General features: G+C 29.0%; 7 protein-coding genes across 9 annotated transcripts; 4 read left to right on the forward strand and 3 right to left on the reverse strand.

Moving 5' to 3' along the window:
* Positions 1 to 6,825: 6,825 nt before the first annotated feature.
* On the reverse strand, positions 6,826 to 133,267 carry olf186-M (Ki-ras-induced actin-interacting protein-IP3R-interacting domain olf186-M). 2 transcript variants are annotated; one of them, XM_067264154.1, is made up of 18 exons: positions 105,853 to 105,932; positions 105,686 to 105,765; positions 89,781 to 89,945; positions 82,374 to 83,579; positions 78,996 to 79,071; positions 76,717 to 76,871; positions 71,561 to 71,603; positions 70,301 to 70,429; positions 69,003 to 69,226; positions 41,576 to 42,306; positions 37,615 to 37,684; positions 32,926 to 33,032; positions 29,475 to 30,107; positions 27,778 to 27,866; positions 23,549 to 23,678; positions 23,238 to 23,358; positions 9,247 to 9,303; positions 6,826 to 7,263 (listed from the first exon to the last, which is right to left on the reverse strand). In XM_067264154.1, the coding sequence occupies exons 3-17, from the start codon at positions 89,854 to 89,856 to the stop codon at positions 9,248 to 9,250; spliced, it is 3,846 nt and encodes a 1,281-aa protein (XP_067120255.1). In that variant the 5' UTR covers positions 89,857 to 89,945; positions 105,686 to 105,765; positions 105,853 to 105,932; the 3' UTR covers positions 6,826 to 7,263; position 9,247. The 2 variants fall into 2 exon arrangements, with proteins under 2 accessions (XP_067120255.1, XP_067120256.1); XM_067264155.1 differs by lacking the exons at positions 105,686 to 105,765; positions 105,853 to 105,932 and adding an exon at positions 133,047 to 133,267.
* A 183-nt stretch (positions 133,268 to 133,450) lies between these two features.
* On the forward strand, positions 133,451 to 145,127 carry SsRbeta (signal sequence receptor beta). Its single transcript, XM_067264156.1, has 6 exons — positions 133,451 to 133,582; positions 138,421 to 138,578; positions 140,031 to 140,129; positions 142,859 to 142,970; positions 144,800 to 144,877; positions 144,951 to 145,127. The coding sequence occupies exons 2-6, from the start codon at positions 138,421 to 138,423 to the stop codon at positions 145,065 to 145,067; spliced, it is 564 nt and encodes a 187-aa protein (XP_067120257.1). The 5' UTR covers positions 133,451 to 133,582; the 3' UTR covers positions 145,068 to 145,127.
* A 5,519-nt stretch (positions 145,128 to 150,646) lies between these two features.
* Positions 150,647 to 160,244, reverse strand: LOC136969878 (spindle and kinetochore-associated protein 1-like). 2 transcript variants are annotated; one of them, XM_067264186.1, is made up of 6 exons: positions 160,138 to 160,244; positions 156,979 to 157,188; positions 156,245 to 156,336; positions 151,662 to 151,799; positions 151,392 to 151,561; positions 150,647 to 150,862 (listed from the first exon to the last, which is right to left on the reverse strand). In XM_067264186.1, exons 1-6 carry the CDS (start codon positions 160,147 to 160,149, stop codon positions 150,714 to 150,716), a joined length of 771 nt encoding a protein of 256 aa, XP_067120287.1. In that variant the 5' UTR covers positions 160,150 to 160,244; the 3' UTR covers positions 150,647 to 150,713. The 2 variants fall into 2 exon arrangements, with proteins under 2 accessions (XP_067120287.1, XP_067120288.1); XM_067264187.1 differs by having other exon boundaries at positions 160,196 to 160,217.
* LOC136969886 (zinc finger BED domain-containing protein 4-like) lies at positions 154,359 to 155,729 on the forward strand. The gene is made up of 3 exons (XM_067264193.1): positions 154,359 to 154,649; positions 154,828 to 155,378; positions 155,442 to 155,729. The coding sequence occupies exons 1-3, from the start codon at positions 154,376 to 154,378 to the stop codon at positions 155,727 to 155,729; spliced, it is 1,113 nt and encodes a 370-aa protein (XP_067120294.1). The 5' UTR covers positions 154,359 to 154,375.
* Positions 160,245 to 163,455: 3,211 nt separating the features above from the next.
* On the forward strand, positions 163,456 to 196,176 carry LOC136969887 (DIS3-like exonuclease 1). The gene is made up of 22 exons (XM_067264195.1): positions 163,456 to 163,462; positions 164,993 to 165,126; positions 175,062 to 175,213; positions 176,259 to 176,340; positions 179,137 to 179,275; positions 182,040 to 182,175; positions 182,244 to 182,374; positions 182,454 to 182,560; positions 186,001 to 186,113; positions 186,217 to 186,370; positions 187,882 to 188,030; positions 188,113 to 188,304; positions 188,378 to 188,480; positions 188,586 to 188,680; positions 191,271 to 191,433; positions 193,522 to 193,617; positions 193,703 to 193,855; positions 193,938 to 194,081; positions 194,180 to 194,281; positions 194,369 to 194,677; positions 194,751 to 194,867; positions 194,944 to 196,176. Exons 1-22 carry the CDS (start codon positions 163,456 to 163,458, stop codon positions 195,064 to 195,066), a joined length of 2,901 nt encoding a protein of 966 aa, XP_067120296.1. The 3' UTR covers positions 195,067 to 196,176.
* A 5,310-nt stretch (positions 196,177 to 201,486) lies between these two features.
* Hr51 (Hormone receptor 51) lies at positions 201,487 to 223,642 on the reverse strand. The gene is made up of 8 exons (XM_067264218.1): positions 223,231 to 223,642; positions 213,523 to 213,880; positions 212,094 to 212,197; positions 205,630 to 205,842; positions 203,750 to 203,970; positions 203,423 to 203,669; positions 203,237 to 203,342; positions 201,487 to 201,994 (listed from the first exon to the last, which is right to left on the reverse strand). Exons 1-8 carry the CDS (start codon positions 223,304 to 223,306, stop codon positions 201,862 to 201,864), a joined length of 1,458 nt encoding a protein of 485 aa, XP_067120319.1. The 5' UTR covers positions 223,307 to 223,642; the 3' UTR covers positions 201,487 to 201,861.
* Positions 223,643 to 248,575: 24,933 nt separating this feature from the next.
* Positions 248,576 to 272,606, forward strand: LOC136969909 (uncharacterized). Its single transcript, XM_067264219.1, has 7 exons — positions 248,576 to 248,856; positions 267,148 to 267,215; positions 268,437 to 268,550; positions 268,798 to 268,932; positions 269,625 to 269,738; positions 270,849 to 270,882; positions 272,298 to 272,606. The coding sequence occupies exons 1-7, from the start codon at positions 248,841 to 248,843 to the stop codon at positions 272,417 to 272,419; spliced, it is 603 nt and encodes a 200-aa protein (XP_067120320.1). The 5' UTR covers positions 248,576 to 248,840; the 3' UTR covers positions 272,420 to 272,606.
* The last annotated feature ends 15,752 nt before the right edge of the window (positions 272,607 to 288,358 follow it).

The following is a 288,358-nucleotide window of genomic DNA, read 5'->3' on the forward strand; positions in this document are numbered from 1 at the left end:
CGAGCACACCGATCGTCTGCAGTTCGAGTTAAGTCCTTTTCGCACATCCTCGCTAGTCGATCTCGGGAGCTACGGCCCCTCAGTCTCGCTATCGCTCGCGGTCGGCTAGTACTACGAGCCGACCGCGCTATCGCGATCCGGAGTCGCGATGCTTGAAGAAAAGGAAAAAAAGGAACTGGCGTTCGAATGTTTGTGCTTCCGACGGACTCCCCCGAGAGGGAGCCGCCGACTGTTTAACGTCACTAGTTATTGATTCACGGTAGTTCTTGAAAAAAAAGGAAGTGGCGTTCGACTGTTCGCGCAATTTCTTGCCTTTCAGCGTGTTTTTTAAAAATTTGTTTGCAGATTTTACCGCGAGATGGCATAACTAGCAACTACGGCGCAGTCTGTATGAAAGCATTAAAAAAGTATAACTTAAAAACGATGATAACTTTCTTATTTTTCGTCTCCGGTCCAAAAGTAGGGTATCGTTGAACTCGTATCGGTCTCCTCAGTTCAGATATATACTCAAAGTCCCGAAATTCCATAGCTAGTAATCTATAGTATCCAAGGGCGTCGCCAGAGGGGGGGCAGAGGGGCAGTTGCCTCTCCCTAGACATGCGAAAAAAATTATTTAAATGCTAAGTCATTTATTGCCCGATTTATAATTCCCGCGCGAAAAACCCAAGAAGATTATGTTTTAATTAAAATAATCTTCTTAAGCTTCTTAAAATTTATGAATAGTTTTTATTTTACCTACATACAATTCATATCCTCTATCAATTTATATCATCTTGCCCCCCTGGCCCATTGGCTGGCGACGCCCTTGATAGTATCCCGGACGAACCACCCCCAAAAAATTTCTGGAAATTTTCGACCCGCCCGGATCTCTCAGAGCGGTAGGCTGCAGCCTTGACCGCTCGGCCATCCGGCCGTCAGTGGGCGACAGAAACTTAAAAATTTTTGCTCGCTTGGCGGTTTTTTAAATTTTTATAAATGTTTTTAAAATAGGTTGTATTGTTTTAACGTGTTAATTTTTGGGGCAGATATCAACTGTCCTTCGGCACTTTTCTATTTATCAATACTTGTAAAAATAAATAATTTATATACGTAACTAGAATATACTAGAATAGTTGTAGCCATGGCACGTTGAAAGAAAATTGAATACGCATCCGCCATTTTCCTTTTAGTCAAGGAGGCGTATTATTTGTGTTGTGTAAAGGCAACGAGCTAGAATATTCTAACTCATTGCGTAAAAGTGTACAAAGGAAAGGAAGAATTTTAACCCTCAACTGAGATGGCGCGAGTCAAAATGACTCTACTTAGTTTTTTTTTTTTAATTTTGAAAGTAAATAACAAGACATTTCTTTCTTTAACCCTATTTTTAAAACGTTTCTAAACAACACAAAATATTTTGTAGCAATAAGTTAAAAGCATTTGTACTTTCCCGGCTGCTATGTATACATAACATGGGAAAGCATTGGAATCGTGTCAAATTTGACCCACAGTTTTTTTTTGTAAATCTCCACATTTTGCGATCTTCTGAACCCAAAAATAGAAAAAAATATTCCGTGTATGTGTATGTTGGTCTATAAGAAACGGAATTTGGCATAATAGCTTGTGTATGAGAAGCAGTAATGATATTAAATTTTGATGGTTAAAGGAGTGGGCCGATAAAGGGGTGTCATGTGTCATATCTCGAGAGTCTGACTTAATGAATCGTTATTAACAGTCAAACCTGTTTTTATGCGGGGGATAGGGACCGCATAAAAGAAAATGCATAAAAAAATCGCGCGAAACTTCACGAGTGGTTATAAAAAATAGTTTTCACAACACAATTATAAAAAAATTTTTTTATGCGGTGAATAGGGACCGCATAAAAAAGTCTCACGTAGAAAATAACTCGAAACCGTACGAAATAACTAGGAATTGCTTTTTTAACTCCTTGGGCCGTTTTTCTGCAACACCTAATGGGGAAAAAATCCTCTAAGAATTTTAATTTTTATATTAATTAATTATTTCCACTTAAATACGAATCTAACATTAAAAAGTTAAAAATAATCGTTAAATAATGATTTTATTTGATAAATATAGCTGCAGGAAGTGTTATTTCATTTAACAAGGCGTGAAATTTCACACCTGCAGTCTAAAGCTGGAGGGGAGCTAACTTGCCGCATCTGTTCAAATATAACATAATATTTATGGTTTTTATGCTATTAAAATAAGAGGGAACCGAAATAAACGTGAGAAAAAAATTTTACTGAATAAAAAATGAAAAAACCTGCTGATGTCATAGAAAACAACCAATAGAGTTTTTAAAAATTTTACAGGAGTCAATTATGTTCCAATTTGATTGAAATGTTCATATACCGCACAAAAAAAATCGCACAGAAAAAGACCGCACAAAAACAGGTTTGACTGTATTTACACTTATTTTTTTTTTTTTTTTTTTTATAAACTCATCACTAACCTCAAAAACTAAGCTTTTTGCCATTCGATAACACTTAGAAATACAAAAAGTTTTAATGTTTATTCTTCCGATAGTGAGACTAATATGTATCACGTCTTTCTTAATTATCTGCAAATAACAGAAACCAAGATTAAAACAGTTCAATTATTTCGCCTATTTAACAATGCATTTCAGATCGGTAGTCTTTCAATCCCTCTTCAGGCTCATGGCTTGTGTCTAAGGTTGATGTTTACCAAGGTTCTAGGACCTTGATGTCTACAACATAACAAACAAAAAGGTTAGTACACAATTTGTACACATCCTATTGATGCAGTTTCTACATATCAGTCTCTTTCACTTACTGGTATGTTTTCTTTGTCTACTTTTAATGGGAAAATGCAACATTTCCCATTAAAAGCAAGCCCACAATTAACTTTTGTCTATTTAGATATACAATAAGGCATGCTATGCATTTCCACTGTTTTTGTATGACAGACATGTACAGCTACTTTATCTCGGTTAACACCTCTTGGACCAGAGCGTTCCCAGGATTTTGTATTAGTGTATACAAAACATATCACTTAGAGCAATTAATTCAATATTACCTGTTTCATAAATAGGTTTGTTTCTTTTTACTAACTTCATGAGAGCAAATACTAAACATTACTGTTTTCATAAGAGTAAACAATACACATGTATTAAAAAAAAAAAAAACAAAATTACAACTCCAGTTGAGTGGAAGAAACTACTGAACACTGAATAGTTCAAGGTTTGCATCTAACCAGAGTTGGATATGTGAAGATTTTTGGGTTTTCCTTGTGCATCTAACACTAAAATAGGGCCATTTTCTGTAGAAAGTCCTTTTTTTTTGGCAGATTACCTGCATTGAGTTGTCTTATCCCATTAATGACTTAGTTTTACTAACTATTTTTGTGAGAGAATTATATATTGTTATTCAAAACTGGCAAAGAATATAGAAAAAATCTCAGAAAGGCAACTCTGTATGAGGTCCTATCTACAGACATCGTTACTCCTTTTTTTTTTCTCTTAATACTCACAAGATAAAAACATTTCCATGCCCATCATAGGTTTGGTTTAATTTGGTTTAGCCTATTTAAAAATGGCAACACAACACATGATGATATGGCAATAGAGGATACCTCATGGGAGGTCTTTTATGGGAAACTGGCCCCTATTTAGGTGTTACTAACATGAAGAAAACCTGGTAAACTTTACATGGCCAGCCTGGTAACAAGGCACAATCAACAACCAATTACTAGTGCTCAGTGATCTTATCCATTTGGCCATTTGTGGGCATTGTGGTTAGTCTTAAGTCCATAACACGAGCAATGCAGTGGTTAAAAAATTCTACATATCTGGACAGATAGTCCAAGAAACATGCCAATGTTCTCCAAAGTCAATTGCGGATCCCGCAGCATGGCAAGCTAATGAGTTAATTGCTTCATCCAATTCAGCTGTTGCCCCTTGGTCCTAGATACAGAGTGAAATTTATTAAATACATTATTAATTAATAGGAATCAGATTTCAAAAGTAACAGAATATAAAATTTTATTGCCATCAATTTTTTCAAGCAAAAAGGTCAATCTAGTTTACATACTGTAAAGTCAGAAATAAAATAACTAGTCAGTCAATAACTCTATTTTTTTAGCACATGAGTATTAGGATAAATTGAACTGGGTGCTAATAAAAATAAACAAATAAATATAAAGATAAGCCACATTCAAATATACCACACATAATATATATATATATATATATATATATATATATACTTGATTATATTTTATTTGTAGAGAAAATACAAAATTTAAATATATCAAAAGTAAATAGTAATAATGGAATTTTTGGACAGAATAGATTCATTAAACTGATACAAAGCAATCCATTGTGAAACAATTTTGTGTCTAGTACAGTACATTAGAATGGAACATATTTCATAAATGGAATGATTTGTCATATTATTTGAAATTCATTTAACATTTTTTAATTTATAAGAATTATTACACAAGTTAGGAATGCATCTTTCTTGTAAATACAGTATATAAAAATATGTGTCATTTGTTTTTTGTTAAGTGAGTAACATTTTACTTTAATTTAGAAAATAGAATACAGACTAGTGATATGATTTTTACACAATTTTATGGCTTTACAAATATTCTTTTATATATTTAATATATAAAGGAAAATACATACACACACACACCACCGTGTGTATTTTTTATTCAATATTTAACATTGATAAATTTATTAAAATCAACAAAACGACAATAATAATAATAATTGTTGCTTTTGAAGGAATAACATTTTTTTCCTTAAGGATTATATTTGATTGTAAAATAATTAAAATATAAAACTGATTGTTCTTTAATTGATAACAGATTTGAAGATAAAATGAGATACATAAAATGAAATTATAACAAATTGTAATAAAATTAAAAAAAATTATATTACTATTAATCATCTTATAACCACTACTCATTCAAGGCAAACAGATATGGATTTGTTTATAGTTTATTTATGTTTAAGTAATATGAAAAACTATAAATAACAATACTTCAATTCAATAAATTTGTTACTTGAAAGTTTTAATATTTTAATATGAGTAATTCCTTAAAGTTTTCCATTCTAAAATTTAATTGATTGAACTGTCAATATTAGGAGGAATAAGCACATTATGGCTCTATTACTAGTCATAATTGATTACGGATTGCCCATCTGGTCAATGGCTGCACCTTCCCTTTTACACAAGATTACTTCTGCTATTAATAAGATAAATGTTACATTTTGTTAAATGTGTAATTTTCCTTTCAGTGTTGACTCTAATATTGCTAGAATTTGCCTGGGCTTCCCATCTTTCTTCAAGAGAATTAAATATTTTAATCAGTTGATATTACAAATATTTTAATGGTCTTATTTATCAAGATTGGCTTTTCCTCCAAATTCCATCAAGAAAACTTTGCTCATTTACTTATGTTTTTACTCCTTTTTATTGTCTAAATTAGCGGTCAGGGAACTGGGGTAAATTACCCCAAATGGGGTAAAAATGAAATTATTGGGGGTAATAAGGAATTTCTCCAAAACCTAAAGAGTAAAAATTTTCAATGAAATGATTGTGTTCCAAAATGATAATTTTATCTGGTTTGTCTATTATTTATTATTTCCATGAAACTTTTTCATTTTCAGTGTAAAATGATTCAATAAATAGTGTTTAATTTAAATTTGTATCAATTTTCTTCTTTTCAAAACGAGGGGGTAATATCGACTTACACAAATATATTTTGGGGTAATGGCTAAAAAAGTTCCCCACCCCCTGGTCTAAATCTATCCAAATGATCTTTCTTCTACCATATATTGCAAAATCTTAATAATTTTGATGTATTTTTACATCTTGATCTCTCTGATTTCAAATTTAAATGTAAAAAAGCACTGTATATCTTTTAAGATTTATTACCTGTTCTTTATTTATTTATTTTGTCTCTCTTTGTTTTAAGGGGTGTTATTTGTTTTTATGATGTGTTGTTGTAGGGGAGCAGAAATCAAATGTCTATCAAAACTTTTCCTCTAAATGTAATGAAATAAATAAATGTTTCATGGTATACTAAGAAGTAAAAAAAAATTGTTATTTTTGAACAAAGAAATTTGAATCATAAAAAAAACAACAAAATAAAATTTGAAAAAATCTTCAAAATTTTAATTCCATTTAGTTCTTATTTTATAGCAGCCCTCTACTTATAATTCAAATTCTAAGGATAGTAAACTTTTACATACATATTTATGGATAATCAATTTCCTATTACTGTATTCAAGAATTTGATATCACATTTAATTAAAAAAAAAAAGTTTCAAAATACTAAGTCTGTAATCAATAATAATTATCTAATTGCAGCATTTGGACAACAAAATATAAAATTGTTCATCCACCAATTACTAATAATTTTGTTGTTGTTAAATACTATAATTCTAAACTAGCTATTAACAAATGGCTCTTTGTTAAGTGTCTAAATATAACTGCTATAAAAAAATATTGTTTCAATAGTTTCAACTTGAATTGGTATATGGATTTTACATTTAGTCAATAGAATTTAAAAAAATTGTTTTTAAAGCCTAATTACATTTCTTTTTAAATCTGAGTAAGTTAAGAAGCACTATTTATTGCTATAATACTGAATTGCCATTCTATATGGATTACTAATTATAAAAATAGATATAAATATTGCTTGCTGATATTATCCATCCATCTGCCTCATCAGAGTAGCATTTTATTAAGATGATTTTAGTTTAGGTACGAATATATATAAATATATTTCATCCTAATTGAATCAAGACATGAATGACTTTCATTGAATCCTTGATTATACATATGAGGATGTTATTTAAATTATTTCATAGTTTGAAACATTAAAAACACTCCTCAAGAATTAACAAATAACCTTTTCTTGAATAACAGTTGAATAGTTAAAAAAAAAATTCAGAATAAAAGTAATATTGCAATTCTATTTACAGTGATTATTAAAATATTCATTCTTAAATCATAACAAAAACAAAGTCATACTTTATGGCTACAAAAAAATATTAAATTACAATTTACAAACTATACATTTTATAATTTATATATATTTTAACAAGTTATTTATATACAATATAAAGAAATTTCATATTTTGAAGAGCCTAGGGAAACAATATTGCACATTAAGAAAAAGCATAAATACATTTTGTAACAGTAATATATTGGCATTTTTCTAATTTCTTTGTTTTTTGTTGTTTTTTTAAATATTTTCTATAAACAACATTGTAAAAATATTATCTTGGCAAATCTGTAAATAGAAATAAATACAAAGTTATTTAATTTTATAAATTAAATATATTTTATAAATTATCTTTTTAAAGAAATTAATATAAAAACATTTATTTTCTTAATTAAATAACATAAAATTGAAAATCAATAAAAATGTTTTTAAGTTCTAATTCTAAAATTAATTTAATTTAATTAATAACTTAAATTTTTAGTTTAAAAAAAAATATTAAAACTTATAAATCACAGCTTCTGATATTAATATTTCTAATTTCAGCCTTAGAAATACTAAAAATTTTTTATCATATATTAATAAATAAAAATCAAGCAGATAATGATGTTTGTGTGTATATATCCAATTCTCTGTTTACACAATTTGTTTTGAACATGTTCCAAAAAATTTGCCTTTTTTAAAAAATCTCCCATTTGATTTTAATTCTATGAGAAAATATTCATATTTCCTTTTCTAGCAAACTGCTATTTTAAAAAAATTTTTAGAATTTACCTTTAAAGCTGATACACAAGTATATTTTAAGATTTGTCACTACAAACACTCAATTACTGTATTCTTAAATAGCTAGTTAATTTTCTTTGTCTTCAATATGGAGACTACAGTATCAGTTTTATTCTCCAATATGCCAAATTTGAACACAGTTATAAAATAAATCTCTGCATAACATTTTCTAAACAGTAAATCAATGAATAAATAATTTCAACATCCTATTGGAATCATAACCATTACAATCCATCAAGTCTTTACCATGTAAGGAAGAAGCACATCTTTTGTTAAATGAGTTGGCTATCAAATGACAAAATGTTCTTATTATATTGATTTTGTTTTATTTATCAAATTAAATTAATAAAATATACAATAACAGATAAAATAAACTTAGAAAAAATTAAACAAAAAATAATTTCAATGTCTTAATTTAAATTAAGTTTGTCCAGAGACTGAATTTCATAGTGGTGGTTCAGCAGTGACATTTTTTTCTGGTAAATTTTTGTTTTGTGCTTACATTTTAAATTCTGAATTTTTTGCTAGTGAAAAATATTCACCAGTAATTAGAAAGACAAATTTTTTTATATTTAACAAGATTTTTTTCTAGTTATATTTTTATAATTATTATAAAAAAAAATTTAAGTCTTCAACAATAAGTAAACTAACAAAGTAAACATACAAAACAATTTGCTGTTATTAGTTACCATCCTCTTTTAATGATCTTCCTTATTGTTTATGCATGACTGACTGCCATTTTGATACTTTTGTGGCTATTAGAAATTAGAACAGCAGTGCAAAGATAAATTTGTTTTTTGTTTTTTTTTTTTGCCTTTTCCTTTCACTTTCATTACCAAATGTCTATGTAAACAAGGCTTTAAAGTTCTGAGGGGACCGTTAAGGGTACCTCTCTATAGTCGAAGTCGGCTAGATCGGTCAATCCGATCGCATCCACGAACAGGGTCGTCGTGACGTTGAGTGGTGTATTCTCGAATCGAAGAAAAAGTCTAAATGCCGTTATTACGTGTTTATTTACAGCTAAGTACAATTATATATACAGAAAGTATAACAATGTCGATCGTGGAGACAATGGTCGGAGCGCACGAGGTGGACGTCCGAACCGAAGCACGTCGAGCCCAAAAGTGGTTAGCCTCGACCCTGACGTCACGCCGGTTGGGGACGGTGGTCAGTCGCAGTGTTGCCGACCGCCGCAGTTCTATACAGCATAACAGTAGAGTAATAAACATATGTACTGTACATGTTGATTACTTTACTGACAACATGTATATATCATTGGATATTAAAAGAAAATAATTATAATTTTGATAAAGTTTTTCCAATTTATTATTATATAAATAAAACATATGATAAAGTTATCCATACAAAATTGTAGTAAAATTTACTACAGTACTTTAGATTTGAGGTTATATTAAACATTCTGTTATTTAATATTTCTACTTGTAAATTACTTTTTATCAAATGTTTTAATTTTCAAAATTAAATAATTACCTTAATTTGGCTGAAACTTTTGATTAACTGTTTGACATCCAGCTTCTTTAAAAACAACTAAAAAAGTTCCAATTAGAATAATAAGTTAGTTTTTTTTTGTAAATTATTTGAAAAAAATATTTTTTGGAACCATAAAAGTAAATAATGATTCGTCTTGCAGTAAACAAAAATACATAATTAAAAATATCTTGTCTTTTAGTTTAATTTATTTTTATACAATATTTTCTTCCGTGAATTACACTTAATTAAAATTTTAAATTTAATTTATGTTTAATTTATATTAAATTTTTAATAACTTCATTGAAATTATTAAAAATTTTATGTAAGATACTATCAAATAAACAGTAAATATCCATTATAGGAGAGTCAGAATAACAACTTTCATCTGACTTTCATATATACCAAAATAGAAACTTTAAGACAAGAACTAAGTTAAATTTATTTATCATGTAATTTTAATTTTATTTGTCAATTTTTTCTTTGAATGATTACAACATATGATCTGAAATGGGTTGAATCTGAACAGAATACAGTAGAACCTCGATTATCCAGATTGTTCCAAAGAAACAAAAATTTTACAAATTTCCTGATTTGCTACACTTTTAACGACATGACGATCGGTTATTATGTACTCATTTTTAAATTACTTTATGCTAAATTGTTAAATATTCTATTACTTTTTAATATAACATATTACATTAAATAGTTTATAGAGAAATAATTAAATTATTTTTAATTGGCATACATTAGTTTAAGCTTTTGTTGCCTTTTGATTCGACATTATTCTCAAAACCGGAAGTTCCGCCATTATTGAAATTTATGACAAATAGAAATTTCTTATAAAAGGTAATTTTTGAAATTTTTAATTACATCGATGTAAACTTAAACATAACAATGTAAATAAAGTTGATTTAAACATGTAGTTTGCATTTTTATACATATGATGATAAATTTATTATGATGATATAGACTTTGCAGATAACGACACTCGGTTATAATGTCAAAAAATTGCCGGTCCCATGAATGACGTTATAAACGAGTTAGACTGTATTTTTCGATTATCCGGATTTTTCCTTATCCGGACTACCTTCATCCCCAATTAGTCCGGATAATCGAAGTTCTATTGTACATCTAAATTGCTATATATGAATTTTTTATTCTCTCTTAAAATATCGGATCAGAATATTAAAATACATTTGTCAATTATTCTAATTTAAGTAAATTTACAGAAATGGAATAATAAATATTTAGTATATTAATATACAGGTCTTTATAATTAAAGTTCCACTTTGAAATGACCATAAAAGGAAAACTACTGGACAAAATGTTATCAAACATGGTAATAGTTTACAGGAAGTCATGGGATTTATTTTCTGCAACAAAAATAAAAAGTTCAAAAACTCACCACCAGCGAGGAATGATGCTGTATGTAATATTGTTAAACGAAATAAAACATAAAGGACAGTATTACATACAGCATCATTCCTCGCTGGTGGTGAGTTTTTGAACTTTTTATTTTTGTTGCAGAAAATAAATCCCATGACTTCCTGTAAACTATTACCATGTTTGATAACATTTTGTCCAGTAGTTTTCCTTTTATGGCCATTTCAAAGTGGAGCTTTAATTATAAAGACCCTGTATTTATCAGTGTATATTTTGGTTAGTCCTAATTGTTAGTTAGATTAGGGACTCTAACTTGGTTTCCAATTAGGATATGATAGGTTAGGTTAAATTAGATTAGGGTTTGTTAGCTTTAATCCTCTAGTTAGGTTTGTCCTAGGTTATGGTAGGATAATTTAATTTAATTAGTGAGTAAGTTAATGTTTAAAAATAAAATAAAATAAATAAATAAATAAAAAAGGGGGTCTTGCCCGTTTGTATTGTGTTCGTTTCCTTTTCACACTGTCTATCTAGCTGTTAAGTAGTATTAAGATTTGCAATCATGTTCAATTTTATTAGTATTAAGTAGATGTAAGTCTTCCTACTAACAGCCACTTGGCACTAACTTCTACACTTAGCTATTTGTGGCAGCACTCAATTATTGGTGTTTGCTACACTCAGGTTTTCTTTTAGACCCTTTGGGAGACTATGACCTTGCAGCATAAAAACTGCATGTCAATATCAAACATAGAGGGTACTGTAGCCATATGTATGCTATTCAGAGGGATTCTATCTTTCTCTACTGTCTATCTCCTCTCCCTCCTTCCCCTTCCCTTATCCTCTTTTCTGCCGGCTAAATACTTCACGTATGGCTGATGACTTTTTTGTATGTATGTATTTATCAGTGGATTTACTAGTATGTATTACCAGTGATTCATACTTGATATTACTTTTTACATTGATTTATTGAAAAGTGTTGATTATATGAACAATCACACATTTTTTTCTAATGATTTAATGGCCAAATAAAATATCCATGTTAGCATCTCTACTTAATTTAAATTTTGTTATCAGGTATCAGCTTATAATGGATTATGTAACAAACTTTAATTTTTCCTATTACAAGATATGAATCAGTTAATGTAAGTTATAGATATTCTGGTTGGTTAATTGGTTTGAGTTTTTTGGCACAAAAGCCATATAGGCTATGCTGCGCCATGACAAATGATGAAATTAAACAAAGCTAAATATATATATATCATAAAATATTAATATAACACGAAAACATAAACAAGTGCAAATAAACAGAACAAAACAAATATAAGTATATAATAAATAAATAAATAAATTAGTTAACTCAAATCTCTTTATTAATATTTATAACTTTCAAAAAGTTCAGTATCTTATCAAGATTTGGCCTCTGGCCCAAAATCTCTCTCAAATTTGCATTTCCGAAATGCTGTCTGCGACTCTGGTCAAAAGCAACACAGTTGCAAAGTATGTGTTTAACACTTAAAGTACAAATGCAATACTGGCATACTGGCTGGTCATCACCCTTCAAAAGGTATTGATGAGTAAGCCGAGTATGTCCAATCCTCAGACGAGTAAGAATGACTTCAGATCTCCTATCATACTGTTTGTTGTGTGTCCAATTTTCTATTATAGGTTTGATCTCATAAAGTTTATTGTGGACTTGTTCGTTCCACACATTTTGCCATCTCTCTGCTAGTCGTTTTTTAACGACCAGCTTCAAGTCACCTCCTTCAATAAACATTGTATGCTGAGAAGGACTTGCTGACTTTGCAGCTGCGTCAGCTTCTTCATTCCCTCTTATACCTACATGGCCTGGGACCCAACAAAATTTTACAAAAATATTACTCGCAATAAGATGGCAAAACAGTTTGCGAATTTTAATCACTATAGAGTGAGAACTAGGTTCATGTGAGATCAAAGCCTGAAGTGCACTAACTGAGTCAGTGTAAATAACACAGCGACGATGACCTTTCCTAATTACATATTTTAAGGCTAGGTAAATAGCCTGCAACTCTGCAGTAAAGATGGAAGAATTCAATGCAATTTGTTCTGCCACGATCTCATCCTGGCAGACAAAGGCTGAGCCAACGTAATCAACCGATTTCGATCCATCAGTATAAATAGGAATTAAATTCCTGTCGTGGTGTTGAATTTCTGCAAAGTGCTGCCTATAGATGTAGTCCGGGGTGGATTCCTTAGGAAACTGCTTTAAGCTAATGTCAACATTTATCACAGGAGTTGACCAAGGTGATATATTATCGACCTCGGCCTGTGAAATGTTGCTTGTGTCCAGGTCAATCGTGCTGCTTACATTCTCCATTCTAATGTCAAATGTAGGGACACAACTTGGGCGAGCTGTAAATAATCTTTTCAGCTGAGTATCTGATACTCTACAATAAACTGAAGGTTTAGCCAGAGATTTCTGTTTAATGTAATAGAACAAAGACAACTGCTCTCTCCTGAGAGATAGTAGAGGCTCATAAGCATCTACGTACAAACTTTGGACGGGAGAAATTTGAAACGCACCAGTGCACAAACGCAATGCTTGATGGTGGATTGGATCCAGCATCCGAAGAGTAGATTCTCGCGCAGAGCCATACACAATACATCCATAATCAAGCTTAGAGCGAACAAGGGCTCTATATATTCTGAGCATTGAACATTTGTCTGCTCCCCAGAATGAGCAGCATAATACCTTTAAAAGGTTCAGAGATTTTAAACATCTACTCTTCAAATTGCGCAAGTGTGGTAAGAACGTCAATTTATGGTCAAACACGACACCCAAAAATTTTGCTTCGTTGACCATTGGGATTTTAACCCCATTTAGGTGAATTTCAGGGTCCAGGTGCAAACCACGCCTTCGGCAAAAGTGGATGCACGAGGTCTTCTCTGCATTAAAAGTAAAACCATTGATCTTGGACCAATTGTCTATCCGATTTAGAGAGGTTTGCAGTTGTCTTTCAATAAAACTCATGTTAGTAGACTGACAGGAGATCTGAAAGTCATCCACATACAAGGAGTGTTTCACACTGGAAGGAAGACACTTAGCTATGCTATTAATTTTGACTAGTAACAGAGTTACACTCAAAATACAACCTTGAGGAACACCTTCTTCTTGTGTGTAAAGCCTAGATAAAGTGTTGCCAATCCTAACTTGAAATCTTCGATTCTGCAAGAAGTTTTTTATAAAGATTGGCAAATTACCCCGCAATCCGAATTTGTGTAGATCACGGAGTATCCCGTATCGCCAGCAGCGATCACAGGCGTTCTCTATATCGAAAAACACAGACACTAAGTGCTGTCGTCTAACAAACGCTTCGCGTATGGATGTTTCAAGGTTTACTAGATTGTCTGTGGTACTTCTGTTCCTACGGTATCCACTCTGATGTGGTGAAAAGTACTTCTTTTCCTCTAGGAGGAACATCAGGCGTCTGTTTATCATTCTCTCGAAAAGTTTGCAGAGACAACTAGTCAGAGAAATTGGTCTATAATTAGAAGGATTCTTGCGGTCTTTACCTTGCTTGGGAATGGGAATTATGATAGATAGCCTCCAAGAGTCGGGAAAAGTATGTTCTGTCCATATTCTGTTAAACAGATTCAGAAGATTACTGAGGGAATTGTCTGACAGATTTTTAATCATGCTGTAGTGGATTTTATCCGGGCCTACAGCAGTATTCCCCGAGCGAGAGATTGCTGTACATAGTTCTATTCTGCTGAATGGCACATTATATTCCTCATTAGATGGAGAGTGGAAGTTTAAATATTGTTTTTCAGTTTGGACTTTATAAGCCTGAAAATTTGTTGTATACATAACATTGCTGGATAAGGATGAAAATGTTTCACCCAACAAATCAGCAATACCTTGTATATAGGGATTGCAATCCAGCAGTGTTTTGAATCCAGCTGGATTTTTGCTGGATTGAAATCATTCCAGCTGGATCCAGCGCGGATCCAGCATGGATGTATTTTTGGTGCAATAAAGTGTTATCTGTCTATCTATCTATCCTGCAATTTATGTTTTTTTTAATGAAATAAAACATTTTTTTAAAATACTTAAAAAGCTTTTATTATTTAGACTGGTCACTATAAATCAGTAAAACTTCTTACACATTTAGGTAGTAAACTTAACTTTGGTTCGGTTTAACATTTGAGATAGAGATAATTAACTTTAAATGTTTAGTTAGATTATAATTATAATGTAATCTTTAAGTTAAATAATAGCAAAGGTAATTCTACTGATTAATTTATATTAATATATTATAATAATGTAAGGACGGATAATCAGTGGCTAAGTGGCTATCAGTCTTACCAGTTTTCATATATAGGCTCTACATATTAGTCTGTAGTTATTTATAGGTATATAAAACTATGTACTGGAAGTAGAATAAGTTAAATAAACTACACCTTTATCAATCCAGCAAAATTTAATAAAATAATAACGTTTTCAATCGTTTTTAACAATCTTCCTCGGTTACAAAAAAAATAGAACATTAAATATAGAACATAAAATGTGTTCGGAATAAATATGAAAATTAACGGAAAACGCCCAAACGGACAAAATATAGATAAATAAACAAAATAAATAGCGGAAAAAATATATACAGGGTGTTTTTTTTAAACTGACGGTACTCAGAAACATCTGTAGAGCAATCTAGCAGCCGGACTGTCGCCAAATTTGGGAGAGTGACTAAGGATGACATGGAAAAGAGATTCCGCGAAGAAAAAAGTAGTACCTAAATTCGCCGGTAGAGGAGGATTTGGCGCTGTTGTAGCGAAAAAGCTACCAGCACTTCACTGAAGAAAGGGTCATCAGTCGCTTTTTTCCACTTGCATGGGCCGCCTCGCTCCCCGGATCTAACCCCATGTTACTTTTTCCTGTGGGGTTACTTAAAGTCCAAGGTCTATCTTGGTAGTGTCCCAAACTTGATGACTTTGAAGGACAACATTTCTCGAACTGTGATGAACATTCCTGCGGACATGTTACGTTCGGCCATAGAGAACACGGTGTTCAGGATGCAATGAGTTGTCCAGCAGGACGGTGATCACATCGAAGAAGGGAGAAGGTTATTTGCTGATTAATTAAACTTTCGTTATTACACTGAAACTTCTGTCTGATTATTCATTCGTGTGTTTGTTAATTGCAGCTGGATTTTATGCAAATTCTTAGCTGTTTTGCTACAACAGCGCCAAATCCACCCCTACCGGAAAATTTGGGTACTACTTTTTTCTTCGCGGAATCTCTTTCCCATGTCGTCCTTAGTCACTCTTCCAAATTTGGCGACAGTCCGGCTGTTAGATTGCTCTACAGATGTCTCTGAGTACCGTCAGTTTAAAAAAAAACACCCTGTATATAAGATCCAATGAAACCAGCATTGTCCGTTAATAACATTAATTAATGTAAAAGGATCTCCACATGGTAGACAATGAGTCCGCATCTCTATGGTTTATACAACCAGTTGTCATGTGCGCCTTGCAGATTTCCAATCTCTCAAGATGTTTGACCGTTTGCCTATTTGTCGTCGTTTTTATAATTGCCGCTTGATCCCATTGAACGTTAACATCCTTCTCTCTTGCGTATAATGGCAGCGCAGTGTTGTCAAGGTTCTTACTGATTGTATATTTGTGCTCTTGAGCCTTTGTTTTAAACTGCGCATCGTTGCACCCACATAAACGAGCTTGGAATTGAAACGTTGGTCGTGTAAAGGCACCGAATATATACCCGTTGTTGAATTCCGATCCTCTTTCTTTTTATCGTTTCTTAAAAGTTTGAAAACAGTGGGATTACGTCGGTATACAATACGAAAATTATTAGACCTGGCAGTACATCTATGTATCTTGTTTAAAAATGGAATGTAATTAAGCACTATTCTTTTTACATTTATTCCAAACACATTTTATGTTCTATAGTTAATGTTGTATTTTTTTGTAACTGAGGAAGATCGTTAAAAGCGATTGAATACGTTATTATTTTATTAAATTTTGTTGAATTGATTAAGGTATAGTTTATTTATAAGTAATTTAATTATTAGTGTTAGTAAAGTAGTGAGTAAGTAATTAGTAGCAGTCTAATAGTTAGCAAAGCGGCAACGCGACGACGTAGACTTTTGCGCAATTATTTAGAAAGTTAATTGAGTATTTGCAGATCCGCAGCGCTGGATCCAGCCCAGTGCTGATCCAGCAGCCGAAGAATGCGCTGGATCCAGCTGGATTGCTGGATGAGGGATCCAGCAATTGCAATCTCTACTTGTATATCACTGATTATTGTGCCATTATTTTCCAACATGGACAGAGAGTGAGAAGCATATTTCCCATTAATTTTATGGATTTTATCCCAGACTGCTTTTGAGCTGGTGGAAGATGTTATGCTGGATAGATACTTCCTCCAAGAATCCCTTTGGCTTTGCCTTCTGATTCTTCTGGCATTTGCCTTTGCTTTTTTAAAAGCAATCAAATTGTTAGCAGTGGGGTATCTTCTGAAAATCGCCCATGCTTTCTTTTGTTTTTTAAATGCTGCCTCGCAATTCTGATCCCACCATGGTTTCGGACATTTTGGATATCTGGTTGACGTTTTCCCTATTGTTTTTTCGGCTGCCTGAATAATACTGGAAGTGACAACTTCGACTGCATCATTGATATCGGCAGTATTGACCATTTCCTCAGTGATGTTAGCCAAAGAGGAAAATGCAGGCCAATCTGCCGTTTCAAGTTTCCAGCGTGGTGGGCGGGCTGTTTCACAGCTTTCTCTGCCTCTATATTTTAAAAATATTGGGAAGTGGTCACTGGAAAGTGGATTAGATCCAACCTCCCATGTAAACGCTGAAAACAGATTAGGGGTTGCTAATGATAGATCAATGGCAGTGAATGTTCTTGTTGGGGCGTGGAAGTATGTCACTTCTCTAGTATTAAATAAATATAGTTGGTGATTACCTATGAATCTTTCAATGGCTCTGCCTCGACGATTGATATCGTGACTGCCCCACATTGGATTGTGGCCATTGAAATCACCCAGTAAAAGGAATGGAGTTGGCAGCTGTTCAACCAAGTCATCCAATTCGTCCTCATTGACTCTGACATCTGGTGGCAAGTATATGGAACAAACTGTGACAGTAACGCCAATTGAAATTCTGACTGCCACAGCTTGCAGCTCTGTTGTTATTTGTACCGGTAAGGACGGGATGCGGTTTGAAACCAGTATAGCCACACCTCCACTGGCGCAGGTGTGGCTATCATCATCCTTACGGTAGAGATCAAATCCTTTTAAAGAAATTTTTTCTCCAGGTTTTAGATGTGTTTCCTGGAGTGCCACGCAGAGAGATGTGGTAGATGGTGTCAAGTGTTTAACGTCAGAAAAGTTGTTACGGAAACCACGACAGTTCCATTGGATTATTTTATAATCCATTATGTGTTTGAGGCAACATTCTTCGCAAAAGTGTCCCTCTTCAATTTCACAGAGGATTTTCCTTTTGGAGGTGAGGATGGTTGTGTCACCTCCATATTATTCTCTTCATCAGAGATATCAGAGAACTCGCTCACAGACTGAGTCTCTGATTTTTTTGATTTAGAGAGAGCTGCTTTCACTCTGTTTGTTTAATGGGTTCTTACTAGCCTTTTTAGAACCCAGGTTTCTCGTTATTACCCCTGTTTTAGGTCGGGGTGTATTTTGTTTTGTATTCTCCTTTTCTGGTGTTTCTTTTGATGGGATCAGTAAACATTTTGCATGGCGAGTGAGAGATTCCTTTGGGGAAACAGAAATGTCTGTCTGAACTCCACATGTCTTTGTGGATTTCAGAGCAGCAGCAAATGTTTTTTGTTTCAGTGGTGCACTTGAAGTGACCATGCAACGTGCCTCTGGGTAGGGTAAGTTGTTTACTGTTTTTACACGCTGTATTTCTTTCTCTCTCTGCCATGCAGGGCATTTCCGGGAGTAAGCAGGATGGGCATCTTTGCAGTTCACACAACATGGGGTACTTTTACATTCGGTACTCTCGTGACCTTCTGTCCCACACTGTGCACATGCACTTTTTCCTTGGCAGGATGTCTGCGAGTGTCCAAACCGCTGGCATTTGAAACAACGCAGCGGGTTTGGGATATATGGACGAACTGAGCAACGTAGGTATCCTGCTGTAATAAAGGATGGCAATGTTGGCTTGTTGAAAGTAAGAATCAGGTGTTTGGTTGGTATCAACTTGCCATCTCGACGAATGGAAATGCGCCGGACAGCAGCGACACCTTGATCTGAAAGACCGATCTGAATGTCTGATTCATCTTCAGACATCAGATCAATTTCAGATATCACACCACGTGATGAGTTTAGGCTTCCATGTGGTGTGACAGTGACTTCTATTTCTCCCAGAGTCTTTGTTTGCAGAAGTTTTGCTGATTGTTGTGGGGAAGATGTTTCCACCAATAAATCACCTGATCTTAATTTCTGAATTTTTTTCAAATCTCCGATAGTCGATTGGAACAATTTTTGAAGAAGAAAAGGAGAAGCTTTAGACAGGGGTTTCTCTCCAGTCGCATGCACTATTAAGTAAGTAGGTTGGCTGGAAGTCTGGTCTTTGGTCGCTTGTTTTGTATTTTTAGGATCCATATTTAAGAATTTATATTCAGCTCCTAGTGACCCCACCCACCATGGGCCCAACAAGGGGATGCCGTCACATGGGAGACTCCCATAGACCGTCACACCAGGGTTTTCCAGGAGCTATACCCTCACAATGCAGTCAAGAAGAGCACATCTTGTCTGACGTGTCCGCCCGGTCTGCATCGATCAGTTGACTCCAGGCCGAGGTCAACAATGACTCAACGACCAGCCGATTGACTCAAACGGAGCCTGATTTGAGCCTCCCGTTTATCCGAAGCAGGGGCCAAAGCAGTGTGTTGGGGACGTTATGTTGCCCCTCAACTACCAGGATCCCCCTTTCCAGCATACGGGACACCACGCACGGCAAACACGTGGGTGGACGTTCAGATCCCAGGGATGGTAAAGAAGGGTTACTAAACCATCTCTGGGAGGTCCCCTCACCACGGACAGGAACTCACATCGAGGGGTATAGATATTCTGACTTGACATCATGAAATGAATTAGAACCTGCATCCCACATGGCAATAAGATGATAACTTATTCTACTATTCTCTAGTAATAATTTTTACATTAATATTGAAATTCTAACTTATTAACTTTTTATTTTCTATTTACAATTACAATATACAGAATTTTTGATCTATTCCAGGGGTTCCCAACTTACTTTTATTAAGGAATCTTTTTCATCTTAGTAAAAAATGTTGGAACTTAGTACAAAAATCACTTTTCTCACCCACTGCTTTAGTTACAGAAAAGGAAAATCTCACCCTTGTAAGCTCCTCTATTCCATAGTTTGGTTTGGTCTCTCTGTGCATCACAAGAAGATTTAGAAAGTTTGGGCTTAAACTTCCAATAAAACCACAAATGAAATTATGTAGATTATGATGCAATGACAGGGATAGCTTTTCCATATTAGAGAAGCCAGGCATTTACCAGATACCGCTGCTACCCCAAAATAGTTATACAAAAACACGCTACATAGAGACCACAACAAGAAAATTGATTAGTTGCATATTGGAACATCAGGGAGACATACGTAACAACGGGTATACCATGGAACTAGCTAAAAATGTAATCAAGCATAATTTTGTACCAACCAGGAATGAGACCACCCTATTAGCACAATGTATGGACTGCAAGATCATTTTTATCTAGGAGGCTTTGATCATTGGGATACAAGGGCTGTGCAATAAACCCACATTGGAGCTCCCAAGGCTATATAAATCCTTAACAAAGTAATATAAAAAGTAAACCATTACTTCTACAATTTAATCTCTTTCATACGGTAAAGTGCTAATCTAGATTCTATGTAGTTGGCTACCTACACGGCATTCAATTCATCATTATATTCAAATTTAAATATTGTAATCGTGTTCCATCTAGAATAAGCCAATGTTAAAAATTTTAAATTTTATAACAACATTCAAATAATGTTCTTTTGCCATTTGCCTGATGAAGACATTTTTGAAAAGGTCAAAAGTACTTGTGAAAAAAATTCCTTTTCATTATTAAACATACTATAACGTTGAAAAGACAGTGTTCTCAGTGTTAATTTATCTCATGAACATTTCAACATGAAAGAAAAAAATTCTTCATTTTAACATCAAATAGAAACACCAAAAACAATTTATTGAAAATGCAAAAAAAAAAAAAAAAAAAACCCAAATTAATAATGCAAAGCAATTATTATTACTTAATTCAAATTGGTTATTATTATGAAGAGTTAAACTTTTTTCTTCCAATATTTTAAACAGTGCTACTGCTGGATTTGTACCTTTGTATTTGCCCTTTCAATATCCTTGTCACTAAACATTTCAAGTACTTGCTACATCTACACTCAAACCTGTTTTTGTGCGGTCTTTTTTGTGTGATTTTTTATACGTGCAATGTGTTTTGTGCAATTATTTTTGTGCAGTATACCAATTTGATTGAAATTCATATACCGCACACAAAAAAAATCACACAAAACAAATCGCCCTTTCAGTATCCTTGTCACTAAACATTTCAAGTACTTGCTACATCTACATTTTACTTCAAAATGCTTCTCTCAGAAGTTAGCCAATGCTCCAGGTTTTTAATTTTAAATGTAAACAATACTAAAAGCACTATAAATTTACATGATTCCCACTATATTTTTGTATGAAAAATATTTACAATATCACAAAACAATTGCAGTGCAAAACTAATAATCTTTGACTGATGTGCCCACTTGTACATTGTACTGTTGCACTAAAATACGTTACAGATGATGAGACATTAATTTACCTCTTGGCAACATGTGGTGTTTGTCTGACATGAGTGTCTCATCACTAGTATCATAGTATGTACAGCACCATTAGACACTGGCCACTCCTATCATTAGATTCACTAGGCTTGCACTTCAAATATTGAAGAATTGAAGCATATTTAACTCCTTGGATCTCGGGCTAATTAAATACTTTTTAATTTTAATGTAGTTAAACATCAAAACGAAAAAAAACGAAAGAAATGTGTTAATTTTGAAGAAAAAGCTTCAAAGTACAATTTCCTTTGTCTCGCCTTACCTCGAAATCTGACACCGATGTGTCATTGTTTACACAGCTGGATGACCTTGAGAACAGCTGGTGTCGTCTTTCGCGGGACATTCTCATGAAACTCTCAGGAGGAGAAGGGTAAAAAGTAGGGTGAATACTAGATGGCGGTATATTTCTAAATATTTTTTTAAAATTACGATTTTAATTGTAATTTCCGACCCCCCCGACTTAATTAAACGTATATATAATAAAATATATTAATTAAAAAAATTAAAAACTATTGGATACTGTTTTTGACATCAGAAAATAGCTTTAAATAACTTTACCGAAGTAAAATCGACGCACTAGAACTTTAGAAGGATGAATAAAGTTTTATAAAAAAAATCCCATAAAAAAACCATTAAGCGTTAATCACGCGTCATTAAAGGTTAATTAAACTCGCAATAAAATTTTTTCGCGCGGGTAAAAATTTTTCAAAAAATTTGGAGACAGAAAACATCCGAAAAATCAAAAAAAAAAAAAATTTTTTTTAGGGGGCCTAAAGGACCCGATTTGTAACGTTATGTAACTTGCCCGAGATAACTCGGGCTAAGGCGTTTTAATGACTGTATTATTATTTGAGCCATTCACAGGCAAAATTGATTAACTCCATTTGTAAATTTTTAATATAATTGTTATTATTTTTACATTTTTTGTGTAACTAATTTTACATATCGGTACATTAAAGCTATGCTTTAATATAACGGTATACAAAAATGCATTCTACAATGTCTATTTAAATTTAAAGTTTAAAAGGAATTTTATAAAATAATTTATATTATCAATTTTTATACTTTTTGTTTTGTAGAGTTAATTGATTTGGCAAGTGAGCAGCTCATTTATATGTTGGATACTTTTTTAAGGTTATTTTTTAATGATTTTCTAGCTTTAGGTTAAGTTTTACTGTTTTTATGGTTTTCATTATCTTGTAAACATTATATTGTAATTTTGGTTTGTTCCATTACTGATAAATTGGTCCCCACTTTTATAAAGCTATAAATAACTCTAGCACATATATATAATGTCATAAGAGGACTTGATCTGAGACTACACAATTATATCTCGCATCCCAAATCTGCATTGGAACATCCATATATCACTAAACTGAACAGATTTTATTGTGAAACCCAAAATTTTATTGGCAGAACCCTAGGGTTTGGCAGAACATGAGTTGAGAACCCTGATCTATTCTCTCTTAAGATTTTTCAATTTATTATGAACTTATCAATTTGAGGAAAAAAATATCTATCTAATAATAATTTAAGTATTTTAAAAATATTTTTTTACAAATGATATAAATGATTTGAATTATATTGTAATAAACTCAAATAAGGAAAAATAAAGATGTTAATTATTAAAATTAAAAATATAGTTCTTATGTACATCAACAATAAGTACCAGTACATCTGTTAGATAATATGAAACATCAATGCAATTAAATTTACCTTCAACATTATCCTCAATACTTTTTGCTTCTGAAGATTGAGATGAACATTTCTCTCTTTCTTGGAATAATTTCTCCAGTTTTTGACAATTTGCATTCTGCTTAAAAAGTAGCTCAATTATCTAGTAAAGATAAAAATAAAACATACTTTTCTTAAAGAACTAAATGAAACAATTATGAACTTACAGTTATTAATCATACCATTAAATTTCTTACTGAACAAATAAAAACACTTTTGTTTAAATTAATTATTAGTATAAAAATGACTAGGCATTCAAGATTATATAATTAAAAAAAATGTCCATTGATTACCTGGTTAATTGTATTTACAGAATGTTCACATACAAAATATTCCTTTAATTCATGCTTTAGCAAATTTTCTATATTATCTATTTGTGTTAAAATAGTTTTCCTCAATTGGAAAAGTAATTTAACATTACTTCTGAAAAGTTAGAAAACAAAATTCGAATATTAAATTAAAAAATTTTAATTTCCAAACTTACATATTAGTGTAAAATCAAAAACACTTAAATAATGTTTAGTATATGATGCACTATATAATTATTTAATAAGTATATGAAGATTAACATTTATAACTGAATATCCTAAAAACTCTTATATGGCTAACAATAAGACCTTATGAGGTGTCTGTCACAGATCCGAATAATAGTGTGTGTGTGGATAATATTTATTAAAAATATTAAAATTTCAGTGAAAACCTTGTTACTATGAGACAGTGCAACATCTCACATTTATAAAATAAGACAAATCATGTGACTATCAAATTTTAAGATAAATGCTCATATAATGGTCTTTCTTCATTAATACAAGTAGTAGTGGTTTGAGTAGCACTGATCACAAAATTAATTTCATGAGACATACTGATCACAAATTTAAATTAATTATTAAATGTTTTTATAAATTTGAATTAAATTAATTTTATTTTGACAATAAGGTAAAGTTTCTGTATTAATTATTAAATGGATAAAAATTTATTGAGTAAGTTAAAATGATTCAATTTTTGCAGGCTGGTAACTAAATTTCTTTTTAAAATATATCAACTAGATATATACTTACAATTCATCGTGTTGAAACTTCTAATGAAAAATTACTTTTTATTTTTACTTAAATTTAAAAATATCGCGGTTGAGAATATTTGCTATACTAATATTTCAGTAAATTTAAAACATGACAATTTGAAATAATATTTTATTATTAGAAAATAAGTTGCACCGGTAATTTTTAAAATAAAAATTTGTCGAGTAAATTAAAACACAACAATTTGAAATAATGTTATAACAAAAAGACAAAGTTTAATATATTCTTTCTAATTATTAATTTGCAATAATAAATTTTACAATTTGTTCTAATATAAAAAGTAAATTAAAACAGAACAACTTGAAATAATAATATAACAGTAAGGCAAAGTTTAATATATTCTTTCTAATTATTAAATTAATTTGCATTAATAATTTTTACAATTTGTTCTAATACGGAAATAGTTCAATATAATAATTATTTAAATTATATTTCTTACTTATTTATTAAATACCTATACAGTGTATTCATTTTGAAAATAGCTATTTTTTGTTTAAGAATTGTTTGTAAGATAGAATATTGCAAAAAGAACATTTCTTTTTAAAATATTTGTGGTAATAACAATTTTTTAAAATATTATCCAATCTTAGACATCCAAAGAAGTTCGATGTCTAAATAATTGTAGTTGCATTAAGAGAATAAAAATTTCTATCTGCCCATTTTTTGCCAATATTTGAGGATTTAGGTACTCCCAACTTTTCAATGTCAAATGATGGAACTTTTTATGTTATATATTGTTTCGGTTAAGTTTAAAAAATTAAATTTGCCCTCTCTTGTATTATATCGTACTTTTTATATGAATTAAATAAAATTTCATATACCTTACTATGAAAATTCCCAACATCCAAAATTATATTTTTTTGTATAATAAATACAGCTCATGAAATTCACAAAATTAATTTTTCGAGTAAGATTACAAATATATTTTTAAAAGAAATGTTCTTTTTGCGATATTCTATTTTATGGACAATTCTTAATTATACAAGTAAGAAATATAATTTAGATAATTATTATATTGAACTATTTCTGTATTTTACTTTGTCTTATTGCTAAATGTTATTTTAAGTTGTCGCGTTATAATTTATTCTTTATATTAGAACAAATTGTAAAAATTATTAATGCAAATTCATTTTATAATAATAAATTTAATAATTAGAAAGAATATATTAAACTTTGCCTAACTGTTATACTGGTACAAGATTTTACATGAAAACTAAAGAAATGAAGTGAAAAGTTTTCTAAATATGAAAACTAAAAAAACAGGTTGAGTAGTTTTTTTGAGAATAGAATTATTTATAATTGTAATTTACCCGAGAAATTTCTGAACTGAAAATAATTTATAACCTGAAAAAAAAATTAAACACCACAAATTATTTGTAATCTTAATTTAATGGACATCTAAAGTTAATTTTGTGATCAAGATTTCTCTTGAAAAATTAATTTACTTAAAATTTAATTGGAATAAAGTTGCCAAATTCCAACCTCTTTCAGATAATTTTATTATCCTCTTCATACATAAGTTAGATATAAAATACAATGGTTTTAAAATACCAAAAATTAAAAACCACAACTTTAAGCAAATTACAAGATTACTTAAACTGGAATTTTGTTTCTGGTTACCAAAAACCTGACCAACAATTTATTGACGAGTTCCAAAATATCAAAAATTAAATCGAGAATTATCATCAGCCGTCGCGAAACTTTATTCCTGCACTTACATGCAGAAATATGTCTTACTTTAGATAAACTGAAGAAAACAGTGGAAACACTTAAATAAACTGTAACCTAAAAACCTTTTCAAAATAATTTCAATGTTATATTATTTTGTGTACCTGAATATCAATCAAGAAAATTAATTTCAGTATTGACAATAAAACTATTACACGACAAATTATTTATATCCTGAAAAATTATTTGTGATCTTGATTTACTCGAAATGTACTTAAATTATAAAAATTTATTAATTAAATTAAATAATAATTTGTAATCTTACTCGAAAAATTAATTTTGTGAATTTCATGAGCTGTATTTATTATACAAAAAAATATAATTTTGGATGTTGGGAATTTTCATAGTAAGGTATATGAAATTTTATTTAATTTATATAAAAAGTACGATATAATACAAGAGAGGGCAAATTTAATTTTTTAAACTTAACCGAAACAATATATAACATAAAAAGTTCCATCATTTGACATTGAAAAGTTGGGAGTACCTAAATCCTCAAATATTGGCAAAAAATGGGCAGATAGAAATTTTTATTCTCTTAATGCAACTACAATTATTTAGACATCGAACTTCTTTCGATGTCTAAGATTGGATAATATTTTAAAAAATTGTTATTACCACAAATATTTTAAAAAGAAATGTTCTTTTTGCAATATTCTATCTTACAAACAATTCTTAAACAAAAAATAGCTATTTTCAAAATGAATACATTGTATAGGTATTTAATAAATAAGTAAGAAATATAATTTAAATAATTATTATATTGAACTATTTCCGTATTAGAACAAATTGTAAAAATTATTAATGCAAATTAATTTAATAATTAGAAAGAATATATTAAACTTTGCCTTACTGTTATATTATTATTTCAAGTTGTTCTGTTTTAATTTACTTTTTATATTAGAACAAATTGTAAAATTTATTATTGCAAATTAATAATTAGAAAGAATATATTAAACTTTGTCTTTTTGTTATAACATTATTTCAAATTGTTGTGTTTTAATTTACTCGACAAATTTTTATTTTAAAAATTACCGGTGCAACTTATTTTCTAATAATAAAATATTATTTCAAATTGTCATGTTTTAAATTTACTGAAATATTAGTATAGCAAATATTCTCAACCGCGATATTTTTAAATTTAAGTAAAAATAAAAAGTAATTTTTCATTAGAAGTTTCAACACGATGAATTGTAAGTATATATCTAGTTGATATATTTTAAAAAGAAATTTAGTTACCAGCCTGCAAAAATTGAATCATTTTAACTTACTCAATAAATTTTTATCCATTTAATAATTAATACAGAAACTTTACCTTATTGTCAAAATAAAATGAATTTAATTCAAATTTGTAATTAGAAAATTAATTTTGTGATCAAATATTGTTAAAATAAAATTAATTTAATTCAAATTTATAAAAACATTTAATAATTAATTTAAATTTGTGATCAGTATGTCTCATGAAATTAATTTTGTGATCAGTGCTACTCAAACCATTACTACTAATACATTTGAATTAACTCTAAATATTATGTGCGCTTGTTACTAAAAATTTATTTTATTAAACAATTATTTTCAAAATTATATTATCATGCATTTAAAATTATTGTTAAGTTATATTTACAAAAAACATGCAATAAACAAAATTTACTTACAAGTCTTAGATGTTAATAAAACAAAAATATATTAATCAATCTAAAATTAAAGTTTGATACCTATTTTTTGTTGTTGTTTCTATTTCACAGTTTTCAATATCATTTTGTAATTCTTCTCTAAGAATCCTTAATTTTGATAATAAAGAATCCTAATTAAAAAATCACAAAAAAATAATTATAAATCTTTAAAGTTGTTTAAACATTTAGAATAATTAAAAATTTTCTGTATTAAAATATTTTGTAATACAGTAAAACCTTTATAAGACAATCACCCCAAAACTAATTATCTTAAAAGGTAGTCTTGTTAAAGGGGATGGCAAAAATAAATTTATAATGGATACAGAGTAGTGAATATAATGCTATGTACAGTAGTACTATATGGTAAAAGCTAGATCTACAAAGTATAATATGGTATTCTAGTGTAACACTATATAGGCTACTGTGTAGGCAATATAGTAAAAGCTGCTTAAAAATGCTATACATTGATCAACACTACACTACATAAACAATTTATTTATTAATACAGTAGAACCTCTATTATCCGGACTAATTGGGGATGAAGGTAGTCCGGATAAGGAAAAATCCGGATAATCAAAAAAATAATAATTGACAGTGCATATAGTATGAATAATTTTTATTTGTCTAGATTTACATATAGCTTCAATATTAAATTATTTTTTATTAAGAAATTCAATTAACGATTTTTGTTTAAAGCTAGCTGTTCTTTTTGAAGCTGCTAAATTGCGAATACTTTTAAGACACATAAGTTTTCTTGAGTTACACTTTTCTTAGCTCTCAAACCACTTCATGGCGACATCTAAGCACTGAAAAGCTTCAGAATGTGTAGGACCAATATCTCTTACTTCGCAAATCTCTTTGTCTTCTCGATCTTGTTCATCTGAGGCAGATATTTTTTTTAATTATTTCCTCATCATTCAAAATTTGGAATCCAGGATTGTTTGCATCGCCATTTAACCTCTCGGTTACATCTTCTTCGTCACATTCACCACATATTGAAATTTGTGCTATGGCTTACGCAATGTCTCCTATACCACTTTCTACTGTTACTGGAATTTACTAGTGGTCTTTTCAAAATTTTGTTCCGTGCATTCCATCACTGTATGTACATAAACAGTGTCGCAATTCGCCAATTGCAAATCAGCAAATTCGTACAATTTTTGTTTATTTTGAACAATCCGGATAATCGAGGTTCTACTGTATATCACACATAATTGGGCTGCAATTTTCAAATTGCAGACCTATAAATTGCTACAAAAACCAAAACTATAACAAGGGAACCAATTGTGAATAAATAAAATTAACAAGTCTCAATCTTTCCTTGAGAAACAAGTAAAAGTAAAAATAATTTAATTATTGTAATTATTAAATTACATTAAATTTGTTTAAGGATATCTGAACATGTTAAATTCTTCACATATATTAATATATTGTTTTTAATTCTGTAAAATTATTGTATCAATGTAAATAATTCAATTTTCTACAAAATGTATTTATATATTTTTTACTAGTGTTACTATTTAACATAATTCTGATATTTCAATATGTATTTTTCTTATAATAATTATTATTGTAAGTTATTGATCTATGCAAAGCTTTGTTGTTTATTACAGCTGTTAGATTAAGCAGAAAAAATAAATTTATTGATAAAAAGGTAATAAATCAATTTAAAGAAAAAAATTAAATTTTCAATGCATTCACAATTTAAATTTGTTTAAATTATTGAGAATTTAACTTACAATTGGAAAGTTTTTAAATTCTTCTTCTATTGTGGATGAGGAAATAAGAGCACTTTCTGATGTTGATGAACAATACTGGAATGCTTTAGCTTTTATATTTTGGGAATCTTCACATGAATATAATTTATCAGTTTTCATATTGTTTTCATTAGAATCTGAGTTTTTATCATCTTTTTTAATATCTGAAATCCAAATACTTTGAGTAGAAATAAACCTTGCTGTAGCAGCTTCTGTCTCTTTGTTTGGACTAGATGCGTCATCACTAACTTTCTCCATACTATGATGACTGGTTAATGTTGCTTCACTTGATGATATGTAAGATAAATCACTTAAATTATTCCACCATAATGGAGGATGCAAATGCCAAAGAGAACTTCTTCTCTGTAGTTGTGAGAAAATTAATTCTCCAGGAACAATAGCTGAATGTCGTCTTTGATCAGATGACGAACTAGAAGAATCGGAGTTTTTCTCTCCTTGTACAAAAGAAAAGGCCCTCTTTAATCTTGATGCTTTTTCTTTATATAAGTCTTTCACATTATCATCATTTTCAAATTGTTCATTAGTATTATTATTTTTCTGTGAATCTATATTATTTTTCCATACATTGTTATTTATTAAATTTTCTTGGGATTCCTTGAAAAAAATAAAATATAGTATATTTACATTTGTTTATTTAATATAATTAAGAATTGGGTTTGAATAAAGAACACACTGCTTATTAGCAGAGAATCCTTTATTCAAAAGAATACAAGATATAATTTTGTGTTACAAAAATTTATCTTATCTTTTAAGCTAATTATTAAATTTAATAGTACTTTATTAGTTTTTGAAAATTTATAAAATTTTATAATTAGATTTAATATAAATTATTCAATTATTTTATCAATAACTATATTAATCAATATTCCATATTTTCAAATTCTTTAGATAATTGTGCATTTCAAAATAGTTTGAAACTGCTAAATTAAAATATATTTCTATGGTTTTAATATGCATTTAATCATATTAGAAATAACATGAAATACAGAAATAAATTAATATATTTCACTTTATAACTTGTTATTGTTATTTTTAACACAAACTGTCCCACAGGAAAATACATAATCTCCAAGAAAAGAATAAACATTATATTTGTTTGAGATTAAATGACAAAATATGTAATGATAAACAATATTCATATTTCTATTACATCTGGTACAGTTTTTTAGTCAATAAATGTTATAGTTAGTTATCAGAACCAAATGTTGGTGGCACAATCCCATGTAAAAAGAAAATAATTTTTAAGTTGTCAAAAGTTTAAAATGAAGAATTTGAATAAAAAATGCACTCAACTATAAAAATTATTTGTTTGGAGAGAAAAAAATTCTAAAAGTAAGTTAGAATGAGACTTTGGAATTAGTTATATGTGGTTAGAAATCTAGATTATCAAGTGAAATATAAAAAGGGTAATCTTTTTTGTTATTAGTGAGACTCATTCTGGAACTCCTCTCTCATAGTTAAGGGAGATATGGTCTAACATGATATCTAGCTAGGATTTGGAGATCTTAACTATAGTAAACAAGTATAAAAGAACAATAAAATTGATCTTGGAAGGCAGCCCAATAAATTATTCTTCTATTGTGTTCTATAAGCTCCTAATACATATCATGGTAAACAGATTTTTATACTTGAAAAAATTTTGAAAAAATCTTAACACACCAGTATTTTGAAATTGTAGCACAATGAAAGAGATTTTGACAAAAATAATAGTTTGTTTTGAATTGTCAGAAAATTATTTATGAACATGATATTTGATGTTTAAGTGTTATTTTTCATTTTTTCATGCTATGATCTAGAACCTGCTTTGTTCCATTAAAAATTTTTCCAAGTGCCACATTTTACACACATGTGAAGGTTGCCAATTCTTGTTCTAGATGATATAAAATATGAAATACATCTAATGGTGCGTAAACTAAAAATCCAGAATATGAAATTTATTCTGGAAATTGTGAAGTTAGAAAATGAACAATGCATGTAAGAGAGATTAAAGAGAACATAAATGAGCAGTCTGTTAGTTTAGCAAAATAAAATTTGACCAATATGCCTTTCAAATTTTTGTTTTTATACATTTCAAAAGATTCTGAAAGTCTTTAGTCATACATTTGTGAAGCTTGTTTTAATTTTTTTTGTGAAATTCTGTGGTGGGATTAGCCACCCATCATCCATCATACATTTTCTGCTTTAATTAATATAAAAACTATTTGATTTGTCACAAATGGACTACATTACACACATTATTTTCATGAAAAATGTGTCTTATCCCATGATGATCAAAAGAAGCAATTGTATCTTGATTCTAATGGGATATTGCCATATCTGGCCAAAACATGCCAACTTCATTCAGATAGTACTTCTTCAAGAATGGAACTAGATAGCCTCTTCAAAAATTACATCTGAGAAATAAAGAAAATTGAAGAGCTCATAATGAAACCTGAAACTGATCTGATGATAGAAGAACGCCAAGAACTGTTGAATGAAGAACACCAAGAAACTTGGAGAGACATGTTTTCCTCTGAAAAAGATGATCAATGCCGATATCTGCTCTTAAACATATTTAAAGAAGTGGGAGGATGTCAGAACAACAGTCTTAGAATGGCATCCAAACAAAGTTCAGGTTAATAGGCTTAGGGATCTCTACAATTACAATGCTATTAATTACTTCTGAAAAATCCTGAAGAAGAGAGAAAAGCAATCGACATTGGACAGATTCTTTAATGCCTCACAAGCAGAAAAAACATGACTGATAAAAATACAAGACTGCATATATATGTATTTTATTATTACATATAAATAAATGTAGTAAGAAAGTACATAATTTCTTATTTTTAGGGATTTCCAGAATGAATTAATCAAAATTCCCATAAGAATAATCATGATAAATTGATAATTGGTTAATGAACAATTCAGATAGCAAACACAATCTTGAAATGGATTATGTTCGTTAACCTATCACTCACTGTATTTGTCTTTTAGATCTCACATTTCTAAAAGTCGAACAGTTTTCAAAAATATTCAGAATTAAATAAATAATTCATGTGTAACAGAAAATCTGTATGTTCAAAATAAAAAGGAAAGAAGTTTTTCCAGATTTTTAGTTTTTAATGTCTATATGGTCTATATAATGATACTGGTCTAAGAATGATGTAACATTTAAAATAAAATAATTAACTTATGCCATTATGCATATTCTAAAACTATGCAGTTATCTCTTACATTATGAAACACAATCAATAACTACAACAACTTTTTATTATACAAGTATAAAATGTTAGGAAAAATGATCCATGATAGAGCAATGTAGTATATTCAAAATAGTGAATATGCAGACAGTATCTTTATACAAAATTCTTCTAATCATTAAATAACTTATCTTGAAAATTGGTAAAATTCAGAAAATTACAATAATACTCACCAAAGTATATAATTCATCAAATTGTTTTTTAGTATGTTCTGCTGCAGATATATTCTCTGATATTGCATCTTCTGCAAATCCACTGCTATCAGAACAATTGCAAGGACCTATAAATTTTTTAATTTATTTAAGTTTTTGGAACAAAAACAAAAATTGCAATTTTTATATCAATAATATGACTTAACATTCAAAATTTATATTTCAAGACATCCTTCAAACATGCATAAATTAGCTATTAACTTTGTTATATATTAATATCTTATTTATAATTATTAATCATAAAATCAAATATTGTATAATCATTTAAATAATTAGTATGTCTTTAAGAATTATTTTAGAAAAACCGCAAGAAACCATTCTTAATCTAGTCCCAAGTATTTTCTTAGGGTAATCATCAGGGACAATAAAAAAAAATTCTACATTCCATCAATTCAGAAAATCATTCTAAAATGTTAAAGGAAACAAATTCTATATGAAACTAAATGCTACATTCTGAGGGAAATTTCCAGATAACACTTTAGAATTTAGGTCAGAAAAAGAAATGCATTTTCTGAACATATGGGTTGATAAAAATGAATATGAAACAAAAATATGTGAGAGAATGCTTTTAGACCAATTTATACTGTTTAATTCACAGGATCTACATTATGTTGACTCACTGGGCCCAGGATTTTAGAACACCAAAGGAAAAGCAGCAGATAAAAAAATAGTATTAAAGAAAAATTTCATGTTTTTTAATAGGCTTAGGAATAAGAAAGTTAGAGAAACACAAATGGCAGAGAATAATATATATGATATCAGAATAGAGAAGTCAGAAAGGAAGAAATTTTATATAGGAACAACAAGGGAGAACCTCAGACATGAGGCTAAGGGAATAATTTAAAGACTGTAACAAGGAACTCTCTAATAGAGACTATGACAGAAGGTTGAAGAAGTTAAATAAGAACATACACTTAGAAAAAATGTAAGAGGAAGAAAATATATACTAACAACTGAAAAATTAAAGAAAAAAACTATATCTTTCAGCACTTTCCAGTACAATTATTCTTTTTGATTAACATTTTTAGCTTCTTTAATAAACCTTCTTCAGGTCTGTTAGGAATTCACCATTTGACTATTCTAATTCAGAATTCCCATGTATTCAGATGATGTATGACAAATATAAAATTAAAATTTAAGTTTTATAATATTCATCATATACAATCACACCTGCAGGCATTCTGAACTATAACAGTTGAATGGTGAATTCCCAGCAGATAAGAAGACCTACTACAGAAACCAAAAACATTAGTCAAAAAGAATAATTATGCTGGAAAAGTACTGAAAGGTATAGTGTTTAATGAACTTTGTTCCAGAAGAGTTACATTTAAGAGGCAAGGATAATTTTTTCAGTGAAAAAGGTTCAATTTTCATACAAGAGTATAGTATTTTTAGATAAAAGAAACAGTGCAGAAGGTGATGGTAGGTTCTAAATCAGAGTTTGTCTACTTTAACATTTTAGAATTTAATAGAATTTAAAATGTTTTTGAACTGACGGAATGTAGAATATGTTTTTGCTGGACTAGATGTAAGTGTGGTTTCTTGATGGTTTTTTTCAATAAAGTAGTTTTTAAAGACAAATTATGGAAAATGACTTGTAAAATCATATTATACTAATTATACTCAAACAATTTTAAAACTTAAATGATTCAAAAAATTGAAATATATATAATAGATAAATCTGACATGACAGCAAAGATACATTTGTAAATCTAAAAACAGAAAAGCTATGTATCATTATTTATTACAAGAATAACAATTATTATGTTATAATTTTGCAACCTAGTACAACCATTTCCATTTTGTGATATAAAGAAAATTAATTATTATTGTTTTCAAATTCATTACTTTAGTCAATTATAAAACTATACAGTAAGAAATTTATATTCTTTTATTATTTGGAATTAATATTTCTTTAATTCTAAACTATTATTATTTGGTATTTTAAAAAAAATATCCCTTAGAAATTTTTAAGTTTTTTCCTCAAATAATAATTCTTTTGATAATTGTGTTAAACATAATAACCAATTGTAACTATTTATATTCTCAATGATGAATACTGATAAATAAATTGTCAAGGATGATGTTACTATAAAAATTATATTGTTATTTCAATGTATAATAAAAATTCTCTTAAAAACCACTCCTAATGAATAATGAATTTCTTTTAAGAATAAATTTTAAATCACAAAATATGGTATTTGTTTTTAAGCTAAATCAATTTGAATAAAAAAAATTTGTCTATTTTGCAGACACTTATTCTCCAATGGTAAAATAGAACTTTAAAAATGACCAATAAAAAGAATTTAGCCAATTGATAATTGAAGCAAATTTCTGAATAATAGGCTGTCCACATTTCAAATGATTGTAGATTCATTTATTATAAGTATGTAATAAATGTAAATACAAATTACATAAAATTTAATATTAAACTAGTATTGATTTCCTGTAAAGCAATATTTTAACTAATTTATATAAATACAAAATATAGTATCATTGAATGTTGTCTCATGTAATGAGTTTTTCAAACAATACAACCAAATTGTTATCAGACTGCAATATCCAACTGTATTATCTAATTATTGACATACATTTCATTTGGTTCTATTGTAATGAATTTTTTCTATTCAAAACTCGGAATAAAATGATAAGTTTCAAACTATTATTAACAATTCTGACCATAACTACAACTAAACAGTAAAAACAAAAAATCTTACAGTACACTTCAGAAATCTTGGCCAGGCTGTTGCAATGCAAGATAACAACAATACATCTATGTTAGTATGTAGAGGGTGTCTATTATATAAAGTTAACAGGATATGAAACACCTCTTATATCAGAGGTGCATATTCTCTTTAAATGCTTCAGAACCCAGGTCAATTCAGTCAATATGCAGCTACCAGCCAAGTTTTGTAAAATGACCTGTATTTTTATTGTTATCTTTTAATTCTAGTGATAAAATGATTTTTTTGGAGTTTAATGGCACTTCAAATTATTCTAAATATAAAAAAAAATAAACCTCAAATCTTCAATAATTCTTCTGAGTATTATATTTCAATTATATTTATGATATGTCTAAATCAGACTAACAAATTTATCCATTGCAGAGATGACATACATAAACTTAATCAAAACTGAACAGAATGGTTAAAAAATACTGGCAAATTATTATATAAACATTCATAATTTTATTTCATATGTAAATTAAATGCAAAATTATATTCTTAATAATACTATAAAATAAGTTATAAAAGCTTTTATAAATCCTACACAGACAAATTTCAAGTTTCAACTAAAAAAAAAAAATTTTCCACATTTTACAAAAATTGGTCTCTAAATTATAATAGGACTGGGGGAAAAATTTTTTAAATGAATCAATATAACAAATAAAAGAATTTTAGATTATATTAATATTACTTCAATAAAATATCTTTTAAATAATTTTATAATTTGTTTAAGCACAAACACAATTCAAATGAATAATTCAATTTTTAATTTATTTAAATGCTTCAAATATTGAGTTTACTTTCATAAAATATTGATCTATATGCATCCATTTTTAATATATTCAAGTAAATTTAAAAGAAAATGTCTAATAAGAGGTGAAGTCACATGATATCAAATTTATAAATAAGATTTCATGTATAATTAAAAAATGAAATACAAACACAGTTTGTTAAAACATTATTTTTAACAAGTGTTACTATTTTACTTAAGTCATTAAATATTAACTAATCTAAAAATTTATTTACTCTTTTAATTGCAGAATTTAGTCATTTTTATGTTTTGTTATTTATTTTGTTTTAAGTCTAGAAAAAGAAAGAAAAATATACAAGGGAGGTTCTTTTTTCAACCTCAGATGGTCCATAAAATAGACAAGTGTAAATAATAAAATGAATTTATTACCAAAAGTTAGATACAAACGTGGTTACTTTTCGACATAATCACCGTGAAGATTGAGGCATTTGTCATATCTGTGGACGAGCTTTTCCATCCCCTTGTCATAGAATGTTGCTGCCAGTGAATTGAGATGGCCTTAACAACATTGTTTTGAAGATCGTCATTAGCCACGTTTTCAATTTAGGAAAGAGGTGGAAGTTTTCACACATTAAAAAGTTCCAACTGGGTAGAAGTCTGAAAGGTGGAAGTCTTTACCACCTTTAAACACCCAGCACATAGCTCTGATTTAGCACAGAGTGACTTCCACCTCTTTCCTGAACAGAAAAAGTGGCTAGTAAGGCAGAGGTTCGAAACTAATGATAATCTTTAAAACAATGTTGTTAAGGCCATCTCAATTCACTGGCAGCAACATTCTATGACAAGGGGATGGAAAAGCTCGTCCACAGATATGACAAATGCTTCAATCTTCACAGTGATTATGTTGAAAAGTAACCATGTTTGTACCTAACTTTTGGTAATAAATTCATTTTGTTATTTACACATGTCTTTTTTTTTTATGGACCATCAGAGCTTGAAAAAAAAAAAAAAAAAAAAAAAAAAACAGCCTATGTATTTCTTTTTGTTATGATTTTGTAATGTGAATAAAAAGTGATTGAATGATAAAAATAAATATATATATATATAAATTTCCTCAATATATATATTGAGGAAATTAATGTACTATATTTATTTTTAAGCTTCCTTATTTACCTTCAAATTCTGCAGATAATTCATTTTCTTGATTAGGCACTTCAATATCAATACCTTCTGCAGGTGAAAGCTGAAACATTTAATTTCTTTAAAATCAAAATAATAATTTTTAAAAATTAAAATTATATAACAATTATAAATTACACACTAAAAATTTTTTAAATTTAATTCAGAAATTAAATATTGAAAAGTACATTAAAGAAAGAAAAGAAAAAAAAGTAATTAAAATTTTTTATTTGAGATTTATTAAACTTAAAACTTCAATTTTTTAAAAATATTAGTTTTAGGTAGTTCAATGATATCTTGATTTATTATTATTAGACAAAAGCAAGTTAATAAAACAGACAAAAATAATTAATAGTAATTATTAATTATTTTTATAATAGTAAAAGTAAATAGTAATTATCTTAATTGAGTATAAAGAAAACAGACTTAGTCTACTTTCAATCAAGATATATTCTTTTATTTACACATATAAGTTTTATAATATACATTCTAAACATTTCAATTCTGAATTATACAGGACTCAAGGAGATTCCTTGGGTCCTCTATAATTCCAGAGAGGACTCAAGGAATCTCTTTGAGTCTTCTCTGGTTCTGCTTAGCCCTGAACCTATTATCCAACATGTTAAACAACACACAATATGTTACAATATCAGACATAAAAAAACAACACAGTTTACAATGTCACATCTCATGTACATAGACAACATAAAACTTTATGCATCCATGCAAAAACAGCTTCATCAACTTCTACAAATCACACATTCATACACCAAGGACATACAAATGGAGTTTGGCCTAGACAAATGCAAAACATTTCACAGAAAAAGGAGTCCTGAAGAAAGAAAATTTTGCACTTGGAAATGGAGATGTTATTGAATCCATGGAAGAGAGCGAGTTCTACAAGTATTTAGGATTCCAACAGGCCAAACTAACAGAACATGCACAAATAAAACAAAGATTAATTAAAGAATACCAAAGTAGGTTATTCTCAGAACACAGTTAAATGTGAAACACAAAGCAATAAACAGATATGTTGTTCCAGTACTCATTTATTCTTTTGAAGTTATACATTGGACTCACACAGATCTTGAGCAACTCCAAACGAAAACAAGAACAACACTTACTAAGCATAAACATCATCATCCTAAATCTGCCATAGAAAGATTAACCCTTCCATGTAAAGATGGCGGACGTGGCCTGATTGACATAGTTAACATTCACTGTGAGAGTTTTTCTACAAAAAACAAGAAACATCACAGTTACATAAAGCAGTAACTGTAGCAAACTCAAATAACAAACCATTAATTATTTACATTTACAACATATGGACACAACACAACATAAATAGCACAGACACCATTAAGCAATCGTGGGTTCAAAAGGCACTCCATGGCAGGCATCCTTATGACCTGGCCCAGGATTTTGTTGACAAAACTGCGTCAAATAGCCAGTTAGCTTGGGAATGCCTCTTTGGGGAGACGGAAGGATTCATGATTGCCATACAGAATCAGGTCATAAATACTAAAAACTACAGAAAACACATACTCAGAGATGCAACACTCACAAATGACACATGCAGAAAATGTCACATCATGCCAGAAACTATACAACATATCACTTCTGGTTGCAAGCTCTTGGCACAGACAGATTATTTACACAGACATAATCAAGTAGCAAATATAATACACCAAGATCTTGCAAAGAAACACAAATTAGTAGACATCCATGAACCATACTACAAATACATTACACAGACAGTATTGGAAAACAACACGCACAAAATGTACTATGATAGAGCCATAATCACAGATAAAACAATTTACTGTGGCTGTACGCCATATATTTTGTATATATGTATTACAGGTTTAATTAGTTTTAATAATTTTCTCTCTTTCTTAACCCTTCTTTCTAACTTCCTTTGTTCATTGTTCTGGCTTCTGGGAACAGGGGCTTCCCACTCCCCACCCACCAGGGGGCCGTGTGGGACAAAGACTTCGAGTTGAGGACGAGTCAAATCTGGGTCACGAAGGGTCACTTTTTCTCTGGCCGGACACGAAGAAGCACGGACGAAAACAGCGAGCTCGTGAGACGGAATTCCACGAGGGCCGAATGGAGAGCCGTGAGGTGAGGATCCGGACCGTAGAATCAGAGACACCGAAAAGAAATTATAGTAGAAGATATTTAAAACATTGACGAACCCAGAGACATGCAGAATAAAGCACCAGCCGGCATCGGAGTTCAGCGAGAACAAGGGTACCCCACTATCCTATCAATTCTTCTCATTTCCCTATCTCTATACTTTCTATCCTTAGGTTTAAGTTAGTTAAGGATCGCGTGGGTTTCATTAGTATTGTCGGGCAAGTAGTTGCCAAGAAGGTAAGCTACTTGGGTTATTGTTACTATCGGACAGTAAGAGAAATTGGACCGAGGGAATCCAAAAGAACTCATCTGTATATATTGTTTATCGCGAAATTAAATTTGTTTTAATTGAATTCACGTGTCCATGTATTCCTATCGCGCTTCACACTTCACATTACCACAACAGACCAGACATCACACTCATTGACAAACACAATAAAATCACATACATTATAGACATATCCATTCTAAACACTCACAATATACAGAACACATGCACCGAAAAAGTCAGCAAGTACACAGAACTTGCCCAGGAAATAAGGCATCTGTGGAGGATGGATAGGGTGCTTATTGTACCTGTTGTTCTCTCCTCTACAGGTGTGATACCACACACACTACACAAAAGCCTCTGGGAACATTACAATTGAATAGAAATACATACTTCACACTACAGAAGGCCACTATATTGAATACATGCCACATTGTTAGGAAATTCTTGAATACAGACACTGACACACTCTTTTAGTTTTATTTTGGTTGCTATGCCTTGACTCTGGTCCGGCACAGTACACAACCACCGGTGTCAACCGAGTATAACCCACTAAACCCAACATAATAATAATAATAAACACAGTTTACATGTAAATAAAGCCATATTGTTCAAGAATCAACTGCACTTATTTATTAAACTATTTAATTAATGCCTTGACCTTCTAGAAATGATATGTTGAACATTAGAATTATTTTAAATAGCAAGAGTTAATAATGCAGATTTTATTTTAATACTAATATTTGTATTCTTGAAGTAAATTTTTATCCAGATGTAAGCAGGCACAAATAATCTGCACATCAATAATTGACTGTATGTTCAAATATGCAAATTAACATTGTACAAAAGATCATCATCAAAATGGCACAGAAAGCTAATTTCAATTCTGCTGGTCAGTGTGTAGTGGAATTGTAAGCTATGATAACTGTAAGGGATTGATTGATTGGGCTGCAATTTGAAAAAGTTGTAAACCTATAAATTCCCACTGTCATTCTTCTGTCTTTCCTTAATCTCGAGAATGGAGTTAGATAGATGAAATCAGAGATCAGATATGAAAACCTTAGGGGCAAGAAACCTGATTAACTATATATGAACATCTGATGCAAACTGAAAGTTACATTATTTCAATTCAAAACTTTTCCCTAGAAAGCAGTTAATAGATGACTGGCATGACTATTGTTAAAGGAAAAGTATGATGTACTGTACAGGTGCATGCCACTAATAATAATTTAAGGTGGAGAACATATATTTTAAATTAAATGAAAATTAAAAATTGCAGCCCAGCATTGTGATGATGTCACAATAAGTAATTGCTCATTGATTGATTAATCTGATGCTGATTAAGAGTTTCTCTGTTAAACTCTTTTCCCTAATCAGATTAATTGTTTGAGTAATTGTAAATTGTATTAGTAATCAATTTCATTGTTGTAAATATTGAATTTGATATTTGTAATATTTAAAAAAATTTATTATGAAATTATCATATAATAATAAAATTCACCAATTTAATGAAAAAATAAAGTTAATAAAATAATTTAAAAGACTAACCTCATCTAGTTCAAATGAATCCTTATACTGGTTATCTTTTTTCTTCTTACTTCCTTTAATTGCTTCAATATTTGATTTTAATGTAATTTTTTTATGTACAGTTCCAGAAAAGCATGGCACATTTTTGCTCTTTGAATTTTCCTCAGGATTTTTGTCAAAAGTATCATCATCATCTATTCTAGACTGCCTACATATAAGCGGCCTTCTTTTTGAGGATTCAGACTGTAAAGATTTATGTTTTGTCACTGATTTGTCATCTTTATCATCACGATTTTGATTTTGACCTTTTAGAGTTTCTTCATCAAGTTCTTCAACACATGTTTTGTCATCTTCTAATTTTTGATACATCATTTTCCATTTTGAAGTCTTAGGACGTAGCAATGAACCCGAATCATCACTTGGAGTAATTTCTGATGATTGTATCAGACCTCCTTCCTGGTCAAAACTATATGTATGCCTTCCAATTATTAATCTCTTAGGCTTTTCTAAAGGATCTTCTTTCCCCTGCTTTTCCAAAAACTCCCGATTAGCAGGGTCCAAAATGCTATCAGAACTATGTCTCATTTTACCACTACGGAAGGCAGATGCTGCCTTCATTACAGAAATAATATCTTGAAGAGAAGTGGAACTTCCTGCAGATGATTTTCTCTGTTTTTTATCATTACTACCTAACCTATCTAAAATTCTGCTTGCTATTGCAGAAGAAGGTTGACCCTCTAAATGTGGAGAAGCTATAAAAAATAAACAGAATGAACAAAACAAAATAAAAAAAAAACAAACAAAATCATACAAAATTAAACTAAAAAAAACAAAACATTTAATAAGGATAGTTCTTGATAATAAGTCTATCTAGATAAAATTTAAAATGTTTGATTATAATTTATTCATTTTCAAAATTAAAACTCAATTTCTTTTGTAGAATCTTTATGATATTGGTGTAGTTATTTATTAATATTCAAATTATTGTGTATAATAATTAAATAATCCATAAAAAAATTCATATGATATTCAGCAGTAGTTATTCATAAGCAAAATATTAATAATTATTTTGCCTGTGAATAACTTCTGCTTAATATCACATGATTTTATAAGGATTTTAATATTAAGAATTTTTGGAAGCCTTAATATCAGTAGAAATTTACCTAAATGCCTATTAAATAGTATGAATTATAAAATGATATTTGCTTATATTTTATTAATTAGCAATTAAAATAAAAAGTAAAAAGCCATTTTTGATTAAAACATTAAATTTTACAAAAATTTAATTAATGTATGCAAGAACAAACAAATCATTTATAAATAAATCTCAAAATTAATGAAATTTTATGGTTAGTATCAATTAAACAAAATGAATTAACAAAATCATATTGGTGAAAATTGCACAAAATTTTTGAATACAATGTACAGAGTTGTTAAAATTAAAGTATCTCTACTGAGAGGACTGTGAAACAAGTTCTATGGCTCATAATAAAGAGAAATTTGGACAATAGGTATTTCAGAGGATGCAGTTGCCATTTGTTGAAAAAAGTATAAAGATTGTCATTAGATGATGCTGTGTCAATACAAATCACTTAACATAATTGTCCTCTGTGTGTTCATTGTAATCAACAGCAGCTACATTCAAAGAACAGCATTTTTTTTTACAACAGACCATAACATGTCAACTAAATAATAGCACAAGCACAAGAAGACTAATGCTGTCCTTTAGATCAGAGACCTTTAGATCCTTTTAATGTCTTTCCCAATATACCTGGGTTCTTCAAGAAACTCTACAACTAGAAGTTGCCTGGGGTAAGGTATAGTGATCAGAGTAACCAAGATGCCCCATTTGTCTGAAAAGGGTTATCTTTAGTAATCTTTGGATAAAGATTACTAAGATGTGAATGCACTGCTCCCACATCACCTGTTATCCAACAAATAATGTGGGACAGTGCACTATTTTGCCTAAATGCACTCAAATTGCTGTAGCTATGGGATTGCAAAATTTGCCATCATATCATAATACTGTTGTCCAGTGATGAAACAACTCAATAACATCTCTCCAAAAAATATTGTCCAATGATAAAAGTGTCCATAAATCCATACCATGCTGTCATTTTTGGATAATGCAATGGGATCTCTTGGATAACTCAGATGTTTTCTGCTGCCCAAATGCAACAGTTATTTGTATTCATTTACTCATTTAAGCAGAAGTGAGCATCACCCCAAAGGATGTTCTTTGGCCAAATGATATTCACTAACATTCATCTAGGAATTGAAATTGCAAATGTTCTATGAATATCAGCATCAACATGCTATAGCATGTGCATCTTATAAGGATAGGACTAGAACACATGACATATCACCAGTCCTATAGTAAGGCATGTCCACTTCAGACAATAGCTGGAACACTTTTCATCATCATAAGGAGAGACTGACTTGATACACCCAACACTGCTGTAACTACATCTTCCACACAAGAAGAGTCTACTCAATTTTTAACTTCTATCAAGAATTGCTTTAAATTTCACAAACATTTTGAAGACAGAATAGACAAACATAAACCCATGCCTTAGGTGCTTCTGACACAAATTCTTTGATAGTCACAGCTACAGTATGTTGTTACTATTCTGATAATATACCTTCATTGGTAGTGCCTTTTCCTGCAAAGTTGGTGGCAATGCTGCTATAATGCAGGAAAATGTTTATAATTTTGAAGAGACTGTTTTGCTTTTATACAATTTAGTAGTAAACATTATGAAAAAAACATAAGTTATTGCCAAGTTATTGTAGTGACAATTTAATTTTTGCACTTTTTTTAAATAAATAGCAAGCACATCCTCCAAAGTACCTAATTTCTCTACATTATGAGCCATAGAACTTGCTTCATAACTTTCTCAGTAGATATCTTAATTTTAATAACCTGTATAATACTCAATATCAGTGATTCCCAATGGATTGATATAAACTCCCCGCAATCAATGAAATTTTGAAAGGGGTTTATAAAACTAAAAGGGTTAATGGAAAAAAAAAAAAAAAAAAAAAATCACACTTATCTTTTATTTTTAGTTTTGAGAATTTCAGATAATTTAAAAATAATCATGTGGAAAATTCTTTAAATGATTTAATAATTTCTTTAATATATTATGCAAAATCTTGGAAAATAAAGATTTTAAGGGAGTCAATTGAAAAGAATATTTTATATCTAGGGTGAATGAAAGAAAAAAGTTGGAAACCCTTGCTCAATATAATCCACTAGGATAATTAATTTGTTGAAGAGAAATGTTCCTTGATCTTTGTAAATACATATCTTTATATTAAATATAACATTCTTTGTTATCAAACTATTATATATTGTAGTATGAAGAAGACATGACAAATGCATAGATATCAAAGATAAAAATAAAATTATTCCTTGATTAAATAACAGATTATGATTATATTAATATTTAGGATATAGTGATATTTTTTTAATGTATTGAACAATTTAGATTTGTTAAAAATAAAGAATACAAATAAGATAAAAAAGTGGTCATAACATTTTATAAAAAATACAAAGAAAGAAAGAATATTGCATGCATTACAAGAATTTAATTTATGTACATAAAAAACAATCTTCTATAAATAGATTAAACTATAAAATAATTAAAAAAACAATAAGAAGTTTAACATTAAAAACATAATTTAAATAATTAAATTATGTAAATTAAAATATGATTTTAATTTACTTAAAGTAAATTATTTTCAAGTTAAATATTTGCAAAAATTAAAATTTATTCCAAAAGTAATAATGAAACTTCTTTTTTCTAATAACTTTAATTATAAAAAATTAAATAAAATGTAAACACTTCTTAAACTGATTTTTCCTCCAGATACAATATACATTATAAATTTATCTTAAATAGTTTGATTACTTGATTAAAATTTTATTTAATAAATGAAACATAATTTAGGTTTGCCTTCAAATATAATTTTTTATTCTTACATTTTTCTCATTTTCAGCACCTTTAAGTCTTATCAATGCTCACTATTGATTCTAACATTTAGTTTTTAATTTAAAGAATAAAACTGAATATTTGTGGAAATTAAAATAGATTTGAAAAAACCAATTAATTTTCCCTCAAAAATGTATCTTACTAAAATTTTAAAAAAATTAATTTTAAATTTAATGATTAAAATTATAATTATTAATATTGCAATAATGAGAGAATTATTAAATAGTCAGATAAAAATAACAGTAATTCAATGTAAACTAATTCTGAAAATCTAATGTATTGGTACAATTGTGAAAATTAAACACAATTTTCACAGTGCAAAATAGCAGATTACTGAGTTCCCAATGAAATGATTTGAGTTCTATTATTTGAATCTTTAAATGTATCTTTCAGACATTTACTAATCATTTTAGCTAGAACATCTAAACACTAAAAATCACAAGTTATAACTTTTATAACATTTGTATGGTTTTTAGTGCTGAGATATCCTAGTAATCGATTAATAAGTTTTGTAATTGATAGGATAATAGATTATTTTAAGTATAAAAAAATTTTTCCACTCTTTTCATTATTGAGAAAATTATAAGGTAATCTTTTGTAAATTAAAGAGCTTTACAAGTATTAGAAATTAAACGCCATTAGTCAAAACACTAATAAAAAATTTCACATATTCAAATATATCAAATATTCCTAAAATAAGAATAAAGAGGAACTCAGTATTAAATTACTTGGATTTTGTAATATATGTACACACATTTTTTTCCTTACTCTTCCCAAAAGCAAAATACAAAAACCTGGATAATAAACTTTTTTGCATATATTTACATTGATACAAATAAAGTTAACAATTTCAAGAAAATATAAATTAAAATTATCATAAAAAATATCTAAATATAAAAAAATTAGGTTTTTAATTATGTCTAAATAAGCAAAAACAGATTAACACAAAAAAAAAATTAAAGGTTAATGCTAATTTATAATTTCAACTTATTTTTTATTATAATAAAAACTATGTATATATAATATAAATGCAAGAAATACAATAAAATTAATGACAAAACTTTATTTATAACTTTTTAACAATAGCTTTTTGAATTATACAACTTGTATTACAGAAGCATATATTTCACATCCATTCTTTTAAAAAACATTGTTTAATTAAACAAACTAGAACAAATAAAATCAATTTGATTTTATACATTAATTATTGTTACATTTTTTTATTTGTTATTAAAATTGTTACAAAACTAAATTTTGAAGTATTTTTGAATAAATTTAAATAAAACACTAATTTATCTAATTAATTAATTATTACTTAAAATTAAACATTTGTTAATCGACACTTGTTTTTTTGCTAAAAGTTGTATACTTTTAACAAAATTTGACAGATATTGTACATGTATACATATATAGTCTCCTTATTCTGTATATTTATATATTAATAATTTGTTTACATAGATCCCTATATATATATTATTAGATATTAAATTGTATATAATTATTGATAAATAAAAAAGTTAATAAAATATTATTATTGATTTGAAATAATATATTTATAAAATATGAATATTTTCAATTTACTGAATCTATCTAAATTATTAATGAATTCAGAAAAACTATGCAATGTAGGAGAACATGTAGAATATCCAATTTAATTTTAAAATAATACTGAACATTTGTGTAATTTTGAAGTATTTTGAACATAATCTGACAAATATACCACAATAAAATTGCTGTAATGTAATAAATTTTAATTTTTTATCACAGCATTTACATTGTAAATCTAGTATCATTTCATATTTTAACATGTAATACTTTATTTTAATGCAAAATCTGTAAATCCATCCAAAAGCCTTTAAGGCACAAACACCACTTTCTAAAATACAATAAATGAATTTAATACTTAAAAATTTGCAAATTCTTTTTCTTGATATGATGATTACAGTGAAAGATTTCCAGGTGTTAGCTTTTGTTTATAAATTAGTTAATATTTAGTCAAATTTACATTTTATACGTAATAAATTTTAAAGATGCTATTAATAGATTAAAATTTAACATTTTTATTTTTGGAAAGTACAAGATGATCAAAAAGTCATACAAAAGAAGAAATAACTTTTTTTTTTTTTTAAATTCAAAATACTTCAACAAACCAATTAAAACTAGAAAACAAATTATCCTGCTTTATTGGAGTATTTCTTATACACAAAACAATATTCTATTACTGTTACTATATGTTCCATTATTTTGTTGTTTAAAAAATTCATACCCCTGAGTAATGCTCTAAAATGCTAGGGTTAGTGTGTTTGTGAACAAGAAATACTTCAATAAAGCAGAATAGTTTGTCATCTGTTTTATTGTATGGATTCAGTGTAATTGAAATTATATTATTATTATTATAAATGTTAGAGATGAGTTGTTTTCATTTCTATGTAGTTTTGAATTCTTTTGTTGAAAAGATATTATTTAATAATTCGTAATGTTAATTTATAACTAATACAGACTTTTTAATCATCCTGTTTTTTTTAAACATTACTTTCAAACATGTTTACAACTATACAATTAGAAAATCCCATATCTGAAAACCATTAATTTCAAAAATTTCATCAAAATGTAAAATAATATTTAATTCTTTCTTAATTAATAAAAGTCATTTATAATAATCTTTTATCATTTAATTTTGAGCAATTTAAAATGTAATTATTCATCATATAAAAAAAAAATTCAAACCTTTTGTAGACAATCACTTAAAAAAATCAATTCATACTAGCAAAACTGTTAAAATACTTTCTAGATATTCTAAAATGACTGCATTAAAAACCTTTAAAACAAACTTGGAATTCCTATACTTTGTTTTTTAATATACCATATTTTATAAATTATTCATTGGATACAACTAATGATAGTGAAGCACTATTGTTATTATATGAGATATTAAAAGCTAATTTCAAAATATGCTGTTTCCCTCTTTTAAAAACTTACATTTATTAAATAAAAACAGTTGTATTACACTGTAATACTAAGTTTATAATTATTTACTTATCAAGCAAAGATAATTAAATCAGATCAATTTAATAACTTACTGTTTTTAAAATGTGTGTAATTAAGTATAAGAATATTTTATATATGTGTTACATATCTCTTAAATAATGTACTGAAAAATGATTTGTTGAAGATTTTATAATTTTCTTCTAAATGAAATGTTAAGTTAACTGTAGTTTTATGTACTGTACATTCAAAGAATTTTAATAACTATTTTCTGTATGCTAGAAAAAAAAATCATTTACATATTAGAATAATTTTTGCAACTGCAAATTATTTTATACAATTTAACATTTTCCACTTATCAGTGATATTTAAAAATTTATATATTCATAGTTTTAATTAGAGATGATACAATACTGAATTCTGATACTGATAATTTTCCAACTAATCTGATCAAATTGTTGCTTCTAGCCATAGTCTACAAGTATTAGTAATAAACAAATAACCCGAAAGCCCATGGTTTAAAGAATAATCACTTTGTTCACTATTCATTTAAATTCAAATATAAACAAATAAAACTTTGCAAGTTGATTTAAAGGTTCCTTACAATTGCCTAGGACATGGATCTGAAACATCTAGTTTGTCTACGCCTGACTGTAGCCCCCATTTTTAGGAAAAAGTTTGAATGCACCTTGAATAAATTTATAATAGTGCAAAAAAAATTGTTGCCAAATTGTCAAATGGCTTAAAATATTGCCAAATCTAGAGATGAATTGCCTGATCTGAGCTGTGTTCAATAACTTGGCCAGGTGAAAGTTTCTCTTAGTAGCTGATACTATTAAATTTGGAAATACATTTCTGACTGAAGGCTAACTTTTCCCATCTTTCAGCAGATAACAGAATTACTCATATTTTACTTGTCTGACTTACAGCTGGTAACCACTGTTTTGTAGTTCAGACAACATTAGAAATGTGTTCTATATTTCTTAGCCAGCTATCTAACTCCACCTAATATACAATGTCATAGGTCTGTTCAGCTGTCTTAGTTACTGAACATGGCTCTGGAAACATCACTCTCACATTGCTAGTGCTTCTGCAGTGCTCCTACCAAGTTGGCACCCTTCAAAAGCAATGTCAATCTGGTGTCATGTGGCTATTGGTGATGAATCAGGTGGAGATGATGCTCTACCATGGGTGTCAGTTTTATTGCATGTTATGTCCATTACCATGTATGAATGCCTACTGTGGCAAAATGATGTGAAGAATGTGTATTGAAAAAAAAATTAATTAGCATTTCAGTTTGTAAAATAAACAGTTTTATCAAGAACATTCTAATATGCTGATTGAGCAGTATCAGTAATGGTTATTTCTAGAATTGTATTATTTAAGATACAATTTTCTGAAGAGTGTCTCATAAAAGCTCAGAATGTACTATTATTGAATTGTATTGATAAAATGGAAATCCTATAGAGTTGATCACTTCTACACATGGTCCTAACTTTGTCCATTATGAATATTCTTGACCTGCATATTATAATTAACTTTTAAGTTACTTTATTTGTCAGCATATAAGATGCACTTTCATGAAAAATACTGTCTGAAACTGGTATGCATCTTATACACTGGCATATATGGTATATACACAATAACAATTTAAAAACAGATAAAAGTGGGAAACAGCAATTTTCAAAAACAAAAAATTAAAAATTTCTTATAAAAACAGTACTATATTTGCTTGAAATATAAAGAGTATCATTATTAATAAGGATACAATATAGTTATATGTTTCATTAAACAAAGTTATTTGGTCCCATTATAGGATTTCTATATGGCCATAAAAAGCACTTTATAAAGGGATAGAAATGATAAAATTATCCAAATCTCTATGCTTGATCTAAATATAAATATTAATAGATAAACACAGATAATATTATATATAAATGAAATTTGGAAAATGGAACTTTCTGGTATGGAATAGAGAACAGATATTTTCTATTATAGAATAAGCACCTTTGAAGCAATATCCTAACAATTAATAATCAAATTCTACTTAAATAAAATTCATGACTTCTGTTAAATTCTATTAAAACAGAACTTGGTTTTTTCTAGAATTCTACTGTTTCTTCAAATGTTTTCAGAGATAACCCAAACTTCTATTTACAGAATATTGCCAAAAACAGAACATATATAGAAATAACATAACTATAACATAGAAAAATAGTGTTAAAAATCTAAATGTCAATGCAAATTAAAGTCAACAAGTTGCAAAAAAACAGTTCTAAACTTAAATGGCATTTAATTGTGCAACTTGGCAATTTTATGTTTATATAGCATTGATACATTTGTATTTTCACATTAAGAATTTTGGCATCATTTTGAAAATAAAAGATAAAATTAAATTTTTAACTGAATAATTAGTAGGCTCCTAAGAAAGCTGAATCATGTTTAAATTAGCAGATTTTTCTCTTCTGTTTGGTGAAAGAATTTAAATATTTTTCAATCATATCTATATTAATAGTATTTTATCTATAATATGTATATATTTTAGTCAACTTTGGTATATGCATTTTCTTACTTGGTATGCATTTACTTATTTGGTATATGCTTATTTTCTTACTATTGTAATTTAATAATTTAATTGTATGCAAATATAATTCAATATTCAGAAGAACAAAAAATCATCCTTCTAAATATTTTAAAATCAAATTTTAAATGTACTGATATTAAGCTAGATTTCAAATAGTAAAATAAAAACTTGGAAGAAATAAAATTATTTATATTATGTAGCAATTCTATATGTTCTTGATAAATTTAAACAAATAATAAAAATGTATATTCTGATCCAGGAAATTTAAAACAAAATAGAACAAAATTGTAACATCTCAAAAGATTAAGAAGAATTGCAAAATTCAGACAAACTAATATTAAATATCATTTTTCAAGCTTTGTCTATGTTCTGAAGAGAAGATTCATGTTTTTTCAGTAACATTGCTTATACATAATCATAGCTTAAAAGTACATGATTAACTTTGCATTGATTCATATTTAAAATTTTAGGATTATTTAACCAAAAGCTGAAAAAAGTTGTCATATCTTGCATTAAGAGAGAAACAAATCCAAACTGGAAAAGTGTAGATATAAATCACCTCATTAACCTTAGTTTTATTTCCAGTAATAAATTGGAACAACATAGTAATACATCCATTTTTTGGATATTAAAATCGAATTTAAAGAAGGAGGTATATGTACTAATGTATATTATAAACCAGAATACATTACTTTATTCATTCCAGCTCGCTCAAATGATCCATTTAGATATAAAGTAGCTGCCTTTAGATCGATAGTTAGGAGGGCGATTTACCCATTGCACCAGTATGAAGGATACGATTATAGAACTTAAGCAGATAAAGAGAATAGCAATAGCACATGGGTACTTGATAAAATTTGTAGAATGATTAGCACAAAATTATATATATGACAAGATATCACCCCAAGACAGAAAACATACCCCAGCTGAGTCTAAAAACATAGTGGTGGAATATGACAAGCTGAAACCAATATACAAAGAAATTATATGCAATGGAGAAAGGGAGCTGGCATACAAAAGAGGCAGTACTATATATCAGGGGTGGCCAACTTTTGTGCACATAAGATCTACTTTTTATCGGAAAAATGTGTCACGATCGACTTCTTGTCATAGGCATAGTCTAAGTGGGGAGGGGGAAGTGTGAAATACATACTATGTTTATACACTGTTTCAGTACGAAGTGCACTCACTGCTTATGAGTCGAGTCATAACTGCATGCATACAGTTGTGTTCGGTTACAAATATAATACATTAAGTCAAGACATCGCTAGCGATCGACCAAAATTGGCTTGGCGATCGACCGGTGCGATCGCGATTGACTTGTTGGCCACCCCTGCTATATATCAAATGCAGCAAAATGATAAGGATATCATAGACAGCAGCAGAATTTATAGCATACCAGTAAATGATGAAAGATTTGATGATAATTTAATTTACATTGAAGCTACAAATAGATCTCTTAGAAACAGGATTAAAAAACACAAATATGATATTGAAAATGAAAAACAAAACAGTACTATCCATATATGCCTTGGAACCAGGAACTAAAGCTAAATTGGAGCAAGCAACACTGATTAAAAAAGTGTTTTATTAGAAAAGAAACTAAATTTTTAGAATGTTAGAAATATATAAGACAGCCTTGAAGAGAGAGTGCATTAACATATGAGATGCAGATTTGTTATCATATGCTTGGAAAGCTTTTTACAATAATCCCAACAAAAGATTATTATAACAACTTCAATTAACCTATAGAATGTTAATATAAAAATTAAATAGAATATATTAGTTGTAAAATTTAATTAGGTAAATTTAAATTTGTAAATTGCAAAATTATTTGAAGTTTGAATTCAAATAGAATGAAGAATGCAATAGAATAAACATTCTAAATGGAACACATACAACTGACCTGAAGCAGGACAACAGTCAAGCTGTTCAAAAATGCTTGACTTTTTAAGATATTACTGGAAATAAAACTAAGACTAATGAGGTAACTTATATCTTGCACTATACAAAATTACAGATTATAAATAATTTTAAATAATATATATATATATATATATATATATGTATATATATATTATTTAAAACCAAACTAATATGAATTAAAAATACATTAAATAATTTCATAAAGATCTATAAATAAATTAAAAAGTTGCCAATTTTGTATTATCTAACATCTGCTTTTCTTTATGATTTATTTAACAAATATTTGATCAAATTTTAGTTAAATAAATATTATATAAATAATCATAAATAAATCATAACTTAAATTAAAAATATTTTCTTAAAAGCTCTATTTTATCAAAAATATTTAATTTTATTTAGATTTTAAAACTAGCATAAAATTCAAGCATTATATAAAATAAATTCTTCAAATATAAAAATTAAATCCACTTCTATGATCCAGGGCTGTCAAGTAGTGATGACAAAGAGGACACTGGTCAAAGACCTCATACATTACAGATGATCATAGAATCCGGCTAACAGGAGAAAAATATTCAAAAACAGAAAAAAAAAACACATTGCAGTTTAAAAATATTGACAAGCAGAAGTTGAGGTGATAAAGGCACGAGTCTGTACTTTGAGGGACCTGGATTCAAGGCCAGGTATGTCCCATATATATCAGACCCATCCTTTACCACAGTCACCTCTGTTGCAAGCCTATACAGGCCTTCATAATGAATCCAGAAAAAAGATCGTATTAATTAATATCTATGAAGTGAAGTTTTTTTTTGAAAAAAGTATCAAAATATAACACATTGAAAAATTAATTAAATATATAAGAATATTAAAAATTATAATATTAATTCCAAAATGTTTTAATAGTTATAATATGTACTAAAATATTTTGTGCCAGTCTTTTATACTATAGCACAGTCAATTTAAGTTTTTTCCTTTTGTACAAAGTGTAAATTTTAACTATTTTTTTTTGCTTTTTCAGGCTTAATTTCTTTATTTATTTTTTTGTTATAAATTATGAATTAACAATATATATAAAGATAAAATATTAGTACATTATTTATCATTATCCTAATTTATAAATTCTGAAATTTAATTTCAGTTAGATTCAATTGCACATGCATAAGCTTGACATGAGCAAAACAGAGTCAGTGTACATCAAAAACAGTTTAGTTTTATAAATGAAAAATAATAATTTTTATTTAGTATCTTATATAAAATTCATGAAATGTTTTTTAATCACCAGAAACTTTTGATTTAAACTTTTTAAAATCAACATGGGAATGGAAAAACTTTCCGACTGGACTATTTTAAAACTAAGTGCATCTTCTAAATTTCTTAAATATTGAAATGACAATACAATATTTATAATAGATAATGATAACAATAGCATTATGTAGGTATGAAGGGAACCTGGACTATTAATCAGTACTGGATCCAAATATTTTTCTTTGTGGACCCGCTGCATGACCTATGGATTGATAGCAACTATTCTGCTTGATAGTTATTTAGAAGTACTGGTATTAAGATTTAAATTTAATTGTATCAAATAATTTAAATTTACCTGAATTAACAAGAATTATAATTATATATTTGCATAATTTTATTTTCTATTTTATTTGACGATTCAAAAAAATACTGACTTTTGAAATTGATTAAAAAATATTTTTATACAAAAGTATATACAGCGAACAATATTAAAATTTGCTGCAATAATTCAAGTGTGGGCTGAATATTTGCTAATCATATTTGATTCATTCAATATGTTAATCAGACCTATAGAAACTTGCCATTTTTCTAACTAAAGGAATTTTAAATAAAGTATTTTTACACTATTAATTCATATAAACAAGGAACAGACTAAAAATTACAACAAACAAAATATTCAACATTCTATTGATGAACAGTGAAATATAAAACAAGGAAAATATCAAAACCTATTTTAATCATTGTTACTCAATCACGCAGAACCTTGAAGAGAAGCAAAAAGGTTTATTCAGTTTGAAAAACTATTTTCAGTTATTTTTAATTAACTTCATCAGGTTTATGTTTTTACATAAACTTGATACTTTTTTCAAGTTGAATAAGCCTTTTTGCTCTTGTTATAAAGATTGTGATTGAGTATATACTATAGCTGTTACATTTTTTGAATAAAATGAATAAAAATTAAGGTAATTTTCATTTTTAAACATTTGAATTATTGTCCAGTTCATAAATATACTAAAATTAACTAATTCAGATTTTTTTCACTACATTTTTATTAAAATAGCTTATAGCATTTCATAGAAATATGACATTGATTAATTTCCTCTTCCAGTTTCCAATGGAAAATTGTAAAAGGAATCTTTTTATGAAATTAAAAGACATGAAAAACAAAATAACCAAAAGTACTTTTGAATATCAGAAAAAACTATAATCAGAAAAAAAATAAAAATAATATAAAAGACATTAAATTTAAACTATTTTTATATTTTATTTTAACATGAAAAATATACCATATTTATTCTAATAAACAGCATGTTGTTTATAATTTTTTTGGCTTTATTAGTACACTTACTATTAGAAAGTAACTAATCTTTAGGAATTAGGTAAGACTATTATGCAAGAACTATTATTAGTGGAATAAATTTGGTAACTTTCTCATTATTGTTATTTGAATGACAACAAAACACTCAACACACACACACACTATTTCAACACAAAGAGTAACAATGCTGAATAGATTGCAACTTTTCATTTAAAATAAGCCTTATTTTCATTCAATAGACAGCATACTTACTATTAAAGAACACTGTTTATATCTTGCAGCTGTACTATTTATTAGAATAAATATGATATTTTCTTATAAAGAAATAAGTTTTAGCTCTGTTTAAAAGTTATTCACATATGCAATTTGCATAAAAATTCAACAATAATAATAATTTTCAAATCTAACAAAACTTCAAACACTCTTGGCTAAATATTTTCATTTCAGTTTATTATAAAATATTGTAGTAGCTTAAAATTAAACTGAAAAAATTTAAATTAAAATTTAAAAACATTCAGTGATAGTTAAATTTGTACTTTCAATTATATATAAATATTTTATTAAATGTTTAAAATGTTATGAATGATATATATAAATTTAATGTATTCTAAATTTAATAAAAGTAATTTCACAATACACTTTATCAATGCATTTAAAATATTACAATATGCTTCATAAATCTTCTAAAATTTATATAATTTATAATTGTAGCCATTTAAAATAATCTATATGAGTATACATGAACAGCCTGGAGCATAGACTTAAAATCTGAGTTAGTAAACATTGAAAAAAGTTGTGCTTCTGTATCACTCTCTTTCTCTCATGATTAAATAATATAGATGTTATATGACTGATTCAAAATTTCATTAAATATCAATACCAAACAAGTATTTATTTTTAAAGAAAATTCATAACTGAATGACAAATTAAATATTCTTAAAATTGAACTATTTGAATATAGAAAAAAAGAGTAAGTTATAAAAATGAAAATTTTTACATAGATGTTTTTAGATGCCTGTTTAAAAATGTCAGACTAAAAAGACAAAATCTTTGGAAAGCTCAGAACTGGTTGTTGCATCATGACAATGCCCCTGCTCACACAGCTATCTCTATTCAACAGTCTTTCTCCCAGAATAAAATTATTTTGAAAGTGACAATTCTTAATAAATTAACATTTATGTTAGACTTTTTTATTGGACCAGTCCCTGAACTTTCTGATTGCACCTTGTATATAAATAAAATAAGTTTGTTAATATTCAAAGTACAGATCTTATTAAAATTTTTAATATTTTCAATATACATGAGCTTTTCCTCCTTTTAGGTTTAAGTTAATTATTCCCCTATAACATTGGGATTCAACTGTGGCATAATCAAGAACCTGCTTATATATGTAAGTGAGTATTCTCTTGAGTAAGCTTGCAGAGAACATACTTACAGCTTAAAGATAAAAGATTTTTATTTATGTTACATTGTAAAGCACAAGTCATTGAGTAATAAAAATCTATAATTACAGCAGTGTGACTGACAAAAACATAACGCTAAGGAAAATAAAACTAAAGAAAACTAACTTGAAAGTATACCTCAAATGTCAGAAACTTCTCAAAAATCAATGACAAAAAACTTATTTGGATTATCCGTAACAGAATTTTGATAACAGTTAAAATCTTCCTTTATAAACTTTCTATAAGTTATAATTTATGTCTTAATTTTGTCAAGTTTTAGGTTTCAAATCAGCTCACTCACTGCCTTAGCAAATAGTCCACATTTCTGCAAGTCTATTAAAGAATCACGGTGCAACTCATTTCAAGTTAATTTGTGCATAAATTCAATTTGTGATAAAACAATGTTTCTAAACTTTGTCAAAGATTTCATATCCCCAAACTCTGATCTTTACTTCTGGGATTTTTTTCTAGAATTATATATAGAAACAATGGATACATATAGGAATATGAATAGTAATAAGAATATATAGGAACAAATTGACAATGTTCAGTGTATTAATGAGAGTATTTGAAATGCAGTGAATGAAGTGTTAGGAAGTCTGAAGTAAATCTGTGAAGTATTTTATTTCAAATATGACAGTGTTCATGATATTTTTAATAGATGAGTGTCCATGAATCATCAAGTTAAATAACTAGTTTATATTCTATTTAATATATACTAATGTTTTAAAAAATATTTGAAATAAAAAATTCAATAGTGAATAAATATTAAAATGTCAAAATTATCTGCAAAACTAGAAAAATTCAAATGCACATTTGTTAATCAAGTAAAAATTACATTAAAAAAAAAAATTATACTAACTCTGAAAAAAATCAACCCAAAATTATCAATGAATTAATCCAATCTGGCAATTTCCATGATTTTGGTAATTTCTAAATGTTGCAACATTAAATTAACTTAAAAACCAAACAATTCCAGCAAACATATATTTCAAATGTTTTCGACCATACTTGAAAGTGTTTCTCAGGATCACATAAATTAGAACTATTAAAAGAACACAGGAAAAAACATAATTCAAAATTTAAATAAAATTCTAGAATACTTACTAAATTTTATGATTTAATTTAATGTTAAATGAGAACTTTCTATGATTATAACAAAACAGACAATAAACTAAGAAAAACAGTGTTGTACTCCACAACATTGTTCCTGTGTGTCAATAGATCTCATAGAAAGATCTTTATATATTGGAAAAGCTATCTGCATCTTTAGCATTGATACATTTAGAACGTTTGGTTGATTTACTTCTTTTGTTTGAAGAAAAAGCAAGAAAATAGTCAACTCTTTATAAAATAATGAAAGGAAACGCCTTTGCAAAGAGTATGAATCAAAAAAAGACCTTCCTCATCTGGAAGAGGTAAATTCATTTGTTTATGAATGGGTTAGTAGTACAGAAGTTGAAAAACTATTCTCAAAAAAATGGAATGCTCAAGAACTGGAATATGTAGAAAGCCAAAAACTAGGATAATATCAAAGAAAACAAAGGAGCAAGAGAGGAGGAGGAAGTGATCCAGAATGAGAAAGAACAAAACTATGAGATGGAGAAGATCAAAGTTCAGAAAGGCTAAGAGGAGATCTTATACGACAATCAAAGTAAAAAGACAGAACAGTATTGATAGCATAGTCTATACCTTTAAATTTAAAACTATCCAAATACTGACAGAGATACTGCTAGATTCTCAAAATTTAGAAAAAATAAAAAAGGATATCCATATACCATTCCCCTTTTTTCTTAGTTTATTATTTATATTTTGTTGTATTTTTATAATTATAGAAAAGTTCATTTAACATTTTGAATATTCTAAATATATATTGTAGATTTTCAAATTGTTCAATTTGATTGTTGATAAAATTGTTCAATTGGTTAGTTCAATCGATAAAGCTTTAGGCAGACTTTTCAAAAACAGTTTTATATCCAAATATCAGCACTTGAATCTTCAGTAATACTATTATTAATAGTATTAATTTAGTAAAATACTATTATCTAACTAATTAGACTTTTTCTATGCTTAAATGCTTAATCAAATTAGCTCAGCTAAGAAGGTTTTATAATTGTTTCCAAAAGCAGATGTATAAAAATTGCCATTTAGCATATACACTTCAACATGGAATCAATCAACTTCTCTACAATAAACTTATTTTCAGTACTGCTTAGCAGAGTTAAACTTTTTAAATTACTTTTTAACTAAGCACTTTTGAACCTTTATTCATCCATCTTCTGTTAAAAAGCACTTAGTTAAAATTAATTTAACTAAATATAAAATTAAATATTTTTGTAAAGAGTCTTAACTTCTAATTTGAAGAATTCTATTTTGAAGAAAATATCCTGAGTTTATCCTGAAAATTGTAACTATTTGCAAATGAAAAGATAACTCGTATCTACCACCAGAGGGCTGGAACCTGATACAAATTGGATAAAAACGTGATAGTAGGGTGAGAAGATTTACTTGTTGTCTTTTAACGTTAAAGCATCAAATCCTCAAAAAAAAGGCTGACATTTGATTATTTTTAATAGTGTGAATTTTTTACCTATTGTTATTTGTTTTTAATGAAGTGTTTTTCTTCAAACCAATGTAACAGATATTTCTGTGGTTGTGTTAAAAGGATTAATGGATAGATTCAAAAATTAAATATTTTTGTAAATAGTCTTAACTTCTAATTTGAAGAATTTTAATTTTTTTAATTTAAGAAGTTTAATTTCATTAAGCAGTAATTTGGAGTATAAAAATTCTCTACAATAACCTTAATATCCACACTTCTTTACTTTCTTGAAACACAAAGAGCAGGAAAGTTTAGATATTAAGATCATTGTACAGAAGTTGATTGACACTATTTAGCAGGCAACTCTTTCATTTTTAACATTTGATGTTATAATTTAAAAAATAGAAATTAGAAGACTACTTCCTATATAAAAATGTCTTCTCATAAATCTTCTAAGCAATAATGAAAATGTTTTATGTTAATTTAAAATCAATATAAATTCAATTCATTCTAAGTATCTGATTTTCCACTATTCAGCAATAAGACAGAAAAATATCAAATTTTCGTTATAATAGAAAAGACTAATTTAACTCCTACTATTATAAAGTCAAATATGCTCTAAATTCATCAAATATAATATTCTAAATTAATAAATTTAAATAAAATGTGATAATGTAAAGAATCACAAATTATATCTGCATAGGACAATGAAAAGTGGCATAATTAATTTCTATTATCTTTACTTGCAATAATAATTTTTAAGATTAATTCTACACAGATTTCAAATTACAAAAAAATAAAATTAGAATAAACTCCACAAAAATTAATATCTTATCAAATAAATCTCAAATTTTACAAAATACAATACTAAGTTTTTACAATAATTTTTGAAGGTTCAAATGATTTTTGTTCAATGCAACTAACAGTAATGAAATGAATGTTCTTATTAAATTAATTCAATTTCTATTTTTCATCTATTTAATAATCTATAGGTGTCAGTTAACTGCATAAAAATTATTATTATTATTATTATTATTATTTGTAAAATTAATATAGACTATATCAACAACCACATAAGTAGTGAAGAATGATGTTTAAAACATTTAGATTATGGTAAAATTCATTTTGTACATGATTATTTATTTCTAAATACAATATTTTCTATTTTTCTTTTCATATTAAAAACAAATTAAACTTTACACATAACTCAATATTAAGTTACTTTAATATGATTATATATAAATTTCATGCAAAAAATTCTATGCTACAACTTAAAAACTCTTTAAACTTTCAACAGAAATTATATTATTATTTTATAACCTTAAATAAGAAAAAAAAATTAAAATAGCAGTCACAGTAAATTACTAAAATGTATGTATATAAAAAATCAATATGAATCTTTATAAGAAAATTATTAATTTAAAAAGCCCAATACTTTTCCATTTGCATTATATATATATATATATATATATATTATATAAATTTTAGTATTATGTTATATTTATTATTATTAATCTAATTATTAGCTCTGATTTTCAAATAAGCATGTGATCTTAAATTCATAAATTTATAAAATCACCAAATTTAATAAATATTAACTACTACATTTTAATACATATTTAAATAATACAGTAGAAACCCTTTTATTCAATTTATTAAAATCATTTTATTTTAATATTTGCTAATTATAAAACTTATAAAAAGTCATTAATATTAATTTAACAATATTTACAAATTATAACTGCAAATAAATTGATATTTTTAGGAAAATTTAAAAATTTGACCATTACCTAATCAATGCTTAATGAATTGCTTAACTTAAGTTTAAATACTGTCTAAATATTTTTGAATTTTCATCCACCTTCAAGATTCTTGATTTTTAAAAAAATATTATCTACATTCTATTGCTCTAAATAAACTTTATTAAAAATACTTGCAGACAACAATCCAAATTTGTTGGTAGACAATCTGTAATAATTGTGCTTTCTAGTTATATTGATTACACTTGGAGCAAATTCATTATAGTTTTATGAAAAATATTACTTTTGTATAACTTAACTGTGGTTTTTATTTTGTTTAGGTATTTGTATTATTATTATTTACTTTTAATCATCATAAAAATGGTTGACAAGAATCTAGGCTGTATTAATTATAACCTCATAATCTGAATTAAAGTAATAGTTTGTATTAATATGATAGTAAAAATTTATTTTTACATATTCAAAAATTCATATAACAACTTGAAGATATTTATAAAATTAAATTTATTTTAATATTTAGATAAATAAAAATAAATAAATAATGACTAACCCGTTACAAAGCTATACACAAAAGCCGAATTATTACAATTAATTATTTAATTTAATTTTAATTATTAAGTTTAGTAAGAGATGGCACCTAACGCCAAGCTCTAATGCCAAATTGTCATATTAATTATTTATTTATTATAGCCGACTCTAGCCCGATAATTCGGCTTTTGTGGATGTTTAGATAAACTTCTTCAATAGCTTTAATTTATTTAATTCAAAATGATGATATTAATTCAATACATAAACAAATTAAAAATTACTACAGTGAAGCGTCAAAAATTCAGATTCACCTGTCAAAAAATGTATATTAACCCCTTCAATAATAATTTCATAATGTTTTTATAGTCTTGTATTAATTTTCTAATTTTCATTCAGAACTGATAATTTTAAAATTATGATTAATGTATTTTTTGTTTAAATATAGTGACTCTGTAACTTACATTTTGAATCTTTGTAAATACCCATACACTCCTTGTAAAATACTGAGTTGAAATTAGAACATCTAGACTTAAATTATAGTGTATTTGGAGTTTACAGTACTGAAAATATTGATTTACACATATATTTAAAATCTGTACAGGGTCCAGTCACAATTAGTCCAAATTTTCGACACATCACTGTATATCAAAGTAGATTTTTCTTTTCTATACAATTAAAAATTATTTTTTGGAAAAATTCATTATAATCACTAGCTAACAGGAAATTATTAAAATAAATTATGTACAACTAATTACAGAAGACTAAAACTGAATGACTAGAATAGAATAAACAATGTTTAATCCAGAAATTAATTAGAAGTAAATAAATATTTTTGGTTGCATGTATTGTCCACCTTCAAGTTTAATATATAGAACATAAAACAAAATGAGCATTCATTCATTTTTCTCTTTTATTCTAGTTACACTTTAAACAAAGAAAAATGTGCTAGGAAGAGTCTTAATTTAACATTTTCTCTGTGTTTGCAATCTATTATGATAGTGTAAGTTCTTTGGAATGAGGGATGAATCAAACATGATAATTCAGAAACACAGAAATAATGGAAATATATAAACACATTATTATACAGTTATAGCATAGATAATTGTAACTGTGGCTTGCACATGCAGACAACAGAATCTACACAAATGATATTTTACTTCGTTACTGCTCATATTGTTTTTTGTTCTATATTTTCAAGACAACAAATAAATGAAATTAAAAGTAATTTATTTATAATTAATTGTTGGATTAAAAGTAGTTGTTTATTACATACAACTAATTGTTTTAGGAATAATAGATACAAAATAAAATTACAAGATAAGCAAATTCATGTACTGTATGTATGTGTTTACAAGATATACATGTAATATTTCTGCAAGTTAAAACAATTTATTATTAATTACTGATAAATAATTTTCCAGGTATGCTTAAAATATAGATAGCAAGGTACTTGAATTTTTCAATACTTAGTTAATATTTAAGAATAATTTTTATAATAACAACAGCTTATTTTTATTTTAAATTAAAATAAAGCTAATTCCAGCAAATATTAATATATAATTTACTTAAAAAGTTTATGAAAGAACAAATATAATACATATGAATGGAAGAACGATTATCGAGTGTTTATTTTGGCACAAAGTAGAAGTAATTTGAATATATAATTATCTTTAATGGCACATTTTTAAAAATTTGAAACTTGAGTGTCTTATTGTTGAATATTTTCTTTACGATTTTCTCATTTGCTTTAACTTGATTAATTTTTCAATAATAGGTAGGTTACATACAACAAGATATCAACAATTGTAAATTTGTTAATTAATAAGATAAATTTCATTTATTTGTGTTAATATTAATACTATTTATAGTTAAAAATAAACTGTATTTAACCATTGCATATATGTGATAAAATATAAGTAGGAAAGAATTTTTTGCATCTCTCTACATCATGGTTAAAAGGATCAATTTGATATGATGAGAGTATCACATATATCATTTAAAAGATTAAATTTGCTAAAATTTTCATAAATATTTTTTATAAAATTTTCTTGATTAAAAATTTACTATATATTCTGATAATTATTATTAATAAATAAAAAATATTAAAAAATTTCATGTAAGAATCTTGATTATAAGCCAAGTAACTGTGATTATGAATCTGGTTATCATTAATATCTGTAATATTAAACATTTAAAATTAAAAGTATTGATTTATTAAATCATTAGCTATTGTGAATTGAAATGTTAAGGAATATGTATATCTTCTAATGCATATTTCTAACTTAATTTCATATTATTATTTAAAATTATCATCTTATAATTACTAATTATTATAAAACAGTAGCATTCCTACTTAAATAAACAACGAAATAAGTATTTATTTACAGAATTAATTTACTAGCATTTAATGCTAAAACCTATATCAATAACAAACTTTTACTGAAATAAAAATAAATTAATGTTTAGAGTTTTTAATTTATAATTAAAGAATATTTTTTAAATTAAAATATTCTTTAATATCTAATTTAAATATTCTGAGTGTATAGTGTATATATATATATATCATAGTTTTCCTTAGAAGCAGAGAAAGATAAAGCATTTACAAAATTAAAGACAATCACATTAAAATTTTAAGATGCATAATGATATTGATAAAAATTTTCTTAAATATATAGCTTAATATATACAATTTTCTATTTTCATTAATAATATCAGTCATTTAATATTTTTAATTTAAAATTTTTTAAATATGTATGTATATTTAAATACTTTAGAACATAATAATAAAGATTTTGAATACTTTTATACTCTGGCTACCTTTTTCTCAAAATTATATCTTCTCAAATTTCAATAAAACAGAAGTGATTTCACTCTATTGAAAGATGTAAGAATCTAGTCACAGCTTAATTTCATTCTGTCAACTATCAGGTATGAGCAAAAATTAAAATGAATAATCATTGTGACTAATACCTACCGTAAATTGAATAGTAAAATGTTAACTCTCAAAAATTAAACATTCATTCATTCATCACACTTTAATGATTTTTACTTTCCATACAATTCTAAACAATTATCCAAAACAAACATTACAGTTTTTATTGAAAAACTAAATCACTGAAAGTCTTTTAGAAGAATTTTTAATAAAAATTAGTTTAAGTAAAGAAGAGAAAAAACTCTTTCCAAATTAGTAAAATATTTACATACTACATATCAAGTCTATATATACCTATATATGTAAGAACAGACTTATGCACATGCATTTGTATACATGTATATAAATACAAAATATTTTATTCTTCTTGTTATAAATATAATTTAATGTATAAGTTAAAATTACATGAATATTTTCACTATAAAGTTTCACTTCATTCTACTCATAAAAATAACATTATATATACTCATTTTCTTAAAATGTTGATAGTTTTGATGTTAAAACTATTAAATTAGATTTAGTTATATACAAGTGATATGAGTTCTTCCTCAAACATTCCATATAAATTTGTTCTAATGCATGATTTGGTTGAAAACATTAGTAGGCTATTAAACCTCTATTACTGGAGTTTTAAGGTGTTGATATATTGATATTTTATAACAATGATTTCCATTTGGATGAGAGGTAGTTATATAAATAATACTGTATTAATTACAATAATGTTGTAATTAATAATTACATTTCTTTGTATTGTATATACAAAAAGTATTGAAATTTCTGTAGTGATAAGAACTTATTAACTTTGATAAAAATAGATTAAATATATAGTAAAACCTCACTTATGTGACCACATATGGGGTATAGAATGTATAGAATTTCTGACCACATAAGTGAGGTGGTCACCTAAGTGGGGTTATAAAAAAAATTGATATATAAATAGAGTATCATATTATATCCTGCTAAAAGTTTAATGTAGATTATAAAAGTAAACAATAAATAAAATAAATTCACATAATACTGTACATTTGTGCAATTATACAGTAATTCAAACTTTCATACAGAATATATGTATAGTGAATGCCAACTACTTGCAATAGGCTTCATTCAAGTACTGTACAGTACAATACTGAACAAAATTGTTTAGTATATGTAGACAGAATCAACATGTTTATGAAATGATAGTAAGGGTTTCATTTAAATACTGCATTTTAATAAGAACATTCATAAAAAATTATTAAAAGGAAGTCACTAAATAGGCAAGTGTCCAAAGTGTTCAAATGTCAATTAAGCTATTAATAATTAGGCTAATTGATGCTTTTCTTCATTGGGTGTTGCAAGTAACAATCAGTAACAGACTGATCATTGCTGATTTACATAATATTTTTACAAAATATTACCAGATTTTGCATAAAATTATTGAACAAATATATAATAGTTTCTTCTTACTAAATTCTAGAGATAAATTTAATATGTCAAGTGAAAATGAAGATATATTTTATTTGACTGTCATCCTGTTAGAGATCTCAACAAACTGTTCCAAAACTATAGCAACAACACTCAGTTCCATTTAAAGCATTCTAAACAATACATTGAATTTAGAAACATTGGGTTTTCTTGTCCATGTCTGTTGGCCATGTGAGCAGAGATAAATATAATTTTAGGATACTTCTATCTTGACTGTTTAAGTGTGATGGCTACCAGTACTGAGTTTGATTTATATTAAAACTTATGCAGTTTTACAGGAGAATTTCAAAAGTGGCCACACAACTGAAGTGGTCACAAAGTGAGGTTTTACTGTCTTTACATTACTTTTTCTTTTAATCAATCTCAACTCTATATTTAACATAATAATAGTTTTCCTCAATATATATATTTTTAAATTATATTAAATATTTTAATTTTTCCTTTATTTTTTGATGATTAGTGTTAAAATTTAAAATTTGATCAAAGTTTTTTCAATGCAATTCACTGTTTTTAAATTTCTAAAATAACAAGTTGAAATAAAAGCTATAATTACTATCCAAAGTATTGCTCTAAAGATATTTAAATACAGATAGTTTAACTTATAAAAGTTATATAATATTTATAATACTGATTATTAATGTTTAATTTATCACTCAAAATAACTTTTGGCACACATTTCAAGTTATGATAATATAAATATAACACCATTAACAACTTCAATTTTAACTACTGTTAACTACACAGATAGCAAACAATGGAAACATAGTAAAGTGGCATTCAATACATAGTATATAACAGTTAAAATAACATGCATAATACTATAAATTAGTATAAATATAATATATAGCAAAATGTCAACATTAAATAAAGCTTGCTTTTAAATGAAAAATCAGCAATCTTATATATAAATTTTCATTAAAAAATATATTAGAGTAGGAGACCCAGATTTGAATCCAATCTATAATCTAAGAATATTTTTCATATAGAATGTAGATTTCATCTCTTAATAGTATATTCACATACAAATGTATATATTTTTCTGAAATATTAATTTATTTAATTTTTCATGCATATATTGAATCAGATGATAATGTATAGATAGTCTACAGAATGATTCACATATGCCTTCTATCTATAAAGCATTGAAAATAAAATCATATAATAAAAACTAAATTGTTAAAAATAATTACAAATACCTCAAAAATGTAAATTAATTTGTGTTCTCATTTATTTTCTATTATGAGATACTTTGCTGATATCATCATCATCATCATCAGACAATAAATTTGAATTCAATGGAAAATAAATCAAAATTCTTGTACATTTTGATTTGTTTTCCATTGTGCTGTATCTGTGCAGCTACACAATAAGATAAAAATGTAAAAAAAATTTTAAGACACTAAAATTACTGGACCTATTTAATGTATAACACACAGCTTATTTTCATCCATTGGATGGATAAAAAAAAAATTTATATATAATGCACAGAAAAATTTACCATTAATCTAGAATGGTTAGATAAATAAAAGAATTTCCAAAATTTATCATTTTAATTATTAATAAATTTTATATCATTATAGTACAGTAGAGAGTCGAAAATCGGAATCAATTGGGGACTGGGGTGGTTCAGATTAGTCATTTGTTCCGATTACCAATTATGTACGAAAAAATATATTAACCTGTCCAATGTTCAAATTTTTCTCCGTTGCGTGTCGCTTCATGTTGAATTTTCGTTGATTTTAAGCCTAACGAAAATTTTTATAATAATAATCGAGGCTATCGTATCGTTAAAAATTATTTCTGCATTTTGTACAAACAAAATAAATAAATTGAAGAATATAAAAACATGAAAATTATACTTTAGAAGTAAATTTAGTATCAAAAACGTTCGATTCAGCACGACACAGTCCGATTGAAAATCGTGCCGATTACCGGCGGTTCCGATTAACGACTCTCTACTGTAATAAGTAAATATTAATTTATGATCAAATGATACAGCTGGACTCTTATTGGATAACAAAGTTACATAACCTGTGACAAAATAAAAATAATTCTGAAAAAATTTAATGAATTCAAAAGAACTAATGACAAATTAGAAATATATCTGATTCAAATTGCTTTTGATATCAATGATATTATTATTGTAATATATTTAACAATAATCACTGAAATTTATTATGTTTATATCATAATCTAAAATAATATTTAAAAATTTCAAATGTATTTCAGATATTTACATTAATACAAAACAAAGGCAGCCAGAGTATTCCATAGTAACTATTACTTCCAAACATTTTATTAAAAAAATACTTGACTAAACTAAACTTGAATGGATCATACGTTTCTGAGATGACTGAAGCTTAAAACTGCCACAAATGTCAGTTGAAGAATAGTTACAATTACTTTGAATTTCATTAAAATTAAGAACTGTAACATCAGATTTTTCTACATATTGCTGCCACCAATCTTTTTCTGTTTCATGGACTTGATTCGAATCTTCAGAGCTTATTGTCACAGATATGCAAGGAATTGTCTTATCGTCAGATGAGTGTTGATGTAAAAATTCGTTATTTACACCATCTACAAATTTAACACCCATTTTTTTCTTAGATTTCCGTGCACCTTCTGAATGAGAATCAATATTTCGTATGATAATATCTTTTATACAGTTCTCTTGCTTGCTCATAGCAGGCAAGCTCCAACTACTTCCAATTTGTGATTCATACTGACCTGAAAGACCCATGTAGCCAAGAGAACTGTTATCATGTCGATGATATAAATCCTCTTGCTGTTGTAAAAATGTATTAATATCAACTCCTCGAACTTGAGAATGCTGTTTCAAGAAGCGTTGAGGAATCCTAGAGAGAGGATCATAACTCTGCTTTCCACCAAATCCAAGTGCTAATAAAATCTCTTCTGGATCCTCTCTACGAGCTTCAAGAAGAGATTCAACACTGAAAATGAATTAATATTTATTAATTTCTAATTATAAATCACAACAATGCTTTCAAAACACTTTATTAAGATATCTGTAAAGCATGATTCTAGTCTATAGTAATTTATTTACATATAAATTATGATTAAAAATATCTTAATTTTCTTTTAAAGAAGTTATACAAGTTTAACTGATATTTCAATATTTTTTAATGAACTTTATTCCATATTATATCACATGAATTCAATCATATAGAGAAGTACACACTTGGTATGTACTTCGCTATATGATTGTTTGACCCATGCTACTATTTAAACACCAAGTGTTTAAATAGTAGCATGGTCTTCTGTTTGAGAATCCTAGAAAATTATAAAACACAGTTTCAGAAAATTAAGTGATGAAGTAATTGATATGATTATACAGTAGTAACAAAAAACAAATATTCAAAAATTAAGTGTAATGTTCTCTGAAAAAATGCAGATATTAATGAATCAGTAATATGATGCAGGCATAAGTTTTTGCAATTGAATTTTTATCAAGTAATCAATACAGACATATAGATAACATTTTTGTACTTTTCTTTGGTTCTGAAAAAATCTGATTATTATTTGACTACTTTTTACAGCAGAAGAAATGTATTATTGAAATGCTTTTTATACTTTTTCACTCACACAATAAAAATAACCAAATGTCTTAAAGATACAATTAACACAAAATTGAAGCTGAGTATCTGAATCAAATGCAAACAGTACAGTTAGAAATAACTTGTGATGATGTTTGAAAATAGGAGCACAACAAAATTAAGCATAAAACCTACGTAATTCTAAGTTAAGTAATAAAATCATAAAATAATTAGCATACAATTATCATCTTAAATTTATTTTGTATTCTATTAAATACAAAAAATTCAAGATTAATTATTATTTTATTGCTTGAAAAAAGATTCACTATATCATTTAATTATAAAATTGATCAACTTTCTTAATTTAAATCTTTATGAAATCAATAAAATAATTATTTTCATAAGAGTAACTCAATTGTAAATAAAATAATAATAATTGTATTACACTACAAAAGAAAACAACATAACTACCTTGATATACTTGATATACCAGAGATACCTGATGTTTCTGAATTAAAACTATTTTGTTTACAACGCAAATCATCAAGAGTAATTTTATTTGGTTGTGGTGATAAGGTACTAGGAGATGCATCAGCAGACCTAAAATATTTACAATTATGGTTAACATTTAAAATTATAAAAATCAAAATTATATATGAAGAAACAAATACGATATATTTATTTATGAGTGTATATACACATTTATATGAATTCTTTATAAATTATTTTACACATTGTTCAGTTTTTTAAAATATAACCTTTTATTTTATTCTCTGTTAATTTTATAACAGACAACATTTGAAAATTGAACTAGTTTTTAAAATTAATTATTATAAATATATTTAGTAATGTTCAAGATATGCATTAAAATATTGATAAAGTTGACTTTAGAAATATTACAAAATGAATAAAAAAAATTTAATTGTATAAATAATAAGACTTAATTCAATTTTTGATTAGATAAAGAATAAATGTTTAAAAATATTCCAGCATTTATCAATTTTTGACTTAACATATATTTAATGAAACCTTCCATTTGTATGTGTATATGAATTTAATTTTCTGTTAATGGAAACCAGCCTTTATGGTACTAAGAGAAAAATTGTTTGCTTAATTGCCCACAAATGTTTAAGACAGCAATGGGTAATAAAGTGAGGCTATTTACATGTGTGATTAAGTGAGGATTTATGATACTGAGGTAGACTTTTTGAATGAAGTTTTTCCTAACCAATGAAATGAGCAAAATGGACTAATTCAGTTTCTACCTGTTCATGACAATCCCTTTGAACTTTTCATATGAAATTATAGAATGAGTTTCAAATGCCTGTTACATATGTAGAAAATTAAAAGGTTGCATAATAAATGCAGTGAAACTCATTCAAGACATGTCATATAATACATAGAGAAAGACTGAATATTGTCTCAATATTGTGATCTCACAATATTGAGACATGATGCACATATTAAGATTTCTTAAAGATGAGAAATCTTTCTCAATTTGCTCACTAATTAGAATAAATCATATGGCTGTATCTGTTATCCTAAAATAAATATGAGTTTCTATAATCTGTCAGTTCTTTTTCAGACAACCTGCATTTTTCCATAACTATATGTGAAATATAGAATTATGAGACTTTTGTGAAAAATGTGGCATTAAAAAGAAAAGCTAACTTTTATTACCCAACATAAAAAGTTATGAAAATTAATTGATATCAAAATAAAAAAATTTACCTTTTGCCTGCTATATATCCATGAACACCATGTAAATTGTGAGCTGAAAAGAAATTAAAATATTACATTTGATTAATAGATTAAAATTTTGAAATTAATAAATTTAAGACAACAATTATATTTTAAAATAATGACAAAGTAGAAAAGAATTTTATACTTTGAAATTAATGAGACTATGTATTTTAAATGCCTTGTATAATTTCCATTAAATGTTTCATAATTTTTCAATAATTAATATTAAAATTCAGCTAACAACGAAATAATTTCAGCAGATTTTCTAATAATAGTCAATCTCACTAATCCAAACTCTGCTTAACTGAACTAACTGTATTCACTTTGAAGCTATATGTTCTAGTCAAAATTTTTAAAACCATGTTAAATTTGTAAAATTAATATATATTGGGTCTTCAAGAAAGTATTTTTAATTTTTAATTGCCAACTGTAAAACATCTTAGCTCCACCCTCAAGCAATGTACGATATTTAACTGAAATAAGAAAAATAAGAACCATTATATTCAACATGCTTTTGCCAATGTGGTAGGAGTAATTTTATATCACATACATAAAGATCTGATATTTTAGAAGTCAAAAATTCAAAGAGGAGGTTTTCGACATTCCCTTGTTGTCTACAGTGTTTCTACCTCAAGATGATTTCTGGAGAGTAGATGTGATAGTCTGTTGGAGAAAGGTCCAGTGGATATGGAGGATGAGACGAAACTTCAATGTTCAACTTGTGTAATTTCTGCTGTGTTCTCCTTGTAATGTGTGGTCTGAAACTGTCATGTAGGAAGATGATGCCTTTCTTATTGAGGGCAGCTGACTTGATTTTTCATAATGCCCAGTTCACTGATTAGGAGTCTGCTGTGATTATTTCTCCTGGTCTGAAGAAGGTATAGGGAATAACTTTGGCTGATTACCACCAAACTGTAACCAAAATATTCTTGGGATGTAAGCTCAGTTTTGACATATTCTAGATGTTCATCAGTGTCAAGTCATTGAAAAAACCTCCTCCTGTTATCTATATGATCCATTTTTTTAATCCCTGTTACTACCTGTCCAAGAAGGAATCATTTCTGTTACACAAGAACAGTAAAGAACACACAACTGCATCTGATAATTTGTGGGGCATCCAATGGTCCAGCTTTTTCTTCTTTCTCATGTCACATAGGTAGTTCCAAACAATTAAATGTAAAATGCCAAGCTTTTCTGTTCTACTGCTGCCAAATGAACCAATACGATAAAACCAAAAATACTTTTTTGATAATCTATACTATAAATTTTAACAGAAATGTATGTACATACCAAATAAGATATAAACAATTTTTAAATCTATGCATATTTGTCTGAAATCCTTTGACTTTTATAGTCCCCCTAATACAACTTTTAACCAGCATGGTGGTGTTGGTAAAAAGAAATAGTTTGACTCTAGCAAATTTGAAATGTGCAATTCTGACTCAGACCATTCCCTTTTTTAAAATGCCACACTATGATTCCTTTTATGAGAAAGATACTACGGAAAACCTGAATATTTTTATCTAAAATTTCTCTCTAAAATTTACAGTAAGAATTAAAAAATGAATATAACAAATTTACCTTAGAAAAATTTTTGAGTACATAAAGAAAAACACATCTTAATCGGCCAAAATAATTTCACTTTTATTTGTTAATTATCAAAAATTGATTTAAATTTAATCAATTTAAAGAAAAAAAATTAAACATGATAAAATAACAATTTGGTGGAAAACGTAACTTAAATTGGCCTGTAAAATAGTTTCTCCTGCTCCAGCTGCTATGGAAATAATTCATTTCCTACTGAAGGTTTATGTGAATATATTCATTTAAATTAATAAAAGTTATTTTCTGAAAATATAGAACATATCATGTACAATATACATAAGAGTTTGGTGCAAAATAGCCTTTATAGATAAATTTAGATATCTTAAAAGATATTCATCAAATTGTCTATTTCCTTAGAAATTTCTTCAGATACTAACTAAAAAGTACTTTTCAAACTTCACATTTTACTAATAGAAAAATTCAAAGTTGGAGTTAAGGTCAAAACAATTTTACCAACTCCAACTCTGCCCTAAACCATCCAACTCCATAATACTGCTTTTGAGTATTCTAAACAACCTCATGTAATAATTAGTTCAAATAAACCAAGAATGCAATATAACTGAAAAAATGAACTAATTAGTTTAAAATTCTTTGATTTTAAATTTTGAAAATAATCTTTCTAACTTTTAACTCTTCTTGATTTCTTAAAAATTATAGTTGATGTTTGAAAATTTACCGTATTTTATGGACTATAAGACGCACTTTTTTCTTCGAAAAATTGCCTCCAAAATTCAGGCGTGTCTTATAGTCCATAGCATCTTATAGGTATTTTTTTAAAAAGTTGCTTAAAAATTTAGGTGCGTCTTATAGTCCGTAAAATACGGTAATTACTGAAAATTATATATTATATAGATTAAACTTTAAATTTATAAAAAAATTTTTTTATTATGACGTATAATTATTTATAATTGTGAATTAAAGTAAAATCACAATCAAAACTTTGATATAAATAAAATGTTTTCTGATACAAATTATTATTTATCTTCACAATACAGTGGAACCTCACTTAACAAGCATAATTCATTCCATATTCTTACTTGTAATGCAACACACTTGTTAAGCGAAACAATTTTTCCCATAGAAATTAATGTAAAATATGATAATGCTCAACTTTTATGCCTTTGTGTCCTTAACTTATGTATTTATGCTTAAATTATCAACTAGAACTTAATTTATTACGAGGACTTATTATACTGGATAACTGGTTCTGCAAGTTAAATAATCAAATCAGAAATCAGGTGATAAAAACTGTTTTTTCTGATTTGAATATTTAACTTGCAGAACCAGTTATCCAATATAATAAGTCCTAGTAATAAATTAAGTCCTAGTTGACAATTTAAGCATAAATATGATAATGTGTTCCATGCCGAGAAAAATACTCAAATACCATATTTACTTGCATATAAGACGAGGTTTTTATTCAATTTTCACTGCTTCAAAAACCTAGGTCATTCTATACACATAAGCAAAGGATCCTTTGCATTTTTGCAATAATTTTTGTGAACCATGCATAGTTCATGCTGCCATTATAGCAGAGTGCTATTGAGATCAAGGTGAATGTCACTTTTAAAGAGATGATCCAAAAATAGCTGGTCACTTAGCAATGATTATAAATGTAATTATTTCATATTTGTTAAATTGGTATTTTTAATGAATATTTGTACATTCTGAATCATTAAAAATAAACTTTTTCCTGTCATGTGCATTATAATCTTTTGGTTTTGCTACATGGGTATCAGGCATGGAAAAGCATTCTTCAAAAACTGATGGCAGTCATTCAGAAAATACTATATTTTAAATCCATTTAATGGATCAGAAGATGATGCTTTGTGGAGTAACAGTGAAAAAGAGGAGAATTGTAATGAAGCTTTGGAGGGCGAGTCCGAGTAGACAAAAAGGTGATAGCGTCAAGAAAACATGGTTGTTCGCCTTAATACGTGCATTTGATAATAATTTATTTGTGATTAAATGAAATAAAATTAGAATTGTATTAATAAATCTCATTTTCTTTATTTTGATCTTTAAAGTCACACCTCGTCCTATGTGCGAGATCGTCTTATATGCGAGTAAATACAGCATTTTACGTATAACATTTATTCAAAAAAAAAAAAAAAAAAATACAATATACATTGTTAAGGAGCATGAATCATCATCATCTTTTCTTCTAGTATGGAATGAACCAACCTGGAACGCAAATTTAATTTGCAGAAAACATAAAAAAAAAGAAATCAGAGACAATAGCACGATGGAACATGTGGACAATCCGAGACTTCTCCTCCTTGTCACTCGTTATGTGAAATGCCACTTGTTAAGCGAGTCATTTTTTAAAAATTTGATTTGCTCATTATATAAAATCACTTGTTATACAAGATGCTCGTTAAATGAGGTTCCACTGTATTCACATTTAAGAATTTTTTTCTCTTAAGTCTCCAGTAGTCATATGGGTCTCACAGATCCCCCAGCACATTTTTTCAACTTTCCTTATATTTAAAATTTTGTACAAAATCTGAAAAAATATCTAGCTTTTTAACTTTTTATTTTTAACCCAGATAAACATGCAGTTCATACTTTTTCATTGCATAGATAGTTTTCAAGAATGTGGAGACCTGAGACCTCCAGATTTTTTTTGAAAACTAGGCAATATTTAAAACAGAAAGCAACTTCTAAAGGTAATCACAAGGAGTTATCTTTTAGGTATTATATAAAATTAGGGGGGGCCTAGCATTGCTCGGGCAAAATTAATGACAGTGTAGATTAAGATTATTACGTTATAGTCAACCTTACCCATTTTCACAGAATGCAAGAATTGGGATCCCCTGTTTCCAGACTAATTAGAGAATTTTTAGACAGGTCTAAAAATGTGTTTGATTTCCCGCAAAAATGAAAAAACTGCATCTGCGTCTTGCACATCGCTTTCTCTTAACAATTCCATTGTTGATGGAAGTGTTAAGCCTTATTCCTGTCCATCTCCCCCGTGGGGAGGAATTTCGAAAAATCCCTTCTTAGTGTGCATTCTTGTGATGTACCCTAACTGTGTACCAAATTTCAACTTTCCACTCTTAACCATTTGGGCTCAGCGCTAATTTTTTATCATCATCAACTCGTCTCCGTAATGTATTTAGAAGATTTAATCCTGTCCCTCTACCCCGTGGGGAGGAATTTAGAAAAATCCCTTCTTAGTGCATTCTCGTGGCGTACCCTAACTGTGTACCAAATTTCAACTTTCAACTCCTAACCGTTTGGAGTTTGGGCTCTGCACTGATGATGATAATGATCATCATCATCATCATCTCATTTTGATTATATATATAGATATATAAAATTAAAAACAGCACCACACCTGAACATACATTTAAAACATTCAACAAAGACACTTGATTGATTTGTTTGTTGATAAATCAAAAATTATCAAAATATATTTCTAAATTTTGATGAATCTGTACTATCTTAAAAACAGTGACTAGATAATTACTAAAAAGTAATCTTAGTTAAATATAAATATTTTTCTAATTTTAAAATAATATGTAATATAATTTCACCTTCTGCTCCCAGGGTTAAAGTATCCTCTGTTGATCCATCATGAACATTTTCATTTTCTGCAGGACTGTGAAACTCATTGTCAGTGGGTGATTCCAACATAGATGAAGTTTTTTTATGTTTATCAAGAGAGAGAGGTTTTGGACATAAAAGAGCCCTAATAAAAAAATACAAATAATATAAATATTAATTATTAATGAACTATAATATATTGTTTGGTTAAAATTTAATGAAACTAAAACATATTTCAAACAAATAATTATTCTATTAATATCAATTCATCATTTATAAAATACATATTATATTTATAGTTTACGCATATCTGATACTTCACCTATAAATGTTAAAATATATGAACAGATCTAAAATAAAAAATTTTTCTGAACCATAAAATTAAATATTGGTAAAAGTTACAATAATCAAAACAATAAACAATTATTATTATCAGATAAATTTAGAGAATATGTCCTTCAGATTAACAAGGAGATGGCATGACGTTGAAGTCACCAATTTTGATCAAACTTGGTGAGGATATATTGCATCCCCAATAATTGGCATGTGCCAAGTAGTAAGGCTCACTATTCAAAATTAAACAAGAAAATTAAATATATATAAAATTTACTATAATTTTTATATATAAAACTATAATTTTCATTTTATTCTTGATAATTTTAAATTTATTATATTTATTTAAAAATTACTTTCAAATATTCATGTGCAGTATATATAGGAATCATATGTAATATATATTTATAATTTATTTGGGAAGAGAGTAAGATATAAACTAAATTATTGTTATTTAAGATCAAATCTGTTAGTAAAAGTGACATTTTTAGTAACTTTACTCAATTTGTTTGCTCTTCGGGAGCAGAACTTTGTGAATGATAACTGTTGTAGAAGCAGGTGAAACAATAAACATTTCTGCAGTTTGCACATTGAATAAATGCAGCATTTTCACAACAAGATGATTTACATGTGTCACTGGAAAAACATTTCTCTGTCATCAACTACACTCAAACCTGTTTTTGTGCGATTTTTTGTGTGTGTAATGTGTTTTGTGCAATTATTTTTGTGCAGTATACCAATTTGATTGAAATTCATATACCACACACAAAAAATCACACAAAACAAATCGCACAAAAAAAGACTGCACAAAAAACAGGTTTGAGTGTAATCTGAAGGAGAACCATGTGTACCTTATCATATTTGAATTATTATTATTAATAATTCTATTAATATATTATCATTAATTGATAATATATTATAGAATGTAATTTTATTACATCTTCTCAAGATAAAATTTCTCAGTGCTACTCTATTAATTATGAACAATTCTGTTGTTGTTTTATAAAGTTGTTGATTTTCTGATAAAAATAAATATTGCACAGCTGACATAGATGTACATTTTGGTGGTATAATTTTCAATTACACAATGACTGTTGCCAGAGTGTATAAGTACATAAATATGCAAAAAAAGTTTTGTTTTTAAATAAATATTGCTTTTGACATTGACTTGTTACTTGAAATGGGCTTATTTTATTGTTTTATTACCCTGCTTATTGTATTGTACATTTGTAGTTTTCTGAAAAATAAATCAGTTTTTTCTCTCTGACAATATAATCAATTTAAAAATACCAAGAATAGGACGAAAATTATAGTTTTATTAAAAAAAAAAATCACATTGATACTGACAAATTTGAAACACCAACTTCCTGATTAAGGAATTGGCATACCTCATGGTAGAAATTATGAAGGTTTTAATGATTGTGCAATTTTGAAGTTTCCTGTTTAATTTTGAGTAGTGTGACTTACTGCTTGAAACATGTCAGTCACAGCAAATGCACTATATCTTTGCTGAGTTTAATCAAAATTGATGACTCCAATGTCACAAGTAAGTCAAAACAATCCCTCTGTCCCTTTGTAAGTCAAAACAATCTGTTCCAATTTTATTTCAGTGGCTAAAATTTTTATCTGCAGATGCATATGATAGTTAGCTTATTATATAAAATTTACAGTTACTCTGCTCAAGTTGTATATACTGAAAAATATGTTCATAACTTTACTAAGAAACCACAGTTTATTATAATTTTGCCATTATACAGCAAGAATATAACTGTAGCTATTTGACAAAATTATTGCTTTATGTCCTCTTATATACTATCTGTCTCCAAGCTACTATGCCAATAATGTCATATATTGTTAAAAATTATTTTTGTATGGAATTAATGATTTCTTCTTCTTTTTTTTTTTTACTAATACGTAATATTAAAATTTTAAATACCTTTCATCTCCTGTTGTCAAATCGATGGAGTTCACCCAATCTTGAATAGTTACAGGTGATTTTGGTGGTGGAGTTCCTAGATCATAAAATTATGGTTAAAATTAGAACTTTATTTGTATCTTAAAAAATAATCAACATGTTAATCATTTATAATTTTATCTTAAATTTATGATGTTAAACAAAACTCTCTGAAAATTATATATAGTGTAGCATCTGTTTATTGCTCAAACAAGATCTGAAATGTACTACTTTGTATACATACAATTTTTAATCATATAATACTGAACAAGCTTGATAGTTATTCAAAATATCATTGAAAATTTATTAATTTTGTAAAGTATATTGTAGTAATAAAAGATATACAGAGTATCAATAAATTATATTTATTGATACTCTGTATATTTCAGATTTCAATTTCAGATATCAATACAAAAATCAGATACCACTTAATATTTGTTAAAACAGCCTAATCTCAAACTTTCATGTGAAAATCATTAAAATATTCCCATTCCTGATTTTTGATTGATGTTTGAAGTACAGATAATTTGGACATCCTGTATCATGATACATTATAATAAAGCAGCATCATTTCTAATTTATAATAATCATCAAATGAAATAAAAAAAAATGATCATCTTATATAAGACAACATGGTTAGGGTTTCTCATTTCCCGGTCTTTTGCTTGTCCTGGGATTTTGGGGGAAAAGTGAAATGTTTTCTGGGATCCTGGACTAATTATTTTTAAAACAAAAAATATCTTGAAATTGAATGTTATAATTATTTTTCATTTTTAAAAGTAATTTAATACATTTTCCAACCTCTAAAATCATAATATTAATAATGCTGTGTAAAATATATATTAAAATTACCTTTAAATTACATAGAAATTTTCACAAATAGAAAAAATTTATTAAAGTTTGTTCAAAACTGCTTTAAAAAAATGCCTTTGAATTGAATTGAAAATTTAAAGAAAAAATGAACTTAGATAAAACTTCTAACTTAGAAGGTATTTTCGTTTTTTAAATATAAAAATTTACAATAATATTTTGTATTATATTTTAAGATTTTGAAAACCAAAGATGGTCAATACTCCAATCACTCAATCTGGTTATTATTTTAATAATGAAAAGTCTCGCTACTGAAAATGCCCTTTCCAATTCAATGGATGTGGGTGGAATTGTCTTTAATGCATTTAAAGGCAGACAAATGTTATATGTTTTTTCACCCATAGTGTCGAAGATTTCTAGTTCGTTTTCAAGATGCGTTGCAGTACTTCTTTTGCTCTCAAGTATTCTTGATTTGTCTACCTTGGCTGCTTTAATAGCGGTATCAAACTTATAGTCTGATAATTTGGCAGTTCGTTTGGCTTTAGTAATCAGGTTTATGAAGAAAAACTTCATACTTGCAGATTTCGTACTCATATCTATCCTTGCCCAATTTGCACAACCTGGCATAATGCAGTTATTGAAGCTACTGGGCATAGTTAAAATTAAGATGCATTGGTACAATTGTTTAAGATATTACAGGTTCTGACAAGTAAAAGATTTTCAGAGTCCTGCCACAAATATATATTGATTATTGACAATCTGTGAGATGTCATAACAAGCAAAAATTTAAAAAATTAATAAGCAGGCTTAAAATTAATAAATACAAATGTATTCTGACAGTTTATGAGTTAATTATACTCTGTTTGAAAAACTTCAACCTTAACACAACAAAGAAAAAAAGTGAATTTCCCCAGTTAAAAAAATAACAGCCGGGATTCGAAGATCCCGTTTAAGAAATCCTAAATATCATATTTAATTTTAAAATATTTATTTTCAGAAGCTATAAAAAAAATATAAATTATAGTTTAAGAAAAATAATTTTTTTTTAACATTTAAGGAATAAATACAGTAAAACCTCTAATCCTGAATCTCTTCTTAAATTGAATTGGATTGTTGGTCTTATAAATATACTATATAATATAATGTATTTTTCTACTCTTAAAAGTTACACAAATTTTCATGTATCTTGACACTGACCCTTCTGTCAAACTCAGCAGGTGCTGACCAACCAATTAAGCTCTCTGAATCCTTTTGATGCATTTTGTGGTAAAGCAGCTTTAACACAGCTGGATAAGCAAGCCAATGACAGTCTATTTCAAATTAAACTTGTTTATCCAGCCATACTGAAGCCACTTTACCAAGCAATATACTCTTTGTTCATGACAACAGATACCAGTTTAGTTGGAAAACCCATCAGATCTTGTAGGAGTATTAAAATTTAGTGAAAACAACTTTTAGTGGAGCAAGTTAGCCAGTAGTAAAGTATTTAGTAAAATTTTTAGCAGTTAAAAAAATAAAAAACATTCAATGATTCTATAAGTAGTTCTATCACAAAAAAACAAACAAAACAAGAAAGTAGAAAATGGTTGGGCAGCATGAAATCTGTATATCATCCATGATATCTGCATTGCATTTCATTATTCTCCTGGCTTTCAGTTTTTCACTAATAAATTATGCCTGAACAAATGAATGCAAGACGTAGGACAACAGAACTGATTCTGTTGGAAGAAATTTACTCTTATAAAACAGTTTATGATACACAATAATGTGTATCATAAAATGTGTTCATCACAAAATATCACAAATTAATATGTTCATCTTCCTCTGTCAAACAACAAAGCAAAAATCTTAGAATGATAGCAAAAAGAGAACACACAAGCAAAAATACTGTAAAAACTAAAAAACAGTTCTTGAACTAACAGGTAAATTCCAAAAATACATTGACTACTTGTATTACAAAAACTGACTTTGTAAAAGTTGAAACTTGTTAGCAAAATACTGAAAATAAGCAACAGATATTTTCTCAAATTATCTATAAATAGGCTAACATTGGCCTGAATAATTATTATTATTAATTCCTACAATTTGCTTTTACTGGAAATGTTTAGTTTCATTAATGCTGTAGATTAAACATTTAGATTAATGTAATATACTGCAATTCAGTCACACATTGTGCTCGAATAAAAAATTTTCTATTCTTCATATACCTCAAAATATGTGGAACTTTCCATAACAACTCAAACTTGACCATTTTTTTTGGTCCCTTAAAATTCAAGATTTAGAAGTTTGACTGTATATACAGTATTAACTTTAAAATTAATATTTCTTAAATATTATTATTGTTTACATCTTATATTTAAATTTATTAAAACTGATTTTATGATCAAGTTCCATAATCTTGAAATTAAGTGTTTTAATTTTTATTGAATATTATACTAAACAAATAATTTTATATTTAGGATTTATATATACTGTGTTAGTTGAATAAATGAAGATGATCTTAAAACTTAAAAAAAGTTTATAGATATGATATTTTTGAAAAATATTTACCTTTTGCTAATTGTGCACTTTCAGAAACATTAACAGAAATATTACAAGCAGAATTTCCAACATGTTCATTTTCCAACTGAGTAACTGATATTTCTTCTTCCAATTTACTTGATAATGCAATTTGTTCAGAATTACTTTTAGGCATATTCAAACATACTGGTAAACTAGTCATTTTATTTAATGTTTTCATTCCAGTTTTTGTACATTTTTCTTTAATATTTGATTTTGCAAATATTTCATGATCTGTAGTTAACCTATCAAATTTATCATTCCTTCTAACAGAATTAGTTAAAGATTTTAATGTTATATTCTCAGTAAACTTATCTAAATCATCACATGCTATTTCTCCATTTTTAATTTTCTGCCAGTAATCGTGACTATATTTAATTGCACTTAGTTTCTCCTCTGGACTAAGATTGCTTCTTAATACTTTCAATACAGATTTTAAGTGAATATCTCCATATAATTCAGAATCAGATTTGATATCAGGATTATTTTGACGACCTTTAATTTGTCGTCTCGTTGAAGTATCATCACTTAAAGATTTAGTAAAATTACAATTATTAGAAAAAGAATCTTCTTTTGAAACAGCATGGTCTTGTTCACTTTTGCACAGATTTTGAAGAGTTAAATTTGGATCGTTATCCTTTTCACAGATTTTATTTTCATTATCTTTTTTATATTTAACTTTATCTATTTTATCTTCAGCATTTTTATTTTTTGAATATGAAATACATAATTTACTAGTAGAAGTTTTTTTACTGTTTACAAGACTTTTGTTCTTTCCTTTATCACTGCAACTAAAAAATCTTTTTGCTTTAAAATTTTTTATGACTGTGTCATCATTCTTTGACTGTAATTTTTGTTCCGATTTTTGCAATTTTTTCTTATCTGAAGCACCAATATTATTTGAAGACACAGAAACTCCTCTCCTTTTACAACAAAATTCACCAGTAGCTTTCCCTGTTGAATTTGCTCCAAGTGTTTGAGAATTTTTTGATGAATTGAAAGTTTTACTCACAAAACTCTCTTTATTTAATGTATATGGAAATTCCTTGTTTTCTAAACTAGATGTCTTTGAAACTGCACCTTTACTGGTAAGTTTCTTAGTGGTGAAATTTAAAAAAGATTGTGAAGCAGATGAAAATAATGTTTTATTAGTTTTTGAATTAGAATTTAGCTGGGCTTTTCCTTTCAAATTTGTACCTTTGAGAAAAAAAATTATTAAATATAAATTATAATTTTAAAATTATATTAACATATTATTCAAATATAAAATTTAAGCTATACTTTAAACATTTTTAATATCTATTATTAATAAATAATCTTTAGAATATTTATTTATCTACAATATCTTAATCTACAATTCTTCCACATTTCAAAGAAATAAAGAATTCAGAAGATTTAAAAGTACAATAATTAATAAACTATCTTACAATCAAAGCCTAAATCAAATTACTAAACTGTAAGACTAAATTCCAAATTCTTTCTAGACTATATTAATTAATTAATTTTGAATTTGATCTAAATAAAAGATAACCAAATTTTGTTAGTAATTGTATTAACAGATATTTCACTAAATAAACAATTTGACTATTTTCTACTAATTCTGATGCAAATTCCAAATCTAAACTCAGAATTTCCTACCAGGCTCACTTATTTGTAAGAGATCAACCTCTGTTTTCATAATTATGCCATAAATTACTTTGATTAAATACAATTATTTAAATAATATGGTAAGACTTCAAAGTATCTATGCTGTATGATGGTTATAAGACTTCCTTACAGTTAATTTATAATATATTTTATTTTTGTTAACCAGGTAGCTGAAAGGAGTATGTCCCATAAAATTCACAGTAACCATGATTTGGAGAGAATCAAGGGATCATTACATGGATTGCTACTTCTACATGATCAAAATTGCCAGAACAACAGTGAAGATCAGCTTTCTGTTGGCTATAAGATTACATGGCTCTGATACAACAGGAATAGGGAGCTCTAAACTATGCTCCCTGTTCCTGTTGTACTAGAGGCATGGAATGCTTATTATGATGAAGTGAATTCCAATACATGTATTGACCCAGGCCTGGCCAACCCAAATTGTTTTGCGGGCCACTTTGATCACGTGTAATATTACGGTGGGCCACAATTTAGGCAAACATGCTTTTAAAAAAGTAAAACAAATACAAAATGAATAAGATTTTATTGTTATACCAAGAGTTCGTACTTGCACTTGCGCATTATAACAATGACACATGCAAATTTTCATTTATTTAATTGTTTTGGTATACACATAACAGGAAACAAAAATTTTAAGATATATATAAAGTCGCTTAGTGGGACACACAATTTAACGTGATGGGCTGCATGCGGCCCGCGGGTTGGCCAGGCCTGTATTGACCTTTCAATTGAAGATAAAGAAAAGGATCCACATTTTTCTGTTAACTGGCTCTCGTCTAGTTAACTAGCCAAATTAAATAGTTTTGTACACAATTGCAACTTATCCAATAAACAGGCTGAATTATAAGGTCCAGACTTAAGAGATGGAATTTGTTAGTGATAAGTATGAAAGAATGTTTTTTTTTTCCATGAAAAGAACTTGAATTTGAACACTTCTTCCAAGCCAATTCTCTAAAATACTATAATGATATTGACACTGATAAAATGTAAAACCATATCAACAAATTTAAAAATCATTACAAAAATATTACAGTGTAGATAAGATGCAAGTTTATAAAATTGAGCAAAATTTTATTAATATTTAGTCTTAGAATGTTTCAACAATATCATCATATCTCAAGAACCAGCTGAATATTTATAGTATAATATAATTTATTGAATTTTCCAATCAAAGTTTAACCAAATTCAAACTAAGAAATAAATTTCTAAAATGTACATATTTAACTAAAATTCTCGTAATCTCTCATTAGAATTTGCCATAAATAGACAGAAATATTTGTTTCATTATCTTACAGATATTTTATTAAAATGTATTATAAAAAATTGAATATAATTTTCTGAAACATTTAAGAACAATGCTCAGTTTCTATCATCATCTATTATTCAAATATTTAATAGAAATGTTATAATAATTTTTATTCTATAACATTTTTAGTTTTATTTTCTTTATACTATTTAGGAGATATTACTATATAAAAACATTAAATTTGGAGAAAAGACTATTGGTCTTGAGTTAATTTGCCTAGTACTATTAGATTTGATTTTGATCTTGGCAAATAAAATTCCCATATAATTCAAATATTAAACACAGTAAAGAAAATAATATGAATAATAACAGTCTAGTCAAATAAACAGTTCAAGAAGCTATGGAAGAAACTCGAGATTGTTTATTGTACAATTATTATATAAGAAAAATATTTTAATGTGATATACATATTAATAAATATTTTGATAAGAACAAAAATTATTTAACTATATCAAATATGATAAAATATAGAAAGCACAATAAATTTATAAATAAATAATATGCTCTATTGCATTGTAATTGGAGGAAATAAAATTTGCAAATAAAACACACTTTTAATATATGAATTTTACTTAATACAAACATAATATATGCATATATTGGTTTTATATTAAATAGCTCAATATATTGTAAATATAATTCTTACCAGTAAAAACAAACTTTAAATTTTACTGTAATTCTATACTGTTTTAGTTTTGTAGAAATGCATCTTAATTCTACAGTTAAGATATATAATTAATTATAGCTTTAGAAGTTTTATTTATGTGGTTAAATTAACTTAAATTTTACAATATGAATGCTCTTAAAAAATTTAAACAACTAAGAGAAATACAGATTTGAATTTAAAATATTTCTCTCAAAATTACATTAAATAAGTTTTCAAATGTAAATGAGATGATAAATTTTTTTTTTTATAAAATATTAGACAACTGTTGAAATTTTTTAAAATCTAATTAATTTTGTAAGTAAAGTGAAATTATATTTACAAGTTATGGAAAATACACAATCTCAATAATTCAAGACAATTAAAACTAGACTGACTTTGATTATACAGAGTGTATAAATAATTAATGAAAACATTTGAAACCATATAAAATATACAAATTTATACTCTATTTTTATTCAATAAAATGCTATAATATATATAAAATGTAAATAAACTATAAAGTTTATTTACATTATATATATAAATCAAATTTCTAATTCTTAAAATATTTTAAAATTAAAAAAAAAATCGTTAAAATTATTATATTATATAAAAATACATAAAATTATTATTATATTATTCAAACTTTATTATATATAAATAAATAAAAGTTTTCATGTTTTAACTGAAAATTATTTAAAATTCAGAATGGAAATTTGCTAGAAATAGTTATTTATTCAGCCAGAAAAGTATAATAGAATTATTGTATAAAATAATTTAAAAGTTTCCTACTGTTAAATACTATTAAAATTTGAAACAGAGTTTGAGACAAAGATTTCCTACTAAAAATAGCTTTATAGTAAGTAAAATACAGGTTAAAAAAGACAAAATTTATAATTTTATGAACTTATGCATGTTTTAAGTCATTAGTCATAAAATATGATTTTAAATAAATTGATTAAACAGATCTCTTCAGATTAAAATTCCCAAATGAATGAGATCTGAACTATTGGGACTATACAGATAGAAACATCTGTATAATTACATTTTTAAAATAATTTTTTTATTCAAATTTGATGTCATAATTTTCAATTAAAATCTAAATATTTGCATACCATTTTTGTTTGTAAGATGGTATCTGATCATCTATATAATGATGTAAAATAATCATCAAACTTCTATCATTATTTTAAAGGATACAGCTTAAATTACTTAAACCTGTAGCTATAGTAGCTCTTCAGTATAATTAGTTTGATACATTGAATCTTAATATTGAGTTTGCTTCTTTATAAAAAAAATAACCACATATTTTTATTACTATTTTTCCATAATAAGTAGATACAGTAATACCTCAGTTTTTGTTGATTTTTTCACAAAAAATTTGTCTCGATTTTCGTCGGCACCTCACCGAAAACAAAGGTCGACCCATGCATTTTCTTGCTCAGTGTGGTGTTGTTTCTCATTGTGTGAGCACTATTCCACGCATCTAGCCAAACAATTTCATTGCTTTCCTTTCTTTTTAGCTTCATCATGGGACCAAAGAAAGTTTCCAGAGCCATCAGTCCTCGGAATATCATGTTAAATGTTCATTTATTCTTTATGTTAGTCTTTTATATTCATTTTATATTAATTTATTATTGTTTTTAGTATTAAACACTATATTTATTCTCTACAAAATGTGTTTTTGGTATATATTTTGGAGTGTCTAGAATGAATTAATTGGATTTACATTGATTCATATGGAAATAATTGCCTCGGTTTTTGTCGGTTTTGAATTTTGCTGATTGTTTTCAGACAGATTATTGATGAAAACTGAGGTATTACCATATAGCATTGTATTAATGTTTATATTTAGTTTTGTTTAATAGCAAATATATCAAACAAAAACAATTAGCAATAAACCTTACTATGAAGGACTTTAAAAACATCTGGATATATCTTAATTGTTATTAATAAATTTGAAATGAATAAATAAAGTAATATAAAAACTATAAATTGCTTTAAATCTTGGAAAATCCCATTTTTGAAAAATATTTCTTCCATCACCAGATTTCTTTGTAGTGTCTTCTTCATATTAATAAATAGTAAAATTATTGAGTAATCTAATTTACATATCTTTGCTACCATACTTTATAAAAATGATGTCACAGATATTTTTTTAGGTTTCTCTGAAAACTGCTTACTGTAATTTTATATGATTCAAACTGAAGAAAATCAATTATGTTATGTCCTCCATTGTATTAATTTAAATATTTTTAAAATTTTGCAATATTTTCATTCAACAAATGAAGGCTTGTGTCAAATAATGTTGCAAGCACAGAAATAACCAAATGGAGATTTTTTATTATACTTGTGCACTGCAAAACAATGCAGCAAATAGTACATTTACTATTAAAAAAAAAATTAACTGGACTATGATAAAAACATAGCCAGTTAGATCTTCTGACTTATCAACTGCATGGAAAGATATTGCATGTATATAGAAAATGACAGAGGAAAAGGCATTCACTTTCAACTCTTTGGAGCTGTGAGTGCAAAAATTAGGAAAGAGAAGGTATCATCAATCCTCAAATTGAAATCATAAGAAATTAAAAATGCAGAGGGAGTCAGGAAATGAATATTTGCACACACAGTGGACAAATTAAACCAGCTGTAAAGTCGTAAAGTGAGGTGAGTGGGAAAACATTGCATGCACCACGCTGTGAAGTTTGCAGCATGGCATGTGCAAATAAAGATGATGTAAAGGACCTCAGTATTTTATAAAATTTTTTCTGATGCAAAGGCATCTTAAAATTATCTAGGTGATGTAGGATCAGATTACAACTGTTATTAGAATACAACGCTCCCATCATGATTTACAGCCACGAAATGCATTTTACTTACTGCTGTCTATGAGAAGTTATGCACATAATAAAGTTCTGAATTCCTTTAATGGCTTCTAGAATATTCATCTGCCATATGCACACAGTAGGCAGTCCCAACGAAAAGTGCCAAGAAGAATGACCTACTTTCCATGTACAAGTTTCTGACTTTTACAGATCTTTAAAATCTGATGACGAAAGTAATAATACTAACTAAATCCAAATAAGGCATAACTTTCCATTTGACAATCTGTGCTTTCATTAAAGGTATTTTCATGCTTTGCTAGTGAGAGAAATTATGTCACAATAAATGTTTTTCCATTAATACAAATTTTTGTTAAGTGCCCCAAAACATGCAGCTTATAAAATGCTGTGTCATAAATAAGAAATAAGAACATATATTTTAGCAGAAATATGTACTTTAAAGTCAAAATCTCACCTTGAAACCAAAATATATTAAACTTTTAATGTTGCATGCAATAAGCACTTGCAACAAAAGTTGCAAGTGCTTATTGCATGCACTGAGAGTAAAACACAAAGTGCTTTACTCTCATTTTCTAATGTGTTCACAATGAAAATGACGCAATTTTTTGCACCAATATAATTCCTACTCCTTTAACTGAAATCAGTTATCATTTCAACTGCTGCAGTGCAATTTACTTTTTCAGTTTTTCTGGAAACCTACTTTGCCACTTGCAACAATATTTGATACAAGTCTTCAAATATTCACAAGTATAAAGTTATTTGCATAAACTCTCTTCCTATAATTAAATATAAATTTACAATATGAAAAATGCATGCATTTTGCACAACAATAGTTAAACTAAATAATTTCAAAGACAAAATGAAAATAAATAATGATGCAAGTTCAAATGGGTTAGAAGTTGAGATATATCCAAGTTTCAAGAACAGACCTCTAGCCCCAGGGGGTGTAGCCATAATTACGGATGAAATAAAATTGAGATTAGAAGGAACAGCAGTCAAAGTCATAAACAGTTGAGGTCAGGATAAAAAAAGAGAGGGAAATCACAGAAGAGGTGAAGAATGAAGAAATAAAATCCTGTTGAGATGTAGTTCATCTGCAAAAGATAAAATTCAAGATTCTTCTTTACATGCAACTTTCTTTCATGCTCTTCAAAAATTAAAGTATTGATATATATATATATAAATATATAAAAAATAATTTAAAAATTACAAATGTTCATTCTAAAATTATAAATATAATAAATTATTCATATTTAAATTAAAAAATTAAAAACAAAATATTTATATTGCATTACCAGTAATTACAATACAAAGTGGTTAAAATAATAAATATGTTTAACACAAAACTATAAGGATAAAAATTGTATAATGTGTCTTTTGCAGAAATTCTTTAAAATTTATTTTTAATTAACAAATTAAGTTTGAATATATATATTTTAATTGCTAACTTAATCTAATAAGATCTAAAAAATAATTACATATCATTTATTAAAATTATTATGAAAACTCAATCTAATTTTTGATTCAATTTTAAATTATACATCTACTGTTAAAATATCAGAACAATATTCAATTAAAATAAAGAAATATACATTAAGGCAGATACCACAATGTTAATATCAATTGACTGTTTTGCTATAAGTATTTAGAACACAATGTATTATAAATACTCATAGCCTAAAGATGACAGTTGTATTTTGTCAAAAACCATTGAAAGGAGGTAAATACTTTTCCTTAATGTTTGTTCCATATCGATTTACTTAATACTATACAGTTTCAAGAAAGATCAATTAATACAGGAGAGAAAAATCAGCAAGATGAAGTTAGACATTATACTTCAGTTCTTAGTAATAAAACAAATTTACATTTAACAATGATATTTCTTCATTGTGTCAGTTAGGTTGCAGCAAAAATCTTCATGACCTGATGCCAATTTTCATTACTCTAACTTTGTAAAAAAACTTTTTGTTTTACAACATAATAGAATTTCATTTCTGTCTTTTCAAATTAGTCATCTTACTTAACAATTTAGAAGCTAATCTCTAAAACAGACTATTTATACTGGTTACCGTTGAAGGATTAACAAAGAAATAGAATAAAAACAAGATAAAATAATAATGACAGAAAAAAAAAAAAAAATCCCAGCAATGAGCTGCTTAACTTTCCCAGGAACATTAACAACTGTACGGGGCACCATCTGTTATGATATATTATTAAAAAACTTAATTTTTAATTATTATAAAATGGAAAATAGCTTAATTTTGAAGATAGGGACAGGTTTTATAAAAAACTAAATGCTAATAACAAGTAAAATCATCATTAAGTCCAACCCTACTGGAGATATAACACACTACCCCATTTACTTTCACATTCCCCTCAACCTTTAATCACCAAAATTTAATAGCATCAATCCCCCTAATAAACAAACCTCATTGCAAAATTTAAGAAATTTTCGACAAAAAGCACAGGAGTTATTAAGCTTCAAAGAGGGTGAACAAAATTGTGCCCCCCACACACACACATACAGAATAAATCCATACCACATACAGAAACCATCCATACCTACAGAATAAATCTCCAAATTTTTTTGAATTTCTCAACATTTCAAGGTCCGAGTTCAAAAATGAATTCACATTACTCGGGATTCATTTTTTGACCGATTGTATATGACAGAGGGAAAGTATGGCAGTCTGTTAATTATTTATAAGTACACTTAATTTTTTGGGTATAGAAAAAACTGTTAACATTTTTTAAATCAAACTTGAAAAATCATTAATTATGGACAATTCACTGATACTATACAAATTTTTAGCAATACAAAATGATAATTAACAAAATTAAGATAAAATTTCTAAAATTTTGAATTTTTTACTGTTAAGAAATTATAAGTACTGTACATTAGTTAAAATTTACATTTAAAGTGATTTTAGTAATCAATTGGACCCCTTTAACTTCGATAAGACTAAACAACCTATTTGACATTGAATCAATAAGTTTTTGTAATTATTGAAGTGTGATTAAATCCCAGGCTTCCATTATTACAATTTTAAGTTCATTTACTATTTGATATTGCCAGATTTTTTATAGATTGTTCTGTTAAGATGCCCCACAAAGTTTCTATTGGATTTATGTCTGGACTTCTAGAGGGCCAATCAATCACACTGATTTTTTCACTGATACCATGTACTTGTGAACACCCAAAAAATTACATAGGAGAAACAAAAAGAAAAGTAGGAGCAAGACTTAAGAACATGTCGCCAATCTAAAATATAGAAGAGTAAACTCAGTCTTTTACAATCATTGCACAATAAATAATTGTAATATTAACAAAAAAAAGGTAAGGATTTTACTCAAAGAAAAAAATTGGTACAATAGAAAATTTAAAGAGTTTTGAAATTATAAAAAGTAAAAAATATCAATAAAAATTTAAGTATAAAGGTTAATGAAAACTGCTTAAAAATACTATAAAGAAGTACAAATAAGTTGATTATAAAAGAAGGAAAAAATTATGTATTAATTTGTAAATTAGAAAATAATAATAATAGTAATATGTGAACAAGAGTTAAGAAAGCCTAGTGAAAACCATCACCACCATCAGTGAAAGCTAAGTGCTGTTCAATGCACCGTCGAAAAATTTTAAATGTAAATAGATGTAATTTTAAAAAAAGATGTGTATTTATGTATCAGTTAACACCTCTTCTTAAAAAAATGTCTTAAAGAAAAAGGTATGTTTTAATTTACCATCATATAATATTTTGTAATATAGAAAATATATGTTCATATTTTATTATGTTGTTGACAGAAGAGGGACACATGCCCAAAATGCACATCAGTGTCTAAGATATTCCTGAATAAAGAGTGCTATTAAAGATGCCTAGTGTCTACCTAAGCACCCAGTTGTGAAGTAAAGAATGATTAGAAGACGGTTTCAGAATAAGTTAACTGATTTTTCATTTAAAAACCATTGTTATGTTTGACTTTGAATTGAAGCATCGTCCTGAAATTTCCAATTGTTTCCTTCTATAATTGATTCAAATGTGATTAGGTTATTGCAGAGCAGTTCCTGGTACAGTGGGTGATTGGTTAACAAACAGTTCGGTTAACGAACAAATCGGATAATGAACACTTTCGCAAAAGATTTTTATGTTCGGTCAACAAACGCCTCATAGAACAAACACAAGCAGCAGCGACATAAAATAATGAATACCGATTAGTCTTCCCTTGTCTTCAGGCAACAATTTGAAACTTTTTGGAATGCGGGAGACATTGACATCGCCACTCAACCCAGTATATACTGATTGAATAGTATTCCTCTGAACTTTGAAACTCTCCCTTGTAATTCCAGTCTTTTATTTTTCTCACAGAAAGAATTTTTTATAATATTTGTGAGACTGTTGGGCAGGCACTTGTTAAGTTTTGTCTCAGTTTTTATTTTTGAAAGGTGAGAGTATAATAGCAAAGGTAGAGAGTGGGCAGTATGGTTTGAACAGGTGATGTTGCTGGGCAGTATTGTTTGAACCGGTTTACAGTAAGCTGCAGTTCAATCTTATCTAAGAAAAATACTGTATAATCAAAAATACTCAAGCAGCTTTAAGGAGTAACAAAAATCACATCTGAGAAATAAAGTACATTGAAGAGCTCATAATGGAACCTGAAACTGATCTGGCGACAGAAGAAAGCCAAGAACTCTTGAATGAAGAACGCCAGGAAACTCAGTGAGATATTTTTTCTTCTGAAAAAGAGGATTAATGCCAATATCTGCTATTAAACATCTTTTGAAGAAGTGGGAGGATGTCAGAACAACGGTCTTAGAATGGCATCCAAACCAGGTTGAGATTAATAGGCTAATACTACGTTTACACACATTCCATGACTCACTTTGATCTCAATTTATCTACAATCTGGATTGTGACTGTCGCCAGTTGAATGTGCTACTACTGTGCTATGGTTCTTATTGAATGAATGAATAACTTCAGAAAAGTTTATGATTTCTTGGTACCGTAAAGCTTAATTCCAACAATAAGACCAAGTATAATAACATTAATATGTATGATGATAAATAGTAATTGATAACCTAACCAGATTATTCTCCTCTAACAGATAATAAATATTGTTTGGTTTCAATGTATCTCAAATACTGAGTTTGTATAAATATATCCTCAATAAAACCAACACCAGCACATAACAAGAAAAAAGAAAAATTTACGAACGTTTTTGTCTATGAGAAATAGACTTCCTCAGGAACTGAGGATGTCTATTTGAACTGATTCTTTGTTTTAGTTTTAAAATATTTTGTACGTAATTATTCTTTCAGAATTTTTGTAAGGTAGGTTATGGACGATGCATCCATTTAGAAGTAAATATTATAGATGTTGTATTTGAAGGGTCTGGGGATTGTAAAAATGTCCGTTAATTAGGTGTCTACTATTAGAGAGCATTTGTTAATGGAGGTTTCACTGTAATACGTTTTAGTTCCATAGATATGTACCTGAGATAATTTGGATATAGCTTTAGGTACCTACATCCAAATTATCTCAGGAATCATATCTATAGTACTAATTTTTAAATTGTATTTTCAAAAAGCATTGTTTATCTTATTTTAATCTTATGCTTATTAATTTAGCAGAATTAATATTCATATTTTAAACCAAAAATTAAGAACTCTGAAAGATGAATCGAGTAGTAATATAAAAAAAAATTAATAAATCAAAGCTGTTTATTTAATGTCAATTTTCTTTTACTTTCTTGTATAAATCTGTTAAAATTTACAATTTTAAAAATAAATTTATTGTAGGAAATTTGTTGACATGAATTTAAAATATATAAGTTTATATTTCTAATTTTAACAAAGCAATAACATGATATTTATCTTATCAATATTGGCAATAATATAATTTTGTTTTTATATATTTAATTTTAAAATAATATATCCTTAGTCATAATAACATCTACAAGTTACAAAGAAATCATAATACAATAAAAGATTTAAGATTTAAAAGTTCTAAAAGTAAATGATTAGAGCATGCACACATCCTACATGCACTTTGTCTCAATTATATAACAATTGATTATTTAAAGTGCAAGATGATAATGACAGAAAACAACAACAAACTTATAAATCACTACCAAATACTGATTGACATCAAATTTGACAAAATCACTATCCAGATAATAATAATGGTATACAAACAAAATTTAAAATTATTCCTTGCATAAATTAAATTTAGTTATTTCATTTTTTTTTTTAAACTTTATTCTAGAAAAAGTCATATGAAGTTGATGGTGTAATAAGACATACTTACATGACTTTCAATGCTAAGCAACAGAGCTCATACTTTTGCTAGACAAATCATTAAAAACTGGGATTCATATAATTCCAGGATTTATTTATTTATTTAAGGTAATTAAGTTTATAGAGTTTCATCAAAATGTGTGTATATGTGTACATATAAATTTAGTTATTTAATAAAAGCATAATTCCAATTTAATTTTACATTCTGACTGATAATATCCAGATATTTATATATACTGAAATGTATATGTACTAAAGTAAATACACTGTCAGACAGCGTAGTTAGTTTACGGAAAAATCCTTTTTCATAACACAAGTACTTTCAAAAAAATAAATTCATCATCATATTAATGAATATCTCAAATTTGGAACAGAGTATCACTACATGCAATATACATAACAATTTTGTATTGTTGAAAGTACTTGTGTTATAAAAAGGATTTTAATGCTGCCTGACAGTGTGTTTATTTATTATTAATATATTACAACATTTGGCATAGAGTTTAACATACTATTTGTCTGGATAGTACATTTAGTCAGTCTATCTTTTTTGTTTAAATACAATGACTGGTTTCTATGAATATGTAAGTCATTCTAAAATTATATATATGTATAATACATTCCTCATTCAGAGATAATCCTGAAACATGCATGTCTGCAAATCTTAATTTAAGCTTGAGTTCACACACACAATGAACTTCTGACAAAAAGTGAAAAGCAGAGAGAGAATACTGTGTTGACAATAATACAATTTCAAGTAAATTTTTGTGTTTTACAAATTGTGCTAACATTTCAAAAAGCCAAACTTTTCTGCTAGCAAAAACATATTTGTCAACAATAGGAAGAATTAATTTCTTAAGAAAAGAAAGCTACTATGTATATGAATCTTATAAGAATGTAATTAGAAAATATATTGTAATTGTTATAAATCTCTTTAAAATTTTATTTTCAATAAAGAATGCACAAAGCAAGCATAAAAACATTTTGCTGTTGTCAGCTACTACCTTGTTGTAATGAGGTTTGCCTTTGTTCATATATGATTAGTTGCTCATTTCATTGTTTTTAATTTAAAAAACAGAAATGGGAAATTAATTCATTACATGAAGATAAATCATTAATTTGCTTTTGCTAGTAAGCTTATAGTTTGTGCTAATCTCCATTTATGGTGTAAACTGTAAAAAATTTGTGCAATATACAAAAATCCAGCTTGTATATCAAAAAGTTGAAGAAAAACAAACGCTTTTAACCTGAAGATGGTTGCTCAAACATTTTAATTCATGCAATTTAATACTAATTAGCCTAGTAAAATAAATTATAAATTACTGCAGATATTTTATTGAATACATTTGTATTAAAAGATATTCATGGATATCAGATATCCAAACATCTGATTTTCAAGTGATAAACAGTTTTGTACCAATATCTCACTATAAAATGTATACCTGATATTCAGCATTAGTTATCAATAAAATATAAATACTGTAATTATTGTCTTTCAAAAACTTGAAAATTCTTTTTTTAATAAGTACTAAAAACAATTTATGATCATTTAACAAAATTTGTAAGTTATCATGACTTTCATGACCAGTAGACCTTATTTTAATCTTATGTACCAGTATATATAGATTCGGTCATAATTATGTCCCATTTTATTTTGAAGCAAGCATGTTAAAATTCATACATATTAAATTACAGGTTACAAAACATATGCTGGTGAAAGATTCTCTCTCTCACTTTATTTCTATATGACTGACTGCAATGACAATGTACATGTAATGTTTTATTTCCTCAAAGACTTTTTCACAATATTTCTGGTGTCACAAGAATCTTATTGCCACAATTCTGTCCATAAGCTCCTGAATAGAGAGCAGCTTTGTCATAAATACAATCATTCACAAAATTCCAGAGAAAAAACTTTGAGGGAAGGTAATGTCAAGCAATCTTGGAGACTATGATATATTATTACTGTGCTCAATCTAGGGTCCAGCAAAGAGTATTCAGAACTATACAAACTTCTTGTGCTCAATGAGATGGAGTTCCATCCAATGAAACAAAGATTTATTACTGTACAAATCCTGTTCTCTCATGTCTAGAAAAACAATTTCAGTCAGGTCAATGTGAAAAGACTGCTGTGATGGTGTCTCCAGAAAAAGGTCAAGTTCCAGCACAATCATCCAACAGCAAACGTAGGACATTAACTTTCAGCAAATCTTGATACAGACAATATCAAGAGACACACAGATTTCTTCAGAAAGACTGGAAAAAGTCTTTCTGGAGAAATCTGTTTGCTTTGTTCCCATGGACAACAACTCCATCTAGAGAACATTGAAGGCACAATATTTGAAATCCTTTACCTTGGTGTTTTGTGATCTCATGTAATTTAATGTATTTAAATTTCAACAGAATTGTTTTAAAATAAAATAGGGGACATAACTGCAGCCAACTTTATATTTGGAAATTATAAATTCTTAAGTAAACAAAATACAGGTATACCTCACCTTATGTTGGTAATTGATTACAGGAGAGGCAACGTAAGTTGAAAAACAACGTAAGTCAAATTTACTTGTCACTAGGCTAAACCACAAATTTCCATTCTCAGTTCTGTATTTTATTTATAAATGCATTTTTAATAATATATGGTTAATAAGAAGCTATTTTAAGCTTACAAACAAATAAATTTTAGTTTTTAATATAGTACAGAAAAAAGTAATCTAAATTTACAAATACATGTATGTACAGTATATACTTGTAAATGTACATGTTTACAATTTAATGATGTTTACAGTACATCACAGACTCTTTATTTGTGAATGTGGTTTCTCTAAAGACATTATGAAATAAGATGATTTTTTAAGGTTAAATAACAAATACAGTTATTAAAATTATTTTGCAATAGTAGAAAATAAACTAATTTATGTTAAATTCAACAATATCGAGAGGCGCTGACAATAACGCCAAATAGTAGATATTGGAACTACCATGGAAAACGCCAATGATGAGCACTTAAAGACGGCTAAATAAGACAACACAGAAACACAGATGTTTTCATGTTTCGTTCTCTAAGATTTATGATGATTATATTAACATTTACTGTAAATGTACATATCTTAATATGATTTTATGTGCTTTTAATGCTTTTCTAGTGATATTACGACTTCAACATTTGTGGCATATCGATGTAAAGTCAAATAAAATGACTTAAACTTGATTTTCACTTTTCCATATACTTTTTTTGACAAACAATGTATAATTGAGAATGATGTAACTCGAGGTATACCTGTAAAAGATGTCAAAAAAACCTAAACCTTTTACAATGTTTATTATATAATTATATAGATTCATTAAAAGTTATAAGATATTTTAACAGTAGATATACAAATTCAGTATATTTTAAATTAACATAGTTAAATATTAAAGATGTAACCAATAGTGATCCAATACCAATATATTGGCCTATTGGAATATTCCTGATATATCAATATTGGTTCATTTTACAACCAATATTTTTTCCAATATGCATCCTTTACATTGTTTTGTTATGGCAGGCCTCAAACATGGTAATAGACATACTGTGCTATAAAACTTGAGACAGTATCCTCTCCACACATGATTCACCACTGATGGTCACATAATACAATTATTGTTGTTTTGGTAAACACCAATTTTGTAAAGGGTGTTACTGTTAGAGAAACCAGATGCATTTTTAACAAACTTTAGCACAGAATTGTAATTTCTAGCAGCACAATACAACTTACCATTAATTCAGTAGCACGTTTTTACTTTTTTGTCAGACTTATATTTCAGCATAACAACAGAAAGTTTATATATAATAAATTACTAATAAATTAAAACAAAATTATTAATATTTTTATGAATAGCCATCTACATATAAAAAATGAAACAAATTGAAACTATTGACATGGCTACAAACACAACCTAGTACACGTGACCTAGTTTAAGAAAAGTTAGGAATTCAAGTCCTAAGTAGTCAAGTGTTCAGTAAAACAAGAATTAAATCGTAACGATGGTGGACTGCACGCAAATCTCTTTCATAAGCAAGAAATGAGAAAATTCACATCCAGGCGTTAAGTGTTAACGAATATCGCTATAATCACTAGCGCTTTCGACAAAACTATTTTCGTCTTCCTCAGGTGGATAAAACGGATATAATCCTCTTTCGAATTAAAAAATTTTCGAAATGCAAAAACCGCTTTAGAACCTTGGAACACACTCATCGATGGAACAGAGCGAAAAGAAATTTAAATGTGCGCGCGTGGTGACGTAACGCATGCGCTATAAATTACTGAAATGTGGAGCTAGAGGTGTTGTTTTAATCTGTTATATAAGTTAACCCACATAACAGGCAAATCAAGCGTGGGCGTGTTGCACGGATTTAGTGCAGCGGTAAGAAAGGCCTCCCAAATAAACACGACGCTCCTGTTATTACAATGCCTGAGCATCATCACCTGGTCCCATAGCGGGGTGTATGGGTGCTGTAACACCATTCTTGCTAATTCGGTGTCTGCTTTGCCTGCCCTGATGAAAAGTTGGTGTTCGGAAATACGACAGGCCAACATTCTGGTTGTCGCGCCAACGTAGTGGGTGCGAATACCGGAAGCAGTATTTTCCAATGGGATGGAGTAAACTCCAGACCTCTCTAGTACGGAGGTAGCATCCCTGTCGTTGCACAGTAGCCTCCTAAGATTTGGCCGTGGGGAGACTGGTAGAAAGAGCGCGTGTTGCCTAAAAACACGGCAAATACGTATGGTGACTCGGCCACAGTATGGTAATGCGGGAAGGACTACCGTGCATTCGTTTGGAACATGTAAGGCCGTGGGAGGAAAGAGCGATCTTTTGACCTTGTTTAGGAGGTACCTGTACTTGGCATTAGTGTACCCCGCTGCGTTTACTGCTGAGCGAATGGCATTAAGTTCAATGTCGACAGCTGTTTGACTGGAAGATAACAAAAAAGCCCTTCTAATTAATGGGGCGATAGCTGCATTAACATAATGTTGCGGCTGGAATGCTGTAGCAGGGATTAAAGGTGGTAAGCAGTTGAATTTATGGAACACGGAGTACGATAAAGTTCCCTGGGATTTGGAGATGTTTAGATCTAAAAACGCAATAGCCCCTTCATTTTCTTTTTCCCAGGTAAAGCTGATGGTAGAATAAACTTTCGTGAGTGATTCACTCACGAAAGTTTATTCTACCATGGGCTCACCGCTTTCTGCGGTATTGGCGGAGTTGCTCATGAGGCATGTTGAGCAAAGGGTCTTCAATTTCCCCCTCACCATAGCATATCCATTGTTATACCTCAGATATGTAGATGATATCCTTGTTGCTTGGCAGGACACGGAGGAGGATTTCCTCACCTTCAAATCTTCACTCACGAAAGTTTATTCTACCATCAGCTTTACCTGGGAAAAAGAAAATGAAGGGGCTATTGCGTTTTTAGATCTAAACATCTCCAAATCCCAGGGAACTTTATCGTACTCCGTGTTCCATAAATTCAACTGCTTACCACCTTTAATCCCTGCTACAGCATTCCAGCCGCAGCATTATGTTAATGCAGCTATCGCCCCATTAATTAGAAGGGCTTTTTTGTTATCTTCCAGTCAAACAGCTGTCGACATTGAACTTAATGCCATTCGCTCAGCAGTAAACGCGGCGGGGTACACTAATGCCAAGTACAGGTACCTCCTAAACAAGGTCAAAAGATCGCTCTTTCCTCCCACGGCCTTACATGTTCCAAACGAATGCACGGTAGTCCTTCCCGCATTACCGTTCTGTGGCCGAGTCACCATACGTATTTGCCGTGTTTTTAGGCAACACGCGCTCTTTCTACCAGTCTCCCCACGGCCAAATCTTAGGAGGCTACTGTGCAACGACAGGGATGCTACCTCCGTACTAGAGAGGTCTGGAGTTTACTCCATCCCATTGGAAAATACTGCTTCCGGTATTCGCACCCACTACGTTGGCGCGACAACCAGAATGTTGGCCTGTCGTATTTCCGAACACCAACTTTCCATCAGGGCAGGCAAAGCAGACACCGAACTAGCAAGAATGGTGTTACAGCACCCATACACCCCGCTATGGGACCAGGTGATGATGCTCAGGCATTGTAATAACAGGAGCGTCGTGTTTATTTGGGAGGCCTTTCTTACCGCTGCACTAAATCCGTGCAACACGCCCACGCTTGATTTGCCTGTTATGTGGGTTAACTTATATAACAGATTAAAACAACACCTCTAGCTCCACATTTCAGTAATTTATAGCGCATGCGCTACGTCACCACGCGCGCACATTTAAATTTCTTCTCGCTCTGTTCCATCGGTGAGTGTGTTCCAAAGTTCTAAAGCGGTTTTTGCATTTCGAAAATTTTTTGATTCGAAAGAGGATTTTATCCGTTTTTATCCACCTGAGGAAGACGAAAATAGTTTCGTCGAAAGCGCTAGTGATTATAGCGATATTCGTTAACACTTAACGCCTGGATGTGAATTTTCTCGTTTCTTGCTTATAAAACAAGAATTACTCTTACTCGGAAAAGAGAGACATTGTCGTCATATTTTTCCTTCTCCATCACTATATTCTAGCATTGTGTGGAGTAGGGATGACAAACTTTTTGCATGCACATGTAGTGAGCATAATTATCTTTAAAAATCTTTATGTATGTTGAAGTTGTAGACTTAATATGAAAATTATCACCTTTAATTGTCCAGCACAAATGTTTTAACAAAAATAAAAACGTTTTCGATCGTTTTCAACGGTCATCTTCAGTTACAACTCAAATTAAAAAAGAACGATAAAATAGAATTAAATACGAAAATAATATAAATGCGCATGCGCGACTATAAATATATCGCGCATGATGCCTAATATACAGAATAAATGAATAAAATTATGTAAACAAAAATACGTGGCCGCATCTCTTGTATGTTGTTATTGTTTATCTTTATAAAACGATTTCCATGCGGTTGATAAAGAATCCGCGTCTCTATGATTGATACATCCCGTTTTTTCTTGGGCTTTATATATTTCTAGCTTTTCTAGATGTTTGATTGTATGTCTATTGTTCGTCGGCTTGATGACGGAAGCTTGGTCCCACAATACCTCAATATCTTGTTGCTTGGCGTATGAAGCTAGAACCGTACTGTCCAGATTCTTATTAATCGAGTACTGGTGTTCTTTGATTCTTTGCTCTAAGTGCCGTAAAGTAGCTCCCACATAAACAATATCCGAATTAAATCGTTGGTCCTTTATTGGTATGGAGTAAACCCCCGTTAAAGAGTTCCGATCTTCTCTCTTCTTGTCATTCCTTAACAATTTGTAAACTGTCGGATTACGTCGGTAAACGATACGTATATTATTGGCCTTAGCAATTTCGTTTATCATTTTGTTCAAGAAGGGATAATAATTGATTACCATCTTCTGTTTACTGTTATCCGCGGGAGAGTGATTACTTCGATTCTGGAACGTTGTGATAAGTTTTTCTACTATATTTCTCTGGTAACCTTGTTGTGTTGCTATTTCGAGTATGTAATCCAATTCTTTATAGGTATCACATATGTTTGTGCAATGAGTATAGGCACGCTTGATCCAAGATCGGAACGCCGCATACTTAATATGCCTGGGATCCACCGAATATTGTTATTTGAAGTTGTAGACTTCAAATAACAATATTTAAAGAAATGAAATAAATATGCCTTAATTAGAATAAATGTAAAGAAGTTGATTGAAAAAAACTGGTGATAAACTGAAATTGTATCATACATTACATGCCAGATGATCTCTCTGGGTATGCCTCTTTGGGCATACATGCCAGGTTTGCTACCCCTGGTGTAAAGACTGGCTGAAGAAGTTAAGGCACTCATCCTACTGCTATGATATCCTGTAATTGAATCAAGGTGGATGAAAAACTCCAGAAACTTTTCAGAGATGGTCTGACTCAGATACCCTCACCACACAGCTGTCCTATTGTGGGTTCATCCAGGCCCACAATGGGCTTGATAAAAAGACCCTCTTAGTGCCCACAGAATAGAAAGAGTACAAAAAAAAGAAAGCCTTGTATAGAGAGTTATTCTTAAAATTAAATAATGTTTTGTTTATTTATTTATGCATACTGGTTTCACCCATGATGCAGGGAAACAAACAAATTACATATAGTCAAACCAAAATAATAAAAATTACAATAATACTGTAATTAATGAATTATTACAAAGTTTCACAACACCAAAGAAAGGTGTTGTGAAACTTATTATACAAAGTTCTAGTTTACTGCACATAGAATTATTATAGAAAGGATATACAGGGTGATTCAAAATGAATGGGACAAAATTGCAATGCTGTCCATCCCACCTGAATCCTGGGACTCATACAGTTTCAAGACAGCAGCTTTCAGTCTTGGTCAAAAGAGTCTTCTCACACTTCTTAAATGTATTGAACAGAGTAAAAGAGATGAAATTAATGTCAAGAACATCAAAAACCCAGCATGTAAAAGCATACTTATATAGTTGTTATAAAAGAGTTAGATTATATAAACAAATTACAAAGGAGAATGGATACTCAACAAGCATGATCAGAGGATTAATTTAAAACTATGAAACTCCTTTGGTCATTCAAAGAGATGACACCAAATCACACGTACTGTCAGATACAGCCATGAACTAAGAAAGATTTATAAAAATCTAGCAACAGCCAACCATATCAAGGTTTCATATAGAAGGAACCTTCACTCTGTATAATCTCCTTAGGAATGCCAAAGACCCTCCAGATAAAAAACTGCTAAGAATAACAAATTCCACAAAAACTGAGAATATATTGTCACCAATACCCACTCTCTCAACTTGCAACTTAGGGTATGTCCTATGTGGCAGCGTCCAGCAACCACGAGCAGAAAGAATCTTTGTATGTACTTCCAATTTGTGAGTGACTTCTGTCCAGAGTGGACGTGTGTTGTTTACAAGATGGCAGCGAGAAGACTTCATCGAATGCTACTATGGAAAATCTGACAAGTATTAAAACGGTAAATTTGAAACGGTAAATGTTATAGATAACTAGATACACAACAAATATAAAGAATCTTTATAGAATAATAAGTTAAAAAAAAGTTTTATTTTTAAAACATTACATTTATACAAAATCAGAAATAATTAAATTACGTAAAAGGTTATTAATTAAAGTAAAGTACATACAACATATATACACAATTTATTTGTCATTCTATTTTTATTTATTTACAAAATCAGCCATTTTTTTTCTTTGGAAGTGTGAACAATGGAAGCGGCAATCAAACTTGCTTGGTAGCTGCTTCCCGCATGCACGTGTAGAAGCGTCATCTGGAGAGTCACTGCACCACTAAATGACACTTTTGTGCAGCTAAACGTGGTTACTCCGGATGCACATATTTGCTTGAATCAGTTTGTCCGCTCCACTTGGAAGCATGTTCACGCCCATGGCTGCTGGATGCTACCACATAGGACATAGCCTTAAACAACATGCATTTTCCATAAGAAAGGGGCTAGCTACCACTGTCCTTGTATCCTTTACAATGGAGAATAATGTTTCAGCCAATCTAAAGAAAACTACCATTTTACAACCAACACAGGAGTTTGCTCATCTTAAACATCTTGAAAAGCTAAATATAAAAAGGCAGCCAGAAGATTGACAGCCATTAATTACAAGGACTCTACATATCTCCCATGAATGGAAGTCCTTGCATGAAGTGTCTTAACCAAGATTCTTCCATCTCTTCAAAGCATGGAAGAATTTTTGAGCCAATACATGTATGTCATCAATTTTTTTCTGTTTTTTTCTATTCTTGTCACATGTGACATTGCAACCAATCATACTAATGTTCTTTTTGTGTAAAAATATTGTTCTAATTATGATCACTGTTCAAAGTTATTAGGTTAAACCTGATGATAACCATTTAACACAGTTGAAAACAGTTTGTTTATGAAAGTGTATCTTTTATGTTAATTTGAACTTCATTCATTTAAGAGGTGTTTATTTACAAGGAAAATACAGCAATCAGTTAATTTTTGACTCCCAGTGTTCTTAGTTTTTAATAGCTATAGCTAAATCGTATGTTATAGTGGTTAATGATAGTGAACTTTTTCATTGACGAATGATTATTAATTCAAATTTATCAAATTTGAAAATATAACAATTCAATGTTATTTTATTAAATAAACTTATTTAAAATAAAATAATTACTTTTGAATTCAACATAAAACTAAATAAATAAAAATTAGTGTTAATATTTTATTGAAATGAAAGAAAATTAGTTCAAATGAAATGTTAGAAATACATTAAATTTATTCAGTTGGAGTTTAAAAAAGTTTAATATAGGTAAAACATGCATACACACAGTATATTTTGTAACACATACATAAATATTTATTACATTGAATTTATTTTAATATGTAAAAAGTCAGCAATTATTAAAAATAGTTTTTAGTATCTTTTTATAAAATTAAATTTAATTAAATATTTTATTTCAACAAACAAATGAAAATAAAGTATTTAATAAATGTCAGTTACCTTATTTGGGAACAATGCCAACTACAACTCCTTAGACTACAACAGGATATAAAATAAAGTCTTCCTAGATGATATCAGTTCTACAAAGAATGTAAATATTATTTAAAGATTACAGATGGAAAACATTTTAAAATAAGTTTAAAAATATCTTTTAAATTAATAAATACCTTTTAAATTAATAAATACCATAAATAAAATAATTTACAAGAAAATGTGTTTCCAATATGAATAGAAATGTCTAAATTTTTCATAGATTTTTCTATAAAGAAAAATCATCAATAAAGCAGTGTATTTACATCATCAAAATAAATGCTGTTAATACATTCTGAAATGAAATGCTTATTTAATGATTAACAAAGATTAACATTATATGACAAAAAAAAAATTTTGATTAAGATAAGCAATTCAAACATCTGAAGTAGACTATTGCCATAATTTCCTGCAAATAATTCAATTTATTATTGTTGTTTTTAATTTATCCAATAAAAAATAAGCTTTTCAAAACTATTTTTCACAAACAGTATTGTTGAAGATTAATACATGATTCAATAACTGTAAGGCTAGCCTATGTTAAAAACTCTTGCTCTCTTCAACAATATTTAAATGTATATAATAATAATAATTATTATTAATATATAATTAATAATTATATACATTTAAATTGACATCACTAGCTTGACTGTGTAATGCTTTTGTTTTGTTTACACACAATAATAATATTTGCTATTTTGCTAATGAAACAAACTAAACATGACTTCACATACTCTGAACCGATTATGGTGTGCAGATAAAGAAAACAAACAAAAACAAATGTTTTCAAACTCTTTCCGAGCTCTTCATCAGGTTTCATAACAATTTCCCGATGGTTCTTTGTAACAGCTTTTGGAATAAAATTCAAACAAATGTTTGAATATAAGTTCAAAAAAATTATTAAAATCACATCATGCCTGCACAAACAGTCACCATACTAAAACTCAACAAACAGCTAAACTATGTCGTCAATCAACTCTTGCTAGGCCATTGACAAAACCATTTCCTCTTTATAATTTATGCTTGTTGATGTAAAATTGGATTTAAAAATGTGCACAGCCTCCAACCATCTGAGGTATTCCATGGGGGCAATGCAAGGATGAGCTTGGCCTGGTTAAAGTCTGCTACAATGTCCAGATCTGTTGCGTATGTCAAGAGGGGCATGGTGGTTTTCGCATGACATATATCAGCAATATGTTCTTGTAATCTGATCCCCATGAAGCATTTAGTTGATCCTATGTATACCAGGTCTCTATCATATCTGTTTGTTCCTTATGGAGACATTATATATGCCAGGAAGTCTGTTCGAGTTTGGAGGGTCCTTCCCATTACATAGCATGTCAAAAATAGTCGGGCACCTCCTGTATGCAAGACACACCCAGTGTTTCCTGTGGCAACTTCAGCACATAAGGATCTTAAGTACAGGCTAAAGGTAATAGGGACCTGTTCTACCCTATTCAGTGATAACATTCTATCAGCCCATGTGTGACATTGTGATAACTGCATGCAGTGGCTATGTGCTCTATAAATGCAAATTCAGCATTGATTGTTTGGGGATTGAAAGAATATGTAAAGGATCTTCTGATTAAGGCCTTGTATGCTACAATCTTGTAAAAAAATTGATCACATGACTCCACCGGTATGATACACTGAGGTGTGGATACCAGATCTCTCCGCTCTAATATTTACGTTCAAGAAGTGCACCTCCGAGGGGCTAGATTGTTCTACTTCCAGGATCAACCCATAGGGATTATTGTTGATAGTACTGATGAATACCGTCAAATCCAGAACTGTCTTCCTAAAAATAATGTTATACCTCCTACATAACAGGATGTTGGGAAGGAACTGAGGAAGGACCTTGTTCTCCAACTGTTGTACTACCATTTCACAAGTGTCCCCTGATACAGGGCTGCCGTGGGGACCCCTTTTCCCTGAGTGTAGATGATGCGGTTGAACTGGAAAACCGAATTATAACAAATTAAGTGGGCCATCTCCAGCATGAGATGGTGTAATGAGTTATCCTTGACAATATGGAATAGGATGTCCCTGAGCACACAAAAGGAAGGAGGGTGCTTGATAGAAGGGTAGAGGAGACTTAAAGTCCAACACTGTGATGTACTGAGGGCGGTGACCTCTTTCAATTGCATTATGAGCTCCACTGGGCTGGCAATGGTGTAAGGGTAGCCTTCCAAGTGGGGAGTGAGAAGGGCATGTACGGCCTTCTCCAGCCTATGGGTAGGTACTCTTACTTTATCTACTACCAGATGGAGTTGTTGCCCTTGTTTATGGGTCTTTGCAAAGGCAAACAATCTAGAGACATCAGGGGAGTCAATGACCAAGTTACTAAGAATGAGGCAGCCGGCTAGTTTGGTACGGACAAAACACTTAACTCTGGATTGCAGTTTATTGATAAACCTATTCTCCACCCCTATCACAATAGGACTTCCAGGCCATGTTGGAACAAAGAGTTTTCAAATCCTACCAGTTTTGCCAATTTAGAATATACTTGTTTCCTCGAGGAATGAATGGCCCTGTTCAAGCACATCATCCTCACCCTATTAGAGGTTCACTTCCAGGAGGAAGGTGGATACGGAAGAACAACATGGGTAAGACACTGTTTCTTTTATAATCCATCAGGAATTTGAGTCTAGCTCTTGCCTTAGTTAGGCCTAAAACTGTTCTACGGTATATTTTAGCTGGCATCACTAAAGAGTAAACAACCACTCACCATACTGGAATATAGTTAATCACGTACAACAAACAGATTACAGTGTGCAGATAAAGAAAACAAACAAAAACAAATGTTTTTGTTTGTTTTCTTTATCTGCACACTGTAATCTGTTCCTTGTACGTGATTAACCATATCCCAGTGTGGTGAGTGGTTGTTTAAACATGACTTCATTTAATTCAATGTTTTAATACTCTACAGTGTATAAATTTATGTATAATACAGATAGAAATTTCTAATCTAAATTGATAGCATCACACAAAGTATTTTTACAACTGTACCAAAAAACATTTTTTTCTTGAATCTGAAGTTAGATAACTCTAGTTTACATAAGTTAGGAACTAACTGTATATAATTTTTTTTCATTAATTAATTTTTCATCAAAATAGAACAAATAGAACCAAATAATTATAATGATTATTTCCTAAATAATATACTTTAATAATGCATTTAAAATCAATGTTTCCTCTAAGCTGCGTGGCTGCACACTGCTCAAATTGATGCCGCACACGAGAATTTATTTGCCGTGCAGGTGAGCATGCACACTGATTTGAATTGTTGTTTACTTATTTCTCACTCTGTCTGCAACATGATTATTGCTACGTATATTTCGATTAAATACATTAAATCATTGACAGAAGATAATATTTTGTATGGAAGTATGTTTTAAAATGAATTTTAATCTCTACTTTATAATTAATTATTTTAATTTTTATAGGAAAAAGTAAGTTTATATATATGCTCATAAAAATTTTTTTTTGCTCAGAGAAGTATATGTTCTGTTCATCTACAAAAAAAAAAAATTAGATGAAACATTGATTAAAATATATTGGTTATTAGTTATAAAGTTAATAGCCTAGCATACTTTAAATTAGAATCCAAAAAACTAAAATAATTTAACATTCAGATATAACTATCTGTAATGTTAAACTGTTTACATCTATCAATAACTGTTTATATTTTGCAAACTAATTTTTTTAAGAATGAACTGAAAAAAATATAATAATAATAATCCAGTACATTTTGATAATACCAAATATAACTTCATCAAAAACTGGAACAGTACATATAGAGTCACAAATCACACCTAAACACAAATTTGCAACTCTACATTTTGATAAATTATTAGTTTACCAAAATGTACTGCCTTGATGACTAGTGTTATAAAATTTTCTAATTTCTTCATTATGATTCAAATACATTCTAGTTCTTCATGTTCTTATTAACTAAAAGAATCCTATAAGCATGCTTTACCTATATTTTGTTTTATGTTTGATTCTTGAGTTCAATTTCTGATGCTGGACATTAGCTTGAAAACATTTTAATCATGTTCCTTTATAATTTTCTTTACACAAAACAAATTATAGCCATTTAAATCCATGTCACCACTTTGCATTATATTATTTCCTTCCTCAATCTGCTTCACTTATAGTAATAATTCTTTGCTTTAATATTTGGCTTACTTTTTAATACTTTTGTCTTAACTAACAAGTATTAACTAAGCTGTTAACTGGAATTACTTATTTTCTATAGAAAAAAACGTTTTAGTCTTTTAAAATATAAAGAAAGAAAACAAAATAAAATCACACTTAATAGAAAAAATAATCAGATGTTTCCTTTTACAAGAAATAATACAGGTTATAACCATAAAACTTATTACTAGAAAATTTATGATATCTAACTCTAATTTCCAGGATATATAACATATTTAACAACAGGAAATTGTAAAAGATGATAATGTCAAGGACAAAAACACTATGGTAGTTTCAGAATCATTTTATGAAAATTAATGCATTAAAAAAATTTATTACCCTTACCAAATAAAAAAAAAAAAATGAACAACAATGTCTATAAATTGTGTAGCCTAAGTGAATAGTGAAATAATTCAAAATAAATCTGAAGTCATTATTAATCCAGCAATGTATTAAGGAATAAAACTTTAAATAAATCAATTAAAAACTGCCAGAAAAAAAATACAGAAATTTTTTCAAAAAATTGTCCAGTAATGTAAAATTTCTTGACAATAAAAAAATTTTTAATTAACTGATATTTCTCTATTCAGAAATCTGCGGTACCATACATTGTATTAATGTAGTTGGTAAGTTATTAGAGACTGCACATTGATGTATACTGCATTGTCACAAAATTTTTTGAGTTCATTTTCTTGTAATAATAAATTTAGCAGTATAACTTACTAAGGCTCAGTAAAACTTCAGTATAGAGCTGACCATAATAAATTACTGTATTGTATATCCAACTTCTAGTTTTCTAAGTTGTTGGAAGAAACACCTTGCTAATTTGGACAACCTCCACCCTCTATTAGTCTGAGTTAACATGATTTCACTCTACTATGTTTTATGCAATTATTTCACATCAATAATGTGATTAAAAATAATCAGTGTCATATAGTGTGAAAAGATTAACTTTTTCACAACTACAGTAATGTGAAAACAAAATATGAAGGTAAAACAATAATGCTAAAAATTGATACTACTTCAGTATGATTGTAAATTAATATACAGTAGAGCATCGAAAATTGGAACGTCGGTAATTGAAATGGCCGGAAACTGGAACAATTTTCAGTCGGACTGTGTCGTGCTGAATCGAACGTTTTTGATACTAAATTTACTTCTAAAGTATAATTTTCATGTTTTTTATATTATCCAATATATTTATTTTGTTTGTACAAAATAAAGAAATAATTTTTAACGATACGATAGCCTCGATTATTATTATAAAAATTTTCGTTAGGCTTAAAATCGACGAAAATTCAACACGAAGCGACACGCAACGGAGAAAAATTCAACAGGAAGCGATACGCAACGGAGAAAAAATTTAACATCGGACAGGTTAATATATTTTTTCATACATAATCGGAAATTGGAAAAAATCACTACTTGGAACGACCCCAGTCCCCAATTGGTTCCAGTTATCGACGCTCTACTGTAGTTTTAAACTCACTATAAAATTCTTTAATGGCTTTAATAATGACTCCAGGCATTAATTTCCCATGTTATGTCTTGAAATGTCATTCAAAGTTGGAAGTTATCCTAATAATAATAATCAATCTCACACCTTCATTACTTTTTCCAGCAATACTTTATTAGAAACAAACATTTTTAGTCTAGTTTATGAGTCTGCTTCAGGTTCTACTAGAGATTGCAATTGCTGGATCCCTCATCCGGCAATCCAGCTGGATCCAGCGCTGCGGATCCGCAAATACTCAATTAACTTTCTAAATAATTGCGAAAAAGTCTACGTCGTCGCGTTGCTGCTTTGCTAACTACTAAACTGCTACTAATTACTTACTCACTACTTCACTAACACTAATAATTAAATTACTCATAAATAAACTATACCTTAATCAATCCAGCAAAATTTAATAAAATAATAACGTATTCAATTGCTTTTAACGATCTTCCTCAGTTACAAAAAAACACATTAACTATAGAACATAAAATGTGTTTCGAATAAATATAAAAAGAATAGTGCTTAATTACATCCCATTTTTTTTAAACAAGATACATAGATGTACTGCCAGGTCTGATAATTTTCATATTGTATACCGACGTAATCCCACTGTTTTCAAACTTTTAAGAAACGATAAAAAGAAAGAGGATCAGAATTCAACAACGGGTATATATTCGGTGCCTTTACACAACCAACGTTTCAATTCCAAGCTTGTTTATGTGGGTGCAACGATGCGCAGTTTAAAACAAAGGCTCAAGAGCACAAATATACAATCAGTAAGAACCTTGACAACACTGCACTGGCATCATATGCAAGACACAAGGATGTTAATGTCCAATGGGATCAAGCGGCAATTATAAAAACGATGACGAATAGACAAATGGTCAAACATCTTGAGAGATTGGAAATCTGCAAGGCGCACATGACAACTGGTTGTATAAACCATAGAGATGCGGACTCATTGTCTACCGTGTGGAAATCCTTTTACATTAATTAATGTTATTAACGGACAATGCTGGTTTCATTGGATCTTACATACAGAGTGTTTTTTTTAAAACTGACGGTACTCAGAGACATCTGTAGAGCAATCTAACAGCTGAACTGTCGCCAAATTTGGGACAGTGACTAAGGACGACATGGGAAAGAGATTCCGCGAAGAAAAAAGTAGTACCCAAATTTTCCGGTAGGGGTGGATTTGGCGCTGTTGTAGCAAAACAGCTAAGAATCTGCATAAAATCCAGCTGCAATTAACAAACACACGAATGAATAGGATCAGACAGAGGTTTCAGTGTAATAACGAAAGTTTAATTAATCAGCAAATAACCTTCTCCCTTCTTCAATGTGATCACCGTCCTGCTGGACAACTCATTGCATCCTGAACACCGTGTTCTCTATGGCCAAACGTAACATGGCCGTCCGCAGGAATGTTCATCACAGTTCGAGAAATGTTGTCCTTCAAAGTCATCAAGTTTGGGACACTACCAAGATAGACCTTGGACTTTAAGTAACCCCACAGGAAAAAGTAACATGGGGTTAGATCCGGGGAGCGAGGCGGCCCATGCAAGTGGAAAAAAGCGACTGATGACCCTTTCTTCAGTGAAGTGCTGGTAGCTTTTTCGCTACAACAGCGCCAAATCCTCCTCTACCGGCGAATTTAGGTACTACTTTTTTCTTCGCGGAATCTCTTTTCCATGTCGTCCTTAGTCACTCTCCCAAATTTGGCGACAGTCTGGCTGCTAGATTGCTCTACAGATGTTTCTGAGTACCGTCAGTTAAAAAAAAAAACACTCTGTATATATTTTTTCCGCTATTTATTTTGTTTATTTATCTATATTTTGTCCGTTTGGGCGTTTTTCCGTTAATTTTCATATTTATTCCAAACACATTTTATGTTCTATATTTAATGTTCTATTTTTTTTGTAACCGAGGAAGATCGTTAAAAACGATTGAAAACGTTATTATTTTATTAAATTTTGCTGGATTGATAAAGGTGTAGTTTATTTAACTTATTCTACTTCCAGTACATAGTTTTACATACCTATAAATAACTACAGACTAATATGTAGAGCCTATATATATGAAAACTGGTAAGACTGATAGCCACTTAGCCACTGATTATCCATCCTTGCATTATTATAATATATTAATATAAATTAATCAGTAGAATTACCTTTGCTATTATTTAACTTAAAGATTACATTATAATTATAATCTAACTAAACATTTAAAGTTAATTATCTCTATCTCAAATGTTAAACCGAACCAAAGTTAATTTTACTACCTAAATGTGTAAGAAGTTTTACTGATTTATAGTGACCAGTCTAAATAATAAAAGCTTTTAAAGTATTTTTTAAAAATGTTTTATTTCATTAAAAAAACATAAATTGCAGGATAGAATAGATAACACTTTATTGCACCAAAAATACATCCATGCTGGATCCGCGCTGGATCCAGCTGGAACGATTTCAATTTAGCAAAAATCCAGCTGGATTTAAAACACTGCTGGATTGCAATCCCTAGGTTCTACATATTCAAACTGAATGGTTTATTGAGTGTTTCAATATTGCAATGTTCCAATCTTTAAACTGACCTTTTTTTTTAAAAAAATTAAATAATTTAATGCATCAAATTAAATAAAAATAATTAGATATATATATATATATGTTATCTAAACAACATTCAAAATATATATAACTCAAAAATTAAAACAGAAATAATACATAGAAATAACAATTAACAAAATTTATGCATTAGGTGTTATATAACAGTAACAGCATAACTTTAATTAATGGTTAGGTGTAATTGTGTAACCTTGCTGTAAGGGGTTGGTGAAAAATGATTGCCAGGCAAACAACAAGGTCTTGCTTTCTTTATTGTTAATGCAATCCCTTTTTGTTTTATTGCAAAAGATTCCCAATGACTCTGAAGTTCTTAAGTTGTTAAAAACATTTTCAGAAAAATTATATTTTTAAGCATAATAATGCATTTCTATGTCAGGCAAAATGACTGAATTAAATTAATTCAGTCATTTTGCTATTATTAATCTGAAAACAATGGCTTTCTACAATCTCAAGTTAAATTCTACAAAGCTACTGATGTATACTTAATAAAAGAATTAGTGTAAGAAAACCATTCTGATCTTGATAATTCCAATAATATAAAGACAATTGATTAAATATGCACATGAACTACTGATAATTCCTATAGGTATTCATATAACTGTAGTACTGTAGTATAGTATTCAGTAGCTGCAAGAATCATCTCGAGCCAATATATCAACCGCTGTAAATAATCGGACTAACTTTTTGGATATACAGTAGAACCTCATTTAGCAAGCATAATTCATTCCAGAGTCATACTCATAATGCAAAACACTCAATTTTTCCCATAGAAATTAAGGTAAAATACGATAATGCGTTCCACACTGAAAAAAAAAACCACTTATATGTTTTACGTGTAATGTTTATTCAAAGAAATTGAACAATAAACATTGTTAAGGAGCGTGAATTATCAACATCTTTTCTTCTAGCATGAAATGAACTAACCTGGAATGAGAATTCAATTTGCAAAACAAAAAAAAATATCACAGATAATATGTTTGATAAACACTCCAAACGATATGCCAAATTCTTGGGCTATGTAAAGGCTATAATTAAATAATAGAAATTAATTAATTTGACTAGAGGTAGGCAGTTATGCATCCATCTTGTATTAAATCTAATAATTATAAATAGTTAATTTTTAATTCAGACATTTCTAAAATTTAATACGAGATGGCACCATAACTGCCTACATCCAATCAAATTAATTAATTTCTATTATTTAATTATAGCCTTTACATAGCCTAAGAATTTGGCATATCGTTTGGGGTGTTTATTATATAATGGGCTTTGGTTGTTGATGTTTATATGTGTGAACACAAGTTTGGAAAAATATGTTATCACAAGCGACACTAAGATGCTAGCAGAACGAGTGCTAAACACAGACTGATGGAGCATGCGCACAATTCGGGACTTCCCCTCTCCTTGTCACTTGTTAAGCGAGGTTCCACTGTAGGGTAGAAAGTTAAATTTGTTTTCTGGCCAGAACTGGTACATCTACCCTATACAATTAAAGATTACAAATAAATTTGGCACTTGAGGTAGGCGTTAGGCACAATCTCTTATTAAAATTAATAATTATAATAATTTAAATAATTTAGATTAAACTGGAAGAAAAGAATCGACCCAAAGCGAGCCGATTTTCTGCACACAATTCAGGACTTTCCCTCTCCTTGTCACTCTTTAAGTGACAAGCTGTCCATCTCTTATTAATTTTAATAAGAGATGGTGCCTCATGCCTACCTCAAGTGCCAAATTTATTTCTAATCTTTAGTCGTATATATCAAAAAGTTAGCCCGATTATTTACAACAGTTGGTGATGTATTGGTGTAATGTTATCAAGTTTAGTGTGATGTTTATTTGTATAATTATCTCTTGTTTTATTTATGTTCATTTTGACATGGAGACATGGCAATAATCCAGTATTCCTCAATCTATTTTCTTCATGTTATATCTTATCAATAAACAGTCTGAAAATGCTTAATTTTTCTAAAAAGTTTTTATTAAAAAAATCAATTTAAACAGAATTTACATTTAAGGAGTTTTCTTTAAAAAGTGTGAAGTCTTCTGATTAGAATGTCTTAATTGTTGCAAGTGTATAATCCAACTAAAGATACCATTTTATAAAATAAAGAAAATTATTTATGCAATGTTAATTGTTTATTCAATATTATACAACATTAAATTGATATTAATTTTCATTAAAATTTTAAGATGCTCAACAGTAAATAATTTATTAAATTCTGTACTGGTAATCTTTTTATTAACTATAAACAAAATTAAATATATTAACTAGTCATTTAATTTTTGACCTAGCATATCATTGCTAAATATTTATAAGCACTTGCAAAATTTGCACAAAATTCAAAAATTTATGAGTTAAAGAATAAATTTTTTATTTATAATTATACGAGGGCTATTTTTTAAATAAGGTCTGTTTGTGAATAAAAGTGAGAATAATGCGCAATCACGGCAGTATGCATGCACTTCTGCTCCAAGCAAGCTTGGCGCGCGTTTTGATGCCATTTGCAGCCATATCGTCTGTCTGTATGCCGAGCTGTAGAAGTTTAAAATGTTTAAGAAAATTGAGTCTCCCGCCGACTGTGAGATACGATCTGTTATTCAATTCTTGAATGCAAGAAACTTGGCAGCAGCGGAAATTTGCCGTCAGATTTGTGAAGTTTACGGTGATAATGCTATGAGTGACAGTAAAGTTCGAAAATGGGTAAGAATGTTCAAGGATGGGCGAGTCAATGTGCATGATGAGCCACGCCCTGGCCGACCTTCTCTGATTTCTGAAGATTTGATTTGTGATGTGGATAACAAAATTCGAGAGGACCGACGATTCACGATTTCAACGTTATCAATTGAATTTCCACAGATTTCAAGATCAGTTTTGTATACCATTGTTTCGGAGAAACTCAATTATTGAAGATTGTTTTCTCAATGCGTTCCAAGACTGCTTTCTGACGATCACAAAACAAAAAGATTAAACAGTGCTTTATCGTTTTGACTCGATACAATCATCCACACAGTCCAGACCTTGCACCCAGTGATTTTCACTTGTTTCGATACTTAAAGGAATTCCTTGGTGGTCAACATTTCAACGACAAAGAAGAAGTGAAAACTGCAATCGTGGATTGGGCTTCTTGACAGGCGGCAGATTTCTTTGAAGTCGGAATTCAAAAAATTGTTGAGCGGTATGACAAATGTTTAAACAAAATGGAAATTATGTAGAAAAGTAGATAAAAGTATGTAGAATATGGAAAAAATATATTTTAATGATATTTACAGTATTTTTCTTGTTATTAAAAAACGGACCTTATTTAAAAAATAGCCTTCGTATTTAGTTCATTACATTATTTTCTATTTTGTTTCAGTTATTTTGAGTTTTGGAAATTAAATTATGTTAAATCTTGACTGCTATCTCAACACTTCCTAGCTAGAACTTAATTTGCATAATTTCATAGTAAGATCTGAAAAATAAGTGGAATTGCATCCTGGTAACTTTAGTCCTATTTAAAACCTAAATAATTTCCTACTTATAATTTTGTAAACAGATATTGGTAGAGACACAAGTTAAATAAAATCCTGTTTCTTGTAAGCAAATTATTAATATATAAAAAAACATTGTCAAACTGACACAGATAGCCCATACACCAGGAAGATGACCATGACTATCTCCATTTACATCACTGGCCATACAAAATTATGCAACAACAGCTGGAGATCATCCTATGTCATCTCTGCACAGAAACAGTCCTGATAAATGACTTTCTTCATTCACTGAGGCTTATCCCCTCTCCAGCCTGTCCACATTGAGGTATGGACGAAACCTTGCTTCACTATTGGCATAACTGTCTGCAATACAATCAGGAAATGCTTGACTCTGGGATTTGTTCTACAAAGAACAGCAAGGACAAGGAAGCCATTAGGCATCCTTATCTATTGGCCCACAATGCATTAATCTCCTTACTACCAGACTAAAGTAAAAGAGACCCTTCTCTAGGAAAGATTGCTTCTTGTAACTCGTACTGGTGGTAACATCTGAAGAAGAGACCTTGTAGCTGGAACCTCCATATGAACAGTAAAGTGAAGTAACACAACTAGTTGGCCACAGTTTGTGTGGCTTTTTCCACACTGGGTGAGAGTTGAAATCTCAGATTTGATCTTGAAGGTGCAGGAGATGCTCTTTCCTTGGTGCATCATCTCTAGAGCAGGCAAGTCAAACACGCGGCCCGTGGGCCGCATGCGGCCCACCAACACCTGGGTTGCGGCCCGCCGAGACTTTAAAAAAATTTTTAAATATCAAGCTTTGACGCTCGAAGTTGGAAAGTTTGAACTTTTTTGAACTGTACGATTCCCGCCCTTTTTGTGTTTGTCCGTTCCGTATTTCGTCCAACCAATTCAAATTGGTTGACGCTAGGAAAGACGGTTAGATAACGGCTGCGGCTTTAAATCTACGAACGATGATTGGCCGGCGAACATCGCGGAAGACTGCTGCGTGCCGATTTGTCCATCAGCGATTGCTAAAATCCGTATAAAAGGAAAGGTTTTGGCACAAAAGTCAAGTGTTTGCTGGAACATCAAGGCGGACGTTTGTGTGCGCTGCCATAAGGTGTTTCGTCTACTATTGCCGTGATGAGTGACTGTATCTGAAGTATACGTCGCAAGGTGTCTTTTCGACGGATCTGTTCGGGAATAGTGACTTTCAGAACTTTGACTGTTTGTGTGAATCTACTTTGTAAACGTGGTAATTTTTGTGATTTGTAAATTATATTCGAGCAGGTGGACTTAATAATCTCAATTTGTTTCATTTCTGGAATGTGAATACACCGATCCACCATATTATACGGAAGTTCGTTGGTTTTCGAGTCATTAAAATGCTAAAACGATTCTTCAAATTGCTGGACGAAATCATAATTTTCTTGGAAACAAAAAATTATGAATGCTGTATTAAAAGATGGACAGAGGATAAAGGTCCTGGCTTTCTCGGTTGATATTACAAGTCATCTTAATCGACTTAATCTTAAGCTTCGAGGCAAAAATCGTGTTGTGACAACGCTATTTGATAATATTAACGCTTTCAAACAAAAATGATTACTTTGGCGAAAACAAATAAGAAAAGAAAGCTTTGAAAGCTGCCAATACCTATTGCTTAAATCACCTAAATTAAAATTTACAGAATTCGATCGAAGATTTTCTAATTTTAAAAGCTGCGAATTACAATTTCGTCTTTTTACTTCACCTCTGTCTATCGATATTGAAACCGTTGATGAAAACTTACAAATGGAATTAATTAACTTAAAATCCAATGTGATAATTTGCTGAAGCAAAAATATATGCAAGTTGGAATTCCAGATTTTTATACATATTTATATGTAGATGGGTTTCTTAAAATGTTATCGTTTGTTACCCGTATACTGGCTATGTTCGGAAGCACTTATTTATGTGAGCAACTATTTTCTTTAATGAAAAATAACAAAAATTCAGAAAGGTCGAGGTTAACCGATCAACATTTATCATCAATTTTAAAAATTGCGTCGGGTCAATATATTCAACCAAATTTTGATGACTCACTTTGTGAAAAACGTTGTCAAATATCTTCTGAAAAGTAATATTAAACTGTGATTTTGTTTATTTCTTATTATAACTTTTGTTTTTTATAAAAAAAAATATAAAATATTTTTAAGTTTAAAAAATAATATGAAATATAAAATGTCTATGTACGTATAATATACAATATATTGAGTCTAATAAATACATAATATAATCATTCTAAAAATCGTATTTTATTAATTTTTTGAACATTGAAAATGTGTGGCCCCCGACTTATACAAAATAGATCGTGTGGCCCATAATATCGTATGAGTTTGACATGCCTGCTCTAGAGGAATGAATTGTGTTGACTGATCAGCATGACATCATGGTGACTTTAATGACTTAATACGTTATCTTCAGTAATTTCAATAGCTGGAACCTGGTATGGGCCCGACATGAGTCTGAAACTCAGGAAAGGTCTTGTTTGAATGGCTTATGAATTCATCAGCAGTGCATCTTAACACAGAGTCCCACCTTCTTGGGAGTGGGTGGCAGAGTGTCAGCAATTTACTTCACCTTCTGTTCTGCCAGTTTGGCATAGAGGCCTACCTAGGAAGTGCTGTCAGATCCTAGGTGGGTAATCATTGGCCAATTCAGACTACGCATTTCACAAGAATCATTCTCATTGCACCTTGGATTGGGATGCAGTTGGAAAAGTTTCGGATACTTACAAGTTATCTTCTTGCACTGTGTTGCAGTTGAAATGGCACACAATCAAAAAAATAGAAATTTAAAATATAATAAGTTCAACTTATATTACTTCTCTAGTACCAGTTTAATAGGCTGGCTACTTTTTATCCAGTAGTTTTTAGTACACAAAACTTATTATCCATTCAAAATGATCTCTATACAAATATGGCAATGCACTAATTTGAATGTTTTCTTGATATTTCATATTAAACTTATGTTTTTTTTCCAATATTTGTCCAAATACCAATATCACATTTTTATTCACTGTTTTGTTGCACCTCCAGATTGGATTTTTCCTCTAAATATGACCGTTATAATACCTTTTTTTTTTGTAAAAGCTTTCAGAATGTAATATACCATATCCCTTTGAAACATGAACATCAACTTCAGACAGACTTTCAAATATTGAACAAATAATCCATTCCTCACAAACTTCCATTGATACAAGTTCTCAAATTAAAGACTAATTTGCATATTGGAGCATAGTATTAAATACTGTAAGCAGTGTAATACAGCCAGAGGGCTGCATTTGACTCAGACACACTATAATGTAGCCCATAGCTCTATGCTTAAAGATAATGTTACTAAAATAATAAAATGAAATTTTTAAAAATACAAAATAAATCTGTAATATATTGCAAATTAAACAACAACACACAACACTGGGGAATAGTCAACAACGTATCCTGCGAACTGATGATCAATATTCAAAGAAAACAAAACAAAAATTTACCACAAACATTTTCAAACTCTCCAGAGTTCTTCTTCGGGCTTAAATGGAATGTAAAAGCTTTGGAACAGAACCATCTGAACAATCATTTGAATCAGATGCACGAGAAATTTTTTAAAAAAGTCATGTCATGCTTGTGCATTTGGATGCCTAGCAGAGACCAACGTTTAAATATTGGTGTCAATCAACGCCTGCCAAGGCCATCGACAAAACCAACTCCTCCTTATAATTAATGGACATAGAGATGAAATTAGATTTAAATATGTGCATGGCCTCCAACCATCTTAGGTGCTCAATGGGGGCAAAGTGAGGATGAACCTCGCCCGGTTGAAGTCCGCCTCAATGTCTGGATCAGCATGTATGTAGTGAGGGCCATTGTAGTTCTTACATGTTGTATATCTGCAAGATGCTCCTGTGATCTGACTCCCAAGGAGCACTTAGTTGAGCTGATGTAAACCAGGTCCCTATCGTACCTATTGTTCCTAATGGGACACTATATGCCAGAGAGTCAGTTCAGGCAGGAGGGTCCTTCCCATTGCAGAGGATGTCAAAATAGTCAGGAACCTCCTGAATGTGACATGAACACAGCATTTCCTGGCAATCTCAGTACACAATGATTGTAAGTATGGATTAAATGTAATAAGGGCCCATTTGTCATTCTCAATTATCTCTCAGCGTGCCAACTGTGGAGGTGTATGCTGAGTGCACACAGTAGTAACATTCAATCAATCTATGGGTAGCATTGGGGTACCCATGCATGGAGGCTACATGCTATATAAACATTAATTTGACAGCAAGGGCTTGAGGAGTAAAAGAATGTGTAAAAGCTATCCTTATTAAAGCCTTGTATGCTGCAATCTTGTATGGAAAAGGATTGGAACCAGTATGTAAACATCGAACCTGGTTTACGGAATACAGAGGTGTGGATGCCCAATTCCTCCACTCTAATATTTATGCTCAGGAAGTGGATCTCTGAGGGGTTAGCTTGTTCCTCTTCCAGGATCAACCCGTAAGGATTATCATTAATAGTATCAACAAAGGCTGTCAAATCTGGCACTGTCCTTCAAAAAAATAATTATATCATCTATATATCTCCTGTACAGAAGCATGTTAGGGAGGAACTGTAGAAGGACTTTGCTCTCCAACTGTCTTACTACCATTTCACTTAGGTCCCCTGATACAGGGCTGCCCACAGGGACCTGCCTTCCTTACGTAAAGACTATGCCATTAAACTGAAAGAACGAATTATAGCATATTAAGTGGCCATCTCAAGAATGTGGTGGTGTAACTTGTCATCATCAACAATATGAAATAGGATGTCCCTGAGTGCACAAAAGGCTGGAGGAAGCTCAATAGAGGGGTAGAGGGACTTAGAGTCCAACACCGTGATATATTGGGGGAGCCAACATCTTTCAAATGGGTTGAGCTTCACCGGGCTAGTGATGCTTTACAGGATGCATGAGATGGTTTTTTTTTTTAATTTCTCGTGCGTCCGATTCAAACAATTGTTGTGTTCCAAAGCTTTTTACATTCCATCAGACATCCATTTAATGCCTGAAGAAGAACTCTGGGGAATTCAAAAACATTCATGGCGAACTTTCGTTTTATTTTCTTTGAATACCAGTCATCAGTTTCGCAGGGTATGCTACTGCAAATTAATTTTGAAGGTGGTGACTAAAAATTTTATTGTTCCATATAAATTTTACTTTTGGCAAGTTTACTCAAAAAGTTGGTGAATTCTTGTATCAAACATATGGCAACAATGCTCAACCTACTTAGTCAGTCAAATACACATAAAAGATCTTTATTTTTAATCTGTGGCCCAAAGACTCTAAAACTGTTTTTGCTAGCCCATGATCTTAGATGAGTTTAACACCACTGCTGTACAGTATCTTTGATTCTTAAGAAAATAGTTATTCTGACTTAAAAATTATTTTCACTATTTTACAATGTTAAATAAAAATATTTTATTTGAAATGGCAGACTTTGTTTTTAGAATTATGCAATTTAGTATTATCTCTTAGCTATGTAAGTGATATTTATTATTAAACTGAATCAAAGTTCAGTTTAATTTAATCTATCATCTTTTTAAAAATAACTCATTTATAACTTTTAATATTTTGTTTATTAACTTATTAAATATGTTTGTAAAGTAATTTTCATAAATATCTGTTTTTTTTTGATAAATTACACTTCAATCCGCTTTAACAATTTATTTAAAATTACATAAAAATATTAAAATTTTATATTTAGATACATAAAAATACAATGTAAAATAAAAAAAAATGTCTAATATTTAGTTGAGCATTCTCTACTAATAATTTAATATTAGAGACAAGTTTTTTAAGTCTTATAATCTACTGCAAAATTATGTAATTATTGTGTGTGTTGTATATTTTTTAGTACAAGAATAATTATTATTAAAAATGATACAATTGAATTCAATCTATTTATTGAAAAGTTAGAATAAAATAATAAAAACATTTTATAATTTTATTATGATTAGGGAAATTCTAGAAATGTCTTTTTCAATTTTCAACAGAGAAAAATAAAATTTTAATTATACATTAACATTAAATTTATGATAAAAGTTATTGTTCTATTTCTTCTTTTAATATAGTCAATGTTAAGCTATTTTTATCACTACTTTTAATCTGTAAATCACAATTTACTTACCTTAATTTCTTCAATCTTTCAAATTATATTTCTTATTTTGTTATATTAATGTGATGCAATCTATGAACATATTTCTTAAGTCAAAAAGTAAATTTTTCACTGAAGAGCAAAAAAATGCAAAGTCAAATTGATTTTTAGGTTTCAATGCCAGATATTTCTATTAACATTTGGCAAAATTTTAAGATATAAATGCCTTGCTATTCTATTTATGATTATTCCACACAGTTTCAGGTTGTGTTAGCTCTGACTATTGCACAGTTCTTTGTTTATGAACATATTACCTGATTATACTCCTGTACCAGCACTTGTGTGTTATCAAATCTGTTTGTTTGAATTGTGAGCTTTTCCTTATATTTATTGTTAGAAACATTTTACACTCATGCATTATTACAGGAGACATTATCAAATTAAATAGCCATTAAAATTCTACATAATTTTTATATTATTATTATTGAAAATTTTTCATTTTTCTTATTGATAAAATTGTTTAAATGCTAAATTTTTAAATTCATTATTTCATCAAGTTTTTCACAATTATTATTATTCTATTTTTCATTTTATGTCAAATTAATAAAATTATATTTAAAACAGTGTTTTATACTTATTATTATTCAGGCACATTTAAAAAAAGTTTTAAAGCCATTTTTCTCAAAAGTATGAGTAAATTGTGAAGTAAATTTTTAAAATATATTTCACTTAATTTTTAACCAATCAAGCTGTTTTATATACTCCTCTTAGTCAGTAGAATAAGATTCAAAAAAACGAAAATTGTCTGTTGTTATAGATCACATCACATATTTTATTATGAATTCATTTAAGTGTATTTATGACATAACTAATACTCAAATAACTAATTTATCATTAGATATATCAATAAAGAAGTCTAGATTAGAATTTCAACTGATATAGATACTTGAAATATATCAGATTTTTGGCTCATGTATATGAACATCTTATTCATTTACTGGTACATTTATTGGTTTTATGACTTTAAAAAAAGACTAAAATAATTCTGAAATTTGACTTGAAAAACTATTATTTTTGAATAATTCTTTTAGTTCTTTTCCAACTTCGCTTTAGTCGTCACATCGGATAACTCAACACATTTTCACTTCCCCTTGGGGTGTCGACTTATGCGGAGTCGACTGTATTTACATTTTCATATTTTTACCAGTATTATTGAATAAACAAACATTTTCTTCTTCACTTGTTGATAAAGAAACAATTCTCCTTTCACTTCTATTATTAACTTTTTGGATCAAAAATATTATTGATCTTGTCTGAATAGAATCTGTTATCAAAGCTTTTTATATTTATGTAATTTGATAATTAATTGTTTTTGGGGCATGTCTAGTAGGTCAAGGCTACTGGTGACTTTTATTGTGCACTTGTATACTCCTAAGACTGGAGTGCTGGTTATTTTTGTTCAATTTATTCTACTAAACAAGATTTGTTTTAAATTTTACCACATTTTTTTGAAGAAATACTACATATTAACCAAAATGCAATGGCCGATCAAAAGAGGAAGACCACCACTTAACCGTGCAAAATAGGGTAATAAAAAAGGCTTATCGTCTATCACTTCAAAACTTATAACAGACTATAACTTGCTTGGTGATGAAAGCTTCACAGGACTCATCTTCGGCTGCCATTGATTTGTTTCAAAATATTACTCCTCATAATCCTCAAACATCTCCAGGTGAGTCAAATGATTCCTATTCTACTTCTTTAATTAATCCAAATAGTTCATTGGACATCCCAAAAGAAGTTCTATGGAACAAAATTCCAACTTAATTCTATCCTATAATGAAAAACTCTCAAGTCAAATGATGTCTATTAAGGAAAATTTGGACCTTATACATGAAAGTATCCAAGAAACCAAAGAGCAATATAGAGACATGCAAGGACAAATTAATAAGCTAAAACAGCAAACTGAGACTTTAAAATCTGAAAAAAATATTATGCAATACAAAATGGATGTCCTAATGAATGAATTTCATCATAATAATATAATTCTTTATAATTATCTGACCTCAAAAAATCTCTCTAAACTAGAAATACACAACTTTATTACTTCAATATTGAAAATACAAAATGCAACGTATGAAGATATTCTGGAGATAATGCAACTGACTAAATCATCGAAGTCAGTGATAAGATTAACTCTACAAAACAATCAGATCCGATATAACTTTTTCATGAATTTCATAAAAATGAAACAACAAAACTCATTGAATGATTGGTCAGATTTGCAAATATCCCCAGATCTTACAAGGGGATCCAGACTTAGACATAAACTATTATTTCCAATCTTTTACAATGTTAGAAAACAAAATCAGCAAGTAAAATTACATAATGATATGTTAATATTAGGTTGAGACAGACTGACATACAGTGTAGATTTGGGCAAGCTGGTTTATGTGAAGACTTTTCTCCCTTTCTCCTTGCCAGGGACAGCTGCCAGTTGATGTCCATTAGGGCAGAGTACACTCTATTGGAATAAATCTATCTTAATTAATCAGCCTCTTGTAATTATGAAACTGGAACCATCAGGACCTCAAAACTAAAATACCACATCTCAACTTTCTACAATCAAAATTTAACTCAGATATTACTGGCATAACCGAGACATGGATAACGTCCAACTTAGTGTATAAATCAAACTTTTTCAGCCAATTCATAATAGAGACAGCATTGGCATGTAAAACACCAGGACCTGGTTGACCAAGTGGAGGGTTATGTATTTCATTAAAAAAATGTTTGTACAATACTTCATGCAGAAAAATCTGATAACTATATACTATTATTAATATCTATGAAAGAACCTTTGTTTGGAAATGAAAACAATAAATTAATTATAGTAATAATTACCTATATTCCACCTGACTCCTTGGAAAAATTATATGCAACTTTTAACATTATAGACATCTGGCAACATATTACTCCATTCATTTTATTACTGAGAGATTTTAATTCACATATCTCTGACTTGATGGATTCATGGTACACAGGTCTTGAATACAAGGTACTCTTGAATACAAAACATTCACCTTTCTAAAGATAAGAATACCAATAAACTTGAAGTCAATTTAATCAAAATAACAACTGACAATAAACTATTTATACTTAATGGACATATTAAACCCAACTATCTGGCTGTATATATCTGTTTGCAGCATAGTGGAAATTCACTACAGATTTCACAATTTGTTCAGAATTCCTATTAGACTGCTACTCAGAATTTATCACAACATTTAACGTATCTGATCATTTCCCAACCATAACAAAATTTTTAATATTCTCGCAAAAGACAGCTATTAAATCTCCTAAAAAGTGTCAAAACTACAACACCAAGAAATTTGGCTGAAATTGAGAATCGCTTTTTAATATCCCTGACCCAACTGATGCTAATAGTAATGACAGTTATAATCTGATGATTCAAATAATGAATGATTATATCCAAGTTAAAAAAGTTAAAGAGAATATATCTACCAAATATAAAAACTCCTGGTACGACCATAACTGTTATAAAAGGAAAAAAATAAAACAAATCAACTTAGATTTATTCAGAAAAGAACCAAATGCTGCAAATTTTTCCAATTATAGGAAGGCTAGACAAACTTACAATAACCTTCTTAAGACCAAAAAGAAAAACTACTTTAGGAACATTGAATCAACCTTAATCAACAATGGTAAGGATAGCAACTTATTTTGGACTACTATACGTAAATTTCGCTTCAACATAAATCCTAGTGTAAATTCTTCAGTAATAGATTTAATGTTTGGAAAAGTTTTTATCAAGGTTTCCATATATTCAACCTATCCCACCAATAAGTTTTAATATTGAGACTTATAATAAATATTTAGACTGACTTTACAACTGATGATTTAGAAGATGCTATTAATAAAACCAGGATTAAATCTACCCTGGGTAGTGACAATATCCCAACTGGCTTTCTGAAGATGCTTCCTCACCAGGCATGGAAAAAACTACTAAAAATATTTAATTCAATGTACAAAGCAATTTTATATCCTGACTCTTGGAATTCAGCTACAATTACAATGATACACAAAAAAGGCGACCATCTTTCTCCCGATAATTATAGATCCATTGCTTTGCTTTCAACACTGAGAAAATGTTTTACGTCAATGTTAGCCTCTAAATTTCATCAGTGGACTAAAGATATGAACCTAGATGCAAAATATGCCTACATCAAAAATAAGGGTACTGAATTCACAATTTTTTTTATTACTGTCCATAATAAAACCTCAATTAACAATCAAACATAGGAAAGTATATGCAGCATTTATAGACATCAAGAAGGCTTTTGACTATATGTTCCTCTATTAGTTCATAATTTAAGGATAAAGGGTGCAGGAGATTGATTTTCAACAACAGTACTTAAATTGTTTTCAAACTATTGTATAAAAATTAAACAGGGAAATACCATGTCTCCATCTTTAAATTTATCTCAGGGTATACCTTTCACCATATTTATTTAATTTTTATTTATCTGATTGGGATTACCTTTTCCTCCAATCCAGTCATGGGATTGAGGTTGCTGACAGAGTATTTCATTAAGTTCAATTTGCCGATGATTTGGTTATTCTTGCACCTACGAAAATTTCTTTACAAAGGAAATAAATCAATTAAACTCATACCTTAATTCAATACATCTAACAATAAATCCAGTCAAAACAAAGATCATTATATTTCGTAATAACTCCAAAATTTCACAAACAGAATTGAAGTTGTATCTAAATAACACTCCTTTACAAATAGTTAAAGAAGTTAATTTTTTGGGAGTCACATTGGATTAAAACATTACCTTTAAAGCACATTTAATTACTATTAATAACAAAGGGAAGCTGGCAATTGACAATCTTTTATACCTATGTTCAACCTCAAAAACATTAAATCTGAATATTCATATGAAGTTATATAATTCAATAATTAATCCCATTATATACTATGCTAGTCAATTTGGGGTCTCAATTATCTGTATAAACTGGAATCTTTTCATATTTATTTTTTCATAAACTTCTCCATCTAGAAAGAACTATCCCTGGCTATGCTATACATCACAAAACCAATCATATATGCCTCTTCTCTTTTTTTCTTAAATGTATAATTAAATTTTACTATTGTCTAAAATTTAAAAGTGATGATAATTTAATTGTTTTACATCAGAAAATGATCAAAAAAAGTAAAAACACAAGTTCAAATCACTATGGCAAACTAAATTTCAAAAAATTTTAAACTCATTTGATGTATCTGACCTGTTATTCAAAGATAATCTGCAAGACTGGAAATATGGCTACACATTATTAATCGAATCTGCTATATCTCAATCTATTATCAAGGACCATATAAGACTAAATCAAAGTAAATATTACTCCTGGTAGGGTAGATGTACCAGTTCTGGCCAGAAAACAAATTTAACTTAAAAAGATAATCACAAATCAAACAAACTTTTATTGTTAACTGTTCACACAGTTAACAATAAAAGTTTGTTTCATTGGACAGATTTGAATATGTGGTGATTATATTTTTTAAGTTAAATTTGTTTTCTGGCCAGAACTGGTACACTGGCCAAAACTGGTATATCTACCCTATGTTAATCTGCTTCATATTCCATCTTCACAACCATATATGCCTAAATTAATTAATTTTAATGTGAAAAGATTAATAGTATAAATACGTCTTAACAAATATTCTATTTATATCAATAATTGTTATATAAATTTTGTAAATACTCAATGCATCTGGTATAACTCTGAGAGACTCTCGCTTTATCATCTGTTACAAGATTGTCAAGGCTTAGCAAAATTACATTATTCACTTGATATTAAACAAACAATTCAATGTGGTTCACACCTTGAATTTAGAACAAATATTAATAAAGACAATAAAATAGTTTTAGATAAACTTTATAATTATTTCATCAAAATCACAGAAATGTTAAAAAATCTAACTTAACAGTTTCACTGTTTATTATTACTCTACAAATGTGATTTTTTCTGTATTTTTTTAACCTTGATGCTTTGATAATTATTATCTGGTATGGGTTTATTTGTAATTAATGATACAGTCATACCTCGGTACTCGAACGTTTTGGAGCCCGAACAAATCGGTACTCGACCAAAAATTTCGAAAAAAAAAATGCCCCTGTTCCCGAACAAAATTTTGGTACTCGAACGGGAAAGCCCGCCAAGTCGACGCTGACGCCAGTTACGAGACAGTCCAGTTAGGCCTAAATTTATTTAAATTATTTAATTAAAATTCCAATTATTAAATTTAGCAAGAGATGGCGCTTAACGCCTAACTCTAGTACCAAATTATCTTAAATTATTAATATTACTATAGCCATTTGCTAGCCCGATAATACGGCAGTTCTTGGTCTTTACGAGACAGTCATTGTTTGGCATGCACATTAACTTACGCTGTGCTATATTTTTTGAATTAGCATCCTTTTCTTTTGATTTATTAGCCCTTAAACATGGGTCCCAAGAAGAATAAAAGTGAAAGTGGTCAAGTGAAAAGGAAAACAGTGAGAACAACAATCGAACTGAAAAAAGAAATCATTGCTAAACACGAAAATGGAGTGCGTGTTTCGGATCTTGCTGTCAAATATTCTATGGCTAAGTCGACGATATCGACTATTTTAAAGAATAAAGAAACAATAAAAAACATACTAGCGAATCAACTGGGGATTGGAACGCATTAATCTATTTTACATTATTTGTAATGGGAAAAAATGATTTGGAGTTCGAACATATTGGTACTCGAACCTCTTTCTGGAACGGATTATGTTCGAATACCAAGGTACCACTGTATTAGGATTATTATTTATTTGTAACCTGTTCAATCTTTCGTAAATTTTCTTCTTTAATGTACCACCCCTACAATGAAAATTTCCCTTTTTGTGAATAAATGTTTGATGATGATGATATTTATGTAATTTTTTAATAAATTTTCTGATAACAAGCTAATTTTGATATATTCAGTTCAAAGTTGTAACAGTAAAAAAAAAAGGGAAATCCATCTCTCTAAATGTATAAGTTGAAAGTAGAAAGAATATGATTGCATCATTACAACAGTTAGCATTGACTTCAACATTAATTTTATCAATAAAAATACTTAATTTTAAAATAAAATATTAAAGAATATTTTAAGTATTGTGTTAAACTAAAACTATCATATAAAACAAAATTTTATTGCATTTTCCTGATCCTGTTTTAAACCAAAATTATGCAATTCAAGTGCTGTGTACATCAACGATTAAGTATATTTAGAAATTGTATATTGCATTATATATTAATTTCTAAGTATATTGCATATACCTAGAAATTGTAAAATACCCATTTATTGTTAACATTTAAAATAATTACTTTATGATTTATAAATATATATTAGCAATCTACATGAAAATTATATTAAGGGGTTGAAACAACTTATTGGTTATAGTTAGTAGGGTAAAGAATATTTATTGGCCAACAGACAATAATTAGCTATTTCAAATTTAAATCTCTTTAATAAGAGCTCTATAAAAGCTATTCTGGAAATATCGCATGGTAGTATTAATGCAAGTTTCTGCTGCCAGTAAGCAGCTAAAAATCCTGCAGGGTTTACTGTCATTGCATTTGGCCAATAACTATACAATTTTGCATTTTAATAAAACAACATATAATATATTTTGGATTAAGAAACTGGCATTTGTAATTCACAGATAATAGCAGTAGAAAGGCTATAAAAAAAGAAAAAAAAATGAATTCATCAGTAAGTATAATATTTCCTGATTTAATCTTTTATGTCAGAATTTTTAAAATAAAAATTTCCTTAACTGGCCAATAACTGTACCATTTATCCTATTGCTTAATATGTACAGTACAGCTATCTGCATTCTCAAAGATCAAGATGCAATTTTTTTTGTTAAAACACTTCTTTCATTAAAAAAAATTTACATCTTGATCTTCCAAATTGCTGTACACCCATGGTTTATTAGACTTTTTTTGTTCCTATCAGTATGCTCTACAGCTCTGTTAAAGTCCCAACCTCCTCATTCGAACCTAGAATTGTACCACAATATTAATCAAACAAGGAAGATTTAATTATGATTTACATATAGTTAAATATATCAACAATAAAAATTCAGTCAGTTCAAATATCTGATAAATAATACACTTGATCATATCTGATAAATAATACACTTTTACACACAAATAGAACACATGCTTAATCAGGAAACTATAAATATACATATTAACTCTATAACCTCATTAAATAAATATATTTTTTCTGTTCCTAATAATAATTTTTCATTTGTTTGAAAAAAAAAAAAAAATGTAATCTTACTTAATTTGAAAAAGAATACTCTAAATTTTCAGCAAGAAATTCAATTCAGTTACTTTGATTAATTTGCTTTAATTTAAAAAATATCATAGTTTACTCTTTACAAGGTAACTTATCACATGTACAGTACCATATTACATAAGTATTCTGTTCATTATTTGTTCAGTTTAATTTTTAAACATGCAAAGAAAGAAGAAAAAAAAAAGAAATTGCAAATAAAATATCTTTAGTTAAGCAAAAAGCAAAAAAATATTAAGATCACATTCCAACCAACCAAAAATTATTTAACTATTATTAAAAAAATAAATTTTGAGAAATATCTATATTATAATAAAAGGTAAAAGTTCACTATTAATTCATTACGTGTTTATTTCTTAATTTCGCACTAGTAAACATGTCCTAAAACAGATAAAAATATTTGGGGGCATAAAAAATAAAGTATTTTTTTAATAAATTTTTTAAAGTCTCTCTACATTAAAGTTTGAATTTAATATATTAAATAAAATTTTAGAATTAATACAAACCATACAACTGAACAATTTAATTCCTACATAATTTAGTTCAGTATAAATGTTAACAAGCATAAACATTACCATAAACTGTAATAACTGCTAAGCATGTGTCATTAGAGCAGTAGGTCAATACTTACGTCTGAACTGTTTATCACAAATTTCATCAATTAAAACTGTACTTCATAACCTTCATTTATCATTATATAAATTCGATATTTATTTAATTTACAGCAATGCTTTAAGCACTTACCAATATACAGATTGGTTTAAGATACAAGATTATCCTCCAATTCATTAATTATTTATTTATCTTTAATGTGTATATACATATACATATAGCTTTAATTAATTTCCTTATATGGCATAGTTATAAAGTAATGTAGCATAGCTTTTTTCTTTTATATCATTTTTAATTTAAATGTTAACATTAATTACAGACTTCCTGATAAAAACACTAATATTTATACCTACCATTAGGCTTAGAATTCCATTTTTTCTTTCTTTTATACGGCTTAAGAAACAAACCGACGTTAAAAATACATTATCTTAATTACGAAATGACGTCTAAACGAATTCATATTTCTATTTTATCTTTACATAACGTTATCCTTTACGATTTTCTTTTACATCTACTACATACTAAGCATCGTCTGGCCACCAACAAGCTTCGAAACTGCGCGACCTAGCGGCGTGAAATTAAAACCAGGTTTTTTCGTAGAATTAAATACAAAGAGACGATTGAATTGAATAAAATAACGAGCTTTTCATTGTAAAGAGGAGAAAGTTTTTTTTAAATTCGTTGATTGTTTAAATAATATTAATTGCTACGTTTCAGTATTGAAAAGTTTATTTTGATTTTATTATTACAGTATTATTTTTTTTCTTTCCTGATTAATTAAAAGCCACCTGCCGGTTAGTAAATGTACTAATATGTGAAATGTCCACGTTGGTGGTTTGATAAAAAGAGCTGATAATTATTTCTTTTGGATGAACCCTTCGTTTAAAAAGTAGGAATATTCGTTTATTTATGAATTTTAGATTGATACGTTTATGATTTTAAGTTATTTTGATTTCTTTCATTTCTATTTTGTATGAAACAGTTTATATATAAATGAATATGGAATCATATTCACATTCCTGCATTTATTATAGAAAGAAATGTGCATTAATAGTTTATTTATTCATATAATTTATCACCGTTCTCTGTTGGATTACAGAATATTATTAGTTCAGTGTATGAATTATTGTAATTAAATATTTCAAAAATGACTCACGTGTACGTGTAATAGATTGACAAAGTCTGTTAAAACAAAATCAATCTGTTTTATTTCATTTAATTGTTTTTAATTAACTGAATACATAAAACGTGGTAAATAGCATTTAAAATATACAGTGATATACCAAAACAAATTCCATTGAGCATTAATATACATTTACATATGTTGTAGGAAGACTTGACCAACTTAGTGTGATACTTTTAACTCATGAAACTGAATTTCATTAGTTAAAAGTACCTGTAATCTACTCCACTTTTATTCCTTTATGAAAAATTATTGGGTAGAAATAATTAATTTTACTTTTTTTTTGACATAGTCCTTTTTCACAAAAATGAAATTGTTACAATGCAACAAACTAATTTATGGAGTAACAGCATTAACTGTCTATTCATGCAAAGAAGCCTTTCGTTTCCTCATGTTCCTAGTTATTATCTGTACATGAGCTTTTTATTATGCTGAAATCAGAAAAAGATGACTAAATGTTTTATCATAGAGTATAGGTAAACTGACAAGATTTTGATACAACTAATACTGTTCACTTAGCACTGTTATCCTTCTTATTGGACTAGGTGTGTATGTCATAGATAAAAATAAGAAGACAAAAATTTAATGGCTAACAGCAAATTCCAAAAGCCATACAATTTAACTTTTATATATTAATAACTTATAACAGATGACACCATACAAAATTTTATTTATTATGATTAATATTTTTTTATTGTTTATTTTTTAAATATATTTTTTTATTTTTAAGTTATGTTTAAATAAAATATTGTTACAGCCAAGACAGTTCTGCAGTTTTTGTTGCCAAATTCTTTAGTACTTTTTTGTTTGTTAATAAATTTTTTGTTATTTTTTTAATCACAAATCTATATTTATTGTCCAATTGTGGATGATTGCCATTGCTATAATTTATAGCAGTGGTGCACAAACTGGGTTGCGAGAGAATTTTTTGGGGTTGTTAAATTCAAAGAAATTTATTTCACAATAAAAATTATAAGGCTTTTCTTTAACTAGTATATGCATAAATAAAATCAGTTTCATGAAATTATGTGTTTTATTCAGACCTCTAATAAGGCAGAAACATAGGCACAAATCCCAGAAAGAATTTCACTTTAACTATTCTGACGATTAAAAAAATGTCTACTGTATCCAGAAGTTGCAACAAAATTTTACATAAAATGGGAGGGTCAGAAATGTAAATAGTTTGCACACCACTGATTTATAGTATTAATGACTGGGGTAGATGTACCAGTTTTGGCCACTGTAGTACCAGTTCTGGCCAGAAAACAAATTTAACTTAAAAATATAATCACAAATGAAACAAACTTTTATTGTTAACTGTTCACACAGTTAACAATAAAAGTTTGTTTTGTTGGACAAATTTGAATATGTGGTGATTATATTTTTAAGTTAAATTTGTTTTCTGGCCAGAATTGGTACACTGGCCAAAACTGGTACATCTACCCTGTTTCACTATTGTCTTGATAGCATGATCAATATCTTAAACTTTGCTCTTTATTCACAGCAGTGATTAACCTTTACAATTGCATTGTTAAGAATATATCTTAATGAGAAATTCCCTCATCAAGTATGACAGAATACTTTTTATGAGAAAGTAGATTGAAGAATTGAGAAGAGTAGAGATTTCAAGGAATTCAAGAAGAGTTGCTAAAGTTTCTACAAATTAAATAGTTTATTAAATTACGTACTATCTGTTGTAGCATAAAGAGCAACAAAAAATAGTAGGAGTTACAAAGAATTCACTTACACACACATGGCCTTTATATTTAACAAATATTAAAGTTTTTCTTTATAAAATTTTTTTATATACTATATTCTGAGAAAACACATTATCTTTTAAAAAGTTTCCTTCCTAAATAAAACTTACTAAATAATGGGCTTGTTAAATTGTTATTTCTGTTTTGGATAACTGAACATCATGTCACTACAGATATAGTAGATGTTTTTAAAAATTTATTTTAGAAGTGACACAATGCAGCTATCTTTTTTAAAGTTTAAATTTTAAATTTAATGAAGTAAGTTTAAAATATGCCATTTGCCGAAATATTTAAAAATGCAACTTAAGGGAAATTCCATCATAAAGCATAAACTAAATGAGGTCATAAAGCCACACCAACTGCCATATAATGTCAGTCTATATTCCGGTGATTATTATTGCCTGAATATAGACACCATAAAGCCACACCAACTGTAGCAGTTGGTGTGGCTTTATGGTAATAAATCAGGTTTTGGAAGATGTTTATATTTAAATGAGGTCACTGATATCACTGCAGTGTAAGTGCGATCATCGATCTGAAATTGATAAAACATTTATTCTATAGCTAATATTTCTGCAAAGTAAGTAGCCTATAATTTCCATCAGAACATAAAATGAATATAATTAAAATTTCAAGAGTTATAAGGAATGCACGTGTGACAGCTTTTATATTATTAATTTAATTCTAATTCATTTTAAATTCTTTAAAGTGAATAGAAGCAAAGTCTTATAACATGTTATATAATTTTCAATATATGTAGAAAGCAAAGTTTAAATTATTGAACCAGATTAACTATTAGGCTAGAATTTGACTAATTAATTTTTATCTGTAAAATTAATTAGCCAAGTATTAGATTGTTAATTAATTTGGCTTTATCGTTTGATTATGTGCAATTTTTATTGCTTTCCATTGGTAAACAATAATTTTGATTATTAGTTTATTCAAATAAGTATAATCTAGTCTTTATTTGGTTAGTCAAAACATAAAAAATAATTGATTTTGTAACAAAATCATTGCCATTTTATAAATATATATTAATTTCTAACAAACTAATAACAATAATTATTTTATTTCATAATATACAAACTTAAATTATCATCAAACAATTACTCAATTTAAATGGAGCTACTTTACTGCTACTATTAATTATTAAATACTGAGTAATTTGGTACTAGAAGTAGGTGTTAAGCACCATAACCTATTAAATTTAATAATTATAATTAAATTAATATTTATTAAATAATTTAGAATATACTTGAACCTTCAACTACTACTTACCATGCATATATGTTGTCAGTTATCCTTTGTTACTTATGGTGCTGATGGGGATGACTTCAGTGTCTATGGCATATAATCACCCATTATGACACTCAGCTGGCAATCGCTTCACCCCAGCATGACGTTTATATATATTTATTTATTTATTTATTAAATTATCATGTTTGACATATAGTTGAGAACTATACGATAGAGGAAAAATGCAAGTTTATAAACTTTTAATCTTTCTGCAAAATATTAAATTTGAACATCCAAAGACATTAATTAATTTTAGATCATTCACTTCTTTATTTTGATTTCAACTTACATTTATTGTAAAACAGAAATTTTAAGTAGATGCTATAAAAAATTAATCAGATAATGTACAATGATGTGTCTACTAGAATAAGGAGCTATCCTGGAGAAACAATCAACTTTGAAGTGAAGATAGGACTCTACCAGGATTTAAGTCCATTTCTTCTTAACATTGTGATGGATCTAATAACAAAAAAAAAGATAAGAGCAGGAACCATGGAGCAATTATATGCAAATATCATTGTTCTCTGCTCAAGAAATAAAGCACAGGATGAACTGGAAAGTTTCAATGAAGCATCGAAAGGAAAAAGTCTGAAAGTTGGCAAGAGCAAGACAGAATACATGATCTGTAACAGGAAAGAGACAATCAAAACCTAACTTTAGAAGTAGAGAGAATCAAGGAAGTGCACAGCTTCAGATATGTTGGATATAGTGGATGACAGAGAAGTGGAAAGAAAAATGAATGGCCAAATTCAAGTTGGATGAAGGAATTGTGCTATGAAGATACCAATCAAGTTGAGGGGGAAAATGTACAGGATACTTGTGCAACCAGCCTTAACCTATGGTGCTGAGACTTTAATATTAAAAAAGGCTAACATAGAAGAATTTCAGAAGTTTCAGAAATGAAGATGTTTAGATAGCTTTTGTAACTCTACACATCTAAAATGAGTACAAAATACAGTTAAAATAACTGAAATCCAGAAAAATTAAGAAGAAATACAATAAAACTTTGAAAAAAATAAAATTAAAGTTTTATTTTTCCTTTGTCCTTTTTCTTTACAGTTTGTCCAATAAAAATTTTTTCAAAGTTTATACTTGTGTTCCAGCTAAAAATATATTTTCATTGAATATGATGAAAGTTCGGGCATGTCATGAGAAGAGATGAAAGTTAGCTTGAAAGCAAATCAAGAATGGAAATTGGAAAAAAGTGAAGTAGAGAAAGATCAAGAATGAGATGGAAGGATATAGTAGTAGTGAACAGAAAGAAAGAGGATTGAGGAAAGATATGGTGACAAATTGGATACATTGGAAGAAAGTTATCAAAAAAGCAACTCCCAAATAAAGTGGGACAGACTGTTTTGTTATTATTATTATAATAAAACATAAATTTTAATTGTAAAATGATAAACTTAATCAAGTTAAATAAAATGCTAAATAAAATAAAAAATTTTAAAATAAATTTTAAAAAATTAAACTTTTCAATTTTCTTTTCAGATGTTGAAATTTCTGACAATATTAGCAATTTGCATATCTGTGTTTGGAGAAGAAGAGTCACAAGCCCGTCTTTTGGTTCACAAAAGAATTTTAAATCGTTATCTTGTTGAAGGCCATGATTTAGTAATTGATTATAATATTTATAATGTTGGTGGCAGGTAAGAGAATAATTTATATAGATAAGATATCATTGATTTGATTTATTGTAATATAATAATAAGTATAATTAACAGAAGCAGCGTTTGAATTTAAAAAATTCAATAGTACAGTAGAGAGTCATTAATCTGAACCCCGGTAATCCGAATTGCCGGTTATCCGAACGATTTTCAGTCAGACTGTGTCGTGCTGAATCAAATGTTTTTGATACTAGATTTACTTCTAAAGTATAATTTTCATGTTTTTATATTCTTTAATATATTTATTTTGTTTGTACAAAATAAAGAAATAATTTTTAACGATACAGTAGCTTCAATTATTATTATAAAAATTTTCGTTAGGCTTAAAATCAACGAAAATTCAACACAAAGCGATGCGCAGCGGAGAAAAATTTGAACATCGGACACGTTAATATATTTTTTCTTACATAATCGGTTATCCGAACAACCCCAGCCCCCAATTGATTCGGATTAACGACTCTCTACTGTAAATCAATCGTAATTATGATTAAATCACACCATTTCTTGTAATTTTTAATTTCTAGATATACAGATTTTGTAGTAACAATTATTATATATCTAACTATCCAACCACACAATTGCCTTAATCAATAGGACTGTCTACTCTTATTAATGATTAGATACTACGTAATTTGGTATTAGAAGTAGACATTAGGTGCCATCTCTTATCTAAATTAATTATAATTTTTAATAATTTAGAACAATCTGGAAGAAAAGAATTAGTTCCATTCTGGACTAATTCTTTTCTTCCAGATGGTTCAAAATTATTAAATAAATTATTAAAAATTATAATTATTAATTTAGATAAGAGATGGTGAATGAAATAAGTATTATTGTGTTTAAGAGGATGAATTAAATATTATTGTATTTTAAATAAAAGAAGTAAAAATTTTCACAAATTAGAAACAAATATTTAAAAAAAATAATTACAAGCTTTCCAATGATTTACAACCCTACTTACCTTTTTATCTAGACAAAATGGATCTGTAGCATGAGGTACTATTATAATTTACAAAATGATAGTCATGTTATTTTTTTATCAGCAAAATCTTTCTTGAATATTAATTTAAAACATATTATAGATAACGTAGTAATGTTATCTATAATATGTTAGTGTTTTTAATCTTTACATGTAAAATGCATAAAGTATTATTCATTACTTCTGTACAGTTATTTTATATTTTTTAATTGTAATTAGAACAATTTAATTATATCTGTATGTTGTTGTATTTAGCCTCTTAAAGTTGGCTGTCACTTATTGTATAGATTTGATTGAAAAAAAAATGTATAATTACTTATTTTTACATTAAATTTTAACAGTTTTTTTTTTCTACTTATCAGTATTTTTTTAAAGAAAATATCTCTTTTAATGAAATAATCAATTAAAATTAAATAAATAAGTTTATTTAATTTGTATATTTTTTGTAACTTTAGTGCTGCTCTTGACATACATCTGGTTGATGCAGGATTTCCAGAAGATGATTTTGAAGTAATTAATGGAATGTTAAAAATGAGATTGGACAGACTTGGACCGTATCCTGTTTTTTTTTTTTTTTATCATCTATACATTGATATAATTAACTATTTATCTGTTTTAATAAAATTGTAGGAATAATTTTTAATAATGCAATTATCTAATCTAGAACTATATAATTTAATTCATGACAAAAGTAATTTATTTTTAATGTAGTAAAAATATTTAATGAACACAAGTTTTATCTAATAAGTGACTTTCTTTCCCACCCTGTATTTAACATCTCTGCTATAGAATATAGAATGTACTCAAAGAATGTACATTGAGCAATCATCATAGTAACATGCATAACTCTATAACCATTCAAGGTAGGTCAATAAAATCTTTCAGCAATCAGTTTATTGCGAAATTCTGACAACCTGCTTTCCATCTATAGTTTCAGAGTTGCATTCAAGATGGTGGCCATGCATGTAACACACATCAATCTGTTTCACTCCTTGGTCTAATGCAATGGTATTCAAACATTTTAACAGTGCAACCCCAAGGTAATTTTCCACAACCCCATTTGGGGTTGTGGAAAATTACCTTAGGGTTGCACTATTAAAATACATAGATTGAATATCACTGATCTAAGCCAATGGTATTGAAACATTTTAACAATGCGACCCCAAATGGGGTCACGATCCATTGATTGAATACCACTGGTCTAATGTGTTCCTGACATGAGCAAATTAATTTTGAGCACATTCTGTACTCTGTAGCAGGGGTGCTAAGTGACTTTCTTTTCCACCCTGTACTGTCCAAATTCTAAAACACTATATTAAATAAAGATAAAGCTGTAATGAAAAATAAAAGTAGATGTAAATTAAGGCAATCAAAAACTTTTTAATAAGCAAAAACATTTTCAGACTATTTTACAGTCCAGCTTCGGTTTGTTCCTTTTTGGGATTGAAAGTCAGAGTTGAACTTCACATGGCGGACTTTTGATTCCAAAAAGTGTACGAGTCAAAACTGAACTGTGAAATAGTCTGAAAATGTTTCTTGTTTATTAAAAAGTTTTTGGTTGCTTTAATTTACATCTACTTTTATTTTTCATCACAGCTTTAAGATATAGTACCAAGTTCTAAAGATTTTAATGATAAACAAAGATAAAAATAAACATTTTAGGCTAATTTTTTACTTTTGTCTAGATCAATATAGTTATTATAAATATTAAATTAAATATAATGAATAAAATGCACAAAGAATTAAAAATGATGAATTAAAATATAAGTATAAATATGTTAAAAAGAGCAATGATAGAGAATTCATCTTAAATTAATATTATTTTTCTTTATTATTTATTTATTTAAATAACATTATTATTTAAATTTTTTCCTTGTTTTATTTTTTAAGATGCCACACAAATATACTTAATTGTTGTTAATACATTTTGGATTTCACTACTTAAAAATGTATTTTTAATATTACTATTGTTTTTTTTCAATATTAACATATTTTCTTATAAAGTATATTTTGTAAAAATGTTATTAATACTACATTACTTGAAATACTTTAAATTATCTGACCGAGTTATTACATGAAAATTCTGAATAAAATTTCAGAATAACAATAAAAATCAATAAATAAAACAGAAGTTGGTCCAATTTCTTAATATTTTATTTTTCAACAATTTATGTATAAAGAAAGTAATTTTGATTAATTTAGCATTTAGTTAGTTATTAAAATATACAGTTTAAAGAAACAAAAACAAGGATGTTGGAAACAAAATTTGACCTCACATGAATAACAACTGTAGAAAAGAAAATTAAAAACACTTTTTATAAGGTTTTTAAAAGGTTAAAGCTATATTGTTTAACAGTTATAAGTTTAAAAAATATAGCACAGTTGTGATTTACACAGTTAGATAAGATTGTTTAAAATTAGCATATAATAATGTGCTACTTAGAAATAATGCAACCTTATAAGTTTCAATAATAAATAAATTTTAATTATACATATAAAAATTAAGAAAATAATTTTTTTCTTTAATAGTATATTTAAATTAATTAGAAAAAACAGAATTCTTCTTTTTATAATTCATTTATGTAATATAAGCTAAAAGAAAAAGTCAATTGCTTATGTATTCATGGAACTGTCTCTGCATTTTAGTGTATTATTACAAAATAATTGGTCTTAATTTGTATGAAACGGTCAGATAATTTAAAGTATTTCAAGTAAGGTAGTATTAATAACATTTTTACAAAATATACTTTATAAGAAAATATGTTGAAAAAAAAACAATAGTAATATTAAAAATACATTTTTAAGTAGTGAAATCCAAATGTATTGCCATGCAAATATACTTAATTGTTGTTATCTTAAAAAATAAAACAAGGAAAAAATTTAAATAATAATGTTATTTAAATACATAAATAATAAAGAAATTCCAGGAACATAACTCTCATGTAAATCAAATTGCACTGTTTTCATGATATAACAATGTAACATTTAGTTCCAGCATACTGTTGACACCAAAAATATTTTTCTTCAGTTTAGGTCAGTAGTGTATGTATCAATATGTTTTGTTATTTGTGTGTTATTAAATTGAAAAATAAAACACTCCAAAACTAACAAAGATTATTGACTGAAATTGTATAATAAAAAGTTTTGACAGATCTGCACTGTCAAAATATTATTAATTAGAGTTTTAAAATTAAAATTTTACTGTTAAGAGAAATAATTTTCTGTTTGTTAATATTGTGGTAAAATACATAATTACAAGTAATATTCTTTAACTCTTTAACAGAGGTAATAACATTACCCATACTGTTGTTGTCAGATCAAAGAAATATGGTTATTATAATTTCACTGCAGCAGAAGTTACATATCTACCTTCAGAAGATGCTCAAGAAGTTCAGGTATGATAATTTATTTTAAATATACACTTAAGTCAAAGAATTCATGTCCAAGATGTTTCAAATATAGAAGCTGTTATATATTTATTTATGCATTTTTATAACTTTTTTCAACATTCCAAATTACATTTAGCTTAAATTATCAAATTGTTTCAGTAACAAAAAAAAATTCATTTTCATTTTGAATGAAAATCAATAAATCTTCCAAATGTTGTTAATGTTCAGTTTAAAAGTGATTAATTTTATTAAAACAAATTCAGATGTAAAATATTCTATTATTTAATTAAAATTCCATTCTGTGTATAAAGTAATAACTATAATTTACTTTGACTATATATTATTCTATATTTAGTAAAACTGAATTAACTTGTATATACAGTTTGAAAATTGTATTGAAAATTTATATAACAGCATTTTCTTTAAATGGGCTAATATATATATAGATAGATATCTATAGGTTAGTCCATTTAAAGAAAAAGCTGTTTGAAAATTTAATTTCTAAAAGTGATAGTCAAAATATGTGAAAAATTCAGATAGTTACATTCTTTCCAGTTGCAGTTTTTTGATATATATGTAGTATTCATTACTTTATTTATTTTCTACACAACATTGATGATGTAATGGCTAGATGGCCAAGCAGTTAATATTAAGATGACAGCCTGTGCCAGGGATGGCAAACCTTTTTGAGCCCACATGCCCTATACATAGCTTTAAAGCTGTTTGTGTGCCAAAGTTTCAGACTTCAAATAATGATATTCAAAGAAATTAAATGAATATGCTTTAATTAGAATAAATGTAAAAGAGCTGATTGAAAAAAAATCAGATAAAATCAAAATTTTATGATACGTTATCATGTGTCAAATGATTTTTCCTTACATGCCACAGGTTTGCCATCCCTGGCTTATGCTCTGGAAACCTTTGATTGAATCTGGACAGGTCAAAAAAATTCCAGGAATATTTCAGGGGGTGGTCTGTGAGATATGTTGAGCCCTATCCCTCGTCATCCAGCCTCCTCATTTGTACCTGGTCGAATCCATAATGAGCTTGTTAAAAAGGCCCTGTTAGTGCTCACAGAGTAGAGTTACAAAAAAAAGATAACATTGATGTTTTGCATCAATTGCACATATTGCATCAAAATGATGAATATACAGTAGAGCATCGATTATCCGACTCAATTGGGGACTGGGGTTGGTCGGATAACTGAAAAATCAGATAACCAAAAAGTATGAAAAAATACATTATTAGTATATTAGTATATCGCTATTAACCTACTTTGCGTTGAATTTTCATCGATGTTAAGCCTAATAAAATTTTTTTTAAATAATAATCGTCGCTATTGTATCGTTAAAAATGATTTCTTTATTTTCCACAAAATAAAGCCAAAATAAAAAATTAAGCATGGTTTAAATACTGGTCTCCCTTTCATGGTCGAGCCAGTGTTGCCAGCTAAAACACGCAAAAATAATATTAAAGTAGCCAAGACATAGCCAAATATTGTAGCGCCACATCACTAGCGGACATTTGAATTTGCCGACTAGAACGCGATCAGTTAACCGATGTGACAGTTAATCGATGCTCTACTATATATGTTTTGAGATTTCAATTATCCTGGCATTTCTAACTATGCTATAACTTTGGTTTTGTGGTAATGTAATATTTTTTAACATCAGATTGTAAAGCTTAATACTTTTACAATTATGAATAAATAGTAATGTATTTTTTAATCAAAATTTGTAAATTTAATTATAAATGCTTCTAAAAGATTTTTACCAATATTAATTAATAATCAAATAGATTTAAAAGGAATTAACTAATTCTCTTTTTTGTGATAGATTGGTTATACAACAGATCCTGGTGAAGGAGACATTATTCCTTTAAGAGATTTTGATAGAAGATTTTCACCTCATGTGGTATACATTACATTCCTTCCTTAAGCATTTTCCCTCTGTTTTTAAGTTTTTAAATGTCAGTTTGTTTTTGTAGATGGATTGGGCAGCATTTGCAGTTATGACTCTACCATCACTTGGAATACCATTTTTGTTATGGTACAGTAGCAAGTCAAAATATGAATCAATTGTAAAACAAGCAAAGAAACATTAATTTACTTAAAAATGTTGTTTTTATTGTATAAAGAAAGAATAAAAGATCTTTCTGTTTGTATTTGTGTCTTGATGTTTGAAATATTTTTTTTACTCATTTTCTGTAACAAAAATTTTGGGAAACTGATCACAATTTCTTCTTTGAAACTGTACCACAGTAGACAAACTTCCAACATTTTTGCTGATTGTAACTGCAAGCATTGGACTTTAAAAACCTCATTTCCATTTCTAAGTGTTGAAAACATTGATGTTTAAGTTGAAAATTTTCTAAATTTAATATTTTTTTTAATAAGATATTTGAGGAAGTTCTAAAACTAAATTGAGATTTCAATTTTAAAATATTACACATGTGACCAGGGGGTCGGCTCCTATTTAGTGCCTAGTCAGGACTGACACCACCATATCTCAATTGACACAGAAGCCGAGACGGTGTGTTGATTCGGTCACACAAGCGGCCGCATGCAAAGGCAATGAGATCTGGGATGGAGATGGGTTGAGAGACACCGTACCAGAAAAGAATCTCTCAGATGCCAGTTTAACAACTAATAACGATTTAATTTCAAAGAAAAACATGATCAAATTTACAATTTCATTAGACATTAGCTTTAAGAGGCCTATAGACAAAATGGTCGTGAGAGAGCGTTTACATAAGGTTCGTGTGGTGATAAATACCTGTAGGATCTGGTTGTAGTCTTGATGCAGGAGAGGATGAGAACAGTTCTGGACAATGTATATCTGACTAGTCATCGATGTAAATGTCCCTTTCCGGGAGTAGATTTGGTGTCAATGGAATCTCAAATTATTTGGGGTTTCGACGATGAAGTTGTTCGGGTCCGAGTCAATAGTATAATCCATTTCAGAGGCACAGAGTATCGGTCAAGGAACTGGTGACAATTATTCTTAGAGTGGTGACTTCTTGACTCGGGGAAAACTAAAACGGTGACTGACTCTTTGGCCGTTAATTACACTATTAGCACAATATCACCTGGCTAATAGGTCGGCAGGTTACAAGAATGCGTCGTTTTTGCCGTCGAGAAAGTGTAAGTGGAGATTGTCTCAGGTAATAGTTGACAACAATTATTGAATAAGTACGATGACATTGATGACCAATTTTTGTTAAAAGTTAGATTCTCACACACATGTAGAATCTTCATCTTAGAAATCGATTTTTGATAGTTCTTTTTTTTTTTAAATAGGTGTTCACTACATTTTGATATATCTTATTTATGAACTGTAAATTCAATTGTAATTTAAGATAAATTCACTTAATAATTATTTCATGTATTCAAATTTTGTTTTGTTTTTTTGTAAGAATTAAATATGCATTTTTCCAAGCAATATTTCCAGCATTGGTTGTCTTATGAACTGTAGTAGATACAAAACTACCAGATATTACATCACTATGATATGCATCCATTCTGCTGCCATCTGCAACTAGCAAAACATGCAGAGCTGTAATGATTTGAGTGGTGCAGTGCAGTAATAAATTTACAGAATGACTACACAACTCTCTTAGTACATTTTATGGACTGACAAGACATTTTCCCATAATGGAGGGTATAACTATCACAATGTGCACCGTTGGGCAGTGCATGTCTATAATGTATGCAACATACTTGATACCCAAGTACATTTTATCCTAAATGTCTGATATGGAATTTTGGGTTGGGGCCTGATATTCATTAAATATCAGACTGAACTCTGAATAGTGACCAATATCAAAATATCCTCACAACAGTGGACTAAAGCTATGATCACACCATGCGATTTCCAGCTGTGCAGGCGACCGCAACTTAAACAAGTGAGAGTCATGCATGTCTTCTCGTGGTCACACAGTGTTCACTGGCATTGCAACTCAGAAACACATGACCTATAATAAACCAATTAAATTACAGTAGCTTGTTTTAGACTTCTTTCATGAGTTTAGTTATATTTAAAGCAATATTGTCGTTACCAAACTAAAAACAATCAACATTTTATATCCAGAAATCTAAAAATGGTATTTACAATCAATGCCAAGACTTTCACTTATCTCACGCCTGTGCTCTTTTATCCTTTTTTCGATAAAATAAAGAATTAAAATCCCACAGACATTCATGAGACTGAATTAGCTCGATTAATCTTGATTCTGTCAAACTATCCATTATCTTGCTTTCTGCCATTATTTTCTAACTACAGTATTTTCAATGTTGCCACCGTATGACATGGCAAATAGACATTTGCTGATTGGATGTGTGTTTGCAATTGGTGCAAGTAGAACAAACTTTTTGTTTCTAGTTGCAGTTGCAGTCGTGCTGGTTTTGGAAGGGGGTTTAGTAGTTAACGAGAACAGCTGTCATGGTTGCAGTTGCCTGCGCGGCTGGAAATCGCAGGGTGTGACCATAGCTTAATGATTCACCATTGGCATAACCACAGCAGGTTTGATATCAGCACAACGGTATGTCACTTCATTCCTGGTCAGAAATGTGTCATAGCTCACAGGGCAGTTTGGTAACTTTTGGATAGTACAACACGGTCCTGTTCCATAGTCACCATGAACCTCAGACTTGACCACCCTCTGGATTTTTTCCCTTTGGGTCCTCTAAAAGCATTGATGGATGTATGATACATATCAAGCAGTGCTGCATGTGTTGGAAAACTGGAGAATGCATAAAACAGATCTGTGAAACAAATGCTATTTGTCATCCAAATTGGCATGCTTGACTATCTAGATCAGGAATTCTTAACCTTTATTGTTCCATGGATCCAGATTCCTTTTTCTCTTAGATGATAGTCTCAGACCCTTTCTTGGAATAATGTTTTTAAATACATAAAATAAAATTACAAAAGAAACCAGTTATATAGAAATACTTTTATTAAAATGAATTATGATATAGTAATATTTGCACTTCTTTCTTAATACAATAATTAACAATTTCACACAAAATTAAGATAAGTTGATTTTTACCCTTCAAGCTCATGAACCCATTGGAGCCCTTGGGCCTGGTTAAGAACCACTGATCTAGATCTTTGTATTGCCACAAAAGGCAGTCATTTTGAATGTTCTCTAACAACACAAAAGTTCACTTTTTGCATCCATTTCTATAATGTTGTCTATCATTTATGGTCAGAGATTACAATGATTTAGCATAACATACAAATAAACTGTTTCCCTTTGGTTATTTTAGCACTGAAATAAGCATACACTCATGCAAAGCTAGAAAGATCTCATTGTAGCTGAATAGATCTTTAAGGTAGACACTCTGCAGTTACAAGTACATAGAGTATCACATTATAATAGACTGAGGAGGAACTGAATAGGTTAAGAACAAATATATTTGTGGTTTTTTTTATTTGAATTTTTTCCAAACAGAAGTTAAATGGCCAAAATCCATTCCCACATGCAGTCTTGACATACTGATTTTATTAAGTATTGATGCAAGTGCATAAAATTCAGTAATAAAACTGGAAAAGGTACATGATTTTTTTCCTTTGAAAATGTACATTTGTTTCAGATAGACAAAAGTCTTAGAATAGAAATTCTTTGAAAATTAAGAGAAAATCTCTTGTCTCAGACAAATCTTACTCTACATGGGGATATCAAACTGAAATGCAGCAAAGAGCCAGTCAAATAGATGTATATCAGATGCAAGCTGTATTCAATATTCGGTAAACTAAAAACATACTGTAATTAAAAAAAAAAAAAAAAGACTCTAAAGGTTTGGGAACAAAAGGGCCTTTGTTAAACAGTTAGATGTTTGAATTTGTTGTTTTAATCCCTGCAAGATGTTACAAATATTGATTTTTAGAAAAGAAATTAAGGCTGTAGGCCAGATGTGAAGCCTTAACAGGCTGGATACAGCCAGTTTGCAACCCGTGCTCTATATGAATACTTTCATAAGATCAAATTCTTTTCTGTCATTTATATAAAGTATGAACAAGTTTTAAAAAATAAAATATTCTTTAGAAACATTTGTATTCTGAATGCAGAGGGATATACTTTGAGCGGTAAATAAATCTTATTTGATAACTAATAAAAAGTTTGAGAGATCATACTATAAACACTTGAGCTAATTTTTCACAAAAATAATGATTTAAGAATTTTTATTTTTATTTGGTGTTTATCAAATAAGTTAGATTTGTTTACATGGGTTAAGAATCATTTAATATCATTTTTTCAAAGAATAGAATTTAAAAATCTCCACTAGTAATTACAATACATTAGTAGGATATTAATGGGATTATGAGAGTATATCATAATGAAAGTGAAATCTTGTAATTTTCTAGCATACCTGAGAAATTTTAAAATTTCAATTCAGAACTATTTTTTATTCCCTGAAATATATTCAGAACTACTTATTTCAAAATTAACATCTGTTTTTAATTTAGAATATATCCAGAAATTTTTAACAAATATTGAAATAAATTTTTACCACCAAGGTCATGATGTGACTTCAAAAAATTATTCAAACAGTAAACACTCATGACATATATAAGACTATGAGCACTAATTTTTGGCTCTATGGAGAACTTATCACAAACTATTGACAGAATAGTCAGAACAGTCAGAATAATCACACAGAGGTTAGTAAACACAGGTTTATTGTGATGACAGTATGCATTTGGTCAGGTTGTCTGTTCCTCTTCAGCCATATTTGTTACAATTTGGTGGATTTAGATTCAATCTGACACCCACACTTAAACATCTGATACCCATTACCCAGCATATAATTCTTATATCCCCAAATCCGGATATCACCCTATAGTTGCATCACTTCTGTAGTAGAGAATATCATTTGTATGACCTGACTGTCTACTTAAACATATGTAACTTTCTTTAATACAGTTCCTATTTTTTTAAAACTGTTATCTTATTTATAGCTTTGTATTACATTCACTTACCATAGTATTTACTTCACAATATGCTTCTTTAGCAACAATTATAACCTCTGGTTGCTATTTGTATTGTAATCATAATATATCATGTGTGAAAAATCTCAATACTGATGTCATCCACGCATCAGCAACAAAATAGTATGTTCCTTTTATGTGTGTATAAAATGTAATTTTGCACTATTTTAATCCAAAGCCCAAATGTCTGTAACAAAAAACCACTTGTATTTTTGTAGACACCATGTATATCGACCAAATTGTAACAAATATGGCTGAAGAGGGACAGACAACCTGACCAAAATGCATACCATCATCATAATAAACCTGCGTTTACCAATCTCTGTGTGATTATTCTAACTACATCGATAGTTTGTGCTAAGTCCTCTGTAGAGCCAAAAATTAGTGCTCATAGTCTTATATTGTAACATAAGGACCAAAAACAATTCACATACTCATGACACAATTTTGTTTTGGAATTCTCCGTTGAGAAATTGGTCAACTGGTTCAAACAGTTTGATGCAGTTTTATATTATTATTATTAATTTTTTACACCTTATGAATAGAATATGAAAATATACTATCTATAAATGAATAATTATACAATAATAAAATTTAGATTTATATACATATCAACTCAGCATCATGTCAATTCAATTTGGTTCACTTAATAGTTACTCTATATTATTTTATAAATATTATGTAAAAATTACTTTTCAAAAATACATTTTTAATACAAATTTTATGAATTTGTTTTAAATACACAAGATAACAAATTTTAAATTAAAACATGTCTAATAACTCCATTTTTTCTGATGTCACGAATACGATTACAGTGACGAAGTATTATAAGTACTGAAGCCAATGTTTTGTTGATAGTTAAATTAGCAAAATATTTAAGATCTTGATCCACACAGAAATAGTGACCTAAATATAATAAAAGTATAAAAATATCAAACTGACATATTGATAATGAACTGTCCATTAATTAAGTATACAATTTTTCAAGCTAATTTTAATCCCGTTCTTTCTCCCTCCCTATTATGTACAGTACAATGATTTACTTGTGACAAATTCCTTCCTCTTTAATTACATGTACAATAGTTTTTGGACCCCAACATTGAAGAAATGACTAAAGTTCTGCAAATATCTTCTGATAGTTTATCCAATGACTAGTAAGCAAGCTTATAAAAACAAATTCATATGCCACTAAATACCATTAAATGCCTTGACCCCCTGCTTCCCCCTCATGTAAAATGATGTAGTTTTTGCACTCCTTTCTTAAAATGTATACAATTAATTAATGGATCGTTTCTATACTATATTATTTTGAATTTAATACAATTTCCATGTTCCGTGTCTTAAATTTAAGACTTACCTCTAATTATTTATCAAAATATAAAAATACATAATTTTATCATCATAATATTTAAATTTAATTTTTTAAGATGTTTACCTTTAGTCTCATTTAATTCTTGACTCAAAAAGTTATTAAATTTAACCATATCATGAGTTCCAAGTTGGCAACGCGGTGTGGTTAAAAGTTTATATTTTGCGACAATAGTTTTGTTAAAGCTATCAACAATATTATTTATGACATCACAATTTAATCTTCCTTTCATATATCTGAAAATATATATTAATAAATAAATTTTAATTTAATACAGTTAATTACAGTATTTATAAACAAGTTATTTTGTTTAGAAATTATGTTTAAAAACTTTACTTTGGTAAAGAATTTAATTCTTCATCTGTGATGTGTTCTATTGTAGGTAATATACCAGATGTCTTCTGAATTGGTTGATTATTTTCTTTTAATGCTTTTGGTTTTCCTAGAGTACGCTGAATAGTTTTATTTGAAATTCTAAAATAATCAAAAAATTATTTAAATGTGTTTATAAGGAAGCTTTGAAATTTAAATCTTAATTTAAACTGCTTCTTTTGTGTTATATATTCATTATCATGAGTTAACAAGAGAAAGTCTGTTTGGAAAACCAGTCCAAAAGTGCTAAAAGAATTTTCCAAAGAGAATTTATCTATCTCCTGATGATGGGCTACAATCCAAGAAAAGCAGTTTGAATTGATACTATCAATGTTAAAATTTTAAATTTCTGGAAGAACAAGCAAAATCAATGTGTCCTGTTACTTTAATATTACCACTATTATTTTACTGTTGCTTTATGCTGACACAATGAAGTGACTTCTTTCAAACACTTGGCAGGTTATTCATCTTTATTCAGTTAGATAAATGATAACTGACTAACTGAATAAAGATGAATAACCTGCAAAGTGTTTGAGAGAAGTCACTTCATTGTGTCAGAATAAAGCAACATAAATCACAACACGGTTTCATTGGTATCAAACTATTATTATTATTATATTACAATTTAATCAATTTACATACTTTATTACTTACATGTAAACAATACAAACTTTTAAATTCGTTTATTGTATAAATTATCATTTCATTAGATAATTACTTCAGAACCTTCTACAAATCAACATACAGTATATGTAAATTTTGATGCTTTCTGTCTGGTCATGTAAAATGTATATTGTATGTGATTAGAACAGTTGTGGAAGATAATGTTATTGTGCATGCATGAACAAAGAAAACTTAAACTTAATTTATAAATTACTACATTTAAATTTTAAGTAACAGATTTATATGAAGATAATGAAGCAATATATATGTGGTATGTTCCACAACATACATTAACCTAACAAACTTGTCAGTCAGTCAAATTGTCTGAACTTTGAACAGTTCTGAGACAATCGATATAGCAGTTACACATTACTACCACTAGAAACAAATTTTTGAAATTAATTAAAATTAATGTTGCAACAAATAGTATATTTGGCCTCAGGCCAAATACTGAATATTTGGCCAAACTATTTGGCTTGATTAACACAGGTATGAAAATTGGTATGCAAACTGCATTATGGCATGGATCGCGCACCCTGCTTTCTATTGGCCCACTGTCACTATGCTTCGCCAATTGCGTTAATTCTTGACAGTTGTAGTGGACAGACATGTGCATCTTGGCAGTATGTGATAAGTGATGATATCAAACGTGGATAACAGTGAAATGACCTACATGTGTAAATAACAGAAAAAGAACAAAGAAAGACCACAAAGTGAAAATGTGAAAATAAATATGAAATTGAGTTGATAACATAATCAAACAAGTAGAGACAGCTTATTGGCATGAAATTCATGGCCGTCAATGCCAAATTTGTTCTCATAGACTTCAGAAAGCTAAATGCTTGTAACGAAAGTCACTTAGCATGCACGGGCAAAAGCCTAGGGCCATTCAGGCTACCAAGCTGTCTCAAATCTGTGAAATCATAACTGTGACTTATACTGACATCCTATCTGTCTCTTTTCTCCGTTATTACCAGGTTATGAGTCACATAATTGTAAAATGGGAAATCTACGATGGAAAAGTGACAAATCGAAAGTATCATGTGCACACATTATGATGTATGCATAGGCATATGTGGACTAGAGCGATAGAGGAAACAGAAAGGGAAGAGCAAAGACAAGCGCTTAAAAAGGATAGGCAGGGTCAGACCCTCAGATGTGTGACGATTCTCGAACAAATAGGTGTGCTGATCTTTGTAATTATATGAAAATATATAAATATAAAAATATAAATTGTGAATACATGTGACTAATATTACTTTGTTTTTTATTTTGTGCAGGTTATAAATTATAAATAAATATAAACAAACAACACTAACCCAATAACATTAAATCTAAATACCAACAACTGCTGAATCATATTGGGCTATTTATGGCTATTACATAAATTATAAACCAATTTGGCACTAGAGGTAGATGTTAGGCGGCATCTTATATTAAGTTTAATAATTATAATTTAATTAATTAATTTAAATAATTTAGACCTACTGGAAATGCATCTGCACGGTAAGCAGGAGTTGCGGGTTCGAGTCCCACCCTTTTTTATTCCAGTAGGTCTAAATTATTTAAATTAATTAATTAAATTATAATTATTAAACTTAATATAAGATGACGCCTAACATCTACCTCTAGTGCCAAATTGGTTTATAATTTATGTAATAGCTGTAAATAGCCCAATATGATTTGGCAGTTGTTAGTATTTAGATATAAGTTATAACTTATAAGTTATTTTATTTGCAATCAATCTTTTTAAAAAGTTTGTGACTTTGGAACAGTACGATGAGTAAAAAAAGGTCTTCAGTTTGGATTTACTTTGAAGAAAATGACAAAGATTCACGTAATGTGCAGTGCAAAGTATGTGATACAAAAATTTCTCGTGGAGATACGGGGAAAAAAGCTTCGATGTCGGGTTTGATAAATCATTTAAATCATATCTTCTGATATTCCTCCTTGTGCTTGTTCTTTAAATGAACAAGCACAAGGAGGAATATTAGAAGATACATAAATCTATCTCAATGAAAGAAAACACAGCAAATGATGTCATTCCCTGTTCAAGTAAGTCCATGAAGCAATTAACCCCTTACAACTGCCAAGAAAAAACAAAAAAGTGGGATATAAATGACCCTCAGGCTGTGAAATACCATTATCTGATTGCCAAAATGATAGCGATTGATAACGAACCAGTGAACATAGTTGAAAGATCTGGTTTTAAAAGATTGTTAAATGAGACCCTGCCGAGATATGCCATACCGAGTAGACCATACTTTTCAGAGAAAATAATTCCGGAACTTTAAGATAAAGTAGTAACAAAGATAAAAAAAAGCTTGAAGAGACAGATTATATATCAGTCACTATCGACACGTGGATGTGCTTGCAAAACTATGTCAGTTTCCTCAGTTTCACTGCACACTGGCTTGACAGCAATTTTAACTTGAGACATGCTGCACTAATGTAAAACACTTTGAAGGACAACATACTGCACAAAATATAGCAAATGCTCTGCAAGAAATACTGAGCCAGTGGAAACACCCTTTATCAAATATTCACATCATTGTTCATGACAATGGGTGCAATATTGTTAAGGCTATCAGTGAGGCTGAAATGAATTCTGCATGTTGCTTCATACATACACTACAGTTAGTAATCAAAGACTCTCTCAATATTCAACCTGAAGTTGAAGAAACTATTGCTGTGGGACAAAGAATAGTAACCCACTTTAATCATTCGAGTACTGTACAAGAAAAACTGAAAAAAATTCAGGAAGAGCTGAGAATAGCCACGCATAATTTAGTGCAAGATATAACAACACGGTGGAATTCTACCTGTTATATGTTAGAAAGGCTTCTTGAACAAAAACGAGCTATTTTCCTCTATCTAACTGATACAACAAACATATCTAATCTGACTGCAGAGCAGTGGGAGATTGTAGACCAATTACTGAAATTATTAAAGCCATTTGAAGAGATAACAAAAATTACTAGCTCAAACTACTACTGCTTATCTGAAATTATTCCCCATGTTGTTACTCTCAACCGCTACTGCAACAAGGCCGTGTCCTCTGACCTTGCACCTAAATAAAAGGCTATGGCGATCGCCATGCAACAAGAGATAAAACAACGTTATTCACAGATTGACAATAATAAAAACTACCTGATATCAACTTTGTTAGATCCAAGGTTTAAGACAAATTTCTTCACGAACCAAGTGCAAAAAGAAAGAGCCCGGCAGTACATTCTTCTTGAAGATTTAGTTTCAGACTATGATACTAGCAGCAATAAAATTCTTCTCCCGTGCAGTCTAAATGTAAAAGAACTGACGAGCCTGGACAAAGCATTTGCACATCTTTCTGGGAGTGCTATGATGAAGTAGTTGCTGAGAACTTCACCGATGATAACAGAGTCAGAATAGCTATCAAAGGTAACTTCAATACTCATAACTTAAAAATTGTGAAAAACTTAAAAAAATAAAAATAAAAAAGATCACATGTATGGTACTTTACAGGCATTTTATTTGCCCCACTACTTAAAAAGGTTACTCATACCTGGCACTAGATGGCAATTATCAATTATTATTTACACTCCTACTTGAAAGGGTGGTTTTTGTTTTCTGATATTTACCACTATACAGACCATGTTATAAGAGAGACTGTCTGTATCTCAATGTATCTCTTAATATGTAAAATTTTCTTTTATAGCTGATCATGATATCTTCAGATATGACAGACAATTGGCATTGTCAAGCCATTATTTCCATTATTAATCTGCAATACTGAGAGTAACCACTGATTTTTTGACAGCTTATAACTATCACTCCAATCATCTTCACTTTTGCATTCTACTTAATTTATGTAGAAAAACTCAATCAAAAAAATTTTTTTAACTTACTTTGATTTTTGTGCTGGCAAGTTAGATGGAATGTTTTCTTTTATGTAAATCAATCTGTCATTAAATTCTTGTACTTTATTTCTAAATTCTTCCTGCAAAGAATAATCTCCGAATTTTCTTAAAAGAATAAAATTACACTAGGTGGTCATAATTAAGATACCCCTATTCAATGAGGTCTGGAGAGATTTTTAGCAGTCTAAATGCAATCAAATCTGATAAATTGACATTTCAGGACATACAAAAAACATTTCTGTAAAAGAAAAAAACATTAGGATAAAAACTCATCACTTTGGCACTTTTGGTATTGCAAGCAAAAAACATTTTAGTTACACAAGATATTCATGCTATTCAGACCTTAGTGATACAAAGGATACTTCTCAATGTGGTCTGCATTCTGAAATATAAAATTTGACAGCACATTCAATGGCCAATGTTATTGATCCTTTGCAATGCTTCTTACATGCAATGAGATATTACCTTTCAAGGCTACCAAATTTACAACAGTCTCAATAAACCACACTTTCTAAGTATCCCCACAAGTAAAAATCACAATTAAGATACAAAGCACCAAAAGTGCCATAAGTTTGGTCTAATTTTTTTTTGGAAACGTCACATTTCCGGAAAAAAATGGTTAGGTTTGGTTGTATTTGAATTGCTAAACATCTCTAGATAGTGTTGAATACAGGTACTTTAATTATAATCATCTGGTATTAACATTAATTAAATGAATTTACTTGTAAACATTCCAGATCTTCATTTTGTTCCTTTACTTTTTCTCTCAATGCATGTAAAGTTTCTTTTAAGGATTCTACAATGTAGCTCGCTTCAAAGATAGCATTGCTTGGAAACATTTCTAAATTACGTATAGAAACACTTGCTTTCAAAATGGATATCTTATCAGCAAAACTTTGAGCTAATTCTTCCAAAGTTGTAGACTCCATTATCTATATTTAGACAAACATTAGAAAGTGTTAATTGAAATATACACTAGATTTTTTAAAAAATTGTTTATGCAATCTATCATAATGGAATCTTATTTCATCTAAAGATAGACTCTGATCTATAGTTTAAAGCAGTGATGTCCAAACTTTTCAATTGATGGACCAAATTATGCATAAGTCATTGTGGGCAGGCAAATAATATTTTATTTATCCCTTATATATGAAAAGTATGCTTATTTCATCATTTATGTCAAATATGTTTGTGGGCTGTATTTGGCCTGGGGTCTTAGTTTGGGCACCACAAGTTTAAAAAGCAACAAAATGATGACTAATAATTACATTATAATTGTTTAAATATGTATAATTAAGAAGAAAACAACTGTTGAGAACCTCTAAATTCAGAAAATAATGCATAAAGAATAAAGGTAATATCATTATCAAAAAACTGAGACATGTATTTATCACCTATAAAATTCAAATATAAAAATTCTCTTTTCTTTGAAGTATTTTATAAAAATTGTTTAGATAAGAAATGTACATTCTGAATTAAATTGTTTTAAAAATATATTTGATAAGAAAACTACTCTTATTACAAAGTAGTTAATCATTCAAAATCTTTACAAAATTATAAATATTTGAAATAGAATATATCCTTAACAGTGCTTCTACTGTGTTTCAAGCTTAAAATGTGGTAAAAATAGGACTTTCTGCAGGGAAATTAAAAGGACAAATTTAAAAAGAGCCAAAATCATCACTTAGAGGAGAACATTGATAAAATATATTCGATAATGTGAACAGTGTTGTTTTTATCAACAGTTCCTGCAGACTATAGGAAAGGGGGGATACAAGCTATAAAAATGGGCATCATACACTATGAAAAAAGTTTCAAATTATGATGTAACATAGAATCTTAACTCCCAAAAGATGGCATTGGTTGCAATTGAGGCTAAATTGGCCTTTAAAACAAGAAACATTCCTTGTTTTCAATTTTTAGGCCAAGTTTTAGTCAACATACAATGAAGTGGCATGGGACATTAGTTTCTTTTATATTTGTAGAATAGGCTATAAATCATGAATTTTCTGTTGTTTGTTAATAATGTAGTTTGGGGTCCCTTTGGCAATTAGGAAAAGACCAACTTAAACAGAAAGGGGACATGTATCCTAACTGCCCCAATATACAGGCTTCCCTGGTTCTTATATATGGTCATATTCATTAATGTATAAAAAAAAAAAAAAGGTTTAAAAGCCATACAAATCTTTTATATTCATAATTTTTAATCTGAAATAGTTAAGATCATCTGTTTCATTCATGTTTTCAGTTATCTGAGGTATTGTTAATCCACATTACTTTGGATTACCAGAGTTTTTCTGTACTTCAATTTTATTTATTTAGTAACACTTGAGAGCCTTAAAAATCTAGTATTAGCACATTTAATAGAAAACTAACATTTTTGATCATACTCTGGTCTTCTTCAGGTTTTTAAACCAGTGAGATTTGAACATGTGAATGCAAAGAACAAAAAATTAAGAGCACAATGGGTCGGAAACGTTAGTTTTCTATTAAATGTGCTATTACTAGATTTTTAAGGCTCTCAAGTGTTAATTGTATGCATTCCAGTATTTATGTAAGAAGTTGTTTATTTATTTATGTTTTTAACATGAAAATTCCTATCAAAAAGGGTGTCACTTATTAATTACTAGAATAATAATCCTGGATAAGTTATGGTCTTCATTTTTCAATAACATTTACAATTCAATTATGTGAAAACTATAGTGAAATATAACTAAGAAGAATAAATAAATTTATTTAATAATATAAGCATATATGTAATATATGCATATACAGTATGTGTTCATCTGTGCACACAATAACTATATTAATTTCAAAACAATTTAAATTATAATATAAACATAATAAATTACAACAACAATCAGAAGTCAAAAGTAGGAGACTAGTTTTTTTATCATTTAAACTTCATAACCCTTTTATAGCTTTATCAAAGCATAATAAATAAATTAAGTTTCTTAAGAATAACAAGATATCTGATAAGAAATTATTAATTGAAATGTAACTGGATAAAGAGAAAATGGTTCTGAAAAGAGAAAGGCTCTGACACAAAGATGGAGAAAAATATGTGTACTGCTTCTAAATGTGATGTAGTTAACTTGTGTAGCAAATCATCATACAAATAACAAGATATAAAAATTGGATATTCATATCAATATTAAAAAATTAACTAGTAAAATATGTAGATGACAGTAGCTTGTTAGCAGAAAGAATGAAAGATATAGAAAAATTAATAAATACATAAAAATTGTATCTAAGTGTTTTTTTGGGGAGATGATTTTACTCCTCGCATCAAGGAGTGTATCCAGTATGCGTAATAATAAATAAAATAAATAAATAATACATAAAAACAGAAATTGAAAAATCTGGTTCATTGTCAAACATTACATTAGTTACGTTAATTTCCACTTTGCAGACTGATATTGATGAAGAAAAAAATAGGTAGTTATAATTTTCGATTTCAGAACAAAGCATCTGTATTGTTCAAACATTACAGAAATGGTAAACCAATAGGAAATAAATAAAAGATGTGAAAAAAATCAAGACAATAATGAGTTAAGGCAATGATATTTTTCTAATTTATGATTTCCTAACGTCAGAAATTACAAGAAATTACTATTAAAAATTGAAAAATACGAAAAAATAAAGTATTAGTAGAAATTACTTTTAGATACTTTGTGTACATATACTTATATACATAAATGATCTAAAAGTAACCTCTACCGAAAGATTTATGCCTTTGAGTTATATTTACAATTACTTAAAATAACATGAAATGCAAAAAGAAAATAAATCGATCAGTGTTAAAGCCAATCAAAGTTAATTGCTTTATTAAGAAGATGATTATTTTATTGATAAAATTAACGATAAAATATTACACATACATTCACACGCATTAAAAACGGTATAGTTCGAAAGATGTTAATTAATTAATAAACTTACAATTGTCAATATTAAAATACATTAAATAATAGCAAATAAACTCGAAGTCGTCTTTAACGTCTTAAGACATCCAATCCATTCCAAAATGCTCGAACTTCCCGCGAAATTTTTGAAATCAACCGGAAATTATATAAGGGAAGTGACGTATTAGACTATCGCGTAACTATATACATTCAAATAATTAATTCTATTAAGTTAATTAATTAACAACACATATTAATTTTACAAATTAAAAATGAATTAATAAATAATTCGATCTTTGATTTGATTTTGTTTATACACAAAAATGGTGTCTATTTCACACGTGCACTGATCCATTTCGTGCATTTTCAAAATAATTATTTCTAAATTTCAAAGAAAATGAAAAAATTCAATAAAGTCGTGATTGTAAAACATCGTTTGAAGAATATGAGAGTTGTTAGAGAATATTATTTAAGGAAAGATATTAATTGTCTCAGTCTTGGTTGTAGAATTTGCCCAAATAATATATCAGACAATGGTAAGTTAATAAATTCAATTGTTTTTTAATTGAATAAAAATTTATTCAGTAAGAGTTTTAACTTATGAACATTTTGCATAGATTTCTTAAAAGAAAACAATTCATAACTGTAACTTTTTGTCAAAAACATTTACTATGTGTTCAATAAATAACCCATATTGACTTAATTGTACACTTGTATATGCATATATAAATTACCAATCTCTGCACACAAAGTTAGAACTAATTTAAAATCGTAGGCACAAAAAACCTTTCACACACTGTTTCTAGCAAACAAATTAATGAGCACAAACGTATAAATTACCCCAAAGCAAAATATTTCTGTATTGAAAATCACTTAGTTCCTTAAAGTTTAAAGACAAGCATAGTAAACTGGATGAAAATATTTCAAAGAGAAACAGTCAGCCTTCAGTATCCAGTATATAAAATAGAAATTCAAATTAAACAAACATTTTTGACCATTTTAAACAATCATCTGTAAGTCTGAGTGACAAAAGAGCAATAATATCCTAGAATATGCAACATGCTGCGTATAAATTATTATACAGTAAGACCCCGCTTAACGCTGTTTCGGTATTACGTGGTAGTATGGGAATTCTCCGAGATCGCATGCAGCATTGGGATTCTCCCGAACGCATGTTTGTTGCGTCACAGTTGATTTATGATCGGTCATCAACTTTATTGTGTATAAAGATATAAACATATTATTTTATTTTATTGTGATAAATATGGCATTTTTTAGTTTTTACAATGGGTGGTTGCAAAGAAAAAGAAAGTAAAGTGACAAGAAAAAGCATTTTGCTGGAAACTAAAATGCAGGTGCTCAGACGATTAGATGCAGGTGAATGGCAATCTGATATCAGCACTGCATTAAATTTGTCAACTTCAACAATACGGACAATTTTAAAAAATAAAGAAAAAATCGTATCATCAGCAACTACAACCACAACGACTTCAGCAACAAAAATTACCTGTACCAGAAGCAATGTGTTTGAGGAAATGGAAAAATGACTTTCCATCTGGATTGACAATGAAGTTGAATGCAATATGCCATTACGTCAAGCAATTATAATGGAAAAGGCAAGAAAAATTTTTAACCTTATTTAGAATGAAAAAGACGACACGAGTGAAAATTTTGTAGCTAGTCGTGGGTGGTTTAATCAATTTAAAAACAGAAACAACCTTCATAACATACGAGTTACTGGAGAAGCAGCAAGTGGAGATACAAAAGCAGCTGCAGCATTTCCAACGACATTAAGAGCAATCATTGAACGAGGGAATTATCCTCCTGAACTAGTTTTCAATGTTGATGAAACGGGCCTTTTCTGGAAGAGAATGCCAAAACGTACATTTTTATCCCGTGAAGAAAAGCGAGCATCAGGATTTAAAGCTACAAAAGATCGTTTAACACTTCTACTGGGTGGTAACGCTAATTTAAGTTAAAACCACTGCTTGTTTATCATTCCAAACCCCAAGAGTAATGAGGGGAATTTCAAAATCATCTTTACCAGTAATTTGGGAGTCCAGTAAAAGATCTTGGATCACTATGAAAATTTTCCAGAATTGGTTTACCAAACATTTTTGCCTGTCTGTTAAACGCTACTACAAATTTTAAAAAACTAGAATCGAAAACTCTACTTTTGATTGATAATGCTCCAAGCCATCCAACGCATTTGTCTGACTTAACAACATGCATTCCAGTAGAAGTGGTTTTCCTGCCGCCAAATACAACTTCATTAATCCAACCAATGGATCGAGACGTAATATCAAATTTTAAAGCTTATTATCTGTGGCGGACATTTCGACAACTGATTGATAAAACAGATGGAGCAGATAAACAATCCATTAGAGATTTTTGGAAAAACTATAATATCATGGATGCTGTAGACAACATCAATCTTTCCTGGAATGAGGTGACCAAGAAATGTTTGAAAGGAGTATGGAAGAATGTATGGCCAGAGCTAAGCAAGGATGTTGACACAAGAGAATCCATTGTTGATGTTGACGAACTTGTCAAGCTAGCTAATGAAACAGGGTTGGCTAATATAAATGTGCAGGATATTGAAGAATTATTGCAAGTTACAACTGGAGAAAGTTTTTCCAACGACGATCTTAAAGAATTAGTAGAAGAACAGGTGCATGAAGATGACAAAATTAGCGTTTCTGAAGATGAAGAACAAAAGAAACTTTCAACGGATTTTCTAAAAAAAAGTTTAGCCAGTATAACAGAAACAATGGATCAGTTTATGCAAAATGATTTCAATTTTGATAGAAGTTCAAAGGCAAGACGAAGTGTCATGGATGCGATGTCTTGCTATCGACAACTGCTTACTGAACAAAACAGGAAAAGGCAAACGACATTAGATGACTTCTTCACAAAGAAACAAAAGATGTCAAATGAGGAAGAACCTTCCTCATCACAAACATAACTTCTTTACTCAAACTTCTTTTTTTTTATTTTCATGAATGTTTTACGAATAAATATCGATATTAGCAATAAATAAGTCTATAATTAATGTAATAAAAAAGTTTTTAACAATAAATGTTACAAAATAAAACAAAAAAAAAGATAAATTTTCTTATTCTCTGTTCTGTTTTACATATCCCCCTTATTTACATGTTAAGATGACCCTGTTTAACGCTGTTTCATTTAGTGCTCTGTCATCTAGGAACGCATCCCCTGCATTAAGCGGGGTCTTACTGTATTTAAATCCTTTTCAGTTTATTATTATTATGTTGTTAAACGTAACTATAAGAGTTTATGTCAGGTAATAGATTATTGAAATTATACTTTAGTGAATTGCTAAGATTATGTGTTTGTTTGTCTAATATTAATAGAAATTTTTTTTGCAAAATCATTACCAAAAAATGTGTATTTGATATATGACGTATTACTGTATGTTATTATATTAATTACAAAGTCAGCATTAAAATTTTTTTCTGATATTTTCCATTAAAAGGTTACCAGTAAATTTTATAACTCAGATCAATTTTAAAAAACTATAGGGCAAATGCAAGTGTGTGGATTTGAACATCATTAAATAGAATTATTTACTTGTTAGCAAGGATTAATATTTATGAACAATTAAGTGCTTTAAACTATACTTCCTGATTGTGACTGAAAGTGCTTTAAACTATATTTCTAACTTAGATTTACATTTATGATTTGTGTTCTTTCATTTATGATTTGTTCTTTTTATGAATTAGATGTGTAGCCATACGCTAAATAAATAAATATGAACAATTGACATATGTAATTACAGGGGTGAATCCTGACCAAAATTTTTGGGCATGCTGAAAGTTATAATAAGAATAATAGGTCTATCTCTAACACTAAACAATAGGCAGAAACATTATTCGATGTAGGGCCTAAACAAAAAAGTATGGACTATTATAAAGCTCATTCTATCTACACATGAAATATATGAAATATATTATAATGAAAAAGTATTAAAAATTTATGATAATAATTTAATTTTTGTTGGCCCTTGACACTGGGGTCCTAGGGCTTAAGCCCTATTAGTCTCTATGTAGATTTGCCCCTGTAGACAATACGTGTATGCTGACTGGGTACCGCAAGCTTTTGATACAATCTCGCCATGTTAAATGCTTTAAATGATGTCATGTGCACATGCTTGCTGCAAAAAATCTCCACACGAGCAAGCAATTGAGTTCCTGCAAGCATCGCACTGACTTAAAATGGCTAGCCGCTACTTGCCAATGTAAAAGGAAACACAAATGATAAAAGAGTTTATACATTAGAATAAATGGATTTATCAGCATGTTTTTTCATTTTTGGAACCTAACCCTTTTTTTCGCACTAGTTCTTTGTTTCGTATAACACGGATTCGCATAACACGGCAATTTTTTCAAACATAACTCCCATGTTATACGGGGGTTACCTGTATTCTGACAATTTATGTGTTAATTATTCTTTCTGTTTGCAAAATTTCCTCAATCTTAACACAAAAAAAAGAAAAAAGTGAACTTTTAAGAAATTTGCGGGATTTCCCAGGTTAAAAAACGTCCACGGCCCCAAGATCCTGTTTGAGAAACCCTAGTCATATGTAACTAAGTAGTTTTCTGTAATTAAATAATACAGGCAAGAAGCTTTTTTAATATGAATAAGTTGTTTAGTTACCATAAATATTTTTATAAACATAGTCATAAATCAAGTTAATAGTTAATAATTTATATAATTTACACATTTTGTAAACATTTTTTGTAAGAAAATAAAAAAAATTTAAATATGATTTTCCAATAAATATTATTTATGTATTTATTCTTGTTTTTTTCAGGTATGAGAAGTCTTTTATCATCACATGACCATCATTATACTCTGCCATGTTTTGATATATTACAAGACTATTTAGAATTATTAGAAAGATCAACAATTTCTGGAATCATATTTTTGCAAACTTTAGTTACTAGAGTAAGTTATCTTTACAACTATATTGTTAAAAATTGAATTTATTTAAATTTAATTTTTTAAATAAGTTTTCAATATTATTTTGTAAAATATTGTATCAATAACAATTTGATAGCTTGGTATTTTGATGACAAATCAACATAATTTGTTTGAACATTATTGATAAGCATTCTTTCTATACAATTATTAGAAAGATGTTACAATATGATTTATAAGTAGATCTGTATATTTATAATTTAAATAATACAGTGGGTTAAATAATCCGTTCCAAGACTGTTCGCTATCCGAATTGTTCGTTAACCCAGGGTTTCCTAAACTGTGCATCCGCGACACCCTGTAAATTTTAAAAGATCGAAAACGGCTGTGACGGATAGTGTATGACATATATTATGAGTCTAGATAGTGTTTCCGTGCAGTTGATACATGAATGACATTTGTGTTGATGCAGGTTCCACTCCTGCTCGCCTTGTAGATCTCCACTGCTTCTAATTTACAAGGCAGCTATGTTCTATTTATAGAATGCTTTTTCTGTTTATTTTTCCTGAAAAAGGCTGATAAATTTAGTGGCTGAGAACGTTCAATCTTTAAGCTTTTACTTTTATTTGCTGCTTAACCCTCAGCATAAAACTGTTGGAGAGAATGCTTGAGGATCACATCTTGACGGTAATAGTGACTATTTACCCAGTGGGAACCCATGGGGGCGGCGAAAGGCCCGAACCAGACAGAACGGCCTAAAGGACCCTAATACCAAGGAATACGGACCTCCTCTTTATGAGAAGGCAACACCAATCATGAATAGAAACCCACTCTCCAAAAAGAAATGGGGGAAGAGAGGAGAGAACCCGCTAATAAAAGATGCCTACGTCATTAACCAATAAAACCTTTTTCTTTATATTTGGCAGACAACGAAACAAAAGCAAAAACAAACACCAAGGGACCCCATGGCGGAAGCATCGGAAACCTGGAATTTAGAGGAGCTGGATCTGGATACAGCATACAAACTTTTCGGGTGGCGGGATGAAGAAGAGGAGGAAAAGTTTCGGGTAAACCCGACTGCTGTGCGGCACGCCATCGCACGAATTAGAAGTGCCCCCGACGAGGCAATCCCAGAGATGTTGGTCCTACCCCTGCAGGGAGAGGTGGACTCTGAGTTAAGGCGAGAGGTGGAGGAGGCGATGAGATATGCGACACAAAGGGCAGAATACTTCCAAGAAAGGAGACTCCGGGCCCAGAGCGGCCAACATCGTGAGGAAGTGAAAGGGCAGGAGCCTCTGAGAACAGAGGACCAGGGAGCTTTTTCCCTTCGGACCCCGCGAGGCGTAGGAGGAGGCCACGGGATGCGGGAGCTCTCTCAACGGTTCCTGCGGGAGCGGGAACAGACCCAAGAAATTCTACGAGAACAGGACCAAAGACGCCCAGCAGCAAGAAGAGCCAGGGGCTGGTCTCCGAACCAGCGGTGAAACGCTTGCCGAGGCGGGGACACCCCAGAGACAGGAGAGAGCGAAGAAACCCGAAGGTCCCGACTCCTGGGTGCTGCAGTTCGTATTTTCATCTCTTATTATTGTTTCTTTACCATTTTGTAATCTTTTGTATTGTGTTCTGTAAATCTGTTCGTCCATATATATATATTTTTATATTAAATCTTTTTTTTGCTATATGGTCCGTCTAACAACTAACACAAAAACTGATCTGTCGCGAACAAGAACGGAGACGGTGGTCGACAAGAGTAAATGGAACCCGTCGGGGAGAAGTAAAATAGGATCGCTACTTCCGGCAAAGCGGAGATCGAATTGACAGCCGAGCTGCCAGGTAAAATGTTGCTAAGAATTAAGCAACATTTTTAAAAGGTCGGGAGCCCTGTGAAGATCCTAAAATTGCGCCGGGAATTCGATTGTTTACAAGATGGCTACATCGGGAAATTTCGGAAAGTCAATCGGAGCGAGAATGCGCATCGGGCTACAAACCCGATCGATGTAAAGCATTTCTTCTAAAACAAACACAACGCGGTAATAAACGACGAAGGGGATGTCGCGGTGCTCGTATACAACAGTCGAGATGTAAACAATTAACAAAAAAGGGAGAAAGAAGAGAGACATATGGTCAAGGACACCTGTTAGACCATGTGAGTCTGGGACCGTCTCAAAAGGGGGGCGGCCGCAGAACGTTTGGCTGATCGGTCCCGCCAGATGTCCGCGCGAGGGGGGCAAACAGTGTAAATTATGTGAGTAGCTGTCAATGTTCGGGCGCCGTCCCCTGCCAAACTTGGTTTTTGTCTTGCTTAGAAACAAGAGACTGACCAATTGAGAAAAGGAAAAAGTGACCCAAGACCAATCAAGAAGGGGAAGATTCGAGGGAAAAATCGTATAAAAATCCCTGAATCAAGGTCGGAAGGGAGACGATGGAGCTTTCTACCAGGAAGTGAACAACGGGACGCCAAACCACCACCTACTCCTTCACTGACGTCCGTCACCGACCCCTCGGACTCTTCTGCCTGACTGCCCCGGGGTTGCAACGATGACTCCGACAGCACTTCCCGATCACCATCATTCGAAGCTCCTTCTGCCACAGACGATCTAGATTGCAACTCGTATTGTTCTTTGTAAGTTTGCTTTGCTGTTAAAATAAACAGTTATTGTAAGACACTTGTCATCTTTGCCTTTGCTGCCACCACCCACGTACGATCGGTCCCTGGGTTTCTCCTGACGCACAATTAACTAATTGCCCCCATATGTCGGCAACTTACAATACTTCTGAAAGACCTTCCAATTTGGTACAATGTTTGTGCCTCAACCTACTGCACCTAATCCATTCTCAGTTATACTGAATGTGGAGAAATTACTATCTTCTGGAAACAATAAGTGTCCAGATTCCAGAGAGTATCTTAGATGGACAGCTCTATTCGCTGTTAAGGAACACAAACACCAGCCAGAAAGTAATACATTTTGGCCTTCATTGAAAGAAATAAAAATTGGCTCAGATCACAGAACATCACATTGGTCAAGGCAAGGCAAGGGATAAAAGCAAGGCAGTTGTGGTCATGAAAAGATCTGCCTATGTTGATACATTGCAACACTACATAGTGGACACACAATGTCAGCTCTCCGATGCCTCATATATAACAAAACTACAAAGTTGTGTCGGTAGGTTCACACACAGTGGTCTTGCAACCACACTTGGCCTACAGCATTCTGTGGTCAGCTCCCTGACATGCCATGCCTCTTTGCCTTTGCTAAAATGCACAAACCCGGTCAACAATTATGCCCAGTGATCAATAAAGTCAGATTTCCAACATTCCCAACGTTTGTATTGGAACAACGGATACATCACATGTTAAGGCACCACTTCATTCATATACAGTAGACCCCCTATAACACGGATTCATATAACACATATAACACAGTGAAAAAATTGCGATTGTGTTTGTATAACATGTTAAAAGAGACTCATACAACACGGTGAAACGTCATCGCCAACTCGTGTCGCGACAGGATTGGTCAAATCTGGACCAATAGCGGATATTGTACAAACTGTTGAGTTTAAACAAGCACTGGACCTACTAAAAAACATTTATTATTCAATGGCCATAAAAATTATATTTTTATTAATGATGTCTTCAAAGTTAAGTTATTTTTCTGCGAAAAATTCACTGATCAGGAAACACGAATCCGCCGTTCGATGAGTTGCTCCACGATGAAAGCAAGCTTAAGCAATAGCGTTGTCGAACGGTGCACACTCGGTAAGTAATCCTACAATTTTTTGTTTATAGCATAGTTTATATGGATTATTCCCAAAAAATTATATGTGATTTGGAAATGTTGAGTCAAATTAGTCTAGAATTGATTAATTTTATGGAAGAAAACCTTTCAAATAGACGTAGCCCCTAAACTGCACACGTGCCAGGCTGTGATTGGCTCATGTATTTAAGTGACTCGTACAACACAGATTCATGTAACAAGAAACGTATCTACCATGTTATGGGGGGGTCTACTGTACATACCCAATCTCAGATTCAGGTGCACTTCTCTCCAAACTTGCTGCTATTAGTTTAAATGGAGACAAATACCTTACTGTGTTTGATTTTATTTCCATGTTTTTGTCTATACCAGGGGTGAGCAACCTTTTTAATCAACAGGCCAATTTAAATTTTAAAATTTTTTGACGGGCTGCACATAAAGTAACACTTATTAATAATTTACAAAACTTTATTTATAATAAACATTAGAATAAAAAAATATAAAATTTAAAAAAAGTAAAGATTTCATATACAAATTTTAATGCAAAATAAAAACAAACGAGAAAAGAACAGAAAAACAAATTTACTTGAAATTTTTAATGAGAAATTTGGCAGTTTTTTCGATACAAGCTGATCAAAATCAGCCGGAATTGATGAGGTAGCTACACATACGCAGCTTTCTAATCATGCATCACTCAGTCTTGATCGGTGGTCATTTTTTATTAATTTTATGGTTGAAAATAATTGTTCGCAAACATACGTACTTCCGAACAGAGACATCATTTGCTTTGCATTTTTCGTCAAAAGTGGAAATTTCTCAGGGCTCACATAAGATTTATAAAAATTTTCGATGTTTACTGAGAAAAATACATTTTTTAAATCGGTATTATTCTGCATGTCAATCATTTCCATTTGAAAGTCTTCGGGAACTGTATCCACATCGATATTAAATGGCGAGGAAAACATTTTCATGGAAACTCGCTGTCTTCTCAGCTTTGAACATTTGGAATCGTAATTGAAATTCGTTGATTAAAATGTCTATGTATTGTGCATATTTTTGAGAAGTAGTAACGTTTTCTTTTTCTAAATGTGGAAAATGAGACACATTATTCTGCAAAAGATGCTGTTTCCACAATTTTAATTTGCGCTCAAAACCCTGAATTTTATCATACAAATTGTGAATAAACTGTCCTTTGCCTTGAAGTTCCACATTAAGATCATTGAGATGCTGAGTCACGTCGATAAGAAACCCAAAATCGCACATCCATTCTTTATTACCAAAATGAGGAAAGTCATATCCCTTCATATCCAAGAACAATTGTATTTCGCTTTTTAAGTTGTATACTCTTTTTAGCATTGCACCTCTACTAAGCCAACGTACTTCGGTATTAAAAACCACGTCGCCATATTCAGTTTCTAAATCTTTCAGGAATTCTTTAAATTCATGGTGATTTAATGCGCGCGACTTTATAAAATTGATTAGTTTAATTATTGGTACTGTGACGTTTGGCAAACTCAATCTTTTCACACACAAATTTTCCTGGTGAATTATGCAGTGGTTAACGAATATTTCCCTTCCTGTGACCTTCTTAATGTCTTGAAATAGCCTTCCCGATACTCCTACCTCCATGCATGACATTGCTCGTGCTCCATCTGTTGATATACCAATAATTTTCTAATAAAATTGAAAAATTTTCCAACAAAGACTTTAGTTTGTCGTACAGGTCTTTGCCGGTTGTAGTCCCTTGCATTGGATTCAGTGAACACAATTCTTCGGTAATATTAAATTTGGTGTCAATACTACATATAAATATAGCTAGTTGTGCTGTATCGCTAATATCGCAACTCTCATCAAGTGCCAAAGAACAGTATTCGAATTTTGCAATGCGTTCACGAAGCGTTGTTGCTATGTTCTCGGACAAGTCTTCAATTCTTCTTGCAATGGTGAATCTTGATAAACTAAGGTTTGAAATAATATTTTTTTGCCAGTATTTGACTGACAACAAAACTAGCCTTTACTGCCGTATTTGATAAAATAGCTTGATTTTTAAAAATAGCCTGTTGATTTCTCAAGTTTTTCTCCATTTGATTAAACTTATCTATCCGGAGTTGTCCTGTTAAGTTTTTATATTGTTGTTCATGTTTTGTATCATAATGCCTTTTTATGTTATATTCTTTTAATGTCGACACAGTCTCTGAGCATATTAAGCATACAGCTTTATCTTTGACGAAAGTGAAAAAATAATCAAATTTCCACTTTTCTTGGAAATGTCTGTGCTCATCCGCAACCTTCCGTTTTTTTTTGTTTGCTTTTCTGACATGCTATTATGGATTAAAAATTTGAAACTTAAAAAAATTTGTAGGAAAACTTAATTTTGAATAAAAAGAAAACTCTAATATTACCTTTTTGACAATAATATTGCACTCACGCCTTTCAAGAAACACAAGAATTGCTAAAATTGCTAGTTAACAGCTTACCAGTCTGACTGATTGTGTGATAGAAGCAAACACAAACAAGCACAGACGCGGCGCGTTCGTATTGCATGTTTAAACAAGTCGCCGACAAGTGAGTAACTCGTCACAAAAAATTGTTTCGGTTTAGTATGTACTACCATTTTATTATAATTAATTTTATAACAATATATTGATGGGAGAAAGTCAATAAAATTGCCCGCGGGGTTTCAAACACGCGGCCCGCGGGTCGCGTGTTGCTCATCCATGGTCTATACTGTTGGAACCTTGTTTCTGTGCACCGAGAGATTTCTTTCTAAGCTCTACTCCTGATGCTCAATTGTACCACTCTCAGATATTAGAGCTTACTCACTTATTATGCTAGTTGTCCTCTTTTTATTTTAATGAACACACCTACATCCAAAAACTAGGAGTACCCATGGGTAGCCCCATTTCAGGGGATCTCTGTGAATTGGTCTTACGACAATTGGAAGAGCGGTCATTAAAAAACATCAAGCATAACATCCTTCTTTACACCCAATATGTTGATGACATTTTAATTGTATGGAGAAGTCATCCAGATACTGGGGAGGTGTTAAAGGTGTTTAATAATAACAGCTATGGGTTAATGCTAAAGTTGGATCAGGAAAGCCGTAATAGTGTTAATTTCTTAGACATCAAGATTCAAGTGGCTGATAACAAATTCATCACAGCAATTTACCGCAAAGCTACTTATACCCCCCTTATTCATACTTGCCAATTCAGTAGACCCATGGTCATATGAGACATCTGCATTCCACGCACTAGTAGCCAGAGCCTACTCCCATTCTACACATTTGTCAGACACCAACAAGGAACTGGAACATCTCAAACAGGTAGCGTCCAACCATGGATATGGCTGCACGTTTATCGACAATCTGGCATCCAAATACCTGGCTCAGTCATCTAACAATGTTAACAAAGCAGAAGCAAATTGGGTGGTCTTAGACTATGAACCGTTGCTACTTTGCATATATATAAGGATTGCAAATAATTTAAACGTACTCCTTACCTACAAAAGGAAACCCAGCATTTTCTGCCTTCTGTCAAACTTAAAGGACAGCACTGATGATGCAATGGCTCCTGGGATTTATGACATCCCACTACATGACAAGAGATTTGACAGAATACTATCTTACATAGGATCCATGTGCAGATTGCTGCAAGCCAGACTAAAGGATCACAAATATGATGTGCTAAAAGGTAACATCAATACTGCTTTAGCTTATTATGCCAGCAATACAGGGGTTTCCCCCTGTTGGGACCAGGCCAAGCTAATACACAAGGGCTTCAACCAGCAAAATAAAATTTTAGAAGCAGTGGAGATCTACAAGGCAAGCAGGAGTGAAACCTGCATCAACACAGATGTCATTCATGTATCAACTGCATGGAAACACTATCTAGACTCATATGTCATACGCCAGCCATCACAGCTGTTTTCGATCTTTTAAAATTTACAAGGCAGCTACATTCTATTTATAGAATGCTTTTTTCGTTTATTTTTCCTGAAGAAGGCCAATAAATTTAGTGGCCAAAAATGTTCGATCTTTAAGTTTTTACTTTTATTTGCTGGAAAGTTTGAGTTTAGGTGTGATTCGCAACTCTAATAAATTGTTCAAAACACAAGTAACATGTGGGCAAAGAATTTAAATATCATAAATTAAATACAAAAAGTATACAGTGTAAATTAATAGTATGCAACCAGTAAATGAAAAAAGAATAATAATTGAATTTAAGATGGAAGATTTTAATTTTAATCACTGATTAATGTTTTGAGAAATTATATAATTTATAGCATCAAGAACAGAGGTTCCCAACTTATTTTTATCATGGAACCATTTTCACCTTAATAAAAAATGTTGGAACCCTGACAATAACAAATATTGAAATCTGCAGTTATCAACAAATTAGAGCATATTAGATAGCCACTTTGTATTAAAACTGAATTTGAAAATAAAACTATAAAAGTAAAATCAAATAAATTAATTAAAATTGAAATCAAATCAATTGAAAATTAAAACTATATGTTTAAAAACTTGTTAGAAGTTATTTTGAAATTTTTAAATATACATTATTTGTGTGCAGTGTTGAAAGAACATTTTGCTTTTAACATATATAGATTTAACGATTGTATTTTTATTTATATGTTGGATCCTTTTTAAGGTTATGATTTTTTTGAATAATTTTCTAGTTTTAGTTTATGTTTTACTGTTTTTATGGTTTCCATTACCTTGTCAAACGTTATATCATGATTTTAGTTAGTTCCGTTACCGATAAATTGGTTCCCATTGTTTATAAAGCTATAAATAACTTTAGCATGTGTATAGTCTGGCATGGAGTCCTTGTATCATCATACAAAGATTCCATCCCAGACTACAACAATTACACTTCACATCCCAAATCTGTATTGGCACATTCATACATCACTAAACTCAATGGATTTTATTGTCAATCCCTAGGGTTCTGCAAAAGACAAGTTGTTTGGTAAATGTGCTGTCAATAATCTTATACGGTAAATGTATAACATTAGGAATTGACACCACGTTTAAATCTTAAAAAAGTTAAAACGGTTAAAAGGTAAAACTTTAGATTAAATTTGATTGAAAATATTTGTTATTGAATAATTCTAACATTGTCAACATAAGTCTAATTTTAGAATACCATTAAACCAGGCATGTCAAAGATATGGCCCGCAGGCCATAACTGGCCTGCATGACAATTAGTTGTGGCCAGCGACATCAATACAAAAATGCTATTTGTTTATATTTTTATAATTTTGATACCAAAGAAAATGGGATATTTTGTAAACAAATAGGCTAATACTTAATAAGCAAAATTGTTGAACTCAATTATTATTATTATTATAGTTTTTTTATTTATTCATATTACTCAGAGATATTTATTTTATTTGATTTATTTTTGTGTTTAATTTCTTGTTTACATTATGTTTTTTCTGTTTCATCTTTTGGATTTCAACTTAAAGTCTGTCTTGGCAAGATCATTTATTGCACAATTTTCACTATTTTGTACATATAATACATGTTTTCAACATATTAGTAAAGTACAGTTTATGATTGTATTTTGAGTATCGCGATCCTTATTTTCAGATCATTTTACAAATTTGCTTCGGGCCTGTAAATTGGCCGAGAATGTTTGTTCTGTGATTAAAGTTATTGCTGGAAAACTAGAAATGGTGTTTTTTATATTTTATTGCAAAATCTCAGGTTATTAAAAAGGAATCTTTTGAGTTGGCTTTTTTTCAGCTACTTTTTAGAAAAATTTTGGCTACAACAGCTAAAAACATCTGGCCCACTGTCATATTTGAGACAAAAAATTGGCATTTAAGCAGTTTGAGTTTGACACCCCTGCATTAAACAATCGAAGACTTAATGTCTTTGATTGTCTTTGATTAAGGAAATGAGAGTCAAAATTTAATATAAGATGAAACATTTTTTGAGAACTTTCACTTCTTTACTTTCTTACAGTCTTTGTTTAATAATTGTCAACATGTATATTTTACAAAAAACTTCAATCATGACTTTATGTATTTATGTCTTATTTATTACAAAGATTGATTGAATCTAATCCATTAAATGTTGTATTCTCTGATTAAGTAAGTTATCATTTAATATCTATATAGTTCATTTATAAAATTAATGTAATAAGTAAATAATAATAACAATAATTTTTCTAAATTATAAATTATCATTATTAGATGCTTCATGATGTCAGCCGACATAATTATAATAAAATTTTGGAAATTGTGCATGAGCCTAGAAGAGGAAGCATTGTATTTCTTAATGAACTTTATCAAGATACACATTTATCTCAAGAAAATATTCAATCAAAAGAAATATATTTAGCAAAGTATAATACTTTTAATAATATTTCAATTTTAGTTTTAAGTTTTATAAAATAAAAAAGCCCTCGTAAAGCTGATGAAATAAGCATACCTTGTATAACTCAGCAAAATATTTATTTGACAAAAAATGTTTTTGATCTAATACCCATGTATAGAAGGCCTGTAATAATAGGTTGAAAATGTCTTCGATTAAATAAATATTTTGCTGAAGTTATACAAGGTGTGCTTCTTTCGTTGGCTTACTTCTCCAATTTTGTCTTAATTATTTTATCATAAGCTCTCTGAAGTCTAAATATTTAATATTTTTATATGCTTGAAGTAAGCAACAAAATATAATTTGATTCAAAAACAGAGTACAGTAGAGCATCAATTATCCGACTTAATTGGGGACTGGGATTGGTCGGATAACTGAAAAGTCGGATAACCGAAAAATATGAAAAAAATACATTATTAGTATAGTGTATTAGGCCTGGTTTAAATACTAGCCTCTCTTTCATGAACAGCCAGTGCTGCCAGCTAAAACATGCAAAAATTTAACAAAAATAATATTAAAGTAGCCAAGACATAACCAAATATTGTAGCGCCACATCACTAGCGGACATTTGAATTTGCCGACTAGAACGCGGTCGGTTAACCGATAAGGCAGTTAATCGGGGATCGGATAATCGATGCTCTATTGTAATATATTTTCATTTAGCCTATTATATAATTTTTATTCTTGTATAAATAATGTATTTATGTAATTAATTAATATTTGCTATTTGTTAATAATATAAATAAATATTTTATAATATAGAAATGCAAATACAAATACAAGAATTTGATTTAATAATGTTATTTTGTTTGCTTCTTCCTCACTTCTCCAGTTTTTCAGTTCTTAATAATAATGATAATTGTTTATTAATAAATTTAAAAAATATATCTTAATATAATTTTAATCATTGTTTGTTATGATTAATTGAAATTTATTTATTGATATTTAATAAATTAATAGTATATTTTTTGAATTATAATTTGTTAATTATATTATTTACGTCAATTTTTATCTAGATGTGTTTACAAATGTGCTAAATGGTATTCTGAACATTTCAAACAAAGTGTCCCTATAATAATTCTGACTGAAAATGTAAAAGTAAGCAAATGTATTTAATTTTTAAAATTTATTCTTTCTGTTATTAAAATTAAAATTATTATTAATTGCTACCACTTAGAACTTTAGAATAACTAGAAAAATAACAAAATTTTTCTGTTTGTTATGTTTCTTTGTTTGAATTTTGTTACTTAATATTTATTCAGAATTTATGCTAAATTTAATTTCAAAACCAGTTCAACTGTGGCTGAGTGAATAAAATCACTGGTTATAGATTTGTGTTCAGACCAACAAGCTGGCTGTTGTATTTTCTGTATTTTCTTCTCTTGTCTAATACCTAAATAGGGACAGTTTTTCATAGGAAGTTCTCCTCAGGAGTATCCCCTTGGCAGAACATCACCTACATGTTGCATTTCCTTATCCCATCAATCTAATCCAATACTAATTTCAAAACAAAGTTTCAAAAAATCTTGTAACGTTAATAATTCATCACAGACTATTTAATATTTATTTATACAATGATCTATTCTAGAATTACAATAACATATGATTAGAAGATGAACTGCATTTTAGACTCAGTACTCATTCATTTATAATAAACAAAATCATTTTGAGACTTTGTAATAAATGTTACTGCTAAATTTCAAATTTCCAGCAGTCTAATAATTTTATAATGTTTTAGATCAAATGAAAAATGTGATATTATAATTCTTTCACTGTTACTCTCATGTTTGAATTAACACTAACACTGCACAATTTCTATTATACTCTATTAATTCTTTCTTCTTGTAATCTTACATTTAAAAATAGTTTAAAATAAAAGACTTTTAAATACTTTATTTTAAATTGAATCAGTTAATTTATTTAAGAATTCAGAGTCCAATTTGAAAGTTACAGTTATTTTTGCTCTCTAAAGTTTAATTAAACAACTGCTGACTACCTTGCTTCCAAATACATTCTTTTACAATTTCCCTTGTTACTTTCTCTCTTTCCTCTGAATTCTTGAAAAAATATCCATCATTATACTTGTACATTCTTTGGATCAGATTAAATCAATCATCTCTAAATTTTCTAACAAGTAAAATCTACTCATATACAAGTTTATTTCAGAAAATTTGTTATAAGAACTGTGAAGAAAATGTTATAAAGGCAAAAATACATAAAACAGACCTAAGTATTATATTGAAATCACTGTTTTTGTAGAAGAAGCATATGTTGAATGATATTCTTTATCAAATGTCAATGTTTTGTAATTATAACTGTTTTACAGTAAGTTATAATTAAATAAACAAATGAGTTGTTTAATAAATTCATAAAGTTTGTTTTATAAAAAAAACTATTATTTGGAATATTATTCTTAACTATAATTACAATCATTTTCTAGATAAGAAAAATAGTTTGTCTTAAGTTGTTTTTAGAGAAAAATGAATAAAAATTTGAATTGGATAAGAGAAAATAAATTATGTAATTATTAGTGATGTAACAAATATTCGGTTACTACCCGGTATTCAGCCTATTCGGCCGAATACCGAATATTTAATCACTATTTGGCTGAATACCGAATACCTAAAAAACAGGAGTAAGAAATAACAAAAACACAGTAAATTAATCATTTTTGTAACTTTTATTAATGCTGAACATTAAACTATAATTATTAAAGTTAATAAGAAATAGCATCTAACTCTAGTATTAAATTATTTCATAATTAAATAATATTACAACGTTTATCCAGCCTGATATCTTATGGCATTGATGGCGGGTAGGTTAGAATGTATCGGGCATTAATGTTATTGTTTAGTTAATTATGTTATATTCGTATTCGCGTATATTTTAGTATTTTTACGATATATTTGAACTGTTCCACAACTGGGGAGAAACTAGACCATATTGTGTCACCACAAAAGTATATCCTAGGGTACTATTCAGTCTACAAATACGTAAAAAAACAAATTTTAGTGTTTAATTAAAGAGTTAAAATGATCGATTGCAAATAAAATAAGTTATAAGTTATAACTTACATCTAAATACCAACAGCTGCCGAATCATAGTGGGCTATGTACGGTATTACATAAATTATAAACCAATTTGGCACTAGAGGTAGACATTAAGCGCCATCTCATATTAACTTTAATAATTATAATTTAATTAATTAATTTAAATAATTTAGACTTAATGGAAGAAAAAATCGTAGTGACAGCAGGCCAATAGAGAGCACGGTGCGCGATCTTTGCCATAATGCGGTTTGCGCGCCAATTTTCGTACGTGCGTTAATCAAGCCGAATAGTTTGGCCAAATATTTGGCCATTCGGCAACGCTCTTAGCCGAATATTCGGTATTCGGCCACGCTCCTAGCCGAATATTCGGTATTCGGCTGAGGCTGAATATACTATTCGTTACATCACTAGTAATTATTAAAACAGTTATCATGAGTTATTTTAAATAATAATATCCTCATGATTGACATCTGTTACTTAGCAAGAAAAACAATATATTCAGTCTTTTTAATTTTATCATATGTTATTTATAACATAAGAAATACAGTTTTAGATTTTGTAAATATAATAATTGTTTAATTTATGTTTCACTTCATCTATATATATGTGACTTTTTTCCTTTATAAATTACATATTGTTTTACTTTATATTTAAGAAATTCTTGCAAGTACATGTAGCATAATATTCTTTATGTAATAAGTAAATATAAAATTATTTATTTAGACAATTTTTTATTGGATATAATATTTTGAAAAATATTTATTTAAATGCTGTTTTAATATATAAGAAAAAATAAATATATATTTATATGCATTATAATTATTTCATTTTCTTTTATATATAGTTACTAGAGGAATTTGAGGATATTATTCCTGGTTTATCTGTAATGAATATAGAAGCTTATTTGCAGAAATATTATAATCTCTATTTAGAATTATATGAATCAATAAAGTCAACACCTAGTATTAAGGATAACATATTAGGTAAAATGATGTTAAATTTGTTATTATAGTTAAAATATCAATATACAGCATTGTGTATTAAAATGCATCTATATATGTTTATTAATAAAATTTGTTCAATTTATTTTATAAATATTAACAATAACAAATTTGAAGATATTTATTAAGCCTATAATACAGATTTTAAAATAATCAAAGTTTATTGTAATATTTTGTATTAAAATATAAAATAAAGAGCTCTGCTCAATTTATAATTAAACTAAGCTCTTTATTTTATAAAGTTTACTTGCTGGGAGTTGACTTATCTGTGCCCGGTGGCATGTGATGAATCAGTCAAATGCCACTGACTTCCAGCATTGACAAGTCTACTCCATGCAAACAAACTTTTTATTTGATCACATAGTATGTATGACTTTTTCAGTTGTGAGAATGACAGCATATGTTTGTAAACATAAAAATCTTATTAGCATAGTCAAACTTAAAAAGTTATAGAATGAGCAATAGATTTTGGGTCAATTTATAAGATAATTTGACTTAAACTAAATTATTTTCACGTATATTTCATTTATAGTTTTTGATTTGATTTTTTTAAAGTTTACTATATATATCAGATATATATATAGCAAAACCTCAATTCATTGTTTTTATTGAGAGAACTGAAAAAACAATAGATAAATTGATAAAATAAAAAAGTCACATTTGTCTCTATGTATTTACTTAATCAAAAAAAATGTGCAATGATGATATTTTTTCCATTATCAAGCCTAATATACATTACTTTTTTAAAAAAGTCATTAATCTGTATTTGTTTAGTAGCACTTTTCCTTTTCAAACTGAACAATGAACTTTCAATATTCATAATATTTTCTTGGTCTTTTACTGTATTGTCTTCAACATAAAAAAAAAACACTCATGGACTTGAAATCACAAACTACTTTGTGGTTTGCCACACTATACTTTGGTATAGTGTGGCATTGGTTTACTCTTTTTGACTTTGTCTTGACTTCAACATTATCATCACCACCGCCCATTCTTTTCCAACTTGTTGTCTGGCATGTAAAGCAGGTGCAATGTTGTACAGCTAATTGTCCAATTGCTACTTGCTATACTGCAATCAAAAAACATCAATCACTATTATTACCAATGCATACTAATATCTATATATCTGGTGTTGCTTTTTCTTAAAATGATTAGCCTGGGATTTATGTTCTTCAAAACTAAAAATTCTGATCTATAGATAAGAAAAAATAATAAATTGAGGAACATTTGATACGGGTTTAGTTTCTACAGTTTAAATAAAATTTGTCTAGGGATCCTAGAAATTGAATTATACTTTTGGGAAAGCAATAAATCAAAGTTTTGCTGTATATATATATATCTGAGTGTTTGTTTAAATTAGAAATAAAAATATTGTGAATATTACATGAATAATAAATCTGATTTTCTTGATTAGGTTTTTCTGTAATTTTAATTATAAGAATTCTACTAATTTCTAGTTTCTAAGAATTTTTAAGTGGTAATATTAAAAAATAAAAATAAATGTTATAAGATAGAATAAAATGCTTAAAATATTGTTTAGTTAAATTGTGTCAAAAAATAGCACAGTTAAATCAAACCTCTATGTATTACAATTTTACTTAAAAAATTTAAAATATTTTATTTTTCTTATTGTTCAGAATTACCAGAGTTAGATCTAGACTAATGATTCCCAAAGTTAGCACTGCTACTTCCTTGAGGACTGTAGAAGACTTGAGAGGATCAAGGGGAACAAAAATTCATTTTGAAACAAATATACACCTATCCCTTTTTTCTCATGGTGGATATGTTCCAAAGAATGCTGCATAAAAAAGTATTACAATACATGCATCCTGTGGAAAAACACTTGATAAGATCCACAACTTCAATGGAATGAAAAAATATGCAATTTACAAAATAAACATGAACTTTTTTATTCTAGCACCATTTATCATTAACATTATTTGTATGTAAATATAGTAAACACAAAGTAGCATAGAAAACATAAAATCAACATACAGTATTATCCAATATACAGTATATACAGTACTGTACTGTGTTTAAAAAAAGATAAATGAACTCTTGATTTCAACAAAAAGAGTAACTTTTTGAACGATAACAATTTTAACAAAGTTAAATTAAAAAATTTTTAAATAAACTGTTTTTTCCCACATAAAAAAAATTTGATTGCATAAAAAAAAAGGATTAGTTTTCTTTAGTCAACCATGTTATTTTAAAATTACATAAAAATAGACCATATAAAAAGAGAGATCGATATATATTTAAGAAATATATGCATTAAAAGGAGGGTAGTCCAAAAAGTTTGGGAAACACTGATCTAGACTATTATAGTACCTTGGCTAAAGATTTCCAAAATAATTCATTTAGAGATCTGTAACCGTATTTCGTAATTTATGATTTATTTAATTTGCATCCGCATCAGATGAATTTATGATTGTTGCTATGATATTATAATCTTAAATCCATCTGATAAGGTATGAATTGAAGTACTGTACATTATGGAACAATAAATTATGAAATAAAGGTACATATCTCTGGGCAAATTACTTTGGAAATCTGTAAGGTGCCATAACAGAATTTGGATATAATATTGATAATTCTGAATATTAAGCATGAGAATATAATAATGTTACTAAGCTACTGTTATTTTTCTAAGTAAAATAAATATTATTTATACAAAAATTTATTTAATATAAACGATATAATTAAAATCCACTCATATCATTAAATTATTTAAATTTTTTTACAGAAAATACAAAACTGTATCCAAATTATATTTCATCAGATGCATTAGAAAATGGTATTAAAAATGGGCATTATTATCATGGCATTTTAAAAGTAAATAAAAATAATCCACAAGAAGAAGCATTTATTATGTCATCAAAGTATTTATACATTTTCAAAATATTTTTTACGTTTAATAAATTGAAATAATCATTCTAGGAATTTTTAGATTTGGTGGAGATATTTTTATTTCTGGTATGAGATATCGAAACAGAGCAATTCATGGTGATGATGTTGTTGTTAAATTATTTGAAAAAGATAAATGGATTTCCAGAACTCCTGAGCATCAATGTTACAGTGGTAACAAAATTTTGAATTGATTTTAAACTTTATGCAATTAGTAGAACTTATAACTTTCAATTAAATTATTATTTTTTAGATGAAAAAGTAGATAGTGATAAAATAGAAAGAATTCCAACAGGAGAAGTGGTAGGAATCCTTCAAAGACATTGGAGGGATTATGTAGCTTGTTTTCCAGAAAATGGGGTAAGTAAATAATAAAATTGATAGCTTGAGTCATAGTTGTCACTTTTATCAGTGCAGCAGGGCAAGTCCACTGCCAGTAAGAGATATACCAGAATATTATTATGCTAGATGGAGATTGTGAAAAACAGGATCTTTGATTGACAGTTGTAAATATTTTTATTAAATTGAAGGATTTGATATAACAATTACAATAATGAATGAGCAATTATTTATCGTGACATTGTCACAATGCCAGCCAGGCTGCAAATTTTTAATCATATTTTTAATTTATTTAACTTAAAATATATGCTCTTCACCTCAAATTACACTCAAATCTGTTTTTGTGCGATTTTTTTTTTTTTTTTTTTGTGTGGTATACCAATTTGATTGAAATTCATATACCGCACAAACAAAAAACAGGTTTGAGTGTAGTAGTAACTTGCCCATAACTATGTAACTTGTACATCATACTTTTCCTTTAAACAGACAACAGTGGGAATTTATAGGTCTACAATTTTTTCAAATTTTAGCCCAATAAATTTTATTTAATTTTTTTAGAGATGAAATATGATATTTAAAATTTACTTATAAAAATTCTTTGTATTATTATAAAATTTATAATGTTAGACATTGAAATTTCAGAACTAATCAAAATTTTTTTTATGTTTAAAATTTTACTCAAATGAATAAATCATACATCTTAAATGAATCAGTATTATATCATATAGTAAACCCCCTCCTAATTCAGTCCCCTCCGATTTGGACAAATTTTTTTCAAAAAATTGTACAATAATTTAAAATTTCTTGACAGTAGAAAAATTATAACAAACTATAATTAACAAGTATTTTTGATATCCAGAAGTCAGTAATACCATGTATTACTGATATTACTGTCATTAAGTTACTAAAGATTGTACATTACTGTATACTGTACTGCCATGAAATTTTTTAAGCTCATTTTCTGTTGTATGTAAAATCACTTTAATCTGTGTCGGTTGATTTTCTCACAGCAACTCGAAGTTATTACTTAAGACTTTATTGTAGTATATTCTTAAATAGATTATACATTGTATACATTTCAGGTTGTTGTAAATTCACAGCCCCTCTTCAGTGATGTCTTTAAGAGAAATTGTTTCTCTCTCTTAAAGACATCACTGAAGAGGGGCTGTGAATTGACAACAGCCTGAAATGCATACAATGTATAATCTATTTAAGAATATTGTGACCATAGGGATGGTATCTCTTTGATACCACGTCAGAATGACACCACTGTATCCTTAGATTGATACAGAGAATCGTAAAATTGCGTGAGTGGTTATGTGTGGGTTAGACCCGGAATGAAACAATAGAGAGGATGACGGAAGGAATGCACTCAGAGATTTTTATATATAAAAATATACCCGTTTATTTACCCATACATCCAATTAGATACAAAACGGTTACTTTACAGAGAGATTGATAAGATACATGACTCACGATTGCAAGCATAAATTCTACACAGATTAGAGAGAGAGCTTACAGATATTCGCGGGTAGGATAAATACCTTAGGATATATGCTGATCGTATCGACGAACGTCTGATAGATGATATAATATCTTCAATTCTAGATTTCAGTCTAAATATAGATTAATCCAATTGTCCTAGATTTCATTCCAATTGTACGCTAGTCTGAGGAGGATGAACAGTGGAGGAGGAGCTTGACGACGATGGGTAAATCCAAACAGGGACACACACACAGTCAAGTGACAACTTCTGCTGTCTTACTCATCGTACACCCCTTTTTATATGGAGAGGAGTTTTGCAGGCCCTTCCTTGATTTCGTCAGAGGAGATGATCTTCTTGGACCAATAAAGTGATGGGTGACATAGTCGTGACACAGAAATTTTACTCATCTTAACAAGGAACTCAACTCATGGGAATCGAGTTTAAACCGATCTTATCAGAAAGTTTTATCAGTTGATTTCCCATTAACTAACCCTTTTTAGTCTACTTCGTTCTGTTTTTGTATAAAATGTAGTTAAATATTTTGATTAAGATTATATAAAAACGATATTAAAAGATTATAAAATTATATAAAGATCCTGATCTTCACAATATACTACAATAAAGTCTTAAGTAATAACTTCAAGTTGCTGTGAGAAAATCAACTGACACAGATTAAAGTGATTTTACATACAACTGTATTATACAGCATCCATACTACGTAGACTCATTTTCTGTTATAATGTCATCTGTACAACCTACTAAGGCTCAGTACAACTTCTATACAGACCTGATCATAATTAATTACTGTACTGTATACTGGTACATTTTCTGTAAATTATGTGTTGTATTTATCATAATGGAAAATTTTATAGCTCCATAAATTTTTTAAAGCTCATTTGTTGCAGATTCATGAGCAAATCTCAATACTAATATTAATAATAACTAAAAATTATTTTTAATTCAAATAAATTAAATTTTCTATAAATCTATACAGTCAAGCTTATGTTAACTAACTTAATGAAACATAGATATCTAAAAACATTAGGGAATGTTTTAAATGCATTTCTGTTAAAACCACTGCCAGCAAACACTTTTCTTTACATAGTTGAAGAAAATGGATCTCCTGGCACTCAGTTATTAGGAAGATGAAAGAAAATTGTTTAAAATAATTATTCTAAGACATGATTCCACGTGTCAAGTAGTTTTCACTTAACTAGAATGATTTAAGGTAAAGGTTTTCTTTGTATGTGAAAATTGTTACAAACTGTCACTGATGTGTTGAAATGATGGAAAAGAAAAACAAAATTTTTTTTTGTATATTTGTGAAATTTTTATATTTTTTAGAATGATTTTTGCTATAACATTTTTGTGTTTTCTTATCTTCATGTTTTGTCAATTTTAACAGAAACAACTCATTCAGTTGTTTAGCGTCTCAATCAAAGAAATTAATTAGTTTTAGATAATGCTGTTTGCTAATGGATAAACAAAGTGTTTCTCCAGAAACAATATAAACTGGAAATGATGTAAATTATGACCAGATCACCAGCTACATCATGATCATATATGGTTAGCTATACCTTATCTGGTTGTAAAATAGTTGTAGATTAAGGCTTGCTACAGTAATGAAATACAAAATAAAATATTCTTTAGAGAAGTTTCTGTGTTAAATCTTAATATGATTTAGTGAAAACTTAAAAACTTCTAGTTGTGAGCCCCAGATATTGTGGGGTCTATAGGAGTAATTGTTATGGCCCCTTAAATTATTTAAAATATGGCAAAATTAAAAAATATTCATCAATTGCCAAATGTTGTTGAATATTATTTAGCATAAATATGTTTTTATCTGTTATTTTTAATATTAAAATTAAAACAGAATTCCTAAAAAATAAAAAGTATTTTCAGGTTGATTATTGTTCTATACTATAATTTTAAATATAAAATATAAAAATATTACATATATATTTTTTAAATCCAGGAATATAACAAAGGAACAAATTGCAATGATAGAATTTTGGTTATTCCATATGATCGTCGCATCCCAAAAATAAGAATTGTAACTAAACTAGCAAGTAAACTTCAGACTGAAAGGTAAGTTTATTAAAATTATAGATAACTTGATTAAATAAATATATAAGTTGAGTATGTAATGTTATATTCTGTGGAATCATATGTTTTACACTTTTTTTTTCAGGATCATCGTTAGAATAGATAATTGGGAAGCAGGTTCACAATATCCAAATGGACATTTTGTTTCATCTTTAGGTGATATTGGACTATTAGAAACTGAGATAGCTACACTTTTAGTTGAAAATTCAATAAGTGTACAGCAGTTTCCAAAGTCAGTGGTAAGTTATCTATAATAATTAAAAACTGTCTTTATCTATTTAATTGTTTTTAATGACAATTTTGCCATTACAATGTAGTCTGCATATTTTATTGAAATTATGTACAATCAAACCCCATTATACAAAATTGAAGGTTTAATTCATTTAATTCAAAATTGGTACTTTGTATTAACAAAGTTTGTATTAAGCAAACTCTACAAAAATTAACAGTAAAAACACCTTTAAAAATGTAATTCAGTTAGGTCAGAGGTTTTTTGAATGTTTTTATTGTAATCTCATGCAGTTTTGGTATAACTTTTAAAAAAATCAACAATCAAACCACCAAATGGCAAAAACCAAATTTTATTCCAGTTATTTCACTACATTTTATATTGTTTGGATGTGCTTAAAAAAATGAATATACAAATAAACTTGTGTTACACCAAACATGAACTTTATTGATATACAATGGCTTAAAGAAAAAAATTAATGCTCATTTTTCAACAAAAACTAAAGTTAGAGTAGAACAATAATTAAAACTACTGGATATAACAGGCTAACCAAGCTGCCAAATTGAATCCAGGAGCTGGACATGTGTAAAGCTTTACAAATTTGAAAATAGCTTATTTGCTTGGAATTTGATGGAAATGGTTTGTTTTTAATTTTAAAAGTATGAGCTAATTACAATATTTAACATAATAATTCAGTTGCTTTGTTATTACCATTATTAAAACAATTTTAATAAGAACCATTTTATAAAACTACAGATTTTCAATTGAAAATCTCCCAATCCTGTAAATTTTCAGATCCTTGCCAGTGAGATAACCAAGGCAATTAAGGCATCAATTTAACATTCTGGTGGACAGGATTGCAGCCAGGCAAGTCAAAAAAATTAAAGAATTGTTTGGTTGGTCTGTCCTGGATATGCCAGGCCCCTCACACTTGGCCATCCCCATTACAGGCCTGGACAAATCCATAATGGGCTTGGAATAAAAGATCCTCTCAGTGCCCAGAGAGCAGAAAAAGTAAACAATATACAAAGTGCTGACTAGGAAGAAGTAATTTTGTGAGTTGGTTTGATATATGTCCAACTGTCATTGGGCATATACCATACCAATCATACTTTTAGTAATACCCAATAATTAACCAATATTTTGTATTAACAAAACTATTTAATATTGAAATGCTTAGTCTTGTTTATGGGACTGCAAATCCACTTCACTTTAATGCATACTTCATATAAACTGATGACATATTAATGTGATTTAAATGTATATATGTATTTGTGTGTATATTATATAACAGATATTAAAATGTGCAATTGGAAATTATTTTAAGAAGTTTATTATTATTATTATATATTTATTTATTTTCAAATAAATTTCATGAAATTTTTGGCAAACTTCTAGGAGCATAAATTTGTAAAATTTTATTGTTATTCAAAATATTAAATATTGGTGTAGCATTAAATAAAAATTACTTTATATATTCATTCTTTATTGTAAAATGAAATTTGTTTTCTTTAACTATAGTTATCAGATTTACCTAAAGATAGTTCAGAAAATCCTTGGCATGTAGAAGGTACTGAAATTCAAAAGCGATTAGACTTAAGAAATTCACATTTAATATTTAGTATTGATCCAAAGGGTTGTACTGATGTTGATGATGCCATATCTTTGAAGTAGGTTGTTGATTTTATATATTGAAAAAAGATATTGTCATGTTTGTTTTTATCAATAATATTAAAATTCTTTAATTCTTAGGATTTTAGAAAATGATAAAATTGAACTTGGAATCCATATTGCTGATGTTACTCATTTTATTAAACCATCAACTTTAATTGATTCAGAAGCAAAGAAGAGAGCCATCAGTGTTTATTTGGTAGATCGCCGGTTTGATATGATTCCTGAAATTTTGAGTGGAGATTTATGTTCTTTACTAAGAGGGAAAGATAGGTATGTATTATAATAGTTTTTAATGATGATAGTAATAATATTTACTTTATTTATTTTTTGTTTTATTTTGTAGATATGCTGTTAGTGTCATTTGCATATTGGATAATAATTGTAATATAACAGATTCCTGGTTTGGAAGAACAATTATTAAGTCATCATATCAGTTTTGTTATGAAGTAATAAATTTGTGATTGCTTTTTGATAATTGATAATAATAAAATTTGATGATGATTAAAACAATTCTATAAATTATCAGGGTTCTAAATATCATATATTTATAGGATGCTCAAGAAATAATAAATGGAGTGTCTCCAGAAATCTTAAAAGAGAATATAACTGAATGGAAAGGTTTCAATTGTAATGAACTTCAAGAAAAGTATGTTTAATAAATAATTATTACTCAAGTAGAAGTGTTATAACAATAAAATTATTGTAAAATATGTTTTAATATAAATGACTCATAATAAGATTTTTCTCACAAAACTACAAATTTAGATTTTTTGCAGTTATTATAATTGTTAAGGAAGTAATTAACATTACACACATATGCACACTTGATAGATTATTTGCTCATGTTGTTCATTCAGTAGATTCAGTGCTTCTGTATTGTCAATCATCTACTATCTCTTATATATTTTGTGATATCATTACTCCCTTCATTTGTTTATATATCACACCTTGGCAAGAAAGGTAACGCAACTCAAAAATGCAGTGTTTGAGAAAAATCTTCTTAAAGAATACTATAAAACTTAGTATAAGCTGCTTTTAAATTTCAGGTAAGTATTTATGGTGGTAAATTCTATTATATTCTATAGTACAGTAATTATGGATCTGTAACTCTGCTCTCGTTGAATGTGAGGTGTTACCAGTTAAATATATATGAGGTTTTTGAGTTATGTCACTTTTCTTGTTTTTCTAATAACTTTGTTATTTTGGTGAGATTGAGATGTGATGCTTGTTGTGAATGTGGGGCACTTCATACATATTTTTCAATGACATAATCTCAAAATTGCCATTTTTTGAGTTATGTCACTTTTCTTGCCAGAGTGCAATATGATACTGCTTCTCTGAAAATGAGCTTTCTTATTTTTATAATTATTAGAAATACAAATTGTATTTATTTTTATTCATTTTTAATTACTAATAATTTATTTCCCCCTTCATTTAATAATTTGTATTTCTGTTAGACCTTCTGTGACCAAATTTAATTCATTTACTATTAAAAAGAAAATAAAGAAATAAACAAGCAGTTAAATTAAATGAAAGAATTTTAATTAACTTTTTACCAGCTTGTGTTCTGAAAGAGAAAAAAAGTGAAAATTTGTATTAAAAATATTTACAAAATGAAATCTTTTAATGATGAATATGAATATTGGCTGTACTTTCCACATTTTGACTTAAATTGTCTTAAATTCTGTATAATGCATAATAGAGGGTGTCTAAAAAATTACTGGGAAAAGTTAAAGTTTTAATACAGCAAATGCTGGAATTGTGTCCAGAGGCTGAGCACATATTTTCATATGATGCTAAATATTATCTGTTCATGTTGTAACATGTTCTGGAGAGTGGCAAGAGTGATATGTTTAATGTGTTGGGTAATTGCCAACTTCAGCTCATCCAGAGTGTGTAGATTGTTCTTATATACCCCATTTCTTCACCCCAGAGAGAAAAATCTGGGGAGTGAGGTTTCAGGTATCATATGCAATACTGTATGTATAACTTTAGTGTCATTACAAATTTCTCACTGCATGGCAACTTTTTGGACACCCTATATGTATATTTTAGAAGTATATTAGTTTTTTATTTAGTAATGAGAAAATTCAATATACTGTATAATAAAAACAAAATATAAAATTGAAACATAAAATAAAACTTTGTGAAGTTTTAATAAATGTAGTACATGTAGATGGTAAAAATAAAGGTGATTGACCTGATAATTATATCTATATTTCCTTTTATATTTATTAATAATAAATTGCTTATATATTGATATTTTTTAAATGCAGAAAAAGGCTGTTATGATTTTTATTAATGTGGAAAGTTGGAATTGATATAATTAAAATATTTGTAATATACTGATAAACAGTATAAATATAAATTGGTATTAAATTGGTATGAACTTGGTATTAGCATTAGTTGTTTCATATATGCATATTATGAGGTTTGCCTATTGATGTTCATAAACACGGTCAAGCCTAGGCAGTTGGCCTAAGCAAATCCCAACATAAACTGACATGCCTTTGTGAAAGGTCAATGTTGAATGAGTTCCAATGGAGAGTACCACACAATTAAATCTCTAAACATATTTATTTAGTATAGTTAGGAAATACATTAATTTCTCAATCACATAAGAGAGCATTTACATAATATCTGGTTTAGCAAATGTTATGAGTCTTTCTGTCCAACAGCAAAGTGATAATTAGATAGAAGGTTTCCAGATGACAACTAAGGACCCATTTCAGCAGCTAGCAGGTGATAGACAGTAGATAATTGGTTGAAGTCCTGTACATCTTGGATCCACCCTGTTCTTCTTGGTCCTACTTGTATGCTGCACTGTCACTCTCTATTTTCTCCTTTTACAGGGAACTCTTGTTCAGGGGTTACATTCTGAAATATCCCATATTTGAGAAGAGGTTTCTTCTACCATTAGCAACTCAATTCTTGATTCTTGTTAATTGTATGTGTCATTGGTGTGGATCATTAAAATGTTGATGAGTTAACTTGCACAGAAGTATTGCTCTATCTTGTGATGGTTATTCCTGGTAGAGTTCCTCTATGACTATTAAATTCTAATATGTATTGAGTTAAAAAGCATTGAATATACAGTAAAACAGAATTTTTATTGCAGATTTAAAATTTTATATTTAACCATGAAATTTTAAAAAACTTTGAATATAGCATATTAAATACTGTTAAGCTTTCTGCAATTTGGATTATTTTTAATATTATTTTCATTTGATTTTTAGATATGAAGAAATAAGGTCTATTCTGTTGATATTAACTCATATAACAAAAATATTAAAGAAAAAAAGGTTATTAAATGGTGCTCTGGAGTTAGACAATTTAGAAGTTCAATTTGAATTTCAAAATACTGATTCAAATTCTATAGAAAAATTAACCACAAAAACAGTAAGTGAGTTTTTTTTCATTAATATTAATTTATTTTTAGCAGAAATAAATGAAATTTTTCTTATTTCATATCCTATATTTAGAAGCTGTTTTGCTAAACGGTGATTTACAATAATATGAAAAATGAATGAAAATACAATAATACACATTAACAGTGGCCAAAAACAGCTTGCAGCTATAAGAAAGCACTGGTGCTACTCATACAAGACATTTCACTTTTCAATGATTTTAAGTATAAATATTAAATAATAATGCATTTTTGCATGATAATATGCATGTTAGAATGTAATAGAACTCTTAAATCAAATCACAACTACGGGCAGTAAATAAGCTTAATATGACTGACATAGTATTATCATCACATATATTTTACAGTGCTACATTATTTTGCCACATTATCTATTTCATTTTTTTCATTTGTTTTAATTTATATTTCAATACTAGAGCTTTGCTTGTAATTATCTTCAGAAACCCAACTCAGCATTTGTGTTACTTTATGATGCTTTCTGCATCTGTGTTGCAATTTATAATCATACACAATGTGATTGAAAAGTTATGCAACTGGTTTTCAAATGTCTATATTATCATATACAATGTAGCCATCAGATATTTTTCTCTACAGGTTCAGCACTTGTGGTTTGTGACTCGTTGTGTGTTGACTTCAAGAAGCAGAGTCTGAGTGGGTTGTAGTAGATAATGGGTTAGTATTGCAAGCTATTTGTTTTTTCTCCAGATCTACTGTGTATTCACTGTTGAATAGTACATGATTTTGTTGGCAGCAACAGAATGGAGCAGTTCTTCGGTGATTTTGTCTAACCAATTTTCAACCCCAAGATTACCAGATCTTATGCCACTGGATTTTTTCCCATAGGGTTATCTTAAAAGTGTGGTATACAGTATACAGCAGTAACCACTGCACAGTTGATGAGCTTAAAGTTAGCAATGCTACAATTCAAAATGTATCAGTGCCAACTCTGCATAAAATGGCTGCTAATCTTATAAAAAAAAGTACAAACATGTATCCAGGAAGGCGATGGTTACAGCATGCATTTTGAATGCATGCTGTAACCAACATCTAAAATGAACATTGTGATTTAACATCCTGAAAACATTGTGATTTAACATAATGGCATTATGTATAAACAACAATGTGATTTCTGTACTATCATATAAACTGACATAAATGGAAAAAGCTGAATATAGTGTATGAATTTATGGAATATTGAAGTACTGTACATATTTCATAAATTTATATAACCTAAAGTTCCTCTTCTTAATCATATTATTATGTTCTGATTAAGAATTTAAAGCAGTTATTGTTATTTTAAATAAGAAATTTAGCCATGCTAAAATCATTTTGAATATAGAAGGTAGAAAGACAAGTAAAAATGATTAATCTTTATTAAAAAAAATATTAAAAATTGAATTAGAAATTGTAATATAAATATTGTAATGATTTACTTGACTAGAACATTTATGGACACATATCTCAGTAAGCATTCTGTACTATCAAGTAGAATTTATATGATCATAAATCTAATCTCCAGCAAATGTGACATTTAATATCTACATATATTTTGTTCAAAATGGTGTTGCAGATTTACATATTTAATATGACATATTCAATGAGAAATGACTTGTATAAGATTGACAAAAAAAAAATTATTTTTAATTTCAAAAGTTAAGAATCAATTGGTTAGCTAAAGCATAAAGCAAACTTTCAAATTCATAAAAGCTAGGAAAAATCTTTTTTATTTAATGAATGGTTAACACTTTTATGATGTTTGTCATTTCATTATAAGACCTTTGTAATTTAATGAATGCCCAAAAGTCGGAGTAAGTTTTGAGACTATTTAAAAAATGAAATGTAATTTAGATGGATTTGTATCTATGTAATATAGGCTCTGTATGCTCAGATGAAATAATTGGTTTAAAACACTGCAATTTGATTGGTCATTAAACTACAAAAGTCTGATGATGGAATGATGAACATTTTGAAAATGTTAACTATTCATTTAATAAAAATGAATTAATATATTTTTATTTTATTGAATTTTGAAGTATATTTATGATTAATGACTATTTTAGCATCTACAAATTCATGAAGTAATTGCAGAATGTATGATTTTTGCTAATCATTGGGTTGCAAACAAACTTATGGATACATATCCCTCACAAACTCTGGTATGTTTAATATTTTAAAATATAATTTTATATTTCCAAGTATATTTTCTTCTTCTACTAAAATAATTTATTTGTGTTTAATTAGTTGCGGCACCATCCTCCTCCTCTAAAGCATAAATTAAAACAATTAGAACTCTGTGCCTCTTATAAAGGATTTACAGTTGATGCAACTACAAATAAAACTTTTGCTGATTCCTTAAAACAAGCAGTTGATGAAAAGGATAAATCTTTCAACTTAGTAAGACATTTTCTAAGTATTTTTTTTAATATAAGATTTTAAATTTAAAATTAAAAGTTTTTTTTTTTTTTTTTTAATTTAGATAATGAATATGTTGGCAACTCGAGCTATGTGCAAAGCACAGTACATTTCCACAGGGTCTGCAGAAGATTATTTTCATTATGGGCTTGGTTTGGATAGATACACTCACTTTACATCACCAATTCGTAGATACGCTGATGTCATTGTACATTTTCTATTATTTTCTTTACATTATGTTATATATATATATATATATATATATATAATATAATCTTTTAAATAAAAATTATAATTTACTTTTAGGTTCATAGGTTATTACTAAGTTTAATTGATAAATCATCAGATTACATACCTACTAATACATATTTAAATTCACTCTGTGAACACATAAATGAAAAGCATAGAGTAAGTACATTTTTGTAAAAATTCTTTTCAGATAAACTGACTTGTTTTATGCATGATTATAATGTTTATATTGTTAAATAATTTTAGGCAGCTCAATTTATTGGAAGAGAATCTGTAAAACTATTTCAAACATTATATTTTAAAGACAAAAAACCAGATGATCCCGAATGCATTGTCGATGCTGTGGTATATTCAATTCGAAGTAATGGAATTTTAATATTCATACCAAAATATGGAATTAAAGGGCTTTGTCAATTAAGAAAGGATGACACCGTTGCTGTGATAACCAATAACGGTCTTGAATGGCTTCCTGGGTTGACTGACTCAACGGAAACTAAGTTTGAAGTTCTTTCAGATGATTATTATTGGTCATATAAACTCTTTGAACATATTACAGTAGGCAAAATTCAAAATAATCTATTTTTAATATTTTTTTAGAGAAATTAAAAATTTTTTGTTGTTATTTTAGGTGTGTATAAAAGTTCAAGAATCAAAGAGTCACGCTTCAAAATTCACATTTGATCTCCTATGCAACATGCCATTAGTCACTTCAAAGAATGAAGTTGATTGTAAAATGGACTCAGAGGTTATTATATATCTTTAAAATTATTTACATAAATAGTATTAGTTTTTTATTAATTTGTAATTGGCTTAACTTCCAGGAAGAAGTAGATTTAATGGAAGATGAAGTCAAAGAAGAAACAAATACATTAGATGAAAATCACAGTATTGTATCATCACTGTATGAAATGTTTGAACTGCTTCGTTTTCAATCATTGCTATAGTAAACATATTTTCATACAAAACTTTATCATGTGAAATGGAATGTTTTTAAAGTATTTTTATTCAAAATAACTGGAAGCAATACACAGGATGTTCTGAAAACATTTACATTGGAAAGTATAAGAATAAAGCTCAAATATATTTATATCCATTTAAAAATATATTTTAAATGCTTGTAATAACTTAAATATTTTTATGAATTTTATGATTAAAGAAAAATGTCTTTTGCTATAATTTAATTACTCATCATTATCATTACAACAACTTATATGTTATGTTTATGATATTTGATTATAATTTTTATATTATTCTGATGCACATATTTCAGAAATATCCTGTATATAATCATTACATCATTTACTCATAATGTTTTCAGACATGAAAAATATTTTCTTTTAATATCAACTAACAACAAACAGTTATAACATTTTAAAATAATTTGATTTTCAATAAAAAAAAGGCAGCTTTTTCTAATAAACTTAGTCTATTGTTTTAGAAATTGGCTTTTAATTATTTAATGACCTCACTCCTTTAACTTTAACTCCATCTTCAGAATATATTAAATTAGCTATAAAAATATATTTTGAAATTGTAATACCTGTAAACATTTGAAAATTGAGGTTCTAAATTCAAATTTTCATCTAATCTGAATGACTAAATTAAAAAGAGAAGTTTAATGCTGATGAATTGGAATTTAAAAGTTTTCTGCTATTTAAACAGTTCTATCATATGCAGATTCTTTTATAAACAAGATCACCAAGAGACATACTGGGTCATGGTTCAGCATCTCTTTGGCCCTTACTATACTTTTAGATAATAGAAATCAGGTTTATATTATCTAAAAGTTAAGTAAAATTCAAAAAATCTGCAGATACAGGTATTATTTTTATGGGTTCTTTGGGCCCATGTAATTTTTACTCACTGCCTCTTTTTCTTAGAGGCTCTGCTTGTAATGAATCTTATATAGTCTAAAGATGGAACTAGAACTGAGAAAACAGTAAATGAAATTTAAAAGTTCTAAAAATTACTTCTACTAATTTATTATGGAAGAGTAATCAGAAGAATACAAACTAGACTTTTTATTATAGTTAGAATTCATGTTAAATATGATTTCAAAGGAAATTGAGTTTTTCCTGTATTTTTATATAAATGTGACTTTTTTTTTTAATGTTTAAAACTTTGTTTATAGAACATTGATGAATATTCATTGTAAATAACATGTTTTATGTGTTTTTATTGTAAATAAATTTTATTATTGTATAAGGTTAATAAATTATTTATGATAACAATTCAGTTTTGAATGTTTGAATTTAGATCAAAATAAAAAAAATAACTATTTTTGGTGTTATAATAAAAATATTTCCATTTATATATACATATAAATGGAAATATTTTATTGATTGGAATGCATGTTATACGGAATATTAAATTAATCACTTCAGTAACCTTAGTTTTATTCCAGTATTATCTTAAAAATGACGAATGTTTTCAAATGGCTTGACTCCTGCTTCAGGCCAGTTATATTAAACTATATATATATGTATATAATTATTATTTTTACTTTTAAACTTTCACTGCCTTGTCATTATCTCTTACTCATTAGTAGTAAGAGGGCCTGTTTTCACACCCACAATGGACAGCTGTGTGGTAAGGCATAATGCTCTGACATATCCAGGACAGAACCCCATAAAAAATTTCTGGGCACTTTTTAACTGGTTTTGATCCCAGGTCTCCCAGAGCAGTGAGTTTATGCCTTAATCACATTAGCCCCATTTCTGTATTTAAAAATAGCAGAAATAAATTTAACCAAATTGCTATTAATAATTTAAATTGGGCTTTCAAACCAATCTGGTTGCCAACAACTTCCAAGGAGTCATCAGATTGGAAGTCAATAAATTAGTAGGATTAGGGATTAATATTAGTAAAAATGTATTTTTTTAATGTATTAATATAATAAAAAAATAATAATTAATTACTTAATCTTTAAATTTTATCAAAGAAAAACACACACACATTTGATTTTTCATTTGTTCTGTTTTAATTTATTCTTACTTTTCATCACTATAAAGGTATCAGCAAATTCAGTTTCATTTTGGAATTGAGTCAACAAACAAAAAATATTGGAAACTCCTTAATTTAAATAAAAGACATATGAAGTAATTTTAATGTAATATCTTAAAAATATAAATCTTAGTAATATAAAACACTGGTTACAGGATAACAATCTTACTTTCAGTTCATCAGTTCAAATAATTATATATTTTTAATTACAGAATCTGCATCAGCTAGTCTTCATTCCATTATGTATAAATCTGATTGAATCAATTATTAGTCATTATCTATTTAGGTACATACTCTATTGATTTTTGTACATCTGTAATCATTAGACTAACTCCAGATTTTCTGTAAAAAAAAACCTATTCAAACAACTTATTTGTTGTAAAAATAATAAAATTTTATTACATAATGTGAACAAAATGCACATCTTTTTCATACCAAAAACTTAATCCCAAATTATAATCTCTGATCATTTGTAGCAATAAAAATATGAATATATCCACTGAATTAGGAAATTAATTGTTCTTATAAGTCTCACTCTTTTAAATTTTGGAAATTACTCTAAATTAACTTAAAACTTAGATTTAGTGAGTTAGATTATATTATTTATATTCTCAATTAGTGTAAGAAATATAGAAATGTATGTATCTATATTTAGAAAATGAGCAGTTGAATCATAAAATACCCAGTTTAGATCAAAATTCCTATAAGAAAAAGTTAATTTTATTGAAATTATCATATTATATATATAATGTCAATAAATTAATAAAAGAAATTTAATAATAAATGAATAAATTTTAACTTAATAAATTGACTTTTTCTACAAGAAATAAATGCTTTATACATTAATTTCCTATAAGAAAAAGTCAATTTATTGTTTTAATTAATCAATTTAATTATGAAAATTGTTTTATTCGCTCATAAAACAAACTTTTTAGCATGTTTTTTTAAAAATGTAAATAAAAAACAATAATTTATTAACATTATTATTATTTTTTTTTATTGAAATAATGCTAAATAAATAAATGTATGTTTTTGGAGAGGTTATCCATCTATTTCAAGCTAAAATATATATAGTATAATTGGATGTAGATATATCTTAACAATGATATTCCCACTAAAATAATCAACAATATCTCCCCGTTATGGGGAATCACTGACGCAAACGACAATCTTACAAAATAGAACGAGAATTGACTAATAGGATTAAATGTACAGAATGAGGAGGGACATTCTAAAAAGTCGCGCACCGCTTAACTTGTTCGGCTTTAATTTTAGCAATTTCTACATCAATACAAGGCATTTGATTAAGTTTATTATGAATATACACAGAATTTGTTATATATAATTTTATTTTTTATTTATACTCTTAAAAAATTTCTTCATGAACCAATTAAAACAATTTTCATAATTATATTTTATAGAATTTTTCTTTAAAATAATATACAAAATATGTATAAAATTATTTAAATTTTAGGAAAAAAATAATTATAATTATAATTGTCGTTTAAAATGCGACAGTTGCAAGATTAATTTTAGAAAAAAATAATAATCTCATAAATGACGTCATCAACTTTTATAAACAATTGGCATTGTTAATTTCGAAATTCGGCGAGAGATAGCGCCACTTTACTGTCAAATATCAAAAGATGGCGCCGTCGAAAGCATCCATTATTCATTTACTCTTCCCTTCTCATTCTCTTTATTCTTAATTTTATTCTAATTAAATTTAAATAATTTGCAAATGATAACTGTTAACAAATCCGCCAGGCTTTTTTTTTAACAACAAAATTTGCTGTTAAATCACGTCACACCTACATAAATGTAACTATTGTATAACGTAAAAAGTGTATGTTTGCTAAAGAAAAATACATTTAAAATATATTTTTAAAATTACGATAGAAAATTTTTAGTAAAGTTGAAGCCGGATAATAATAGAATAACAACTGTTAAAATTGCGGCCCCGTTAACTAACGTCATACATCAATAACTCAGTATGAATAAAAGTTTTATAGGATCTCGTGAACTGAGTAACAATATCGTCGTTTCTCTGATCACGAGATCCATAAAACTTTCATTTATACCCGACTATTGACAAAAGGCCTCGCAATTTTAACGGTCGTTAAAACTTTAAATGCACTACGAGAAATCTGATTGGTTGAAATTCAATTATTTTTCCGTCTTGAATTATTATTAAATTTAATTTAATCGATTATTTATTTGTTTGTTTAAAAAAATCTATTAATAGTAAATTTATATATACTTTTACCAATACGTTAACTTTTAATTGAATTTGTTTTTAATCGATTACTTGTCGGCCATTTTGAAAATTTGAATCTTGAAATAAGAGTTTTTGTTTATAAACCATTTTTTTGTTTTTTACTATAAAAATTAATTTTTTTTATTATTTAATTACAGTTTTTACTTTAAAAAGTTACTAGAAATATGTCTAAAATCTGTAACAGCCTGTACAATTCTTTAATTCTGACCTTAAATAAAGTTTCATATCACAAAAATTAATTAGTTAATTTATTTTAAAATGTATTTACAAGTTTTATTGTAGCTTAACAAGCACTAAACTGGAATTTTATAAAGTAATATAAAGATTTAATTAATTACATCTGACATGAATGTTGGATTATTTCATTTTAAATATATTAAAGTGTTGGCATATCTTTACAAAATATCTAAACCAACATTATTTAATGTAAAAGGAATCGTTAAATCGAGGAAATGAGCTACAAAAATCAACATTTTATTTGTAAATAATACCGTTAATTGAAAATGCCAGCTCTAAAATATTTTACAACATTGTATTTCTTCCATTTTAAATATATATAAATTAAAGATATGCGACTCTTTAGACTTTTATATAAGCATTTAAACTTTGTATATGCTTCTTGTTTATGTTCATAGTGATAATATGTAAAGATAAACTCATTTATATTCCAGGATTTCACTTAAATAAAGTATTAACCTTTTAAAAATACAATTTAACTTGTTTTTTTTTTATTATTTTTATTTAGTTGCAGATTTAATTTTTAAAGATTTTAAAGCCTTACTTTGTATGGTTTGTTTTTTAAAGCATCATTTCTTAAGTGTTTAAGCCAAGCACATATGATTTTAACCTTTTCAATGTCAAGATTTAGATTAAATTCATACCATTCTAAGCTTTTTCGCCGCTTCGCTTCACAAGATTTAGCCCCAATTTATATAATTTAAAACTTTTCAAAGATTACTTCAGAAGTTTTAGGCCAAATTCATATAATTTAAAAGTTTTTAAAGCCTCCCTTCATAAGTTTCATGTCCAGTTCGTTTAATTATAAACTTTGCAAAGAGTCAGGTCAAGTTCATACACAATAAAACCTATCCAAAACGGAACCCGAATAAAACTGTAATCTCGCTAAACGGAGCGATTTTTTTTATTTAAGAAAAAAAAACTGTTCAAAAACAGCGGCGAGTTATCTTATAAGAAAAAAAAAAAGCAAGTACCTGGGCATCCATCAATTATGGGTTTTTATAAGAAAATTTTCCCCCGAAAAAATTCTTTTGAATCATGTGTCTGAAGGGGCCCCCTAATTCAAATTCGCCTGGGCCATATACGCGCTACTGTCTAAGACGGAAATTTGTCAAGCAGGTAAAAATATTCAGTACCGCGCGGTTCTGGTTTACACAGTTTTTACTGAAATTTTAAGCTTATCAAAACTCCGATTTTAGGCCAAGTTTTAGACTGTATAAATCCTAATTTCGCTTGAAATTTTAGCCAAATTACATCATCCGAACGCACAGAAAAATCAAGAAAGTAAAGACAAGAAAAAACCGAGATGAATTTAAATTTTTATTCCAGACAACATGATCACAAAATATACACAATTTTCCGACAACAGAATATTTTTTTTTTTTTTTTTTTTTGTCTATTATTACACACCAACGACTTAAAGATAGTATACAAGTAGGGAATACATAAAACGATGTTTTATATATATATATTTTTCTTATATATACCGATTTATATACTAACACCAGAACAAAAAAAAATTAGTTTTTATTTATATATATATTATATATAATTTTTTAAAATTATAAATTAAATAAAAATTTTAAAAAATTTACATACATCATTCACTTTATAAACAAAGGAAACAGCATCATCATCATCATCATCATGAGATATCACAACGAGGAGAATATTTTTTGTTTCGTTTTTTATATATTTTTTTATTAATATTTAAAAAATTAAAATAGATCTTAACCTGAACGATTGCACTATTTAATTTTTTATAAATAATATATAATATTATTTTGAAGATTAAAAATTAATCATTCAAATTTAAAAAAAAATTACAAATTAACAAATATCAGGTTAGGATCCGTTATAGTGAAGAACGAGTAAGAGCGCCATTTTGTGTCCATTTCGAAAACTGTATTTGAATTTTGATGTTTTTTTTTTAAATTTAATTTATTTTAAACCCGTTAATTTATTTTATTTATATATAGGCCTATATATATACTTTTTTATGTATGAATGTATGTATTTATATATATATATATATATATATTTATTTATTTATTTATATAATTTTTTTAATCGAATCAAATAAAGTCATATAATACATTTACTCTGATTGGTTAGTTTGAATATTTGAATTTGTGTTTATGTTTGTTTGTGTTTGTGTGTTTGTGTGTATGTGTGTGTTAATGTGTGCGTTTATGCAAATTAAAACGGTTATTTTTTGGTTTTAACACTTAAACATGTCGCAGAGGAGCTTCTCCATTGGTGTGTTTCCTATTGTTCGATGGAAGAAGAGAGTTTCGATTCTTTCTGAAGGAATGTAACGAAGTGATGGTAACATAAGTAACAGGCGACCGAATCTGAAACGAAAATTTTATGAAAATCATAAAATTAATTCGTTAAAAATTAGTTTTCGCGATATTTCAAGTAATATAATGGCTTAAAACGAATGAAAATTACGTTAGTTAAGCTCTCGTTTGCCGTTAAATCGAGGAAAACGAGTCTAAATCAATATTTTTCTGTAACGTACGATGTTAAATCGAGTTTATATACTTTCTTTAATCAATAAATTAATCTCGTTAAATCGAAGGTATGACCTCTAAACCAACATTATTTTATGTAAAAGGAATCGTTAAATCGAGGAAATGAGCTACAAAAATCAACATTTTATTTGTAAATAATACCGTTAATTGAAAATGCCAGCTCTAAATCAACAGTGTTCTATGTGAATTGAGTTCCTCGAGAAAATTAACTTTAAATATTAATGTTTTGCTTGCAAGTAAAGCCGTTAAATCGAGGAAATGCGCTATTAACCAACATTTCTTATTGATTTGCCAGTGGTCGTTTTAAAGCGGCGCCATTTCTGTTTTTCTTTCTTTTTTTTATATCGATTACGTCGATATAACGCGACTTTTTCAACGTTTTAATACTCTAAATCAATATTTTCTTTACAAATTACGATATTTGGATTTGATTTTCGCTCGATCTCTTCGATGCATAAGGCTTAAAAATCGATATCGTTCCTTATAAAACAGGACCCAACATAATGCGTATTCTCCTTTATTTTGTTATAAAGAGGGAGAAAATCAACGTTAAAACTTAAGATGGAAAAGTGATAAATCAGCTAATCTGTTGAAAGTAAATCTAAATGTCGTTAAATACGAGAAATGACCTCCAAATAGCAACAGTTTGCCTGTAAACAATTCCGTTAAATCGAGAAAGCGCCATCTAAATCAATGCCATTTTCTGTAAACAATGCGTTAAATCGAGGAAACTATCTTTAATCTATCGCATTAACGCATAAATAATGCAAATAAAGCTTACATTCGTTACATAAACGAGCTAAATCATCCTCATCCCTACGACATTCGCGCGTATTCTTCCATCAATCTCCCCCCCTACTGTATCGTTTCAAACCGTTGTGAAGACCACAAACAACTCAGAAACGGCCGATTTTCTTCGATACAACGCCACAACCGAGAGAAAATCGAAGCGGAAACGCGAATCCTATTAAAAACACTAGATTCGAACACCTAAAACACAGTTCCCGCTGTAAAAAAATGATTTGGGGGGTACAAAACGAAAATTAAACCGAAACAAACCTGACAGGATGAGTGGGATGTTGAGTTTTCACGTGCTGATGTAACATTAACTGTGCCTGATCTTGTAATCCTTCGACTTGATGAGCATCCTTCAGGCCGCGTGCATCTTAAAAATTAAAAAAAAAAAAAAATCGACATTTTAGTGGATAATTTAAATATTTTTAAGAAAAAACAAATGAAACTTACCGACTTTAAACAATACGATTGCCTTCAAACAGGCGAATTCGGCAGGATCGACGCCAACAGCCTTGAAACGAGCCAAAATCTCCTGTAATACTCTTACATCTGCCAGCGTGGCTGCTGCTTTGCCATTGGGCAATCCGGCGTTCATGTGTTCGGTGGGTGTGAACAGTGGGTTGGACTCGAGCGGCATGCACCATTGAATGGCGCACAAGAGGTACAATTCGGCCCACGCCTCTTCCAATAATATCACCTTTAATTTTTCGTATTTGTTAAAAACAACGAAATTCAAAATTCAAAAATTCAAAATGGACCAATTAGAGGACTCCTTACTTGATCGCGAAAGGGTAAATTAGCGAAGGAAGGAAGATTTTTAGCCCATTTAACGGCCATAAATAAGAGTCTTGCCGATGTCTCGTATATTGTCTCCTGTCCGGGCGGGGCGCATGCGTAGAGCGGTATGTCGGCGTAGGAGGGTGTTAAGGATGCGCTTGGTGCCGGGTGACGATGTGATGTGTCACATTCTTGACGATGAATCTCTGTTACTAGGTTATCTGTAACGGAAGCTTTAAATATACGTCACACTTAACATACATTTTAAATTATACAATAGTTCTTTAACTAGATGAGCCTGTTGTTTATGACGTCATAATACACAAGTAGTGTTTGTGGCGTCATGCTACGGTTTACGTGGTTTCTAAGCCGTAAAATATATCTTTCCCTTTCAAATAATGGCAAATTTAAAGACTCCAGGCCCTAAACTTTAGCTTGTATCTGTTTATGTTAAACGTAAAGCTGTAGGTGAGGCCCTAAGCTATAGTCTGGAAAATGTAGCGTCAGACCTGTTATAGCTATAAGTTACATGCTACATTGCATTAGGGCCTCACGTTACTGTTTCCAGCTATAGGTTAGATCCTCTCCTAGCTTTGATTTTAGCGTATGCAAGTACAGGTTTGTGGCCTCACACTAGGGCCTAGAAGTTATAATTTAGGGCCTTACGCTACATTTTCCAGCTTACAGCCTCTCTTAAAGCTTTGGGTTTAGCTTACACAGATACACATTTAGCGCCTCATGCTATACAGGATGCATCTTCAGGCCTCAAGCTTTTCAGGCTATAGTTTAGGGCCTCTGTCTTTAAATTTATTGTTAATTAAAAGGAAAAGATCTCATGTTATAGCTTAGAAGCACAAGTCTAATTCTGTTGTAGTTTAGTGGGTTGTATATTAAAGTAGGGGCATAATCGATGATTTAAGGCCTCACACGCATATTTTAATATATAATTCGATGATTTTTAGGCCTTAAATTATAGAATTATTAATAAAAATGTTTAATATTTCTTTAATAATGGGAGTTTCTAAGTGAAATCTGACTCTATATTTGCTAACGAGAGAGCGCCTTTTTCCCTTAATTTCTTTGACGAAGGCGTAAATATATAAATTAAATTAATTTAAATATTTTTTTTAAAAAAACCTTATTTTCTATCATTTTAAACCAATTTTATTATCTAAAACCCTAAATTTTTGCAGAAAATCCGCGTTAAACAAGTCCAACTTTCTTATAAAAATGATGCTAAATATGGCTTAGATCTTCGGGTTTTTTCGCTATTGTAGCGCGTTAATTTTAATATATCCCTACTAAATTTCAGAAAAATCATCCATTTTACTCTATAAATATTTAAATTATATAAGAATATTTAATTTTTTTATGCTTATGATGATCAGCAAATAAAGATCAGCATCACTTGCAGCATCGTAAGTGATGCTGGAGAGCGCCTGTTCTCTTTAATTTCTCTAAACTAAAAAATGCGATAAATCGATATCTTCAGTCGAAATCTTCCTAAAAGATCGTTTTTATAGACTCTCCCGCGTAATATTTACCAAAAAAAGGAAAAAACCTAATTTTTTTTATCATATAAATATATAAACGAAGACTATAATCGTACGCGAATCCTCTTAAATTTCATTAACATAATTGCTTTTAAATCGCCAAAAACAAAAAAAAATTAAGTAAAAAACTCTAAAAATTTAAGTTTTTCTAGTAGAAAACATTCCAAATTTTTAATTTACATTAATAAAACGCCATTAAAAAGCAAAAAGATAAATAAAATGAAGTTTAAAGTTAGCGAGAGGTAGAAGGGAAAAATCGCAAGATCGCTAGCGATTTTACGTATTAAGAAAGTTGAATAAAATAACGCTGGAGAAGCAGGAAATTACCTTCTTTGTCTTCTTCTCTCTCCAGTTTAGTAGAGCTGTTGTCGGCAGTTATCAAATTTGGGAAGACCCGATGAGTGGCGAAGGGAGGTGGAAAGACACCAACAGCAACCGTCGCCGTCATCCCGTCTCTGAGTAGTCTCTCTCCTTCTAACTCGCTTAGAGTCTCTGGTCTGATGGTAGCTGTATTGCGTGGTTGACGTTCGTTCTGGACCGCTATACTCGTACAGGGGCCAGAGGAATAAAGCACAAGGTTAAGCTTTTGCAAATATTCTACATCCAGCATCTCTCTCTTCTCCTACGACAGAGATAACTGATGCTGATGATCATCGTGATGAGATCAACGAGATCAACAATCTTATTTTTAAATTAATCGTTAAGATCGTTAATACGACGCTAAATTTATTAAAAATGCCGATTTTTTAAGGTTATTTAAGGTAATTTTAGGGTTTTTTGTTAATATTTTCAGTAAGAGGGGTGAGGAAGATGCTGGAGAGAGATCAACAAGATCAAAAAGATCAGCAAGCGTATTACAGATTATTTATTAAAAATACATACAAAAATTGTTAATATTACGCTAAACTTATTAAAAATATCGATTTTTAAAAGCTGTTTAAGGTAATTTTTAAAGTTTTTTATTGACAATTTTTCTTATTTTTATGTTAACTAAAGATATAATTTCTGATTAGAGATGCATAACTTTAGTTCAAATTATGTCGGTTTTTGGATAAAATTTCTGAAGTTTTAAGGAAATTTGTTAAATATTTGAGTATTTTCGAGATTTTTATACACGTATTCTACACAATTTAACGATTTTTATGCTTTTTTTTTTGCTGCCAGAACACTCGAGGAATTCATTTGGGAATTTGATTCTATTTATGAATTTTAAACAAGTTGTCTGTTCTTTAAACCTATATACACAATTTATTTAGAATATTTTAAAACTGTTTAGTAATTTAAATAAATATTTAAGAATCTTTTTAACGGTTTAATGTCTTTTTTCCCGCAGAATTCAGGAAAATTTCTCGCATCATCATCTAAAGATTTGGAATGACGAGAGAAAATTCACTCAATGTGACTATTTATTTTTATAATTCTCTGTAATTATGAATTTAAAATTTACATTTTTAGTTCAAAAATTTATAAAAAAAATTATAAAATCATTTTTGTTTTAAATTTTATCCTCAAAGATTATAAGAGATGCTGCGGGAGATGCGGAAGAGCAGCTCTCCAGCATCTCTTTTTTATCTTTTATATTTTCGACTTTTTAAATAAAAATCTTAAAATATTCTTTAAAAACTTTAAAAGCAATTGCTATTTATTCATTTGAATGCTATATTTTTATACTTTTCAGCACGAGGATATTACCAGATGACTTCGTGTTCATCATTACACAGTCTTAAAGTAGGATTTATTTAAAGATTACATGCTTAAAACATGTTATTTACGTAATTTCTTTTAAAAAATAACTTAAAATTAAAGAATAAATTCGAAAAATATAAGATTTTATACTATATTTTGGAAATAATTTACTAAAATGGGATATTTTTAAGTCGTATTCTAAAGAATAACTTCAAGAATGAATAATTTCAGTTTTATCTTCTGAAAAAAAATAGCTTTAAAAAATATATATTTTAAAGTTAAATTTTAAAAGAATAGCCTTAAAAATTGATGATTTTAAGTTATTGTTTTAAGAAAACATAACCTTGGAACTTGAAGATTTGAGGTTATAATCCGAAAAGTACCTTCAAAAAATGAAAAGAAATAGAACATATTTTCCGTCCAAAATAACATAATTTTCTCGGCTTTACGGGCAGAAAAATATAGAAAAAATAGAAATTAAACATTAAAAATAAAGAGTTTCTTAAAAAATTTAACAAAAAATTACGGAAATTTGCTTTATATTTCACTTCTAAATCGTGTAGGAACGATGCTCTTCTCAATACTCTTTCCAGCATTCTACTGTCAAAATTAACTAACGTTTAAATTATAAATTTAAGAAAACACATTTTATTATCATTAAATAAAGTTTCTTTACTTAAAAATAGCATATTTCTATTATTAAACGAAATATTTACATATATAGAATGCAACTCGAAGGGATACGTCCTTTGTGAAGTTTCTATACTTTAGCATAGGAGAGAGTCAAAACGAATTAAACAAACGTTAGAAAATTTTGTTATTTTTTATTAAAATTATCATTTAAAAAAACGGAAAAAAGTATATTTATTCAATGAAAATCTCGCCAATTTATTGGTAAAGACAGTCATTTTATTATAAGAATCGTTATATTATTTTCTATCCTACACAATAGAGAAGCACACAAGCAGTTACATCTCTATGTTGAAGAGATGCAAATTATCATACTTTATACCCCTTTATATTGATAAAAAATAAGAAAAAATATATAAACATCTCTTTCTTTTTCATTCTTTTTCGAACAAGAATAAACTTATTTAAATATTACAAAAAATATTTCTTTAAATATACGTATTCTTATTGAATTTTATTTATTTATTTATTATTATTATATATACAAGAATAACGAAATAAAATTCAAATTTGATTTTATAAAAATAATTTTTATTGGTTCTCCTCTTCCTTCTTCGTCTTCCTCTTCGTCTTCTCGTCCTTTTGTCATTTCAATCATCGCGCTCGCGACTGAGAAAATTATGTAGAATCTAACAGTAACACGTTAACTGAATATTTTTGCTTTCTACTTTCTTTTTTATTTTATTTTATTTCTCCTTCTCTTTCCAATGGAATATTTTGTTCCTTTCTAAATTTTGTTTGTTTGAAGTGTTTCCAATTGATACAATTTGGCACTCGGAAGATAATTTATGTCTGCTTCGAGTAAAATACGAGTCTCTCTCTCTCTCTCTCTGTCTCTCTCCTCCAGCATCCATTCGAAGGCGTTGAGTCTATTTTATGACTTCCAAACGTAAAAATTATCGTAAAAGTCTTACAATTTTTGTGATTTTTTGATAAAATGCACGTTATTTTAACTAAAAGTATAAAGATTTTATAATGCAAATGAGATTTTCATCGACATTATCAAGGAAGAATGCTCATATATTATTAAAGATTGGTTAGCTTCATAAATGACTTGAAAATGTATAAATTATCGCGTGTTAATAGCGTGTATTCTATTTTTTTAAATAGAATACACGCTATTTTAACTAAAGACATAAATATTTTATTATATAAACGAGATTTTATCAACTTTATCAAGGAAGAATAGGGATGCTCGTAGATAAACATAATCAAGTATAATTAGCTTCATAAATGACTACAAAACATAAAAAGCACAATAAAAAATTGATAATTTTTATGATTTTTTAATAAAATATGCATTATTTTTAATAATAAATGTAAAGAATATTTTATACAATTGCAATTTTAATATATTTTTTTTCTAGGAATAATGGAGAGACTCGTGGATAAACTTATTAACTAAAGAATGGAGAGCTTTATAAAAGACTTCAAAAAATGAAAAATATTACAAAAAATTTATAACTTTTATGATTTTTCAATGAAATATAAATTATATTAACTATAAATATAAAAATGTTGTTATGTGAAAGATATTTTAATACATTTTATCCACGAAGAATGCAGAGAATACCAATCAGCGAGTGAACATATTCATGCAAATCATGGCTAAAATTTAGAAAATATTTGGTATTTATATATTTCTGCATGCTTTAAACATGTTATGTATCGTCTCAAAATAAAAAATATTCAATTTAATTTCCCTAAATCCGTGAATCAAGCTTCGTGTAGGGATATTTTTTCGATAAACTTAACACGCGTGCAAATTAATCCAAGTAAGACATCACTGATGCGGATCTGCATCATAATATTCAACTATTATTCTATCTTACTGCATTAATTTAGTATTAAGAAAAAAATAATTGTTATATTTAATATTATAGAATCTTGTTATTGAAGTTTTAGGAACGTTTTATAGGAATAAAATTGAAGAATATTAGGAAAAAATAAGGATGCTACCGCACTTAAATATGAAAATAGGATGCTGCTTGTTGTTAATGATGTTTAAAGGATAATTTAAATAGAAATAATCTAGATAAAGGATAAAATATGAATATTAGTAAGGGGTAACAAGGATAAAGTAGGAATATTTAATTAAAAAAAGCATAGTTTAACAAGGATCTATTACTAAATCTACTAGAATATAATTTGTACATTAGATAAAAGTGTATTTAATATTTTGGCTTATAAATTGTTAAATATTACTATATTTATTCTTGAATAGTATAAAATTTAGGATTATAACAATAAAATTAGAGTAACATTTGAGTAATTATATCCTAAAAATGTCTTTATTATAAGCATCCTATGTTATATTATAATCTTACTAACAAGTCCTTAGCTGTTAGTCGTGATATATTATCGTACTGTAGTAGTAAGATAATATAATATAAAATGCTTATAATGATACCAGAATACAGGATATAGGATAGTATATTAGGATAAACACAGTAAAATTTTCACATATCTTTATACTTTAACCTACTCAGATTTATCGGGGTAGAGAGATTATAGGATTTTTCCTTTAATTTTTTCGGAAATGAATCCTAGAAAAAATATTATCTTATGCTACGAGCCTTAATTTAGCCTTAAAAATTACTTTTAAACCACTTATTTTTATATATAATTAACTAATTTAATAAATTAAACATAGATGATGATGCGGAGATGCAGATAATAGCATCATCTTTGCATCAGCATCCGCATCTTCTCTAGCATCTTCTGCAGTTAACATACTACAATTTAATCATTTAATACGATTTTATTTTATTAATTACTCTTAAAGTATTATTTTAAACAAATATAATAATTTTTATTTAATTATAAAAAAGAAACAGACCACGAAACTCTCTTACTTGAGATACATAAACAATGAAAGTGAATGAAGCATAGATCGATTTTGATTGATCAGAATAAAGTTTATTATTTAATTAAATTCTTATTTTAACGTATTTTTGAGTAATTTATTTTTATATATAATTACCTTTACTATCCCTAATTTAGTTATTTAGATACAGATAAAGATGCGGGTATGCAAAGATGCAGATCTCTACATCATCATCCGCATCCTCGTATAGTTAATACGTAACAATTTACTAGTTTAATGCTATGTTATTTAATTAATTGTGTTATAAGTATTATTTTAAATGAATATAATCATTTTTTATTCGCTTAAAAACCGCATAACAGGCAACTAAACTTCTCTTACTTCAGATACACAAACAATGAAATTGAATCAAGTACAGCACGATTTTAATGAATTAAAACGATGTAAATTTTACTATTTAACTAAATTCCTTTTTTAATTTTTTATTCAGTGGATTATTTTTACGTGTAATCGCCTCTACAGCTTGTAATTTAATAATTTAGATGCTCACGAGAATGCAGAGATGTAAATCTCTGCATCAGCATCCGCATCTTCTCCAGCATCTTCTTATAGTTAATTCACGAAAAATGAGTGATTTTTTAATGATTTTCTTTAAAATAAACGTTGATTATGGTCGAAAAAATTTTGAAAATTAAAGGAAAAGTAATTTTTAGTAGTTAAAAACAGGATTTGAATAGGTATATAATAGATCAAGATTAAGTTAGATCGAACAATTATTGCGTAAAATCCAGATAATCGCAGTAGTAGATTAGTTGCAATCAATGGCAATAAAACACGTTAAAAAAAGCCATCTTGGGATTATGTTATCTGCCTTTATCTTAGAAATGGGCCTATTCTTTCTTCTATACATCTTGACACCCGCTTCAATGTTTGATGAATGAACCAAAATTTGATATAAGTCTTTGTTTTGTTTCCAACTTTACACGCGATTGGAGGTTCTTAAATTGATTTCCAGGCTTTTAAAATGCTTAAAATTGTGTAAATTTTTTAATTAAAACGTTATTTAGCTTAAGAATAATTAATTTTTTACGTGGAATGCTTTAAAAGTTCATTAAAGTCTATCATCATCGCCATAAACTTTATGCTTTTTTCGCGATTTTGATGGATAATACACTTAAAAATTAAGATTTTTCGACGGAAAAATGTAGGAATTTTATAAAGTAAATTAATTTTTAAATAAGTAAAAGGTAATTTAAGAAAAATAAATTAATTTTAAAGCAATTAGAGGTGTTTTACACAATTATAACAGCATTACTTCGCATTGGATGTTCTTTAAGTTTAATTTTAATTAATAATTAATTAATATTTCAAAAATATATTATTATAATATAAAAAAGTTAGTTTTATATATTTTAAAAACAATTTATAAAGTTATAATAATAAAAAAATCAATAAAAATACTCAATTTTGTAGGATTTTATGCCGCTTTTGTTTAGTTATAAAAATCGATTTTTTAAAATAAATTTTATAATTACAAAGTAAATATTTAATTTAAACGATAAAAAAATGGTCAGAAAAATATATTTACCATCTTTATTCATTCCCATTTGAAGACATTTCTTCAATCTGCAAGCTTGGCACTGATTTCTATGGGCTTTATCTACTACACAATTTCCAGTTCCTGCTTGGCATCTACACAAGAAATAAAATAAGATAAGCTGTTTTATAATGTTTTTCATGAAATTTACCTTAAATAAACTTATATTTTCAACAGGAAAAGCGCTAAATGTTGAAATTATCCTTTAGAAGCTGAGGATGAAGGATGTAGAAAATAAGACTTGCGAAGGATGATGAGTGAATAGGAGGATGGATGCGAAAGATGAATGATAAAAAGGATGAGGAACGATAAAGGATGTAAAAAGATGTGAAGAATGTCGAATGCGGAAGATGCAGATATGTGGGATGAGAGGTGCAAAGGATGAGGGCGTGTAGGATGTTGGATGCGAAAGACAAGAATGCAAAGGATGAGAAGTATGGAGGATAAATGATTAAAAGAAAGAGGGATGTGGTGAATAATAGATGCAAAGAATGAAAGATGTGGAAAGATGTGAAGAATTTAAAATGCGGAGGATGCGGATGTATGGAACGAGGATGCAAAGAATAAAAGATGAGAGGGATGAGTTATGTAGAATATGAGGGATGCGACGGATAAGGGAAAACGAAAGATGATAAGTGTGGAGGATATTGGATGCGGAGGATAAAGGATGCAAGGAACGAAGAATGCGTAGGAGGAATGATGTTGGAAAATCAAATTTAATTCGAATTTAAAAGAAATTAACATATAAAAATAGAAAAAAGTTAGTTTTTCCTTCTAAAAAAGTTTTTAATTAAAAAAACGCGATTAATTTCGAAATTTCTCTTCAAACTCCGTGTAAAAACGAAGAAGAAAAAAAAGCACCTTCCTAAAAAGAAAACCAAATTTTCACTCTAAATTTTTAAATTAAAAAAAAAAGAAAAAAGTGCGGATTTTAAAACCATAAAATCTTAATTATTTTACTATAAAAAGTCCTTTTAATACATAGAAAAAAGATGGAGACGTGTAGACGCGTTGTAAGCCCGGAGTTTCTACAGAAATGGGACTTAAGTTGGCCGGAAAGGAAAGCATTTCTTTTCCATTAACTCTTGGACATAGGTAATGCAATCAAGGAAACGGCGTTTCCTTCTATTCAGGACACGTGTCTGGTGGCTCAGATGACACTGATTTCGTCACAGAGTGTTCCTTTAACACGTTTTCTTGTCCAACACCTGACTAAAGCACAGTCGAGAGGTCGTTCGTTGGTGAGACAAATCGCCTATCCAATGATAGCAAAGCTATCTTCAAACGGGAAAGAATTGCCAATCGTAATAGGCCTTTCAACTAAACCCCCTTTGACTTTATTAGGTTTTTCCGAGCCGTACACGGCTTAAATTCGAAGAATACCCACCGTACAAGAGGCACAATACACAATGAAACTCACCTGTATATCAACTTCCTTCTTACGCTCCTCTTGAAGAACCCGCTGCACCCGTTGCAAGCCAGGATGCCATAGTGTTTGCCACTCGACGTGTCACCACACACCACACAAGTTAGACCCGGAGACGAGCGCTTGTGGCTCGATAGGCTACCTGTGCTGCTGTCGTGGTCCCCTATGGTCTGTAGGGGGCCCCCCGAGGGCGTCAGGTGCTGCCTGGGATGGGCCTGGTTCAGCTGCGAGTTGTAGAAGCTGTGAACCGATACCGTGGCGCAGTAGGGGGGTGACTGGGGCCCTTCTAGGTCCGGAGAGATGGGGGAACGTTCTCCCTCTATGGTGCTCGGTGTGGCGGCGTGTGACGATTCTGTTTAGGGAAAAAAATAAGGGATTTTAGGTGTAATTGTATAAGGGAATAATCAGTCAGGAATGCGGATGAATGGAGTTATCCTGAGTGATGGTGATCGTGCGCTTGGACAGAAAGGCTATGCATCTCTAAGAATGATAGTTCTTCAATAGTTTAGAGGGAGCATTCTGCGTGTTATCGAGTGTACACTTGCCTTTCCTTGACTGATAGTTCCTCTGTTATAGCTAGAGAAGGACTATCAGTCAGTGCCTTCTCTCAAACTGATACTGCTTCGTTCTGCAATCGGAATTTTGCAACGTTTTAGAGGGGGGAAAACCTCTATTTATGAGCGCCCATCCTTGCCTAAATCGCTCGCAGGCCTGTAATTGAGCAGCATCTTTCAAAAGTATCCTTTATCTGCACTTTTCTAATGTAAATTAAACGCTATCCTGCTTTGATTTTAGGGTAATGAACCTCCGTTAAGCGTGCAATATCGGGGGTGCTCCTGGTGTAGTTTATAAGCAGAAAAACAGCATTAATTTAGGAAGAATTGTCTTATTGATGACCCCGTCTTACTGATATGTTCATCCTCGGTAAAGATGAAGAAGATTTCTATAATTTTCCTTAATTTTCTACGAATATCAAGCAATTATCCCAACTGATACGGTTTCTCCGGATGTTAGCATCTCTATGGAGAAGTGATACGGGCATCAATAAAACCGTTACAATTTTAATAATATCTGTAAAATTACAGCATTTATAGGTTTGTAATTATACTAAATATCTATAAATTAATACGGATTATCGTATAAATAAATTAATGCAGCTCTCTTACTCCACCATGCTGTAACTATATCTCTATACACACGCCACACCGACTTAAAATGTTGTATTTTTTTCTTGTTACAAGGAAACACAAATAAAGACTCAATGAAACAGAAAATAAAAGAAAAATCTCCATTTTCACATTATTAAACTTAATATATATTCGAAATTTACAATTGCAGATTCCTTCTTACGTTCCTTAAAGATGTTAATTGCAGTTGATGCCATCTCTTCTCCAGCATCTCCAGCATCTCATTGATGAATTTAATTTAATTTCTCGACATGCAACCCGACTCAAGTTAATAAAAAAGAAAAAAATTCTGCATTTCTAAGTTAGTTGAACGCGTATTTTATTCGTACAATCCATTATTAGGATTCAATAGTGGCCTAGAGATTTTTTAAATCGCTTAGGAAATGGATAAAGTATCCATTGTACAATGGATAAATGAGGATGCTGGATGAGTTTCGGATGCGGGATATGAGATTAATTCACATACAAATGACCCGAATTAGGAATATAGGCCTAAAATAAAGTCTCTAGAATCAAAATTAGAACAGCAATTGAGGATGATAATGATGATCATGATGATAAAAGCGCGATATATAACGGCTTAATTCGGTATAGTTCTTGGCATGTATCTTAGAAAAAAAAACTCATTTTAACCTTTAAAAATAAGTGTTTAATAGATATAAAATAAATTTTTGATAAATTAAAAACGTATTTTAATGCTTTTTATTTAATTAAATTCGAAATTTTGATGTTTCAATTCAATACCTTCATCCTACGTTTAAGTAGGATGAAGGTATTGAATGTTGTGATAACACGACCCTTTATGCAGTTCAGCATTATCTTTTTAGTAAAGAAAAATGGAATAAATATAATAAAATTAAAATTTTAAAGTTAATTTAGTGTATAAACTAGAAATTAAACCTCATTAGCATAATTTTTTACTGTTTTTTATTGGTTTTTTAAACCTCTAAAAGCTAGTAACTTGACGTTGTTATGAATTATCTATAAATTTTTCAACTTAATTACATTAAATGTAAGCATTTTTCTTCTTCTATCTACAATTTAAAAAATTAATTATTAAAGATTTATATAACAAAAAGCTGTTAAATCAATTTTTAACGTCTTTAAGCTTATTTATTTCAATAAAATCAAGAAAATTTCTACGAAATATTTAAAAAAATATCAATTTTAAATGTAATTACTGATATATTTTTCTAAAAATTTAAATATTTCTAATATAAGATTAATATTTTGAAGGATAAAATTGGTTTCGGATTGTTCCAAATGATGCTTTTGATGCGGGAATTTACGAAAATCACTCGAAAATCTTACAAAATTAATGTTAAAAATTACGTTTAATGAGTTTAAAATATTTAAAAACCCCAAGTTAAAGGGCTAAATATTAAAATTCTTCAATTTATCCCAACTTATCCCATGGACTTAGTATGGAAGTATGGATGTCTGAGAGATTATATATAGAATTTGTACATCATTTCCGTTCATATTTCTTATTTTTAATCCGGATTTTTATACATAAATCGATGCATAAACCTTCAAAATATCAAAAAAATTAAAATATTTGAAGATTCGAGCTTGCAATGTCCAAATTTTGTCGCTGAAAATAAGCGAATTCTTAGTTGGAAGCAGTGTTTTCTCGATGAGAAACAGGAGCTAATCTATGAATTATTGTTAATTAAATTAATTTAGTTAATAAATAAAATGATTTAATTTAAAAATAATAAAGTATAATTGTTAAAAAATTTAATTTTTAATAAAAACACGGTTTTAATTTAAAACCGTATTTAATTTAAAACACTTAATAAATGCTAAAAAATTAAATTTTAAAGATGAATTTATATATTTTAAGGTAAAATTTCTAAATATTTTGCTACAAAATAAATAAATTTAAGAGCTCTCCTAGTATACGATACTACAAGAACTGTATGTATTTGATACGTTTAGGAGGATTTTTAACCACTAAAAAATACTTATAATCACGAGTTTAAAGTGAGAATATTAAATTTAAAAAATGCAAAAATATAGAAATAAATTTGGTTATTCCGAAATTAAACTGATTAAATTTCCTTTCTAAGCATCCTCGCAGCCATAGATACAAGGTTATAACAAGAAAGAAAGTATTATATAAAAAATACTAATAAACGAAAGTGAAAGCGTTTCTTTATCCAATTCTTTCTCTTCCTCTTCCTCATCTGCTTACAAAATATGAATTTTTATTATAGGAAAAAAGAGGGAGGAGAGGGATGAGAAAGATGCAAGAGAAGATTCTAAAATAATCTGATGGGGGATGGTTTTCAATTTCCATCTTCTATTTTAAGAATTCTCGAACAAAAAAGAAAACCTTTCGCCATTCTTCTTTCTCAGATTTCTTTCGACTGCCAAAACCACGAACAGAATGTCTTCAATAGAAGGGTCGAGTCGCGTGGCACAGCTGTCAACGGTTCAGTCCTTTAGGCCATGGGTTTCTGATTCGATCCCCTCTAGAATTGATAATAATTCTACCCCAATGCACTAGGACGATGCCAACCCCGCTTCTGTCCTATGACCTTATTGCTTCCTATCTTTGCACCGACTCTATTAAATCCCCCCTAGAAGAATGGGGATGACAAGAAGACAAGCAAACCTGCAAACATAGGTGAGGAGTTGGAGGATGTAGAGGGGAAAAAATAAAGGTTGAATCGAGTAATATATTTATCCTTTATTATCCTGGAAAATAAGGAATAGATGCTGATTGATGCCTTATTTTTCGTCCGAGAGGAGTAGCAGGTGGAAGAGAAGGAGAGGATGCTGTGTTTAGGTCAATGGAAGCATTTATCTTTTATTATTTAGGAAAATAAGAAGTGGATGATAAATTATGCCTTATTTTCGTTTGAGAAGAGTAGGGGAGAGAAGTGAAGCTGTGTTTAGGGTAATGGAATCATTTAGGAAAATAAGAGGTCGATGTTAAATGATGCCTTATTTTCGTGTGAGAAGAGTAGGAGGAGAGAAGTGATGCTATGTTTAGGATAATAGTGGCATTTATCCTTTATTATTAAGGAAAAAGGACTCGATCTGAGTAATGCCTTATTTTTATGATAAAAATATGATAAGGAGTAGAGGTATTCGTTTACGATAATATACATACTTATCCTGTATTATCGTGGGATATAAGGAGCAGAAACATTGAGAAATGTCTTTCGTAAAGGAGTAAAATGAAAGGAATAATGCTACGTTTAGGATAATAGATATATTTATCCTGTATTTTTCTGTAATAAAGAATAAATACTAAGAGATGCCTTGTTTTAGTAAGGAGAATACAGGTAAAGGGCAAGAGGATAGAATTGGTATCATCATTCAGGATGATAAATATATCATTCTTCTAAAAAATAAGGACCAAGCTGTTGTTTAGGATAATAAATATCGTTTATTACCCTTTTTACGAAAAGAATAAAGTGAAGAGTAAAAGGAGCAAAATATTACTATTATTACAGGATAATCAACCTTTATTATCAAAGAAATGTAGGGAAAACGTTGAGAAATTCTTTATTCTTTTAAAGAGAAACGTGCTTTAGATGCACAAGATAAACAAATCATAAGGAATTAAATAAAGATCGAATAAAAATTGCCACTTTATACAACATTTTTCCACTCGTAAGGACGTTTAAGCGGAAAAAACGACACCTACAACACGAATGGTAAATACAAGAAAGCGTAATTATCCGGGATGAGGAAAATGAAGACGAATGCAGGCGCTTTTTCCCTCTCGATTTTAGGAGTTTGTAAAATAGGGATGCTTTTTAAAAACGATGCTGAAACATAAACAAAACGGCATGACAAAGGATAATTTTTCTGTGGAGTAGAAAGACACGGAATCAATGCAGTAGTGGACAAAGTCAGACGGCGTTCGATTAAGCGGATATTCCCTATTCAATCGCATCCAGGACACATAATTCCTTTTAAAGCGGGTCTGAAGCGGGTGTAAGGATTGCCAACGCTCCCCCACAATCCCATACCATTCAATTTCCCAGACTAGGCTTAAGCCCAATCGGACTGGTATAAGTCCTTTTGCTGGATATGGCCAAGTGACGTTTTGACGGCGTCTGTCACGAGATGAAGGTCTTCTCTCTCTCTCTCTGTCTCTCCCTCTTCCCCCCAGAGAGGTTAATATCCAATGATTGCTACGATGCATTCTACATAATGTTATTAAATCTGGGATGACACGATACGTTTCCATCTATTTATAGCATCTTTTCTCCTTCGCATCTTTTACTTTGTTGAACATCTCTGGTGCGTTTTTAATAGTGTTACGACCTCCTGTGACGTGTAAACTAACCGTAGAGAAGGTCAAACTCCCAAACTATCCCCCTTTTTGTAGGTGGAAATGATGAGTAAGCTCGACTTAATTATCGACCTTCGTAGGGCACAAATTCAATCAGATTGATGGTGTGAAGGACCCAACTTAATGCTGATTTCTTCCTTTTGTGGCTACGATTAGTGAAGTTAGACCAAATCTCCTATTAAAGCTATGTTATTCTGTTATTGTTGACGGGAACTTTTCTACTGTAATCCTTAAAATCTAATCATGTTAATGAGTAAACTTGTTATCTGTCGAGGAGCGTAGAGATTTTTAGCCAAAATTTCTGAATTTTACCGCATCTAAAACATAAATAAAGCTTTGTTGTATTAAAATTAATGATAATTCTCATTCTCGGCTGATCTGTGGACGATGTTTACAGTGTTTCTATTAAGATTTAAACTGTAGATTTTTAATTAAACGGTAAATAAAAATCCTGACAACATTTTTAAACGTTATACAAGTGAAAAAACTCTTTAATTTTTAAAAATATTTCTGATTTTTAGCATCTTTCAGAGCTAAAATGCAGAGAAAGATACATTCTTATCGATACATAATGTAAAGATGCTCAAGAGGAGAATGCTAAAATGTATTATTAATAAACTACTTTGTATCGAAATTTAAAATAATTCAATATTAACAGTAAATTATTACAAAATTTTGTAGATTTTTATTATTTTTAAAGGATAAAAAATGCAATTTCTAACGTCCAACGTTAATAATGAGACTGTGTGTAATTATCATCATTGAATTTAACTTGCAATTACATTATTACATTATTGCGAGACTAGTTAAAACTAATCTATTGTTAATAATGAAAATTGATCAAAATCTCTAATTACAAACTCCATAATACTGTTACAGATAATATTTATTTGTATATGTTTCAGAATTTCCTCTACAAGATGATTGAAATTAAGCAATATTTTTCCGTTCTTTTAGGTATAAAAACTAATATTGATCCAAAAATACGGTTCAAAATTAACATAGCAGAGTGTTTTTATTTAATTTCTAGTATATTTAATGAATATTTCTTAACTATTTTAGCAGAAAAAACACATCGTAACCTACAAAAATTGCTCTCAACTGGATGAAGAAAAGCTGAGAGTTAAAGAGAGTTTGATGTAAATATTAGCTATAAAATAGCGTAAATTTTGAATATTTGTATAAATTTAGAAATGTTTCTTTCATAAAATACTAAAAATTTAAAGAAATTATTCTATGTTTTTTAAAAAATAGCAAAAACTTAACCATTATACATCCTTCTTTCTAGTGATGCTGTGGAGTTAAATGGATTATTACTCTTGACATTTTGGGGAATAAAGTATATATTTAACAAAAATCATCTTTAAAAAAGATAAAAGAGAACGTTATAATAACTAAAATTAAGCATCATTTAAGAGAGAACGATGGCATAAACCATCTCTTGAATATAGCATCCTTACTGTAAGGAGATAGATTCAGAAGCTTTTAACTCTGGTTATTATAAAGTTACTTCTGTCTATGAATAAAGATATTCTCTATAAAATATTTTAAACAAATTACCGTGCTTTATCGTGTGATTTTTTTGTTTAAAACAAAGAAATCACATGATAAAGCTTGGTGATTTGTAGAGGATGAATATGGGCTTATCAATGACTTTTCCCTCATCTTTTCCTTTATTTTATGTCTCTGCACCTTTTAATTTATCAAAGTTTTATCTTCTATAACTTTTAATTTCATATATTTTATAAATATTAAACTCTTTACAAGATTTATAAATCAATAGTTTGTATTTATTTAAATTATAAAGATTATTTACGACTGAAGAAAAATGTAGAAAGAGTGACTTTTAAGCAAATTATTAAATAAAATTTTAATTTTTTATTGGAAAATAAGCTAAAAATTATTAAATCTATACAATTTAATTGCGTTTAAGCGATTTTTAATCATTAAACAACATTGTTAAGTGGGAAAGCATATGCGATGATCAATAGCTCTTCCCTCATTTTCCTCGTCTTTTGCACACTTTTACATAACTTGACCTTTTAATTTATTAAAATTTGATTTCTTGTGACCTTTAACTTTATATTTTTCGGATATTAAGCAACATATAATCGATATTTTCGAAATTTATACCAACAATTCTCATTTACCCAACTTAAAAAGATCATCGACGAGTGAAGAAGGATGTAGAAAGGAGGACTTTTAAGCAAATTATTCGTTAAAATTCGAATTTTTTACAAAAAATACGGTAAAGATTATAAAAATCCGTACAATTTAATCGCGTAGAAACGATTTTTAAGCATCAAACAACGTTATTAAAGTTGGGAAAACGTAATATGAGAAAGAACACTCGATGGTGATTTAATTAGAAAAAATGAAGTATAAAAAACAATTTAACATAATCTTTCGTTAAAAAAAGTGGATAATACCTCGATAATTTATCACATCAATGAAAATTTGCCTTCTTTCTTATTTAAAAGACCATATAAAGGTCTGAAAATAGCAATTATCGAAGAATACAGTTTAAGGAAAGGATAAGAAAGAAGAATAAGAAGAAGAAGAAGGAAGAAAAATAATAATAAGTAAGGAAGAGCAAGAGAAAAAGGAGAAAAGGAATCGTCTAAAAGTCGAAAAACTTCCCAACTACAAAACATTCTCCTATAAATAAGATTAGCAACGCTTAAAAAACACTTCATGAATAGCAGATTAGCATTGAATCCATTACAACATAAAAAAAAAGGAGAAGAAGGAGCAGCATCAGCAGCAAGAGGAGGAGGAGGAAGAGGAGGAGGAGGAGGAGGAGGAGGAGGAGGGATTTTTAAAAATCAAAAACAGAAAAGTTTTCTATGGCCACTGACGTCACCTTCAACATCATCTTTCGCCCAATTGACACAATAGTTGAAAATTAATTACGTTATAGTATGAAGCAGGTCGGCATTGATTTCATCAAGCTTAATCCCAACGGTAAAGCTTCCCCCCAATCGTTGAGTTGGTCGGATCCACTCTCAGATTCAGCTATTTGCATCAAGAGCAATTGTTATATCCTGTTGGCTGTAGTAATACGCTTTAATTCCGAGTTGGGAGTAGGAAGGTGAAGAGAGGAGACACACACATACACAGGGAAGAGGAGGAGGAGGAGGAGGAGAAGGGAAAAAACACCCCTCCTAGAAATTCCATCAACCCAATCAAGGTGTTAGATGTATGTAGTTTGAAAAGGCTCTTGTCTCTTCTTCTAACTAATTAGATAGTGTAAGTAATTAGCATACAGGACTGTAACCGAGAATGCTGCTTAGTGTGTCGAGAAGATTCTTTTACACAGAAAACAGGATTTAAACGACATTGTTTTCTAGATACGCCTTTGAAAACTTCTACATTCTCCTCTAGTATTTTTTTCCTTTCCTTTCTTTCCTTGTGTTTCATCCCCCTTCTCTAACTCGAATTACTTGGAAACTGATGCACCATGTTTTACCTTGATTGACAATTTTCATTTGGACTTTTTAAAAAAGGAAACAGCTAATCACGCTGAGTTAATTAAAATTATCTTTAAATAATTTAGTTTAAATGATACTTTTTCTAATTAATCACCTAAGATTTGTTTTATTATATCTCCAGATAACAGGAGGAAGAAGAGAAAGAGGAGGAGAAGAATTATACTCGATTAGATTTTATTTTAACGATTTAATTTAATTAAAATTTATTTTAAATGATTGAATGGACGTTATGACGTTTTGGAATCGTGCTCGGGTTTAAAAAAAATTCGCATATTCGTCTAGAGAATCGCTTAGCGTTAGAAATTCCTATACTCGAAATGCGCGCTTCCCGCATAACACCTAAGTATAGCTGTAAAGCCACATCAGCAGGCGCAGGATGAAGGAGATCAACCGGTTGGGTCTGCTGTCTATACTAAAAGCGAGGTAAGATAAATGCATTTCTGAATACTTCATACAAGAATCAGAAATGGAAAAAGTTAAGATGGAAACGTACTAATTTATCCCGTTTTTAGATAGTAAAGAGGAGCAGAAAATCGGAAAAGATAGAGAAAGAGAGAGAGAGAGATAGAGAGAGCATCTCTCCAAGAGGAGATGATGAGGAGGAAGAGGAGGAGGAAGAAGATGAAGCAAATTCTCACGAGATGAGGTTAAATTTCCTCTTCCTCCCTTAACAGATTTTTTTGCATAAATTGTTTTTAAAAAAACTCACCATCAGTCGAGGATGAGGCGACACTGGCTGGTCTAGAAGCATGAGGGATGCCCGTTTCACTTTCCGTCATCTCCATTCAATCGTCTTGGATGTGTTTGCCGTTTAGATCAGCTCTCGTCGCTAAGGTAGGCGGGTTCTGACACCCGACAGCAAATGCCACTGGAGGAGGGGCGACACGTGACCAATAACGGATCCCATCATCCCCTTTTCGAGTCCCCCCCCTTATGCGTAAAGCTGAGGAAAGGGGGAAAGATGCGTGTAAAATATTGGGAACAAACGGTAGATAGCAAATGCGGCGTTTCTGGTCTTATGGTCTCGGAACCGCCCTAATGTCGACTGTCGGTATGTCGGATGTACGCCAAACGTTTGATTGGTGGATATGGTGATTGCCTCCTCTCATTGGATGAAAAGTAAAGAGACACCTGTTCTCGTGTTTTCGCAAGTGTTGGCGGCATTTTTAACATCGTCTCCGACTCGAATAAATTATAAAAATGATCGTTCGGGCGATTATTTTCCTTCGTTAAATCGATCAAATTCGCGAACTCTTTGCTCGGATTTCAGTTTAGATGATCGATTTAACGCCGCTTTTAAGCGCTAAAACGGGGTTTAAACTCGTCAAATACTCTGCACAAACAAAGATGCGTGTGTGAATGATGTGTCCGTAAACAAGATTTCATTATCCGAGAATGTTTTTATAAAAATTTGATTCCCGTAAAGTGACAGATGCAGAACTTGACCCCCGTCGTGATAAATTTCTAACAACAACATTGGAGAATGGACGTCAACTAGGAGGAAATGATACCCCCTCAAGTGAGGTGTCACCTCCAGGTCCTTTAACAATGCACGAGCCACAATCAGACGTAATGGAGATTTTCTAAGTCAACATACAATTTCGATTCTCGTAGAACCAGGCAGACGAGTCTTTTTATATCCATCTTTAATCTGTTTCCCATTCTTTTTCCCCCTTTCTTTTTGTATATTTTTAATCGATAAACATTAGTAAAAACAAGCGAGAACGATTGAAAACAAACGAATGGTTTTCACTGCAGTGATAGCTAGCCATAAGGAGAAGAGAGATTTACAGGGGCTGTGACGCCTCTCGGATAATGAGGTGGAAAGTTTGTTGATGTCACGTGCAGATTTGAGACAGCAGACGTGACAAATTGAAAACGTTAACACGTGCCATTGTGAACAGAACGTGATGTGAAAAGAACTTATTCCGTATATCCTTTGGAATTATTCTAGGTCGATTGGATTGGAAGCAATTAATGACATTGCTTCGCTGTTATATCTAGGGATTAATAAATTATTTAATTTAGATTAAATTATCCTCTTCTTTTAACAATTACAAAGCTAAACGTTTATAAATTCCATTAAAATATAACATAAACTTCATATATTTTATTTCCATTTTACGTTAAAAAAACACCATCAGTATGGTCGTCGAATTCGCTATTAATTCTTAAATTTAATTTAAAAAATAAGTAAATAATTTAATTAATTTTTTTTATAATTTATAAAGATAAATGCCCATATATATATATTTTTTAATTATAACGTAAATTATACATCATCCCTACTTAAATACACAACATTTTTACCTTAAAAAAAGCTCGATTATTATCGATATAAAGATTGCAATTAACTCTTAAATATTTAATAAATAAGTAAATTAATTAATTAATGGTAAATCAAATTTAAAAATTCTATTTTCTATATTTAAATATATAAAATAAAAATTGATTAAAATGACAATTAAAGTGAGCAAAACATTAATTACAATCTTCGTCAACGTTAAACCAATGTTTTCGATTCAGTTTGATAATTATAAAAGAGTAATTAATGTGGAAATGATATCCAAATAATACATTTGATTCTCTGCTAAAGAGGATGATGTATCGGATGAAGAGATAATGGAAAGAAATCAATAGGATAATTTATTAATTATATCAATGAATGGATGAGATTATGAACGACATTATTGAATTTATTTCTGTATCACCTTTCGTAATCTCTTTCAGTTGAACGTTAAAATATATATTTTTACAAGTAAATATTTATTTGTTAATAAAAATATTCCAATATTAATTTAATTATAAAATATTCTAAACTCGTGTGTGATTCTATATACAGTTTAAAAATCGAATTAAATTATTTAATTAATATACTTATTAAACGAGAAGAGTATTTTTAATTGTAATTTTTACAAAATAATTTAAATATTTGTAATTATAATTATAATTAAAAATATACAAAATAATCATAAATAAATACACAAATAATTACATTTTTTTTTTAATTTGTAGATGTAATATTTTGTAAATAAATAAAAAATAATAATAATAAATTGTAAAACAAAAATAAAATTTGTAAATAATTAAAATTGTAATCGTTTTTTGTAAAATTAAAAAAATTTTGATAAATAAAAATATCAGAAAGCAAAGGATAATTATAAAATGTATTCTTTGCTCTTGCTCTTCTTGATGCCGCTTCTGATGCGAATTTTCTAGGTTTTCAGTGAAGTTAATTGAATATTTTATCGAATAAAATATATATCATCATATTAAATTAAATTTTAAATTTTATTTTTTTTAATTTATTAAAGAAATTAAGTGTTTTTTTTTATTTCTTTCTTTCATTAGCCTGGCTTTTCCGAATCAATATCTCGCAAGAGAGCTAATTTTTTTTCCCCAAAGAAAAATGTATTTAACATACAACTTTTTAATCTTTTCTACTTAAAAAATAATTATTTGTGAATGTTTAACGATAATTAACACAAATATTAACATTTATCCTAAGTTTTTTTAAAGATAAAAGTAACATTTAACAGACATATATGTAATTTCTCCATAAATTTTCCATCTTTATACACGTATTTTACGTCGATTTTTACTAAAAATAAAATTATTTTTAAGCGAAATTGACTTAAATATGCCGTAATTAATTAGTTTTATAATAAATTAGTTTAGAGAACTTAAAAAAATTGAAAAATTTAAAGACTTTCTTGTCGCTTCTTGATGCTTATACCTGCATTATATACATTTTTATCTCTTATACTTTTAAATATATTAATATATTTTACTTTTATCTAAAGGTATCAGGGAGGCATTAAGGTTCAGTTTGCGATTGGGCAGAGAAAGAGAGAAGATTGCAAAATGCAAAAATCTATATGTGATATTCCATTTAATCGATTTTATCTGGAGGGAAGTTACATTAAGAAGAGACAGAGAAAGAGAAAGAGAGAGCAAAGCTATTCGTTAGATAGTAAAAACAGATATCCCCTGTCAAAAATAAAATCTCCGATCATTCAGCATTCATTACGTTACAGACATTTGGCAGCACCTGTCAGACCTAGCAAAGCACGCATCGCCCAATAGGACCTCAACACACAGATGTCTCAAAACATGATAAAAAGGAGAGGTATGGTATAGGAAACTTTAGCACTCCTTTGATCTCTTTATTTGCATGCAATGTCGGATCCAAGCACAGATGCAACGAACGACGTGTGTCGGGACTGGGATCTCGATGTAATCCTGCGTCGTTGTGCCACCTGAGGCCTAAAACCGGACGTGACATCAGCAGCGCATCTGCGGTCTCCCTCGGGACATCCCTTGTCACACAGACAACAGCAAAGCATGCAAACGACTCCAACCATCGAAGATGCGACCCCCCAATCTATAAAAATTGTTTCCTTATCTAAAAAAATCAAAGAATAGTTAAGTTATATCGATTTCTCCTTCGTTTCTTTTTACCCCTCTTCCTCCTCCTCCTCTTCTTCTTCTTCCTCTCCCCCTCTCTAAATAAGAAGTAGCATCGAAGAGTGTTGTTTCAGATTCTGGCCAATCTGTCAGTTCCACAGCTAGGGATTGGTGTGACAAGGAAGATGAATTGCGCTTCGTCCAAGTGTGATTACATGCTGTGTTATTAATTGTTCCCGTGTCTGGGATTCCATCGGACATTTCCGACCGGAGAATGATAGATTGATGCCCTTGGAGACTCCCTTCTTCCGTTTATTCATAAAGTTTTGCTCAAACTTTCCTTCCAATAGAATGCTACAAGTGGGTAACGTTAGTCAGGAATCACTTTTTTTTTCTTCCCCTCCTTCTTATCAGGATAATAAATTACTCCTCACCATCCCATTCATCCTAAAGGCACCTTTCCACTCGATAGATGAAGAATTTTTACTTATTTATATATTTTTTATTATTATTTTCTTATAAATCACTCTACAACAAACGTATTAATTTACATACATCTCTCCGGATGAGGGGTGGAAAAGTGTGTGTATGTAGGTGTGTTTGTGTGCTCGTACATATATATATATATATATATTTTACATCTGCAAATCGCATTAGAAACATTCTCCGCATGGTTTATCGAGAGAGAAATAATAAAAAATCCTTCGTTCATCTCCCTCATCCACAGAAGAATATGATTAGACGACATCTGAGATTGAATGTTGGATGGAGAAAAGACAAGAGCCAGGTCACATCCCGACTGAAGAGAAACACAATCGCTTAATCCCTTTTACGGAACCAGTCAGACATAGATTGCCGGAATCAATTAACGTTTTTGCCCCCATAAATGGCCATGAATTAGCGGTCATCGCTTCCCTGACAACAGGAGGCTGTAGGAAAAGAGATTGATAGGTCCCTTGTCATTTGACTGGGTTTGCCACAGTCAGGCGGATTTTAAGGCAGGGGATTAAGTGCTGTGCTACGACACCAGCGAGACTGATGGATGGGAGCTGATCTACACCGGTCTCCACTTAAATCTACCATTTTATCGGTTATTGTATATCTAAACAAGCCACCGGAAAAATGTTATACTTTTATACACAATTATAAATGACCTTTTCTAAAACTTAAAATCTCTTTAAAAATAATAATAATTCTTCTTCCGTTAAACAATTTAAATTATTATTAACCTGACTACGATTTATTATCATCTTCTTTCGGATACGTCTGCAAGGAAATTTAATTAATTAAAATATAGATTCTATTTTTTTTAAAATAATAAAGAGGAGAGGGATTTAAATGGAAGGAGGAAGGATAAAAACACTTGTCATAGGTTAATTATATATAAGAGAGCGACGACCTTATCGTTGACAGGTTCTAAAGTTGACAGGAGAAGCCGTTGAGACTTGAAGCAAAAGACAGGAAGGGAGCATCACATCTCCCACTAGCCACTTACCACTTATTTCATGCATAATTCAGGAGCTATAAAGTTGCTGTTTGGTCCCGGATAAGGCGAAAAGAAAGAAACTAAATACCTAAATTAATCATTTTGCTGGATAGCCAACAAAAGCTGTGTGAGGAAGCACTACGATTAGAATGCAAATCACCCGGGTCATGATAGCTCCATTACGTTGATTTGTTAAGCTGTTTTGCCATTTCTCTTGATGTCTGCCTAGAAGCCAATTGAATTAGACGTTATTTGCCACATAGTTAGACCAAAACCTTTCCTTTAATAATACATTTAGCTTTATACGTTTCGTTAAGATTGTCCACATCAATTTTTCCTCCTCCTCCTGACTTGTTTATTTAAAACGTATTTTTGCATCCAACACTCGGCTCTAACCAGAAAATAAAATGTTACTTTGAAAAAAAATGTATATATATATTCTATTATTCGCTAAATAAATATGCTAAAATGTCTCTGTTACTTTACAGAATAGATTATTTAATATATATTAAAAATTTATATATTTAAATTTTAAAAAAGATGCTGATGGAACGAAGCACTCAGGAAATAACCATCTACCCCTGTAAATCCAGCTACTCTGCATATCACGGTTGACTTGCTGTATAACTGACAACCAGGAGAATGTGTTCTAATTTTATTTTATTTTTTTCCAACGGAGTTAATTCAGTTTTCGAATTTTTTCATCCCTCTTCCCTCGTCTAAATAAGATAGTTAACTACCTATATTAACTATTAAAATATGGAAAAACTTAAATAATAAATTAATTAATTTATGTGCATTTTCGTCCAGTTATGAAGATGCGGATGAATTTTTTTCGGAGGAAGATCGATCTTTATTATCAATATTATTATTATTTAAATATTTTTCCTGTTTCTCCTTCTTCATCATCATCATCACCACTCGAAAACCTGAGGTCACACGCTACAGCACTTTAGCAAATACAAATATAATTATTTTCAGATTAAGCAGCTGATTAAAAATATTAAATAAAAATTCTCTCAAGAGAGGAATATTATTAAAAAGATTTTTCAACAAGAAGATAGTTTTTAAAAGAAGGAAAAAGAGGGGGAAAGGGAGCTTTCTTTCCCCTAGAAAAATTTAAACACAGAAAGTATCAACATGAAAAGGATTGAAAACTCAATTTTAGTTGCATAAATTTCCATTTCCTTTTCATCCTAATCAGCTTTCACTTGTGTAAATTTACTTTCGTTGGCAACAGATTTTTTTATCTTCTTCTTCTTCTTCTTTTTTAATTTAAAACTTATTTGTATCATGGGAGATATTTTAACCACCTGTACAATTAACAGGTTATATTCGCTTACAAAATTAAAAAAGAAAAAAAAAGTGAGAAAATTTGATTAAAAATTCCTTCTCTAAAAGATAAATAACATATTTTTATTTATGTTTTCCTTTAAAAAAACTACAGAATTTTTAATTATATTAATTACATTTTATTAGAAAAACACGAGAAAAAATCCAATTAAAATATATTTTAAACTAAACTTCTTAAATTTATAATTTGCGATAAAATTATATTAAGTTTATGGTTATTTTTTTAAAAGTAAAAAATAGTTAATTAATTATATTTTCAGCGTAAATATTTATATATCTTCCATAGGTGAATATTAATTAAATTATTACAACATCATTGAAAGCGAAGCGCAAGATGAAGATGCTCTTCGCTTTAAATAATGCTACAATATTAATTATATTATAATATAAATTTAATTATCATATCATCTTATAAATTATATATTTTATTTAATTAATGTGTTATTATAAAAGATTCTTTTCTACATCTTCGTCTGTAGGAGTCATAATGATGTATTGATAGCATCTTTATCTTGAGCTTCACTTTGAATAATTAATTATTATTTCGTTTATCTATAATAAATTTATATTTCTATTAATTAAAAAGCTAATTAAACTTATTTTATACACATTTATTTATATAATATTCGTTTGATTTCTATATAATATGCTGTAATGTGAGTTTTAAATGAATTTTCTCTCAACAAAAGTCATGTTAAATGTATGTTTTCCTATAAGAGAACATAAAAATTAATTATGAAAATTTAATATCAGATTAATAAGATAATAATTATTAAGTAAAATTACATTTTATCAGATTTTTGGAAGAAAAATAAAATTAATAAATTAATTAAAATCTATTAGAGTAAAAAAAATATTTATTTACGATTAAAAATAAATTTTGTAGAGTGAAAACTCAAGAAATAAATTAAAATTCATCATAGAATAGAAAAATGTATTTAATTACAATTAAAAATTAGTTTATTTTATATATTTTATTGAATTAGTGATTTATAACAGTCTTTTCCTACATTTTCTCTTATAGGAACAACAACAACAACAACAACAACAACAACAACAACAACAACAACAACAACAACAACAACAACAACAACAACAACAACAACAACAACAACAAGAACAACAAGAACAACAACAACAACAACAAGAACAACAAGAACAACAACAACAACAACAACAAACTGATAGATTTTATTAGAGAATTGAATCAAATTTAATTACATTTGAATCGAAAGGATATAAGAGAAAGAGAGAGAAAGAGAAAGTTTAATTATAATAAAATTAAATTCTCTTTTGGAAATTTAAAATTGAAAACCGTAAAATTGTTATTTTGTGACGTTTAGATACAATCTTAAGATTACAAAAGTCCAAGCGGCTATCAATAGAGTTAGATATGATACGTCACCGCTTTTATTTATGACGTAATAACTGTAAGTATTTCATTTTATATCGTCCAGTTTGCATCGAGGGCGGGGAAGAAAAGGAGACCAACAAAGAGTGTTGTGATAACATAGTGATTACTGTGAAATGAGAATCGCTCGCTTCTGAAAATATATTGCTGTCACAGTAAACCTTTTATATTCTAGACGTCTCTAGTTTTATTTCCAGAAAGGGCTTTACTTCCTGTAAATAAAACAGAGACGTCTAAGCATTGGATACGGTTACAGAGTCACGTTATTTTGAAATTACTCCCATTTAGTCCAAAAGAAGCGGTAGAAATGGCGAACCGATGCTATCATCTTTTACCGTTCGCCCACTCTCCAGAAAATTGCCACCACTAAATTCTGATGGGTTGCTTGCTACCGGACTTAGATACTATCGCCATTAGATGCGCTCCTGATGTTGATATTGTTATGGCAAAACGCTCCTCTTACTCCATACCCGCATCTTAATTCCCTCCCTCCCTATTTTTTGCTTTATTCTGTGTATTAATCGAAACCATTCTTACGTCTGGTCGTATCTAAAACCGTTTTTTTTTGTTGTTTTTTAACGCGTAAACGATATTTGAGGCGTGCGCGTTATACGTTAAACTCGAGTTAATTACGCCATTACGTGCTAAGTTTGGAGTTTCTAGTTTATTTTAACGTTTCTATCGTGAAGAACGGTGCCCATTTTATAAAGTAAAGTCAAATTTTTTGAGGCGAATTGAGTAGATTGAGGTATTTTCTCGGCAAGATCGCGATGTCAATTAAGAATTTCAAATTTCTCCGCCGTTAAGTGGGGATTTTTAGCTCGGTCGTACGAGGAGATAACACTTATAAAGACGGTATTTTAGTTAACGAGTTAAAAAAAAGAAAATAAAAAATAAAATAAAAGAATACATCATTATGATATGACAATATCTTTTTTTAAAAAGAAGAAGAAGAAGAAAGGCGAAGAAAATAGAACAAATTGCCGAAAAAAATAGAAAAGAAATTGGATAAAAAACGATATTACAGTATTTACTACACCCGTTAAAGTAAGTTGACCAACACAAGGAGAGTCGTTCTCTTTCTACTTCATTTGTCGACAAACTTGTTACGCTGGAACCTGGGCTGTCTCTTCACAAAGCCGATAATGATGAAATCACTGGGGGTTGAGAGCGTGACAAACTCAATACAGTCTTAACTTCATCGACAGTTGTTGGACGAACAACCAAGCCTGGGTTAAGTTCACAATGTGATTAGTGAATGCGATTTGTCTCGTCTAATGGTTCTGGCAGAGGTGTGACCTGTCAGTCACAGCTCGTGGCTGCTGCAAAGTTCGTTAAAGATAATTGCTTTTGTTGCATGACTTCGACCCTTTGCTTATTATAACAAAGCTTGAGAGAATTGCCGGATGCTAACCTCTTTAGCGTCCAAGCCACTTGCTTCGGGCCTGATCCAATATTGATGGAAATGCTGACGTTTTGGGAATATCTTTGGAAATAAATTGGAATGTGGTATATCTGTATATCCGTGGTATATTTGAAAATAATTCGTTTTCGATTGTCTATAAAATGTCTGGCGCTCTCTTGGGTGCCCGAATCTATTTTGGAAAATATTTGTTTATTTTTTTCCTCTCTTCCTCCTGTTCTGATGCTCTTGAGCTTCTCCGGATGTTGATGCTTCTCTATGTAGATCGAAACCTTTTATCTCGCGATCTTGCCTCTTTCCGCTGATTAGCGGATAATTTGCTCGACCGAAATGATTCTAAATGTTAAAAATTATTAATTTAACCCCTTATAAATGCTTAAAAATTAATAATTCTGTTAAATCTTTTAACCTTATAATTAAGTCTATAAACGAGTTTTAGAAATGATTTCATTATTAATTTAAAAATATTTTCTGCAAGATTACTTTTTATTAAATTAATTAATCAATTTAAAATTTCATTTTATATTTAAAAAAGTGTAAAATATACTTTTAATTTATAAAAAATATATTTAAATAATTTAAATTCAATTAATTTATTTTTCGCGTAAAATTTATTATTATTTTTATTATTTTTTTCCTGTTTTATTCTCAAGCAAAATCAACTCTTTAATTGTAATTTAATAAATCATTTTATCAAAATCATTTAATTTATTTTTAAAAATCTTATTTAAATTCTTTTCAAAATGGTTTTATTCTTAAAATACTTTATAAATTTATAACAATTTAATTTTATGTTTTTAAAATAAAATTAATTTTGAAAATTATATAATGTTTAAATTTTTTTTATATAGATTTAGAATATTATAATAGAAAAATTAATTTTTTTGTTTGTAATTTATTTTATAGTCGCGAGATGGCGACACTAGAAGGATAACGTTTTAATTTGTTTTATTTTTTATTAAATATGAGAAAAGTTTTGAAAAATTTATAATACTAGTTTTATATATATTTAATAATATAGTATTTATTAAAATTTCTTTTAGAGAAAAGAATTGTATATTTAAATATGATTATTATTTTAAATTTAGGTTGATTAAAAGACATAATAACAAATTTATAATAACATAAAAATAAAATTTTTATATATATAATAATTATTACTGTTTAAATTTATATAAAATGCTTAGAAAATAAAATTAAAGCATCTAAACAGTACAATAAATTAATAATATATTATACTATAAATTTAATTTATTGTAGAAATTTTCTAAATTATTTTTTAAACATAATAAATTATTATTAATTAATAAATTTATTAAATATTAAGTAATATATATATAATTTGTATTTATTTATTGGTAAGAGTAGAAAGGGTGTTTTATATAATAATAAATATTTAAATTTCAATATAAAAGTATTAGCTAAAAAATTATTATTTAATTTTATTAAAATTTATTCTGTCTTTAGTTAGGAATTTTTATTATTTTCTAACAGTGTAGAGTAATTTTAATTAATTTTTCTCCTCACTTCTTAAAAGGTTAAATGAAAGTTAACTTGAAAACATAATTTTTTTCTCATTTAAAATCTTCACGTACTCATTTACGTCTATTATCTTCAAGGATTTTATCTTAATTTTCAATTTGTCGAGTTAAAACTTGAACGAAAATATATTGAAACTTTGTTACCGAAGAAACTAAATTACTAAATAAAATTTTAAACATTTTCAAAGTTTTTAATTTTGTTTATCTGTAAACAACGTTAAACAAATATTAAAATCACATGGGAAAAACTTAATTAATTTTTCGTAAAAATAAAGGGCTTAATTTAGTTTCGAGTTCAGAAATAAATTAAAATATATTTATTTTAAAAAGAGTTCTAAATTAATTTTGTAAACAGGCAGAAATCCCAGGTCAAAAATCTTCAAATTATAATAAAAAAAAGTAATATACTAAATAGTATTAAAATGTTTCTATATAACATAATCATCGAAAAATATATATTAAAATGAGGTAAAGATAACTCATGAATGATGTAAAAATGCTCGTATCTGACGTCATCACCAACAAGTTTTTTTAAAATTTATAATATTAATTACAAAATTCGTCACTAGATAGCGACACATTATAATTATATATGCAAAGTGCTTATTGTTAATCTTTATTTTAAAATTAAAATCAAATATTATATTTTATTAAAATTTATAGTTATTATTTTTAGATTTTATAATTATTATTTTTGTTAATGATACAGTCTGCTTACGCGAGGAATGACGTCTATCAGGTGACCAGTAGACACGTTTATTATTGGGCGCATTGCCTGGTAGAGAAGCTTCAATACAGCTGGATAAGCAGGCCAATGTGCAGCTGGATAAGCAGGCCAGCTGAATAAGTAGTCAGTTTCAAAGAAACGAACTATGTCATTGGTTTGCTTATCCAGGTGATTAAAGCCGTTTTACCAGGTAACGTGCCCAATTATTTTGGAAAGTATGGCTGATGTTAAATAAAGCCTAAAACAAAAAAAAATATACCAACGTTTATATTTTTTAAAATGCTAACAATAAACTGTATATACAGTCTAATCTCCAATAACGGCCGCATCCAATATTGGTCACCTCCAAACAGCCGCCATTTTTTTCAGAAAGGTTTATTTTTAAATTCGTACAAAAATAACCTCCAAACAACGGCCGTCTATTTTTTGTTCTTGTCATTGACAGTTGATTAGATGTTTGACTATACATATAAGCATAAATTAGTTTTTATACGTTTAATATTTGCTGTGTTGTTCATTAATATCAAAGTATATTGGCATAAAAAAGAGTGTTTCGCATTTATTTAGGTTTTTAACAAAAATTAAATTCATAACGATTTTAATTAGAGAGAAATAATTAAGCAGTATTAAACTGTGTCCTGTTTTGCATCTCGGACACCCCTATTTGTGAAAATGAGTTCCTCCCACTTGACGTCATTGCATTGTTTCCTAGTGTCGTCCTCGTGTAGACAGACTGTAATTTAAAAAAATTATAAAATAAATAAATAAAAAATAAGTGTTAGTAAATATTTTAAATTCTATTTAATGAAAAAAATTATATAAATTACTTTAAATATAATTTTAATATACTTTTACGAAATTTTAAATTTAAAAATAAAACTTAGAGGGATATACCGTGTAAACTGGAATCGAACGGTACCGAATATTTTTTCCGTTTTAATCAAGCTCCGTTTTGAACAGGTTTTGCTGTATATATATATATATATATTTGTATGTTAAATTAAGCGATTGAAAATTTTAATTGAATTAAAAGATAATCATCGTAATCAATGCTGACACATGTAAAGCCATAACCATTGAAGCTCACACGAAGATAAATGAATAAATATCAGCTGTAGTAAAAATTAAGTCATGTGTATCTGTACGATTCAGATATTATGACCATATTCAAAACACATGAAAGTTTAATCGAAAATACTAAATTATTTACCAGTTTAACTTCAAAAAAATGTAGTTAATAGTAATTTCGCTACTAGAAATCTTGCAAAATGCGAATTTATTGATTAATTAACGCGAGATATCAGCATGTTGGAGGATATATAAGATCAGTTATGACCATTAAGGACAGGTCTGACTCGCAATGGGATCAATCTCCGGTGCCTAGGCGTGGTATTATTTAAATAATTCATCTTAAAGGAAAAAATATTGTTAGAATTAAAAGGAATTGTTTTAAAAAATGCATAAGGGATGTATTCGGAAGAATTTCATAATTTGAAAAGAATTGAAGTTGAATGTTTATGTAGGTGTAATGGATGAGTAACATCCATCGAACCTACATAAAACCACACTTTTAAATTTATCTATATATATAATCGAGACGAGTTGATAATAATAATAATGATAATAATAATAATAATAACTCTCCCATGGTCACCACCTGGTCTTTTACAGACAAATTAATAACAAAGCAAACACTGATACACAGCACAGTGGCACACCAACAGAAGAAGAACTCACAACATATTGGTCTTCTCTTTGGTCCAGTGCTGTCACGCACAATGCTGAAGCAGGATGGATCGAGGAGGAGAACAAAAACTTACACAACATACCAACTATGCCCTGTGTTGAAATAAACATACATGATTTCCAATACACTGTTAACAGAACACACAACTGGAAGACACCTGGTGTAGACAACATTTACAATTTCTGGTACAAAAAGTTCACATCACTGCACCAGGAACTAGCTAAACATCTAACACACATCATCATCAATCCACAAGACATGCCAAATTTTCTTACTCAGGGCATCACCTACATGAAACCTAAAAACAACAATACCACAGACCCCACACAATACAGACCAATTACATGTCTTCCAACACTCTACAAATTATTGACATCCTGTATTGCAAACAAAATATACAAACATGTTGAAGAACACGACATTCTAACAGAACAACAAAAAGGTTGTCAGTAGAAACCACAGGGGATGCAAAGAACAGTTACTCATAGATTCAGTCATTCTACGGCAAGCACACAGACAACACAGAAACATACACATGGCATATATAGACTACAGAAAAGCATTCGACAGTGTTCCACACAGTTGGCTGCTACATATCCTACACATGTACAAAATACATCCATCACTCATTGCATTCTTTCAAAACACTATGCAGCACTGGAGAACAACACTACATCTCAGGGTTAGTAACACTTCCATACAAACAAACCAAATTTTTATTAGGCGAGGAATTTTTCAAGGAGATTCCTTGAGTCCTCTCTGGTTCTGCTTAGCCCTGAACCCATTATCCAACATGTTAAACAACACGCAATATGGTTACAATATTAGACACAAAAAAACAACACAGTTTACACTGTCACATCTCATGTACATGGATGACATAAAACTTTATGCATCCACACAAAAACAACTTCATCAACTCCTACAAATCACACATTCATACACCAAGGACATACAAATGGAATTTGGCCTAGATAAATGCAAAACAGTTCACATAGAAAAAGGAATCCTGAAGAAAGAAGATTTTGCACTTGGAAATGGAGACATTATTGAATCCATGGAAGAGGGCGAGTTCTACAAGTATTTAGGATTCCAACAGGCCAAACTAACAGAACATACACAAATAAAGCAAAGATTAATTAAAGAATACCAAAGTAGGTTAAATGCTATTCTCAGAACACAATTAAATGCAAAACACACAGTTAAAGCAATAAACACATATGTCATCCCAGTACTCACATATTCTTTTGGAGTTATACATTGGACTCACACAGATCTTGAGCAACTCCAAAGGAAAACAAGAACAACACTTACTAAGCATAAACAACATCATCCTAAATCCGCCACAGAAAGATTAACCCTTCCACGTAAAGATGGCGGACGTGGCCTGATTGACATAGTTAACCTTCACTACAAACAAATACAGTCACTGCGAGAGTTTTTCTACAAAAAACAAGAAACATCACAATTACATAAAGCAGTAACTCTAGCAGACTCGAATAACACACCATTAAACTTACACTCACATCATATGGACACAACACAACATATAAAAAGCATAGACACCATTAAGCAATCGTGGGCTCGAAAGGCACTCCATGGCAGGCATCCTTACGATCTGGCCCAGGATTTTGTTGACAAAACTGCGTCAAACAGCTGGTTAGCTCGGGGATGCCTCTTTGGGGAGACGGAAGGATTCATGATTGCCATACAGGATCAGGTCATAAATACTAAAAACTACAGAAAACACATACTCAAAGATGCAACACTCACAAATGACACATGCAGAAAATGTCACATCATGCCAGAAACTATACAACACATCACCTCTGGTTGCAAGCTCTTGGCACAAACAGATTATTTACACAGACATAATCAAGTAGCAAATATAATACACCAAGAGCTTGCAAGGAAACACAAATTAGTAGACATCCACGAACCATATTACAAATACATTCCACAGACAGTATTGGAAAACAACACGCACAAAATGTACTACGACAGAGCCATAATCACAGATAAAACAATTTACCACAACAGACCAGACATCACACTCATTGACAAACACAATAAAATCACATACATTATAGACATATCCATTCCAAACACTCACAATATACAAAACGCATGCACTGAAAAAATTAGCAAGTACACAGAACTCGCCCAGGAAATAAGGCATCTGTGGAGGATGGATAGGGTGCTTATTGTACCTGTTGTTCTCTCCTCTACAGGTGTCATACCACACACACTACACAAAAGCCTGGGCACATTAGAATTGAATAGAAACACATATATCACTCTACAGAAGGCCACTATATTGAATACATGTCATATTGTGAGAAAATTCCTGAATACAGACACACACACTGATACACTTCTTTAATTTCTGTTTTGGTTACTATGCCTTGACTTTGGTCCGGCATAGTACTTAGCCACCGGTGTTAACCGAGTATATCTAGCTTAACCCAACATAATAATAATCAGAGCAGAGCCCAAACGGTAAGGAGTTGAAAGTTGAAATTTGGTACACAGTTAGGGTACGTCACGAGAACGCACACTAAAAAGGGATTTTTCGAAATTCCTCCCCACGGGGGAGAGGGACAGGATTAAATCTTAACACTTCCATCAACAATGGAAGTGTTAAGTAACAATGGAAGTGTCAAGTAACAATGAAAATGTTAAGTAACAATGAAGATGTTAAGTAACAATGGAAGTGTCAAGTAACAATGGAAGTGTCAACAATGGAATTGTTAAGAGAAAGCGACGTGCAAGACGCAGATGCAGTGTTTTTCGTTTTTCGCGGGAAATCGAACATATTTTTAGACCCATCTAAAAATTCTCTAATTAGTCCGGGAACAGGGGGACCCAATTCTTACATTCTGTGAAAACGGGTAAGGTTATAACATAATAATCTTAATCTTCGCTATCGTTACTTTTGCCCGAGCAACGCCGGGCCTACCTGCTAGTATAATTATAATTGCTTTTTTAAAACAATTATATATTTAAGTTATATGATATTTACAAATGAGTAAATAAGTAAAAGTTCCAATGATATTTCTTTTACGTAGAATTTAATTTAGCAGGCAAAATAAATAAATAAAATCAATATATAAAATTTATATTCATAATAAATTTAAAGTCAACTCTCAACATTTTTAAATTTACGTTAATTGAAAAACGGTTAATTTTTCATTTGAGAAAAATGAATTAATGATAAACATTGTTCTTTAAATCATAATTAAGATTTTTTGAGTGTAGCATATCATTCAATTCAGAAGAACGTTTAGAAATCGTGAGATTTTCGTGATATCGCAACTTTTCTATAATTGCAGAGCCTTCAGATTCTTCTATCATTATGCGAATTTTTTCTTTCATTTGAGCCGCATCTGCTACCTTCATTACAATTTTCACAATGTCCAGAATATTCGAGATAATTTCCGAATCGGGTGCATACATCATATGACATAAAGGTGGTATAATATCCGTTTCAATCAGAAACTTGCCTTGTGTCTCGCATTTATTATAAACTAAATTGGCCACGATCCACATCTAGTGTTGTAATTTCCGATGGTTAAGATCTGTGCCACGGGTGCCATTAATCCAGTATTCAGTACGTATTGGATTTATTCGATGGTTCCTGCAGTAATATTTGACAGGATACAAGCCGCTTCTTTCCGAATTTCAAAGTTTACGTGCTTCAGAAGACGATGGAAGCAAGGAAGAATATCGTTGTTGAGGATGGACTGTCTTGCAATATAGTCCCTCGCAGCCACATTATCTATCACTCGTAAACTTGGCATTATTACATCATCTCTCTGATGATTTAGAAATTGCTTGAAGTGCAAGATGATATTGGAATTAACTATTTTCTGTATAAAATCCGGTTCTGATTTTATCAAGTACGAAAGCACCCAAGCAGTTTGGCTGACGAGGATTGGTTCATCATGAAACAAGAATTGGCAAAGAACTGGGAAGAAGAGCCGTTTATTTGCTGAAACAAGAGTGGTCCCACTTTTGCATACGATACAAAAGAGGACCCGTAGAGCAAGTTTCAAAACTGACATTTGAGTTGAACATTTGAATGAAATTAATTCGAAGAGTGGTTGAAAAATTCCGTTCTGAATTACTAAGTTTGCAAAATCAGATGATATTACGGCAATATTTTCTAATGTCATAAGAAATAATTCACGTATATTATCCGAATTAGAAGATATAAGTCGTATGAAAGTAGGCAGAGTACCCGATTCAACAACCATTTTTTTTTAATATGGTGAAGCTCACACGAAGATAAATGAACTAAAATCTCACCTGATATGAGAGTTAAGTCGGGTTTCTCTGTATGTTTCATATATCTTACACATATAGGTACAAATTCAGTTATAATTTTGCAATCAAGAGTTAATTCTTGATCCATCTTAAGGCTTTCTCGGATTCCTCGAAATATTTTCAGATACTACTCATCGTGGACAGTGTTTAGTTTGAGAGCGATATCTTCTTTTATCGCTTCTTCTGTTGATAATTTCAGAAAGGCTTCTTTTTGAGGATTCGTTAGCTTCGAGTCTATTCACATGGGAATCTTGAGTTTTACTCCTGAGATATTTCCATCTATTTCCTTTCTGAGCACTCATTTTCAATTTAACATTAATTAGTAAAGATGTAAAGTCAAATCAATGTTATCGTTTAACTATTCAACAATAAAATCAATTATTGAATTACTGTTTAAGAATTACTTAATTATTTTCGAATACTGTATTATAACTTGGTATTGTTTCTGATAAATACGATAAGATTACTTGAATTTGGACTTCTTGTGGCCCTAAACTATAACATTTAACAGGCCCTTTTCATGTAAAAATGTGAGGTCTTAAGCTGTAGACTCATAAGGCTGCATATCTCTTAGCTTATGTGCACATCTGGCCTTGGTTAGCACTAATTTTCATAACAACCCAAGCAGTTTTTTTATTAGTTCACTTGTAAAATGGAAATAAAATAAAATCGATTATAATTTGATTATAAATACATAAAAGCAAATAAATACGTTTTTACAGCACGTTTTCCACATTTAACTTGATGACTGATAGTTATAGCAACGATATCATTCATATCTTGTCATTCCTTGATTTATCGTTGCAAAGATTTTATTAAAGATTATATAAATCATCTCACCCTTCCATAAATTGTAAATTTGAAGAACAGATAACAATATAAATGTTTATTTTAGTCTAGCTGTTATGCTATTCGGTGCTTCTTTCATATGAAAGGAATATTCTTTTTATATCGAATGTAAAGACAAGGATTTTCATGTAAATGTTTGAGATTAAATTTAGAATATTTTAATACGTCAAATGTTAATAATACATCCATTTTGAATGCTTTATTTACACTTCTTGTGGTAATATTTATAAACAATTTCACCATTAGGCAATTAATTTTTTTGGCTATTTTCTCTTTGTGGGCAATAAGATGATTTTTTTCACGCCTATCATATGGGTTCAATCAGGCCCACAATGAGAAAGATCGCGTGATGAAGGACGGAGCATCGGCATATCTTGGAGAGACTGCTAATAAAATTTTCTGGAGTTCATCACTCACCTGGATTTGATTCCTGTAGATTGTAACTGCCTCGGTCAACACAAACAAGCACCCATATATTTATAAATATTGTATAAATTAAATGTAAAAACTCTACGTAGAATTTGCATTGGCGTTAGTAGTTATAGGAGCCTACACAACTGTGAGTGCCCACAGGTTTGGTTTGGTTTATTTGGTTATGGTAAAGCAACACATGGACGACCAAGGGAGATGCCTAACGACAAGACTTTCTATGACAAACTGCTACTTATTTAGGTGATAGACACGTGAGTGGTCTGCCCGTTGTTCAAGCCCAAACCATTGTTCAGTGGTCTTATCCATTCGACCATTGGTTAGTCACAATAATTTAATTCAACATCATTTTTTCATTTCATAAGCTCATAATTTTCTCAGCAATAATTTTTGTCGAATTTTTTGCACCCGTGCAAAATGTGGCCTCCAAAATTATTGATATTGTATAGATACAATACCAATAATACTATCTGGTGCTTATTCTTATGCAATTTTCCTATTAATTTCGAAGAAAAAACTGTTGAAAATCATCCACAGCAATCTAAACCCAATAAACGTTTAATAAATGCAAAACACATTAAATAAAATTAATTTATCGGTGCATAAAAACTTTTAAAAGCTATTAAATCGCCAAACCATTTCCATGTTATTGTTATTATAGATGTGGTACAATTACAATAAATATTCATTTATTTTTCATCCCGTTAACTTAACATCACAACATGATTAATGATAAGACATTATCGGTTTTATGAATGAATTTGATCAATTTTCTTTATGAAAATTATGAATAAATTTTTACTTTAAAGAACATGTCTCAATTATATACAATACGTAAGAGGGATGAGATGGATCCTAGTTCAATCACATACTACGCTTCACCTCTTCTCGAAAGCCTTAGAAACATGCGAATAAAATTAATGAAAATGTATTTTTTCACTATTTATCACAAGAAATTTTTATTAATTTCTTTTAGGCGATAAATTAACAAAATTAAAATTATTCTAAACTCATAATAATATTTATACATTAAATATAGTCGAACCTCCAATAACGGTCACCTTCGAATGACGGCCACCCTCGAACAGCGACCATTTTTTTTTTTTTAATGTTTTCGTTAGTGGCCGTCGTTCGAAAGATTTTTTGTCTGTATTTAAAAAAATAAAATATAAATAAATTTAGCTTAAATTAATATAAAATTATTTATTTTTGTAAGAGTTTAATTACTCAATTAAAATTTATATAACACATTAAGAATTATTATTATGATATTTTTTTATTGCATGAAGTCAAGTATTTTTAGTCAATTATTTTTAATTACTTTGTTATTAATTCTAAAGGTTATTTCTAAATATAATTTTCTTTACAATTTTTATGTCCTTGCTTTAAAGGTCAAAATGCATGAATACTTCAAGAATTTCAGCTTGATTTTCAATTTAAACGTTTAAAAAAAATAGAATTTTCGTTGCCAGAGAAACAAAACAATATTTATTTTTAGAGTGAATAATTTATATATTTATATATTTTTTAATATATATATATTTCAATAGAATTAAATTTTATCTGCTCAATTACTGATACAATCAAGTAAACTTTTTGGTTGGAAGGAAGGAAAATAAATTCATAAATAAATGGATAAACATTAATAAATCACATAAATAAAATATTCCAGTAAAGAGTTGCTTAACTTTCTCTGCAACATTTGGTAGTGCCATCTGTTATCATATTTTATTTTAAAAATATTTTTATATTTTTAACTTTTATAAAATGGCAGAAAGCTTATTTTTTAGGGTAGTGATGGGTTTTATAAAACATTGTAAATGCTAGTAACGAGTAATTAATTTCGACCCCACTCGAGATGATACACGATTCCCTTCTATCTCCCCACTCCCTCGACCTTTAACCACCAAAATTTAACAGCATCAATCCCTCCAATAAACAAATCTCCTTGCCAAATTTCAGAAATTTTTGACAAAAAGCACAGGAGTTATTAAGCTTCAAAGAGGGTGAACTAAATCGTGCTCCCTCCACAGACACTAACATCCATACTTACAGAAAAAAATCCCGAAGTTTTTTGCATTTCTCGACGTTTGAAAGTTTTCTGAGTCCAAAAATGTAAAAATCCTGGGGATCATCTTTTGACAGATCGTTATACTTTCCCTCCGTTATGTATAACAGCCGGAAAAGTAAAAAAATGACTCATAAATGACGTGATCGCATTTTTTTAGTGAACATCCTTATTAGCTTAAAAATTTGACTCTAGGTTGCGCCTTATCGTTTTCAAATGCAGTGAAACCCTCTTAACTGACACCTTTTTAAAGCGGACACCCTCCATAAAAGATAATTTTCGAAGTCCGGTATGAAGGAAGTATGTAATTTCATTACAATTAATTTCTCCTAAGCGGACAAGCTTATAACGGACACCGACATAATGAATGCACTTCGGTTGATGTCTCAACCTCTCTAAACGGACAGTTAACTTTATCGTTTGGAGTTTTTGAAGTTATAGTCAAATCGATTCCAGAAACTCAACCTTAGCAAAAGAAAAGGAAGTCAGTCTTTTTCTTGCTTATGATGTGTTCTACCAATACACGCAACTGTATCGCTGATTGGATATTTAGATAAATTCTATTACAATAAATTCTACTTGTTTTTTCTATTCTTAATTCTGTTGTAAAAACAAAACACGCGGTTTCTCCGTATTGAAGAGAGAATCTGCGAGTGTCAATATGGCACCCCGTAAATTATTGACATTAAAGGAAAAGGAAGAAATATTGAATATCACGAAAGAGAGAATTAGCAGAAGTGTTCAAGATTGGAAAGTGCAAGTTGCAAAAATTGTCATGAAATAAAAAGAGTTACTTAACCATTGGCATCATAATGAAAACGAGCAGTAAATCCAATTGCAAAGTAGGTATTGCGATCTCTGCAAAGCGCTGTCAAATCTGCAGAATCAAAAGTCAGGAGAATTTCTTATGTCAAGACCGATCACACAGACCAAATTTTCATCTGAATTGCGTTGCATGCACTTCAAAGCCTCAAGTGGATGGCTTGAAAAGTTTCGAATGGTGAAGTTTCAAGTAGGGAATCGTCTGGAGTTGATCATAAGACACTATCACGACGACTGGCTAACCTGTTATCACAGCTATTCTTCAGAAAATATTTTAAATGCAGCCGAAACAGGATTGTGCTTTTGCGTTCTCTCAAACAGAATTTTATGCTTCAAAGATTCATCGTATTTGGTAATAAAGTAGAAGAAGAATGGTTAACAGTTCTGTTATGGTCAAGTATGAGTGGAAAAGGAGAGAAATCGTCCTGGTAATTGAAAAAGCTGATTAATCAAGATATTTCAGTATATTACACTTTACAAAATTTGAAACAGAATAGAAATCAAACATAACAGCCTGAACGACGTGAGAAATTATGACAGAGTTGACCGGAACTGCTGAACAGGAAAGTGCTTTTGCTTCTTGACGATGCTGCATCACATCTAGATATCCAGCTGGAAAATGTCAAGATTATATTTCTACCTCAAAATGTCAGTTCTTTCTCAGCTTTTGAATCAAGGCACAATTCAAAATTTCAAAAAGTCGAGTACAGAACAAATACTGTAGTTATGAAATACACAATCGCCATTTTGGATGATGGAGTATTGCTCGAAACCACGACAAAGCAACTCGAAGCCATTTCCTAAATTTTAAATGCTTGGAGGCAAGTTCTGCCATCAGCAAGTCAGAGTTGTTCCTTCAAAGCCTCGTTTCTTCCTTTTAGCAATGAGAACGCTTACAATCTCGCGGTAACGGTACAGAGACATTAGGGTACAGCAAGACTTATCATCACTACAAACCATTACGTCGACACAGATCTTGACATCCAAACTGACTGCACAAACCAAGAGGAATTCTTCAATCACTTGCTGAGATTCAGGAAAGAGAGAATAAAGATGCTGATGGCTTCGCATCCGAAATGACAGCTACTACAGTGTAGAGCCACCAATAGTGGCACACAGTTCTGGATTACGTGAACAAACTATAAGCAGTTTTACACCAGTAGAAAAGAAGCACACGGTACAACGCTAGCACACGATTTAATCAAGCATAGTGAGAAGATTATTAGAATAGATTGTACTCTTCTAGGGAGGACACTTCTCTATCAGCCCAGATAGGAAGAACCAGCAGGGCATTTAACCAGTGCCTTGACACAGAGAGCTTTCAAAATTTGGTCTTTTACATGATATATGGTCTGTGCAAAATGTAGAACAATCTCAAAATTAAATCTTTCATGTAAAAAAATAAGATGATAGTAATATAAATTACGGTTTCTTTTGATAATTCAATAGATTTTCGGTTATCCGGGAAAGGATTAACCAGGAAGACAAAGAAATGCTTATTGTTGAATCATTAAGAAATCACACGCTTTGCAGGTCGTTAGCCGGAAGAAGGGGAAAGTGATTGCAACGCAACATGTGGGCTATCTGCCAAGGGGGATGCTTTCCAGGAGGTTTTTCCAAGGAGAAATTTCCACACAGGCGTTGGGATGCTTTCCAGAAGGGCTTTCCATAGAAAAATTGCCACATTACTTAGGTGTTAGTCACGCGAAGAAACCCCCCAAAAAAATCCTTGTCAGGTGCTAACCCACGAACCAATTACTAGTGTTCTGTGGTTTTATCAACTCGGCCACTGTTGGATCAAAAAGGAGGAGGAGGAATGGCAGCACACTTCTCTGAAGTGTCTAATTAATTACTAGTAACTACTTGAGGTAATTGCATGCGTTGTTCTCTTCACATTTGCTTTAAAATTTGCCTGTTATTGGTTGCAGGGTTTGAACGGTAACGGATTAACCAGAATGACATTTCTGAATGTCCATTTATTCCGGATAATGGAGAGCCTAGTGTAAGTAAAAAATTCCGTTTATTTTATTTATTGCGATGTTATGATTTATTGATTTTATTTGTGTATTTATATGCCTTTTATCCCACTTTTCTCAGGCGTTGCTCCTTTTGTAACATATATATACATATAATGCGCATTATATGTGTAAATGAAGATTTTGTTTAATGAATTTATTGCAATTAATTTATTAATATATTCATTATGTTTAATGAATACATTAATAAATATTTCATATTTCATTATTTTATTTTATTTTTTAAATAGATTTTAGTGTATAAAAGACAAATGTTCTAAAATAAAATTAAAAACTTAAACTTTTAAATAAATTAATAATAAAGATAAACATCAAATAATTATTATTTAGCAATTCTTTTTTAATGTTTAATTTTTATGAATAAGGTTTAAAAAATACAGTCGAACCTCCAATAACGTCCACCTCCCAACAGCGGACATTTTTTTTTGCTTGTGTCTGCGGCCGTTTTTCAGAGGTTTGAAGAATTACCGGAATAAATAAATTTATAAATTTTGTTTTAAACATAAATTACTCAAAATATTTTTGTTTTAAATAATAATTTTTTTCTTTTATATTTTTATAAAAAGGAAAAATAAATAAGTAAAGGAAAAATATTTTTTTTCTTATATATATATTTTTCTATTTACATATATAAATGGCATTATTTATAATTGCTTTGGAAAAAGAAAAATTAGGTTATTGTTTCTATCATAAATAAAATTTTGAATAATGTTTTGTTGTGTTTATCAATGATAATAAATAAGTTTTTAAAGAATAAATCGTGAATTTAATATTTTATTTTATAAAGAAAATATTTTAAATGTCAAGAATAAATTTGATATTTTAATCTCAAATAAAATAAAAAAAGCTAATTTAAGATATTATTTTTAATTAAATAAATATAACTTTTTAATTGTAAATCATTAAAAGAGTCTATTTTAATTTATTTAAATAGAAAACTGTACATAAATAATTTTTTGGAGTTTTTAAAGAATTTTTTTTAAAAACTATAACCGTAATTCATTAATTAAATTCGAAAATGTATTAAAATAAATTAAAACTTTTAAATATATTAATATATATTTTTAAGTTTTAATTATTAATTTCGGATAATAACAACAGATGGCGTGAGAAGCGAAAATTAATAAAACACTTTTATTCAATTTTCGTTAAATAATAAAATTCTAAAAATAAAACGAAATTAATTTATGGATTAATTAATTGATTATTAAAAGAATTATTTTATTTTTTTAATATAAAAAATAATAGAATAAATTATTTCCTTAATTAAGACGATTTAAACATTTCATTACTTTTGTATTTTTTTTTATTTTTTAATTTTATTTCTTTCGTTCGCGTGTTATAATTCTTTACTTAATTAACGTTGCCAGGTAGAAATAATTTTCAGAGGAAAAATGGGGGTTTTTTTAGTAGTATTTCGGAGCGCCCCGAGCGACGTCGATACGAGAGATAAATTTATAGGAGTAAATATATGAGAGCGGAGATGCTTTTGACAGTGTGGCGGCTGTGACGATGTTCTCTAATGTCAGTTGACAGAAGGACTTTGGGACAACAGGTAGACAGTAACCTTGGTAACAGCTTGTAGATTCCCATCTTCCGTTCCCTTGGAAACGAAGCAGTATGGCTGGCCAGAGGAAGCCGATGTTATGTGAGCTAAAAGCAGAGAACGTTCCATACCGGTTTTGGATTTCAATATGAGAATAAATAAAGGTAAGTTTAAGTTTACTAGCAGCTGGATATAAAAATTGTTTAATAATTCATTATGCTGGTAAATTAACATGAAAACCACGCCGAACTTGCATATAGCGGCGGTTGTAGGCGTTCGTTTCGATAATCTCGGATTATCATAATCTTTTCTTTCGCGCTTTATCGAGTTATAAATTTCGTTTTGGAGAGCGTAAAACCCGGTTATAAATTGTAAAATAAATCATAATATCGTATTATTCCTAAGAGAGGTTCATTAAGCATGCACCTTAGAAACTATGCATGAATTTCATTGGTGAGTGGGTGTGCTGGCATGAGAAAAAAGTTTTGTGCGTTTTTTTATGTACTAAACTGCTCGTTATACTGCTTTTATCGTCGATTTTGATTGAAAAATTATTATTAAACGTTTCCTGAATGAGATAATATCGAGGTAATGAGCCACTTTCGGAAAGAGGAAAAAAAATCTTAAGGGTCGTATACAGTTAGATAAGCGTGCTACTTAAATAAATGCATGTAAACTACCACCTCCATTTTTTAATACAGGGGTTTTTTTACCTGTAAAAATAACAAATAAAACTTATCGATTTCAAAATCCCGATCGCGTGAAGCCGCTTATTCTTGTTTAAAAAAAAAAGAAAACTAACTGGCAAACAGCCAATAGATTATTAGGCGCCATATTGATTCTATCAATAACCTAGTCGGAGTAATTCTGCGCGTAATTTTTGATATTTCTTCATCAACGTAAGAGAATATGCCGGATGTCATCGTCCTTTAGCATTCTGGTGACATTCTGCAACTTATTGATCGCTTGTCGGTCGAACTAAAACATGAAACATTTACAATCATCCCACGCGTTGTTAGTGTCTGTAAGTGGATAAAAACGTTTACATGTTTCTCTTTTTTTAACCGTAAGAATTATTCGTAATTAATTGTAAATATACTATACAGTAAGTATATGTGATAGACCTATTGATGTAAGACTAGCGATCTATAATGGATCTATAACTAGTGCCTATACCTATTCAATTTTTCAAACTTGTTCTTTTATTATATGTAGTGCTTCGTGTAAAATTTTAATAATGTTCTATAGAAAATTATTTTTGGATGACTATTATTTTTTATTTTAAGTAGAGCTTTTGTTAGATGATTATAATTCTCTGTATATTTTATGAAGAGGAGCTTGACCTGGTTTTCTTTTGCTATTGAATTTTGCTTCTTTTTATCGCAATTCCTTTCCGAAAAACTGGTATCGATTCGGAATAAAAATATATATTTTTTGTTCATTTTTAATAATATATTTTTGAATATTTAATTTTCGATTATTCTTTTTTTGGTGTTAGAAATCATTAGGAGTAAATGTTTTTCTCTTCATTTTTGTTTTGCGTGTTAATAAAACTTATATTTTTATATTAAATTGTTTTAATTAATAAACGTTAACTTGGCACTTTTTAAAATTTTTTTCTTCGTTATTAAAATTAATTAATTCAAAATCATTTTAATTACGTAAAGTAATTAATATTAATTTAGAATTGTATCACTTTTCAAATTAAATTGATAACGGAGAGGGGGTATTTGCTATATTATGTTCATTTTGGTTGTCTCTCCTTGTGCAAACAAAACTTCATTCGACGACTATCGATCCGAAAACACGTCTTGACAAGGACAATTATTGTTTGAAAACACTGAAATGCCCGTTTCCTGTTAACCATATTCAAGTGAAAGTATTATAAATGTATTTTTTTATTACGAAAAACGTCATTCGGTATTGTTTTCGACGTGTATTCAAGGACGAATTGGTGTTTAAATTTATGGATACACTAAAGAAAAGCTTAAGGAAGTTGCTTTTAATAATAATTTAATTATAATTTAAATGAGCTTGTAAATGTTTCCAGTTGATAGTAACATCTGCATGCAATTACATCTGCATAAGTGCCGATGGAATTTGTAAGCTGTAGATAATTCAGTGATAGAATTAAACCTTCAAGAGATAGTTTCCAATGGCGAGTTTTTTGAATAAGAAAATGAAATTCGTAATTCACTAAACGAAAGTGATAAAATTGGCACAGAAAATACCAGATTCGAGATGATACTGAAGATGTTTTTCTAACACGGAATAGCCGAATGTTCAAATAAACATCTTCAGCATCAAAGTGAACTTGAGGATATTTGTTCGGCTCTTATGTGATGAAAGAATTTTTGTAGGTGAAATTTTGTAGTTTCTTCAATATCGAAACTAAGTTGCCAAAGGCAATCTGAAAATATTTCTTCAGATTGAATATACGAATTGACATAGTTACTTGAAGTTATTTATTCGCTATTTAATGCTAGAATTTCTCACAGGTGCTGTTTTCAGACACCATTGACATTCACCTTCGTCACTAATTAAACTACATTACTAATTAAATACCGAGTATCTGTCACCCTAGTAAATATATGAAACATAAAATTGATAGTAATTGTGTTTACTGGTTTCTGTAATGGAAGAATGTTTGTTGTGTTTCTTCGATATTAAATCTTCGGTATAGATTCCAGTGAAAATGTTTCTTAGATTAGATATAAAATGAACTACTTCAACACTTTTTCACTAAATATCCTTATATACTGTAAAAAACAACATTCGATTAAGTATCGAATGTCTTATTAAAGATACTTCCTCAGCAATCGAACAAATTATGAAACATCATAATGCTCCATTATACATTAAACGAAGATATCTTTGGTATCATAATGTAATCCAGATGATATCTTCATTTCAAACGTATGATAAGGCATTGCCGAAGAAATATCTTCATTACTAAAGAGATATTTTTATCTTCAGGATCATGACCTAGAAGATATATTCCTTTGAAATGCTTTATGAAACATTATAAATGTCTGCTTAATTGCCGAAGAACATCTTTAATCTTCAGGATCGTGACCCACAAGATATCTTTATCTGAAACGCTTGATGGAACATTATAAGTATCTGCTTAATTGCAGAAGAAGCATCTTTAATCTTCAGGATCAATGCTGAAGAAGAACTTTATCTTCGGGATTATAGCGCGATTCAGTAGATATCTTTGAAATGTCGCAATACCGCAACTATAATTTTTTAAAAAAATGTGTAGTTTTTTTATATCAAAACAAATTCCTCACGTTTAATGTCAAAAACGGCGCTATACGAACCCACGGGAGATTTATTTAAGTAGGAATACATTAGGTACCAGATGTAAATGTATACGCAGAGAAAGTGATAGGAATTTATGACTGTCCAGACATTTTGATAGCCGCTGCTAGAGAGCATTTATCACGAAACATTATTTATGCAACATAAATCGTCATGGATAAGTCCGTATCGCTGATACTAATAAGATTACGATGTTTAAATGAGAACATTTATAAGTCGTATATTTTTCTTAATTTTTTAAAAAAAATTTTAAGAGTAAATTTATGTTAAAATAAAATTAATTAGACATAAAAATAACGATGATAATCTTGTTACATTTTTTTTTAAGAAAAAAACTTAGAACTTCACGTACAGTACGTCGTGCCTATATGCATTATTTATTAGCTCGCTGGTAATGCTCAGAAATAAATTATCCTCTTAAAAAATAAAAAATAATGGAGAGTGAAACAGCGATATTGTTACATTTATTTATTTATTTTCGGCGATAATATTTATAACCATTCGTATATTGAAAACAAAATACAATACAGCGACTCCATTAGGCGATTACTAAAAATAGAATTTTTAGAACATTTTTAACGTTTGAAAATTTTATATTGAAAGAGTAAATATTATTCTTTAAAAAATTTATAATGTATTTGGCGAATAAGAAATCGTTACGTAGTAATATTTTCAGTTTTTTTTTTTTTTTTTTTGTCCTTTACCGTTAGATGTTTCGTCGTCTACTTCACTCAGACGCCCCCTGAGTTATTTTTATCGTTTAGAAAATGACGTCACCGTACACTTAGGCGCCATTCCGAAATTTACACGCTCTGTTAGAACCGAAAACTCTTTTCAAACTGTCAAGAGAATCGCAATAAAATTAAATAGATACCTTCGAGACACTATTCTTTATTTTTACTTTTTTAAGTAGATAAGTGGCGCTTTATTTCTTTTATATTTTAATTTTTGCTCTTTTTTTATTTATGAGAAAAATTTGATCGCCATAAATATTCATTTATGTAATGCACAGATAGGTACTTAACCATGTACAAAAAGTTATTTTTTAATATATTTTATTTATTAATACGTGTATAAAAAGGATTTTATGATATGTTCATTCATTTCTTTCATTTAATTTCGAAAGTTACGGCGTATTCAATAGCTTAACGCGCTACATTTTTTGAATTTTGAATGATTAAAAAAATATATATATATATCAAGCTTTATAAAGTATAAATTATCTTGTAAAAAAGATTATTTCATATTTAAAAATTAAATTTTACGTATTTTTAATTAATTAAAGGAGCAATTCGATAATTAATTACAAGGATAGAAGCGCGTATTTTCTATAGATCATACGCGCTTATATTCTTGTAATTAGTAATAAGCGCTTATAGTAAATCCTTTGTAAATTATATTAAAATATATATTTTAATAATTGGGTTTAGTTTTCGTTTGTATAATTAGAACTAATTCTACTTTGTCTACGAGATATTCTGTTATGTTATTACTCATTCGGGAATTGATTCTACGTTATAAATAACCGCATCGGACTCATTTGCAATTTATAATGACAGAGATACTGTTGAAATTAATCTCCATCTTATTCAACGCAAAAAATCGATAGAGAAATCAATAAATCTTTAATAATTTACCGCGAAAACACCCTCTCAATCAAGATTTATGTATTACAAAGTGAAACGATCAAAACTTCATGCTTAAAATATTATATTTAACCCTCACAAAAATTAATTTAATGCAAAAAAATATATATTAATATAAGCAATATTATTTTTTATTATAAAGAAATAATAATAATAATAAATTAAAATTGAAATTTTTCAATGTTAATTTATTATTATGAAATTATTTATTAAAATATATATAAATCCACCAACAGGTTGCTTAACTTTCCCCGGCAAAAAAAGTTAAAATTATGTGTGGCGCCATCTATTAAGAGATTTGAGTTTTAAACTTTTTATAACCTTAAACCTTAATTTTTAGGGTAGAGATGAGTTTTATAAAACGTTGTAAATGCTAATAACGAGTACCATCTTCATTAATTCTGACTCCACTCGAGATATATATGGTATATGATCCCTTCTATTTCCCCATCCCCTCGACCTTTAACTATCAAAATTTTACAGCATAAACCCCTCTCATACACAAATCTTCCTGCAAAATTTTAAAGATTTTCGACAAAAGGCATAGGAGTTATTATGCTTCAAAGTGACTCCCCCCACACACGCACTAACATCTATACGTACAGAAGAAACTCCCAAATTTTTTGCCATTTTTCGACGTTTAAAAGTCTAAAATGTAAGTCCAAAAATATAAAAATCTTTGTGGGGGTCATTTTTTGACAGATCGCCATACTTTTCCTGTGTTTTATATAGGCCTATATATATATATATATATATATATATATATATATAACAGAGAAAAAAGTAAAAATGTAGGCCTATTCAAGCTTATAAAATTGCTTTTGAAATTATAATTAAGAATGCTTTTAATTACTTATAAACATAGTTAAATATTATCTTTTTATATATATAATAATATATATAAAAAGTTTCTATATATATAAATATTACTATTCTATATATATATATTTAACTAATTTAAATTATATCTTTTATAAATTTTAATTTGAAATTGTTTTAAATTATTTATAAAGTTTATAAACTGAATTTATAATTAAGTAAAATGTGGTTGTGCATATCATATAATCTATACAAAATGTAGATGAATATATGTTATAAATATTAATTAAATATATTTAAGTAAATGGATAATAAATTATAATATATTTAATCTTATTATTGACATTTAAATATTCATTTAATTTTTAAAATGTTTAATATTAAATTATATAATATTCTCTATTATAAATTATAGAGATGTTCTACTGTATGTACTATAACGTGTATTAAATTCATATCTATTAAATAAATGCCATGTATCTTAATTAATTATAATTAGGACCTCTCATAAGAGAAGCCAGTAGGGCCATTTGGTGAGATCTCTCATCTATAGGCCTCAAAAAATAATTCTTACAAATGATTAATTTCATTATATATTAAGAAAAATGCCTTTATTTTTTGAATAATTTATTAACCCTCTATATATTTATTATTTTCATTAATATTAATATAATAGGGCCTTTTCCCTCTGAAAGGCCATAACTGCAATTAAAACCATCAATTGTTCGCATCAACAACATTAAGCAATTTACATCTTTAACTATGATTAGGCCCTTTCAGGGAGGGGGAAAGGCCCTAACTATAATTTAAAAAATGTATATCGCTCAACGTAGAATATATTTAAAAATTATATTTATTTTTAACATGTAACCTCAAAGAATAAATCGCCTTACAAAAATATTGGGAGGGAAAAAATAATAATAATAATAATCAAAAATTTATCGATTCATCTCTATTACATCCATTTTATCTCACGTATTTTTGTATAGAAAGTCTTGAAAATAAGAATCTTCACATTTTTCTTCTCTTTACTTGTTTCTTGATCGATAGTTCTATTACCAACAAACCTTAAAATGTGTTTCCCAGCTATTTTTTTCCCTCCTCTTTCAAGATACACCCATTTGATAATTAACTGATAAATTTCCTCTCCTCGCAATTCACGTGTAATATGTTTACACGCTAAGAATTAATCTTTAAACTAGGAAAGTAATTTCTCTTTTATGCCTTTTTTAAAATTCTTTTACTACTACTACTACTACTACTATTATTATTATTATTATTATTATTTAAAGAATTCAACTCCTACTGTTCGTAAGGAAACGTTCCATTTGGATATGTCTTCAAAGATTAGACATACAGTACGCGCGATGTTATCAGTTTTCACGAAATTTTTTTCAATCGTAAATAGTTAAGAAAAGATTCTTCTTTACCGTGCACGCAGGAAATATATATATATATATGACAATTTGATATTGAAGAATAGGAAGAAGAAGATGGAAAAATGTAAGATTGAATGATGATAAATCGAATATGGTCGCGCAATTTTGATACGTTATTCGAATATTTTTAAAAATAATTTTATATCAAGTTCGTTCATACACGAATTGTGCTTGTTTTCAAATTGCGGACACGAGATTCCCCTACTGTCGTCCGTCCGTCCGTCCGTCCGTCCGTCCGCCCGCCCGCCGCGTTATTCATTAATTTTGAGAACGGAGTTTTAGCTAGATGAAAATCGAGACTAGATATGGAAAGCTTAGGGAACGAAGGCCCCGATTAACTATATACGAACTTCCGGTTGGACCGGAAGTCACGTGATTTCAGTTCCGAAATTTCTTGAGTTAGATAGACGAAAAGCGAGACGAAATACGATTTTTTAGCTGAGTTTTGGGCCACCCTATATAGACAATATATTTACCAGTAGATCTTTAATTATATTCTCTAAAATAACTGATAGAATGTCACAAATTTTAAAATAATTTTATATATTTTCTATTTCCTATACTTTAAAAATATTAATATTTAAATTTTTAAAATTTGAAATAACGGTCAGAGCAACGTACATTATTATTATTATTATTTTTTTTAAATTTTATTTGAGCAGGCCATTATTTAGATGTAATGGAAGGTAATAGTTACTGTATTGTTAGTAGGTATTTTTGCTCGAAGAAAGCCGTTACGACGTGGAGAATAACGACTTTTTGTAGTTATTTTTTGAAAATATTCCTTCTTTTTTTTTGCTTTATTGCATCAAAGTTTTTTAAAAAAATTTCAATATTCTATGCGTATTTTTCCGTGTATTTTATACAGTCAAACCTCTTAACAACGACCATTGACGGGAACATGAAAAAAAAGGCCGTCGTTGGGAGCCGTTACAGGAGGTTATTTTGTACGCACTTCAAAAAGAGACGCCGGTAAAAAAAATGTTCGCCGTTTAGAGGTAGCCGTTGTCACAGGTTTGACTACATAAAACGTATTATTTTTTTAAAATTAAACATTGCATTTTTTCCACTAAAGATTTACTTATATTATCAACAATTATACATATAATTTGTAAAATTACAATTAAATTATATAAAAAAATAATTTAAAATATTTTAAAAATTAGTACATTACATAGAGTGGCTCAAAAGTCAGTTAACCATTTAAAGACTAAATTGCAAACTTATTCAAATTTATATTAATTTAAAAATCACGTGACTTCCGGTCCAGACCGGAAATTTGTACGTCGTTAATCGGGGTCTCCTCCCCAAGCTTTCCATTTACGTTTTCGACTTTCATCTGTTCTTCGTTCTCGAGATTAACGAAGGACAGACAGACGGACGAGTGTGGGAATGTGTAGGTCTGTAATTTGAAAATTGTCTGCTAGTTATAGTTTTAAGTATTTTAACTTCAAATTTCTCGAAAAAAATCACGGGAAGAAACGTAAAGTTGACATTTATAGAACGTTGTACTCTATCGAATTATATATTTACAATAATTTTAAATATATAATATTGAATTTTTAACCTTGAAATATATATATATATATATATATATTAAATATTTGATATTTTTGTTATAGTGTGTATTGTTTATTTTCCTATACAATTCAATACAATCCCAAGAGATTTATTTAGTTTTTTTTTCAGTTTTGAATCGATTCTTCTTCGTTTCTTTGATATTTTGACAACTAAATTGAAATAAGTATCTTAATATCAATTTATCAACTTAGTTTCCTTTTTTAATTTCGAAACGATATTTATTTCTAAGGAAAAAGGTAAAAATAAAAAGAAGTTTGTAAGCTTCTTTCTTATTAAATTCCACTAGAATCGTTGCAGTAATAACATACCGATTCACACGGTTTAGCAAGTAATTGACAGTTGCAGAGGTTAAACAACATTGAATCGAAAGTATTTAACAAATCTTTAAAAAAAAGCTTAAAATAAAAGTCAAAAAATAAAAAATTTGTGCTTTCTTTTCCCGTATAAAATATTTTAAAAAATTCAAAAAGTTGCGTAACTTTGCCGGCAAAAAAAGAAAGTTAAAATTGCGTGTGACGCCATCTGTTATGAGATTTTAATTTTAAAACTTTTTATATTATTAATTATTATATAATGGCCAAAACTTTAATTTTAAGGTTAAAGACGAGTTTTATAAAAAATTGTAAACCTGTAACGAGTGAAGTTGAGATACGGCACACGATCCCTTCTATCTTCTGATCCACTAAAGCTTTAACCACGAAAATTTTACAGCATAAAGCCTTCTAATACATAAATCTCCCTGCAAAATTTCAGAAATTTTTGGCAAAAGAAACAGCATTTATTAAGCTTCAAAGTGGGTGAACAAAATCGTGCCCATTTACACTATCGTACATACAGAAAAAAAAAATACCTTTTTTTGCATTTCTCTACGTTTCAACGTTCCCTGAGTCCAAAAATGTAAAAATCGTGGGGGAGGGGGTCATTTTTTGACCGATCGCCATTCCATTGTTTGTTGAAAAATGAAGGTAAAAGTAACTGTTACCTTCTTTTTTCAACAAAATTTAATGGAAAAATCTAATTTTTCGCAGTAATATTAAGAAATGAATGTACTTCCAGTTGGATAAATATTCCTGAAACTAATATTTCACCCTTTTTTTTTAATGGAAAAAACATGAAATATTAGCTTTATACTTTACTACACGCAATATAATGCAACGTGTTTGCTGATAAGGAAAAGTTGATGGCGTTTATAATATTTAATAAATGTTAACATCTGTATTGCAATATTGTAAATTTGATAAGTAATAAGCGGGTGAATAAGCCTTAAACTGCTAGCTTTTAAAGATAAATCTATCAGAATTCTGCATAAATATCCAATTTCAGATTGGAGAATATGTAGAATCTATGAAACTCCTTATATATATGTAAATTTTTGATGTGTATGACTCAATTAACTTCAGTATAAAATGATCTTTCTGGACTATATAAAAACATCCAGCAACGAATCGCTTAACTTTTCCACAAAAAAAAAGTTAAAATTGTGTATGGCGCCATCTGTTAGGATATTTTATTAAAAAGTTTTTATATTATTAATTGTTATAAAATGAGTTTTATGTATTAAAATAATTGTAAATGCTAAATGGTAATAACGAAATCTTTATTAAGTCCGACCCCATTCGAGATGTGACACGACCCCGTCTATTTCCCCACTCAGTTGATCTTTAACCACCAAAATTTAATGTCATCAATGCCCCTAATATCCAAACTTCCCTGCCAAATTTCAGAAATTTTCGACAAAAGGCACAGCAGTTATTAAGCTTCAAAGTGAGCTCTCTCTTCACACACACATGCATACAGAAGTCCCCAAATTTTTTGGAATTTCTCGATATTTCAAGGCCCCTAAGTCCAGAAATGTAAAAATTTTGGGGGTCGCTTTTTAACCGATCCCCACACTTTTCCTCTGTTATATATAACAGAGGGAAAGTGTAATTTTAATATAATAACTTCACGACGATGCTAATAATGATAATGATAAAGAAGAAAAATCTTTCATCATCACTATTAGCATCATAAAATATTGTATGGAGAGGTTAAATCTTGTTCTTTCTTAAAATTTAGATGTGATTTAAGCATTATCATTATTATTAATCAAAAGAGAAGTTAATTATTTAAGAAAAGAACGTAAAGAGATTTATATATTAAGCTATTAAATTATGAGTCAGAAATTTTATCTCTGCGTTATCTTTTAATTATTTAAATTATAAATGAAATTAATAATGTAAAGCAAACTTTTTGGATTGTTATTAAGAACAATTCTTTTTATTTTTAGTTTTTAGTTAATTTGTTTATGCAAGTTGAAGTAGATCAGTGATTATGGAGAAAGTAGTTAAATTAGCATGTAGATATTTTGTAAAATAATTTATGTAAATATGGGAATAAATAAAGAATTTTAAGAATATATTTTTAGCAAAATATAAGATTTTGCATATTTCATAAATGAAGAAGGAACTTCTTACGAAATAAAACATGCAAATATATTAGAATTTTACAAATATTTTTGAAGGTAAAGAATATATAAAATACTACAAAATTACAAGCCGTAAAATTTTTGGTACAGTCGAATCTCTAATGCCGGCCACCTCCCCAAAACGGTCATTTTTTAAATGAAAAATGAGTACCAAATAACCTCTGAACAACGGCCACCCCCGAACATTTTGTTTCCATGACTGTCCGTTGTTCAGAGGTTTGACTATTATAAAAATATTTTACAAAAGATGTGTTTTAAATAATAAAAACTGGAAGAATAAATGTATTTTAATCAATTAAATAATTTCATTGATTAAAGTATTAATGTGAATATAAACAAAACTAAAAAGTTTATTAAAATTTTATAAGAATGTACTGTATATAAGGTGAAAATATCAAAAAATTGCAAGAATTTCCAAGTAAATAGAATAGCAAAAGTACTTAAGAGAATATATCAAAGGGAAACAGAATATCTCATTGTTTTTATTCAACAGAATAAAAACAATGAGATATTCTAATAATACAGTGACATTTTATAATACTGAAAAGATAATCTCAAACAAGAAAAATAAAAGAAACAAATGACACATTTCAATAGTGTAATACTTTTAAGAGATTAGTTTGTAGCGTGACTCCATGGATGGATTCTCTTGACTTTTTTTTTTTTTTATTTATTATTTTAAGTCTCAAAGAGCAATAGTTCAATCAACAAAATCAATTATTCTTCCTGAAAAATAATGTAAATATATTGTTTTACACTTTACCACTTCTTAATTTGAATATTAGGGCCTATACTAACTTTTAAAATTGTAATTTGTAATCAATAAACGACCGACATTCATCGATCTCCGATATTCCATAATGGAGTCTGCTTTGAAGAATTTTACATTAATGCATAAAGAGATTTTTTTTCTTTTTAAATATAATATTTATAGGAAGGGAAAATAATAGAAAATATCGGGAAGTGTATTTATTTTTATTTTATTTTAAAGAAATTATATTAGTTAAGTTTTTAGAATAGATTGCATAATAGATTCTCACATAAATACAATTATCTTTTAAGTCTGTTGAAGAGGAATTTGCAGTTCTTTTCCATTAAACTGATAAATTTCTACTTACGAATTGGTTCTAATCCCGCATATAATGCATCATAGATGAAGTGAATTGAAATAAAAGATTTTTAGAATGATAAATTGATTTTTCTGTTAGGATTCATTATTTTTTCTTGCATGAAACAACTTACCTATCCTTCGACTTAATAACGATAAAAGTATTGTGCCGTAATGGCTGGTTACTCAATATTTTGGGTTTTTTTCATTCGGTATTCCATTAAGTAATAGTTTAAAGAAATTCTGTATTTGACCTATTATATATATTTTTTCCCTACAATTCACTAGATGCACAGTAGAATACAACAGTAGAACTAACATTAGAGCATACAACAGTAGAACTTAAAACAGTTGATTAAGTACAGTATATGTATAAAATTGCATAGAAGAATAAGGAAAGACTTACCTCAATTTACTGTTAAATTATGCAGTTACTTATTGTTCTGTATATCATAACTGTACAATTATTTATTCTTGTTATAACATATATACCTTTCTACTTGTAAGTATATTCCTGCTCTGTATATATTAAGAGTTATTTTATTATTGTACCATCTAAACTTACATACATATTGATGTGGCGAAGCTAAAATTGTTAATAAAATCATTAAAAAAACGTAGAATTTCTTAAAATAACTTGTGTACATGGAGAAAATCAATTTATAATTAAATAATATAAACTATGTAAATTAAGAAAGTAATTGCAATAATTCTCTATCTTCTTGAGTAAATCTCGAGTTTATCATTATCATCTTAAATGAGTAAATTTCAATATATCAAAGGTATACTTGGCTTTATAAGTGAGATGTAAGAATTTAGACACGAGAAGGAAATCATACAGAAGCTAATGTATACCGGTATGAAGTAGTTGTTTATAGAAGAGATAAAGTTATAACAATTTAAAATGGCGACATGATTCATAAATGTATTAAGCCATTAATTATAATTTTATGTAGATATTTGTATTTAAATGAATTATATGCTTACAAGAAATTTAAATATGTGTTAAAAGTACTAATTGAAAATAAGCAATAACGTTCTTACAACAGTAGAGTAACTAGAACCAATATTAGGGGTATGAATTAGAAGTGCAAACCTGCATCCATTCCTGCACCACTGTAGACGTAATCTCTAAGGCTGCACTTATTTATTTTGTAAGGCAGTGGTGCTTTATTCGGTGGGGAAAAGGGCAATTGCCTGGGAATCTACCTACAGGGGCCCCAAATCAATCTTTTATAAGAAAATATTTTCCTCCAAAAAGTTTCCCCGAAGAACAATGTCTGAAGTCAACACTATACATGGGGCTCCCCAATTCAAATTTGCCTGGGTGCCCATGAAGTTATAACGCGCCACTGTTGCAAGGGGCCTCAAGGCTCCCGCAAGTGGCCTAGTGATCGAACACTGGGTAGTTAGTTGGTCGTGGGTTCGCGTCTCGCCAACAGACAGGTCACGTGGAGTTTTCCGGGTTTTCTTCATGTGTAATAACCTAAATAGGAGTCAGTTTTCCATCGAAACACCTCCCGGGATTTTTAAACCAATTTTAATGGAATATTTTGAAATTGTTGCATAAAAGTTGGCTAAAATACTCTTTTTTATTTATATAATTTTTATATAAAAATTGGCTTTTATTATTTTATTTGCTGTTATAGTCGAACCTCCGATAACGGCCACCTCTAAACGGCGGCCATTTTTTCAAGAAGATTGAACAGAAATACATACAAAATAACCTCCAACCATCCATTTTTTAAAAGAACCTGTCAGTGACGTTATAGAGAGGTTTGGCTTTATCTTTTATTAATTTTTTTCCTAATTATTTTAAATTTTTCAATAGGAAAAAAAAATATAAATAGGAATTAAATAATTTCCTAATTATTTAATTCTTATTTTCCTATTAAATTAAATAGAAATTAAGTATCTGGTTAATTATTTAATTCCATCCCTATTCTATTTCCCGTCCTAATTATTTATTTTAAAAGCAAATTATGTTTCTTAATTAATTGAAGGTAATAAGTTAATAATATATATATATATATATATACATTAAAATAAATTTTAAATAGTTAAAATGCCGTAAATTATCGTATTTTTTACAGTAAAAAATGCCAAAAAGTCCAATATTTATTCAATTTTATATAATAACTTCATTTGTTTTTCTTTGCTTATGCGTGGATCCAAATTAAGGTTTAACTTGTTTCATATTTTATTCATGATTTTTAAATAAGTTTTATTTTCAAACCAGAATAATAAGCTTTTAATATAAAAAAATCATCTGAAATTTCATTCACAGTCTTTTTTTTTTACTATTATTATCGCTCTGCTCATCGATTTTAAAAATAAATATGTATAATTCCACCGATAGACACTCAAGTGATGTCAAACATGTCATTTTTTTATTTTTTAATGTTAATGTCTATATTTTTATATAAAATTTGGCTTCTTTTTTGTTATAGGAATTAAATAATTTTTCTTCTATTTCCTGTAACCTACGGCCACCTTTAAATGGCTTTATTTCGGGAACATTGAACAAGAAATGTCTCCAAACCTCCATTTTTTATGTACTTGTCAGTGGCATTACGTTAAAAATTTATTTCAAATTCGAATATTTGTATAAAATTAAGTATATTTGCACATATTTACAGTGTTTCTCAGTCAGAATGAGCATAGGAGAATTCGAATTAGGGAGCCCCAAGTACATTGTTGACTTCAGACATTTTTTGGGGGGGAATTTTTGGGGGAGTATTTTCTTATAAAAGATTGGTTCGGGTCCTACTGTTAGTGAGTGGTCCCAGGCAATTGCCCTTTTCGTCCATAGAATAGCGCGCCACTGTTGTGAGGTCCCTCGTTGAAAGTTGTACTTTACTTACAAGTCGGATATTTTGTAAAAATACAAAATTGTTTGCATTTTTATAGAAATTTTTAAGTATTTTTCTAATTTTTTACATAATTTTTTTTATTATAAAATATTTTTATATTTCAAAGATAATTATTTCTGCAAAAAGTCATATTTAAATTCTTTGCAAAAAAATTAGAAAGTGCCTGAAAGCATATAGAAATTTGTAAAAATGTAGAAAAAAACATTTATATAAAAATATAATTTTTTTTACAGAAATTTAAAAATATTTCTGCTTTTTCTTTTTTAAATTGAATTTATAAATCTTTGAATGATATTGCTGCAGTAAATCTGTAAGATTTATAACATTCCCGGAAGATTTTGTTTTTCTTTTTTTAAATATGAAAATTTTACAGGACAAGACGGGAGGAAAAATCTTCAAAAATACATTCAGATATACTTTAGCATACAATTCGTACAATTAAATTAATTATAAGAGGAAACTATGAAGAGAAAAATTACCTTGAAAACGATACATCTGTAAAAATAATTAAAAGATTCTGAAGTACTCGCTATTTTAAAATCCTCTTGAACGTTAATAAATGGTCCATTGTAGAATAATAAAAATAAATAATTAAATTTAAATTCGCAATTGAGATTTTTAGCGAATTTATAACGTGATAAATTCAATTAAAAGGCGGATAACGTGATTAATATATTGTATTTGGTACACGTGAAAGCAACGAAATCATTGACCGGATACATCAATGGTACTATTTGTTATATAAAATAGTAAAATAAATATTTATTTTTATATTGGAAAAAATGGAGAAATGCAATTCCTTACGGCTATAATTCGTGTTTTTTTTTTCTTATAAAATCGCATTTTGGGGATTTAAATCTTCGTATTATTTAATTAACAAAAGTGTCGAAGGAGAGTTTGCACCTTTCTATTTTTAATCAATCATGTTTCTTTCTTAAAATGGAGCTGTGATTTATTTAAGTTGTAGGAAATGTGAATTACTCTCCGTTGTAGATAGATACAATGATAAGCAATGCTTTATTTTTCTTTTCCCATCCATTCAAAGAATTCTAGATAGTAGAATTAGTTGATATTTGGTTCCCTTCTCTCTTCTTCCTGTAGATGACATTTCTTACAGATGAGTAGAAGACAAATCAATTCTTCGAACATCTCAATGATAAAGGAATTTCCTCTTATATTTATTACATCAAACATGTATTTTTGAAGCTATTAAAAAAAAAAAAAAATTCTTCGCGTATTTATTATTATTCAAACAACAAAATCTTTCTTTACGCCTTTGGTAATTATATTACCAAGATATATAATTATAGAGTTGGTAAATTGAGCTAACTCTTACGCCGTAATGAGTTACTAATGAATTGTTCCTATGCAATATTCAGCTTCGTTAATTATCGCGGCTCCTCTTGAATACAAATTTTGCTGAAGTTAAATACATGATTCCTTTTCCATTAATGTTTTATTTTCATTTTCTTCATTCCAGATGTTGCCAATTGTTTTCGGGGTTATGCCACAATCTCGTAAAGGACAATTGGTTTATGGCTTTCGGGTTTCCTTTTTCTTTTCTAACTTTCTCATCATCTCAATAGCCATGAACTAATCTGAGATTGAAACTCATTCGTGCACTATAATAATTGAAATCGCTGCTTTAAATTGCCGAATTATCGCTTTATTTTTACCATTCGACTCATCTCTATCCGGTTTAATCTGTTCGCATTTGATGTAATGGCCTGAATCAACCATATTATCGTAACTTGGACCGCTTCTACTGCTGCTTGTGGATATCCGCAATTATAACAGGAAGCCATTTAGTAAATCGCCCATTGTTGAAATGGGCATCTAAGACCATTTTAGTGTTTTGCAACTTTTCTCCGTTTCGAGATAGGACCGTTTATTTTATTTGTTATCTTCATGGCATGGATCAGTTCGTATTAGCATCGATTGGAGTATAGAAATCGTAATAAATAGATTAAAAATAAAGACATTTTCAAAGTGAATTTATATATTGCATTTGTTCTATAGGCTAAGCTTATTCGAATGCCTTATTATCATTATTATTACTTTTCCCGAATTAAAATGAACGAAATAAAACGTTTCCAATTAGAAATGCCACTTTCAAAATCAATATTTAATTATAAAGTTTAATTAAATTTATAGAATTATAATTAAAAAAAAATTAATAAATATTTTTTGTTTCGACTTTTCTCCGTTTTGGTGCTACTGTAGCCAATAACGTTGATTTTTAATGTTAAAAAAATTTGTTATTAGTATCGATTGGAGTATTAAAATAATAATAATTTTTAAAATAAAATAAAATAAAACCTATTTTTGAAGCGAATTTATTAAATTTTGAATAATTTTAAATGCACGAAACGTTAAAATTATTATAATTTATAACATTAAAGATATGAGATTCTTATTTTTTTAATTACTGTCATTAATTCAAAATCATTATATTTAATTATAAATTCCAATTTGATAATTTATTATTACGTTTTTAAGGGAAAAAAACTTAAATAAATGTAAATCCGTGATTTATTCCATTCATTAAATAAAAATTGGTAAATTTTTTTGTTGTTACATTCCCTAACTGTTGATTTTGTTGTTCGTCTAACATATTCATTCTGGTTGCTATAGTAACCAACGTGTTCCATTAATATAAAAGGGGTGAGCGTGTAGTTGGACGCGCGTGACGTCATACTCGTCTCGTTAATAGCATATTATGCATAAAAGATGTTATGATTAACCAACATTTTCCGTAATTTTTCTAAATGCTTTTAATACGTCATCATCCTCCAAACGTATATAAATCACAATTTAATGTCTAATTCTTAATTAAAATTTACAGTTTCATTATAATCGCGTCGAAGTTCATTCATCGCACACAATTAGATCTCCTTCGTTACCATTAGGAACTAAATAAAATTATCCTGTGGAATAGATTAACAAAGAGAGAAATTTCCTGATTGGTTATGGATATGTTAGATATATTTAGAGGGTCAAAAGGTCACGTTAAACATTAATTAATACTGTAGAAAAATCATTTTTAAGTTGATAGTTATTTACTCCTGTTATTGATCCACGAAGAAGTGCGATAAAAATAAAAATTATTTCGTAAATTATATTATAATTAATAATCGAAAACCTTAAATTATTCATTTAAATTTTATATATTTTTATTGTTTTTTTTTTTTTTTGGAGGAGCGGCGACTGTTACCGACAACTGTCCTTTAACTGAAATCATGGAAAATGGCTCCTGGGCGGATTATGTAAGTAATTCAAGCATTAAAATCATAATAAATTTTCATATTTTTCCACTTATATGATACATTTTTAGATTCCTAAATCGATTTTAGATCATTTTAAGAATGATTTTAACATGTATACAACGTAATTATTAACGAGTTTTAAAAATAATTTAAATGAAAAAAACGCCCCAAGTAATTAGTTATCATTTTCAGACGAAATTCTTGTGTAAATCTTTTAATTTTAATTTTGTAAGAGTTTATAAATAAATAAATAAATTTTATTTAGGAAGCTAATTTTATAGCTTTAACCTTTAAATTTCAGAAGATTAGAAGTGTAAATTAACTCTCGAATGTTATCGTTTATCGATCTTGTGGCTCCTACCCGAAAAATTCGTTGGTTAAAGTTACAGATCGATAATACTCTGAATTTCTTCATATAAACAGAGTTAAGCAACGGAAATAAAAATAACGTAATGAGACTCAAAAATAATGTAACCGAGTCTCTACAAATATACATTGCATCTTGGAAATGTAACTCATTCCAGATCTTAACTGGATACATAGAGATACACGCCATTTACATGTATTTCTTTCATCCTTAAGATATACAAGGATCTATGGCTTGATACCTTTTTACTCACTACTATTTTTAGCTTCAGAAATGTGATATATTTTTATTTAACTTATTTCTCTTAAAATATATTTTCATTTTAGTTCATAAATTTCAGTTTCTGTGTCTCTAACTTTTAATCCTGATATACAGTAAGTGATTTAAATAAAGAACCTTTGTATACATCTGGCCTTATTAAAAGGTATGAAAGATATCGAACATTTTAAATGTGTGGATTATATAAATTCCAATATTTGAACATTCAGAAAAAAATATATTTTGTTACAGTTTTCTTATTGTTAAGATTCTTATTGATTGTGGTAAAGAAGAAAGAATATTTGCAGACATCATCAAAAAATATTTTTATTACTAACTTAAATATTGAGCTTCTCTTATCAGTTGGATAACTCAAATCTTATCTTATATAAATTTTGAATTTAAATCTGATTAATTAAATATTATTATTTTAGTTCTGACTCTTGATATATTTTAAGTTCTATCAGCAATCTATATTCTGGACTTTTAAAATTCTAATGCAGAATCGATGTGCCTTTACTATAGTATAGAGATGTGATAGATTATTTTTTAAAGTTATTTTTAAAAAATAAGTTTCTGTGTGTATTTTTTTCTAGAATGAAGAAGAGGTGAGAGATGTAGCATTAACCATCGTCGATGATGTTATTAATAAAGCAAAAATTGTCGTTAAGGATCGACATGGAGAATCATCTGCATCTTGTTCGTTTCCGGTAAGTAATTGGCACCATTAATAAAAAAAATAAATAAAAATAAAATGATAATCTCTTCATTTCTACTGGTATTAAAGAAATCTGTACGTATAAACGAGCTTTAAATAAAAAGATAAAATTACATTTGTTCTACTTTCCTGAAAGTCACGATGCCCGTAAATTATACTGTAATTTATAAATTTAATTAATAATTAAGTATTATACCGTAATTAACACGGAAAAATAAACATGTATTTGAATTTTAAAGGCAGTTCCCACCATTCAAATAGATGTAGTTGCCTCCAGAACACCTAGTCCTACAGATAGTTTGACTGATGAAACAACTGGAGATACCTGCTTAGAAAATAGTCAGGTGAAATCCGAAGATGAATTACAATTAGAGGTATATTCTTATGTGTTAAATTTTTATAATTAAAATTAAATCGCGTAAAGAAATTCACAAGAGAAAAATCGATAGATTAAATTGTTCAAAGCGGTTTGTATGTTTGTAAATCCTTTGCGTTTGAATAACATTTAATAAACGCTTTCAAGAAAGTTGGCAACAGTCTAAACTGGGTCATCTTCAAGCTATGACATTGTTTTAGTTGATTATTAAAAAGGATTATCTTTCGTATCTTTCCGAGAGAATTTTACTAAATGGAGCATGCTAGATAAGTTTGAGTGTTGTTCCATACTCTAGAATATTTCTATTGGATTAGATGAATTTATCGAGAAAAACATAAAATTTTTCTCTTAAGATATAAAACATTTCTGATATCTAGAAATGCTACAAAATCTCTAAAAATAATTTTTTTTCCTTTACTTTCCATATCATTTTTATTACTCTACAATCTAAAATACATTTTTTTTCACTCTATAAAAATCCAGAATTAAAATCTGTAGTCAATTCAATACTTTATAAATTTTTAAATCATAAATTCTATTTTTACAATTAATTCATAAAGCTGGTATTTATAGAATGCGTTTCTTTATATACTGTATATTAAAATATACAATTTCATGCATGATTTTCTCGCTGTATAATTTTTATATAATTATAATTTAAGTTTGCTTATTTATTTATTTATTTTCTAGTCTCCGGTTGAACCAATCGAAACTACGGAGTCTAAAGATAGTGAACAACTCAGGGAATTTGTATTCTCTTATTTACAAGACATTTTCTGTAAAGCTTTACCGATAGCGGAAGAGGTATATTTTTAAAAGTATATTTTCAATAAATTTCGAATAATTACGTTTGTAAATAATTTAAATTAACGTAAAATTTATCACAAGCCTTTAGAATTATTTTAGAAAATGATAAAGAACGTAAATGCCATAAGAACATAGGCGGACCTTTGCGCTGCGTGTAAGTTACAGTTATTGAAATATTTAAACGAATGATTAGTTCTGATTGGCTATACTTGGTTTATTTAAATTTTATCAACTAAGCGTCGTTAAAAAAGATATCGTCGTCATTTTTACGCGATATTTTAATTTTTTAAATTAATTTTTGTCATTTTTGCCAACTTCTAAGTGTATCGTATTTATTTAAAGTTCTCTACAAAATTTAAAAGTGTTTTATTTATAAAATGTAAATCGGATAAGAATTTAAATTTTATTAGTTAAAAAAAAAATCTAATAGAATTATATGTAAAGTGATTTAAGTAAGAATTAAATTACAAAATGTTTATTTGGCACCCAATATATATCGACTGAATTAAAATGAAGAATTTAAAACTAAATTGAATATAAATTACAGTTTTTTGATGTATCTCAACGTGTTTTTTATTCAAAGTTTAAAATAATATATACAATATTTATAAATATCATACGAATGATATTTTTTGAAAATTAATTATGTAAATAATAATATATATCATCAGACTGAAAAAAATATAAACAAATTCAGATTCATTTAAATACTTAAAATGCGAAATTTTAAAAAATATGAAAATATAGTTTTAACCCTGTTATTTTTCAGTGAATAAATGGAAAAATCTGATAAAATATTTTTTTATTTTATCAGATTCTTCCATTTATTCTTTAAATTTTTAATTTTATAAACAACATTTCTTAAGACTTATCTTTATATTTATTCCTTTTTTAAATCATTTCTAAGTTAAAAGAAAATAAAATTATAGAAAAATAATTCTTTAATATTTTGTGTTATACAAGGGATAAGATTCCTCATTAATGTTAAAATTTCTTTACATAAAGGAGAACACTTTGCATTGAGAATACTTAAATTTTCGAATATAAAATTTTATCTTTATATAATTTATAATTTTTTAAACTTATTATTATATTTATTCTTTGCAGAGAGCAGCAACAAAGCTCGAAACTATGAAAATAGGTAAGAATTTATACTGAATTAAATATAAATTATTTACAGATGATAACTTTAAGTGAATTTTTATAATTTGTATCGCTTTTTTAAACACATTTATATACAAAAATTTGATAATGTCTTTCATTAAAGTTGTTGCTGCTGCTGCTGTAATCCATATCATGTATCATTAGTTGCTTGCTTTGTATGTAAATGATCATGCTACGTTTCGTGTAATTTTGATTTGTTCTAAGTCTCCACTACTTAAAGTACACAAGATTTAATCGTCAGTCACGCCATTGTCTAGTTATAACTGATCCAAAAATATGTTAGACGTCATTTAATATAAATTATCGATCTCGTTAATGATTCTAAATGTATACGGAGAAGAATGTAAATGAAACAATGGCCTTTGGTAATAATAAGTAAAAATCTTGCTGAATGGGATGAGAAGATACATAAAAGCTAATTTACAATATAAAACTGTAGAAATCTACTTTAAAAAATTATCTTTGTGGTTGTTTATATGAGAGTGGATGGATACATGCCCTGAATTTTATATGAATCATCGTACTTAAGTTTAGTGGTTTTATTATTGTTGCTGATGTTATTTATTCTAAATCTTTACGTTTAATAACTCTTCTATCTTTAATGATGTCACTTATAGATTTAAAAAAAATTAAGATGGTTTATTGGAGTATTAAACAGCTATCAAAAAGAAGGTAAACTGGTGTAGAGAATAGCAATAAGTTAATTCGTATCCAATTGATATTTCCATTTAAGGAATATTTCGGATGGTTTTCTCTCTGTTCCAAAATGGATAAAATTAAAGTCGGCATTGAGATGCTGATTAATCGTGAAAGATTAATTAACGCCTACATACTTAGAAAAGTACATTTACTAATTAGATTTCTATTCAAACATAGAATAAATGATATTCAAGCACCTTTTAAGACTTCTAAATACAGGAACAATAACTTTATAGTTAGTATTAAGTATGATTATTAATAATTTTAAGAATAAAAGACTAAAATTTCAGATTATGTAAAGTTATTAAATTACATAATATATCTTTATTTTTTAAATTTAAATAAATTGAAAATTTTATCCATTATTCATCTTTGCTTGTCCCACTTTTAATGATTAATTGAGTCATGTTATCTTTAACATTTTGGCATCTGCACAGAATGCAAATGTATATTATACAGGGTGAGTCAAAAGTTCCATATAAAATATAATAAATCTGAAGGAATGTATTTATGGGGGTGTGCATGGGGTATGGTGTGCAAAACATATAACATCAAACATCTTAACATACTGTACATTCAGTTAAATACCCTTTCTGTGAGTTATAAGTGAACTCTATGTATGGAGACTTCTGAATCACCCTATAGATTAGAAATTCCTGTGTCTAATTATCAAAATATTTTTATTTTTTTTAGAGGAAGGAGAATCTTCCTCAAGAAAGAAAATTCCAAGTCCATGGTATATAAGATTAAGAGAGAGTTTATTACGTTTCCTCCGCCTTGCTTGTATATGTGGTGGTAGGAGAAATAACTCTTGAAAATCAATCTTGGAGCAAGAAATGTCAGTAATAATAATTATAAACAATAAAAATGATTACAGAATAATAATAATATTGATGATATTATTATTAATAATAATAATCAAACAGTATTGAAGAAAATTTATTTTTTAAGATTTTTTAGTAAGAATTTTAATAAATAAAATTGAGTCTTTTATTTAATAAAAATAAAAATAATAATAATAATTCTGATAAAAAAAATTTTTATAATAATTCAAAATAATACTTTTTATTTTATTTATAAAAATTTTTTAAATAAATAATATGAAATGTTTAAGTTAAACATTGGTAAAATGTGTATAAAGAATATCAAATTTAATCTTTTTTAATATAATTTTTTAAAATAGTCTTCCTAAAAAATTATTTTATTTAAATCTTCAATTTTATTAAAATAATTAGAAAAAAATAAAGAAATTGTTCAAATTTTAATAATAAAAAACAAGAGTCATCCAATAAAACTTATATATATATAAGTAAATGTCTGTCCATAACAAATTGTGTCACCAAAAGAAAAAAAAATGTTGTCCTCTATAAAAAAATAAATACAAATTAAAATAAATAAATAAATCATCTGATTGCTCATATTTTTTTAATAAATGGTAATTTATGTTTAAAAAAATACAAAAAAGAAAGATTAAAATGCAGCAATGTTTAGCTTTCATGTAGTTCAGCTTCACCTCATTACTTCATTAATGTTTTTTTGGTATTTATTAATTAATTAATTTATTGTTATTATTATTATTATTATTATTATTATATTTAGAATTTTAAAAAAATTATGGAATTAAACATAAAATCTAAAAACAAAATTAATCCAGTGAGATTAAAAAAATATATATATGTATATCAAATTTTTAAATTGCTGTTGTATTGTAAATTTATTTATTAAAATGGAGAATTCACTGTTCTCCATTTTCAATATATCAAAAATATTTGGTAAAACAAATTGAGGCATATCACAATGATGTTTAAACAATTAATTGTTATTGTTTCAATTTTTGAATCTATGTAGTTTGAATATTTACATGGGTGTAGTTGTTGAGAACATTAATTAATTAATTAATTAATTATTATTATTTTTAAAATTTTTTCGTGTTGTAGACTAAGAAAAATAGTTGTAATGAGATGTTATATCATTGAATTATTTTTTAAAAAGAATTGTTTGTATTTTTAAATTTATTCTGTAACTCCTGTTCTTTTAAATGTTTATGTGAATGTTAATTAATACATGTGTCTTAAAGACATTTAATTATTATTATTATCATTTGAAAATGTTGTAAGAGAAAAGGTTATTTAAATTCGTGAAGCACAGACATACATACACACAACAGATACCTTTGTATAAAATGTTGTGATAAATGTTTTTGTGTTGTTATAAGTTGTTTACTTTGAGCAAAAAAAACCAAAAAAAAATAATATATAAAAAAAATCAGTATCTTTGCACAATAAATTTATCTTTTCGTCACAAATTTTTGTCCAGTTCGAATTTTTATAATCTAAAATAAATAAATAAATAAATAAATAAATATATATATATATATATATATAAAAAATCTTGCCATGTTTTTTTAGTGCTGAATTGTATATAATTCAGTTGGAAGTTGGATGTGTGAATAAATTTAAGTTGAAAAAAATTGAGTAAATTAATTAAAAATAGAGTATTAGTTAAATAGAATAGTAATTTTAATATTTAAATTATATATATATATATATAATTTCAGATTTAAGTGAATTAAATTGAGTGAAGAATCTTATTTATTTTAGGAGACATTTAAAAGTTTTTGGCTTCAGTTTGAAGTTGGATGTGTAGAAGTATGAAGAATAGCTAAATTGCACTGAAAACTTATACGAATATTTTTTTAATTATTAAGTTTTTTGCTTCAGTTTACACATTTTTATACCTTGATACATCCAACTTCAAACTGAAGCCAAAAAGCTTTGTATGTTTCCTCTTATTTTCTCCTAAAAATCTGGCACTCTTCACTCAGTTTTATCCATTTAAAGCTGATTATTTTTATATTTAGTAAAAAATATATTTTAAAGAAATATAAAAATGTTACCCTCAAATGAGTCGAATTGAGTGAACAGTGTCGTTTATTTTTTAGGAAAAAGTAAACGACACTGTTCTGCTTCAGTTGGAAGTTGGGTGTGACAACAATATGAAAATGAATAAGTTAAAATTGAAAAAAATTAAATAAAATATTTTAAAAAATAGCATATTAGTTAACAATTGTATTAATTTTAATAAAATATATAAAGATATCAGCTTCAAATGGGTTAGAATTGAATGAATGGTGCCTTGTTTGGGAGAACAGAGCCAAGAGCCAAGAGCTGAAGGAGAGAAGAGAAAGAAAATGACATCAGTTTTACTTAAAGGAAACAACAGAAAGGAAGTTAATTTTAGAGACAAGTTGCAATAAGAGGAAAATAGTGAAAAGAGGATCACACCCGAAGAAAACAAAATAATGAAAGGAACATTCAATTAGTAAAGTGATGAAAGAACTAGTTTTAATTAGTAAAATCCGTTTAAAAGAAACAAAAACTTAAAAGTGTATATATTGCCAATAATCAAAATAAGAGCAGAAATCTTATTTCGATTAAATAAAAAGAAAGAAAATTTCCATTTTTCATATTAAAGAAAGTAGCATTAGCTAGATAACCTAGAGAGAGGAGAGGGAGGAGGAGGAGGAACTTTATCTTGAGATAAAAATCAATATCAGTTAATAAATAAAATTGCCATCGATAATGTTTGATATATGGAGAAAAATAACAGTTTTAGTCAATAAAAATAATAATAAAAATAAAAATATTTAAACGTATCTAAATAAGAATGAATAATTTAGTTAAACAAAGAAACTAAACTTCCATTTTCTAATTTGAAAGGTATCACTTTTGCCTAATTAAATTAAATATGGGAACATCACGTCTAGTTAAACAAAGGAGACGAATAAAAATAAATTAACTTGCAATCAAGGAAAAAAATTTGAGAAAAATCACTTTCGATTAAATGCAATTGTGTGAAAGAACATTGCTTTCAGTTAGTTTCTGTAGGCGATACAAAAATGTTTAGTCGGGTAATGCCTAAAATAAACTATTTTTAGTAGCTGCAAATAAGTCATTTTTAATACAAATTTAGAAATTTATAAAGAATATCCCGAATTTGTAGTTAGAATGCGTCTTAAATTGGAGGAATTCTTTATCACTTCACTCTTCAAAGTCTTCATTTTATAGCTTTTTTTGTTTATGTTTTATTAATTTAATATATTTAAATGCATTATTGACGTTTCCATTCTTAAATAAATTTTTCTAAATTTTATTTTATTTTGATTAAACTTGATTTATAAGTTACTTTATTTTAAACCAGGTGATCGTGATTAAAGTAGCCATATTTAAAGATGTCGGGGGAGATATTTAGTAGTTAAAATGCAACCAAAACTGATATGATGACAACTAAAGACACGCGGAAGACATTAGTTCGAAAACTCACCACTGTGGCGCTTTTGGCACTGCGAGCAACAAATATTTTATTTGTGCAAGACACTTCTGCTACGAGGGATTTTAGCGATTTGGAGAAATTGCTTAATATGATCTGCATTTGATGGTGTTCAATGGTCGACCATAACTGATGTTTTTCACATGCAACTTGATGCTATCTTTCAATACGTGAAAGTGGGTGACTCAAGGACTTGTCGCTATTACAAGTTGGCAGTTATTGCAGACAAAAGTGTTCCGCATCTTTCGTATCTCCAGGTCAGGACCTGGAGATACGAAAGATTGAGGGCTCATTGAGATTAGCTTCTTCGAAGAGATGATTCAAGGATACACGTGGCGACGAATCAGGCTGTAACTTTAGGAGAATTTAGGGAATTTTCTAGAAAACATGAGGGTTTTCCGTGGCCCAATTGCGACAGTTACGAGTGTCCACCGTTTTACTGAAATAAAAATGTGTCGTCGTTCCGCAGGATCTTCCAAAGCCAACGAAACATTCACTTCTATTCTGACAAGAAAGGTCAATGCAAAGATCAGTTGGGTTTCCATGTCGGCGGGAGTAACTATTGGTTACAGCTGATCTTATACGGATAAAATGTATCATCTTTCTCAGTTTTTTCCTAGGATACGCCCAATTGTTGTGACACTGCACCGGCACTACTGGAGCTAACAACATTATTCATTGACTATTCAACAACAAACGCGGTAACATCTCTTGTGAAGTGATAAGTTTGCGCCCTGGATCTTGAAGTCCCAAGGATCCAGTTCCTTCGAATCGAGCGATTGTGGAATCAACGGTCCTCGACGTAAATTCTTTCGACGCTAAACATCCGAAATGCAGTCCAGTGGCCACTTTCATACACAGAACTTGGCTGCAAGCAAAGGAAACTACTTTTTATTTGCTTGCAAGTTTCGGTACTATTCTTTCACGAAAATGTCTTGCTCATGTCCCGATATGCCACCAAATCAGATTTGGTTGCATCGGACTGCTAAATATTTCTTCAAACAAACATTGAATAGGGCTACTTTAATTATGATCATCAGTTATATTAATGTTTTATTCTCGAACAGATTCTTTTAAACGACATAGTCAAACCTCACTCGAGCGCACTCCAAATTAGCACCATTTACGTAAAGTGCCAATAAATAATCTAGAACTTCCTCATAAATATGAAAATGAGAACCTTTCAATATTTGTGTATTCCTAAATGTACGATTTTATATTGCAAATGACATTAGTGTCAGCAAATCACGTGATTTTCAAACTCTAATTCAAGCCTGCATGTAAACTTCATTACTATACGTTTTTCCGGAGTTTTCTTCACCTAACACCTAAATAGGGGCAAGTTTCCCATAGACAGTCCTTCCAGGAAGCTCAAATAGCCCATTGTTGCGTTGCCTTTTCTCATCGATTCTATCCATACGGCAGAATTGACCTTTAATTTGAGGCTGTTCTCTACCTCCGTGCGCTTTGTTTAACTTATTGAGGTGTAAAAAAGCCTCAAAATAAAAGTCGACTTCTCCATATGACTTCGTTATGTTCCTGAGGTGTATGAAAGGGAAGTAAAAAAGGATTACGTAGAATTTTAAATTAAAACTATATAATTTTTTTCCCATGTAAAACTTTAATATTTCAAACTTCATTAATAAAATTGGCATCGTAAAATTCTATAATTTGCTACATAAAATTCCAATTATTCCACTCCAGATAATAGAATGAGATTATTCTAAAAATCATAAATTAATTTAATTTTAAAGAGAATTATTTTAAAAGTTTAAACTTTATTTTAAAAATGTAAACTAATTAAATTTACATTATAAACTTTAGAATATCAAGAAGTAATTTTATATTTTACTCTTCTTTAATTTAAATTACACAATGGCTACTTTGTATGGAGCATAAGAATCATCAATATCTTTAACTTCAAAGAGTAATTACAAAATTAAAGAAAGATGTACTTAAATTAAAATTTTATTTTTAAAAGCTTGCTATTTTTTAAATAATTTATTCGAAATTTTCATTGATTTTTTTTAAAGATAATCTCACTAATGTTACCGTATATGACTCTTCTCGCTTGACTTAACATGGCGACCTTTATGCAGACTTTTGTTCTTATCATCTCTTGTGAAACGTTAAATCTCTTATTATTTATTGCATTAAAGATAGTTTAAATATTTAAAAAATAAATTTTGTTACAAAAGTTTCTTGTACTCAAGGACTTGTCGCTATTACAAGTTGGCAGTTATTGCAGACAAATTATATTAAGAAAATTTAAATATTCATAAAAATTGATTTAAAAATGAATAATAAAATGAAGACGATAATTCACTTTAAAGAATAATTTGAATTAAAAAAAATATGGGAAAATATTTGATATGTTTTCCCATATTTTTTAATTATGTTTTCTCAATTTTTTTTTCTTCTCACGCCTCAAGAATGATGAAGACATGGAGGAGGATCAATCTTTATTTGGAGGTTTTTTTCCGGTTGTACATTTCTCTAATGTCTCGAAATAAAGAAATTTCTAATGCGTTTTGGAAATTAGTTGAGTTTTAACCAGGTCGCTGGTTTCTGATTTTTTTCAGCAGTTGAGTTATAGAAACACCAAAGTCGTTGACAATATTTGTCATTTGGTTCACCCAAGATCTCTGCGGGTTCTGACAAGATTTTTGACATAACAAGAACAACAGTTTAGAAGGTAGATTTCCATTATCTATAATCATGAAAAGAAAATTAATGAACCTTTTTACAAAGAAGGGAGTTAGTTTGAATCTATTAAGTTCTAATCTGAGGGCATATCCAGGAATGTTATATTCTAGAGTAAAAGTTTTGCGGATGAATTTGTTTTGAATTATGTCAAATTTTTTATAACTTGTAAGGCTCCAAATTGGAGAGGCGTAGCCTATGGCATTAATGATTATCGAGTTAAACTGTCTAAAGTAAACAAATATATTCTTAAGTTTAATTTGTGAAAACAACTTCACCATATTATTGATGAATAGGTTAGATTTGGAAATAATTTTTTTATATTGTTTTTCGAAAGTTAGTGTAGGAGTCAGGACTATTCCCAAAAACTTCTTGTACTATCGTAAGTTGTACGTTGGTCAGATAAAAGGATGTATTTTCTTTTAGCAACTCTAGACCCGTTTCGGAAAATCATTATTGAAGATTTTCTTGGATTAATTTTTAATTTTAATTTATCGAAATATTCATGAGCTTTTTAAATTTTTATACGAAGAGCTGCAGCCGTAGAGGCAACCTTTCACGATATCGTCAGCATATGACATGGAGTGAACTATTTGGCCATCGATAGAAAATCCATCGTCTTCCCGGTCGAAACATTCATTTAAATCAAACAAGAAAAAGTTAAAAAGATGAGGGGACCAAGGGTTACCTTGTAATAAACCTCTATCCACCTGTAGGGATGGAACTCTGTGTTAAACTATCACATCATAATGACCGCATAATTCTCCAATTATTCTTACATGTTATCATCCGCTCGATATTTAATCAATTTACTTTGTAATGTCGTAATAACCACAGAATCGTACACTTTTTCTATATCCAAAAATACGTAAAAACTTTTTACACAACTGAAGTTGGACTAGAGCAATTAGTGTAAATAAAGCAATTTCGATACCTCCGTTCTTTGTAAAAGCGAACTGGTTATTGTTTAAGTAGTTATTTCGATCAATCCAATCGGTGAACTTTGACATTAGCACTGATGTAAACAACTTTCGAAAGCCCGACAAGAGGGCAATTGGACGATAATTAGCTGGACGATTCCTCACCCTTTTTGAATATCATTTGAAAAATAATTGTATTCCAATCTTCAGGAATAGTACCAGTGTTATAAAATTTATTATATTGACTAACCAAAAACTTGATGGCATCTGTCGGAAGATTTTTGATTATAAAGTTAGGAATAATGTCAGCGCCGGGAACCGATTTTTCTCTTAGCCTTTTAATACAATTGTGTAAATTTTCCACGTTGAATACTTCTGATGGTTGATTCAAAGTTATATTAAGTTGTAGGATGTTCTCTTTATAATTGTTTTTATAATTGACTACAACTTCATTGAAATACTGACACCAATTGTTGTACGATACATAGCATTTGGTATTCGTAATAGGCGACGTTTTTCGAAATTTATTTATAATATTCCGAAACTTTTTGGTATCTCTTGATTTTAACAACTGATCACTCATTACAGAAAAATATTTCTTTTTCGCTTTCACCAAGTTTAGGTAACTTTTCTCGTTTTCCAAATATTCTTTCAATGATTGATCCGAGTTTGTTTTTCTGAAATGTAAACTTCGTTGTTTTTTGATCTTTTAGTGGTAACAATTATTATCGTACCAGACTTGTTTATATTGTTATTTAAACAGCTTTTATAGCGATACAAATTAATTATCCTCAGCAAATTATCATAATTTTGTATAGGAGTATTATTAATCTCGGCATCCAAAATCTCGCATAGTTTATTATTGATTTCAGTTTTAAATTTTGATAGATTGAATCGTCGTCTGGTGTCCTTTTTGTGAGTTTGACTGTTTTTATATTTTTGAAATTCATTATCACCATGTATAATTCCAATTAATTTCAACTGTACTGGGATCAGGTATATCATTGTTTAGAACTTTAAAATTTCTAGATTGATTTAAAACAAATTCAGAACAGATAATATAATCAATTATGGATTTACCAGAATGAGATAAAAAATATATCCTGCAGGACAATCATTGGGGAGCCTACCGTTCAAAATATATAATTCATTATCTAGTACAAAATCAAGTAACATTCTTCTTTCTGTATTAATTATTTTTTCTTTGGATATTCTAATATTATTCATCATTACACTATTACTTTTGTATTCAGTATCAATTTTCTCTCCTATTCGGCCGTTAACATCTCCACCAATAATCCAGAAATTGGTGATATTCGATCTCTGTAGTATAATATTTTGAATTTCTAGAAATTTAATTTTTTTATCGGTAGATGGTGATAAATATATAAGTATAAGACCTAATCGTGGTTCATCCCAGAGTGATCTAAAACGATGACAGTTCCATCTCAACAAAGATATATTTATCATCTATTAAGTGTATCTGTATATAGGTTCCCTTGAAGCCCTTGGATATTCCAACAAACTTCAGTACTTTGGACTTTTCGCACTTAGCTATTAGTCCTGAAACCGGCGATAAAACCATATTAGGTTAATGTTACCTATGGTTCCAAAATGGCGTCTCGTCTCTGATTCCAGCAAATAGCAGAAAGGAAACAGTGGGGACGCACGTTCTAACTTAACCTAACCTATTCTAATAATTTTGTTGGTAATAATTATGGTAATTTATTAGAATAGATTAGGTTAGGTTAGAACGTGCGTCCCCACTGTTTCCTTTCTGCTATTTGCTGGAATCAGAGACGAGACGCCATTTTGGAACAATAGGTAACATTAACCCAATATTAATATCTATCTGATTTTGTTTATTCCCATTTTGATTGTTGTCCTCTACTATTTTCTCAATTGTGTTATCAAACATATTTAAAGGTTTCATAGAATCAGAAGATTCTCTTAAAAGTACTGTACAACAAATGTATTACTTCGTTTAAACCTAAAAAAACCTTTTAATTGAATAACTTTTACTAAATTGAGGTCGTATGTATACAGTAGATCATCTCTTCGATATAGATCTCATTAATATAGTAATCGTCTCTAACTCTTATTTTACTGCCTTCAGCCTTTTCTTGTTGGACTATTGTCCGCAATTTTTTCTTTCTCAATCTCGATATTTTGCATAGATCTGCCGTGAATATTATTTTATTCAGCTCTTCTGTGATAAAATTGGATTTCTTAGTCCAGAATTCTTTAAGGATTAGGTTTCTAGCATATACCGAAGCTAATATAATTTTCACAATTGGTTTAAAATCATTATTTGTTAACTTAGACTTTCTATTGAATTATTAGTTATGCCTAATTCCGTAATAATGAAATGTTTAATTTCTTTTAAATAGTCAGTGGTTTTAAACGGATAGTTAATAATTACTACGTTTTTATTGGTTCTCTCACTAATTAGTTGATCAATTTCAAATTCAAACATACCTTTAGTCTGTGAGTTTTCCTTAGTTATTAAATCGAATTCATCTAATTTTTGTATAATTTTCTTAAATTCAACTTGATAAACTCTGTTTTCTTCTTTCAGTAAATTGACTTCTGACTTGATTATTTGTAATTCTGTATTTAATTGAGTGAATTCTTCCTGTATAAACTCATATATTGATTTTAAAGAGTAATGCTGTTCTTCTGATGCTGGATTTTCTATTTCTCGTATCGTATCGAAATAATCCTGTATTCTTGAAGTTCTCACATCATTAGGATCACATTTATCATGTTCATGTTCCACTTGAAGGAATTCTTGACTAGGTAATACTTCTGATAGAGTAGCTTTGTCCAATACTTTGGGATTGAGGCTGCGAGGCCTCCCATGCTCCTTCCTTTGCACATCCATATGACCTCTTTGTTGTGGCGAACGGGATAACGGCCCTGGATTGGATTCTATCCCGGAAATTAACAATAAATACATTATCAACAGCGAGGGTAATCTATTTATGACCATCCATTTTCGTAGTAACGCCGTATTCAACTTATGAGTTTATAAATCCAAGAACGCAATATTGATACTCTCGTCAAGAAAACGCGCCAGCACCATCAACGATCGGAACGCACCCCCAGAAGAATAAAATTCTGAAGATACCTGTGAAATTTTTTAGTGTTTTCTTCGCCTGCTTATTAAATTTATAGTCTTTTACAAAATGAATAAACATTGTAAAATAAAAACCAACAATTTCATTAAAATTAAGAAAAAATTTTCTAATATAATTAAAGTAAAGTTTTAATAAATAACACGGTCTTGTGTTTGATGCTCAACATATAAGAAAACACGGTTTCAAGAATATTTAAATGATTTTTTTTTAGTTATTAATATTTTATTTTTGCATTTGGATCATCCAATATATATTGGATAGCAAGATGCAAGATACCAAATGCAACATGATACTTAATGAGTTAATCGAATTGAATTAAAACTGTAATTTCTACTGAATCATATTGCCTATGTTGTGATTCCAAACAATTTGTTTAAAATCTATTAATTAGACTATTATAATAATTAGCTCAAACTATGTTCTATAATTCAAGACCTTACTAATCACGTACGGAATCTGATGATTCATGATTCATATGGCCACATAAATAAGACAATGTCCATGATTTCAGAAGCTTTGTAATCAAAATTTGTTAGGGAGCCCATAATTCTCATGGGTAATCCTGATGATTCATCACTAACTTAATTCCATCTGTCCATATACAATGCTCAATGTCGTTTAATTTTAGAAAGAAATTAGAAATTTAAATAACAAATTTTGAAATATTCATTGGATTATTATTCTCATTGAATATGCCTATCATTAACTTCATTATCTTTTTTTATCATTATTATTTTATTTGGGCTACTGCCAATTTTCAACGGAAAAAAATCCTCATTAATATGATTTATGTCTATATTGCTTTCATTCTAGTTGATATATTACTCTAATCATCATTAATATGAGAGATATTCTTCAAAATGAATGTATAATATGAGTGCATTTCTGTGTCAATGACACATTTCCTGTAAATTGTTTAACTACTTTCCTCATCCTGATAAATTCGGAATGAAGAAAATATGTTAATTATATGAGATTTTTCATACTTCAAAACCATAAAACTCTGATAAAATTTTATATTCATCAGATATATTGTTAATATGCGTGAATATCATGCCTCAAGAATTATTAATGTGATGGTTCTTCATCAGGTTGAAATAGATTTCATGATTGGTTCTCAACGAATTTAAATTTAATAAAACTATTTTATTTATTTAGAAAACACTTGAAGATTGATATTACAATTACTTTTAATACGTAAAGTTTGAGGGGATTCACTAATTGTGAGTCCCTGAATAGCTCAATAGGTCCTCTTGAGGGATTCTCTTGAGGAATCAAAAAGAACTACGAGTAACTAATCTATAATCCTTTCAGGTAACGCAACTTGTTAGTAACATGGCAATAAGTGATACTAACCATGGTATTAACGAAAAAAGGGTAATCTATAGTTCTTTCACGTAACGCAACTTGTTAATATCCACTAGACGGATAATGGTAATAAATATGGATAGGTGCCAAGTTAACTATTCAATTGGTTAATTATAATAATCCATACTTAAATATTCAAGTAAATAATTTATTAATTATTTAATTAAATAAAACAGGTGTGAATGCATAAAATTTATTTTTAAAAATTATAATAATAAAAGCGAATATATCGAAAAATATTAAACATTTTTAAGTATTATTTTCACGTCAATTTAACTCAGATTTAATAATTAATGATATGTCAGTAATCATTTAAATATTTAAAAAAAATTTACACGAAGAATATTGATGTTTAGAGCTATTAATTATCCTTTGACGTTAATTAACATCAGTCTGTCATGAATATTTTCACTTTCCTCCCTCGACAGGACAAGAGTTGAATAAACAAAAAAAAAAAAAAAAAAACTATATATATTCAATGAAGTAGTCAATAGAATCTCATTTATTCTAACTTGTATTCGATATTTATTCCTCGCACCGCTACATAATACAAAAGAAAGTAAGTTTCGAACAAAAATGGCGTAATGAGAAACGAAGTATTTTTAGTCGTAACCAAATATTTGAATTGAAAATCTTCGACTTTGACACGTTTCTCCCCCCTCATCTAGTCGATTTTTTATAATAAAAAAATTAGTTTTTTTAAGTTCGAAAATCGATATTAAATCTAAGAAAATTGTTTAAAAAAACGATGTAATATTTTAGATAAAAAAATTCAGCGACGAGTTGCTTAACTTTCCCGGCAACATTTAAAACTGCATGTGTGGCGCCATCTGTTATGATGTTTTATTATTAAAAACTTTTTGCCTTTTTTTAATAATTAAAAATATAAAAATTTTAATTTTGAGGGTAAGGATTGCTTTTATAATAAAAAATTGTAAATGCTAATAACGAGGAAAATCGTCATTAAGTCCGACCCTACTTGAGATACGACACATAACCTTCTTTATCTCTCCACCTTGTCGACCTTTAACCACCAAAATTTAATAGCATCAATCCTCCTAATGCACAAACCTCCCTGCACAATTTCAGAAATTTTCGACAAGAAACATAGAAGTTACTAAGCTTCAAACAGGGTGAACAAAATCGTGCATCACACACACGCATCAGCATCCATACATACAGAAAAAACTCCCGAATTTTTTTGCATTTATCGATGTTTCAAGATGTCCTGAGTCTAAAAGTATAAAAATGTTGGGGGGAGGGGTTATGTTTTAACCAATCGCCATATTTTTTCTCTGTTATTTATAACAGACCCGGGAAAGTAAAATTGATTTAATTGATCGAAAGCTTCATCGTAATTAATGTGATTTCTTCCTTATTTTAAACTCTTCGCTCTGTGGGCCCTATGGCAGTCTTTTTCCATATAATGCCTTTTCTGAATTTGGCCAGGCCCACAATAAAAGTCAGTGGTAAGCAGGAAACAGGGACAATTTCCCCATAAAAATGCATGGTGTTGTTTCCTAGATTGATTCCGGGTCCTCCAGAGCGGTATGTTGACTCCTTAAATGATTCACCATCCTACCAGCTTTCAAATGTAGATCAAAGTTATGAATTATAATGAGATATGATAGAGTCAAACGGTTAAAAATATATTTAAATAATATATAATTTTATCTTTCATATTTAATAATTTCCTGATATGTTTATCCCTGGAGGTAGAAAATGCTTTTAATTTCTGAGTTATAGAAAATTTATTCTATCAACTTTCATTAATAGGCACTTAACTGACGCTCTTTCGTACGTATTTATCCAAAACAGTCTTATCATGAAGCTTCTTAATGATACTTTCAAAGGATTTTTCCTAATTGCGTTATTAAAAAATCGATTATATTGATTATAAATATAAAAATTATTAATTTTAAGTTTATTACACATTAATTAATATTGGTTAAATTTATTTAGCTATGATTTAATTTTGAACGTTGTTTAATTATGTAGCGAGTCGCTGATTATTAACTTCGATAATTAATAAAACGAACGGGCTCATTTAAATTTGATGAATTATTCTGGAAAAATATATATAAAGTCCAACTTCTAAACAACGACCACTTACAGAAATATTTAAAAACTGGCCATTGTTTGAAGGTTATTTTTATGTATTTTTGTTGAATATTTCTGAAAAATGGCCGCCATTTTTATTTTTGATATGTATAAATTGTTCTTTTGTTGCTGAATACTCCGAATTGCAACTTAATTATTGTTTTAAAAAAATAATTTAAAAAGTAAGTTGATCTTTATAAAACTAAAAGTTTTGAAAAATATTTAAAATATTTTACGTAATATTAAAAATAAATGAACAATATGGCAACAGTTTAGCTCATTTTTAAAACTGGCGCATGCTCATTCGATTTAGAAATGGCCACTCTTGAATAATTATTGTTGAATAATATTTCATTTATGAATAATAATTAAACTTATTATCCAACAATAATTATATAATAATTAATATAGAAATTATCTTATTTAAGATCATTTCTATAAATCAATGTAAAGCAATAATATTGACAAAAATATATCGAAAACAATTATAAAAGTTGCAAAAAAAAAAAAAAAAATGTACAGTTTGGCAGAATACAAACTAATTTTTAAATTGGCGCATTGGCGCCATGCTTAATTATTTTTAAAAAGAGCTACGCGACTAATAAATTGTACCAAGGAATAACGAATGTCAGTGATGATGCAGTTTTTATATATCCAAATAAGCTAAATATCAGTAATATTCATGAGAATGAAATATGGGAAATATTTATGAATCGACTCGGTTCAATTATACAAAGTTAACTTATTTGTGGTCATATGTATTTGCTTATTGAAATATGTTTGATGGACATTTTAACTAATTGATGATTCATATCGAAGAAACATAACGATATAAATGTAGTACTGTCAAACCTCTGAATAACGACCACTGACGGGAACAAAAAATGGCCGCCGTTTAGAAGTAGCCGTTATTTGAGGTTTGACTGTAAGAGCCATTGACAGGTTATATTGTTTTGTATGTATATGTAGTTTATCACACATAAGCATCTAGCAAAGTAGCGGTTTTTAGCTTTTCTAAATTCAAATTTTAATGGATTTTTGTAGGTTTTTGAAAGCAAAATATACGACTCAGCAATTTTCTCCTTGATAAGCAACAGCAGTGTGTATAGAATTTTCTAAAAATCAGTGTTCTTAATTTGAACCTCATTCAATTGATAAACAACTTGAATTAATTCAGTTTATTTGAGATATTTATATTGTTAAACAATAATTATATTTTTGTAATTCATCCACTGTTAGGTCATATATTTCCAAAGAAACCCCTCGAAATTCGTGTTTTTGCATAGTAAATAATGGAAAATAAAATATTTTATTCACGTATATGATTCTTGCCTATCAATCAATCATCGGTGATAAGTTAATATAAATACGTGAATTTGAATATTTTTATACTTTAGTATACTGAGAATTTGCACTTTTTCATTCCAACAAGTACGGAATTCCTCACAAAGAAGGAATAAATCCAGATAGAACAAGTGCTTTCATTAACGCATGGTCATCTCATCTATGATTAAAGGCCTGACCTTCTCAGAGGCCTCACCTCACTGTTCGCTACTATTTTTTAAACATGTTTGTATGAAATGTTTCTAAGTAAACTGGATCAAGGGCCTCAAAAGTCTATATAAATTTAAACCCAATTATTTAAAATAAGAAGCTTTAATTTTAATGGAAAGGTAATAATTTAATTATTAAATTGAACAGATAATTTACTAAAATTTTGATTAGTGATTTTAATTTTCGGTTACAAGATTAATTAAATAAATATTTTAAGGATTGAAATGGACTTAAATTGTGATAAGTTCGTCAGATTATTAATATGCGCAGAAAGTAAATAAAAAAATATCTATAATTTACTCGAATTTTGTGAATTTTATTACTTAAACAATCGGAAGTAAAATTAGAAAAGGAAAACTTGACGCTAAAATGACTCGAGAGAAATTATCATTAATATACGTCAATGCGTAATTATTTGATGTTAATTTCAGTGATCACCATTAGAGGGCTACCAGATTAAAATAATAAGTGGCCCTCTGGTGAATTATCATGTTCACTAGAGGAATATATCACGTGATTGTCAGTCATTTGTCGGAGTTTCAATTTAACTTTAAAATATTTGTTTCGATTTGAAATTTATAGCATTTTTTCAACGCATTCTATTACGTTTTGTAAATTTTGTATACAATTAACAATGTAT

This window comes from Centruroides vittatus, unplaced genomic scaffold (assembly GCF_030686945.1).
Source record: "Centruroides vittatus isolate TY-2023 unplaced genomic scaffold, ASM3068694v2 contig_1824, whole genome shotgun sequence".
NCBI lineage: Eukaryota > Metazoa > Arthropoda > Arachnida > Scorpiones > Buthidae > Centruroides > Centruroides vittatus.

Coding starts and splice junctions, on each gene's coding strand:
- olf186-M (XM_067264155.1), bottom strand. CDS start 89,856: ATGACTTTGACTGCTGTTCCTTCTAATCTCAATTTTATTTCATCCGTA. Junction 79,072..82,373: donor AAGTGCACAATTAGCAAAAG/GTAAATATTTTT, acceptor TTTATGATCTAG/GAACTCCACCACCAAAATCA. Junction 27,867..29,474: donor AATTTAAAAACTTTCCAATT/GTAAGTTAAATT, acceptor TTTTTTAATTAG/GATTCTTTATTATCAAAATT.
- SsRbeta (XM_067264156.1), top strand. CDS start 138,421: ATGTTGAAATTTCTGACAATATTAGCAATTTGCATATCTGTGTTTGGA. Junction 140,130..142,858: donor AGATTGGACAGACTTGGACC/GTATCCTGTTTT, acceptor ACTCTTTAACAG/AGGTAATAACATTACCCATA. Junction 142,971..144,799: donor AAGATGCTCAAGAAGTTCAG/GTATGATAATTT, acceptor TTTTTGTGATAG/ATTGGTTATACAACAGATCC.
- LOC136969886 (XM_067264193.1), top strand. CDS start 154,376: ATGAAAGAAAACACAGCAAATGATGTCATTCCCTGTTCAAGTAAGTCC. Junction 154,650..154,827: donor AGAGAAAATAATTCCGGAAC/TTTAAGATAAAG, acceptor AACACTTTGAAG/GACAACATACTGCACAAAAT. Junction 155,379..155,441: donor TATCTGAAATTATTCCCCAT/GTTGTTACTCTC, acceptor CCTAAATAAAAG/GCTATGGCGATCGCCATGCA.
- LOC136969878 (XM_067264186.1), bottom strand. Junction 151,800..156,244: donor TTGCCAGCACAAAAATCAAA/GTAAGTTAAAAA, acceptor TGATTATTTTAG/AATTTCAAATAAAACTATTC. Junction 150,863..151,391: donor AGAATTAAATGAGACTAAAG/GTAAACATCTTA, acceptor TATTATATTTAG/GTCACTATTTCTGTGTGGAT.
- LOC136969887 (XM_067264195.1), top strand. Junction 186,114..186,216: donor AGTAAACTTCAGACTGAAAG/GTAAGTTTATTA, acceptor TTTTTTTTTCAG/GATCATCGTTAGAATAGATA. Junction 188,681..191,270: donor TGTAATGAACTTCAAGAAAA/GTATGTTTAATA, acceptor TTTGATTTTTAG/ATATGAAGAAATAAGGTCTA.
- Hr51 (XM_067264218.1), bottom strand. CDS start 223,306: ATGGAGATGACGGAAAGTGAAACGGGCATCCCTCATGCTTCTAGACCA. Junction 213,881..223,230: donor CGCCTCATCCTCGACTGATG/GTGAGTTTTTTT, acceptor TTCCCTAAACAG/AATCGTCACACGCCGCCACA. Junction 203,343..203,422: donor AATCGTATTGTTTAAAGTCG/GTAAGTTTCATT, acceptor TTAATTTTTAAG/ATGCACGCGGCCTGAAGGAT.
- LOC136969909 (XM_067264219.1), top strand. Junction 267,216..268,436: donor ATGGCTCCTGGGCGGATTAT/GTAAGTAATTCA, acceptor ATTTTTTTCTAG/AATGAAGAAGAGGTGAGAGA. Junction 268,551..268,797: donor CTGCATCTTGTTCGTTTCCG/GTAAGTAATTGG, acceptor TGAATTTTAAAG/GCAGTTCCCACCATTCAAAT.